A 288,358-nucleotide genomic window follows, 5' to 3' on the forward strand; every position below is an offset into this window, starting at 1 on the left:
TCCTCAATTTGGGATGATTCGCTGTCCATTCATGCACTCCACAGACGCAGGGCACATCAAATGGGCCATGGAGCTTTAATCCGCTGCCTCCGAGGCTGCACAGAGAGATTTCCCTGTCTCTGCTCTCAGAGCTCCTGGGTCTCAGCCTTGGACCTGGCCCCGCCTCTGCGCGTAGGTCGCCAGAGGGCGTCCGTTCTTCGCTCAGACAGGACGGGTTTAAAGGAGCCGCTGATTCGGGGGCTCTGGCTCACTCAGGCAGAGGGGAGGGAGGGGCGCGCAGTGTGGGGCGGGCCTGTGGCGGCAGAGGCCGGCGTGACGTTGCAGCAGCCCGTGGCGCTCCGTGCGCTTTCCCGGGAAAGCCTTCCCCTTGTCCCGGGACCCCGGCAGTGGCGGGGTGCACAGGCCCCCCGGAAGGTGGGGCGGACAGTGACCCGCGCTCGCACACAGGCCCCGCGGCGGCGGCGGCGGCAGCCCCAGCGTCCCACGCCCGTCTCCGAGGTCCGCGCCTTACCCGCGGCTCGCGCCTGTCTCCGGCGCTTCCCCAAGCAGCCCTCTTAATGCCCTCTCCTCGCGCACCAGGAAACAAAAGGGAAAAAAGTCTCTTGCCTCTTCGGCAGCTCCACACCCTTTCCCTGGACTCCCTCCGGGCTAGCCGTAGTGCACTAACCCTTCAGGCTCTCTTCCTGCCACCAGCCCCAGTCCTCTCCCTGCGCTCCGACTGAAAGCCGATACCCGAGCCTCAGCTCCCAGCCCCGCCCGCCCCGGCGGCCGAGCAGACAAGTCTCTCGGGCTGGTGTGTGCCTGAGGGCACCGATCCTCTGTGCCGGAATCTCTCCGCTTTGCCCTCCACACCCCTTTTGCTGTGCTCTCCTCCGCTACTCCGAAGCTTTCCCCCTCCGCCACCTGCAGTCTCCGCCCGCGAAGGGGCTTGTAGTGTGTGGAAACCTTTCCTCCTTCACGGCTCCCTCCCACTGGTGCAGGTCCCGTCCCTATCTTATTGTCTCTGTTTATTCTTTTTTTCTTTTGCCCTACCCAGGTATGTGGGGAGTTTCTTGTCTTTTGGGGGGTCTGAGGTCTTCTGTCAGCGTTCAGTAGGTGTTCTGTAGGAGTTGTTCCACGTGTAGATGAATTTCTGATGTATCTGTGGGGAGGAAGGTGATCTCCGCGTCTTACTCTTCCGCCATCTTCCTCCGGGTCCCCAAGATGAAATGTCTTAAGGACAGTCTCAGATTTCCTGCGATTGACCTATTTGTGGTATCATTTCTATGTCCCAGATTCTGGATTTTTAAAAAACTTACTTTTCCTGCTGTTTTTTGTTTTTGCTGTTTAATGAAGTCACAAAGTTTTCTAAGGCCATAGTTTTTCCTCTATGATCTTTACTTCAGTTTTTAAAAAAGCTGCATTAAGTGGTGAATATATTAAATTATTTAATTGATCCAAAGGTAAAAGAAGCCTGGAGGGAGAACCGGGAGGTTGTGCCGGGCTCCGTCCCTACTGCTTCCCCGTGCGGACCGGTGCACACACGTCCTCTCGCTGCCTCTGCTCTTGGAGGGGCAGCCCCTTCGGGCACTGAGCCCCCGTCTCAGTTGAGCACCACCCTGGGGGGGGGCTTGCCCCGGGCGCAGTCTCAAGTTGCTGCTGCCAAGCGCTGCTGCCGCCGCTGCAGGAAGAAGAGGTGGAAAGTCTAGTACACTTCTCATCTAAAATTCAGTGAGCCCATTGCAACAGACACAATCCATCAAAGGAAAAATATTTCACTGAAATGTACCCCAAGCTGCATATCTTGTGTTGCATTTGTTAAAAAAATGAAAATTGTATATCCTTCTTTAAAGTTATTAGATGTCACTTGAAATTTCAAAGCATTAAGTATCGTGACTAAAATTAAATAAGTATAATAAGTAGTTGATGCTTTTTAAATTTACTTCACAGTCTTCTCTATCTCCTAGAAATGACCGGTATAGATAACTTGGTCATATGATTTTCATTACGAGAATGCCTCTGCTAGGATGTGAAAGTTGTTTATACAATTTAATATTATACTTTCTAATCAACCACTCAAAGTCCATGAATAATAGAAAAATAGTAAAATCTGACGATGACATGGAAAAAGGCCTTTGACCAGGCTGAAGGACTGTAGATGGGAGTCAATTAGCTGTAACTAACAGTCCTGAATTAATTGCTCTAGCTGGTTATTATTTTTTGAGCCTCCTTACACACATATGACAATCAGAGGCACTTCCATGGGCCTCTCTTAGCTCTCCTGTGAGAATAGATATGGGAAAGGGTTTTATACTGTCAGGTAAAGAGAAAGAGAGACTTAGGTACAATAGATCCATCAAAGCGGTTTGCCTTTCTTAAAAGAAGTCTGACTGTGGGTGTGTGTGCATATATTCAATTAACAAACATTATTAAGTAACTATCACTTACTTTGCAACTGCAATTGTTTATATTGATAGTTAATCTCAAAGACAGATACTACTCCCCTCATGAGGTTTCCATGAAATATTCCAATAAGGGCAAAACAGAGTTCACATTTTACCCCTGTGATGAAAGTGTGAGTGATGACAACACTCTCTTACAACTTTGTCATGTGCACATAAAGAATAAAATAAAATCACTAACAGGCTCCTACTACTGAAATTCCTTACTATTCTAATTTTACATTTGAAATACGATAATACATAGACATTAGAGGCCACATGCTCTTATTTTGGTTGAGTTGGGAAATACAGCATTTTATTGTGTTTGAGAAGTTTAAAGGTATATAAAGTAATGTTGAAGAATTAAATTTCAAATTTTGTAAAAGCTTATACATTCATCTGGTTTAAAATTACAAAGGCAAAAAAGGGAAAACAACTAAAATTCTCTTTCTGGCCAGTTTCCCTCTCCAGTGCAAACTGTCACCAGTTTATTTTGTTCAGTGCCAGGGACTGTACAATTTGAGAAGCCTAGGGTCTAGTACATATCAAAAGAGAAAGAGGGCTTCCCTGGTGGCACAATGGTTGAGAGTCCGCCTGCCGATGCAGGGGACACGGGTTCGTGCCCCGGTCCGGGAAGATCCCACATGCCGCGGAGCGGCTGGGCCCGTGAGCCATGGCCGCTGAGCCTGCGCGTCCTGAGCCTGTGCTCCGCAATGGGAGAGGCCACAACAGTGAGAGGCCCGTGTACCGCAGAGAAAAAGAAAAAAAAAAAGAGAAAGAGATCAAGGGTCAGGGATATAGATTAGCAATGGGTTAAGAATGAAAGTAGAGATACACTCATCTTATTGAAAAATAAGGAATGATTTTAATAGAGGAAATACTAAAGCCTATCATCCATGCAGATAACAATTCCACAACAGATTTCTAGACCAGACCTGTTTGACCGGCTTGCTCTCAGACCAACTAAGGTAAACCAAGGAGAAGTAAGGCTGATGTGAACAATGTAAATAACCATTTGAAGTACAAACTTTCTAAAGGTATAGTTCAGGAGGTTTAAAAGGCTGTCATCTGGAATTTGAGAAAAGGAGGAAGATAGGAGAGAGGAGAGGTAAAGAGGAGAGGAGAATTAAAGAGAAGAAGCAAGTGTAACAGTTGCTCAGGTTCATACTGAAAAAAATGAAATGATGAGTCAGTCATGCCCAGTTTCTCTTTCTAGTCCAATATTTACTATCCATGTGACTTTGGGCAAACCTTCAATGTTCTCATATGTAAAATAGTAACTTCATTTAAGAATGCTGTTCATATAATATGCAAAATGACTAGAATATACATGAACTATCTTCTCCTGGGACAAATACTAGTTATAACTAATAAGAGGACAACTTTCAATCTCTGAAGGACTGAGATTCTCGATGTAAAGTTTATTTATATAGTTCATCTGTATGATGGAGAAAATCTGAAAATAATCTATTTTCTTTAAATTTGAAATAAGAGAATTCATAGCTGTACAACTCATTAAAAAAAAAAGATGAGTACATTACTCAAAATCAGTCCAAGAGTTTAAGTTAAATAGTATGTTTTAGGACCACCAAAAATATAAAATATTAAAAAATAAGGTCACTATACTTCAGTAGAGAAACTTCAGTGTACAAGGTTCTATAACATTTCTATAACATCTCAATGAGAGTGATTCTAGTATTTTAACTTGGATTTTTTTTCCCAAGATATTTTGATGAGGGCTAAATTTGTAATTAGTAGCCTCAAAATTTAATTGTGTCATTACTCTTGTACATCCATGTAGTGTCCACCTTTCCCAAATTAGCTTACACAATTAGCTCATGTTGTTTCCCACCTGTAAGGACAGAGTCAAAGACTGCATGGGAGAAAAGTAGCACTGGCCAGCAGTGTTTCTTATATAAGTCCTGTCAAGGTGTTTTAGGCTCCTAAGCAGTTTGGAGAAAGGGGAGCAGGGATAAATCTCGCTATGGGCACTTAGTGCCACTCTTAAAATTTCACTATATGGCCCAAGTTTCAATCAAACATGAGAAGTAATTGCGTCCTTGTGCTTGAATCTGCCTTGGCTAATGCCTATCAATATTTTCATGACTCATTTTGAGGCGTGGCCAATGGTAATTGTCTGAGTACTAAGCAAATAGCATTCAGTGTCTCAGTACTAGGCAAATACAATTCAATTAAATGCATAGAAAAGAAGTTATTCAAGAAAGATAGAGGGAATTACAGCACAAGTTTCGTAGACTGTGGTTAAATCTAAGCTATTTGTCACACTTTCTTAAAGCCTTTTGAGTATATATGAGAGATTGAGATAATGCTTTGGGTTTTTGCAAATTGAGTTTGGTAGTATACTCCCCTGTAAAACACCATTTGACATGCATTTTACCTTGCATGTCTTCGTCTCAGTTCCCTGAAACTGAAAAATAAATGTGTAAATATATTCTACTTTACATGGATTTACAGATTAATCAGTGTCTAATGACTCCACATTTTGAAATTAAGAATTACATAATTTGTTGAAGCTCACAGCATTCTTCTTCCTTAATGACTTATTCCCTGTCTTCCTAATTTACAAATGCTGACTCAGGCATCAGTAGGAAGATAATAGCGGTCAGTATAACTTGGGTCTTAATCAGTTTCAGAAGTATTTCAGAGAAAACCATGCATAGTGCTTACTCATGTTTGCATCTGGTTTTTTGATACTGTCAGATGTTTTGTGGGTTAAATTCATTATTACAAGCTTATGTCAAGGAGCTACTCACATTTTTATTGCACTAATTATCACAAAAATAATTTAACTGTATTAGATTTTTTTAAAAGAACACATCCACTGAATTGGAAATTTCTTTCATAAACATAGTTGTGTTTGAAGATAATATTGGCCCTGGAATATAATTTTTGAACACTTAAATTTGCATTCTTATTTGACATGATCCCTTCATATCTCAGCTATACACAAAGAGTTAGGGACATGACTTATGTCGACATAACAAGTGGTGCTTAGATACATGAAAGATATGTCTTCATCACTTCTTCACTTCCTCCTACCTGAGATTTAGTTCAGCTGTCCCACTCCATCAACGATTTTGCACTCTCAGAAGTGTTTTCTATGATAGTTTATAAGAATTTAGTGATCTGCTTTACTTCATAAAGAAAATTATGAGGAACAAGGTGGAGAAATTACACTCCATGTTCCCTCTGTATAGTGACATCTGCTGGGCTGTAGCCCACAGTGATTTTTAAGCAAGTACCTGCTCATTTTATGGAGGTCGAAGCTCATTTCTCCCGAAGTTCAAACATGTAGCTCATTGTGATCCGGAGAAATAATTTTCACTTAAACATCAAAGTCGTTCCAGAGTTTAACAAGTTTACCTGAAAGTAGTGCTGAAATATACCCCCTGAGGCCTAGATTTGTAAACCTCTATCTGTTGGCATAGTTCAGAACAGCCTTCCTCTACAAAACTGTGAAATAATTTCTTGTAATAATGTTTTGGTAATATCTGGGAGGGTAGAGGTAGAGTATTGTATTATGAGTCAACGTGGTGAGGTCAACAGGGTTACTGCCTTTCGGACATTAAGGAAACACAATAGGAAACAATACCCATTAAAAGGATAAACTTCTGCGATGAGGCTGTTGGTTTATCTCGACCGGTTTTAGAAAATTTTCTACGGGAAAAGGACGAGACTCATGCCCTTTTAAAAACGCATCTCTTTGCCTTAAAAGGATTTAGTGATCCTTCTCTTGCAAAAGCTGCTTTGCACTTTGATATTTAAGGCCAAGCTTCATCTTGAATGCCTTCCAAGAGCAGCCGGTAACAAACAAAAACCTTGGAGCACACCCTGTTAAGTTGTTCACTCCACTGCAGAGCGCGAAAGCAGCAGAGGTGTTCGGTTCGTCCCCCAGATTGCTGCGTCGCATTCCTGTATCTCTAGGGCGGCTTGTCCTGGGGTCGGCCCCGCCCTGGCGGCTCCCTGCCACCCTCTCGCGGGCGCGCTCTGGGTGGGGCCTCGCGGCGGGTGGAGATGCGGCCGAGTGTGCTGGGCGGGTGAAGCGAGCCGGCTGGGCGGCGCGCCGGGGCAGCCAGAGCCGCGCGCCGCGTCGCTGTAATCGGACACCAGAGCGCTCGCCCTATGCGCCGGCCACTTTCCATTCACTCCGTAGTGCTTGATTGAGCGACGCAGAGCAGGGCTCCCGGTGCCGCGCCACTGCAACGCTGAGGATTCCTTTACAAAGAAACTCAGAGGACCGGGAAGAAAGAATTTCACCGCTGGGACGCCCTAGAAATTACGGTCTTTGGGGAAAAGGACTACAAACACGCGGATCCAAAGCTGTAGCAAACTGACGACTTTTCCGTGCTGATCTCGTCCCACATCGGTAAGCTGGATTCGTTTTTTTCAGCATTACAAATTTAGAAAAATATAACTTTTGGGTCTGTGTATAGACTTTTCACATATCGGTGTGCTCAGGTCTGGATATTTTCTTAAGAGCGCATGCAGTTTGTCATGGAAGTGTTTCCCTTGCTGAGAGCCCGGCTGGAATTGTTTCTTTAGGTTGTGACACCTGCGGAGAGTTTAACGCTGAGTATTTCCCTGCCTTCTTAGGCAAAATTACTCGAGAGGATTTTACAAAAGAGTCCTTTTCTTACGTGTTATTAGTGTTCAATCAGTACAAGTGAAAACAACAAGCAGCATGTCTTAAGTGTTTGAGTTAAAGGGAAGAAGTCGTAAAATATGAGGGGCGGGGGCGTGTATGAGACACTCGGCTTTCAGTCCCTTCTCAACTCTAGGTTGGCTTGAAATCACATTGCTCTGTATATTCACTCCACTTGACCTGTCATTTCATCTCCAATATTGTTCTTTGCAATTTGTGGCATATGTAGCTCTCGTGGAGGCGTATCAGATAAGATATTGTTAATAGCAATATGTAGAAATGCGTGATTATTATCAGCCTGCTTAATAAAGAGACAAAGTTTAGGCATATTTATAGCTTTGTGGGCGGGGGGGGGAGACTTTATACATAAAGTCAACAAAACCAGGGAGTAAATTACTAAGGGAAAGTCACCCTATAAAATCAATTTTCTTCTAAGTTAATTTAGGGATGACAAGGTGAAGAGGTTGTGGAAGCAGGAAGAAAGTGTTTCTTTTGAAAATTACCAACACAAACATCTCTAGGGTTTCCTCCATCTGTGTGGTAAAAGAAGCATACAACTTTGTTTCTGCCTCTTATAACATATGTACAACCTAGGAAATCAACTTATAATTTTTGTTTACAATGGCATGTTCGGTTTAACTGTTCCTTTGCTTCTGTATTACTAAAGCTTTTCTATTGCTTCTGTTACTTTTCAAATTTTAGTGGCATTACTTTATTGAATAAAATTAGTGGTAAATTTTTAATTTTAAAAGCCACATAATATTGAAGATCAGTATTGTTGTAACCTGTAAAAATAAATTTCTAGATTAAACTCTGTCATGTCATCTTATTGTGTAATTGTGGTAGATTCAAAATGATGGGGTTTCTTTTATGGTCCTGAGTTTATTTTGCATATTGTGGCCACTAGAGCCCCTATAGATATGAAGTTACACATTACCTGATCTTTGTTATTCAGCCATTGGTTAATAGCATGTATCAATTTTATAGCTATAGTTTCAAACAGTAATACCTGTCTCTCTGATTTATCTTTTGACATTTTGACAGCCCGCTTTCTAGTCGATTTATTTTAAATATGCATTGAGGGATATATGGTTCACTGGATTGCTCACCACTAAGTCATTGGTTTGAATTTGGCACAAATCCATGGTTACCTCATCTACATCATCTATATAAACTGGCAGATAACTAATTCCAGTGATCAAGGATTGAGCACTAGTAGATCTCTGTGTAGAAATATCATTTCAGAGATGGTTCCTCCAAAAGAGCTAATGAATGTGTGGAAGTGAATGTTCATGTGGGATTTTCCTACTGCTACTATATTTACGGTAGAAAGAGAAGTTTTCATCCACTAATACCTATTTGCACCATTCTCAAGTCTTTTCAATGTAATGTGTTTTTTTTTTGTTTGTTTGTTTGTTTGTTTTCTTTTTGCGGTATGTGGGCCTCTCACTGTTGTGGCCTCTCCCGTTGCGGAGCACAGGCTCCGGACGCGCAGGCCCAGCGGCCATGGCTCACGGGCCCAGCCGCTCCGCGGCATATGGGATCCTCCCAGACCGGGGCACGAACCCGTATCCCCTGCATCGGCAGGCGGACTCTCAACCACTTGCGCCACCAGGGAGGCCCTGTAATGTGTTTTTTAAAGAGAAGAACAAATTTAAATATCGGCTTTTCCTTTGGGAATCAGTAACTTTTTCCTGGCTGCCTTGTTTAATATTAGCATTATTTTGCTGGAAGATGAAATAATTTCACTTTTAACAAAGACACAAATAAAATCAAATCCAAATTTTCACATCTAAGAAACAGTCACAGCACCTCCTACTGTTTGCATGACTGTAAAAGTTCAGCTGTGTCTTTGTGAATACAGTGCTCTGTCTAGATTGCTTGTTTCGTGTGTGTGTGTGGGGGGGGGTGTGCTCCTAAAATGTGAAGTGAAATATAACGAACTTGTTATCTTTATTTTCAAGGTATTTTCCCTTGGATATTAACTTGCAAACCTGAAGAAATGGCATTCCAGGCAATTTGGGTCCTGGTTGGAGTATTTGTTTGTTCTACCTGTGTAAAAGGATCATCTCAGCCCCAAGCAAGAGTTTACTTAACATTTGATGGTAAGAAAGTTGATAAACACTCTGAGGATAATGTTATTTGAAGTCTTTTTTTCTTATCCAGATTCAAAAATTACTAAAGATAGTAAAATATTATTGAGTATTGATTAGCTTTAAAAGTATCTAGTGGACAGCTTTTTGGATGACAGCTATTTTAAATTATTGGTTAATAGACAAAAGCCTCTATTGCATTTGTTTATGAAAATGCTTGAAATATATTCTGCCCTTTCTGAAGTTTCTTCTGTGTTTGCATGCACATGTATGAGGAGATGGTGAAGAACTCAAAGCCTAAGATCTTTGATCTTAGTAGTCATTTGGCTTTGTTGAGGAACACCCCTTAAGTGCTAATCCTCATCAGCAGAAAGAGCTATGCAGGTTTAATTACTGAAATTTTTTCTAATACAATTTGGGCCTTAGCCTCAAAACTGGTCTCTCCATACATTGTTCTACTGGTGTTTCTTCTATTTCTGTGAGGAGCTCCTGAGGTTGGCAAAGTCTCCTAATTAATTGAAAAGGACCTAAAAGAATAGTTGGAAATATTGCAATATTTTGATTGCTGTTGTATGCAGATGTTCTCTTCAGAAGCTTAGGGAAACGAGTGTGATTTCAAATTTTCACAAACATGAAAGGCTTAAGGTCCTCTGAGGGTATGGTTTGCCAAATGTGCGAATGAGCTTTAATGTATATAGTTCAAATGACTTGTAGATGGATGATTTTGGTCAGTCACGTAACACGTACTAATTGGACAGATGGAATAAGAAATGGATCAGGAAGATCATCCTGCCAGTTAGGGTCATTTATATTTTTATTACTTCTTTCAGCTCTGTCTCTGCATAAACCTCAGTGTCACTGGGCATATTTTCATTCATTTGAGAAATAGTATACTCTCAAGCCTTATATAGCAGGATGTCTTTGAAACTCTATCTTGAATGTCAAACAGCAGTATGACTGACACTTATCATTCAAATGGCTATCTTTTTCTCTTTCTTTCTTAAATCACCAAGTGCTTTCCCCAAGGTCATCATAAGCACTGAAGGGGCCGTATTTAGAACTTAGAGTGTGTGAGCTTCTACTTATTTCCTTAGCTTCTGAGTTAGGTATTCCCCTCAAAAACCCATGGCTATCCAGTTAAGTTGGGAAGAAAGGAAAATCAGACCTTTGAAGTATCTTTTTTTTTTTTTAATTACTAACAAATTTTGCAGTCTGCTAACACCTTTTCTCCCAAGTTGAGAACTATGAATTACCTAATCAAATAAAAAAGAAAGGCATTAAGGAACAGTACAATTTCTCCCCAGTTTTCTGTATTTCTCTCAGCATATAGGAAGATGGAGTGGTCTCATAGATGAGGTATCTAAACTTGCTCTGTCTATTACATCGAAACTTATTGAACTTCTTTTAACTGAAACTTAAACGAAAATATGTAAATATTAAAAGCAAGTGTGTCAGGAGATAATTCATCAAGTCTGTGTTTGAAAAGACAATTACAATTTACCTTTTACAGAGGAAATTAAGTAATACAATCTTTTAAAACCAAACTTCAATACCATGTAGGACAGTGACTGCTATTTACAAAGTGACTAGAAATTATGATGGGCTTTTTAAACTTCTGCATATCCAAAATTTTAAATGCTCTTAATCTCAAAATAGATTCTTATAGAATAATACCTTAATTTATAACATATGCAGAATACAGCATGATTAGATAAGCTAATGATCTGAAAGTCTTATAATTCCTATTTTATTCTTCCCAAGAGTCTTACTAGGAAATAATTGGAGAGATAGAATTCACTTAATTTGAATACTGTTTTAAAGAGATATATCAACAAGCATAACGAAATGCCACGATTTCTAAATTAATACCAAAAAAACTCCAAAACTGAACTGTATAATAGACAAAGTATCATTGGAAAAGTACCTTGAGCAAAACCAATTGTTAAAATGTATATATTTTAATCATAAATTCATAGTAATTTTCTTAAGAGATTTGACAGTGAACCTGCTTGAGATCCTGTTCCAAATTTCTTATCACTTAAAGTGCCTCTTTGATCTTATTATGACTTCTCTGAGTAGTGCACTGAATAGGTTACTAAATTTCTTCCAAAATGGTTTAGTCTTAACATCAAAATATAGAATTTTGTAACAGGGTTGACATACATATGAATATATGTTAATTTAAATATATACAAATCTATACTTTCATTTATTTCATATTTAAAATTTTCTGAGTGACACATTAGAAGAATCCTCTCAGTCTTGTCTTACTGTCCAATTATGAATCACAGTCAGTTTAAAGGTGTGTGAAATAAGAGATCTCTTCTCCCATCCAAATTCCATCCCTTCTTGTGGTGGTGATAACATTTGGGAAACAATGATTTACAGATTTGCCTTCCCTATTCATCTAGTGCAAGGCCAACCAGATGGTCATCACTACTATGGGAGAATGTACTTCAGGTGTTATTAATTAGTTACATTTGTGCTAGATAAATCTTGCATGTTAAAAGAACTGTGACTCGAGCTTCCCTGGTGGTGCAGTTGTTGAGGGTCCGCCTGCGGATGCAGGGGACACGGGTTCGTACCCCGGTCTGAGAAGATCCCACATGCCACGGAGCGGCTGGGCCTGTGAGCTATGGCCGCTGAGCCTGCGCGTCTGGAGCCTGTGCTCCACAACGGGAGAGGCCACAACAGTAAGAGGCCTGCGTACCGCAAAAAAAAAAAAAAAAAAAGAACTGTGACTCCTATTAGATATTGTGTTTCATAATTTTTATAATTCTTATTTTATGCCATATACCTTTTCAAATGAATAAAAAGTTCATGCAAATTATTTTTGTTTGAGTTGAATTTTTCTTGAAAAAATTCCAATTGTTTGACAAATTCACATTTCATAACATTATTGTATTTTTTTTCCAGAAAACCTTTAAGATCAATAAGGGTCATAAGGAAAGGCAAGGCTATGTATATAAATAGACAAAACTTGTTTTGCTTGCTAATATACAAAGGAAATCATTGTTGAAAAGATTCTACTTTATCAAGAAGAAATTTTAGCATGTAATCTTTTACAAAATCAGGAATAAATACTCCATAATTTGACAGAAGATATCGGTTGCTTGTAATTTTAAGAAAAGGTGCTGAGCTTCAGAAAAAATGGAAATATTGTCTATATTTGAATAGATATGAAATTTGATGACTGCTTTAAATGTGTTAAATATTGTTTCTATTTAAAAATGAGATAGATTCTTTTCTCTTTTGTTTACATTTTTACTGAGGTATAATTGACATATAACATTGTATTAGTTTTAGATGTACAACGTAATGTTGTGATATTTGTATGCACTGCAGAATGGTTACTGCAACAGGTTGTTACCATATGTCATTGTAGAAAGTTCCAAAAATTATTTTTCGTGTGATGAGAACTTTAAGATTTGCTTTCTTAGCAACTTCCAAATACAGTATTATTAATTTAGTCACCATGCTGTATATTATATCCCCATAACATATTTATTTTATACCCAGAAGTTTATATCTTTTGACCCCTTCACCAATTTTGCCCACCCCCCACTCCCTGCTTCTGGAAGCACCAATCTGTGTTCTTTATCTAAGGCTTGGACTTTTTTTTTAAGATGCCATATATAAATTAGATCATACAGTTTTTGTCTTTGTCTGACTTATTTCACTTAGCATAATGCCCTCAAGGACCATCCATGTTGTTGCAAATAGCAAGATTTCATTATTTTTTGTGGGTGAATAATATTCCTTTGTATATGCATACCATATCTTCTTTATCCATTCATCCATTGACCGCAGCTTAGGTTGTTTCCATATCTTGGCTACTTTAAATAATGCTGCAATGAACTTGGGTGTTCATATATCTTTTGAGTTAGGGTTTTCATTCTCTTTGGATAAATACCCAGAAGTGGAATTACTGAATCATATGGTAATTCTATTTTCAATTTTTTGAGGAACCTCCCCACTGTTTTCTATAGTTGCTGCAGCAATTTACATTCCCACCAACAGTGCACAAGGGTTCCCTTTTCTTCATGTTCTCGCCAACATTTATTTCTTGTCTTTTTGTTGGTAGCCATTCTGACAGGTATGGTCTAAGGTGAGCCATCTCATTGTGATTTTGATTTGCATTTCCCTGAAGATGAGTGATGTGGAGTATCTTTTCATGTGCCCCTTGGCCATTTGTATGACTCTTTGGAAAATATTTATTCATATCTTCTGCCCATTTTTTAGTCAAATTATTTGTAATTTTGCTATTGAGTTGTATGAGGCCTTTATATATTGTGGGTAACACCCCTTATTGTATATATAATATGTTTTGCAAATATATTCTCCCATTCAGAAGGTTGCCTTTTTATTTTGTTGGTGGGTTCCTTTGCTGTGCAGCAGCTTTTTACTTTGATATAGTTCCATTTGTTGATTTTTGCTTTTGTTGCCTTTGCTTTTGGAGGCAGACCCAAAAAATCATCGCCAAGACTGATGTCAAGGAACTTATTTCCTATGTTGTCTTCTAAGAGTTTTTTGTTTCTGGTCTTACTTTTAAATCTTTAATCCATTTGGAGTACATTTTTGTGTATGCTATAAAATAATAGTCTGGATTCTTTTTTTTTTTTTTTTTTTTTTTTTGCATTGGGCTGTCCAGTTTTTCCAACACCATTTATTGAGGAGGCTGTCCTTTCCCCACTGTATATTCTTAGCTTCTTTGTTGTAAATGATTGACCGTGTATGCTTGAGTTTATTTCTGGGCTCTGTGTTCTGTTACATTTACCTATGTGTCTGTTTTTATGCCAATACCATACACTTTTGATTACTACAGCTTTGTAATATAGTTTGAAATCAGGGCGCATCATATCCCAACCTTATTCATCTTTCTCAAGATTGCTTGGCTATTCAGGGTCTCTTGTGGTTCCATACAAATTTTGGAATTGTTTGTTCAATTTCCATGAAAGACATCATTGGAATTTTGATAGGGACTGCATTGAATCTGTATATTGCTTTGGGTAATATGGACATTTTAACTGTATTAATTCTTCCAATGCATAGGCACAGAATGTCTTTTCATTTCCATGTTTCTTCTTCAGTTTCTTTCAGTATATAGTTTTCAGTGTACAGGTCTTTCACCTCTTTGGTTAAATTTATTCCTAGGTATTTACTCTTTTTTTTCCTTTTAAATAAACTTTACTGTTAGAAGAGTTTTAGATTTACAGAAAAATTAAGAAGGTAGTACAGGGAGCTACCATATACCCTACACCCAGTTTCCTCTCTTGCTAACATCTTATATTAATATGGTACATTGGTTACAATTAATAGACCAATATTTATATATTGGTATTAAATAAAGTCCACTTTTTTAGACTTCCTTAGTTTTCACCTAATGTCCTTTTTCTGTTCCAGGATCCCATCCAGGATAGCACATTACATTTAGTTATCATGTCTTACTCAGCTCCTCTCATATCTGCTTTTCAAAGCAAAACAAAGAGAAGCTCCTCCATGGTTCCTGTGGTAAATTAGTCTCTCCTGCTTCTGTCTTTGGTCTTGGGCCATGCACAACTAAAAGTTTAATATTTAAGGCATTCTTCCTGATGCTGGTTTTTGTAAGAACAGAAAATAATGGGAAACAGTAATATTCTAACACTTAAAAATTCATAGCACCAATGTAGGTGCTGAATACATACTTCACTGAGTTTATCTAGTGATCCAGTGAGGTAATGTGTATGGAGCCTTCCAAAGCCGCAGTCTGTGCTTTCATTGATGATAGAAGTGGGGATCCTCCCTTGCTGTCTTGGTCCTCCAAATTTCTTTACAAGTATGAGTGGCTATGCAACTCAAGTTTAGTCAATGTGATATAAGAGAAAGATACTAGGTAAGGTTTATATAATGCACAAACTCACCGGCATTCATTTGGCCCTTTATCCTTTGCCCTAATCCATGATTCCTATCTGGAATATCAAAAATGTTTTTGATTAATAGAAATTGATTTTGTACCCTGAAAATTTACTGAGTTTATTAGTTTTAACTGTTTTTTTACGAAGTCTTATGAATTTCTATATATATAATCATGTTGTCCACAAATAGTGACAGTATTACTTCTTCCTTTCCAATTTGGATGTCTTGTATTTCTTTTTCTCTCCTAATTGCACCGGCTAGGACTTCCAATATTATGTTGAATAGAAGTGGCAAGAGTGGGCATCCTTGTCTTGTTCCTAATCTTAGAGGAAAAACTTTCAGCTTTTCACCATTGAATATGAGGTTACCTGTGGGTTTGTCATATAGGGTGCTTATCATGTTGAAGCATGTTCCCTCTATACCCCCTTTTTTGAGTTTTTATTGTGAAGGAAAGTTGAATTTTGTCAAATGCTTTTTCTGCATTTATTTGAGACAATCGTGATTTTTCTCCTTCATTTTGTTAATGTGGTATATTATGTTGATTAATTTGCAGATGTTGAACCATCTTTACATTCATAGAGTAAATCCCACTTGATCATGGTGTACGCTCTTTTTAGTGTATTGTTGAATTCTGTTTGCTAATATTTTGTTGAGGATCTTTGCACCTATGCTTATCTGGAATATTGGCCTGTAATTGGTGTGTGTGTTTGGTGTCCTTTACTGGCTTTGGTATCAGGGTAATGCTGGCCTCATAAAATGAGTTTGGAAGCATTCCCTCCTCTTCAATTTTTTGCAAGAGTTTTAAGAAGGATAGATATTAAATCTTTTTTGAATGTTTGGTAGAATTCACCAGAGAAGCCATCTGGTCCTAGACTTTTGTTTGTTGGGACATTTTCAATTACTGATTCAATCTCTTTATTAGTAATTGGTCTATTCAGATTTTCTATTTCCTCATCATTGAATCTTGGCAGATCGTATGCTTCTAGAAACTTATCCACTTCTTCTGGGTTGTCAAATTTGTTGATGTTTAATTGTTCATATTAGTCTTTTATGATTCCTTGTATTTCTGTGATTCCTTGTATTTCTGTAAAGTCTCCTTTTTCGTTTCTGATTTTATTTATTTGGACCCTCTCTCTTTTTCTCTTTGGTGCATCAAAAAAAATTTGTTTATCTTTTCAAAGAACCAGATCTTAGTTTCATTAATCTTTTCTGTTGTCTTTTAGTCTCTGTTTAATTTATTTCCACACTGATCTTTATTATTTCCTCCCTTTTCCTAATTTGGGCTTCATTTATTCTTCTTTTTCTAGTCCATTTAAATGTAAAGTTAGATGGTTTATTTGATATTTTCTTGTTTCTCGAGGTAGGCCTGTATCACTATGATTCTCTCTTACAACTGTTTTTGCTCTATCACATAGATTTTGGTGTGTTGTATTTCTTGTGTTCCATTTTCATGTGTCCCAAGGTATTTTTTGATTTCTCTTTTAATTTCTTCATTGACCCATTGGTTGTTCAGTAGCATGTTGTTTAATCTCCACATATTTGTGGGGTTTTTTCCCTTTTTTTTCTTGTAATTGATTTCTAGTTTTATACTATTATAATCAGAAAAGATGCTTGAATTGACTTCAGTCTTCTTAAATTCATTGAGACTTGTTTTATGACCTCACATATGATCTAACCAAGGAAAATATTCCATATGTACTTGAGAAGAATGTATATTCTGCTGCTTTTGGATGGAATGTTCTGTATACATCTGTTAAATTTTTCTGGTCTACTGTGTTATTTAAGACTGATGTTCTGTTAATTTTCTGTCTGGATGATCTATTCATTGATCTTAGTGAGGTGCTAAAGTCCGCTGCTATTATTATACTGCTGTCATTTTCTCCCTTTAGATCTGTTAATATTTGCTTTATATATTGAGGTACTCTTATTTTGGGTGCACAAATACTTACAAATGTATATCTTCTTGTTGGTTTAACCCCTTTATCATTATGTAATGACCATCTTTGGGGTTTTTTTTACATTATTTGTTTTAAAGTCTATTATGTTTGATATAAGTATAGCTACCCCATCTTTCTTTTGGTTTTATTTGCATAAAACATCTTTTTTCATCCCTTAACATTTATTCTACGTATGTCCTTACGTCTGAAGTGAGTCTCTTGTAAGAAGCATGTAGATGGGCCTTGTTTTTTAATCCATTCAGCCACTCTGTCTTTTGATTGTAGAATTTATTCCCTTTACATTTAAAGTAATGTTTAATAGATATGTACAAATTTGCTAATTGTTTTTTTTGGCTGTTTTGTAGTTCTTCTCTGCTCCTTTCATCTTCTCTTACTCTCTTCCCTTGCGTTTTGATGACTTTCTTTAGTGTTATGCTTAGATTTTTTTCTCATCTTTTGTGTATCTACTATAGATTTTTGCTTTGTGGTTACCATGAGGCTCACATATAACAGCTTATATACATAATAGTCTACTCTAAGTTGAAAACAAGTTAAATTTGAATGCATTCTAGAACTGTATACTTTTACTCCCCTGACCATCTTTTATGTTTTTGATTTCACATTTTACATCTCTTTAGTTTATGTATCCCTTAATTAATTATAGTTATAGTTATTTTTACTACTTTTGTCTTTTAACCTTCACACTAGCTTCATAAGTGATTAATTCACTACCTTTACTATATAGTTACCTTTACCAGTGAGATTTTTATTATCATATGTTTTCTTCTTACTAATTGGTACCATTTCTTTTCAGCTTAAAAAAGTCCCTTTAACTTTTCATGTAAGGCCAGTTTACTGGTTATGAACTCCTTTAGCTGCTTCTTGCCTGGAAAACTTTATGACTCCTTCAATTCAGGATGATAAACTTGTGGGGTAAAGTATTTTTGGTTGGAAGTTTTTCCTTTCAGCACCTGGGATATATCATGCTATTCCCTCTGTCCTGCCAAGTTTCTGCTGAAAATTCTGCTGATAGTCTAATGGGGGTTCCCTTATATGTAACAAGTTGTTTTTTTTCTCTTGCTGTTTTTAATATTCTTTCTCAATCTTTAAATTGTGACAGTGTAATTATGATGTGTCTTGGTGTGGATCTCTTTGGGTTCTTCTTATTTGGAACTTTCTGGGATTCCTGGATCTGGATTCTGTTTCCTTTCCCAGGTTAGGGACATTTTCAGCCATTATTTCTTCAAATAAATCTTCTGTCTTTTTTCTCTCTCTTCTCCTTCTGGGACCCCTATAAGGCAAATGCTGTTTCTCTTTATGTTGTCCTATAGGTCCTGTACACTATCTTAACTTTTTTAAATTCTTTTTTTCTTTTGCTGCCCTGTTTGTGTGAATTTCCACTGCCCTGTCTTCCAGATTACTGATTCTTCTGTTTCTTCTAGTCTGCTGTTGAACCCCTCTAGTGTATTTTTCAGTTCCGTTTTTGTATTCTTCAATTCTGAGACTTCTGTTTGGTACTTTCTTATCTTTTGTGTATTTGTTCAAGTTCTCACTGTGTTCATCCAGTCTTCTCCCAAATTCAATGAAAATCTTTATGACTAGTACTTTAAACTGTTTATCAGATAAATTACTTGTCTTCATTTAATTCAGATTTTTTCTGAGGTTTTATTTTGCTCTTTGTTTGGAATATATTCTTGTTTCCTCGTTTTGCTTGACTCTCTATATTTGTTTCTATGTATTAGATGAAACAGCTACCTCTCTCAGTCTCAAAGGAGTGGTCTTATGTAGGAGATGCACCTTGTTGTTCAACCTTGCAGTAACTTTTGCTTGTCTCTCAAACCTTTGTGGTTGTCTAAGCAGCCTGATTTATTTTTGGTATGTCACAGATATTGAGGGTGTACCAAGCCCCGTCAGTGTTCCATAGGGAGGGATCTCAGAGAACACCTAGTTTCAGGCTGATTGGAAAGAATACCCTCAGGTAGCAGCTTTTATAGTATGCAAATATATACGGCTCTGTGGGACCACAAATGTAAGCCCTGCTGTCTTCCAGATCAGGTGATGTGGAGGTGTCCCCTGGATGACAGTTGCAAAACTCAGGGCTCCAGACAAGTGTATAAACTCCTTTCTGGGAGGCACCAGTGAGCTGTAGTGAGGCCAAGGGAGGAGAATACAATGATGGCATTCCTTATCCTACATTCCCTGAGAGCACTTCCATAGCTTCTAGGTGTGTGGCAAACCTTAAGTTTCCCCTTCAGGTTGAAGCTCAAGAAAATAGGGCTTTTTTCACAGAAAGACTGGGGTTGTGTTTCATTCTGCTGTCTGTTCAATGCCCTGGGTGTGGTAGCCTTCCAAGAACTGACTCTCTGATTGTTTCAGTCCTGTAGGGCCCAGAAACGAAAGATCCCCTGGCCACCAGAGGCAGGTGATCAGGGTGCATCTCCTGTGTGGACTGTGCACACCTGCTGGCTTTAGCGAGGCAGCAGGAGAACTCAGGGTCATGATGCATCTGCAGATGTTAACTTTAGAGATGCAGCAGGAGAATACAGTAATGCAGCTTCCAGCTTTAGAAGGCAGCAGGAGAACACAGGGCAGGTCATGAATGCCAGAAATTTAGCAGAGTAGCAGGAAAGTGCTGTGACTGTATGTGCCTGGTGTTACTAGCCAGGTAGAGGGGAGAACACAAAAAATGTCACCCACCAACACCTCCATCCCCAGAGAGAGTCCTAAAAGGCCACTACCCTCCAGCAGTTGCTTTAAGATTAGCAAATGAATTTCCTTCACATATAGACTAGGAGGTTTTCAAACTGCTACTTTTGTGCTGAGTCCCAAGGCGAGTTGTCTGTATGTAAAAGCCCTTTAATAGCAGAATCTCACTTCCCAGCAGCCTTTTGGGTCTCCTGGACATAACCCCCTTTGTTTTCAAAACCAGACATTATGGGGCCTCATGTCTCCTGTGCAAGTCCCAAGGGTTGGGGTGCTTGATATGGGGCACAAATTATTCACTCCTCAAGGAGAAGCTCTATATTTGTGAGATCCCTCCTAATTGTGGGTTGCTGTGCCAGAGGTGGATTTTTTGGCAAAGAAGCACTAATTCAGTCACGTGGATGTTTTGGTTTTGTTAGTGCAAACCTCTAAGTTATCAGACCTTATTTTTTTAAGTAATCCTGATAAATACTGGATTATCATTTTTGTTTATGTTTTTAGATCTAGAAAGATAATATTCTGAAATAAAGAAGTAGGATAAGACTAAGGTGCACTCAATAAAACACAAGCTTCAAAAAGCCTGAATATCATTTTACTGAATAGGCAGCTGTCTGGCTCCACTTCAAGTTTTCTTTTTAGAGTTTCTAAAAAACTCCTATGAGTTATCAAGATAACCATGGAAATATTTTAAATTGCTTTATAAAGCTATGAATGCTCAAAAATAAATTCATTGATAGTTAAATGCATGGCAGAAAAGTCAATTATTTGTGACTGCTAGTAATTCCTTGCTATGTTCAGTAAAGACTTTCTACTGCTAAACTGTACCTCACCCCATTTAAGCCTGTGACTAATTACCTAAAACTCAAAAGAAAACACAATTAAAAGATTAAAACTCCATAAAGATTTTTACTATTTGGATACATAGCTAATATTGGCCAATTTTCCAGCCCAAAGTTGAGTTTTACATTTACATTTACATATGCATGACAGTGGTTTATAAACATAAAAATGTCAGTGTGAGTTGTATTGGGAAACGAGTGTATTCAGTGTAGAGACTAGGGTTGCATAAGATTATAAGCTCTTTCAGTTATTTACTTTGTGATTTTTTGCCTTCTTTCAGTGCTGAATTTTAATTAATAAAGTTGTCAAAGTCTCCAAGTCATTGATAGTATACAAATGAAAGATGATGGAATTTTACAAAACTTCTTTTATCTTTTAATATCTGCCTCATTTGACAAAAAGCTTAGTTAATTAAACAATAAATGAAAGGACCCCTGGGAACTAGTAGGCTGAATCCAAAAGCTGATAAATTGTTATTGGACAATAAACTCAAAACAATAAATTGCCTCTTTATGAACTCTGGTAGCATTAACATCGCAAGGCACATTTGTTGAAAACAGTTTGTCTGCTGGTTGCCCAAGAGATAAAAATAAAGCCTTGATTACTCCATTAATCTTGGAGAATGCTCACTCTGGTTGTATTGAATCTTCTGCAATACTTAGTTCTTGGGAAAACTTGTGTTACTACAATTTCCTTTAATTTCCCTTCCAGTGGTCTCAGTTAAATGTCAATTAAACATCTTAAATAACACCTGCATGTTTTAATAAACCTAACTCAACAAGGGGTACTGTGTGAATAAGAAGCTCTTTGCATTCTTCCCCTGTGAGAGAGTCACTGAACTCAGGAAGGGATTGATGAATGCAAGTGTGAGTTGGATGTTACCTAAAGCATAAAGAATCTTTAGCACTAAATATGTGATGTAAAGAGCAAGTTAAACAGTTGTAAAATACTGTGGGAATAGAAAATGAGAAGAAATTGCCAAAAAATTCATATGTCTATTTTGCCCTAAGGTATATATTGAAATGGGACTCTAGTAGTCAAAATAAGACAAAATCTGTTTCATAGCCTTGAATTGGAGGAGATAAGTTTTAAGTATAGCAAAGAATGTCTCTTGGGAAATATTAGGACAGAAATGTATTACAATGATATGCTGTGGATCTCTTTTTAAATGATTTTTAGAAAAAAAGTTGGAAACATATTTTCCTGTCATAAGAAAGTAATTCTTGTTCTAGGTGAGTTTTCTCAGAATCTAATAAGCTTAATTCTGTTACCAGAAGATGATGTTGTGATGTTAAGCCATTCCTAGGGGTACAAGGTTCCTGCAGTTGGGAACAAAGAGGGATGCTTCAGTAATCTGAAATCAGAAGAGTGAGCTTTTATGCTCTGTTAATTTAGTCAACCAACTATAGCAATTCCATGAAAAAATGTGTCATATTCCATGATTATCCATAGATACATGTGAATATTTATGATTGAACTGTCAAATGAAGGTGGCTTAAGTGATGCTTGATAGATTATTTTAAATCCATTTTACATGTTGATCAAATATGTGGATATGTTTTTCACAAGTGTGGATAATAGGATACGTTACATAGACTTTCTTTGCAGTTTTGATTTAGAAAAATATACCTAGAACTAAATATATTCCTTTTTTCATCCTTCATAGATGTGTGCTACCATTTTGTCTCTGTGTTTCTAAAATATTTTGATAATTTATTTGTATTCATTATAATAATAATCACTAACATTAATGTTGCCTTTGTGCCAGGCACTATTCTAAATACTTCACATTATCTCACTTTATTCTCTAACAACACTGTGAATTAGGCACTATTTTCATCCTCATAAAATGGAGGTACAGAGAAAGTAACTTACCTGAGGTCACAGGAATGGAAAGGGACACGATAAAACACAAGCAGTCAGAGTCCAGAGCCAGAACCATTTCTGTAGATGCTGCTAGAATTAGTTTTAAGGTCCACAAAAATCACAATTAAAATAAAAAACATTTTCTGAGGAAGTCACACTATAACTCACTTTATCATGTTATGGGTGTCACAGTATAGTTTTGCTCTTCTCTTGGAACAGCAAGCCTTCCTGAAAATAAAGGAAATAAAACTCATTCTGTACACCATTCCTAATTACCTCTTCAATTTCAGTTTCATCAATGTAAGGATGTGGGAATCACCCTCTAGAACAAGTTTATTTTGTTGCTGTAGGTGAGGTCTCCTTTTGTGGCTGTGAGAGCAAATCTGAGCTCAGACAAAGGATAACTATAGAAAAACTTATTATTCACTCTCCTTACCTCACTATACAGATTTATCAGGGTGTGTCTCCATAAGTTCAATATAGCCTATACTTTCTTTTAAAGAAAAAAAATTTCAGGTGCTCTTTTTTATGGATACCATTGCAGCGTCAACCCACTATAGCACTGAGACACACTCGGTTTTTTCAATTTCCAAATATCTCTTATATAATGAGATTTAAAAAAATCCAGTCATTTTTATTTTAGTTCCATTACTGTCAAAAAATAAAAGTATTCATAAACAGAGCTGCAGGCTTTGGGCAAACTCCAGGATTTTTGCCTTCTGCATTTCCATTTATGTGTTACTGAGAACCTCTGCTGTTAATGAAAACAGTTAAAAGCAAGGAACAGAAAGGTTAGACGTTTTCTAAGGCAGAGTATGAGTTGGCAAGAACGGCATATAAAAGGCAGAGCTGAGTGCTGAGCCATGTGCTATTTTAGGGCAGCACTAGCCAGGAAACAATGTGCTGAGCTGTAAAAGATGGCGAGTACATTCTACGTTTCCAAGATGCGTGCTCAGAAAAATCATTTCTACACTCCCTCCTTGTTCAGTAAGAATTAACTGCCTTTGAGCACTCAGTAGGAATATTTTACTTCTTCAGGGTGCTTTTTACTTTTCGGAGAATTTCCACATGTTATCTCATTTATTACAGAATGCTTAGGCAATACGTGGGCATGGAGGCCCCAAGGAGCTAAATGTCTTGGCTAAGGATCTACAGCTTGATGGTAACAGAGACAAGACTGGAAGAGGGAAATGGTATAGGAAAAAGAAAACTAATTATGTAGAGAATAAGAGACATTCTGCAAATGTATATTACAAAATCTGCAGAAATGCCAGGCCATTAATTTCAATATTAGCAAATTTGTCACATGCTATTTGCTTCCCCAAAGTATGCACAACACTGTAGCTTTAACATACCTTACATTTTTCATTAACTACTGATTTTTAGCAGTAATTTATGGATTATTATATGTCAGGCTTCAAATATATTGCACAACATATTAGAAATGCCTGTAAATTTTCTTTGAAAAGATTGAGGCAATACATAAATACCAGAAGTTCATATTTTTGTTTCTAATTCATGTAAGTTAATGAACATACTTTCCTCCCCTTGCCTTCCCCAAGTTACTGCTTTTGTAGTCAAGAGTTTCCCTTGCTGTGCTGTGTACATTAGCATTCCATTTTCCCCTTTGTCAATCTTTAGAACAGAGTATTCTATGTATTATCTTAGAAGGAAACAGTCATTAAAATAACCTTAAGATCTGGTTTGAAGTGATGCCAGTGAAAGTGCCTAATATTCTTGCCTTTCTCAACCTTAACATTTTCTAGCATTTAAGATTCTTGATAATAAAAGTGTAAAATATTCTACCTAATTAATTCCTAAATTACTACTTTATTGAAACTATTTTCTTATAAAAAATTAGCAGATACCAGACTTTGGATATAAGATTGCTTATATTTAAGTTTATATATAATGTAATAGCTAATGTCAATTCTCTAGCCTATATGGAATTGATAGGCCAAAGGAGTCAAAGCAATATAATTTTACAGAAGATAATTGCTATTTATCTAAGAAGAGGATCAGACTGCTGATCCTGCGAAAAGAAAACCTTGAGTCTCTTTAGGAGTAATAGCGCTAAAGAAGCAGTTGTTAAATTCTTTCATGAAAAACTTCCTCTTTCCTTGGTATAAATTTTCACTTTCTAAAGATAAATGAATTATGGAGAGGGGATATATATCTGAGTAAAGATAAATGCACAATCTTTACACACACATACATGTATACACATACTCTGTGGGTAAAGATCAATTATATTTCATTACCGTTTTGGTGTTTTCTAAGTATATGTTCTCTTGTAAGTGCATATAACAAAAACTGAGAAGTCAAGAAGAAAAGAGTTGTATTCCTGGTATCATTTTCAATGTGTTACTCATATGTTTTCTTACTTTAAAGTTATAATTAACACAAATTTATCATTTAATAATTGGATAATTAGCTTGGCAAACACTTTAGTACTCTAAATGTTACTGTAACACTTAGTTATACAGTAATAGCTAGTGCAAGTGAGCTGAGGACCAGGACAAGAAACTCTGGTGGCTTGTGTATTTGAGCTCCCTCCCATTATTTATGGCTAGTAATATTGAGAACAAAATGACTTGCTGCCAGAAGGAGGTAATCCATCCTTAGCACAGAAAACAGAAACTTAAAGGGAGCGAATGGAAAAAAATAATATGTAAAGGCACTGTAAAATAAATACCTAAATTTATTTACAACATTTGCTTCTTTTACAGCCGTAAAGTCTTCCAACCCAAGTGGCTAGTGTGACTATAGTTAGCGTCAATTACCAAAGACTTAGCAGAGTCCCAATTATAGCATATGAAACATAATCTTTCATTATGAGCTTCTCCTTTCTAAAAATCTTTGCAAAATTTAGATTAGAAAATCCCTTTTTTCTTTTGTAAATCGACATAACTTTATACAAACTGTGTGAAGTGCACCAAGCTGGGACTTCATTCATTGCTGAAATTTTATGATGAATACAAGGATCTGAAGGTTTTAAGACAGCACTAACAAAATTAGAAACTGAGAGTAAGGGGAGTAGAACATCCTAGTATTCCTTTCCTTGTTTATTTGGGTCAGGTAGAAGTGGTGTATGTGGCCACATTTTCTTTTAAATGGTAGAGACTATTACAGTTCCACAAAACTGTAATTCTTAACACAGGGACTTCTTTTTTAATGAAGAAGTAAGTAGTAGTAAAGTGATTATAAAGTTGGCTTGTATAAAAAAGCATTTTCATTGAATTTCATTATGGAATTAGAGTTACATCTATATGTATGCAAATCATTCAATAGACTGGATTGAAAATATTTTAATAAAGAAACTTAAGATGATGACCAGGCATGCAGAAGTTTTGATAATATGATGTGGTGAATAATTTGAAGCTCTTTTTATAACTTTTCCATCCTCTTAAATATATGCCATTTGTCATAATTCAATCAAAAACAAAACCTCATGACTTAAATTATCTCTTGATTTGAAAGATTCTTTGGATAATTAATTGTGTCCGTTGCCAGTAAGAACCTTAAGCGTTCTCTAAACATCATCAACCTAGTTCTGTATTCATGCCTAAATGTTATTATGTAATAATGATGCAGACAATAGGAAGAGATTGGAATCTCATTGCTATTATCTACAAATCTAGGTTTAAATAGAACCATTCCTTTCAGAAGCAGTCTTTCTGGCATCAAAAGTTTCCAACTTTTATTGGTCTATCCAGCCAGATTGTCGCTCCATAAATTCAAACTCATGGATTTTTTTTTCTTTTCCCTGAACAGTAATACTCAGAACATTTCAGGAGACCAGAACATTAAGCTGGAATAAAACAATGAGCGTATTATCATCACCAAAAGAGCATTTTGAATTTTATTAGTGGAAACCAATTAAGATGTTATTTTCAAGCAAAGGGCTTGGCAAGACTTCAGAAAGTTACAGTACTTTCCGGAGTCGGGTAGGGGTTTAGCTGGCACAGAGGGCAGATCTTTAGCTTAGAGTCTTGACAGCTTTAATGCACATGCAACTGGGATTTTTTTGTTTAAGTTGATTCTCTTAAAAGCCATGCTTCCTGCCACTGTTCAACATAATTGCATCAATTCCACTTTCCATTAGAACTCAAAACCTGCTGATATGACTGGAGTTTTAAAACCTTTGTGTGAAAATCTAATTATGCATATTTTTTCAAGGGAGATCTGATAATGCATATGTTCTACAAAGTTATGTTTTTTATTCTGATATCTAGCATAGATTTTTATGCTAGTCATATACTTTGGTTATTCATTTAATTGTATTGATTCCAGCGGTGTAAGCAATTTTCTATTACAGGAGGAAAAGAACATTCAGTAGGCTCTATTTTGTTGAAGGACAAAGGAGCGCATACCTATTTGCTATAGAATAATAAAATATTCTGATTTCAGGTGAAAGGAAATGATTAACTTTTTATTATGTGTATAATATCTATGTCCCTTTTATAATGTGCTTATTTTCAACAGTTTGTCTTTATAGATATTTTATAATGATCTGCATTGATTTACTTCATCTCATATATTTCTACTTTTTTGATATGTATTTGACACTTTTCTATACTTATAGTTATGTATAGACATTTCAGATATTACATTAGGAATTTAAAGTGTAAAATATATTTATCTAGCAGTTTATCACCTTGCATTTGTTTTCCTCACATTCTTTCTTTGGCTTTTCTTCTTTTTTAATTGAATTAAGAAAAGATTATTGGGCTTCCCTGGTGGCGCAGTGGTTGAGAGTCCGCCTGCCGATGCAGGGGATACGGGTTCGTGCCCCGTTCTGGGAGGATCCCACGTGCCGCGGAGTGGCTGGGCCCGTGAGCCATGGCCGCTGAGCCTGCGCGTCCGGAGCCTGTGCTCCGCAACGGGAGAGGCCACAACAGTGAGAGGCCCGCGTACCGCAAAAAAAAAAAAAAAAAAAAAAAGAAAAGATTATTAAGCCTAGCCTGGACTCATTCACAAAATGGTGAAAGCCTCAGAGCCTAGGTGCTGATGGAACATGTAGCAGGAATTGAGTTAAAGTTGGCCTAGAGTTAAGATGCATCATTTATATATGCTTTGGAAATGAAATTTAATGCCATAAGCACTTAGATGAAATTACTTTTAAAGCAATAACCATCTTTGGTTTCCAAATTTTACAATAAATATTTGATACTAAGGCAAAATTTTAAAACCTTTTCTAAAATTACTTCTGGGTTAAAAAATAGAATTTTAATAACCAAAGATAAATTTGCTGAGGCCCATTAATAACAAAGCATAGATATTTTTCAAGGTATGTAAGTATCTGTATTAAGTTCCAACAGCACACATTACGTTCACCTTAAAGTGGAAGCTGGAAAATCTGGTTAGAATTGATTGTTGGCAAATTATGGGTCAATATAAGAAAAAGCTTTCAGGCTTTTATAAAAAATGTTGTATCCATCTGTCTCTTATCCCTTTACTCCCCACTCATCCACCCTGCTTTGGAGAGATTCCATTAAATACATTGTTCCATTTTTTAAAAAGACCCAAAGAACTTCACTGAATTCCACTAATATTTTAGAGAACCTACCTTGTACAATGTGGTTGCTACATCTATAGGTACAAAGAGAAGTATGGCATGGATCCTGTCCTCAGTAACCACCCGTTCTAATCAGCAGGGTAAGCCAACTACATAAATACTACATCAGGCACAGCCTAATGTGTGCCATACGAGAGACACAAACAACTTATAGAAGAAGCCTGTTTTGAAATAAAAACATTATCTTAAGTTGGTTTTGAAAATTGGCTTTAAACCCATTGTGGGTATTAATCATTCCGCAAACAGGGATTATAGTTTTATCATGGTTATAAACTGGATTGAGAGGGGACTTCAACTGGAATGCCAAGGAAGAGGTTATTGCACTTAACCAAGTTTCTCCAAGCCTCTGGGGCAAAGCTCTTTTGCTAGAGTTTGTTTTGTCTTGTTATTCACCTCTAAATCTCCAGCAGTCCTGTACAATGTAGAATCATTATGAGTGATATACTGACAAACAGTTTGGCACCAGTTTGCCAAACTGTCTCCAAATGCCCGAGCATTTAAAATCCTAAACTGTCTATAGTGGTGGTAGGAGCGGGGACTGTTTTTAGAGTCTTCTCCGTTTCTCAGTTTCCAAATCTCTCTTGTTCTGATTTCTCTCTCTCTCTCTCTCTCTCTCTCTCTCTCTCTCTCTCTCTCTCTCTCTCTCTCCCATACACACACACACACAAATACACAATGTCGGCCATATGTGAGGGATAGAACAAAGACATGAAGCAGCCTGTCTTAAACATCAGAAGTTCAAAATAACTAGGTCTTCAGAAATATCTTCTTTTATACACGAAAATGAATTCCATACCAGAGGTCAGAAGCTCCTTTCTCTGGGCTTTCATTCCCATCAGCAGTTTGCCACCTCATCATAAGACTACAAGACAGAAGAAATTAGACCAGGGAAAAATCTATAACTCTAAATGTTTGGGACGACTGATCATGTTAAACCCAAGACCTTATAACACTGATTCACCATGTTGGCTACACATTAGAGTCACCTGGGAGCTTTAAAATTCTGCTGCCGGGCCTCCCTGGTGGCGCAGTGGTTGGGAGTCTGCCTGCCGATGCAGGGGATGCGGGTTCGTGCCCCGGTCTGGGAGGATCCCACATGCCGCGGAGCGGCTGGGCCCGTGAGCCATGGCCGCTGGGCCTGCGCGTCCGGAGCCTGTGCTCCGCAACGGGAGAGGCCACGACAGTGAGAGGCCCGCGTACCACAAAAAAAAAAAAAAAAAAAAAAAAAAATTCTGCTGCCAAGGCCACACCCAGACCAATTAAGTCAGTATCTCTAGAGATGAGGTATAGCCACTATTGTTTTTAAACTTCTCCAGGTGATTTCAATCTGCAGTCATGTTTAGAGACCACTGCCTCCAAATCCCTGAAGTTCAGTTTCTGTTAGGGAACATGAAATCTCCAAGGTTCTTTTAACAATGAAATATAATTCTATTCAGTCTATTGCTCTAATGGTTTCCAAGGTAGAGTCTTTGCTAAACATTGAAATATAGCCACTTTACTCAACAGTGGAGATTTTCAATGCCAGAAAAATCATCATTAGTATAGCCATAATGCAGCTTGAGTGTTCACTACCCATTGAGTGAACAAATACCCTTCACATTTCTTTGTGAAATATGAAAGTCATGTCAAAGTTATGACCTAGAAAATTATGTTCTATTTTCTATTTCCTTTGTATTTTGAAATGTAGTGTCATCTCAGTGAGATTCTTGACAACCTAAGCTAGTCTTGATTTAGGTTATGTCATCAGGTCTAACATAGAGCCTGGTGCTAAGAAAATTCGGTAAAGATCTATGCAGTATGTATTCACTTACAGACAATTTCATTTGTATGTGTTTGTGTCTAAATGTGGGATAGCGGACCCTCTAAGACAAAGAGGCAGTCTATAGTGGTAGTGGTAGGGAGAGTGGGAGTGGAAGATAGGGAAGGTTTCTTCTCACTCAGAAAAAAATATTTTGCCTATGGCAATGGGAAAAGATTCTAATCCTTTTTTGTATACCATTCTTTTTCCAGTCTCTTTAATGATGTATGATACATAGTAGATGCTTAATAAATTCTTGAAAGTAAAAGAATGAATGAATTATGTCTGCATTAGCAGTTTTAGAGAACTGGAAGAGAGCAGAAGTAGGTCCGAAAACACAAAAATAGAGAATCAAACCCTGTCCAGCTCTGTGTTCCAGGATCATAAGTTGCCAATAATTCAGAGAGGCCTTTCTTAATATGCTTTTAACCTTCCTCTTGGCAAATTATCTTGGTTTAGATCTCTATCCTTTGTACTGTGATCCTACTATTGCCATGAAGGCAGGAAAGCCATGGAAAGCTTTCATTAGTTTATGATAAATATCTGCATACTCACAGTTGAAGATTTTCTGGAGAAAAAATACTGCATACTCACAGTTGAAGATTTTCTGGAGAAAAAAAAAACTATGTGTAGGGGTTACTAGGTAGAAATAAACTAAGCAATATTATGGGCAGGTCAATAGTAAACAGAACACAAATTGGGAACTTTGGGCCTTTGAAAATGTCAGTATTCACTGTGAAGGACATGTCATGTTTACCTGTTATTAAAGCGACATGAATTAAAAAGTTTTCTTGGCCATTGTCAGGAGCTTTATAGTATATGTTTGTTTACCAAAATGATGTCTTTCATTAAAGGAGAAATAGGGAAAAAACTCTCTTTTTGTGGAAGATATAAGTTTAACACCTTGAAATGCACAATATACCTCAAATGGGCAAGTTCAGAAGAATATGTTTTGCTTATTGGATGCAGATTAGGAAAGAAAACAAATAGGCAGCTATCTTATTAAATGATACAGCAAATGATATTCTAGGACAGTGTGGGTTTTTAGGATTCTAGTCACATCAAGCTAAGATACCATTCTTTCCATGCTTCCACCTATAACTTTATTGACTGATCTTTAATGGAAAGTTATGTATCTTGCCTTTGAAAGAATTAGATTTAGTGTGCTCCTATTATTTAGGACTTGGTCTGGCAAAGTCAATGAGGAACTCACAAGTGAGAGGTAAATGCTTAAAATATTTCCAGGAGCAAAATACCAATATCTGGCTTAGTAGACTGTAAGAATACAACTTCATGTGTATCAAAATGCAAGTTACACAACTGTACTTCTCTGAAGGGTATAAAAAAAAATTGCTTTGCTGAGTGGAAATTACTTCTGTAAAATACTAAAATAGCCACATTAGTAAATTGTGGAGTCATGTAGTCAAAGGTAGTTTTTATTTTTCCTGGAATATTTCACTTATCATTTATTTGTTTTGGAATATTGTTGTTAAAACCCAAATTATCATTTAATTCTAACTTGACAACTGGAAAATTTGCTTGACTATCTTGTAACATTGTGGTTCTTAATTCATTTCTGGAGTTCATCCACCAAAATGAAGTGTGGTAATTCTTTCTACCACCTTCTTCAGCAGGCAAAACTATGACTCATTTCCCCCACCCAGTTACTCCAGAACTGTTCAGTGCAATGTTACAAAATGAGGTGTGATAGTACAATATTTCCCAATTTATTTTTGAGCCACTCAAGCAATGTATCCAACATCTTCTGTTCTAGGGAACACACACTAAAACACATATTACACATTTTCCATACTTCATTCTTGTCTCTGTGTTATCTCAGTAATAAAGAGGGGAAAGGTGATGGAGTATTTACAGTGTAGTGCAATAAACTAGTCATGAAAGAACTATATTTTATAAATTCATTTGTTATATAGAGGGACTTTACTTATATTTAATGAGCAATTTATAGGACAGTAGTGAATGGGCCCTCCTGTTATCTTTGCCTTGTTTAAACCAAAATGGAAATTATTTTGATTTGCACCACCTCTACTAGCTAAGGCAAATGCTCAAGCCTAGGTCAGGCCCAGAAGCAAATTGCCTGGGTTCGAAACATTGCTCTACCACTTATGAGACATGCAACTCATGGCAGTTCCATCAACTTCTTTAAACTTTGTTTACAAGGCTATAAAATAAGGATAAATTAGTTCCCACCTGATAATGTCATTGTGAATATTAAACAAGGTAACATATATAAAACACTTAGCAAGACCTGACAACAGTAAAAGTATACTAAATGCTAGATATTATTATAATTATTTGTATAAAGTGAGAGAATTAAAAGATGACTAGGATATATTCCATCACCTTAAGAAATGTATTGTTTAGTTATATTAAGAAATATTATTCTAGATGTGGAAAACTTGTGGGACACTGGCCTAGAAAAGGATGTTCTTGGCTCACATAATATTTAACAATGAGTAAGATGCTAACATTTAAGAATCAGGAGATTTTAGTTTATAATGTATATTTCTCTTTTTTCTTGAAAAGTCAGAGGATCTAGGAAGCACTGATAGGGGCTGAGTAGGACTGTCTCTTCTAGTCCGGTTTCCTTTATTCACTCATGTTGCCTGTCTGAACCTCACCAACATGGACTTTCTACTCTTGGGTCTAGAGTGGGACACGATGATGGATAAAAAATAATTTCTAGATAAAACAATAGATCTTGTAAGGATCCTGTCTCCTTGGTGGTATTGGGGCATAAAAGAAAAAAATAGAATTCTTTCTTTCAAGGAACATATAGTTAGAGAAAAAAGGAAATAAAAGCATAAAAAAATATATATCATATCTTCCTAAAAATACGTATATCATTTTCATGATACCCACACTGAAAATAATACATTAACTTTTGTCTCTGCTTATGAAAATATTAGTTTGTTATGAAAAAAACAAGTTGAGAATATAGGGCATGTAAGAATGCTTAAATAATAGGAACCCACTAATCTAATGGTTTCTTTCAAAGGGAATCAACAACAACATTTCTTTTTCATAAATGTATATGCATATGTACATGTGTTGAGGTTTGCATGAAGGCATAAATCACCTATAAAATAGTCTAGGCTATGTTGACAGACTTTGGGAAAGAACTTATCAAGCCACTCTCTGATCAGCAGTTCTAGTTTTTTTGATCTCAGAGAAGTTATGGGTAGGCTGTGGTTAATGATGTGAAAATATGGGCTATTATTCTCTTATTTGTCAAGTTATTGACAAAACTTTTTACTTAGTCATTTCAATGAAAATCTAGTGTCAACTATCCTAGCTTCACGCAGATTTATTTAAGGAAAGAAATATCCTACATAAGTTTCCTGATACTCAATACCAAGTTATTATGGAAGTCTGATTCCCAAGTCCTGTGAGCTGCAAGATTGGTGTGATTTGTTTCTACCCATATTTTGCTAAATATTGACAGACAAAAAACACTGCCTGGAGCATATGTATCCTAATGAGTACAATAATTCTTGTTTTATTATTAATTATTAGGACACATCTTTATCTTTGCTTCTATTCTTATACATGGAGCTCAATATTACTCACCTTTAATAAGAATTATTTCACGTTTAGTATTTGGGTTTATATATTTTTCATTTTTTAATCTGGGAAATTATATAGAAAAAGTAAATCTTCTGGAAATGGTCAACATAAACTGCATCTAGATACTCTCTTGTTATTCTTTATGACAGTTGGCAGGAGTTTTAGCAAGTCATGTTAAGCTGTAACTACAAACAAAAAAAAATACAATTTCCAAGTTCATGAAGAATTTAGAAAGTTTCATTATGTATTCATTCCAACATAATTTCTGCACTATCTGACTATACTGTCAATGAATAAAGGTACTGCATAACAAACTAAAAAAAGTCTTAATTTAAAAGTTTAAAGTTAAAGTAGCACAGTAGCTTTAATCTTTAAACTGTAAATGCAACAACCTTCTTAGCTTGAATTTTCATTCACCTCTTTGTTTTCCTCAGTAGCAAATCTTGCAATCAATTAATAGCTTCACACTGTTTTTCAGTGTTTTTCTTCAGTTAGTTATCTTTCTGCTCTTTGATTTTCCTGATTTTCATTTCTCCCTCTTCTTCACCGCTGAGCACTCTTTTCTATCTGTGTGTTCTGCCATCCACACCTCCTCTCATTTTTCCTTCAGTTTTCTTCTCTGGTGTTCATGAAGGGAGGCCAGAATTGACCTAGGCATGTAAGCAAGTCTGAAGACTGTGGTTAAAACTTACCTAAGCAATCATTTTACCACTAAACATCTTCTACAGTCTCCAGTCCCCAAAAGGAGACATTACTTCCCTCTGGATATCAGCTTATTCCTCAAGGAACTAAAAAAAAGAATGTTGATTTTTAATGGCTTGTTTGTTGTTTTATGTTTTGGTGGAAATTCCTAAATTTAATATCTCCATTCAATGCCCTACAACCCCATACACTGCTGCACAGCCCAGGAAACAAAAATGAATAATTTTATCTAGCCCTAGTTTATTTTAGATCTTTATTTTTCTAATAACTACTAAAAGGGAAGTTAGAGGGAGAAGGAGAGAATAGAATTACTAACTTTCAGAGAATGTAGGCCGGTGGATTAGTTGGGCCATGCAAGCTGCTGGATGGTTGCATAGCCCCATGCTGCCCTAAGGGGTCTGTGTGATTCTGTGCCTCTCTCAGCCCCATCTGCCTCCAAAGGTGGTACTCACCAAGCCTTGCCACCCTGCCACACACAGTCTTATCAGATCTCTTTTATTGAGAGGTTAATTCAGGAAGAAGATGAATACAAAATAAAAGTTGGCACAAAAGGAAAAGAAGCCAAGATGTAGGCTAGCTGTGTTGCAGGATGGCAAGACTAGAGTAGACAACACGGAAGTGATGGCCACTTCTTAAGGAACAACCACTAGGATTGATTGAGGGTCATAAGAGATCCACTCAACTATTAGAGCTACTAGTGTACTCCAGTTGAGGTCCAGTTCACTGTTGGGCTGGTCCAGGTGGCTGCTAAGATAACTTTGTTGCTTTCCCTTTCTATTTTTTTTTTTTCTACATAGATCCTTTCACAAAAGGTAAACTCAGATATACCTGTTCTTGACAGTAGGTATATGATTGAAGCCTAGTTAAATGACAGCATCTGGAGATAGTGAAATGAGGAACTCCCACAGTTGGAGTAACTAAAGGGCAACGACAAGAACTTTTACTATTACCTTGATTTAATGAAAATGATGATACCTATAGGTACCCAGAATAATCACGTTAAGATCCTGATTTTATTGAAGTTGGGAGCATTTTCAAGTTCTCTGCAAATGCATTGTTATTATAAATTAATAAATGAATCCAATGTTTATAGTTGTAGGGCTATTTTAAAGACAAAAATCTACTATTTAAGCGAATGAAAAATTAAAGCAGTTTAAATATCATATTTTGGGAATTCCCTGGCGATCTAGTGGTTAGGACTCCATGCTCTCACTGCCGAGGGCCCGGGTTCAATCCCTGGTTGGGGAACTAAAATCCCATAAGCCATGTGGCACGGCCAAAAAAAAAAAGCTGTAATAAAAATCATATTGTAAAGTGAATTATAGTATTGTGATTACGCTAAAAATAGTGTGGGAATATTTAGTAGAATCAACATGGAAAAACTAAACACAAATCTTACATTCATATTCTGTATTCTCTGTATTTTCTCTTTTTATTTCATAACATTTTAGAAAATATTATGAAAAGCATTAATTAAGAAGTGCCTACAAACTTTTTTTATATACCAACGTCATAGGCCTAAAGATCAGTCAATGTAAGGGTGAATTGTGTAAGAAAATTTTTAAAATGAGAACAATTGAAATAATTGATTTTTGTAGGATAAACTTTGCCTTAGATAGCCTAAATTAAATCATCCCTTCATTTTTCCAGATCACAGAGATATTTTAGAAAATGTGGTAACTGTTTGGATGTTTAACAGGAGATTTTTATAGGCATTCTCCTCTGTGTTTTTTAGTGTCCCTCATTTTTCTAGACTTAGATAATTAATAGATTGCATGTATTACTGAGACCCTTTCATGTTTAAACTTAATCTCTGCAATTTTCTAATCATTCTGTGCTAATGTGTAGTTTGATGTGCCTATTAGGAATTTGGATTTGTTTTATTTATCAGTGATTAGAATTTCTGCAGATTTGTATTTAGCACCTTTATGAAAGTTTGCCACTTTGTTGAGCATGGTCAAGAAATACATTTTTAAAATTAAAAGATTCCTGGGTCTGAACATTGGATGCAGGGAACACTGCACTGCATTGTCAGTTTACATAGGGAAAACTAATGAGGCTATAAAGAAATACTATCTGTTTTATTAGAATTTTTTTACTAGTGAAACAGCTGGAAAAACAGAGTTAGTCTGCTGGCTTCCATTTTCCATTGCTTTCTGCTCTTTAAATTCAGATTTCCTCTTGTTCGTGACCACATGCTCACTACACACAGACTCCTTGGTTTGTTACTTTAAGCCACATGGAGATTAAGCACCATTAGTAAAGACTAGTTTAAGAAAGGTTTTAACTAAAATAAAAGGCACTTTCAAAGAGAATGAGGATTTATGGAGTGCGTGTGTGTGTGTGTGTGTGTGTTTGGATAAATCAGTAAGGAAGAAATCAGATCATAGTGCTTGGGTTGGGTGCCATTAGTCATTGAGACATATCTTATGTTACAGACTTATTTCTAACAGTTTAATCATAGTAAAAATGCTAAGTGGCATCATAGTGGCCAGAAAGAATATGCATCACTTTACTGTATTTAGAATTAGAATTCTGTTGCTGAAAGAAAAATTAGATATCACTGAATCTGGCCCTTTTATATTACAGCTGAGGCCTAAAGAGATTAAATGTCTTGGCCACTAGGCAGAATAACTAGAACTTGGGTATACTTGTTACTTGTACATAGCATTCCCACATCATCATCACTCTCTTCTCTACTTATCTGCTAAAGGGGTATATGGAGAAATTGGAAATGCAGTGTGAAGGATGATAAGGGAGAGGATAGAGTGGAGCCAATCAGGCTTTAATACATAACTGTGAAAGGTAAACTGACACCAATAAATTGGGAGAGTTTTTGGACTACAAACAAATGAAAATTATTTGATTTTTTGAAAAACACCTATTGTTTGCAGTTAGATCTGAAAAAAGAAGAAATGAAAGCATTTATAGTTATCTTCCTCCAAAAACCCATTAAGTGCTAATTAGCTAGAATCAGAGAAGGTCCAAATCCGTCTACTTTGGAAACATGCCCTTTAGGGAAATATATGAATTTTGTTTAAAAAAATAGCATCTGTTGGTAGAAACATGCATCCATGACCTCTACATTTCTGAAAAATTCCCATAATCATTGTGGGAAAAAGAATCTGAAAAAACAAATCATGTAAGTTTAATTCTAACAAACATCCTACTGCAATGATAAAGTGAAATGACTGAATAACACATGAAATACAGCTTATATTCCACTTTATCAGGGAGGTACAAGGAGTTTAACTTACATGTATCCAAATCAAATTCACTGCGTTTTAAAAATATTCTTTACCAATAGAGGCCACCACATTAAATAAGAAAAAAAATAGTGTATTCTAATACACTCTCTTATTCAACTGCCATAATTAAAATTGTAATTCACAATATTCAGAAAGTAGCCTGAAGTATTTGTACTGTCTACCAAAGGAAGAATTATCTCGTTGTTGTACTATAAATTGGGTATTTATTTCATAACAATGGCAAAAGTGGGTTATCTTTGGGAGGTAGGATTAGTTTTCTCAGCATTCATGTGTGACATAGGTTAAAACTCAAGTGAGTCATAGCAATAATATTCAAAGTAGAGAAATGTCTTCAGTTACCTTTCAGTCATGGTACAGCATTAAAATTCTTGTAACTTTTAAGGGTTTGTTTACGTTTTAAAAGTGCTTGGCCATTGCATAATGGCTGAGGGGCAACTTAGGTTAATTTTTTGATAGGGTGGTCTTTGTTTAGTTTTCAGGAATTATTTGATATACTTTGGAAATATCCTTAATATAACTCCCTGAATTATTCATGTAATCTCAGAGCTAGAGTCTACATCAATACAGGATGACAGCTAACACAGTTCACAATGGTACACATAAATCTGACACCTCAGCCTTTCAAGATATTTTCTAATTTAAAATATTCTGACTGAGAACCTACCACATTTAAGGCATTATCTCCTCTATTGAGTGGAATATCAGTAATGATAGATTAATGATAGATTTCTTGCTTTCCAGGAATTTACAATCCCATTAAGGAGATGAAGAGAATAATAACTATACAATAGATGGCACTGTTAATGATTAGTGTTGAAGGCTAAAGAGATAAGGAAAAAATGAAAGAGGAGCGGTACAAAATGAGCTTTACCTGAAGAAAGAATACAGTTTAAAAATATACAAGCAAGAAAGATGGTAGAGGGGCCTCCCTGGTGGCGCAAGTGGTTGAGAGTCCGCCTGCCGATGCAGGGGATACGGGTTCGTGCCCCGGTCTGGGAGGATCCCATATGCCGCGGAGCGGCTGGGCCCGTGAGCCATGGCCGCTGAGCCTGTGCGTCCGGAGCCTGCGCGTCCGGAGCCTGTGCTCCGCAACGGGGGAGGCCACAACAGTGAGAGGCCCGCATACCGCAAAAAAAAAAAAAAAAAAAAAAAAAAAAAAAAAAAAAAGAAAGATGGTAGAAAGTGCATCTGATAGAGCAATGGTGTAGAAATCGATTTCTCAACTTGATCTGTTTGAGTGTAAGATCAAGTCTTTACCATATGATGGATTTGAGCAATGTTGACTATAGGGATTAGGATGAAATGGAATTGGAGAAACTAACCTGTCTAACATGTGGTCCAAATAGTGAGGCAAGTTGCCATGGCAAGGCATTTGGGTGGCATTCAAGGAACAACAGTAGGAGGAACGGAGGGCTAGAAAAGGAAACCAGTAATAATAAACTAGTGAAAGGGAATTATTATGACTTAAAAATAAGTAAAAACTCTGAGTATCACATTTTTTGCCTCTTCCTCATTAATTATCTGATGAAAGAGTTTAGGGACAAAAGGTTTCTTAAGGTTGAAGTACAACTTCAGGCTATCCAATGCAGCACCATTCCTAGCTCCCATCCTTTTCTGAAGAATGGGAAAATAATCAATAGTCAATGTTGAAATATTCCTTCAGAATAAAATCACAAGAAATTTAATCTTTTCTTGTTACAGCAATAATAAATGGAGAAAAAAGATCATAATATAGCCACATATTCCAAACTTTAACAGTGGAGTTAGGTATTCAGAGTGGGAGTTTTGTTAGCAACCTGAGTAGACAGAGAGCAAAGTACTTACACCTGAATCATTAGAAACGCCTTTTTTTTTAAATGCATGTTAGATAACATAATTTTCAATAGCCTATATTTGTGAAAATGATTTAGTGGCTTATACTTCTCAACTCAAAAAATATTGGTGTCTCTATAGTGTCTATTAGGTGTAGGACACTATCTTGCTCTTTTTTTCCCTTTGGTTTCAAAGTTTTTTTAGTGTATCATTTTCCTACAATGTCTAGGACCTACTTCTGTCTCCTTTTTAGACAATGTACACACTGAACTTAATCACAGTTAGGTCTGTAATAAGAAGTAGAGAATCATCTGAGAAGAAGAAAATATCATGACTATCTTTGAAATATTGTGCATATACCCCAAGGAAAGAATCTATATAACTGTAGAATATAAATTACCTTGGTATTATAATAATAATAAGAAAAGACTCACATTAACTGTTAAAGTGAAGAATGATCTCTATAAATACACTTCAATAATCTGACTGTCTCCTATAAAAACATTGCTATGTATTCAGCTTTTAACTATGAAAGATTACAGAGAACTGCAAGATAAATTAAATGTCAAAGTGACCTTAGTCAATTTGTACAGCAATAGTTTATTGTCTCCTGTAAAGATATTACCTACACAAGCCAATGATTTTATATGTGATCCTAAGGTAGTACCATTATGCTAAGAGTAGTTGCAAAGCTGTATTTCTAAATGAAACAGCCTATAACCAATAGAAAAATAAATGAGAGGAATATATGGTTTTTAAAAACATTGACTACTTCAGACTTTTGGTAAGGTTATTATCCTAAGCTTATAGTAGTTACTTTTAGAAGGACGGGAGGAAAAAATAAATAAATTTTCCTAGTTGATCATTCTTGCCTGAATTCCACAATTTCTAATGCTTTTTACATTCAAGAATAAATGTTATAGTAATACCATTTTCTAGTTAGCATGGGAAAAATAATCTTCATTTAGGGAAAGTATAATAGTTCAATTATCTGGAGAACGTTTTTTAGATAAGAAGATGAAATTACTAGTCCTTGTAGATTTGTAATTTCTAGTTTGATTTTGACCATTATATTCAGCAGAAAAGATAGGACATTTTTTCCCAGGACTCAAGAAAATAGTTTGCATATTTTTGTTTGTTCTTTAAGGAAATTTGATATTTTCTTCTTTGAATATAAATAGTTTTATCAATTCATCTCTCTTACGTACTTTATTTAAAACAAGGGGAAAAGCGTGAAAAAGGAACATATTTATGCCTTCTTGTTTTTCTTTGCTTTTTTGTTCTCTTTCCCTCATTCCCATTCCTCTCTATGTATCCCAAATTATTTGAAGATTTTGTATGTGTGTAATGCAATGGATGACGTCCATTTATAAGCAAGGCTGGAGAAGATAAGCTGGTCCAATAGGCTATTACTATTACAGAAACAGTAGAGGTATCAGGGGGAGGCAGAAGAGGCGGGGAGACTTACTCTGCAACAGGTTGTGCATGGTGAAGAGGGACACCCATCAGGAGTTTGGACTCAAGAAGGGGTGCACAGGAAATATGGCAGAGGGGTTTCAATGACTGAGACCCCTCCTATCTCACTCATAGACTATTTGTAAATTTGCTAAGCATCACAAAATGCTGAATGTGTCCAAACTTTCAGTGGAAACCAGCAAAAAGTGGAAATTTCCAAGCCCTATCTCACATGGTGCAGAAGTGTGCTGACTTTTCTGAACCAACAGGCAAATCAGAGAAAAAGCACAAGAGAGACGTGGAATTCCTGGGAGACTTTTTTTTTTTTAATTGGAGTATAATTGCTTTACAATGTTGTGTTAGTTTCTGCTGTACAACAGAGTGAATCAGCTATATGTATACATATATTCCGTCCCTCTTAGACCTCCCTACCCCTGCATCCCACCCATCTAGGTCTTCACAGAGCACCGAGCTGAGCTCCCTGGGAGACTCTTATTAGTATCAAGCCCAGAAATAAGGGGTCTGAAGCAAGATTCATTAAGTCTTGCAGGGCGCCTTGGTAATATACAGATTGCCTGTCCATATGCCTCCCAAAGAAACCCACTGAAATCCAATACTACAATGGTCATAAAATAATAGCATTATACCTAGATAATGCATACATTTGATGCACAGGACATTTGACTGTTGTTTTGGATTTTGGAGGAAGTGATAATATGCTAGTAATATCATATGGCCTATGATAGTATTTGTCTTAAATCTTGTCAGAATCTAAACTTTCTCTATAGAGGTATTTCTCTGACACTGAGCTCTTTGGTTCTTCTTTGGTATTTTTGGAACTCCATGAACTGTGTAGTTCATTATGTGCCAAACTAGTTGGGGAAAGTTCAGTCACTACTGAACATGTATATTTCAGCCTTGAAAGCAACAGATTTAAAAAGTAGAAAGTATATATAATAAAATAACAGCCAAACCTCAAGTGAAAAACAACTTTGGTCATTTTTGAGCCTTTAGATTTGGTTGTTTAGAAGTGGTTTCCAAAGTTTATTTTACCAAGTGCCCTTTCAAGATTTTAAGCTTTCTGAACTTACTTTCATTTTTCTTTATACACTCTTAAACTTGTCATTAATTTTTATTGAGCTTTATGGTCTGTGTTGAAAGGGTGCTGCAAGTAAAAGGAGGGATACTTTTGGAACCTTGGAAGGTCCTCAGCTTCCTTCAGGAAGCATTTGCCCATATCAACAACTGAGGAGATCAGAAATAAAAGTAAGCTTTTGTTTTTGCTTGCCCTTGCTTAAGCCATGGTAAAATTTTATCCAAAAGTAACAGCAACAAGCGTTAAAAATTTATGTATTGAAAATGTGATAGATTAAATTGGACAAGTGCCCAGATTGTCAAAGACAACAGACTTTTTAGCCACAATGTAAGTGCCTTCAATATGTCAGACTTCTAAAAGCAAATGGTTTCCTCTAACACACATCTAATCTGATTCTCTTCTGCATATTTTAATTACTTTTTCCAATTATGAGGACAATAGACTACATATAAGGAAACATTTAAAATATGAATAATATGGCTTCTAATTTTGCTTAAAGTTGCCAGAGGTATAATTTGAATGATTGTTCACCCACTGTCAACTCCGTACAGCTGACTTCACTGAATTAGTTATTTGTGATTGTGTTATTAAAAATTGTCATAAATGGGAAAATATTTATATTGTTGGGTATTATATAGGAGGGTGCTACAAATAAATCCTTTTTTTTTTTTTTTTACAATATATGATGTGTCCTCATTTCTATCATCATATGTATGCTTAAGATACCTATAGCTCAGCCTTTAAAACACTGTGCTCTATTTTGGAAATGTATACAATTACTTTGATTTGTATTCATGTTATCTAAAATAATATATATTTAAACTAATAATGCATAATGAATTTGTAACCATACTTCTTTAAGAAGAATATATTTTGCAGGTTAAACTAAATTATAATTTTGAACCAATATAACAGGTATCTTAAGTCTATTACAGGGATGTCTGGTAATACAAGAAAGAGGAAAATGACACGTTCTATACTAAAAGGAAATCATGAATAATAATTATTTGCAGATTTATTTATAATATAAAAAGATGATTATGTATAACATAAAGTATACAGGATTAGGATGAGACCTAGATTCCAGTTTTAATTTTACTATGTCTTATTCCTTTAAACTTCACAATCTTTCCTTTTCTCATATCAAAATTAAAATAGTAATAGCTATCCTTTCTCAAACAGGGCTATTGAGAGATTAAATGGAAAAAAATATTTATTTTTGTAATATAAAATTCAAAACATATTTCAAGTTTAAGATCAAATCAAAATATGCTTTTGCACTAAACTGTGAGACAAAATACAGCATACTTTATCTCCTTAATTAGATTTAATAACTTTCTTTAACAATTGTGTTTATAAATATTTAAAATGTTTATTATGTCTAAGCATAATCAAAATCAGTTCAAGGATCCTTATACTTTTGAGACATGGAACAGAAGTAGTGGCGTAGACAAAAATTCAGACACCTAAGAATGGTACCAGACCTTCTTCATTCTTTGTTAAAAACAATGTAAATAGATATTCACTGTATACCTCCTTCCTTTCAGGTGTCTCTTCACTACATTAGTGTTGTAAACTTAGTGTTCATGTCAGTATCTCATATAATTACAAAGTTCTTTCACTTTAAGTTTCCTAGAGGCCATCTCAGGAATCATCTCTGACTTTAAGTGGTTTAAGGGGAAAAAATGCCAGTACACATCTTTCTAAAATGTTGTGTTTATTTTATAATTATAAATTCATTAATCTTTAAAACTTCTTTAGAGAAATAGTATTAGTCTATATTTCTGTCTTCCAAACTACATTCTTTATATAGATGGTTTACAATTGATAAACTAAAATTAAAATTATAGTCTTTGGATATCTAAGGTAACAGAAAATATCAATATTTATAAAGCTTCTATAGTAGACTATGTTAAATATTTGAATATTTCTTTAGAGAGATGAATATATTTGGAGTCTTCAGATTATTTTCCATGGTATGCAATTGCAGGTAGTTATCCAACCTCAGTTACTCTTTAAACTCAGGGTAGGCAGTGCTTTCAAATCTGTGTTATTATATAATTAACTCTAAGAAATGTGAAACCTGTAACCAGCATCTCAGTAACTGGTTTGACAGACTGAAGGTAATTGTCTTTAACCTTTGCTTCGAGGCTACTGTATTTTTCAATACTGTAATTTGTTAGACATACTACCAATGCTTTGATTTGGTGATTCTATTCATCCATTTAATCTTGGTTTATGGAGTTGAACCATTGATTTAATCTTTCTACTTTTTCTAAATTCAGTATACTTCCTGGAGATACAACCTTAGTGAGAGGCATTCAAAAACTCAGTTATAAAATTTCAGTGGGTCACTCTTTTCTATTTATTAACATTTATTCTTCAACCTGTCTATTTCTGTTATACCAGATTGAAATAAATGTTTTGGATACTAACTAAAAAGTGGTAAGCTCAACTGTTTAGATATATAATATCTGTCCATTTAAAACTTTGTTTTAAATAAATACCTTACATATTTAAATACATTTAAATAACTATTTAAATAAATATTTCAGGTGAGAAAATGTAAATGTACTTGATGTATCATGCTTTAAATTGGATTTGCTCTATCAAATTACATAGCTAGGGCTTCCCTGGTGGCGCAGTGGTTGAGAGTCCGCCTGCCGATGCAGGGGACACGGGTTCGTGCCCCGGTCCGGGAAGATCCCACATCCCACATGCCGCAGAGCGGCTGGGCCCGTGAGCCATGGCTGCTGAGCCTGCACGTCCGGAGCCTGTGCTCCGCAACGGGAGAGGCCACTACAGTGAGAGGCCGTGTATCGCAAAAAATAAATAAATAAAATAATAAAAAAAATAAATAAAATAAAATTACATAGCTAAATTAAAATAGAAATCTTTTCATGCGATATTTTAATTTAACTATCTAGTAACTCTGAGTACAAACTAAGCACTGAGAGAACGACAATGCATGCCATAGTTCAATTAACATAACCTGTTATTGATTTTACACAAACACGTACACATTTAAAGATCTTAGTGGTCAATGTTGGAAAGAGAGAAAAATCCATCAGTATTTGTTACTTAGAAATATTTTAATTCCTTTCTTATTGGTCTTGTTATAAGGAACTATTGACTTACTGAGATTTTTAAATACTTATATAAATTCAACTATATTTTCAGCATTAAGGACTAGACTGATTTCTGGTGATTTTTTAGCACAAGGCTGGTTTAATAAATTTTAAGATATTACATTTAACTCATTTAACTAACTCCTAGAATTCTGCCCACCAAGCAATATTTGCTAAGGGAAATCCTGAGAATGCAAGTAATCCTTAAGAAATTTAATTTCTAACTGTAAGTACACACTCAGCTGAGCCTTTTTTCTTAAATACATGGACATATCAATACATACTGCATATACAGTATAAGTTTATTGCACAAATGGCAACTTAGAAACACTTTACCAGATGTTAGAAATAAAATAAACTCACAAAAGTAAAAAAAAAAGAAAATAGATATGTACAAACCTATAATTAATTAATTTGCTCATTGGTATTTACTGTTAGATAGCATCTTCAACAGGACATTCATTAACTGTCCCTCAATTTGAATTAGTTTGAATGGATAATGTGAGTATGCTCTGGACTCAGTGGAATCTTACAAAAAACACAGCTGCTCTAAAGTCTCAAAGGGGAACAAACTGAAACTAAAAAATCAATATGTCACCAGCAGGTTTGTTGTAAAAGATGCTTAGCACAGCAGGTTTGTATAAACTAATGGCTCACTAGGCAATGACAAGACAGTTAAATTAAAAGACTGCATAGGCAGAATCACTGGGGCAGCAAGGCATGCAAATATATAGATGAAGTATTTTTTTGGCGGGAAGAGGGGCAGGCAGGAGTGTGGGCCAGAGTTCATAGGTACCTGTGTTGGAATATAGTATTGAAAACAGATTTTAAACATAACAAATTTACATAGATGTAACAATCGCTTTGAATTGACTCATATTTAAAACTCATTATCAAAGAGCTGTTAATTTTTTACTTTAACCTGTTGTAATTTTATATGAATTCACCAATGTACAGTTTTTTTAAGAAGGCAAAAATTATTCTTACACAATTGATCTAGGGATCAAATAGGGAAAAAAGCTATGTTCCAAATATCTGAAAACATAAAAAGAAATTCTATTTATACTTAAGAGATCAGGTAAGTCTGCTTCAGAAGCAATATATAGGGGAAAATCCCGAGCTGTAAAACGTTAAACAGGTTAATCATAAGAATCATCTTCTTTGTCTCATTCTAAAGAAAAATGTCATCACGATACTGTAATCTTATGAAAGTTTGCAACCGAAATGATTTCATTAAAAAAATGACTTCAACTCAACAGTAAAATATTTTACTTATACTACCTCATGGGAACCAAAGATTTCCTTAGAAGGCTTTTTTTAAAGGCACTAAAGCTGTGTTTTTTAATTCATACACTGGCCTTAATGTTTATTATTCTCTAGTTCGTTACACAGGTTTTCTGTACAGTCAACGTATTATTACAACCTGGATTGTGAGGTTTCAACACAATCTTGTGACCTTTAAGCAGAAATTTATAGTGTACATCAAAGCAGTAATAAACACATAAAGAAATTCTTCTACAAAGAAACACAGTTATTTCAATATTTCTGCTGAACATGTGGCTAGAGTTTATATCTTGGTTACCTTGCACCAGCTTCCATGAAAAACAATGCCACTATTTGTATGAGAATGTACTGCTTATTTTCTCCCATCAACACTTTCCCTCCAAGGCTGGAGTTTTTCTCTGCCTGGCCTTTCTGTTTAGACTGCTGGAAAATATTTGCTGCTCATCTTCACTATAGAATTGCCCATAAAAGTCTGTAAAAACACAGGTTTTATTCATTTCTTTACCATACTGTGGCATAGTTGTATTTTTTAAAATCAGAGAGTCTTCAGTGTCTCTCATGTTTGAAAAGTTAGTTCATGGGGCCTCGAATTTTTGTAGCAATTAAATAGAGGCTAGTTATGTAGTTAAAAGTCATATAGTGAAATCAAAAGAACTTTACCTTGATTCTTTCACTAACAGCCTTATGAACTTGGACGACTCTTAATTTTCTTACCTATAAAATGTAGAAATTCAAATGGATCCTTATATCTAAAATATTTCACACCTTTTAAAAGGAACAAGTTTATTGAATATTTGAAATTTTACTTATATATGCCAATATATAAAATTAGGGATACATTTCTTTTGCTTACAGCTTTTTTGACTATAAAAGGAAAATAAGCTTACCCATGAATTAAAATTTAAATTTAAAACTAATAACATTGAAATGAAGACTGCTAAGTTAACATAGCAAATGTTTACTGAAATGACATTTTTGTTCACAAAGCAGCCATGACACTGACTTTAACCCTAGAGATTAGGGTATATAGTGCCTCACACTTAGTGCGGACTCTAGAAACATTTCTTTTATAGGAAATAATGACTACCAAGTGGAAATGAAAGATGAGTGATGATTCTTGCAAATTATGGGTTATGATGGTATGAGGTAATTTTGTTGACATCGTGGATCTTTTCCTCATGATTTAAAGATGTGCTTTGATACTATGAAGGATTACAGAGCAGTGAACCAGTGCAAAGCTGCCTGTGAAGCTTGTCTTAGGGAAAATTGTGAGCCTTTATTTGTGTCCAGGGTGGGAGGAGCAGCAAGAAGCATGCATGAGTCATAGGATAAAAACACAAAATGTCATTCCAAAGAGAGAGTGGTGACCTTATGTCTGAGGATGCAGAAACCGAATTGGGGAAGTAAGCTGTTTTGTTCTCAAAGATCACGTAATGAGGGTAAAACCAACTTTTTCCCTTAGAAGGTTATACCATTGGATTAGAATTACTTTTATTTGATATTCCAAGTGAGTTACCGCTGATTCAGTTTGAAACTATCCCAGATCAGGCAGAGTCCAAACAAGGGGTGCTGTTAAGGTGTGTGCTTCTGCTCTCTGAGATTTAGAACAGAATCTAAATTCTGTGTAGGCTGTGATGTACTTAGGTAGAATCTACTTTTCCAGGCCCCTTTTAATTTTAGAAAGAGGCTAAATGTTCGAATTACCATTCATTAATTTGTATCTTTTTTATTGATTGCTAAATATAAAAAGTACAAAGGGTAGGTTGTGGCATATTAGCAAATACTTAAGAAAAAAAGTACTGTAATAGTAAAACATGAAAGAAGTCATCACTTGATGGAAGAGAACTTCTTATTTTCTGAATGTCTGGTGTCATGGAATGTCAGGCCATGGAATCCTCATTCTTCTCTTTCAAGTGTGTTTACCATCATTCCTTCTTTTTCACAGATGGTTTAGGTGAATTTCACTTACTGATAGGAGCCTCCTCTTCAGGATCTTTTTCTTTTTAAAATTTTTGTATGTGTAGATCGATTTTTATGTGGAAACTGTCCAAATTAAACATTTGTGTATAAAAGTTTTCCATAGAACTCTCAAAGAGTTCTATTGGATATCTTTACTGTATTATAGGACTTACACTAAAAAAATGGTACAAAGAATATATCCAATTAAAACAAGGAAAGAACTCTTGAACCCAGCCATGCATACAAGAAAAATAAATTGTCTGAAGTGAGACATGAGGTAATAGTGACTCCTCAAGGGGGAAGCCAGTACTAATCTGGCTGCTAGTGTGCTGGTTGGAGATGAAATGTTTCATTGACATTAGTGCTTTTTAACAAATCACCAAATATTCGATGAATACTTACTATGAGTCAGGAGCTCTGTTAAATGGCTTTTCTTCATATGATTACATTTCAGCAAATATGTAAATTATATGAGGCAGAGTTGACAGTGTCAAATACCAGGAAAAAATGCATTTCCTAAAAATTCCAGAACGTATTTTGAGGTTTTACTCAATGCTATACAGTGATTCAAAGTTCTTGCTACAGTCTAGCCTCTGAGAAAATAAAAATACCAGAAGGTGTATTGCATTTCAGGCCATGAAAATACTTCCCGGGAAATGAGGACTGTGCTCATAGACATGACTAACACATCTCTTCTCGTATATTGAGATTATTTGCAATGGGTGGGCGGTACATTTTAGTGGTCTAAGCCATACAGTATTGAATCATATCATTTGGGGAACTAGGTGTAGTAATCTATATGATCAGTTATAATGACTAACGTCAACTTCTATTGTGGTTCTTTTTCATATGATCACAGGAAATTTAAAAATGGTCAGGACATTTAAAAGAATAGAGTCGCCTCCTGTTTGCCCAAAGGTTTCTGTATGCTATAATTTTTCCCTTACAGCTATATTTATGTTTTACTTAAATATAATGCATTCCAAAATACTTATTATTATATTAAATCAACAGAATCACATGAGTAGTTTATTTCATTATTTTCCCCCGATAAACAATATTTGTATTCATTTATGGACAAGCCTTTTCAGGCTTTTATGATTTTCAGCAGGCTTTCTTTGTCACTACAAATTTTATGTGGCTTGACACTTTCTCCTCACACTGTCTTTATGGTAATGCACCGGCTAATTAGAGGTTTTTAGCCCTACTCATTGGTTATCTCCACAAAGAACAATATGAATCCAGTTCTCTAACTTTATTTCAACTCATTGCTGCTGCTCCTGCTGTTGCTGCTGCTGCTGCAAAGCCAACTGTAGATACAGATAATTGTTTCCATGATTACTAAGATAAGCGCCACATGTAGAAGAGGTTTGATTTTTCCATACTACAAAAGGCAATCCCTGGGAGAATGTAGCAATTGTAGCGTTCTGTTTCCTAATCAATTACACAAGCAAAACTCCTCCAGTGATGCCATAACTTGTCCATTATTTCTTGCAAGCAGTGTGTAAAACTCAGAGTGCACTCAGAGGAAGTTATCAATCTATTTTCTTGGAAGCTAGTGCTGCTACGTTAGTGTTAAAAAAAACTTCATCAGAAACCACATCTTATAGGTTGTTTTTGAATATAAAACTGATACAAGATTAGCTAAGAAACTGTTGATAGAATAACATTTGGGTTTCCTTTGGAAGAATAATAATGTTGGTCTTGATGAGTTCTTGGGTAAAATGATTGATAAACTTGAGACTGTGTGTGTGTGTGTGTGTGTGTGTGTGTGTCCTTCCCCAGGCAATAAAAATAACAATTAGGCTTAAAAATTCTTGGTAGAAGATCATTCTTTCAAAAACACCACTTCACATCCCAGCAATCAAATTAACTTTGGTTGTTTTTCATCAAAGTTATAATTCCATAAGAATGATTATTATTGAATATTTACAATGCAAGGGACTTCCCTAAAAGACATGCTGATTTATTTCTTGCTGTAGTGTGATCTACATTTCGATAAGTTTATTTTAAATGGAGGTAAGAGTGAACATTTCAATATCCTAAAAGGCACAGAGCTTTTGAGAGATTTCTATAAATTACGTAACATATATTTCTAAGATAAGCAACCACCATGATTTTTAAACATAGTTAATCTCCAAGACATCATTCAAATCCATTCATTTAATTAACAAGTGTGTATTATTTAGCACTATTATGTGTGGGATATTCTTACAGACACTCAGAACATATAAGTGAACAGAACAGATACCCCTTCTGTAGTGGACTTCATGTTCTTGTGGAAGGGGACAGATAAAAAACACAAAACATGACAAATAAATAAATTAGTATCTTAGACAGTGGTAGGTACTATGGAAAAGAAAAAGTAGAATAGGTTAATGGTGTTTTGCAGAGATGGGAGAGGGCAGCCTTCAGTGTTAAAATGGTAGGCAGGGTAGGTCTCTTTTAGACTGTGAGATTTGCAGAGACTTGAAGGAGATGAGGGATAACCAAGGGAATATCTGTGAGAAGAGCATTCCAGACAGAGGAAAAGAGCCAGAGTAAAGACCCAAAGGGGTAAGGGAGCATTCCTGGAATATTCTAAGAAGAAACCCAGTGTGACTGAAGCAGAGTGAGTGAGAGATAGAATAGTAGGGATGAAGTCAAAATGAGTTGAAAGGGGGTTGATGCAGATCTCTTTACGGCAGTACCGTGATGAGTGTCCTTCAAAGAGGAGAACTGGAGTTTATGAAAACCGGATAGAGAAGCCTTTTAAGCCTCTTGGCTCAAGGTCACTTGAATTAGGTTTTGTAATGTGTCCAAATTCATTTTAAATAGCAGCTAACCTCTTCATGGTTTGTCTCCTGTTATTCTTATATTCTTACTCCATGCTGGTGTGGCTTTAGCACAGATGCGCACACACACACACACACACACACACGCACACAAAACTAGATGGATGGATGGATGGATGGAGATAGATAGAAAATTCTTTTCTAGGTCCAATTATATTTATATGTATAAATAAATATTCATGAATAATTCCATAGATTTATGGTCCCTGAAATTCCATGAATAGTTGAATGCATGGCCTGAAGTGGGGTTTAACAAAGTGTTATATGTGTTTGGAATCTGTGCTCCTTTGCCTCTCCTTCCTTCTGCAGCATCTTGAGAACACAGTCAGGTGCCTGCAATCTTCCTGCCTCTATATCTCTGCCTCTTGCCCTCTTGACTGAAAAGAATCGAGTGTTACTCTTTCTAATGTTATTTGATTCCCTGTGCTCTGGAATCCTGTATCCTTTGTCTGTGAAGGGACTTTGTTCTGTTACTTAATGTCCCTTATACCTCCAACAAATCTTGTTTAAATGACCATTTCCATTAATACATGCTCAGATGTCCCCCATCATTAAACACTTGCTTTCTAGGTACCGTTTTCTAGCAGCGCCTGCCTGTTCTCTCCTTATCAATACCAAGCTCTTTACATGCATTTCTGTGTTCGCAGTTTGCACATCATCTCCTCCCCTTTAGTCTTCAGGCCTCTACAGTTGGGATTTTTCCATTATCTCACTGAAGAGTCACCTACCTCTTCACTGCTACATTAGTATTATTTTCATTCTTTATCTGATTTGATCTATTTATAACATTTGAGGCAATGAACCACTTTTCTCCCTGAAAATATTCTTTTCTTTACCTTCAATGACAATATTCTTTCAAGTCATTTTTTTCAAGTCTATTTGATTTGATCTATTTATAACATTTGAGGCAATGAACCACTTTTCTCCCTGAAAGTATTCTTTTCTTTACCTTCAATGACAATATTCTTTCGAGTCATTTTTTTCAAGTCTACCTCTGAGGCAACTTATTTCTAATATTTTCAAATTCCTCCTTTTGCACACATCCCATAAATACCAGTGTCTCTAGGACAACATTCCACACTCTGGACAATCTCAAGCCCTGGCAAAACTTCCATCACCATCTTCATGCTATGATCTTTCCCAGATGTATCTCCAGTTGAGGTCTCCCGTGAATCCAATGTTCTTATATAGAACCATGACCTAGACACCAGTGTGAAAATCCATATCCCATAGGCACCCTCAAATTCAAGATGTCTAACTCTAAAACTCTAAACACTGCCCAACTTCTTTCTCTTCCTTGTCCTGTATTTAGTGATTGGCAGCCCTAAATACCCCACTGTCCAAGCTAAGAACCTGAGGACCATTTTTTTGGAGAAGTTTTAGATTCACAACAAAACTGAGAGTAAGTTACAGAGATTTCCTATATACTTCCTACTCTTCCATATGCACAGCCTTCCCCAATATCAACATCCTCCAACAGAGTGATACATTTATTACACTTGATGAACCCACATTGACACAATATTATCACCCAAAGTCCATAGTTTACATTAGGCTTTAGTCTTGGTGTTATACATTCCATGGGTTTGGATAAATATACAATGACATGTATCTATCACTATAGTATCATACAGGATATTTTCCCTGTGAGCACCATTCTTGATTCCTTTTTCACCACCCCATATGATCAATTACTTTGACTTTTATAGTTTTTAACATAAAACTTCCTAAATTACCTCGGTGTCCCAATGTAACTTCTTGTGAAATTATGTTTATTTTTTATTCGATAAAACTTGAAACAGATACAATAAATTCCATTGTGAAAATAAAATTCACATTAATGGAAGAAGCTCTAATCATAAAAAGTTATTAAATTTGAATGAAGAATATAAATTCTAAACTTGTCATTACAAAAAACACTAATCAAAAGTTTGATTTAGGTTGAAAGAAATAATTCCACCCTTAGTGGGAATTCATTATGTAAGATCTTCTGAGAGAAATTTTACCTCCTTTGAGTCATATTGCTTCCAACTGCACTACATCCAATCTCATACATCATAAACTATACTTTACATTTCAAAATCTGTGAAAGAGTTAATTTGGGGACATTTTTTTTAAATACAAAATACATTGTTAAATCAGTTTTCTTATCAATGCAGAACAAAAGACTAGATGGGAAAATATATTTAAATTATATAATCACTAAAACTGTGTAGGATGGAATTTAATTTCAAGGAAAGAGGAAAACAGTGTGAATGTATTTTTTATTTTAGTTCCATCTGTCAACTAATAAGTATATTTAAAAAGAAATGTAGTAAAAATACTGTTTGAAACATCAGTGGCCATTATCACCACATGGCGTGAAAACATTGAGATAAGATTAGGTAGTAGAGTATATGGCAGTTAAAATCACATTTTAGGTTAATCTTTAAAGGAATTTAAAAAATAAACATTAAATATAAAGGAAAGTGTTTCTGCCAAAGTTAAAGAACCTCAGGTTACAAAGAGCTTAGCAGTTCGAGGAGAATGAGGCAAAACATTTCAAATTTGAAGAAAAAATCAGTAGGGCGTGACTAACAAATGTTATAACTGGGAATGTATAATAAACTAGCACACTTGTTAAAAATATATGGTAGCCACTGTAGAGAAAATTTATAATTAAGAGTGACTTACGTGTGTTTCCTGTGATATTATGCTTAAATTTTGTAACTATATATGATCAATATATGCTCATAATCTTGCCCTTATCTTTTTCCAAGATAACCATAATTGCTTCAGACTTTACAAGGTTGGCTCAGAAGTAAACGGTAGCATGTCAGAAAAGTAATCTCCACAACTCACAGCTAGCTAGTGGTCATCTAACATAACAGATGGCGCCCTGCCTGTCCTCAGCAGCTTGTGGGACAAAGCTGAATGTCAACACCACTGGGATGTAATTATTGCAATCTCTTGGGTCCAGTTTGGCGTGACCCTGAAAGCAATTCCCCAGAAACTGCTGGAAGCAATACAGTGATGGAAAGAGCAAAGAAATGGGAGCTTTCTGAGACCAGCAGCGTTTCCATTTTACTGACAAGTGTTCTCACGCTGCTTGAGAATAAGTATTTTTCATGCAACAAATCAAATTGACAAGGAAATTGAAAATTTCTTTCAATTTTCAGTGTGGCCTAATTTAAATATTATCAGGGTGGCTTTTATTTATATTGCAGAAGGAGCTATTCAATGATCAAAATAATTTTGAAAAATATTTTTAATGATTAAGAAGCAGTCTCAATTATATTTAAATTATGTTTGCTAAATAACTTGATAATGCTTTGTTATATTTGGGGACATAACATTGTAAATTACCACCAAAACTTATTTAATCTTTAAAACTACCCTATAAGTTAGATATTAGCATTAGCTCCAATTTATAGGTGGTAAATGAGGCACAGAGAAGTTATGACACAAAACCAGTGATAGATCAAGGGCCCAAACCAAGCCATCTAGTTCCAAAGCCCCTGTTCTTAATCATTTTACTTCTCTGTATTCTCCTTGTATGTTTCTTTAAAATGCTCAACCTACCTGTGTAGTGTAGTAGTACCTACAAAGATTATGGGGCTTGGTACTGAAAACATAATGTAAGAAAATCTAAAATTCCAAAGATACTAAAAAATAAGTCATTAGAGAAATTAATATATGAATTGATTAGTCATAAATTTCTCTCCAGAAAGGTGCCTTTAAGTAATATATATACTGAGGATGCTGAAAACATTTTTTATTACTAAAAAATTAACGTCACAAAAGAGGTATGCTTTCAAGTGTGTTTTAGTGGGGAGAACTTTGTAAAAATGTCACAATTTTTTTTTCTGATTTACGAATAACACAGACATTTCTCTTGTACGTGAGAATAGGCATCTAAAAGCCATGTTGCTGATGGTAGTTAAGAAGAACTGAGCACTGTTATATCATTTAATCTTCACAGCAGCCCATGAGGGAAGTGTTGTTTATTATAACTTCACTTTACAGGTGAAGAGACTTGAGAGAGAAGATAAATAACTTGCCCATAGTATTTTAAATAATACGTAGAACAAGGTGATACCTCTGTGGTAAAAGCAATTGTACGTAGTATAGATACAATTCTGGTCATTTCTCAAATGTTTGCCTATCATGATCAATCAACCACTAAGCAAGAGATGGTGACAGCCTAGACAACATGAGGAAAGCACTTAAGGAACCGTAATTGCTAGCTGTGATTTTTTTCTTGCTGGGGTTGGTAGGAGCAGTCAGTTCTAGGTAGTAGAAACAGTAGAGAGATAAGTTCAGGCTCCCAGAGAATTTACGGTCTAATTGATGAAATTACTCTTACTGTGAAAAGCTCTAAAACATGGATTATAAAGTCTTTGTGTAAACAAGGAATAGCATAAGAGCCTCAGGGGGCGATTGTAGTCTGAGGATACCTCCCACTACATCTCCACTTTGAGGTAGATCTTAGAGGAAGAAAAGGTAAGGTAAGGTGTAAGTGGGAGGAGGGGCATTACTGTTGGGAAAGGCAGGAGCGAAGACCAAGTTCACGATGCTGGAGGTGGGTGGAGGGGGGTGGAGCCTGGTGAATATTTCAGAGGAGCTTCTACTTTTGCCCCTATAATTACTTTCCACACAATAACTGGTTGTCTTTTAAAAACATAAACGAGAGCATGTTTCTCCCTGCATACCACAGTTCAAAGGTTTTCCATTTCACTTAGAATCAAGAAGCAAATGCTGCAAAATGAGTCCCTGCTTAGAGGTCTCACACATACAATGTATGTGTGGGACAAGAAAAATGAGTTTAATAAGTGAATCAGGCCAGAATGGATAGCACTGGAGAGGGCTTCAACTTTGAAGAAGCCGTGAGGAGTGGTGGAGACTATGGTTCCTTCAACTGCGATATTAGGTGCTACTCAGCTCCAGCTGCCCCATGTAGCAGTAGCTCTCCTTTTGCCTGGTGTTCTGGTCTGCTTAAGAGCATCCAGAAATCCAGATTTTTAAGTGAAATCCCCTTTTAAAAATATTTGGCTCAATAAGAATAGTGGAAGAAAAAAAAAAAAAAAACACTGTGCAGACAAAATACATCTGCAAGACAGATGTCTAGATCAGAACCACAGGCCACTAGCTTCTGACCTCTGCCCTGCTCAGTCTGGCTCTGCCTTCCTTGGCAACCACAGTTCATACTACCCTTTCCCCTGCTCACCATATTATCACCGCAGTGGCTTCCTTTCAGGTTCTCAAATTTTTTGAGCTCTTCCATACTCTGGGTCCTTCATGTTTCTTGTTTTCTCTGTCTACAGTTGTTTGGGGGGCCTTCTCATTCTTCAAACCTCAGCGAGGCTTTCACTTCCTCAGAGTGGTATTTCCTGACTCCTGTCTAAAAGTGCTACCCCACCCCTTTGCTCTTTGTTTCCTTCCCTTATACCAGTGGTTCTCAAAGTGTGGTGTGGGGATCCCTGAAGACCCCCATGGTCCTTTCAGGGGGGCCCACAAGGTCAAAATTAGTTTCATTGTAGTAGTAAGATGTAGCTTTCTGTTTTCACTTTCATTCTTTCATGACTGTATAGTGGAGTTTTCTAGAAGCCGTACAACAGGTGTTACTGCAACAGACTGAATGCAGAAGCAGATATGAAATTTCTGGTCACTTCTATTAAACCAGACATTAGAGAGATCTGAAAAACATGCTACTCTTCTCATTAATCTTTTGCTTTGAAAATATAGTTATTTTCATAAAATCATGTTACTTACATTATATGTAATGGGTTTTATGGTTATTAATATATTAATACATATTTAAACTTTTTTCAATTTTAATTTCTATTGTGGTAAATATCACTAAACATAGACTCAAAACAAGTTCTTTGAGGTATATAATAATTTTTAAGTATGCAAAGTGGTCTTGAGGGCAAAATTTTTGAGAATTGCTGCTTTATAGATATATATCAAACACTAAAATTACTTCTCTTATTTACTTGTTTCTTTTCTTTCTTTCTTTTTTTTTTTTTTTTTGGCGGTCCTCGGGCCTCTCACTGTTGTGGCCTCTCCCGTTGCGGAGCACAGGCTCCGGACGCACAGGCTCAGCGGCCATGGCTCACGGGCCCAGCCGCTCCGTGGCATGTGGGATCTTCCCGGACCGGGGCAGGAACCCGTGTCCCCTGCATCGGCAGGCAGACTCTCAACCACTGTGCCACCAGGGAAGCCCTACTTGTTTCTTTTACTAAAATATAAGCACCATGTGGGCTGGGACTTTGTTATATTCACCATTTTAGCACTCTTCAGCACATAGAACAGTGCGTGAAGCATAATGGACACCCAGCAAACATATGTAGAACAAGTGAATTAGTAAATGAACATAAGATGTCTAAATAGGAGTTCTGTTTAGAAGGATAGGTTTGAGCTAGCTCTGTAAGAAGTTTTGCATACAAGGCAGGACTGTTAAACTGATCGTGCAGTTAATGCAGAAAATTAAAGGTCTGCAAACGAGGAAGTAACAGGATATGAGTGGCATATTTGAGAAATGATTTTATAGTAAAAGTTAAATGAAATAAAATCATCTTTAATTTTTTCTTCCTTTGCCCACACATCTTTATCAACTCTTCAGCCCACTCTCCCCTTGGCTTTTTGAGTGGGGAGGAGTTTTTGAAACCCTTTTACATTTCTTACAGCTATACATACATTATGTCCTAATGAATGAGATCACATCAATTTAAGTGGAACACTGACAGAAAACACAATTTAGTTCATTAGTAAGGCATGACAAATTTACAGCCAGAAACTCATGTTGACTTTTATAGAGGAACATAAATTAAACATGGTCCGTATTAAAGTCTGAACTCACTCAGGCAAAAATGCACATATTCCTCCAAGGCAAGCTGTTAATATAAAGTGAGGAGGTGTGGTATCTGTGGTGTGATTTGAAGGGCTCCAGGGGAGGTCTTTCTCCCTCCCACGCAGGGAGCACAAGTGTCTAAACTCTACCATTAGAGAGACATTCTTTGAAGTGACTCTTTCTGCTGTACTCTTTTGAAATACAAATCCCATAGAGAACGTTAAGAATTTGGGCTCCCTTACCAAGCTGCTGTGTTTAATTCTGCCTCCATGTTACATTAGCTGCATGCCCTCGGGCAACTAATTAAACATGTCTATGCTTCAGTTTATGCATTTGTAAAATAGAGATTCCAATAGAGTAGTTGTGAGAATTAAATAACGCATGTGAAGATAATTGGAATGGTCCCTGACACGTGGTATTCCCTCTGGCAGTGTTAGTGTTTATTGTTATGGCATTGTGGGTAGCATAGGAGGCTGGGTGTCAAGGAGAACTAACTTAACAACTAAATGGCCAAGAAACCCTGATTAAGTAATTTAGCATGTCTAAGCTTTGATTTACTAATCTAAAAATAAGAAAAGTCTGACTTTAGTTCAATTAAAAGGGAGAAAATGTATTCAACAAATGGATGTGCTGAGTGAAAGGAATAAAGAATGACTTTCTAAAAAAAATAAATAGTGGTCTCAGGTAGTTTATGGTCTAATGGGGATAGAACTAATGTAATGCACACTCTGCCGAGCACTTTAATGGAGGCATCTACAAGGTACTGTGAAATCATGGAAGAGGAAGATGAGAATTTCGAGTACTGTCATCAGAAAAGACATGGAAGAGAAAGGAACTTCTCAGATGGGCTTTGGACATATTAGAAGGGTGTTGTCATGCTACTCAAGTGGGATAAAGTAATTCCAGGTAGGGAAAGGCTCTCATTGAGCCTGTTTCTATAAGGAGGAATGCACAGTGCTTAGCATACAATAAGAGGTGATGTAGTGGAAACTTAATATGGGAAAAAAAAGAGTTCAGAAACACCGTGGAGAACATTGAACTTTGCAAGTTATAGGCTGGGCTTTTACTCTGCAAGAAAGAGAGAGTCTTTGAAAATTTATAAACATGAGAGGTTTTGATTATCTGTTATCATCTGTTCTATAAGAAAATAAGCTTTGGTAACAAGGCAAAGGAAGAATTGGTGAGAAGAGAGAGTAAAGTCTGAGGAAAGTAACCAGAAAAAAAGAGGGACTTAAAGTTGCAGTTAAAGATGAGGAGATCCCAGACGTGAAACCATAGACATGAGGCTCTTTTTTGGTTTGAGAAATGAAGGAATAAGGGTCAAGGATGATACTGGGATCTGAATCCCAGAAATTTGAAAGATGCCTTTAAGTAAATAGTGCTTTCAGGAAAGGAGAAGCTGCTTTGGGGAAGAAAATAATACATCTAGCAATAAATTCTGTGATTCTAAATACCAACAGAAGGAGAACATATTAATCCAAAACATATTTGAGGTGCTCACAGCTCCTATAATTCACTTCCCTCCTGCCACAGTGCCTGGAATGGAGAACATCAATAAATATGAATCCAACTCTGATGGAAGGGCTCTGGTGTGGGTCTGGAAAGGCAAAGGAGAAGAATGTAGAACTGGGAGTGAGGCTATGTAGAAAAACATCCCATACTGCATATTTTTACTTCTTCTGTGAGAGTTTTTATGAGGCTATAAATGTTAAAAGTAACACAGAAATTTGTGCTTTTAACATTTAAGAACTGATCTATGAACAAGTAGGTTTATACATTGAACAATCCCTGCTTGTCTTGTAATGAGATGCTGATTTTCTTTGCTGCTAAAAAAACACACTTTCATTAACATTTTGCTAGCTAATTACAGTTAATTATAACATTAAATTCATATGTGATTACTTACAGGAGTGCCAGGTCTGGGGGAGGGGAGCATTCTAGTTCATTTATCCAAGTTACTAAAAGTTGCACTGAGTTGTAATAATACCAGGATTTTACATAAAAATACCCTTTTGAAAAATCTCCACTATCCTCATTGTAGTTAAAATTTTAGTTACTCATAATTTATCAATTTGAAATATACAAGGCATTTTATACTCTTAAATATACATTTAACTTAGGTTTTAGGAGTAGTAAATAGTCTTTCCTAATTTTAAATGTATATTTTATTGTTATAATATAGCTTTTGCTTTGATGATGCAAGCTTATTATGCATTTAATATGGGTAATTCCCAATTTACAGATAAATTGTTTTCTAAAATGTTGTTGGTTGTTTGTTCCAGTTCCTTTTATGACACCTGGTATAGCCACAATAGCAGCTATAGAATCACACAGACATCAGCTGTGGATTCCTGCAATCTGCTATTTGTGGGATTTCTCCAGCCAACTATAATAAACTCTCCTCCCCCTACTCCAAACAACAAATTTTGACATCATCATATAAATTTCATGAAGAATCTTTGCTTCCTGAGAAAGTGTATGGTCATCAGCTGGTTACAAATACATGACTAATGAATATCTATATTAATAATCAGTATCCTATTTTAAATTATAAGGGAGGGATCTAGAGAGGAAAGAAGAGATTGCTGTTCCTGGTGCTGCTGTTTGTTTTGTTTGCCTTAACTGGAAGACAGAAATGCAACGTCCTGTATTCTAGAAGTCACAGATTGCTACCTGCAGGTCAGATGACCCACAGACATGTAGACCTTGATCTACACAGTGTTAAAAAACTGCGGAATTAAAAAAAAAAAAGGATACAGGGACTTCCCTGGTGGTGCAGTGGTTCAGAATCCACCTGCCAATGAAGGGGACACGGGTTTGAGCCCTGGTCCGGGAAGATCCCACATGCCACAGAGCAACTAAGCCCTTGCACCACAACTACTGAGCCCGTGTGCCACAACTACTGAAGCCTGCATGCCTAGAGCCTGTGCTCCGCAACAAGAGAAGCCACCGCAATGAGAAGCCGGTGCACCACAATGAAAAGTAGCCCCTGCTCGCTGCAACTAGAGAAAGCCTGCATTCAGCAACAAAGACCCAATGCACCATAAATACATAAAAAAATAAATAAAAATAAAGATGTACTTGCATATGTGTACAAAGATTTCTTTAAAAAATGATACAAATAAACTTATTTACAAAACTCACAGACTTAGAGAATGAACTTATGGTTTTGGTGGGGGAAGAAGGGGGGAGAGATAGACTGGGAGTTTGGGATCGACATGTACACACCGCCATATTTAAAGTAAAATGCCTTGGACTTCCCTGGTGGCGCAGTGGTTGGGAGTCCGCCTGCCGATGCAGGGGACATGGGTTCGTGCCCTGGTCCAGGAGGATCCCAGATGCCATGGAGCGGCTGGGCCCGTGAGCCATGGCCACTGAGCCTGCGCGTCCGGAGCCTGTGCTCCGCAATGGGAGAGGCCACAACAGTGAGAAGCCCGCGTACCATAAAAAATAAATAAATAAATAAATAAATAAAGTAAAATGCCTTTCCATGAAAAATAAATAAATAAATAAATAAAATAGATAACCAACAAGGACCTACTGTATAGCACAGGGAACGCTGGCTCAGTAATCTGTAATAAGCTAAATGGGAAAAGAATTTGAAAAAGAATAGATATATGTATATGTATAACTGAATCACTTTGCTGTACGCCTGAAACTAACACAACCTTGTTAATCAACTATACGCAATATAAAATAAAAAGTTAAAAAAAAATTAAAATAAAAAAAGCCTTTCCATGAATAAATAAATAAATTAATTAATTTAATTAAATAGATAACCAACAAGGACCTACTGTATAGCACAGGCAATGCTGGTTCAATACTCTGTAATAACCTAAATTGGAAAAGAATTTGAAAAAGAATAGACACATATATATGTATAACTGAATCACTTTGCTATATACCTGAAACTAACACAACATTGTTAATCATCTATGCTCCAATATAAAAAAAAAAATTGGATTAGTTGTCTAATTTTGTAAATTGCGAAATTTCATAATAAAAACTAAATTGTCTGTTTCTCTTGAAAAATTGGAAAATCTGTCAATACAGAGACTATGGTAGCTAAGAAATGGCTACCCCCTTTATAAAGGCATGCACTTTCTTGTTTCTACTGTCCTCATCATGCTTTACTGTTATCCTAAAACTGAGAACAAGACTCAGTTCCTATTGACCATCAGTTTCTAGCATCTCCTGGCCTGTTTGACTCATTTGCATTATATATGTAGTCTCTAAATGTATGGAGTACTTCCCTCTCATGATGTCTTCTTCAAGGAGAAGGTTAACTAGTGTGGTGTCTGTGTGTGTATTTATACATGTGGTTATACAAAGAAATGATAAATGTTCTCTCAGCATTATAATGGCACTCTGCACCCTATTTTCTTCCCTGGTTTCAGATCTATCACATGCCTCCTGCCTGTACTAACAATTCACAAAACACTTGGGACAACAAGACAGGGAAACAAGGGGAGGTCAATCAACTCAACACTGTAGACAAAAGTAAGAACAGAATTAACTTCAAATATTATTATATGTTAGTGATTTCCAAACTGTAATACTTTGAAATATTGGCATTTTTATTAGGGCATTTGTCCCAATATAAAAATAATTGTCGCATATATACACCAACATAAATACATTTTCTCTTTGCTTGAAACGATATATTTTGATTATTTCAAAATATTTCCCTACAACCATTAATCAGAAAATATTATGAATTCCCATAGTAGTATGTTAAATTGGTAATTTGTTGTTTATCTCATATATTAACAAAAAAATGCTTTCTAAATAGGGATTTCTCAAATAGGCATTCCAAGGGGACCCCTTCCCTGGAATTCTCTCACTTTTTTCTGCTTATCTGAAATGTACTCATTTTTGTTGGTTCACAAGCTTCATTGTTTCCACGACTTCAGTCTTACATTACTCTCTGCATTCTTTCTAAGCAAATCTAGTTAAGCAAATACGTCAGCTTTTAAGCTATGTAGTCCTAAGAACTTACTTCTGTGGAAATTTTATATTATTTATTTATTCTACCAAAGAAATCTTATATTAAAAATGCAGTGTCACTAAATGCAAATAATGTTCCATATATTTTAAATGCTTCATATGTCAAGTGATTATTTTAAATTACTAGAGTTATAAGAAGCTATGAGGATGAGCTCCTTCAACACTAAGTTAGTATTTCTTCAGAATGCCCAGTTTTCAGTCAAAACAAACACCTTCTCCAGCTGCCCTGGCACCTTGCAGGAGTGCTGATTATAATTATGCATAGCCATCCTCATGGAATTCACTGATAAACTAGTTTTTAACCAGGTGACATGACCGCTTCTTAAAGAACTGTGAAAAATAAGTGGAAGTAAAAATAATTGTGTTAGAAGGAAACTTTTACAGTGTGGTTTTCATTGTTCAAATACATTTCTTTTAATTTGAATATTGACCATAATATTATAGAAAAAACACTGAACCCCTCAGAAGACAGTCTTTCTTTTAATCTCAGGCCTGAGTATCACCATCACTAGTCTATATAATCACCGATTATATAATCTTGACAAATTACTTAACTTACCTAAGAATCAGTTTCCTTATATGTAAATTGAATCTGAGTTTTATGCACATTAATTGAGGAAATATCAGAAAGCACTTTGGAATCATTAACCTGATATTTCCAATTGTTAGATAAATGTTGTTATAGAGATACTTATTCAATACTTACTATATGCAAAACACTGAATTAGGCACTACAGGGGACAAAAAGAGAAGCAAAATGTACTGCCTCCTCTTAAGGCATTTATAGTTAGGAACTATAATGTAAGGAATTATCTTCTTACAGATCAAGCAAAGTAAAAGCACTATAAATTAAGTGCTACGGACATTGAAAATAGAGAGGTCAGGAAAGTCTGGATATTTGGTTTGCATCCTTAAAGATAGAACGATGAATTTGGAGAAAGAACATTACAGATAGAAAAGACAGTAAAATCCAGGACATGGAGATAGAATGATTGGAATATGTTTGTGGCATATTAAGTAGATCATTAGGCCAGAGTGGAAGATAAGTTTAGAGGTATCATGGATGATATGGCTAGAGAAGTTAATTAAGTATTATTGTCTAAGTATATATATAGCTGACCCTTGACCTACACAGGGGTTAGGGGCGCTGACCCTCCACGCAGTTGAAAATCCACATATACCTTACAGTCAGCCTTCTGTATATGCAGTCTCTCCATGTTCACAGATTAACCCAGTGGTGGATTGTGTAGTGCTGTAGAATTTGCTATTGAAAAACATCCAAGTGTAAGTGGACCCACACAATTCAAACCCATGTTGTTCAAGGTTCAACTGTATTTTGGAGGCTTTAAGGTGTTTGTGGGGGTTTTGTTTTTCTTTATTATTATTATTTTATTTATTTATTTATTTATTTATTTATTTTGCGGTACGCGGGCCTCTCTGTTGTGGCCTCTCCCGTTGCGGAGCACAGGCTCCGGACACGCAGGCTCAGCGGCCATGGCTCACGGGCCCAGCCGTTCCGCGGCACGTGGGACCCTCCCGGACCCGGGCACGAACCCGTGTCCCCTGCATCGGCGGGCGGACTCTCAATCACTACGCCACCAGGGAAGCCCCTTTATTATTTTTTAATCTCCTACATTATACTCAGTCTTTCTTGATATTTTCTCTAATCACTGAATAATTGGAGTTTACTTTAGTAACTACATAATAATCCTTGCAGCATTGAATTAAACATTGAATAAAAACTCCATACAGAGAGAAATATGGTGTTTAATTCAACATTGTATTCTCAGAGCCTAGTGGCTGACAAATAATACACACTCAGGAATATCCTTTGAAATAATTAATGTTGCTATGTAAATGATATTTACATTTTTAAAACTTTAAGATCATCTTTCTAAAGGCTTTAACCATTTACATTTATAGCTATTTAATTTGCATGAACAAAGCTGAATTCTGGCTTGGTATATATTTCACTTGATATATTGCCCAAATAATTCTTATAAAATATGATGTGGCCATAAAATGAAGTAACTTATAAAATTCGGGTATTTTATTAGATAGTCAAAGCAGGCCCATAATATTGAAAACCATTGCAAGTAAATATGTGACTGTGACATCATGCTACTCAGAACAAATTTAACTGCATATTATAATATTACAAGTGACTGAATTATTTCTAATATATTTATAAGTTTTCAGAACTAACTGATCTGGAAGCAATGCCTTTTGAACATACTTTATGATATATACTTTTTCCTTTTAAGGATAGACACTCCTGTGGTTTAGGAATAATGGATGGATGAATAGATTTAAAAATCAAAGTTTTACTGAATATAGGAAAAAGTAACATTTTTTCATGTGCCCTACACTCAAAATCTGTTCTATAGTGCTGTTGTCAGGACATAAAATGGCAAAGGAATGCTCATATTGCTATGTTCTCATTTTCTTGTGTTTGGTCAACTGGATAAAGGTCTTTGTTAATTAAGTGAAAATCCATATTATTTCATCCTGTGTGCCTTTGATTTAAAGTCACACATAAAGCTATGTCAACATTGCTGACGTTAAATAAACAAACATCAATTAAAGAACAAAACTGTGCTTTGGAGGTATCTACAGAAGAAAAAGCACTCACCAAGCAGTAGGTCTCCCCAGACAGAATTTTTCAAGGCCCACAGCACCTGTCTTCACGGTATTCTATGAAAAGAAGCAAGCAAGCACACAAAGGTTTGTGTGGGTGGCCTTCTACTCACTATCTATCCCCTTTGATTGAATGGACTTGCCAGTTCTGTCTCTGCCACTGCTGGAAGAATAATGGCTGTGGACCCTTGACCTCTGCAAGTTTGGGATCTCAAACCTCCACTCTGGGTTTCTGCCAATTAAACTTAGATCTTGTTCCCTGATTGAGATTATTTTAATATTATCAAATAGAAACAGGATAATGCCTCTGTAGCCCTCAGGCTGTTGGACAGAGCTCAAGCTATGTATAGGTTTTACCATGTTAAATCAGTTTTCTCTGTCATGTTGTAGCAGTGTTTCAAGGGACACGGTTGGACCATTGTATGTCCAGAGACTCATGTTAGCAGAAATGTGCTGATGCTCCACTCTGAAAGTGGCTATAATAGAGATGATGAAGTATCTTAGGGAAGCAATAACAGGATTCATATATTTCCAAAATCTTAACAAAAAGCCAGAAAATAATTGTCCATCGTGGAAGATTCGTAATATTTTTTAAAAGTTTAGTTTTATGATTATAAACTTAAGCTGCTGGACCTTAGCCATAGTTTATTCAGTAAAAACTAGGCAATAGTTAATTTCTCCTAGGAAATAATAGTATTGCTGAAAAGTGAGTGGGATAAAAATGCTAGTCTATATGCATTTGCTGGGCATACATTTAACCACAAGGATTATTTCAGTGGAATTAAGACTTATTTGAGTAAAACCTAAGGGGGATTTATATAAATAGCCTTTTATATTTTTTCCCTCTTCATTAAAATATTTTTCCCAAGTTTAAATATGTTTATAGCCCAATAGATGAGACACTCTTGAAAACCGATTATTTAAATAATAAATTGTGTCTGACAGACTTAGAAAGGGACTCCTAAACCAAAACATATGTGAAAGGTGTTAGAGATTTCTAAATTTCAGTTCAGTTCAGAAACAATTTCTGTGCCAGCCCCTGAGCTGGGAGCTGAGCTATCATCACCAAATAAGGCCTCATGCCTTGTCTCAGAGAGGAGCTTACCATCCAATGAAAGACACCCAAATGGAGGCTGTCAGCAAACTGTGGCAATGGAAGGATTTTCAGAATGTGTGCCCCTGAACAACTGTTAACATAGAAAACAGACACGCCAAAAGTCATATCCTTGTTTTCAACGTAGAGTTCAGTTCATGCAGTTGTATAGCCATGATTGAGAGGACTAGTTGCTACCCTGGCTTAGAGAGGCAGTTGTAAGCATTTGTGAGCTCACTAGACCAACCTGAGGCTTGATGTGAATATTTAGGATGAACTTGGAAATGATAGAGTAGAAGACAAGTTATCCCTTGTGGGGAGTGTGTTGGGTACTTTTCCAAAACAACCAAAACTCTAAGACAAGCATACCAAAACTTAGCAGTACACCTGTTATAAAAAGCAAAGGAAGTGATTTCTAGACCCATAAACATTAAGGAAAAAAAAGTTATCTAAATATGTATGTCTAAGCATATAATTAGGTTAAACCATTATAATACCTCATCTATATTGATGAAATAAATGTACTTCTTTTTACAGACAAAAAATCTGGGAAATTATCTTGAGTTTTCACCTCTATTTTTTCTTGCATTTTTGGTCTAAGAACTAAAGTGAGTTGAGTGCCTGTCTCAGGAGGGAGTTTTAGGCAAAAGTTTCAAATGATAAATGGTGAAAGAGAGGAAAAAAAGCCTGAAAAATCAAAGCTCCTATAAAGTCTGAGTGTTGCAGTGAAGGAGACAAATAATGCAACTCTAAGGAGCCTGAACTGCATCCTCTCTAGATACCATTCAGTTCTACATGTCTGAGGTTCAGTTATATTCAAATTCAAGTTGGATTGGAAAGGTTTGTTTCCTCCCTAAACTTAGACTCCTAAAATAAATGGAAAAGACAAATGGAGAGTTACCTCTAATTCATAGTTGCTCTATGTAAAGCTAGATCCAGTCTCAACTAAAATGTATCTGATATAATTAAATTTTGCAGGGCTGTGTGAAAGGATGTAAAAAGGTTGGGCTCTGATCTACACCTGGCAGGTTCATGAACTTGGATGGCTCAGCCTGATGTAACTCAAGCTTCTTATTTCAATTTATCTTAGGCATTTAAAAAATTTTTATTCATTTTATGTACTTCATCTGAGCATGTGTGATTTGTAAACACCAGTACTTTATGTAGAATTTACTTTATTTGATGATTTCCTTGTCTGTAAAAATAGGGACTGAAATTCCTCCTCCAAAGTTTTATAGTTTTATGAGTTTACAACAAAAATTTCTAATCTCAAAATCTCTTAAGTGCAGTACCGTAGTTTGCTGTACAGTATTCACAGAGGTTTTTCAGTTTGGAATATATCTGGACTTCTGCATAACTAAAACATTTCCTTTGGGGTTTAGTGTCAAGTCATCAGTTAAACCAGATGGAAGCCCTAAAGGCAAATATCTTTGTTCTTTCATAATATAGATTAGTAGGTCTCAAACTTGCTTGAGCTTCAGGATTCTCAGGAAAATTTATTTAAAGTATACATTTTTGAGCCCCACCCAAAGGAATTGTCAGCCAGTGGTTTATAGTAGGGTCCAGGATACATATTCTTATATGATTCTCCTGAAATCCTTCCTCATATACAGGTAGATTTAAGGTCACAAATGCCTAAGAGTATTTTCAATCTGTCAGTGCCGTAGTGTGGTTGAGTCCTTTAGATACTTAAAAAAAATAAGGTGAAATTAAAACAATATCTTAGATAACACAACAAAACTCCCCATATCAGTGTCCAATATCTGAACATCGTGGAAGTTTTAAGGAAAGAAGAAAAAATCATCAGGCTGTTTGATTCAGTTTCCAACTTTGTGAACATAGACTATCCTTGGTCATATTTAGAAACATCACAATTAATAACAAGATATTAACAAACATCATACAACTAAAACACTGATAACTGTTTAGCTGGTAAAAATGTTTGAGCTGATAGAAATTTTTAGTTTGTTTATTTAGCAAAGAATCCTTAGTTCCTTAAAAATATTCTTCATGCTGACTCTAAGCTAACTGGTCTGATCAAAATATTTCCTTCAATATTATTGTCAAGTGGTCAGGAGTCTAGAGAAAGGGAAGAGCTGGCCATCCTCTCTAGAAAATAAGTTTCTGACAGATTTAAATGCTCATAAGTATATGATTTTAATTTTTTATGATGTATTCTTGGATGGAGAAAAATCCATTCATATCAGGTTATGACTACTAATTTAAAAAAATTTAATATACCTTAAGCAAACACTTTAGTGATAAGTAATACTGAGATGTCGTGGCTAATTTAGCAATCAATCATGAAATTAAGACATTGTTTTGTTTTGTTTTTCTTTTTTGGTCTTTTCTTGCCTTTTCCTTTCCTTTCTTTTAACTGCTGAACATTTATGAAATTATTGTTTTGTTGAGTAATTTGTTGGGTTTAAGAATATATGGCACATGGGCACATCCTTGAAAATTCACATTCCCTTCAGTAAAGGACCCTATGTCACTGACGCCAAAGCCTGCATCATTTGAAGTACTTATGTCCTCTTCTTGGAAGTTAGGAATTTGACTTGAATTTAAGGAACATATATATATACATAAGCAGGCAAAAAGAAATTAAAATGGATTAAATTCAAGAATCAATTTAATGAAAGTCTTAGGTGAAGGTGAAGAGAGACTTTCTTTTTCTAACATACATTGATGATGAAATTTGTGAGGCTAGGGCCTCAGTGACTGCTTCTCCAGATCCCATCCAGTGGCATGTGGTTGTTAGAATGAAATAAGAGGGAGGAAGAGGAGAGGAAGGGGAGGATGGAGCTAATGTTGATTTTTGCCTCAAGCTAAGCCCCAGAGGCTTTCATTTTCATCTCAAAACATAGGGGAGGCAAATGGAGTGACCATTTAGGTTGATTAACACCTTGAATTTCTTCCATACTAGGTGACATGGTGTGTGGGGGGTGGAAGTCTCCTTGGTCTTTCACTAAGGGCCATAGGCCCAGTTAAAGGATCAGATCTGTTTCTTTTCAATTCTAGCTCCTTCAGCAGTAGAGACATGTAAGTGGATGAGTTTTACTCAGTCACAGAACTGTCAGTAAGATAATAAGATGTTTATAACATTTTTTTTTCAGAAAAGAATTTATATCTACAATGCTCCTTTGTTTATTAATCCTTAAACTCTAAGATTAAAGTACACAGTTTTTATCAGCATAAATTCCTCTTCTGACCTACTTTTCCCAACCATTGCAGGATTGTGTGTCCTTTGGAAATCTCTGATCAGGGTGGCACCATTATTTTGAATGCAGTGCAGCACAGCAGTGCCAGCCTCTCCCCGCTTTTGCTAACCCTTGTTCCTTCCAGGTTATCATTTTGTTAGTTCAGGGTGAATTTATATTCTTGTTTTTTGTTTGTTTGTTTGACATGCCTTATCTGCTAAACAGAGGAGAGAATGGACAAAAAATAACAAGTATTCTAAAATGCAGCCTCAAAACGGTCATTTTTTAAGTTGAGATCATCTGTTAAATCCATTGTTATCCTGACACCTTTATGAAATCAGAAGAATGGTAAATTTTTACCTGCATTCATGGAGAGCCTTTTCAGAAATAATAATTATAATTTTAAAACTCTAAAAAAATGAGTAACAATAGTTAATTAAAAATTTTTTCTGATTTATTAAAAGACTATTTTAAAACTGGTTATCTGAATACATTTAATCCAAATATCCCCCCACACAAACCCTTTTTAAAGAAGCAAGAAATAAATTCATAAAGGCTTATCTTTTATAGAAATACATGATAATGAGACTGCTAAATACATGCCAAGTCTAGTTAAAACATAATATGAGAAACTGAGAAAAAGAAAGCTCTTTTTAAAAAGAGCTTCAAGGTGAAGTGAAATCTAAACACAAACAAAAAAGTTATCTCCTCAGCTCAAACTGGTGTTACAACTGAATATTTCAAAGGAGGTAAACTGTTAACATTATAATCTCCTTTTATCTCTATCAGTTCCTTAGAGTTTGCATCATATTGATTCTACTACAGTTCTCCAGGGTGTAATTAAGATCAAGGTCTCAGGAGCCAGGCTGCCCAGGGAGCCAGGCCTGATTCTGACACTTAGTAAATGCTGTGAATGTGAGCACATCATTGAAATATCTGTGCCCAATATCCTCCTCTGTGTAAGGATAAAAATAATATGTATGGTAACCATCCATCTTAGTTTGCCAGGGACAGTTCCCATTTATGACAGTTGTCCTGAAGTAATTATAACTAGCTCCCCCTTTCACACTCAAAAATGTCCCATTTTAGTTGATAAATTATCGTTTCTTTTCTTAAATGGCTATTGTGAAGATTCACAGTTATGTAAAGGGCTTAGATAAATGTTACCTATAAATGTAAGATTATTGTATTCCTTGTAAGATTATTATATTTCTTGTCTATTATAATTCCAATATAAAGAAACGGAATTGACAAGGGAAATCCAGTAGTTCCACACACCCTGTGCAATAACATAATGGACAGTGGAACAGCATGGGCATCCTAAGTACTCCCAAAAGTCTATTTTCAAAGAATCTCGTTGTGTGTTGTCTTATATATAAATATAGAAACAAAGTTGTTATATCAGTAGGTCTACATTCCAAAATTTTCAAACCAAGGGAGTAATAAAATACAAAAATGAAAAATAATGCTATTGGTAGAAAAACATATATGGATGTTAATCTTTCAAGCAGACATCATTTTAGGCAAACAATAGGTTATACATTAACCATAATATAACTGGGTTTAGTTGTTGGATAAACATCCTCTCCATAAAGATATAAAAGAGCACAGATGGCCACCCATTAATACAATGGCCTGATATTTGTCTGACAAGCATCAATATACCTGTGCTATTATTAAAATGTTGAAAAACCCCAAGTAACCTTTTCCAGCTTTGTTGCCTCAGCCTTACCCAAGAACCTTGGTCTTACCCAGGATCCAGCAACTAAGAGGTTCATTTTTGCCCCAGCTGTGGATCCCCAGAACTTGGCTCTAGCTTAAGCCTATGACCTTTCTAATGGGAGGTACCTCTGCTGTTCCTTTAATAGTGGAGGGCATAAGAAAATTGTTCCAAACATAATCGGGTAAAGGAAGTCTCCCCTCTCCATGTAAATTCATAAGCTTGTGCAAGTTCATGTGGAGTCTGCTCTGAAGGTCACCTCAAGCAAAGGACAGGTGGGAAACTTTGGAAAGACTTTGTCATTGTCTTTGACAGAATTTTGGGAGGAGAATATAATTTTCCAGAATTAAAAGAATATTTTTATCAGTTACCTCACTTTAAAGTACATAACCTATTTTTCAGGATCATTTTAATGACTATTTATAATCGAACTGCATTAGTTAGAGCAAAATAATTTTTTTTGAATTTTATTTTATTTTTTATACAGCAGGTTCTTATTAGTTATCCATTTTATACATATTAGTGTATATATGTCAATCCCAATCTCCCAGTTCATCACACCACCACCATCCCCCCGCCACCACTTTCCCCCCCTTGGTGTCCATACATTTGTTCTCTACATCTGTGTCTCTATTTCTGCCCTGCAATACAGCAAAATAATTTTTAATTGTGTAATAACCTTAGTTTTCATTATGGAGATTATGCCAATGAAATTATTTCTTTGTAAGGATGTCAGAAAAGAATATCCTCTTCTTTTGAAGAAATTTGTGAATAACAAGTGACCCCAGCTACTGTTCCAAAGGGACAGGCATGCCTTTCAAACCAGTGACATCAATAAGGTCAGGGATTAAACTGCACATGTAACAATAATGTGAGGAGCAGACACTTGAGAGTATCTTGATTTTCCAATGGGATTGCTTTCAGGGACCTAACTGTGGACTATAGTGAAAGGGTTCTTCTGCTTCTAGGAAAATGTGTCTGAGTCTTGTTGTAGTGCCAGGGCAATGACGAAATGCTTGATCTCTAGCAACACTCTGTCAGTGTGTTTGCATTAGCAACCTGAGTAACTCTGCATAACAGTAATAAGCACAGGCATTTAAAGGCAAAGGGTTTCAGAAGTGTGGAAAACAAACCAAAACAAAAATTGTTGATGATATTCACCTTTCAATCAAATTTTTGTCATATGAAAATTACCATTTTCACTGGTATAATTTCTGATGTACAAATACAGCTAAAATTAATATTCTCTCTTTTCATGAAAATGTACCACATTTTAGGCACGTGTTGATTTATTTTACCAATCGTGGATTATATTAAACTTTGTTTTTTTTTTTATCACTTGGCATCTTTTGTGGCCATTTTGGACCGTGACAGCCTGTTTTTTTCTACATGTTCCAATACCATTATCCATAAAAATACAGTTTTCTCCCTTCTGTTCCATGAGGGATTTCAGCTGATTCTAGTACTTGGTTATTTTTCTCCCCTCTGAACTCATAGTGATTACGGTCAATGGCACTAGGTATGGTCGGCTGAATAATGGCTCCCTGAAAGGTGTCCACATCCTAATCCCCGAAACCTCTGAACGTTACCTTATATGGCAAAATTGACTTCACCATATGAATAAATGTATGGTCTTGAGAGCTGGAGATTATCCTGGATTATCCAGGTGAGCCCTAAATACAATCACAAATTTGCTTATAAGGGAGATTTGACACAGAAGAGGAGGTGCTTTCTAGCCAAGGAATGTCAGTAGCCCCAGAAACTAGAAATGGCAAAGAAGAGATCCTCCCCTAGAGTATCCAGAGGTAACGTGGTCCTGCCAACACCTCAATTTCAGTCCAGTAATACTGATTTTGGACTTCTGGCTTCCAAAGCTGTGAGAGAATAAATTTGTTTTCTTAAGCCACAAAGCTTGTCGTAATTTGTTTAGCAATGAGGAAACTAACACACCATGATTCAGAGACTATGTATAGATTTAAATACCTTTTCTTTTCAAAACTATGATTTTCAACAAATCATAGATACAGAAAAATTACAAAAACCTTCGTTATAAATAAATTACCACATGAGTTGGCACATACTTGTGTAACTACCACTCAGGTTGAAAAATATGCGTGGTTTCTTTTTGTCCATCTCAATAACTATCCTCTCCCTTTGATCCCAAAAGCTTGGCCTCTCTTCTCCTGTGCCGAATCACATCTCAGAGACAAGAGTTTTGGGTGAAGTAGAAAAGAATAGCTTTATTGCTTTGCCAGGCAAAGGAGGACACAGAGGACTCCTGCCCTCAAAAACTATGTGTCCCAACTTGGGAGGATTTGAGGAGTTTTATAGCAGTAGTTCAAGGGCGGGGTTGCTGACAAGATTAGGGTGTGTGCAGGGGCTGCACTCCCTTAATGTCATCTCAGGTGAGCAGTCTCCTCATCTGATGAGCTTCTCTGGTCCCTTTAATCTTGCCTCAGGTGGTTTCTTGACTGCTCCTCCCTTGATTAGCAACTGTTCAAATCTGCCCTTTGGAACTCAGGGGTGGTCATGGAGGCTGGAGTCTTACCTACATGAAAACAGGGAGACAAAAAGGCTTTCATGCCTGGAAGCCCCACAGGGTCCTTCTTGGTTTCAACTTCTCCTTGAATGTATCTACTGTCCTGATTTCTAACACCATAGATGAATTTAGCCTGATTTTGAACTTTACGTAAATGGAGTTGTATAGTATATTTTTTCTTTTGTCTGACTTATTTTGCTTAATATTTTGTTTGAGAGATTCAGTGACATTGCTATGAGTAGAAGTAGTGTATTCCTGAGCAATACCCATTGTAGGAAAATACCATAATATGTTTATCCATTCTCCTGTTCATAGACATTTGTGTCATTTCCAGTTTGAGGTTATCATGAATAAAGCTGCTGTGAACATTTTCATATCCTTCTTTTGTACGTACCTAAGAATTGAATTGCTGGGTCATATAGTATGCATATTTTCAAACTGAACAGGTAAAGCCAAATTATTTTCTAAATGGTTATATAAATTTATACTCTTTTAGCAGTATACAAAGTTGTTCTATATCCTTGATAAACTTGAAAATGACCATACTTTTAAAAAATTTTATTTATTTATTTATTTATTTTTTGGCTGCATCGGGTCTTAGTTGCAGCACGCAGGATCTTTTGTTGCAGCACACAGGATCTTTCATTGCAGCACGCGAGCTCTTCATTGTGGTGCGTGGACTTCTCTCTACTTGTGGTACGCGGGCTCCAGAGCGTGCGGGCTCAGTAGTTATGGCACATGGGCTCAGTAGTTGCAACACGCAGGCTTAGTTGCCCCGTGGCACATGGGATTCTACTTCACTGACCAGGGATCGAACCGGTGTCCCCTGCATTGCAAGACTGATTCTTAACCACTGGACCACCAGGGAAGTCCTGACCATACTTTATTTTATTATTTTTGTGTTTACTATTTTGTGTTTATTATTTTTGTATTTGACATACATTATATTAGTTTCAGGTGTATGACATAATAATTTAATATTTTAATGTTGATAAATGGTCACCACAATAAGTCTAGCTAACATCTGTCACCACACATAGTTACAGAATTTTTTCTTGTGATGAGAACTTTTAAGATCTAGTCTCTTAACACCTTTCAAATATGCAATACATTATTATTAATGGTAGTTGCCATGTTGTATATTACACCCCCATGATTTATTCATTTTATACCTGGATGTTTGTACCTTTTGACCCCTTTTACCCATTTTGCCCACCCACTCCAACCATCCACCTCTGGCAACCACCAGTCTGTTCTCTGTATCTATGAGCTTGGGTTTGTTTGTTTTTATATTCCACGTATAAATGAGATCATACAGTATTTGTCTTTCTTTGTCTGACTTAGTTCACTTAGCATAATGCCCTCAAGTTTCATCCCTGTTATTGACAATGGCAAGATTTCATTCTTTTTTATGACTGAATAATATTCTACTGTATATATCAAAATATATGGTGCATTTTCTTTATCCATTTATTTGCCAGTGGACACTTAGGTTGTTTCAATATCTTGACTATTTTAAACAATGCTGCAGTGAACTTGGGGGTGCATGTATCTTTGCGAGTTAGTGTTTTTGTTTTCATCATATAAATAACCAGAAATGGAAGTGCTGGATCATATGGTAGTTCTATTTTTAATTTCTTGAGGAACCTCCATACTGTTTCCCATAGTGAGTGGACCAATGTACATTCTTACCAACAGTACACAAGAGTTCTCTTTTCTCCACATCTTCTCCAACACTTGTTATTTCTTGTCTTTTTTATAATAGCCTTTCTAACAGGTTTGAAGTTATCTCTCATTGTGGTCCTGATTTGCATTTATTTCCCTGATAATTAGTGATGTTGAGCATATTTTCAGGTACCTGTTAGCTTGTATGTCTTCTTTGGAAAATGTGTATTTGGTTCCTCTGCCCACTTTTTGATCATTGTTTGCCTTTTTTTCTTCTTTTATTTCTTCTTCTTTTTTTTTTTTTGCTATTGAGTTGTATGAGTTCTTTATATATTTTGGATATTAACTCCCTATCAGATATATAATTTGCAGATAGTTTCTCCCATTCAGTTTATTGCCTTTTCACTTTGTTGACGGTTTCCAGTGCAGAAGCTTTTTAGATTGATGTAGTCCCACTTGTTTATTTTTGCTTTTGTTGCCATTGCTTTTGGATGGAAAAGATGGAAATGGCCATCTTTATTATTTATTTTGATTTTTATTAAAACAAAAATTTTAGTGAACCTGGTAGCAATATAATGATATCTCACTGTAGTTTTAATTTGAATTCTCTGGATCACTAATGAGTTTAAACACTGTTTCAAATGTTTATTGGCAATGTAGATAGCTTGCAGAGTACAAGACATTGCCTATTTTATTTTAGTTTATATTTTTCTTACTGATTTCTAGGAATTCTTTATACATTTCGGATATCAGCCCTTTATTCATTATATGTATGAGTTTACAAATCTTCTCCTATTATTTGACTTGCTTTTTCACACACTTAATGATGCTCTTGTATAAATGGAAATACCAAATTTAGTGTATTCCAGTTCATCATTTTTTCTTTATGACTTATATTGCTTTTGCTGTATTTAAGAAATTTTTACCTATCCCAAGACCATAAAGGTAGTATTCTGTTTTATTCTCTAGGGGATTTGTTCACCAACTGACATTGAAAGTACTCTCACCTATCGTGTTTATTTCCTTTTTTCTTTGAAAAATTATTATGAAATGGTACATTATTATCAGTAGCACCCGCCCTTTAAGAAAATGTATTTTTATGCATAAGAATCTTTTTATTATGTGCGAAGTAGAGACCTTAATAAAAATAACATATAGTCTATCAGTTTAAAAGATATATTAAGGCTTTAAAATCAGGGAAAAGTATTATGTCAGCAATGGTAATTTTTCCTTTTATGTATCTACTCAACAAAAGTATCAAAGTTCTTTAATTCTTACTCTTACTAAAGCTTAGTCATGCTACTTCCCCTCTGGTTTGAAATTCTAGGTGGAAAAGCTCTTTATAAATGATACAAAATGAAGGCTAAATAAATATTCTTGTATTATTTTTCATGCAGAACAGTAACTGTAGAAGATTAAGCAATTATCCATTCATGGTAGAATTAGGTAGACATACTTAAAGCTAAATTTAGAAACTTAGCTGCAAAATGATGTTTTGTATGACATTCAAAAGCTGGATGGAGGAGGCAGTAAAATATCTTGCGTTGAGAAACATGTGTTGCTGTGAAACATGATAAGGGGAAGGGTGCCAAAGTGAGTTTATGAGTGATCTTATCATCTCCCCAACTAAGAGACTGTGGTCAATTTCAAGAGAGGGATTCTAGAGTTAGAAAAAGGCAGAATTCCTTCATCTAGATTTTACAATGAAATTGTCATGAATAAATCCATCATAGATTGACAAATGAAAAGAAAATATGTAAGAAAGAAATACTTCATTAAAACAAGATAAAGAAAGGAGGATGAAAAAGAATGTTCAGTTTGAAGAAATATTTGGACTTAGAATATTTTGCCTATGTTTTCTAAATGTACTTAACAGAGGAAAAGAAAGAGCAGAAATCCTTTGAAAAATAAAAACATTGTAAACTATGAAAAGGATGGGACTAAGAAGTTGTTTTAGACTTCTCTAAAGAAGGCTATCTTTTTTTATTCCCCAAGTGTATTAAGGGAAGAAATATTTGACAGCACTCCATGACCTGACCTTGGCCATATTCTATGTCCAGGGTATGGAGACATGAAGGCGGTAAAGTTATCATCTAATAAATGTTTAAATTGCCTGATTTATGCATAGCATATACTTGCTGTTTGTAGACACACTGCCTCTCATGCCTGCTGCCATAGTAAACTGCAGAGACTACTCAGTATTGGAAGACTTGTTGAGTAATTACATTATTGACTCATTGTCTGAAATGCATCATAAGCAAAATGAGAATGCCAAGTGAATTTGCTTTTATTAATTTTGGAAAAGGAAAAACTACTCTGTACCAGTACTATTCAGATTTGATCTTTCATAAATGGCAGAGAGGCCCACACATGGTATATACAGAAAATCAGACTGTTATCAGTCCACAATGTGGTAAATACAGAAAATCAGTGTACAACCATTTGACAGAGTACTGTACAGTAAGTCCCCTACATATGAACCTTCAAGTTTCAAACTTTCAAAGATGCGAATGTGCGTTTCCATGTCCAGTCACGTAAGTTCACGTGTCTGGCGTATATTGTCACGTGCTTACATCCTCTACAAGTGGTTGTGCTTTTGTGTACTTTACTGTACAGTCCTGTATAGAGTACAGTATCTTTATTTCAAGCTAGATCTGCAAGAGGATGGCTTCATTGAACTCTTGTTGTGCAATATGAGGAGCTTACTAATGAAGACCTGATGGAATTGGAGGCCCAGAGAAAGGACAAAGAGAGACAAGAGGAAGAAGAAGTAACTGAAGAACCAAAGAGATTCACAACGCAGGAAATGGCAAGGGAGTTTTCTTTATTTGAGGAGGCACTGTTAGATTTTGAGGCACAGGACCCGAATGCAGAATGGTACATGGAGGTTGCAGCAGCCGTTCAGAATGCAATCTAGTGCTACCGTGTCATCTATGAAGAGAAAAAAAGAGCTACTATCCAGACATCACTGGATCATTTTTTCAAGAGGGTAGATAGAACTGAATCCAGCAAGGAACCAGAACCTGTGACATCGACATCAGGCATGAGAGAAATGGCAGCTTGTCCTCCATCTCCTATAGCTGACGATCCTTCAGCTCTACCATCTCCCACCTCCTCTCCCTCCTCCAGTCAGTAACTCTTCCTGCCTGTTCACTCGATGCCAGCCACTGTATGTCAGCTGTTGCACTGTACTACTGTCCTTTTCAAGGTACTATACTGTAAGATTAAAAATGTTTTCTTAATTTTTTGTGTTTGGTTTTTATGTATTATTTGTGTAAAAAGTATTATAAACCTATTACCATACAGTGCTATATAGCTGACTGTATTAGGTGGGTACCTAGGCTAACTTTGTTGCACTTACAAACAAATTAGACTTAACGAACGTGCTCTCGGAACGGAACTCGTTCGTATGAGGGGACTTACTGTAATGTCAACTGAATCTGATGTTAAGAAATTTGGGATTGAATTTTGTATGGCTGAGTTGTTAATTTTCATGTACCTAGAAATTCACTTTTTTATATGTTACAAAAATAAAACAAAACACTTGTCCTTCACCATTGATCATTTGAAAAGGGTTAGTCTATACCACTCTGGCCTCAAATTCCCTCCATGGTGAATGACAAATAGTTGAAGTCAGGCAACACTACCTGCTGGGACAAATAATCCTTTCTCTTCTCTTCTCCCTCCCTCTCCCCCAAATTGAGTTGAAAATTGAAGGCCAGTTTAAGCAATTTTTATTGAACAGGCGCAATCTCCCAATGTCTCTAAAGCATTCCTCAGGTTTCTAAAATAAATAATAAAAATTTTTTAAAGTGTCCACATTTGTGGGACAGATGCATCTGGTTGAGTCCAATATGTGTAAGAATAGAAGTGTACTCACTGTGTTTCAATGGAAAGAACCTTAGAGTCAAGCTTTCCTGGATTCTAATCCTGACTCTACCACTCCCTAGCCATAATCCATCAACACACTTAACTCCTCTAAGCATAATTTCTTTATGTATAAGACACGAAGTACAAAATATACACCTCGCTGTGCAAAGATTAAATGTATGTAATTAAAACAACTATCTCAGTGCCAGTAAAATAGTATGTTATTAACAAAGACAAGTCATTATTTTCATTTCTCACAGGAAAAGTGGGAATTGGTTAAGACTCTAAAGAAAGCATAGTATTGGCTAAGCCTTAAAAAACATGGAAAAGTTAGCAAGGCAAATAAGACAAAAGAGACTAGTATGAACATAGCTGAGAGACATGAGGTAAGAAGATGATTTTTAAGACATTACCGGCAGCTCTACTGGCAGGAGAATAAAGATCGAGGAGGAAATGCCAAGTGCTGGGCTGAGGAGGTAAACAAGGGTCAGGTCACAAAGTGTCTTGCTTAGTACACTCATAGGCAAGGAATTTTCTCTTTAGGTGGGACATTTATAATGTGAGTGTGTGGACCCCTACCTCCAATGCACCACCCCTATGGAACATGGAGGGATACTTGAATGAATTCCAAAGCTTCAGGGATACCCTGAAGTTTCACACATTTTATGACTATGATCATATATGAAATTTTTGAGAAAAAAAGTACCCCATGGCTTCTAACAAGGTTGTAACTATTGGTTTAGAAAATAGGAAGTCACTGAATAGATTTAAAGTGGGACAGAAGTGCTAAGTGTAAAAGACATGGTCATGGTTAGCTTTTGGATGATAGTTAATTTGGGTAGAAGCATGAAGCTGGTGTGAGAATTCCACTTGACTTGTAGGATGGAGTCTAAGTCTTTTATCCCTAGCTCCCAGCACACAGACTGCCCCATAGTGCCCATGTTTCTCCAACATTCAATAAATATTTGAACAAAGGAGAAGACTAAAAGCAGGAGGACCAGTCAGAAGGTTCATGCAATTATCTAGTCAGAGACATGATAAGTGTCTAGAATTAAAGAGTGATAATTGGGATGGAGAAAAGGTGACAGATTTGAGAAACATTTTAGAGGTAAATCGGCAAGACTCAGGAACTGATTCATTGGCTGTGAGGGAGAAATTAAGAATGATTTCCTGGTTTATAGGTTGGATGATGGATGCTGGTGCCATTCTGTGCCTCGCTTTAAAGGCAGTCATCTTATACTGCCTTATATTATATTACCTTGAACATACCATATCTTCTCTTGAAGACTGTAGGTTTCTCGAAAGCTTTATTTTTTAATTTTTATGGTATTCTCAATAGCAGTTGGTTTAGCCATGTCCAGCTAAGAAGTACTCAGGAAATACCTTTAAAAAAGTTAAAGATGCCGTAGAGGGTATAGTTCAATTTCTAGAGCCTATAGGAATGATTACCTTTTGTATCCCATTTTCAAACTTTCTGCCAGTTTTGGCCTCACAACAGTTTTCAGTTAATGTGAGGAAACAGGAACCTCTCATAGAATGGGAGTGAAAAGCTGAGCAGTATGACTGACTGTGCTTTGTAAATAGTGAAGTAGGAGAGGTCGGATAGGTAGGGTTTGGGAGTTCCTACTAGAGACTCAAAATGAGCCGTTTCTCACTGAGCTGTTTTATAGTTTGACTTCTGATTTCATTTGGAAAGTTCTGCTTCTGAAGCAGGTAGGGAATGAAACCCTCTGACAAAGAGGTATATTTTCACAGAACAGATACAGAGAGTTTAGGTGGATATTTTCATGGTGGCTGTGTTATGTATCTTGAAAATGATTTCAATGATGTACTAAGTTAGCACATTGCATGCATTTCCTCTAAAAGACATAGTCCACTGCTGGTTGGGTATAGTTCAAAGGTTGGTGCCCTGATAGTATAGAAAGATGGTATGGTGAAGTGGAAAGGACACTGGTTCTAGTGACAGAAAGACCTAATTTCAGTTTCCTTCCATTGGCATTTTCATTGTGTGACCTTGAAAAAGATGTCTGATTTTTCTGAGACATATTAACCACTAGTCCCTGAAAATAGGAGTAACAATAATAGTTACTATATTATGAGCAATGTAATGTGACTATAACTGTTCTTACTGCTTTCATTTATTAACTCAATTCACCCTAACAGCAAATCCATGAGATAGATGATATCGTTATCCTCAGTTTACAGATATGTAAATGGAGGCTTCAAGGAATTAAGTAACTTTGCTAGATAATACAAGGAGCAAGTGGCAAGGAGAGCATTTACCCTGGCACTCTGGGCCCAGGGGCTAAGCTGTGTACCACTATAGACCTTATAGGACTGTAATGAAGGGAAATAATTTATGGAAAATCTTAGAAAATATTGGACAAATATTTGATTCAACATTTTCAGTAGTAATACTAACATGACAGATTTTCAGGGAGAACTGTGGATCTTAGTACCACTTATAACATTGGGTGTTTTTAAGGAAAAATTAGTCTTGAACCTCAAATAATTAGCTTGCTCATTAATTTTTGGATCATAGTTGTATATAAGATAGGGATTTTCTGTTCCAAAAACTGGGGAGAAGGCCTTTCTGTGCAGGTATTATAGCTGTACATAGGGCTTCAGTCCCTCTTGCCTATTTCCTTCTCACACATTTTTGAGACTCTTTCCAAATTCTTTGTGGATAGAGGAGAACTGGGCAAAAGTGTAAGTTATCTCTGGTCTTCACAAAGTCTTGTGAAGAAAAGTAAGTTCACCTTTTGGAGGATCTTCAATTCTTTGTCAGATGGCTTCAAATTAAAGTCATTGTCAAAAATTAGCACATAAATGCATAGACTCCAAAAACCATTCTTCCAGTCACACATTGATATTAATTCTACAACCAGCAGCATAATATTTAAAACAAAATTGAGGCTTTAGGCCAGAAATCATTTTAAGACCTTGAAGATAATAAAAATAGAGGTAGTCCCTAGTAATATGGGAGGGGCTTGTTTAGATAAAGTGTGAAGGGATATCCCTCCAGTGAGGTGTCAGTTGAGTTCAGAATCAGAAGAAGGAAGCAGTCTTTGGAAGATCTGGTTAATCTCCTTGGCAGCAGCCCTGGAGTGTGTTCAGCAGAAAGATCCGAGAAGACCCTCTGAATAAGTGTTTATGGAAGGAACTATTTTTATTCCTGTGAATTTTTATTTTTAATAAGCAATACACATATCTCTTATGTGTATTAAAATTTTAAAACCACTACTACATTCAGGGAAAAGTGAAGGAGACCAAGTTCTCCTGCCGAGTATTCTTATCCTCCTTGAATTACCAGAGGACGTGGACTTTGGGTCGTACAGACTTACATTCAAAACTTGAGAAAGTTACCCAAGATTCATCCAAAATTTTTTCCATATGTTTAATGCAGAAAACAGTAGGACCAGTTAATAGGATTGTTGTGAGGACTAAGTGAAACAGTGTAAACTTTTCTTAGTAAATTGGGTACTTTGTATGTTCTCAATAGGTAGTAGGTAACATGAGTGGTAATTTAAGAAAGGCAGGCTGGAAAAGGATCAAGAAAAATTGTATTCTACAAAAATCATTTACTTTTGTGTTGGAATTATTACTTTTTGTGTTGCGAATTATTTTTGCTAGAATTTTGAAACATTCTAACATTTTATTGGTGCACAGATTGCGCTTCAATACAAATTAGATGTTAATTCAACAAACTTTATTTAGTAGGATTAACTCAGAAAATAACTGCAGAGTAATGCCCCAAAGCTATGACAGTGCACAAATACCCTGTTTAAAACTGAAACTCCAGGGCTTCCATTGTGGCGCAGTGGTTGCGAGTCCGCCTGCCGATGCAAGGGACGTGGTGGGTTCGTGCCCCGGTCCGCGAAGATCCCACATGCCGCGGAGCAGCTGGGCCCGTGAGCCATGGCCTCTGAGCCTGCGCGTCCGGAGCTTGTGCTCTGCAACGGGAGAGGCCGCAGCAGTGAGAGGCCCGCGTACCACACACACACAAAAAAGAAACTCCTGTCTTAGCACAGAAACTAACAGCTATGAGTGATAGTTACTATGCTCCAGGTGCTTTACACCTATTTTCTCTTTCAGTTAGCACAATTGTCCCCTGAGATAGGTATTCTTATTCCATCATGCAGGTGGGGACACTCAGGCACTAATAATTTAAGTTACTTACCTAAAGCCATGTAGTTAGATGCAGTGCCAAAATTTGAGTATAGATGTCTCTGTCTCCAAACACCAGTCTTTATTCCAGAAAAATGCATTGTTAAAAAAAAAAAAAAAAGAAAAAACAGAGTTTTATTTTAATTATCTGTATATCTTAGGTTAAAGCTGTTTTGAGACTTGAATTGTACTAACTTGAATTAATTTCCACTTGGATGTTAAAAGACAATCTTGGTTGTTTTTACGTTCATTATTTATGAGTAATCAAGCTTGCAAAGTTTTAAAATTAGGGAAGTACAACTTGATGTCTTTGATGAAGATAAACCAAAGGCAAATGCCTAACTAAAACCTGTTTATCCACTCTTCTAGTTTTAGAGCGTAAAGTGGCTTGTTTGACTTAGTCTTGCTAAGTCACTTGAATTGTGTAATGTGAAATCCCTCAAATGACACCATTCCATCTACACCTGTCATTTTGCCTAATAAAATGTGTTTTGCTTTTTGAGATTCAGGGATAACAATGGCTATAAAACAGTAGAATGAAACTTCCCTCCACATTAAATAGGCGACCGTGAGCTGTTAATACTCAGGTCAAACTTTTGGTTTTTAATAACTTGCCACTTCCTTGTTTAAGTGTGCCTTATTTCCACCAAAAGATTTTACTTGTACCCTGAAAATTAAAGAGACAGCCTTCGCTAACTCTTACCTCATGGAAGCAACAGCATTTTGTAAAATAAATAAGCTTTGAGTCCATATTCTGCTATTCTCCTTGAAGTGCCTGCAGGAACGATAAATATTATGTCCCAGAGCAAAAGCAGAAAAGTACAACACTGATCTTCTAGTTTGAAAAACTGAGTGAGGCTGCACCTACTCCTCAAAATAGGATCACGTTAAATTTGGAAACAAATGGTTTCCCAATCTAGGATGAAGTAAAGAGAAACCTCTTACATATACATTGAAAAGCCATTGTATATACGATGAGTCTTGGGCTTTTCAAAGCTGCAGGAAACATGGTTGGATCCTTTGTGCTTCTCTTGAAAAGAATCAAAGGGTAGCTCTATTACTATGTAGAGGCACACTCCCAAGGACTGTTTAAAAATCTCCTTTCCAGCAGCTGAGCACTGCAGTCACTGACCTTTTATTTTAGACAGTGTTAGGGGAGAGAGAAACAAGAAAAAAAGAGAAAAGGGAGATTCTGCATTGAATGACTGATGAATGTGTTTAAAGTGAAATGAACATGTCTCCACTGTACTCTACATTTTCCCAAATGTGTTTCTTTGTTTTGAAGCCAAAAACAGTAACTTGGCTAAACAGTGAGTCATGTTGAATTAAATAATGTTTAGATAAAATAGCTGTCTCTTTAGGAAAACATCTCTGTATTTCTTTTTTCATAAAGTCTGGTTCTTTAGATTTGAGATTTTATGGTATACAGTTTATTGTATTTTTTTCCTGTGTGCAAATGAAAATGGGTTTAAAGATGCATCAAGTGAAAGCAAAGTTCAAGAATTTTGGTTAGTGGGAGGAGCTGGATTGTTAATTTCCAAATACTCTGTCTTACTGAAAGTTGTGGGTGGTCTTCCATCATTCTGAAAGAATCTAGAGATAGAAAAATTTTGGCAATATATAGCTGTTTTCCAGTTAGTGATAATTGGTATTTCTTTCCTTGTCTAGTTCAACATTTTGTTATATGTAGTGCAACCAGATTCTGGTATGAGAATATATTTAAATCATAGAGGTCTGTAGAGAAAGTTTGCACTGCCTGATTCTTGATTAAAGGGTAATTACAATTCTTTAAACTGACAGAATGTTGAATTGAGCCATCAGTATTATCGGTTTCTTATTTCTAATTTAATACATCATGAAGAAGAATGTTAATAAGTTGAATTTTTTTCAAGACTTCTGTCCATGCGTCTATGCAGGCATCTTATAGTTTAATTATACAAAATGTTTTATTCTACTTTATTCACTTAATATTGTGTCATAAAATAATCTCACTCTTGAGAACTCTTTAATAGTAGAATGGTCTTTGTAAAACTTGCAAGTTATCATGTAATGTGTTTTCTCAGATTTTTTCATTGGTGCCCCAAGCAACTTTGAAAAAATTCAAGCACTTTGGTTTGATATACAAGGAATTTGAATCTTTACAGGTTACTTGTGTGACAACCGAGAAGTTTGCATTTTTGCGTGTTGGTGGATTCCTTGATTCTGCCCACCCAAATCCTCTTTCTTATCAACTCTAAAAACTTCTGAACATATTTGAATCTTTCATCTCAGTGTTTCAACACAAGCTCTTTCTTCTCCCTGGAAAATGCTTATCTCTTTATTAAGTCATGTTTATCCTTCAGGTCACAGCTTATGTGACACTCACAGAAGCTTTTTCTGACCCCTGATATAAAGCAGCTGCCCTTGCTTTAAACACTTATCCTGTCTTTTACCATACTTTTTGCATTTATTACTGTGTATTAATTTAATAGAGTGGCTCAACTAATATTTGTTGAATGAAGAAATAAGGTCAAGTGCTTCCTTCTTTTTAAGATTTTCTTGTTATTTCCAGAAAGACTTAATCTTCCTTCCTCAATGTCCCCTTAATTTCCTGAGTCATCTTCTTGTACTTCAATTGTTTGTGTACCTCCATCGATGACTATCCATTTTGAAGGGAAACACCAAGAATTTTCATCTTTTAACTGGCCTCTGGCTCATTTACTATCTATTGAATGATTGAATAAATATATACCTCAAAGAATATTTTAATTTTGTGAAGAGCTTGCTGTATTTTTTTTAAATGTAAGCTTTATATCATAGGGAACTAGCATGAAGGGTCAGAGAACTTTATGGGGGTGAGATGGGACAAGAGACCTCACTCAGCACAAGGTATCTCCTACTATTCTTGCTCTAATCAAGTCTGCTAACTAGAAGTTCCCACTGGAGGGCCACAGGATATCCAAAGAAAGTTTTATTGAAAGCATAGAAGATCAATAAATAGTATAAATGTTGTGATAGACAAGTGTTAAATGCTGCTATAAGAATCTTTCCATATGATGGTTTGTGTGGCGAATGGTTCACATTGGGGATTAGAGTGGGGGAGTGGGGTCTATGTATTCTCTGCCCTGAGATTTTGCTGGAGTGATACAACATGTGAGCTCTTCACCTCTCCCCACTGCAAACAGCTGAGTCTGAGGTATTGTCTCCTTACCTACTGTTCTTACCTTGGATACACTGCTTTTGAATAACTTGCCTCAAAGCAGCTTTTCCAGAAGTGTCAAGAGCTCTAGAAAGGAGGTGTCAGATGAAGTGTTTCCTCCTCCACAAGTTTATCTCCCTTGTTTACATCTTAAGTGGACACTCTGAAGCTGCGGTCTTCCTGACAGCAGGAATATCAATGGTAATGACAGTTCAGCTCATCCATGCTATCCTCTACAGCTTAGCAATAGGTTCAGATTTGGTTCTACTTTCCAGAAGTTACTTCCTTCTAATTTAAAGACCCTCAAGACATCTTAGCTATCCCCTAATTGTATATTCTCTATATTCTGAGATAAACTCCAGCCACCATTTGCCACATACATGGAGCCAAAGATTGGCATCTAACATCTTTTTTTTTTTAGAATTTTTTTTTAATTTTTATACTTTTTAATTGAATTTTATTGAAGTATAGTTGGTTTACAATGTTGCGTTAATTTCAGGTATACAACAGAGTGATTTACTTTTGGTTTTGATTTCGTTTTGTCTGGTTTTTGGCTGTGCCTCATGGCATGCAGGATCTTAGTTCCCTCACCAGGGATGGAACCCATGTCCCCTGCCGTGGAAGCATGGAGTCCTACCACTGGACCACCAGGGAATTCCTGGCATCTAACATCTTTGAAGCCAGCTTTCATGTCTCCCAAGTAAGCTTAGAGGAAGGGAAGTCAGAATTTATAATTCTCTGGTTGATTGAATCACACAACACAAATGGAATATGCTTTAGGTAGGGAGCAAAAAAGCCTTGGTTTTTGGTTTAGCTTCTTTTCCAGAAAGGACACAGTTGTATTACTGTGTATTACATATTGCTAAGATAGATTTTTAGAGAGGCCCTTTCTTCTTATCATTTTTATAGTAATATGAAGGATTACATTAGCTTTACAGATATTTTACAATAGTAGATAATACTTGTAAACAGTTAAAAAGGAATTATTTTCATGGACATTTTTATTGCTGCAGGGAACATTGGAGATCATTCTGGTTAATAAATAATCTCATTCCTCCTTTTATTTTGTAGATGTAAGACTTAAGGTGGGGGGAAATAGAAGGGGGGTGATTGGGTGAATGGGGGCAAACCAAGCCCTGTATCAACAAATGATGAAACAAGAACTTCAGCCCCAGTTGGCTCATTCCAAAACTGGGCCTTTCTCCCCATACACCTTACCTTTTAATAGTAATAAATTATTATCATGAAAACCTTAATTAAAAAAATTGGATAGCATTTTTTTCTCACTTTATTGGTTCATGCTCATAATTTATTTTTTGAATTTTATTTTATTTATTTTATATACAGCAGGTTCTTACTAGTTATCTATTTTATACATATTAGCATATAATGTCAATCCCAATCTCCCACTTCATCCCACCACCACCAACCCCACCACCACTTTCCCCCACTGGTGTCCATACATTTGTTCTCTACATCTGTGTCTCTATTTCTGCCCTGCAAACCAGTTCATCTGTACCATTTGTCTAGGTTCCACATATATGTGTTAATATACGATATTTGTTTTTTACTTTCTGACTTACTTCACTCTGTGTGACAGTCTCTAGATCCATCCATGTCTCTACAAATGACCCAATTTCATTCCTTTTTATGGCTGAGTAATATTCCATTGTATAAATGTACCACATCTTTATCCATTTGTCTGTCAATAGGCTTTTAGGTTGCTTCCATGACCAGGCTATTGTATATAGTGCTGCAATAAACATTGGGATGTATGTGTCTTTTTGAATTATGGTTTCCCAGTAGTGGGATTGCTGGGTCATATGGTAATTCTATTTTTAGTTTTCTAAGGAACTCCATACTGTTCTCCATAGTGGCTGTATCAATTTACATTCCCAGCAACAGTGCAAGAGAGTTCCCTTTTCTCCACACCATCTCCAGCATTTCTTGTTTGTAGATTTTCTGATGATGCCCATTCTAACTGGTGTGAGGTGATACCTCATTGTAGTTTTGATTTGCATTTCTCTAATAATTAGTGATGTTGAGCAGCTTTTCATGTGCTTCTTGGCCATCTGTATGTCTTCTTTGGAGAAATGTCTATTTAGGTCTTCTGCCCATTTTTGGATTCGGTTGTTTGTTTTATTAATATTGAGCTGCATGAGCTGTTTCTATATATTGGAGATTAATCCTTTGTCCAGTGATTCATTTGCAAATATTTTCTCCCATTCTGAGGGTTGTCTTTTCATCTTGTTTATGGTTTTCTTTGCTTTGCAAAAGATTTTAAGTTTCATTAGGTCCCATTTGTTTATTTTTGTTTTTATTTCCATTACTCTAGGAGGTGGATCAAAAAAGATCTTTCTGTGATTTATGTCAAAGAGAGTTCTTCCTATGTTTTCCTCTAAGAGTTTTATAGTGTCCAGTCTTACATTTAGGTCTCTAATCCATTTTGAGTTTATTTTTGTGTATGGTGTTAGGGAGTGTTCTAATTTCATTCTTTTACATGTACCTATCCAGTTTTCCCAGCACCACTTATTGAAGAGACTGCCATTTCTCCATTGTATATCCTTGCCTCCTTTGTCATAGATTAGTTGACCATAGGTGCATGGGTTTATCTCTGGGCTTTCTATCCTGTTCCACTGATCTATATTTCTGTTTTTGTGCCAGTACCATATTGTCTTGATTACTGTAGCTTTGTAGAATAGTCTGAAGTCTGGGAGTCTGATTCCTCCAGCTCAGTTTTTTTTCCCTCAAGACTTCTTTGGCTATTTGGGGTCTTCTGTGTCTCCATACAAATTTTAAGAATTTTTGTTCTAATTCTGTAAAAAATGCCACTGGTAATTTGATAGGGATTGCATTGAATCTGTAGATTGTTTTGGGTAGTATAGTCACTCCCACAATATTGATTCTTCCAATCCAAGAACATGATATATCTCTCCATCTGTTTGTGTCATCTTTGATTTCTTTCATCAGTGTCTTATAGTTTTCTGAGTACAGATCTTTTACCTCCTTAGTTAGGTTTATTCCTAGGTATTTTATTCTTTTTGTTGCAATGGTGGATGGGATTGTTTCCTTAGTTTCTCTTTCTGATCTTCCATTGTTAGTGTATAGGAATGCAAGAGATTTCTGTGCATTAATTTTGTATCCTGCAACTTTACCAAATTCATTGATTAGCTCTAGTAGTTTTCTGGTGGCATCTTTAGGATTCTCTTTGTATAGTATCATGTCATCTGCAAACAGTGACAGTTTTACTTCTTCTTTTACAATTTGTATTCCTTTTATTTCTTTTTCTTCCCTGATTGCCATGGCTAGGACTTCCAAAACTATGTTGAATAATAGTGGTGGGAGTGGACATCTTTGTCTTGTTCCTGATCTTAGAGGAAATGCTTTCAGGTTTTCACCATTGAGAATGATGTTTGCTGTGGGTTTGTCATATATGGTCTTTATTCTGTTTAGGTAGGTTCCCTCTATACCCACATTCTGGAGAGTTTTTATCATAACTTGGTGTTGAATTTTGTCAAAAGCTTTTTCTGCATTTATGGAGATGATCATATGGTTTTTATTCTTCAGTTTGTTTACATGGTTTATCACATTGATTGATTTGCATATATTGAAGAATCCTTGCATCCCTCAGATAAATCACATTTGATCATGGTGTATGATCTTTTTAGTGTGTTGTTGGATTCTGTTTGCTAGTATTTTGTTGAGGATTTTTGCCTCTATATTCATCAGTGATATTGGTCTGTAATTTTCATTTTTTGTAGTATCTTTGTCTGATTTTGGTATCAGGGTGATGGTGACCTCATAGAATGAGTTTGAGTGTTCCTTCCTCTGCAATTTTTTGGAAGAGTTTGAGAAGGATGGGTGTTAGCTCTTCTCTAAATGTTTGATAAAATTCACCTGTGAAGCCATCCAGTCCTGGACATTTGTGTTTTGGAAGATTTTAAATCACAGTTTCAATCATTACTTATGATTGGTCTGTTCATATCTTCTATTTCTTCCTGGTTCAGTCTTGGAAGGTTATACCTTTCTAAGAATTTGTCTATTTATTCCAGGTTGTCCATTTTATTGGCATAGAGTTGCTTGTAGTACTCTCTTATGATGCTTTGTATTTCTGCGGTGTCTATTGTAACTTCTCCTTTTTCATTTCTAATTTTATTGATTTGAGTCCTCTCCCTGTTTTTCTTGATGAGTCTGGCTAAAGGTTTATCAATTTTGTTTACCTTCTCAGAGAACCAGCTTTTAGTTTTATTGATCTTTGCTATTGTTTTCTTTGGTTCTACTTCATTTATTTCTGCTCTGATCTTTATGATTTCTTTCCTTCTACTAACTTTGGGGTTTGTTTGTTCTTCTTTCTCTAGTTCCTTTAGGTGTAAGGTTAGATTGTTTATTTGAGATTTTTCTTGTTTCTTGAGATAGGCTTGTATTGCTATAAACTTCCCTCTTAGAACTGCTTTTGCTGCAACCCATAGGTTTTGGATTGTCATGTTTTCATTGTCATTTGTCTCCAGGTATTTTTTGATTTCCTCTTTGATTCCTTCAGTGACCTCTTTGTTGTTTAGTAATGTATTGTTTAACCTCCATGTGGTTTTTTTTTATGTTTTTTTCCCTGTAATTGATTTCTAATCTCATAGTGTTGTGGTCGGAAGAGATGCTTGATATAATTTCAGTTTTCTTAAATTTACCAAGGCTTGATTTGTGACCCAAGATGTGGTCTATCCTGGAGAATGTTCCATGTGCACTTGAGAAGAAAGTGTAATCTGCTGTTTTTGGAAGGAATGTCCTGTAAACATCAATTAAATCTATCTGGTCTATTGTGTCATTTAAAGCTTCTGTTTCCTTATTAGTTTTCTGTCTGGATGATCTGTCTATTGGTGTAAGTGAGGTGTTAAAGTCCCCCACTATTATTGTGTTACTGTCAATTTTCTCTTTTATAGCTGTTAGCAGTTGTATTGAGGTGCTCCTACGTTGGGTACATATATATTTTTAATTGTTATATCTTCTTCTTGGGTTGATCCCTTGATCATTATGTAGTGTCCTTCCTTGTCTCTTGTAACATTATTTTAAAGTCTATTGTATCTGATATGAGTATTGCTACTCCAGCCTTCTTTTGATTTTCATTTGCATGGAATATCTTTTTCCATCCCCTCACTTTCAGTCTATATGTGTCCCTAGGTCTGAAGTGGGTCTCTTCCAGACAGCATATATGTGGGTCTTGTTTTTGTATCCATTCAGTGAGCCTGTGTCTTTTGGTTGGCGCATTTAATCCCTTCATGTTTAAGGTAATTATCGATATGTATGTTCCTATTACCATTTTCTTAATTGATATGGGTTTGTTTTTATAGGTCCTTTTCTCCTCTTTTATTTCCCACTTAGAGAAGTTCCTTTAGCATTTGTTGTAGAACTGGTTTGGTGGTGCTGAATTCTCTTAGCTTTTGCTTGTCTGTAAACTTTTGATTTCTCCATCAAATCTGAATGAGATCCTTGCCAGGTAGAGTAATCTTGGTTGTAGGTTCTTCCCTTTCATCACTTTAAATGTATCATGCCACTCCCTTCTGGCTTGTAGAGTTTCTGCTGAGAAATCAGCTGTTAACCTTATGGGAGTTCCTTTGTATGTTATTTGTCATTTTTCCCTTGAAAAATTCAATAATTTTTCTTTGTCATTAATTTTTGTCAACTTGATTACTGTGTGTCTCGGTGTGTTTCTCCTTGGGTTTATCCTGCCTGGGACTCTCTGCACTGCCTGGACTTGAGTGGCTATTTCCCTTCCCATGTTAAGGAAGTTTTAAACTATAATCTCTTCATATATTTTCTCGGGTCATTTCTCTCTCTCTTCTCCTTCTGGGATCCCTATAAAGTGAATGTTGTTGCGTTTAATGTTGTCCCAGAGGTCTCCTTGGCTGTCTTCATTTCTTTTCATTCTTTTTTCTTTATTCTGTCCTGTGGCAGTGAATTCCACCATTCTGTCTTCCTGGTCAGTTATCTGTTCTTCTATCTCAGTTACCCAGCTAATGATTCCTTCTAGTGTATTTTTCATTTCAGTTCTTGTATTGTTCATCTCTGTTTGTTCTTTAATTCTTCTAGGTGTTTGTTTTTAATTCTTCTAGGTGTTTGTTCTTTAATTCTTCTAGGTCTTTGTTCAACATTTCTTGCATCTTCTCAATCTTTTCCTCCATCTTTTTCCGAGGTCCTGGATCATCTTCACTATCATTATTCTGAATTCTTTTTCTGCAAGGTTGCCTATCTCCACTTCATTTAGTTGTTTTTCTGGGGTTTTATCTTGTTCCTTCATCTAGTACAAAGTCCTCTGCCTTTTCATTTTGTCTGTCTTTCTGTGAATGTGGTTTTCCTTCCACATGCTGCAGAATTGTAGTTCTTCTTGTTTCTGCTCTTTGCCCTCTGGTGGATCCATGCTCATAATTTTTAATTCACTAAAATTAAAAGATCATAAAACTCAATATAACAAAAAAAAGGGGTAGAGTGTGAATGAACAAAGAACTTTGTCTCATATTTCGAGGCAGTTTCAAAAGCAAAACTATATAGAAAACAGTGTGGGCCTTAGCAAGGCATACAGTATAGTCCTCCATCCCCCAATCCATGACATTTTAAACCATTTCAAATGATCTTTCAGGCAGCCTTTAAGAGAAGAGAACATTCAAACGGAAATCGAGCAAATCTCAACAGATATGATTCCTGACATCAAGAGACCTGATCAAGAAAGCCTTTATGAAGCAGTCCAATTTAAATTACATCGAAATTACTGCTTGAGTTATGAGTAGGAGTTAGAAAAAGGTAGGAAAAGTCCTCTCAGCAAGAGCAATAACATGTACAAAGACCCTAAGGCAGAAAGGAGGAAGGCAAGTTTGAAGATGTGAAAAGGTCAGAAGGGCAAGAACACAAACAAAATATCCAAATAGTGATGGTTGAGATTTTCTAGTGAGGTAATCTTGAGCCAGATTATAGCAGGCCTCAAAGCCCATGTTAAGAATTTTGGATTTTGTTCCAAAAGTAATGGAAAACCTTTCAAGACAGGAAGAGAAAGCTTAAAATTAGAATAATCATTTAAACCATGAATCTTTTGAGAGTGTAAAGGGGGCACTATTGATAATTACACTGGTAAAACAGCCCAAAGCTGGGCTGTTTGTGGCAAACCAGGATGAGAATCATCTTTAAAAGCTCTTATATATTGGTTAATTTGCCCTCTGATGCAGTGCCTGGGAGATACATTCTGTATTCACTGTTGTCCTTCCCTGGCCAGACTCACTGAATAGAACTGTTTTCCTTTTTCTTTCTTTCATCCATTTGGCAGTTTGCTTCCACTTAGCCAATCATACCCATCCATCAAAAACATAGAAAAGTGGAACCATTTACCTCTTACATGAAGCTATATCTGACTCTCTGATCTCACTCTCATGCAGCTTTTCTTGGACTTGCTCTGATGATTTAATGAGAAGAGCATCACTGAGAATTTGATTATTCTCAAGTTGTTTGGAGTATGTTCTCCTCTCCCCACCCCACCTCACCCCCTGCTCCTCAAATTGGCAAAGAAAAAATTTGAGAGACTGAGGCATTTCTTATACTATATTTGGCACTGCACAGACTCATGGGCAGGTCAAGAACATAGTAAAAACCCAATAAATAAGTGTTTCAATTGTCCGTCTTATTTGAAAAACAAAAGGGTGTCTGATAGAGTTCACAGATTAAGGAACCCACCTTGCTTTGAATCCTGGCTCTAGCCTCTTCTTTTCTTTCCTATGTGATCTTGGTTAGATTGCTCAAATGAACTGAATTTTAGTTTCCTTAAATGTGGAACAGGAATGATATTAAAGCCTAACAAAGAGGTTTTAAATGCAAATTAAACACGTTTTTTAAGCACCTAGAACAATTACTCCTGCTGTTAAACCCACAAGTGGTAGCTATTTGGGTCTATTATTTTTGAGCAAATGTGCTTTTACTACATTCCTTCTGGTGTCTCTTTGCCTTAGGAATTAGGAACTTCAGTGTCAGCCTGCTGAAGTTTCACTGGTCTTATCTTTACCTGCCTGTTTGTCCTAAAGGGATAGGTGAAGTTCAGTTTCTAACCCACTTTCAAGATAGTGAGCCTCAGGGAGAGGATGGGTCATTTAAGCCCACTCTACTTAAAATTCTTCTGAGATAAGACATTCAGGAGAGGAAATTATCCTGTCAGTAGCAATGTCTCCCAAGTAAAAACATGCTAAGGATTTACTTTAAAATCTGTAGGTGTGCATTCTGCCAGAGGGAGAGCTGAGGTTTATGGTGAGGAAACTGTCACGGTGGGCTTAGCCAAACAAAATAACAGAATGTAAGGCAAGATTTGGAATTGTCGTAGGGGCCTTGTATGTTCATATTAGTGTCCTGTTTTGTGAGCAGATGTCTAGCCTGCCTTGATAAGGGCTTAATAAATATGTATTGAATATATAAATTAATAGTATATCGGGGTACGTGTGTCCTTTTGATTTATGGTTTTCTCAGGGTATAGGCCCAGTAGTGGGACTCCTGGGTCATATGGTAGTTCTATTTTTAGTTTTTAAAGAACCTCCATACTGTTCTCCATAGTGGCTGTATCAATTTACATTGGCACCAACAGTGCAAGAGGGTTCCTTTTTCTCCTCACCCTCTGGGGCATACTCACTCACTTGGTTATTCCTGCACTCCTTGCACACATCTAATCTGAGTAGCTGCTCTGTGACAGGGCCCATGACATTAACATCCCTTGATTTCCAAACCATGCTTTCTCTCTCTGTGACAACCTTCACAGCAGGGGCCCTGGGGATGGGATAGTCTTCAGGTGTGGTAGACACTTGGTCTTCATTCATTTTGCTATTTAATAAATAGTGTGTGATGGCAGAAGATGACCTTGTTGCTTTCCTGCTTTGTAGCTTCCCAAGGCTCACAAATGTCCTTAGAACAAAGTAAAAGCCTCTTATGTTGGTACTCAAAGCCTTTGTGATAGGGATCCTGCCTCTCCAATATTTACCAGAACTTCTTAACTCATCTTGTGGTCTCTAAAAATAAAATATTGAAGTAATGCCAAAATAATAATAATAATAATTAATTAATTAATAGCACATCATGAACTTTAAATATAATTAATAAGCTACAATTGCATATGCTTCTCATAAAGAGACCCCTGGGGATTGATTTTCAGTCAAGTAATCTTTTGTTTGTTTTTGAAACTTATAAAAGGCCAAGGATAATGTAGTATTCTGAGGGAATGTGTTCCCTAATCAGTAGTTTAACAGATATATATTATTCATAAAAGAGAACTCGAGACTCTCCATCTTCCTACACTAAGATCACATTTTCGAGCACATGAATAAGTTCTTACTGACTTAGTCACCTCAGAAATGTTAAGATCACTAACAGAGAACAAAGGTTAATTCTTTATATGGTTAGAGATAGAGTGTTAACTACAGACAATATATTCTGTATATTAAACTATGTTGTAATTGCTATAGCAGTGTGTTGACTATATTCAAGTGGTCCCAGAAGCTTATATTGCAAGGGTTTATATTTGGGGGGAACTTATTTTTCTCCCAGCCCTGGTTAAATTCTCAAGGCTCACAATAGTTTCCATACAAAGATAAGCCCATGTTAATACATGAATTTCAGGTAAGCAAATCATGCTACAAATTTTCCCTCAGGGAACACTGTCATGGAAGGCATTACAGTAATTTTCCACCCTAGAACTCTACAATAATGTGGATTTCAGGATAGAAGCATGTAGTATTTTTTTTTTAATACTGTTTCCCAGGAGATTTTCCCAAGGATTTAGAGACCTACACTGCCCTTTGTGAGGCCGCTGCATTTTCTAATACTGCATACTCTCAAAGTTCCCTCTCAGTCAGTTGAGCATGTCTGGAGAAACAGCTCAACTAGCTGTACCTCTAATGCTGTAAAAAGAATGACATAATTATTAAGATGTAAAGAAATGTAGGACAGTGCCATTCTGTGACTTGTTTACATGAGAGACCAATAATTGTGAGTTCCTTCTCTCACTGTAGCCAAATCATTAAATCAGTCATTTTCTCTAACTGTAGCCAAATTATTGAATCATTCATTGACTTAAGTTGGATCTGCATTAAAAATGATGGATTATTCAGTCATTCTCTTTATAGATAAAAATCCTGGATGCTTTGAACTCATCTCTTTATTCTTTAAGAAAAAAAAAAGGTTCATTTTGATTTTTTTGTTTTTCCCAAGCCCCAGAGTTCAACTATGGCTAACTACCAGCAATTTAAATAGCATTTAAAAAAAATAGCCTTAGCTTCTAGGCTTCTAACAGAGGCACTTCTAAAGTAAATCTTCCTTGGTTAACAGCTGTCAGCTATCAATGAGCTATAGGTAATTAAATTTGAAGATAGCTTTATGGCCCAGAAAAAGAGATAAAATCCTTGGACCAGAAAGGTCTTAAGTTAATGCAGTTATTGCTCCCTCTGGTATTTGAATTAATGCAAGAAATTGATTATTTTCTAACGAAACAGGTAAAGAGGAGAACTGCCGTTGTTTGTTACTTGCAAGTAAAATTTAGTTGAGACTGTTTTCCCAGCTCAGTTCACACTCTTGATTTTATTTCAATATACATTGGGAAGAGAAGGACAAAAAAAAAAAAAAAGTTTTTTTTTTTTTTTTTTTTTTTTTTAATAGCCGGACTAAACAAACCATGGTAGAAAGAGTGAGATGGTGTTAGGGGCTGTGAACACTGGAGAGATATTATCAGATATTATCAGCCAGCAAGGGTTTAAACAACAGGAAATGAAAACCTCAATTCAAGGTGCCTTAAAAAAAGCAAGGATTTTTTTTAAAAATCATATATAACAGAAGTAATCCTGTAGTAGCACAGTTGTAGGGTTAGTGTAGACATTGAATGATTTCTTATAGAACTCAGCGTTTTTCCTAAATTTCTGCTTGCCATTCTCAGATAGCAATCTTTTTGATAGCAGCAACTGCTGAAAATATTGTATGCTCACTTACCAATGTCCAGAGGCAGAAAAAGAAATCATCTCTTTTTTGTGCCATTTTTAAGACCCAAGAAACCTCTTCTAGTAACGTTGCAGAAGGCTTCCCTCTAAATTTCATCGGCCAGAACTAGTCACATGGTCATATTTTTAGTCACTCACTTGCTGAGGGATCCACTATGGTTGGCACATGGTTCCCTGCCAACAGGAAAGAGAAAGAAAATATCTGTTAGACAGAGTGTCAGTAATCTCTCCTGCCAAAAGGAGCACACTGATCTACTGTGTGCTGGTGGAACATCCTTTGAGCTATGTATTAACATAACCAATTTATAGATGAGAAAATCGAAACCTGGGAGAAATAAGGTCATTTTCTTAAAGTAACAGATTAGTAAGTGATGAAACTGGGATTTCAACTCAGAACTGTCTGACTCCAATTCTGTACTCTCTCCACAATATCACACTGCTGCCTGTACATCATGACTCACTTTGAGTTTCAATTACAGAGATACTCTTTTTGGACCTAATGATCAATGCATCTCTGTGTTTTGCTTTTCACTTTAGACTTACTCTTCCTCAGAGCATCCTCAGAGCTGTCTACTCTCTGAGCTTCATATCATCCATGAGAAGAACTGGAAATCTCTCCCTGCAGATTTGATATTTCTAATGACAAATTAGTTATCTAGTTTTACATGCTTGTGGGACATTTCCACTTTTACTTGAATTTAATCTATCAACACTCAAGTAATCTCTTTACCAAAGAAATTTCCCTTTTGAATCTCTCAAAATTAGTAAAGGCCACATTCATTTATCCTGTTCTTAGTTTACGTCTTTGGAAGATAATTACCTCTTCCTTTTACCCAAAGACCAACTTCATATAAAATCATTCCAAATCCTTTAAGTGACCCTCACGTCAACTCCTCTCTTCCTTTCTATTTCTGGCAAATCAGGTCTTTATCATCATCATATCTGGAAGAGCATCTCTTAGTTTTCCATGCCCCCAAATTATCCTGCACACCAAATTATTATTCTTAAAAATGATTTATTATTTTACTGTCCTGCTCAAATACTTTGAGTAGATTCTACATGTGACAAAAAGAAATATTAAATATATTAATACTTATAAATCAGACAATTTAGTCTTCCATATTTTCTCCCTGTGTAAAGAATTGTTCTTCTTACTTGTCTGGCTGAAGCTTGAAGTCTTGTCCCAAGTCATAATAATAGGTAACCCATGTAACCCATGTCACTGTGAGACAGGTACTCTTTTAAGCTCTTGATGTATATTAACAATTTAAACCTCACAATACCCCTGTGATGTAGGGACTATTATTATCCTGACTTTAAAGATGAAGACACTGGAGTCTAGAGGGATAAAGGCACTGGCCAAGTATATATATAAATGAAGTGGTAGAGCCAGCATTCAGACTCCAGTGGCTGGGCCCCAGATGCCACGAACTCAGTCATATTTTACTTCTTTAATCTGTGTATTTCAATGGAGAGTTATTTATTCATGAGGTATTTGTTGAATATCTATTCTACACCCAACCAGCACCCTACAAATGATGTTTCACAGGAAAATTATGCAACCATGAATCTCCTCTATAGGATGAAAAGCAAGCTTTATTAAACACCCTGGATTTTAGGCAACATCAAAGGAGAATGTGTCTTCTCCAACCTTTGAGTGACATTTGTTGCATTTTATATTCTCTCTCATGTTCTGAGCTCTTGGATTTTTTTTCCTACTTCAACAATAACCTCTGGTCTAGCAGAGGCTAACATTTTTCCTGAACAACATACCTCCACTCTTTTTTGCTGTCCTCGTGAAAGAAGGTGTTCCAGTTTTTAGGCCAGTCACACCAGGGCTGCCAACTGCATCACCTGTCTGTCTGTGATATCTAGTGAGGCTCAGTAACTAGGTTAGCATGCTGCACAGTGCTCAGCATCTCAAATCTTTCATTTCCAAAGATCTGTCTTCCAGTCTCTTGTTTAAATGCTCTTTCAATGTCTTGTCTTCTTTCATGAGTTACTTCATAAGACTCTTCTTAAATACCTCAGTAACTTGTTAATGGTTTCTTCCACATAAAAAATCTTACACTTTGCTGTCACTGAGTGGAAAGAATGTCAGAGACTTTGATTTAAGATCCTGTGTTAGTAATTTTAGGAATCTAGCTCCTTAAGTTTAAAAAAAAAAAAAAAGAAAAGAAAGAAAAGAAAAAAGTAGGAAAATAGGCATCTATTTTTTTCTAATTTCATGCTTTCCTGTAATTAATGATTCAGAATTGATAATACTAACAGTAATAATTATTATAATTGACTGAATACTTCCTCTGTCACTCATTTCAAATATTTACATGTATTCTATTGATTTCCATATGGACTCTCAGTAGAAGATACCATTATTGTTGCTTTTTGCAAATGAAGAAATTAAGGCACAGAGAGGTTAAATAATTTGTTCAGTGTCGCGGAGAGTTTGGTGCCACAGGTGGCTTCATAATCACTATGCTGCTCCCATAGTATCTGTAAATTTTTGGCTAGATATAAAACCATTTGAAGGGGGCCTCCCTGGTGGCGCAGTGGTTGAGAGTCCGCCTGCCAATGCGGGGGACACGGGTTCGTGCCCCGGTCCAGGAAGATCCCACATGCCGCAGAGCGGCTGGGCCCATGAACCATGGCCGCTGAGCCTGCACGTCCGGAGCCTGTGCTCCACAACGAGAGAGGCCACAACAGTGAGAGACCCGCGTACCGCAAAAACAAAACAAAACAAAACAAAACATTTGAAGGATATTATGACAGACATTCTGAACTGTTGTGCCCAGAGAACAGGTTAAATTTGTTGCTTCTCTATCTTCACACATGGGATATGGCCCAGGTACTCACAGAATATAGTTTGTGGCTGCCTATAAGGACTCTTATACTTTTTAATTTTGGTTTAAATCAATCCACAGCCCGATCAGAATTTCTAGAAATGTGTTTGTGATTCAATGACTAAAAATTTAGAAATAGTTCAGCATTGAAAGAGTATCCCTGAAAGCAGACTCCTTTGTAGAGTTTGTCACTCTCTTAAGATCATAATCGAAAGAACAAAAGAACTCCTGAACCACTTGAGTGGAAAAGTCTTAAATTGTGCAAAGGAGCATTTTGACTGGAAAGAAAATTGAATCTGCTATAATGATTATTGATTTTTTTTATTGTCCTGGTGCATTCATTGTCTTGAGAGTTCAGCTATACCGACACATATTTAATGTAAAAGAATTTAAGTGAACATGTGTCACTGCCCATTGAGATGATAAAAAATCTAAAAATTCAGAATATCTGAAAATTCATATTTTTCTTTTTCTTTTTTCTTTTCTTTTTTTTTTTTTTTTTGCGGTACGCGGGCCTCTCACTGCTGTGGCCTCTCCCGTTGTGGAGCACAGTCTCTGGATGTGCAGGCTCAGTGACCATGGCTCACGGGCCCAGCCGCTCCACAGCAATGTGGGATCCTCCTGGACCGGGGCACGAGCCCGCGTCCCCTGAATCGGCAGGCCGACTCTCAACCACTGCGCCACCACGGAAGCCCCATATTTTTCTTATTATATATACATAGGCATATTGTCATTTAAATGACATTGCCTTCTGAACGACACGTAATAAAAAAAAGGTCTGTTTCCAAGTAATTTATAGAAAAATTTATTAAACTAGTTAGAATTACGTTGAGGAAGTAAGGTAAATATTCAGGGTAGGAAACAACAATCCTAAAATGATGAACGTATTGAGTCCAACAATAAAATATTAAGAGAGTCTAGGAAGACATTCACACCATCATTGCTTTTGGTTTTTGTTCAATCTAATCACTTGCTATATTTTTTGGGGTGATTTATTTTAACAAGCTTTGAGCTGATGACAAACAGTAAACAACTGAGTTGAGGTCCTAGCAAAATGTGAATAATTTTGTAATCAAGTAGTACTACTATAAACTTTAACATTGCATTTATGGATTTATTTATGTTTTAATTCAGCATAGAGGCAATAAATAAAAATATCCACTAACATAACTGTTTTAAAATTAATTTATTGTAGTAGGAAAATGTATTTTGAATTTTTTGGTAAATATTTCCATAAGATAATTTTCATTAAAATAGTGGAATCAAGATACTCAATTTTCACTTGTACTATTCACTATTTCAGAGCTTCGAGAAACCAAGACCTCTGAATACTTCAGCCTATCTCACCATCCTTTAGACTACAGGATATTATTAATGGATGAAGATCAGGACCGGATATATGTGGGCAGCAAAGATCATATTCTTTCCTTGAATATTAACAACATAAGTCAAGAACCTTTGAGTGTAAGTTTATCATTTTCATGAGGGCAATACTAAATTCCTAGGTGTCTTTTTCTTTAAAAATTTCAAATACAATGAAAACATTATGTACTTCATTAGAACAATAGAAAATGCAGGTCATATATCAATAAATAGTTGGAAATTACTACTTATTTCAAGGACTGAAAATATAATCAATTCAATTCTCCATGTCTAGTTTCATAGTTTTTAGCCATCTAAAACTTGAAGCTAAGTGAGAAAATACTTCCCGTGTATACATATATCAAAAGGGAAAAGGAGAAACATGGAGTATAGCATGAAAAACGGTCAGATTAAAGGACAGCGTACCTTGTCATCTGTACATAAACCAAGAAGGCCTTGAAAAGAACACAGTTATTAAATGCAGTGTTCTTTGGAAAAATGTGGCCTATACAACAGGGATTTGAACTGCATGGGTCCACTTATATGCAGATTCTTTTTGGTTGTAAATACTACAGTACTACATGATACATGATTGGTTGAATCTTTGGATGTGGAAATGGAATATAGGGTCAGTGTCCCTAACCTCTGTGTTGTTCAAGGGTTAACTATATTTATCATTCTATTTCACAGCAAGGAAATAAATTGAGCTTCATTAAAGTAAAGAAATAAAAGTAAATTAATTATAAATTTATTACAGCAAGAACACATCTGAATTTATTATTTGAACAGTGAGCTACAGGCTGACAATGAAAAACAAAATCATCCCCATCAGATCTGACCCAAGGCTGCAATGACTTAGCATGCTAGCACAGTATGTCAGAGAGAGAATCTTTATCCAGGTTATTTTAGCTGTTGAAGTACCTAGTCTGCAGTAAATTTACCAGCCTAGCTGTGTAGTTTACCAAAAAGATAGCAGTATAAACATAAGTTCATTGTGATATAAGCAGTTGTGAAAAGTGTACTATAAATCAGAGGGAGGGAAATATACATTATTTTGTGCACATCAGTAATTTCCTTATTTTAAAATTGTACCATTAGTAAATGAGCACATATTATAGAAAGAATTGTTGAAGGAAAAATTCATGGAAGAAACAAAAACATAATTGTTAGAATAAAGTAATAAAATCTTTATTAACTTGAGTTCATAAGATGAAAGAAGAAATTTGAAATATAAATATAGAATTAACTTAAAGAAATCTGTTAGCATAAAGTAAATGAAGAGCACTGAGCTGTCATATATACAAGTGAGATTATGCAACATTTATTTTCCTTTCTGAGCAGGTTTTCTGGCCAGCATCTGCAATCAAAGTTGAAGAGTGCAAAATGGCTGGCAAAGATCCCACAGTGAGTGCTTAAAAAAAATCCAAAACTTAAATATTTGGTCTTTGAATTAATGTACCTAGAGTGCATCCAAGAATGAGACAAAGGGTATTGGTGTTTTGAATCCTCTGCTGGACACATAGTAAGAAATGTAAATGCAAAGTGATTGGAACTCTTAAACGCTGTAACGTAGAAATTCCTGACAGGGTAAAAATTTCCTGCTTTGCTTTCATTATTGAACCCTGACACTTTTCATGATGGATTTCAGTAATAACCCCTGTTCAAAGTGGATCCAACCTGCAGAATTCTCAGCAGGCTGCTGAAATAATGATAATTCAAGTGTCTGGAGTAGCTCCCAGATACCATGTGGGCTTTTCCAAAGAAAGATTCTCGTCAAAAGGGTAGTGGTTAGCCAGCACATTCCAGAAGCATAAATCACCAGTAATGGCTGTTATCTTTGTTAATTAAAAATAACCACAGAAACAAAAATCAAGGCAGATACAAATATCAGTAAATGTTCAGTGTGCAATACTTTTACAAAATGTATTCCATATAAAGATTCCATATAAAGAATCAAGGAATAAATCTATATTGATTTCTACAAATGACTTTCTGAAACTGACACATTAAATTATTCTTGAATATTATGAAAAATACATGGAACAGCTCTTTAATGTGCACAAGTCATTTAATGTTTATAATGAAGCTTAGATGTCATTTAGATGTCATTTAGCTTAGATGTCTCAAACTTCTTCCTTGTGGAAGAAGAAGTGTGGAAATGAAACTTTTATATTTTATTGATTCTTAGCAGTCCAGGTACAAAGTTCTGAAAAAGCCTGGCTTAAGGCAGGACTACAGCAGCCTCTGGAGTGCAGATCTCCAGGTCTCACCAGAGGGTGTTTTGGCAAGAGTGCTCACCAGGAGTGACCCAGCTCAGGGTTTCATTGTTTTAGTTTCATAATTCACCTTATAAGAGAAAATTTTAAATGGGCAAAAGGAGCTCACAGAAGTATATTTGCTACCCACAGGATCTGTTGGACCACAATCGAAAAAGAAAAAAAATCCAGAAAAATGTGAAAGAAACATTCAAAAGAGTACATTACAATTGCTTTCTAGGGAACCAATAGCAGAATGAAGTATAATGTTGTGGAAAAGGCACTTTTTATTGGTCCCCTGAAGCTATGATTTCAATAATTTTGCATGAATTAAACGACTTTCTTTCATCCTCTAATGTAGAGATTTTTCCCATTGATGTTTATGCGATCATGTCTCGCCTTTTGCCACAATAATATCCTGTGGTTGTAATTACTGGATTTAATTTTCTTCAAAAAATTTCTGTGTCCCATTCATACAAACTGCCACAGGCAGAATATATAGGATTTAGATTCCTTTGCACATTCTCTTTCCAAAAATCGTTGTTGATTTTCTGAAGAGTCTTAGCCAAGTCATTTGATTTCTTTCTCCCTTTGGCAAAGTAGAAATGCTCTGTTATTTGCTTTCTTATAATTAAACGTCATTAGATGAAATCTTCAATACATGCTTATGTTTTCACATAGTTTTCATGCTGTAATATCATTCATGGATATCTTTATATTCTGCCATACGGCCAGTCAGAGGTAACTGGTAGTGGGCTCTGTTGTAGTACAGCCAATGCTGTTGGGTCCTGGGAAATAATAATCAAACTAACTTTCAAATATATGCTCTGTCTATGCAATAGAAGAGAATGTTGACAAATTCATCTCGCTTAATTCATGTGAGGTACTTACAAACAAGTATCCTTTAATCAGGATACCAGTGGCAGAAAAATGATGCTATATAGAAGTTCTATAGAACAACATTTTAATTACACTTCTCAATGAAACTAAATATTTAAGAATCTCTTAGCTCTTTTGGAATAAATATAATCTTAATTACTTAATATTTCATTTTTTAAAATGCAGGAACTGAATATTTTAATTTGTACAAATCAGTTAATTGAAGTGAAGGAACCAGAGGTAAATAAGGTGGAGTTCCTACCTTTAAGAGTCTTTACAATATACTGGAGATGATGAGACATATATACAATAATTACCAAGTAATACTAGCCAACACTTAATGGAATGGGCCAGGTGCTTTTCTTAGTGTTTTGTTTTAATCCTCATGACAATGCTGCAAGATGGACATTATTGTCGTCATCGACATTTTTAAGATAGATAAACTGAATCACTAAGAGAGTAAGGAACTTACCCAAAGCTGCACTGCCTGCAAGTGGGAGGCCTCTGTCTGACTCAGGCACATATGGCTCTAGATCTTTTTGCTCTTAGTTGATAAAACATACCACTTCTCCGGGGAGAATATGATAAATGCTGAGAATACACACAAAAGACAAAGAAGAAATTCATTGCACCTGGGCTATTTAGGAAAGGTTTGATAGATTTGGTGGCAACTATGCTAGGTCTTATGTTAACTTTTCCCCTTATTCTAGTTCAATAATACTGAAATTCAAATAAGTTGTATCCTTTCTCTCTTTCAGCCTTTGGTACAGGCTACATGTGCTTCTCTTCTTGTTGAATTATCTTCCCATCTTTTTAACCTGGGAATCATCTACTCATCCTTTCAAATAACAGTGCAGATGTCACCTCTCTGGAGAGTCTTTTCTTGCCACCCAGGACTGGGCTAGCTGCCCTTCCCTGTGCGTTCACCTGAAACACTCTAGAACTTATTTCACTGAATTTTTAGTGATTGGATCCAGTGCCCAGATCTGTATCTAGGCACTTCATGAAATTTCAACAAGATCTGGAAAAATGGAGATGGAAGCAGTAAGCATGGGAATCTATTCCAAGTACTTTTCTCAGGTTGGGGGTAGGACACAGTGGATACTGAGTTATTAATACCTTTAGATTAATAAGTTTATAATAAATTCATTATGCACAATTTTTAAAGGTATATTTTGGTTATATTAATTTTTTTACTTTTAAATATTGTATTAATCTTCTACTAAGAAAAGCATAAACTAGTGACTAATTTCATATTTCTATAACAATTGAAAAAGAAACTTAGAATCAAACATCTCTTATTCCTTTAGACTTTTTACTTATATCAAACTTCAATTAAAGTTATAAAAATAATACTCAATTATTAGAAAATAATTCAATATAATTTAAAATTTGATCCCAGGTAATGTGTATCATAATACTATATAATAAACTAATGTTTATCAGGAAAGTAAATTATCATGGTGGGAATATAGCTTATTGTCTGCCTCAGCTAAGAGAGTATAACTTACCTCCCAATTTCCCTTTTTGCCCCTATTTATTCACATTCCTACATGCTCTATTTATTTATGAACATTAATATTTTATTCATATGCTAAATAAATTGAGCTTAAACAATAGCACATGCTGTCAAACATATCCAATGAGATAGAGCATAATGAATGTGCTAAGTAAATACTGTATGAGCTCATTGAAAAATTAAGCATGGTTACATATATTTAGACCTTTATGCATTACATACACACAATGTCAAACTTGATTTATTAATTGTAGAATATCAATTTCCCTGTTTCTGTGACCAGAGAATCCTAAACTATTTGAAAATATATTTTCTTTAGGAATACATTTATCAAAATACCTTGATATATTCCCCAGACCAAGAAGTATAGGCCAAGAAGAAAAAACTTAAGAGGTATTTTTTTTTCCATTGCATAGTATGGACCATGAAGAGTCAATATTTTTAAAGCCCTATTAATCTGAGCTCCAGGATGTATTATTTTAAAACATCTATTTTAAAAATGTATAAATAATACCTGTTAACACAGAAATTTTTGAAGGCCTAGAAAAGCATGCAGAGAGCAACAGAAAACAATCTCTTATTAGCGCTCTGACCCTGGAGACTTAACCTTTCTGTGCCTCATTTTTCTTAACTGTGTAGTGGGCTACTCATAAAACCTACCTTATTGGGTTATTAAGAGGATTAGTGAATTAATATTTGCAGAGAGCTTAGAACAGTACATAGCACATAGTAAGCACACACTGTTAAGTAAATAAAATAAATTACACTACCCAAACATAATAACTTAAAAATTGGGGTTATATTCTTCCAGCATTTTAGTATATGACATGTATATATATATACATAAAATGGTATTACATTCTGCATAATGTTAGCAGCTTGATTTTTCATTTAACACTGTACCTTGAAATAGTTTTGAAAGAGAATTAAACAATAAAAAAAAAGCATCCATGGTATTGAATTTCACTGATGTCTCATTCCACAAACCTTTTATGGATGTCTACTGTGGTCAGGACCTGTACTAATCTCTATGCAGGACAAATTCCCTGTCCATTACACAGGGTTTGTACTGACAATTGGAACTGAAAATATATATGAAAGAATCTAATACCTAACCCTGGGTATATTTATTATATGCCAGACACTGTTCCAAGTGCTTCAGTAGTATACTGCTTACAACAAATATTATCATCACCTTTTACAGATAAAAAGATTGAAGCACAGAGAGGCTAAGTAAATATCTCAAGTTCAAACAGCTAGTAAAAGATAAAGCCAGAGTTTGACCCCAGGTCGTCTGGCTCTGAGATCTGTATACTTAAATTCACTCTCTGCTGCCCATCATGCTATGGCATGATGATAGTCCAGTTCTAATTGCCTCTCTGGTTTCATCACACAGTAATCCTCTGTCCTCTCTAGGCACTATTCCCCAACTAAATCCTGCACTCTTATGCCTCCAGTTTTTCTGTTCATGCTGTGTTTTCTGTTGGAATGTTCCTTTCTTATGCTTTTACCTATCAGAATCTCTAGCTTATTCTGCAAGTTCCAGCTCAAATGACATCCAGTCTCAAACCATTACACCCACTTCAGTATTACTCATTTCCTCCTTTTTCTATAGCACACTTTGAAAAATATAACCCTATTATAGCATCTACTACAGCCTAATGTATTATACTCCCCTTTCTCTGAAAACAGGAATTGAATCTATTCATTTCAGTATTGCTAGCACTATATACAGTGCTTTCACAGAATGAGTTCAGTAAATAAATATTTTCTGGATGGAATTGACACAACTGCAGTGGTCTAGGACAGAAATAATGTGGACAGAAACTAAGCACAATGGAAATGGAAGGGACCTAGAAAATGCTTTTCAATAATTAAAGCAATTGATTTATTTTTCCTTTCATGTTTTTCTCTTCGAGGAGGCTTTGGAGGAGCACAGTAAAGCATCATCATATAGTGTGGGAATTAGTCTTCATGGTGGAGGGTAGCCATGATTCAAGACCCAGAGTTATTTATTAAACCTAGAGCACTTAATTTAACATTTTTGAGGCCTCACTTTCCTCATCACTAAAATGGGACTGAATACTTTAATTGGAACATTGCTGTGAGGATTAAAAACAACTAACATCAAAGGATTAAGAGCTCTGTAAATATTAATAATTGTTATAAAAACTTCCCTCTAACAACTATGGAATTCTCACCCAATGACAAATTATAAAGTGGTTAAAAGTACAAGATTCAATGTAAAACACGTCTGTGTTTGAAAATCTGCTTTACCTGTTTCTAGCTACATGACCTCAGGCAAGTTAACTAAACAAGATCTAAGCTTTTGTTTTCTAAAAAGGGTTGAGTTGAAAAATCTGAATGAATATAAAGTGACTAAGTACATATAGTTTGCTCAATAAATGTGATCTATAAATGTAAAAAATCAAACTTCCTGGGAAGTAAAAGGGGTTAAGTATATAAAATGATTATTCTAATGTCTAGCACATAATAAATTTTCAAAAATATTAGCCATAATAAGCATATATGTAACAAATATGTTGATATAAACATATACATGAAACAAGTATAACCTGTATTCAAAATGTAAAGACAGAACCTATTATTAATAGAATTGAATAGAATTTGTGTTTTACGGGAAAATGTTATATACAGAATCCCAGAATGACTGGACTTGGATGTGAAAACAATAAACACAAGTGTCATTGCTCACAAATACCCTTAACATAGGCATACTATATATACACCATACTTCATCTATGCTTTTTTCTCCAGAGAAACACATTTCATCTGCAGTTATGTAGTCAATTTCCAGGTACCTCTATAAACAGGTATCAAGATACAGTGACACTATATATTTAACAAAAATCCTTAAAGTCTTAAAATAAAAATAAAGTATATAGTCTGGTCTGTAAGGATAAATTTATTTAACAGCAGAGTTGGTGATTGATGATTTGATAATAAAAATCCATAATAGAAACATGTGTATACAGTTACTACATATGAAAATAAACATATATTTGCTGGCAAGTGACAATGAGTATAAAAGGAGAAAATGATGAGAAAATATAAAATAATATTGACTTTAAATTTCTATTTTAAAAAAGTTTTATTTTTACTTTTCTAATAATATAAACCATAAATGTGCATTATAAAAATTTAGTAAAATACATTGTACCTAGAAGAGAAAAATATATATATTGTATGACCACCCATGGGGAAACCCCTGTTAGATTTTGACATATTTCTTTATAAAAACTTTTGTCTCTAATTTCTAACATTATTTTTAATAATGTTCTTTGTTAGATCAATGACTTTGTGAAGGGAACTACATTCAAACTCAGGCTTGATTAATGTGTAGTCAGCAAAGGATAGTGACCCTGCAAGTGTAGAACATGCAATGGTTAATTCAGTCACAGAGATCTGCATTTGGTGCTGACCATCTTTATATATTTCTGCAAAGTCATAGTCAACTTACAATTACCGTATTTTGCATTTCATTGAGTGAATAAATGATAGCCATTCCAATGGTTGGATTGGGAACAGGTGAGAAAGGAGTTTTGGGGGAGAGGAGAGTATTTTAGGGTATCAAGAGCAGAGAGATCAGGATTCCATTATTTTTCATAGAAAGCAACAATGCTGGCATTTTGTTTAAGGTTTGCTTTATTCACCAGTTATGAAGGCCAATAGTGTTTGCAACTGTAACTAATGATAATATGGACCTTCTATAAACACAAGTTCATTCAAAACATGTTTATATAATATGTGAGGGTGCGTGTGCATATGTGTAATGTTTTGAGGAAAATTTGAGAAAACAATTTTGTGTACCTTTCAATTTCTAAACTTTCTTAGATAAAGAGTAAGCTCATAAAGTTTCAGAACATAAAAAGGTGCCCAGTATATAAATACTGAAATACGAGAGACATATCATTTTACTCATTATCTGGTAAACTACCTTCCTCCTAAAATACACCATGTTCTCTTGTTATCTCCTAACAATAATTAAAAAGTTAGGGCAGAAAGGAAAATGTATAACAAAGTATCACAGTAATACTTAGAAATAGCTATAAAAGTCATTCGGTTACTAACCGCTTATTTACCTATTGTTTTAGCATGGCTGTGGGAACTTTGTCCGTGTAATTCAGGCTTTCAACCGCACGCACTTGTATGTTTGTGGGAGTGGTGCTTTCAGCCCAGTCTGTACTTATTTGAACAGAGGGAGGAGATCAGAGGTAAGTGTAACAATTTTTCATTCTTAGTTTGATGTTAGTGTCAAAGACTTCTTACAACTGTATTTAACAGTAAAAACTTGGAAATATCATTAATGGCCATAAAAAAAGTTTCAATCCCTTTAAACACAAAATATATTACATTTGGTTCCTGTCTGCCAGGTTACTTCAAGTGTAGCCTTTTGCCTTCAATTAAATATATATGTTTCTGAATGGAAAATCTGCAGAAGATAAAGGAAGGAGAATGGTATAATTTCATAATTACTCAGAGCATAAGGTGTTGATAATATGTGCTCCAAATTATAGAAATATTGTAGTATAAACTCACTTTCTCAAATCTATTTTAAGTAATTTCTTATTGATTATATTTCAAATTTGGTAACTTTTTATGAGGTCGACACCTGTAAGAGATGTATAAAGCAGGATGACAAATGCCTTAGCCGAAAAGAACTTTATATAATTAATAAATCATACTTCCATTTTAGACCAACATTGGTCTACACTAGGCTATTATAGCTTTATTTTTACATTGGTTAAAATGATTTGGGGTTCTGTGAACAAAAGCATTTACTAAAGACTAAATACATAGCTAACTGTATAGTCAAATATAAGGCTGGTTGAACTTCACCTGTGATATTTAAGACTGTGTTTATCTCAATTCACAATTATTGACTAAGGAAACTATGCATTAGATCAAAAGAGTTTTCCTTATTCTTTTAATGAAACATGTTGCTTTACTTAATACAAGTATTTTAAAACTGAATTCTTTCAAATTAACTTGCTTTTGTTTCATTATGCAACTTAAATCTAGAAATTCCAGTCCTTAAATAATACCTTAATTCAATTTTAGAGGTTAGAATTGTAAAAAAGGATTAAATATTGCTACCAATATACTTAATTAAGTTTATTTTTCTTTAACAAGGATTCATCCACTTTAGTACTAACATAATTGATCAATGATTTCCTCTATAGTCTTATTATTAAATTTTTTCAGACGTAATTTATATGCATCTATCTTTCAATGAATAAAAAGCCATTTAAAAATAAATGAGTAATTATAATTTGACTCCAAATTTAGCCATTTACAAGTAGTTTAACATGATATGAAATATTAAAATTCTTAAACAAAAGTAAAGCTATGCTTCTTGGAAGAATACAGTTGGCTGTGTTGAGCTTGTCATTAGAACCACATGCCTGTGATCAGCTGATTAAATAAACTAGTGGCCCAGACATCTGCAGTCTGTCAGACACTCCACTGAGGGCTGTGCAGTCACTGTACAGGCCAACAAATGCATAGCAGTTTTCATATTTTAAATAAAATAATTTTCCCATGTACAAATTGCCCACTATACACTTCAGGGTTTAATTGGGAAGTTGGTCCAAAAAATAATCTCCTTTGGAAAACCAGCATGGAATAAATTTTAATCACTTTACTAAATATGAACTACTTTAGTCTCACTTCAAAAGATGTGTTTCAAAGGGGAATCATTTCCATTAATTAATCTCTTTAAATAATATCTTAAAAGCCTATTTAAGTGTGAAAAAGATTATGAAATTTTAAGCTTTTTGTTTTCCTTAATAGTCAACTCAAGTCAAAGTGTTTCACCACAACATCATTTTTATATATCTGTAGTATATAAATAATAATATAAATATAGAATGCACAGTTTTATCAAACATCTTATGTATTTATTTTCTTTAGTTTAGAATGAAAGACCACATGATGCAGAAAGTTGTATTTTGAGAGAATTCTCCTTATTCATCACTAGCATTGTATTTTGTAGTGATCAGAGGTAGTACTTACTGCTAACACCCTATGTTAGTAGTAAGATATGGCATTTTTCATGTATTTGAAACCACTTTGAAAGTGAACCAGGTTAGGGTGGCACAGTCATTAAGTATTCCTGTTTATTTCTGAGACACTAACTACCATCTTTTAGTCTGCCTGTCTAAGAGCAATTTATTGGTTCTCGGAGAACATTTTATAACCCTACTTCACAGTTGGAACACCACGCACTTTCATGAGACTCTAGGGCCCTTCCATTATTTTGTGAGACTGATTCAGAGCTTCCCTAGAGCAATTCAATGGTGTCCATCCAAAGGGCCTACAATCTTTGCTACATAGATTCCTAACCATAGTTCTTCTCTTTTATCCACTGTCTTCTGTTTCTGGAAAAAAATAAAGCAACACAAGTAAATGATGGCTTTAACTAATGAATAAAACATTAATAAGAAACAATTATTGGTTAATTGTGCTGCACGTTCTTGGAATGTTACCTCTCATCTCGGGTTGATTTTATCAGATGCGTCCATAACATCAGTTCCCATAATTGAATACTGTTTAAGCCCCAGATGCTGCCACTCATCAAGCAGATAACCTTGCCTTTGATTGCCCAAGAATATCACAGGCATTTGAATTATTCCATGTGCTTTTTGAACAAAATTAATCACCAAACTTTTATATTTATGCATCTTTTTGTAGCTTTTCCCTTGTCAGAAGAATAGCTGGGCATTTTCCTTATCAGGAAAGTTCTCTGATCTTTAGCCTTCACTGTTTTACGTCTTCATTCCCTTTCCCCTGTATTTACTCTTTTTTTCTTGTTTAACAATAAGTTTTCTTTCTTGTGAGGTTTTTTCAACTCTTCTCATTTCTCTCTCTTTTACTTTATCACAAAACTTCTCAGATTAGTAGGCTATATTTTCAGCTTTTATAATCCTATTTTCCATGTCTTACATTAAACCTTTCTAATCTGTTTCATTTTCACCCATTAACTGAAACTCTTCCCTAATGACTAAGATTCTCAGTGATCAAATGGACTCCCCTAATCAGCATCATTTCTCCTAGACCAATCTATGACATGTTGGTCATGCCCTCTATTTTTCAGTGCCATTATTGACGTCTGTATCCATGGGATATTTTGTCATGCCTTCTTTCCTGATTTTTCACCACATACTCTCTTTCTGGTCCTATTTTTTCTCTTATTGATTCAATCTACAACTATGTATTTATTTAATAAGAGTAATGGCAGAAACAAAATCATTTCAGAACTTGTAAGCTACCTTTAAGATATTGGTCTTTGTCCTGTGTCCAAGAAGAAGCAACTGAAACAACCTTAAGCAGAAAGTGCCATGAACATAATTGTGTTGTCACTTGTATTTTACATTACATTGATACTTTTGTTGTTCGTTTTTTATTTGTTTGTTTGTTAGCTTCTTTAATTATAAAGTTGCCATGAACTGAGATGAGAAACAATGAAGAGAACCATGTCTGAGGTTAAAATTATGAGCCTGGGTCTGATTCTGTTGAGTCTGAGATGCTGCTGAAAGATACAAGTAGAAATATCAAGTAGGCAGCTGAATATAAATTTGGCTATATAAATGTTTGAGTAATCATTTCATAAGAGTAACTGAAGCCCAAACAAAGTGTAGGTTTAATCATGAAGAAAGAGTATAGTATGAAAAGAATGATTATGACTGAGACTTGAAGATCTCCTAACTTTAAATGGCCAGATGGAGGAAAAGGGATCTCCAAAAAAGACTAAAAAGAAACAACAAGAGGAGAGAGAAAAAAAAAAAAAACAGTGTGTTTGTTCTGGGAATAAAAACAAGTCATTTAAAAAAGATAGAAGTGGACAACAATCTCAAATACCATTGAGAATCCAAGAAAGAAGAGTTCTAAAAAAATGAGCACTGAATTGTGTACATGATAGTCATTAGGGGTCTTGCCAAAAAAGGGTTTCAATAGAGCAGTTGAGGTTGGATGCCCAACTGAAGTGGATTGAGAAGAAAGTGAGAACTCAGGAAATAGTGATGAGTATATGTAATTCTTTAAGAAATGTGATTCTCAAGGAGAGTAATGTATAAGAGCTGAAGGGGTCGTTGAAATAATGTTGTAAAGGATACAGTTAATGAGATTAAAGAACAAGGAGAGGACTTCCCTGTTGGCACAGTGGTTAAGAATCCACCTGCCAATGCAGGGGATATAAGTTTGAGCCCTGGTCCAGGAAAATCCCACATGCAGAGGAACAACTAAGCCCGTGTGCCACAACTACTGACCCCATGCGCCACAACTACTGAAGCCTGCGTGCCTAGAGCTCGTGCTCTGCAACAAGAGAAGCCACCACAATGAGAAACCCACGCACCACAATGAGAAACCCGTGCACAGCAACGAAGACCCAATGCAGGCAAAAATAAATTAAAAAAAAAAAAAAAAAAAAAGAACGAGTAGGGATAATGGAAAGTATAAGTTGCCTAAGAAGACTGGGTAAGATAGGATCTGAAACACTGGTGGAAGGATTGGCCTCAGAGTAAAAGAAATATTTCCTCTTGTGTATTAGTGGATGTATTAGCGTATAGTTTATATATTTGGTAGTGAGAAATTGATGCCTCATTTAAGGGCTTCACTTTCTAAGCAACATGGTTGTCAATCATATGAGCTGAGAATAAATTGGGAGATTTGACAATAGTGGCAAAGGTTTGAAGTTATCAATAGAAGAACCAGTTGACAGAGTGTCTTTGAAAGGTTGCTGAGCAGTGTAGAGGGTTCATTTTAAGTTGATCACAAATCTATACTATGTTGAATACACCTTGTTGGATAACCTTTGGAAAAATGCTTAGAAGTTTGGAGGCAGGTGTGGAGAATGTAGATAGATGTGTCTTTATAGGCTATGGGTGCAATGAAAAAAATTACAGATTCAAGGAAATTAATATTGATATTTTTGCAGAAAAACTTAAAATTAAAAAGCATGGAATCTAATCTATCAAGAAGATAGAAGGCTGATAAATTGTAAAAAGTAGAAAGGGTTCTTAGGCGATGAGTTTGAAGAATTGTTGCAGGGTGTTTGAATTAGTCATTATTCAGATGGATCACATCCCTTCCTGGGGATGACAAGGTCTAGACTATCACTGTGTGAGTACAAGGAGGCTATGCAATGGAGAAGGAAGTCAGTGGTGAGCAAGTGGTGCCTAAGCAATCTCCTCAATTCCTGCAGGGCCAGCTGTCACTTTTTTAGTCAAATCTATGTATGACTCTGGCTACACAACCAAGTATACTAAATTGTATTTTTTTCCTGCAGGTTTATCGTTGTTTAGTTATTATATAAATGATGACCTCTTGGAAAGCAGACATAGTTAGGAGTCAGGAGACTGAATTTTAATTTTGCTTTTGTCACTATTTAGCTATGGGTGATCTTGGACAAGTCATATTTTCCTCATCTTTAGAGCTAATCCATGAAGAGCGTTGTGTTATAGGACCGTTCTAGGCTAGAGCACTGTGATTCTTTTTAAGCTCTCTAATTTCCCATTACCTCAGGGATTTCCCGCCAATACCTCACACTCAGTATAACAAAAATGAACTAGTTTTATTTTCTTTAAAGAGTCAAAACTTCAGAATAAACTTTGTTTTTTTCATCTTCTTGAGCTACCTCCAATTTGTTATTGATTGCCAAGTTCTGTCGATTTTCACTTTACAAATCCTCTTACATCTTTACCACTCTTACCCTGACCACTGAGATCCTGGCATGTCAGATTATTATTACCTAATTCCTGGACTACTGCAGTTCAAAACAAGTTTGTTTTCTTGAACCCAGTGTCTATCTTTACAACCACCATTCTCAATCTTCTTAAAGCACAAGTAAGGCCCAATCTTCTTAAAGCAATGTTTTGATCCTTTTATTCCATGCTCAAAAATGTTGAGCCTGCATTTCATTCAGGATAATTTTGAAAAGCAGCTTGATAATTAAGGTCCTCCACCATTTAATGCAATCTACAAATGTGATCATTTTTCTTTGATTTTTAGTAGTAGCTTTTACTAACTTTATATAAGAAAAAAGATAAATATACCAACAAAATGCTCCCTCTCAGTGAGGCTACGCTGACCATTAAATTTCAAATTGAACCCACTGTCCCCCTATCTGTGGATTTCCCTAGTCCCATTCCCTGCTTAATTTTTTTCCTAAGCACTGAGTACCATCTAACATACTTCATATTTTATGTATTTATTATCTTTATATTCTTTATTTATAGTATCTGTCATTAGATTATAAATTACCTACAGGTAAGGATTTTTGTCTGTTTTGTTTACTCTACCCCCAATGTTTTGTCAGTGTCTGGCAAGTAGTAGGTGCTCAATAAATTTTTGTTAAATAAATAAATGAATGAGTAAAAGAAACATTTTAATCTAAATTATGAATTACTTTGTTGAATCTAGTATAATGCTTTATATAACAAAATAAATGGTAACAAAATTTTATGTTTAAAAAAATCTTGATTATTTTGAAAGTTTCATAATCCTCATACACATTGTTTCTCTGTAATCAGTTTTCTTCTTTTGGCCAATGTTCAACATACCTAGTTAAGGTTTACAATGATCCTTGATTTCCAAGTGTTTTTTATTGATGTTGATGTGAGAACTTGTTGGATCAGCTTTATGGGGAGTGTAGTAGGATGTGAACTTGACCTGCTGAGGTTAGCTTTATAACTTACAAATGGATTCTTCATATAGGCCAAGAGAGTCTTAATATAGTAAAATTGGGAAGGCATAAGCAACCAAGTAGAAAGCATATTATTTATGATGATGCTTTGTTTTACTAAAGAAAAATTGGTTAACTAAGATAAAGTAATTTATCATTACTACATTTCCAATTTTATCTGTAATAAAGGACCAAGTTTTCATGATTGACTCCAAGTGTGAATCCGGAAAAGGACGCTGCTCTTTCAACCCCAATGTGAACACAGTGTCTGTTATGATCAGTAAGTGGAAAATAAAAGAGGGAGGGGGAAATATTTTTTAAAAAAGGAAATTAAGGAAAATAAATTCATGATACCATATGCCCATTTTGGAATGCTGCATGGATGATAGCACCTGAGTAAAATAATAGAAAGAAAGTTTTGAGAAATTTTAATTTCTCGTTTCCAAGAATATTCATGATTAAATGATAACCATGTATTTTTCATCTAATATGACTGCTGTCATTTGTAGAACAAGTCAACCATTTAAAAAGTGTATGTATGTATATAAATATATTAATAGGTATTGTGTATATGCATACATATATTAATATATATTATAAAGTAAATTTCGGTGTTTTCTGTAGTTGTTTTTCTAGTATTAATTATATTCACTTTTTCTCATGTTTTAGTAATCTTTTACAAATGATTAAAACTGGTATTTCTTTCATGTGAAATAATAACAAAGTGAATGTGTTAGCCAAGTACATTCTCTGTGGATTGTCTAAAAGTTGCTGTACTAAAAAAGATGTGCTCATAAAATCACTTTTTTATTTTCTCATTTTTTATAAAATATATCAGTTAAGAAGCAGGCCCAGTTGATTGCTGCTATACACATTAGTAAATCAATGTCCTTGAGTCTCAATCATCCAGTGCCTTCTATACCTCACTTAAAAGACATTCTTTTCTGGCTAATTAAGACACTTCTAGATTATGTCTGACTTAACATTAGTTGACTGTGGGACAAATCTTGGATTTCAGTATGCCGATTATATAGTAAATGCTTTTCCCTTTTTGTTTCTCTATGTATTGCCAGTGGTAAAATTGCATCATTTGACAGTAGAACAGGTGGAAAAATAATTAATTTGTTCAAAACCCTTTGCTTTGATTCATTTAAAAAGGCAACTCATCTTTCTTTCTCAGATCTGGAAACTAAATTAAGACAAATACATCCAGCACTGACTGAAATGTGAGCTTGGAAATTATCCAGTAAATTATTTTCCTATAGTCATTCAAATTGGGCAGGGAGGAAATGAAAATGTATCATTAGGACAGAAAAATTAGAAAGCTTTGAAACTTCAAGATATACAATTAAGTCTGATGCAGAGTATTTTCAAATAAGTTTCTAAACATTATTTAATAGAATCAGTGTCTCCAAAAGTATTTTCTTCATGAGGAAGAAAATTTTATTCACCTTTAGAAACTGTAAGATTTGTATAATACTAGATAAATATATAAAGTTTTCACTTATTTCAAGTTAAATGCTATGAAAATAAACTTCAAAATTCTAAATTATTGTTAACACATACTGGAGTTTTATCTCATCAAATATTATTTAGAACAAAAAAAGGTTAAAACAAGGCAGTATAAATTTTCCTATTAAACTGTAATAAGTCATGTAATAGTTTTGCGCTTTAGAGAATTGGATTCATTTCTGAAATTAAACTTGTTATTGCTCTTTATTTTATTTATTTATTTATTGTTTTTTTGTGGTACGCGGGCCTCTCACTCTTGTGGCCTCTCCCATTGCGGAGCACAGACTCCAGACCCGCAGGCTCAGTGGCCATGGCTCAGGGGCCCAGCCACTCCGCGGCATGTGGGATCTTCCCAGACCGGGGCACGAACCCATGTCCCCTGCATCGGCAGGCAGCCTCTCAACCACTGCGCTACCAGGGAAGCCCCCTATGCTACTTTTTAATATTTTGATTAACATTACAATTTTTACTCTCAAAGAAAATCATTAAACAGTTTGCTTAACTTGAAACCTGAAACTAAAAAGAGCAGGAAGCTGTATAAACTTATATTTATCATCTTATTTAGTCTACTGATTATCCCTGTAATATTATCTCTGATATTGTGCAATTTCATTTGTGTACTTATCTCACTTTGCCATTTGACATTTTATCATTTCTGTTCAATTGCAGTGCACTAAATAACACAAATTGGTTAAAATATTTCTATCTATTAAAATGCCATGAAACGTTGAGCATTAGAAGAATTTCAAATTACATAATATAGCGTGGCATCTGGCCCAAAGTGCTAGTGTTCCTTGCTATTTTTAGTAATTATTGTAGCACAACAAAGTCAGATGACATCTCTTAAAGAACCTCTTCAAAGCCTCATGAGATATTTTTTAGTCAGTGGAAGTACAACTGGAAAGCAAAATATTTTTGGATTAAAGTTTAAATTGAGCAACTTTATCTTTGCATAAACCCTACAATGAAATTCTGGAAAAAAAGAATTTCTACTCTCAAACAAAATTCTTTCCAAAGTGACATTAATTAACTATTTCTTACAAAAAATAAAGCAGAAACTTTATTATCCTTAATTTGCTATTAAAATTGCTGAGAATTTAAGACAGGAAATGAAGCCAATTAGCCATCTAACTCTTTTGTAATGTTTAAGACATAACTAATAAGGTGGTATGCAGTAGGGTTAGAATCAGTCCTGTCTACCATAAACCATCCTCTGAGTGTCCTTTTATTTTCCTTCCTGTAAACAGATACGATAATTCAAAGCTGTGCTAATAAATCTATTGAATATCAGGAATTTATAACCTCCTATTTTGGGCATAATTGGATAGAACAAAGCTGTGAAATAATTAATTACAAAGTATCTCAATTTAACAATCATTGTATCTACAGAATACTTGTGTAGATGCTTCAAAATGTTCACAAAATTGTAAAGAAGCTAAATAGCTCAAAATTCTTTCAGGCACGTTTTGTTATCTCCCTATAATCTGTTCCCATGGACTTCAGATCTCTACCAGGAAGCAGAACTTGGCGACACAATGCCCGACATATCCACTTGCTAACTGGTAGGGGTCCAGTTTGTGACCTGGTGAGCACATATTAAAAACATTCCATTCTCCATTCTATCCTAGGCCAACTGGTATTGCTTATTACTAAACAGTGAGCTTGGAGTGCTTTAAAATGTTTCAGTCCTGCCAAAATGACCACAATCTGAAGGTAGCCAGGGGAGTAATTCTAGAACATTAGTCAAAGAATGCAGCTGCATGGTAGTTCAGTGGGCCAAACCTGATCAATTTTATTATTTTTTAATAGATACTTAACTTGTACTCAAAGGTCATACATACCAATTTACTGCTTACTCGCCTTACTAGAATAAAAATTAATGTGGATCTTAACAAATAAGCAAAATGTCCAGTGTTGTGCACATACAGATTAACATATCTTATTTTGTCATTAATAATGATAATTTAATTTAATTTTACAATATCTTTTTTCTTATCTTTAAGTTTTATTTTATATGTTAAGCCATATATGGCTTATTAACATCATATTATATTGTTAACATAATGTTATGTGTTGCAATTGAAAAAGTAGCAGTTGTTTACCTTAGAGAAACCTTCTAGCATAAAGATCAAAACATATACATTTAATGATGAAATTGTTTTATCATTAATAGTACTTTGACAATTTGATGTGGCATCCATCTCATGAAATAATAATAATAATAACTATTATTTTCAATCCATTTAGTAAAATCATAGAGTTTTTAATATGTACTGTGAACTTTTGATCATAATCCAATTCCCATAGAAGTTTGAGACTCAGGGTACTAAATGACTTATCCCTAATTCCCAGTTTAACTACAGCCAAAATTAGAAATCAAGTTTTCTGACTCTTACAGAATTTTTTATTTATTAAAGAAGAAATAATTAAGCCATTTCTTTATTTTTATACCTATATTATTTCTGCGATTTCGGATACACACTACACTATATAATCAAGTTTAGTTAAGTATTTAATATAATTAAGTACAGGCAGAGGAATTTTTATCTCTATATCAAAAAGATTGTTTTGGTCATTATACAGGCACTAATGAGACCAAATTAAACTTTATCCAATTTTTAAATTTGGTGGACAATGGAAACCAATTAACAACTATAAATATTCTGTAATATGTGTCATGATCTAATAAGCAAATTCTCCTTGATTTTAAAGATAGCCTTAAAAACAGTTAAGATTTGCTTTTAATTTTGTTCACATTTGCTTTTTCATAGATGAGGAGCTTTTCTCTGCAATGTATATAGATTTCATGGGGACAGATGCAGCTATTTTTCGAAGTTTAACCAAGAGGAATGCAGTCAGAACTGATCAACACAATTCCAAATGGCTAAGTGGTAAAATAACAGTTTATCCATTTTCTGAGAATCATACTTTAAACTAATTTGTTTAACTTCATAATGAAAATTACATTAAAATGGTTAAAAAGTTAAAATATGAGTAACAACAATTCTGTACTCTGTGACTTTAAATATTTAGGCTAAATAAGTAAATGAAATGAGCCATATTTCATATTCTAACTCTTTATTAACAATCATAGAACTATCATAGGATATATGAAGAAATAAAATTGACAGTGATATTCATCGTATGTACCTATAGACAAGAATCTTCTCCAGTTGTTTAATTGTTGCATATTACAATTAAACATCATTTATTTATTTGGTCTACTTGTATATTTTAATAATGCCAAATCTAAACATTTTCCTAAATTTATGACAAATATAACGAATAGGGCATATTTAGGAGCTCCTATTTGTTTTATGCTTAGATTCTAAAATTATAAAGCTGGTATACATTACTTTTTCACAGTTTGACTAATACTTAATGGAAATCATAAGTATGATAATTTTATGATTATCAGTGTTCAAATGTTTTCAATTTTGGGGGTCACATGGAATTCACATCATGAAAAGTGCTCATTTGACTTTAATGTACAATTCCAATCAGTTGCTGTTGTTTCGAGGAAGAAGAAACCACTAAGATCTTTGTCATTTCACCCTGGGGAAAATTTAAGCTGACCTTAGATTTGGCAATTCACTTAACATTGCACAGTTAAGCATGAATCACTACAGTTAAGCATCTTATTTCACTGACAGACCAGCACAAGAAAGCAGTGATTGTCCATTTACTTCTTCAAATTATTCCTCCAGTACATCTGGAAATAGAGTATTCTAAAAATTGTTTTGTTCTTGAAATAAGGAATCCCTCTATGTCTTCAAATGACTGCATTTTTTCCTTGAAAAGTTTCCCCTTCATTTCATATGCTGTATTTTAAATAAAATGTGTTTTTCAGATCATGGACTCCCAACTCCTCATTCTGCTTCAGTGAATTTGAGTTTATATGCACTAGATTGCAAACAAACTTTTTTTTCTGTGAAACGACTATCAGATCCCATGGGAAATAACTGGTAGAAAAGTTTTTCCATATTTTAAAACTCATCAGGCACAAAGAAGTTTTACAATTAGTGTACTTCCAGAATTTATTGCAGACAGAGAAAAATAGTTTAAGCTTTATATCATAGCTATACTTTATGGCACTTGACATTCCAAATGCGGTATGTTCAGTGAATACAATTGCTTGCTTTTAGACTCTTTGGCTATGAATATTGAATTGTTCCTTTATACCAAAGATGGAGAAGGCATGTGCCTGTGGTCTACTTGGATGGAGAGTAGATGGATTTTCATCGTGAGTATATATATCGTCTTTGTATTTTTTTCTAGAACCTATGTTTGTGGATGCACATGTTATCCCAGATGGCACTGATCCAAATGATGCTAAGGTGTACTTCTTCTTCAAAGAGAAACTGACCGACAATAGCAGAAGCACAAAACAGATTCATTCCATGATTGCTAGAATATGTCCTGTAAGTGTTAAAGTTGTTCTAATTTGAAGAAAGACTAAGAAATTCAAATTATGTAAACATGTCTTCTTTTTCCAATAGTTTAATCTTCCTACTTTTTAAATCTACAGTTACAAATTAATAAAATATTAAAAGGAGACATTTCGATTTAATGTTTATTCACATCAGTCATACAAGATAAACACACTATTTTGGAAAATAATTTAATCCAAGGAATATTTTGGTTATGGTTTTACACAAATAAACAGTTTTGATTAATTTTTGCTTTTTTCCATTTAATGCATTAGTATTAAAAAGAAATTGCTGAATTGTATATTATAGAAAGAAATAGAACAATTCTTGTGAATAAAATACAGCAAAACATCAGTAAGAAACAATTATTGAGGAACTGTCTATAATAGTGAGAATTAAGAAATGCTTTAGTAAAATACAGTTCTAATTACAAACTGATCAAAATGTTCTTGTGTATCAAGAGTAAGTATACATAGAAACAAAAAAACTCATGATGTCTTCTCACATAAGAATATTACAGGCTTGTCCTGACTCATTTATGATTAGCATCTTCTGTGCAAAAGTATTTCTTAAAATCTTTAGTGTTTAAAATAGTCTATTTTTAAACATTACAATATTCCAGTGATTTTGGAGCTTATCTGCTTCTCAGTCATTTGAAACAAGGCAGTAAAGCCAGCTGATGATGTGAAAGGCTTCAGGGAGTACAGAAAAAATGTCATTCAATAGAGACTATTTGTGAATGATCCAAATACCATTTTCCCTGCCCTGACCAGAGAAATATGTATATAAGGCATCTGATTAGAAATATTAAGGATTAAATGATAATGCAGAGAAATGAAGGAGAGAAAATAGAATTATTGGGGACTATTTGGTGTAAGTATAAACCCACTGTCCTGACCATGGTAGAATCTGCACGCTTCCCTATATACAATCATTTATGTTTGTACTGAAGAAAATGAGTTATCAAGAAAAGGCAAATTAAATTATGTAGTCTCCATAACAGTTTACTCATATTTTTATCAGAAATTTAGAAAGTGTTATGGCATATATTTATCAAATTCATTTTGATACATTTTCAGTTGATATCATATAATAGGAGAATAACAGTATAACTAAGGCAATTTTTAAAAAATACTATAGATCTTAAATATTCCTCTTTAACTATTGATATACAGATTTGGTTAACATTTCCACCTTTCAGATTATAACAAATCCCCAAGTAGTAAGAATCCAAGGTAAATTTTAAATACACTTCAATATTTATTTAAGCAATCTGAAATGTGTTTACAAAATGGTTTCAGAATGACACTGGTGGACTGCGTAGCCTTGTCAACAAGTGGACTACCTTCTTAAAAGCAAGGCTGGTATGCTCGGTAACTGATGAAGATGGCCCGGAAACACACTTTGATGAACTAGGTACATAAATGTGAGATTGAAAAATGTTCTTGAAAGAGAGTTTGTAAAGTTTACATATTTTAATAAACTCTCAAAAGAGAATGTATTTTTCATGAATGTTTTCAGCATAAATAAGTGCTGATTTGAATCAATGATCTGGATACTGTTCATGAATTTCCTGAAGTATTTTTTAATCTGTCTTGCCCCTAAGTGCACTGCTGAAACATTTAGTTCATTGAATCCACCATGATATATGAATCCACCATGATATATGAATCCACCATGATATATGAATCCATGTGTTTTGTTTGTGTGTTTGTGTGAGTTTTAGAGAGAGAAGAGAGAGGTATTTATATAATTTATATATAAGTAATGATATGTTTGTGCTTTTCTAAAATAAATGTGTATTTCATATATATTTGAATTCTGATATTATGGTTTAAAATCAGTTTGTATGAGAATACAGCTATATATTTTTACTATAGTTAATGGACAGAATAGAGGTTAGATGGAAAAGTGTCAGAGTAGAAAGTAGACTTGTGCTCCAGTTTTAGTTATTCTTGGTGACCCTGGGACTAAATATTCTCAGCATGTGTGACATGAGGAGGGTTATACTTTACAGGTCAAATAAGGGCTGACAATCTGATACCTTTCTGCCAAGGAGCAGTTCTCTTTTTTTTTTAAATTTAATTTAATTTAATTTTTTATATAGCACGTTCTTATTAGTTATCTATTTTATACATATTAGTGTATACATGTCAATTCCTATCTCCCAGTTCATCACAGCATCACCACCACCCCCATCCACGCTTTTCCCCCTTGGTGTCCATATGTTTCGAACAGTAGAATAACTTGGTACACATAATAGTATCATGTTTACTAAGTGCCATTTAGAAATGACTTTTATTTTGCTTTAATCCATTAAAATATAAAATGCTGGTTAGTCTCAAATACTGAGGCAGGTGATGAGGTAAGCAATAAAAATGTATTATAATATGGAAAAAATACTAGTTCTAGTAACTACAATAACTGAAATAGTTGGTCTCCTCAAAAGCCATTATGTTGATCATAGAAACACAAGTTTTTATTTCAGCTTTTCTAGAAAAAAAGTTATAAGTATGATTTCATGTTATAACCTAGTTACTCATTATTTCCCCCCAAATTCTTTGCAAGTATATTTATGTTTCAGTGACTTAGAATGTTTCAGTCTTTCCCGTTTTTAGGGAGAATAGACAGTGCCAGCCTTTTATGGAAAGACTAGTGGTTATTAATTTATTGCTTAAGAGGTTCTAAATTTATTGTGAATAACAAAATACATCTTTCTTTATATTGGTCAGCAAGAATCTTATTTGCAAAAAGGTCACTAAATCCAGATCTTTCTTGTATTCATAACAATTGGTTATTAATTGGAATTTCCTATCAGAAATTTACTTCCAGATTCTGTTATGTATTACTGTACCTTACGATCTGTACTTTTGCCTTTGCCTCAATATACTTTAAAATTCTTGTTGTTAGGGGTATTATTGATTAAATAAAAATATCACTAGCAATTTTGACTAAAAGACAAAAAGTCTTATAAGTCATTGTGAAAAAGTTTTCTTCCATGTTCCAAATTCTAACCCTAGATTAAAAAGAAATTGAGGGCTTCCCTGGTGGCACAGTGGTTGAGAGTCCACCTGCTGATGCAGGGGACACGGGTTCATGCCCCAGTCCGGGAAGATCCCACATGCCATGGAGCGGCTGGGCCCGTGAGCCATGGCCGCTGAGCCTGCGCGTCCAGAGCCTGTGCTCTGCAGTGGGAGAGGCCACAACAGTGAGAGGCCTGCATACCGAAAAAAAAAAAAAAAAAAAAAAAAGAAAGAAATTGAGATTTGTAATACTTTTAGAATTAAAAATGTAATATGTTATCATTAAGGATATTTAGAAAATTCAGGAAAAAAGAAGAAACAGGAAATTTTCTGTAGCTTTGTTAACCAGAAACACTCACTGGTAATCTTCTTATTGTATTCTGATGTATAGTTTTAAGGTTTACATGGTTCTGGTCTATATTAAATACCATTGTGTCTTTTCTATTTAATATTATTTCATTAGCATAGTTTCCGTAAGTGTTTGTATAACATTTTATTTAATTTACTTTACCATGTGCTTATCATTTAGTTGCTGTCAAATTATAATGATGCTGCAGGAATATCTTTCTGAATAATACGTTTTGTAGTTGAAGTTATTTCTTAGGATAAATTTTTTAAATATTTGGGAATCTTAAACATTGATATTTCCCTTTTATAGAGGATGTGTTTCTGCTGGAAACTGATAACCCAAGGACAACACTAGTGTATGGCATTTTTACAACATCAAGGTAATTATTAAACATTTACATTGTATGAGTTAAACAATAAACTTTATTAAGTAATAGTAATTATTATAAAAACATTCTTTTCAACTCTTTAATTTTACTTAACACTTAGGATGTAACTCTCTCATTTTATTACTTTTGCCTGATTACTAAAATATAGTTAAGCTGAACTCAAAGTTTCAAAATAGTTTTGTATGGGGTATTTATAATGCTTATATGCTATTTTTCTCAAAGAAAGGAAAATATAAACTACAATGCAGGGATAATGTATATAAGCTATATTGTTTTAAGGAAATAATTTGAAGACTCATGATGCAAATAAAACTCTTGGCATTTCTATTATAATTTTTATTTCAATAGCAATCTAAAGTGATAACTATCAACACACTAAACCAGTTTTCATGTTCCATGTGACAGTATTTTAGATATTTGAAAATAGCTTTGTTTTCTAATTTATCTGGAATGCCCAATCCCAATTATCATGTATTTCAAGACAGTTTAGCATAATCTCATCCTTTCCTGTGTGTATTCCTGTGTACTCATTTTACACCAGGAATGTTACTAGAATTCAACACAATACTCCAGTTGTGATATGGCCAATTCAGAATGTCCTTTTCATCAGACAGTCAACTACAAAATGAAAATCTAAAGATTTTACCATTCTTCTCTAGTGGGGGAAACGTGGTATAATTGTAAACTGTAATGAGCCATTCACAGTAAAAGAATGTCACAGGGATATTGATTATAAATCATATTTACTTTGTCCTATAAGATATCTAAAAAGATGTCTTTCAGGATGAGTTTAACTCCTGTTTTAACAAAAGAAATAGTCTTGATTTAACTCACAAAGAATTGAACAAAGCAAAAAGAGCCAAATTCTTAAGAAAAAAAATGTTTGTCTCAAAAAAATATTTCCCTAGTTTCTGTGTTTCCCTAGTTCTGTTTCCCAACACCAATAACTTTAACATAGAAAAAATGTTGTCATTTCTGACTATTAATGCTAATTATTAATAATATATCTTGGTTTTCTCAATGGGCATCTAAGTTTCCCATTAGGCATCTAATTTAAGAGAAATATGTGATTCAGAAAAATGTTGGTTTCAGTCAGTCTGCCTAGTGACAATGGAAATAGTTTTCAATATGCATCCAAATAAATTTTATGAGAATTTATTGACTAAACATAATTTAAGGAATCTTTTTTGGACTCTATTGTTTACAGCAGAGTAGCAGGGAAAGTTTACAACAATTTCTCCAACTACTATTTAGGACAGCATTGTAAGAATACTCTCACATTGAAATAATCTTAAGACAAAGAGATACAGTGTTCTCTTATTAATGAGATTTATTTCTGTGAGGTAAACTATGATAGGTTATGTTGATACTGATTTAGAATTCAAATCATATTTTTAATAAATCATCAATTCACTTTTTGTTTAATATCTTCTGCAAGATAAACCAGTTGGAAATTTCTTTGACTTGTCCTATATTTAGGACAAGTACATTGAGTACTTTTCTATAACTTATTGTCTACTACCTCCATGGGTGAACTAAATGTTTTGCTGCTTTTCATATCAATGGCTTATTTCAAAACAGTAGAAGTTTTTTAGTTTTTTACAATGTGTACCATAACATTCAACTTTTCCATGATGAATTACATCAACTTTTTATCACAAATTTTACCATTTATTTTTAAAATTGTATTTAAATTTTAAAAATAAGAAAATTAATATCTTTCTATTTTCTTTTTTAGCTCAGTTTTTAAAGGTTCAGCAGTGTGTGTGTATCATTTATCTGATATACAGACTGTGTTTAATGGTCCTTTTGCCCACAAAGAAGGGCCCAATCATCAGCTGATTTCCTACCAGGGTAGAATTCCTTATCCTCGCCCTGGAACTGTAAGTATCCAGGAAACTTTCTTTGCTATTTTACTTTTTAAAAAAATATAAGTTACTAAGAAATGAATGTCATGCTGATGTTTATTAAATACAAATATAGACCTACTGGTATACTCATTATAATTTTTCAGCTCACAGGTTCTTAGAGTTGGGATCTTAAAAATATTTATATTAAAGCATTCTGTACAATTTTTTCTAAGCACTATTGATAATAAAATCTCATTTATATTTCAAGACAGCTGGATATGCTAGATAGGGAAGAGACATTTTCCTAATTTTACTGGCATAAAAACCATAGCTTGGAAAGTGTTAACATTTTGGAGGCAGCCTAAGAATTTGAATGCTAGTTGCTTTTCACAATCCTTCCTTATATTAAGGAATCTCATCTACTTTAATGAAAGAATAATCATGTGAGAATTAGTTTAGAGATAAATCATGTGGAGATATTTCAATTTTAGGGAGATATTTAGTTAAAAATTATACATTGTGTATATTTCTCAAAGAAATAAAATGGTATGTGTGAGCAAGTAATGACAATGAAAGTGATGTAATTCAAATAAAATATTTATAAAGTTTTGAGGCATACAAATATAACCATGCCTTGCAACATTGTAGTATTAAGGGATACATTGTAAACTACCTTTTCCAGCTGAAGTTACAGACAGTGCACTGGCAGATTGGAACTGAGTTTTTCTAGGACAATGATCACAGTCTTAGTTTTTAATTTGGACCATAATAATGCTGCATTGCATTCTAAAATATTGATTAGTTTCTGTCTCTGTAAAATGTCATACAACACACTGACTGAGAGGAGATGTTACACAATTGACCAGAGGAATATAATTCTCTTATATCCTTGCATTTCATAAAATAAGGTTATATTTATAAATTGGGCTGGAGGGAAGTAAAGAATGATTTTTTTTAAATGAAGGATATTTATTAAAATAATATTTACTTAAAATGTTTTTCTTTTTATTTGAATATGAAATCCCCTTTGTCAATATGCTTTCAGACATTCATTCCTCGTAATTTTTACTGACTGTTGTTTCACTTTAGTTTTGTGTTATTATTAGAGTTTCTTTGCAATGCATTATTTACTCCTTTGTTTTCTCATCATCTTAAAGTATACTGCTGTCAAATGTTTTAAAAATAGAAAAAAGTGTGCTAAGCTTCTAAAGAACATGTTTATTCAAAATTAAAAGGGCTCAGGTTTGGTTCCCTGGCTAGGAAGCTCAAAGATTACTCATTGATATGTATTTTATTAGAACAATTAACTTTTAATTAATTTTGGAAAGATTATCAGAATTGCTACTTATCCAGGAAAGAATTGTTTTAAAAAGTTGTGGTTAATCACGGCTGGCAACAAAGTCTTAACCATATAATTACATTCTCCTTTTAAATGATTTCACTTTGATGCTTATAGCTCAACAGAGGATGGAAGAAACATTTAATTATTTGGTACCACACAAGGAAAAGAAGTCAACAGATATATCCATCTTAGGGTACCTCAAATTGGAGTGTGTTGGATAAGAAACAGGGTTTACATAAGAGAAGGGAAAGCAAGGGGAAGCTGAGTAACTTTCAAATTCCATCATAACTGAAGGCTCTCATTATTTCATTGAATGTAGTTCATGTATTTTCAAATGATTCACTGATAAAATATCCAAAGATTTGTCATATTTTTGAGAATTGCTTGCTATTTGAATTTGACCAAGTCATTGCTTCATCTTAAATAAGCAAATTAAGAGATGGTTGTGATTATATATGCTTTCATCAGTTATTCTTTTGAACAAAATATATATGGGATTAGTACAGGAGCAAATGATTTGTAAACTGAGTAAAATTCCATTTCCCCAAAATAAAACTTTAAGAGAAACCTCTCAGATACAGATAAAAGAGAGCCACACTCATTGAATCAGGGTTCAAGGTCTCAGAGCCTCAGTGAGTGTGTGCTGGAGTTAGCTTGTACCTGGCTGGCAAGAAGAGATTGTGTTCACCTCATCTCAATTGAGGGCATCACAGTAGCAACTGGAAATCAGCCATGGTGGGAGTACTACACCATGGAAATTGGCAGATGTTACAAATCAGGGTTTTTCCCCTAAAGAAAAGCACTCTCCCTGGTCCTGCGGTGCCTCATAAGACTCTTCACCCAATGGCAGCTCTAAAGGACTCTGAGAAGAACACTCATGTTGAATAGCAATTATCCTACATAAAATGTGAGACTAGATAAATCATTTTTAGTAAAATAATATAAACCAACGCTAAATTAGAAAATTCTGCGAACAGTCCCACTTTTCACTCTTTCTGAACTCCTAAGAATAAGCATTTTTTCCTTTTCCAAAGCAGTGTGAAATAAGCCAGGGCTTAGTGACACACATCTGGAGGAGACTCCTTGAAAAAAGGGAGTGAGTAGTCAGTACTTGAGACATATTTCTATAATGTGGTTTCTTACATCTGGTGCTGAGACCAGAGCAACTCCTTTAAATTAAAAAAAAAAAATTGTCAGATGAGTAATCCTTAGGGAGTAAAAGAGGCTGGGTGGAGGAATGACCTCTGGAACTGCTCCTGGAAAAGCACACCTCCCTGAAGATGTAGTTCCTCCACACTTCACTGAACAAAACACCATGAAGTCAGCTCTCTGACTCAGAGTGGCCAGTATCTGTCTCTTTCTTGGGCTTCTAAGGTTTAATATCACCTTCATGTAGCCAGAAGACTTACAGCCAATTGACCCAAAGCATTCTTTTTCTCTAGGGTTAAGAATGTTGCCTCTGAAGCCTCCCAAGGTAGGATCAACTATGATCGCCCTACTTTATCTCCCTATACAGTAGTCCAGTTGCCAGGTCAACCTCATAACTATATGACTGGATTCTTAAAGAAATGACACTGGCAGAATTCCTATACCCTCATTCTAATGTTCCTGGTAGGTGCTTCTTTTAAAGCAGAATTGATAGCTGTGTTAGCAAACTCCCAACTAGCAAGCCCAAGTCACCAGGAAGAAGCCTGCCAATTGTGTCATAATGTTTTTCCATAAGTAATACAAGTTTGTGGAAGAAACAAGACACCTTTGGTATGTTGCAAAGGGCAGCCAAGGACTGCAGATTCTCTCTGTGGCTGAGCTAACATATTACATTATTCTGATACAACATGTTTAAGCTTCTGTAGAAGATTGTGTTTGCTTATACTATACTGTTAAAGCAGAACCTCACAAGTCTTCAGTTTTAACATCTGTTTATAACTGGACCAGAACCATCTGCTTCAATCACAGTGCTTTGAACAGGTCTACAACCTGGTGCAGCAAAAGAACACAGAAAATTCATGATCCTGACAAAAGTGCCAGCAAAAAGGTTTCCCTTTTTCTTGGGACCACTAACTATATGGATCATGTTCAAAGCATCTTTTGGTTGTTCTTACATTAGAAACAATTTTATTCCTCATAGACATTTTAAAACATAGCAAAGCTTACAATAAAATTGAACACGTGAGGCATATAGGCATGAAAAGTTAATTACATATTGTTTCACATAATTATTCAAGATACATGAATAAAGCAGACAATAAATATTATTGAAGTCTAGAGAAAAAAGAGGTCATCATGGGACAGCCCTGTTTGGAAAGGCATATAAAAATATATGAGATTGAGCTGGGCCTGAATGGTAGTTGATGTGGATAATTTGGATAAGTAAGGAGGGATGTTTCAGGCAAAGGTTACTGCATACATTACAAAGCAAAGACAGAAATTGATAAGTGAATCCTAGAAGCTCTGCATGGGCTAGTAGGACTGGAACAAAGAGCTCTTTTAAGTCGTGGAGGATAAATACAAGGAAGATGAGGGCCAGCTGGTGCATAAATAAAAGCCTTCAACTTTGTAATTCTTTGGGCTTTAAATAAAAGGCCTAGATTACCAAGGGTTTAAACATAAGATCAATTTCTCTCTGAACACAAGTTTCAATGACCAATGCTAGAAAGTAGCCCAGATTCTAGAATATCATTTAGTTATGTCCATTTATTTATCCATATACCACTTGTCCTCCAAGTGTTAGGTCAAGCTCCTTTTGAAACATGCCAGTCACTCCTTCTGTGAACAGTTTTGCATTTGTTTTCTGTTATCTGTCTTTAGCCTCAACTCCTACCTCTTTCTTTCACTTTGTGCTCTGTGATTCAGAATTGCCCCAGGATTTATAGCTCCGTAAATATTCCAAACTCTTTTTATTTTTTTTTAATCTCTAAAACTCTTCACTAATTCTGGCAGCCTTAAGTTCTCTACTATTCTAAATTCATTTTTAAAATAGTGGCTCTTATTGATCATGAACCAAATTCTGTTATTTATTTTATATTTATCTTAAGTTATAATTATATGTCTCAATTGTTATTTTACTTTGAATATGTCCATCTTCCTTACTAGAACACTTGTGTCTAGAAGACAATGGTAGCTCCCTATTCTTAAGTCCCCAACTGGGCACATCAAAAAGCATTTTGAATAAAAGCTGTCCAAAGAATTGACATATGAATTAATATGTGAATATATTAATGCTGAAGACTAGTATAAATGGGTGAGTGGATTAGGAGCAGATTCTCAAGAATACCTGAGAATAGGAAGGAAATTTGGCATACTTCCTTAACATGGCATTCTTATTGTTCCTGCATTTCACTTAGCACCTTAGTAATCAAAACACTTAAAATGTCTTTACTCAGAAAAGGAGTGCTTATCACCACTTGATAAACAGAAGCTAAGACTGGAGAAAAACAAACACTTAAAGGAGAAGTTTAACCAAAATTACTTAATGACTATTTGTAGAGCAAAATTATCCTTCTTAAGAGTGAGACAACAGCCCAATTAATGGACAAAGGCTTTATTTTATGGTAGCACGTGGGTGTTATATTATCCTGAGGTTTCAGTACACAGGCTTTCATATATCACAAGGTGAGGGATACGTAAGTCACATCTTATTTATACTTGGCAGTTTTATACTGAGCAAACTCACAGTTCCAGATGGAAAGTCTGCAAAGGGTAATCAATTTTTGTTCTTGTCACCATCACTGTCACTCATTCTGCGTCTTATCTGCAAGCTTTATGCCATGAATCAATGGAAAAATTAATTATTGTCAAAAAGAATTCTTCTGTAATTTTGATAACAAACTTTTACTAGGAGACACTTGTTTCTAAGTAAAAAAATTATTGTGAATATAAAACAGAAGTCCCAAATGGAGAACATTTGAATGAATATAAAATAATTGATTTGAGTTGATTTATTTGGGTTACCTATTTAATAACTATGGTTTTGAGCAACTGAACATAATTTTTATCTAAATTTCAACTACTATTAAGTAAAACCCCAAAACTAGACACTTACAATTTAATAAGCTTATCACTCATGAAAATAATTGCTAACTGGAAATTGTATAAATTGCCTAGTAATATATGCTAACTTTGGATCTTTCTGGAACTTACAAATGAGAATACTTGCAAATATTTAAGGAGACATCTCAGCTTAGCAGACCACCATTAGTGGTGTTTATGAAGGACTGGAACTATTTAAATTGCCCATGCATTTGTTCTTTCCATGTTTTCATTCAGTGAGCAATGTATTTCTAATTTTCCACTTCGTGTGAGGAATGAGGGTAGAAAAAACCCATAATACTACACTTTTCAGAAGTATGGTATGCACCCATCAGTTTAGAATACCCTCACATGGAATTTTTTGTCCTCCTTTGGTCTTTTAGTGTAGGCAATTTATAAACATGCATAAATACAATACTTCTTCCTAAAAGAAAAGCATATGAACCCCAGATGAAAGTCTACTTAATGGGATAATGAATGAGAAGCTTAGTTTTATTACTTGTCTCATTATCTCTCTTCAGTGAAGTCATTTAATTGCTCCTTATGCCTTTCTACAAAAAGAGAACTATATTTACATGTCCTAGAAAACAATTCTAGTAATGTTAACTGGTCAAAGTTAGTCTAAAAATTGCATTCAGGATGATACAGTTCAAATGAGTGAGAGCACATTCATAATCTGCTGAGTCTTATTTGCAAATGTAGGACTGCCTGGCAACACTGGCCCAGAGGCAGTGACATTGTAGGTCAGCTGTTGCATGGATTTAACCCAGAAATTGCCATGTTTTGTTTGGACCCTAAAGTTGTTTTTCTTTTTTTTTTTTCATTGAGTCAACATTAAAATTTTGGCAGATTTCACATAAAATTCCACATTTCTATCTTCTGTTGGAATATGGCCACGCTAGGCTTATATTCCTGCATAGGAGCAGTCAACTAGAAATAAGTGTTCACTGCCACTGTCGAATGCGGTATAATTTTCCTTTTATTACTGTCCCCATCACATCTTGCTGTTCACCACAGATGCTGTACCCATTGCTATTGAACAGGAAGTTTGCTTTGTTGCTTTCCTTTCACTTTGTACCAGATAAATGAAAGCTAGAACAGTAGTGCTTTTGTTTTAAAAAAAATGACCAAGTATTTTTGTTTCTGAAAGTAGAGGTATTGACAGTGTTTAATAGGGTTAGACAAATAATGTTTGTATGTTTTAAAAGTTTATATGTTGCTCATATAACTTAACACTCAGCTCCTATTAGTGAGTGTGTTTTAAGTTCCAAGCTTCAGCACCTCCCAGCCTACCCATGAGTTTGGCCTCAGATGCTCTGTAAATGGAATCCTCTTCTCAGAAGCCCTTGTCATGCTTCCTTTCCAGAACTGCTGAAACTGTCCAGCAGTCATTTTTAGATCTCATTATTGCTTTCTCTCTGCCCCTTTAAACTTGATGCTCTGAATCTTTCCTCTCCTCCCCAGAACTGAGGTGCCTGTTTCATACAGCCCCTGCACCAAAATTGGATGCCAGATATAATAGAGTAATTCACTCATTCAACTACTCTTTGTGGAATATTTAATATTCTTCAGCTTTATTATAGGTCTGAGGGTGAAATCATGAACACAGTTTACCCAGTTAAGACTAATTCACAGCTTACATTGTAGAGGAAGAAACAGAAAATAAAGATATAAGCCACAAATATATTACACCCAGGTAAATAGAGCTGTGAAGAAAAATAAAGCAAGCTAAGGAGATGTTTAGTGGAGATGGCAATGGAGAGCTATTTTTGTATGTGTCATCACCTTTAAGGAAGTAACTGTTGAACTGAGAACTTAATGAGGCAACAGAGAAAACCATGGAGCAAGTGCCAAGGTCCTAGACTGGGAGCTGGCTTGAGACTCAGGAAGAGCAAAAACTATGGGAGGGGTAGATGCAGATGCAGGCCAGACATTCAGGGGCTTACAGCCAGGCTAAGCTGTTGGGATTTTATTCTGAGAGTAATGGAAATCACTGGAGTGTTTTCCAGAGGGAAATTATAAGGTCTAGTTTACCATATCCAATCCAAGCTCCAACTTCGGAGAGCCCTCTTTAGGGAGAGGGGATCAGACAGAATAAAACTCTCGCAGATTAGAGTTCTGATTGAATTTGATAATGATAATCTAATTTAGTTTAACCAGTAGCAGAATTAGATTATATCCACAAGATTTTTTTTCTAACAACACTGGACCTGGCACAGAATAAGAAACAGAAAAGTGATGGATGAGAAGGGTGAAAATTTATACCGTTTACCAAATGGTGTCAGCTCCTCTCTGAAAACAAACAGTGCAGGATAAGTGGACTTAGCCTATTTAAATGATCAAATTATACACCTTGTATGTTCATTTTCTACAGATAGTACTATGCATAGTCATGCAGTTTTCTCCTCAATCGGTAGCAAATACACTTAAAACAGCTTGAGCTTCTAAGTATTTTGAAAAATAGAGGTCTTCTGATTATTATTAAAATAAAGCCACTATTGTATTAACTTAGTCCTTTAAAAAATTTTTTTTAGTGCCCAGGAGGAGCATTTACACCCAATATGCGAACCACCAAGGAGTTCCCAGACGATGTTGTCACTTTTATTCGGAACCACCCTCTCATGTACAATTCCATCTACCCAATCCACAGAAGGCCTTTGATTGTTCGTACAGGCACTGACTATAAGTACACAAAAATAGCTGTGGATCGAGTGAATGCTGCCGATGGTAGATACCATGTTCTGTTTCTTGGAACAGGTAAGTATTTGAGCTCAAACTAGCTTAATGTGTAGTAAAAGAGCGTACTTGCTACGGGCATGATATTGAAATCAGAAAAACTCCGGTGTTTACATGTGTCTGACTCTGAGGTGTTTTAGGTCTCCATGCTTCAGTTTCTACATCTGTAAAATGGAGTTAAGATAAATTACTTTATAGGATTGTTGTGAGGAACAAATGGGTTAATACATGTAAAGCACCTAGAACATTTCCTGGCATATATTGTGGTGAAATAAGGTAATGAGATGAATGAAGGGATGGGAAATTTTAAGCATGAGTGTTCTCTCAACTAAAACAAATACTGTGACCTCTTCATAAACACATGGAGCCATATATGCTTTCCTGCCATCTCCAGGACATTTCTTTATCAATTATATTATTATATACTTAATTCTTCCATTTCATCCTCCACTGAATTCTTGGTTTAGAAACCTTACGCCAGAAAATGAAACTAGGCCCGTACCTTCACCTACTGCCACCTCTGCTATACTGCTGATTTCGCCAAGCTCTTCAGTGTTCCCACAATAAGAAAATCCAAAATCCTTTAACCACTGAAATGCCTCCATATCCTCTTTGCCTCATTTGGCATTTTAGAATCACCCTACCTGTTGCTTCAGCCACAAGGCACATAATTTTCCTCTGTCTCTAGCAGTTCTCTCTCAGTTTCCTTCAGTAGCCTGGCTTTCTCCTCCTCATGAGTGTAGGTGTTTCCTGAGGTTCTTTGCATGGTCCTCTTATTTTTATGTATTCTTTGGCCATCTCATTCATTCATTTGGTTTTAATTAGTCTGTGCAAACAATCCCAGATGTATATCTCTAGTCCTTGCCATTTTGTGAGCTCAGTATTTGCATTTACAACTTATTATTAGGTAACACAAGTTGTATGACAGGTTAACATTTCAAACATCATGCTTCAAACTCAGTTTATTCACTTCTAAAACTCTTTAACCAATGCTTAATCCAGTCTCCCATATTTGTATTCATTACCACACATTCCTTTCAAGGTTCTGTTTCTCCTTCATGTGTCATTTCTCTCTAGGCATATCACAGTACTGGGTAACCTCAGTAAATATTTGTCAAGGTGAACTGAAAATCATAACTATATCCATTGCCACACATACAATGAAATGAATTCATAACTGATTGCAGAAGCTAATCTTCACTTGAAAAACACTGTGTTCTCCAAAGATGTTTCCTCCATATAAATAACTATAAAGAGTTTCTTTTAGCCTTGATTCTGATCATCCAATGTGGAGTTTGCATTTGAAAAAAAAATTTTTTTTCGTGAAATGATGGGGTCGTTTAGAGTCACATCTCTCTCTAATGTCTCATATTACTCAGAAAAAAAATGACTGTTTTCTTATTTTCCTTGTGAAGGCTGTCTTAAATGTAGACTCTTTTGTTCCCCAGTTTTATTGAGATATAATTGACATACATTACTGTATAAATTTAGGGTACACAACATAATGGTTTGACATATATATTGTGAAATGATTATTGCAATAAGTTTAGTTAACATCTATCATCTCATATAGATACAATAAAAAGAAAGAAAAAAATATTTTTTCCTTCTAATGAGAACTCTTAGAATTTATTCTCTTAACAGATTTCATTTTATCATACAACAATGTAACTGTAGTACATCCCCAAACTATGGGGGTGTATGTTACATCCCTAGTACTTAGTATCTTATAACTGGAAGTTTGTACCTTTTGATTGCCTTCATTTAATTCTCCCTCTCTCCACGTCTGGTAATGAATGTGGTTTTTCATTTGTTTTTGTTTTTGTTTCTTTATATTCCACATATAAGTGAGAGCATACAATACTTGTCTTACTCTGTATGACTTTTTTTCACCTAGCATAATGCCATCAACTTCGATCCATGTTGTCACAAATGGCAAGATTTCATTCTTTTTATGGCAGAGTAATATTTTAAACCACACTTCTTTTTCTGTTCATCTGTCAACAGACACTTAGGTTGTTTCCACATCTTGGCTATTGTGAATAATGCTGCAGTGAACATAGAGGTGCGGATATCTTCTCCAGTTAGTGTTTTTGTTCCTCAAAGGTGGACTCTGATATCACATTCAAGTTGTTTTTTCATGAAAGTCTACATAAAATATGTAGGTTTCATGGATGGAATTTTCTAGTCATTATAAACTGTTCAGCAGTGTTTATTTAGATAGAAGGCAGCAAGAAACATGCTTTTGCACAAATTCTTTGGCTTTTCTTACCACATAAGTATCTGGCAACTTTACATAGACTTTTTATGTTAGTATTTAAAAACTTGTATCATTTTGGAGACCTTCAAGATGGCAGAAGAGTAAGACGTGGAGATCAACTTCCTCCCCACAAATACGTCAGAAATGCATCTACATGTGGAACAACTCCTACAGAACACCTACTGAACACTGGTAGAAGACCTCAGACTTCCCCAAAGGCAAGAAACTCCCCACCTACCTGGGCAGGGCAAAAGAAAAAAGGAAAAACGGAGACAAAAGAATAGGGATGGGACCTGCACCAGTGGGAGGGAGCTGTGAAGGAGGAAAAGTTTCCACACACTAGGAAGCCTCTTCACTGGCGGAGACAGGGGTGGGGGTGGGGGGGGCGTGGGGGAGCTTTGGAGCCACGGAGGAGAGCACAACAGGGGTGAGGAGGGCAAAGCAGAGAAATTCCCACACAGAGGATCGGTGCCGACCAGCACTCACCAGCCTGAGAGGCTCGTCTGCTCACCCGCCGGGGCGGGTGGGGGCTGGGAGCTGAGGCTCCGGCTTCGGTGGATCCCAAGGAGAAGCCTGGGGTTGGCTGCGGGAACACAGCCTGAAGGGGGCTAGTGCGCAACAGCTAACCGGGAGGGAGTCCGGGAAAAAGTCTGGAACTGCCTAAGATTCAAGAGACCATTGTTTTGGGGTGTGCGAGGAGAGGGGATTCAGAGCAACACCTAAATGAGCTCCAGAGATGGACGCGAGCCACAGCTATCATCGCAGACCCCAGAGACGGGCATGAAACGCTAAGGCTACTGCTGCAGCCACCAAGAAGCCTGTGTGCAAGCACAGGTCACTATCCACACCTCCCCTCCCAGGAACCTGTGTGGCCCACCACTGCCAGGGTCCCGTGATCCAGGGACAACCTCCCCAGGCAAACACACGGTGCGCCTCAGGCTATTGCAACGTCATTCTGGCCTCTACTGTAGCAGGCTTGCCCTGCATTCTGTACCTCCCCCTCCCCCCAGCCTGAGTGAGCCAGAGCCCCGTAATCAGCTGCTACTTTAACCCTGTCCTATCTGAGCAAAGAACAGATGCCCTCAGGTGACCTACATGCAGAGGCCGGGCCAAATCCAAAATTGAACCCCAGGAGCTGTGCAAACAAAGAAGGGAAAGGGAAATCTCTCCCAACAGCCTCAGGAGCAGAGGATTAAATCTCCACAATCAATTTAATGAATGCTGCATCTGTGGGATACCTGAATAGACAACGAATCACCCCCAAATTGAGGCAGTGGACTTTGGGAGCAACAACATATGTATTTTTTTGCTTTTTCTCTTTTTGTGAGTGTATATATGTATGCTTCCTTGTGTGATTTTGTCTGTATAGCTTTGCTTTTACCAGTTGTCCTACGGTTCTCTCTGTCCAGTTTTTTTCCTTTCTTTTTTTTTTTTTTTTTTTTTTGCAGTACGCGGGCCTCTCACTGTTGTGGCCTCTCCCGTTGTGGAGCACAGGCTCCAGACACGCAGGCCCAGCAGCCATGGCTCACGGGCTTGGCTGATCCATGGCATGTGGGATCCTCCCAGACTAGGGCACAAACCCATGTCCCTCGCATCGGCAGGTGGACTCTCAACCACTGCGCCACCAGGGAAGCCCTCCTTTTTTTTTTTTAAGTACAGTTTTTATCACTTGTTATCATTGATGGATTTGTTTTTTGGTTTGGTTGCTTTCTTCTTTCTTTTTTTTTCTTTTTAATAATTATTTTTAATTTTAATAACTTTATTTTATTTTATATTCTTTTTTTCTTTTTTTCTTTCTTTTTTTCTCCCTTTTCCTCTGAGCCATGTAGCTGACAGTGTCTTCATGGTCTGGCTGGGTGTCAGGCCTGTGCCTCTGAGGTGGGAGAGCCAAGTTCAGGACATTGGTCCACCAGAGACCTCCCAGCTCCATGTAATATCAAACGGAGAAAGCTCTCCCAGAGATCTCCATCACAATGCTAGGACCCAGCTCCACTCAACAACCAGCAAGCTACAGTGCTGGACACCCTACACCAAACAACTAGCAAGACAGGAACACAACCCTATCCATTAGCAGAGAGGCTGCCTAAAATCATAATAAGGTCACAGACACCCCAAAACACATGACTGGACGTGGCCCTACCCACCAGAAAGAAAAGATCCAGCCTCATCCACCTGAACAAAAGCACTAGTCCCCTGCACCAGGAAGCCTAGACAACCCACTGAACCAGCCTTAGCCACTGGGGGCAGACACCAAAAACAATGGGAACTATGAACTGGCAGCCTGCGAAAAGGAGACCCCAAACACAGTAAGTTAAGCAAAATGAGAAGTCACAGAAACACACAGCAGATGAAGGAGCAATGTAAAAACCCACTAGGCCAAACAAATGAAGAGGAAATAGGCAGTCTACCTGAAAAAGAATTCAGAATAATGATAGTAAAGATGATCCAAAATCTTGGAAATAGAATGGAGAAAATACAAGAAACATTTAACAAGGACCTAGAAGAACTAAAGAGCAAACAAACACTGACAAACAACACAATAAATGAAACTAAAAATTCTCTAGAAGGAATCAGTAGCAGAATAATGGAGGCAGAAGAACGGAAAGTAACCTGGAAGATAAAATCGTGGAAATAACTACCTCTTCCTCCCAGAAGAGGAAGAGAAAAAGAAAGGGTCTGATAAAATATTTGAAGAGATTATAGTTGAAAACTTCCCTAATATGGGAAAGGAAATAGTTAATCAAGTCCAGGAAGAACAGAGAGTCCCATACAGGATAAATCCAAGGAGAAACACACCAAGACACATATTAATCAAATTATCAAAAATTAAATACAAAGAAAAAATATTAAATGCAGCAAGGGAAAAAACAACAAATAACATACAAGGGAATCCCCATAAGGTTATCAGCTGATCATTCAGCAGAATCTCTGCAAGCCAGAAGGGAGTAGCAGGACATATTTAAAGTAATGAAAGCGAAAAATCTACAAGCAAGATTACTCTACCCAGCAAAGATCTCATTCAGATTCAATGGAGGAATTAAAACCTTTACAGGAAAGCAAAACTAAGAGAATTCAGCACCACAAAACCAGCTGTACAACAAATGCTAAAGGAACTTCTCTAGGCAGGAAACACAAGAGCAGGAAAAGGCCTACAATAAGAAACCCAAAACAATTAAGAAAATGGTAATAGGAACATACATATCGATAATTACCTTAAATATAAATGGATTAAATGCTCCCACGAAAAGACATAGACTGGCTGAATGGATACAAAAACAAGACCCATATATATGGTGTCTACAAGAGACCAACTTCAGACCTAGGGACACGTATAGGCTGAAAGTGAGGGGATGGAAAAAGATATCCCATGCAAATGGAAATCAAAAGAAAGCTTGAGTAGCAATTCTCATATCAGACAAAATGACCTTAAAATAAACACTATTACAAGAGACAAAGAAGGACACTTCTTTGGAAGGGATCAATCCAAGAAAAAGATATAACAATTGTAAATATTTATGTACCCAACATAAGAGCACCCCAATACATAAGGCAAATGCTAACAGCCATAAAAGGGGAAATCGACAGTAACACAATCATAGTAGGGGACTTTAACACCCCACTTTCACCAATGGACAGATCATCCAAAATAAAAATAAATGAGTAAACACAAGTGTTACATGATACATTAAACAAGATGGACTTAATTGATATTTATTGGACATTCCATCCAAAAATAACAGAATACACTTTCTTCTCAAGTGCTCATGGAACATTCTCCAGGATAGATCATATCCTGTGTCACAAATCAAGCCTTGGTAAATTTAAGAAAATTGAAATCCTATCAAGTATCTTTTCTGAGCACAATGCTATGAGACTAGATATCAATTACAGGAAAATATCTGTAAAAAACACAAACACATGGAGGCTAAACAATACACTACTAAATAACCAAGAGATCCCTGAGGAAATCAAAGAGGAAATAAAAAAGCACCTAGAAAAAAATGACAATGAAAACACGACAACCCAAAACCTATGGGAAGCAACAAAAGCAGTTCTAAGAGGGAAGTTTATAGCAATACAGTCCTACCTCAAGAAACAAGAAAAATCTCAAATAAACAACCTCATATTACACCTAAAGCAACTAGAGACAGGAGAAGGAAAAAAAACCCAAAGTTAGCAGAAGGAAAGAAATTATAAAGATCACATCAGAAATAAATGAAAAAGAAATGAAGGAAACCATAGCAAAGATCAATAAAACTAAAAGCTGGTTCTTGAGAAGATAAAAAAAATTGATAAAAAATTAGCCAGATTCATCAAGAAAAAGAGAGAGAAGACTCAAATCAATAGAATTAGAAATGAAAAGGAGAAGTAACAACTGACACTGCAGAAATACAAAGGATCATGAGAGATTACTACAAGCAACTCTATGCCAATAAAATGGACAACCTGGAAGAAATGGAAAAATTCTTAGAAATGCACAACCTTCTGAGACTGATCCAGGAAGAAATAGAAAATATAAACAGACCAATCACAAGCACTGAAATTGAGATTGTGATTAAAAATCTTCCAACAAAGCCCAGGAGCAGAGGGCTTCACAGGTGAAATCTATCAAACATTTAGAGAAGCGCTAACACCTATACTTCTCAAACTCTACCAAAATATAGCAGAGGGAGGAACACTCCCAACCTCATTTTAAAAGACCACCATCACCCTGATACCAAAACCAGACATAGATGTCACAAAGAAAGAAAACTACAGGCCAATATCACTGGTGAACATAGATGCAAAAATCCTCAGCAAAATAATGGCAAACAGAATCCAGCAGTACATTTAAAGGATCATACGCCATGAACAAGTGGGGTTTATCCCAGGAATGCAAGGATTCTTCAATATATGCAAATCAATCAATGTGATACACCATATTAAGAAATTGAAGGATACAAACCATACGATCATCTCAATAGATGCAGATAAAGCTTTCAACAAATTTCAACACCATTTATGATAAAAACCCTCCAGAAAGTAGGCATAGAGGGAACTTACCTCAACATAATAAAGGCCATATATGAGAAACCCACAGCCAACATCGTTCTCAATGGTGAAAAACGGAAACCATTTTCACTAAGATCAGGAACAGGACAAGGTTGCCCACTCTCACGACTATTATTCAACATAGTTTTGGAAGTTTTAGCCACAGCAATCAGAAGAAAAAGAAATAAAAAGAATCCAAATCAGAAAAGAACTAAAACTGTCACTCTTTGCAGATGACATGATACTATACATAGAGAATCCTAAAGACTCTACCAGAAAACTACTAGAGCTAATCAATGAAGTTGGTAAGGTAGCAGGATACAAAATTAATGCACAGAAATCTCTTGCATTCCTATACACTAATGATGAACAATCTGAAAGAGAAATTAAGGAAACAATCCCATTTACCATTGCAACAAATAGAATAAAATACCTAGGAGTAAACCTACCTAAGGAGACAAATCACCTGTATGCAGAAAACTATAAGATGCTGATGAAAGAAATTAAAGATGATACCAACAGATGGAGAGATATACCATGTACTTGGATTGGAAGAATCAACATTGTGAAAATGACTATACTACCCAAAGCAATCTACAGATTCAGTGCAATCCCTATCAATGTACCAATGGCATTTTTCACAGAACTAGAACAAATCATTTCACAATTTGTATGGAAACACAAAAGACACCAAATAGCCAAAGCAATCTTGAGAAATAAAAACGGAGCTGGAGGAATCAGACTCCCTGACTTCAGACTATACTGCAGTAATCAAGACAGTATGGTACTGGCACAAAAACAGAAATTTAGATCAATGGAACAGGATACAAAGCCCAGAGATAAACCCATGCACATATGGTCACCTTATTTTTGATAAAGGAGGCAAGAATATACCATGGAGAAAAGACAGCTTCTTTGTACAGCTACAAGTAAAAGAATGAAATTAGAACACTCCGTAACACCATACACAAAAATAAACTCAAAATGGATTAAAGACCTAAATGTAAGGCCAGACGTATAAAACTGTTAGAGGAAAACATAGGCAGAACACTCTATGACATAAGTCACAGCAAGATCCTTTTTGACCCACTTCCTAGAGAAATGGAAATAAAAACAAAAATAAACAAATGGGACCTAATGAAACTTAAAAGCTTTTGCACAGCAAAGGAAACCATAAACAAGATGAAAAGACAACCCTCAGAATGGGAGAAAATATTTACAAATGAAGCAATGGACAAAGGATTAATCTCCAAACGTTACAAGCAGCTCATGCAGCTCAATATCAAAAAAACAAAAAACCCCATCCAAAAACGGGCAGAAGACCTAAATAGACATTTCTCCAAAGAAGATATACAGATTGCCAACAAACACATGAAAGGATGCTCAACATCATTAATCATTAGAGAAATGCAAATCAAAACTACAATGAAGTATCACCTCACACTGGTTAGAATGGGCCTCATCAGAAAATCTACAAACAACAAATGCTGGAGAGGGTGTGGAGAAAAGGGAAGCTTCCTGCACTGTTGGTGGGAATGTAAATTGATACAGCCACTATGGAGAACAGTATGGAGGTTCCTTAAAAAACTACAAATAGAAATATCATATGACACAGCAATCCCACTATGGGGCATATACCCTGAGAAAACCATAATTCAAAAAGAGTCATGTACCACTATGTTCATTGCAGCTCTATTTACAATAGCCAGGACATGGAAGCAACCTAAGTGTCCATCAACAGATGAATGGATAAAGAAGTTGTGGCACATATATACAATGGAATATTACTCAGCCATAAAAAGAAACGAGGTTGAGTTATTTGTAGTGAGGTAGATGGACCTAGAGTCTGTCATACAGAGTGAAGTAAGTCAGAAAGAGAAAAACAAATACCATATGCTAACACATATATATGGAATCTAAAAAAAAAAAAAATGAAAAACGGTTATGAAGAACCTAGGGGCAGTACAACAATAAAGACGCAGACGTAGAGAATGGAGTTGAGGACACAGGGAGGGGGAAGGGTAAGCTGGGACGAAGTGAGAGAGTGGCATGGACTTATATATACTACCAAATGTAAAATGGATGGCTAGTGGGAAGCAGCCGCATAGCACAGGGAGATCAACTCGGTGCTTTGTGTCTACCTAGAGGGGTGGGATAGGGTGGGTAGGAGGGAGACACAAGAGGGAGGCGTTATGGGGATATATGTTTATATATAGCTGATTCACTTTGTTATAAAGCAGAAACTAACACACCATTGTAAAGCAATTATACTCCAATAAAGATGTTAAAAAAAAAAAAGAAAAGAAAAAACTTGTATCATTTTCAAAAACAGTATTTAGGCATCTGTTTTTAATTGTAGTGGGAAGCTTCACTGATGATTGATTACAAAGCCACATAAGTCTCTTGAAGACTGTATCCTAATTGGATACAGTGCATGTTATGCCACTGCCTCTGCCAACAGCACCTTTCTTTTTTTTTTTTTTTTTTTTTTTTTTGCGGTATGCGGGCCTCTCACTGCCGTGGCCTCCCCCGTTGCGGAGCACAGGCTCCGGACGCGCAGGCTCCGGACGCTCAGGCTCAGCGGCCATGGCTCACGGGCCCAGCCGCTCCGCGGCATATGGGATCCTCCCAGACCGGGGCACGAACCCGTATCCCCTGCATCGGCAGGCGGACTCTCAACCACTTGCGCCACCAGGGAGGCCCAACAGCACCTTTCTGAATAGACGGTAACTCACTTAACCATTGAACCTTATCCTCATGGTTATATCAGACCACATTGTAATTTTTTTTTTTTTTTTCGGTACGCGGGCCTCTCACTGCTGTGGCCTCTCCTGTTGCGGAGCACAGGCTCCGGACGCACAGGCCCAGCGGTCATGGCTCACGGGCCCAGCCGCTCCGCGGCATGTTGGATTTTCCCGGACTGGGGCACGAACCCGTGTCCCCTGCATTGGCAGGCGGACTCTCAACCACTGCCCCACTAGGGAAGCCCCACATTGTAATTTTTTTTTTTTTTTCTTTTTGCGGTATGTGGGCCTCTCACTGTTGTGGCCTCCCCCGTTGCGGAGCACAGGCTCCGGATGCGCAGGCCCAGCGGCCATGGCTCACGGGCCCAGCCGCTCCGCGGCATATGGGATCCTCCCAGACCGGGGCACGAACCCGTATCCCCTGCATCGGCAGGCGGACTCTTAACCACTGCGCCACCAGGGAGGCCCTCCACATTGTAATTTTTAAAAGTGATTTCAACTTTTGTGAAACTCTAACAAACAGTATTTCGTGATGAAATATTTTCTGCCTGAGTAGATCTTGGATTTCTGGGGAAATTTCTTCAGAAGAGAGTTTTCTGTGCTTGTTTGCTGCTAAAAGTGAATTAAATAGACTTTTCTGAAATAGAACTTAGGAGAAACACAGGTCACTGTTCCCAGGATTTCTTAGCTTTGTGTATCTAAATGTCTTAGGAAGGATATAATATGTCTTGGTTGTTGTCTAAATCCCCAAGTACAAAATAGCCCTTTAGTTGTTAGAAATAAATAATGATGCTTCAATTATTCCCACATTCCCACAATGAAGCAAGCTGCTCTCATGGCTTCCCTTTTCTCTGGACCTTCGTGGAGAATTCAAAGAAATTTGATGAAGACATTGGTTGTCAAAAAAGTTGTCATAGGAAAAACTTATGTGACAGGTCATTGGAATGCAAATACGTATCTTGTAACTGTATCCACTTTGACTATTATGAATGATTTGTAGTTCACAGAATCTCCATAGTAGTTGTGTGGGCTCAATGCCCAATAACTGTTACAGTTAGTCCATTACAGTGTACTACTCTGGCTGAGCTTGAGAGGCTGGTAATCTGGCTTTCCACCCTTCTAGGACTGCCTCATTAGTTTTCTGTGCCATCAGCTCACAAAATAAACAAACAAATAAATAAATACGTATGTACATATGTACATTTATAAGTAAATAAATAGAAGGAAGGAAGGGAGGGAGGGAGGGAGGGGAGAAAGAAAAGTAAGCTTTGTCCTGTCATCTTTTATTTCTTAGTTTGCATTATCAATGTCTAGTCTAGGGATCAGAAAACTACAACATGGGCCAGATCTAGCCCACTGCCCTCTGTGAGTATGGTCTGTAAACTAAGAATGTTTTGCATTTTTTAACGACTGTAAAAAAATTACAAGAAGAATGTTACATGAGCAATGAAAATCATAAGATTTTTATATTTTAGTGCCCACAAATAAAGTTTTATTAGACCACAGCCACATTCATTCATTTACATTTTGTCTGTGGCTACTTTTGTGCTACTACAGCAGAGTTGAGTAGTTGCCACAGAGACTGCTTAGCCCAAAGAGCCTAAATTATTTATTATTTGGCCTTTTACAGAAAAATTTTGCTGATTCTTGTTTTATTTAATAATTATATAATTTTAGAAAAATTAAGACTTCTGAAAGAAGCTATTTTCTAATATGTAGCTATAATACAGGAATATGTAATGTTGCTTCATATAAATACATCTTCTTTAATCTTGAGTAAAAAATGTCTTGCTCTTCTATTAAAACTTAAACTAGAAACCAAGCTTACTTAATTATTTTCCCGTTCATTCCTGCTACTACATCCCCTAAAAAGGAACACAGGTTGAAAAAAAGGTAATTTAAAATCAGTGCTTTCTAAAATTTGGTATTATTTGTTGATATTCTTTAGCATTTTGGGTTTTTCATTTTTTAGTTTTTAGTATTTAGGGCAATGGGTATTTTTATGTTCCTTACTCTTTTTTTTTTTTTTAATTTTAGGAAGGGCTATAAAACAGCAGGCAAGGGTTCTCTTAGGATTAACATTCTATTTTAACTTTGCCACCTACTGCTTACATCCAGGCTATTTGTTCAAAGCCAACTATAATGCACAGTGAAGAGATTTTTGCCTGTTTTCCTTTTGCCTCTGGAGTTATGAAAATATTTAAGTGTCTAGGTCAATTTCAGACACGTTTTGTCAAATTTACATTTTTAGCACTAAATATGAGTCAGAATGCCATATGCTTTTTGATGAAAGAGTGAGAGTATTCTTGTGAATGGTTGTTAGAGGTTTAGGCTGATTTAATGCCATTATGATTTTTTAATGTAAGCTCAATACATGTGCTACTCTGCGAAAATTCTTATATAGTGTGTAGTGTTTCATGCTCTTCTTAACGTCTTTTTAACTGGACAAGTACTAAGTTGGACTGTGGGCTCCAATAAGTCCTTTGAAAGTGTGGAGTTTTGAAGTATGTGCCCACATATGTGACTCAAACCTTAATACGTTTGCCTTGCAGCATTACAGGATAACTGCCTTCACAGTAACTAACAAGTTCTGGCAGTCACAGCTCTTGGTATGGCACACTTAATGAACTGCAGAGCCATGCATTTTGATTTTTAAAGAACTCCCTAAATTACTCAAGATGTAAAATTTGATAGCTGGAACAGTACGTTTGACTCCAGAAAAGACTATACTGTCAGTTGGAAGCTGTGCATGGGTGTCACTCCTTTGCTTAGGAGTAAGGAACAAATCCCCTTATAAGTCACTGGTTTTTAATAACATTGTGGTTCACTGCTTTCCAAAGTAGAATCTGGAAACTTCTGAGAGTTTACCAAGGATTCTACAGGGATTTTCACAGCAGGAAGTACTAATAGAACAGAGTGGAGTGATGGCTGAATTGACAGGAGAAAGATGATAAATCATGGTGTGATGACTGCTTGATCATGTAGAAGAGTAGCAAAAGGGATATGTGAAGAGAAAAAAATGTAAGAGAGCCCGTATAGTGATTGTTAATCCAGAGACAAATGTTCTCATTTAAATTTTACTTTAAAAAGACAATTTGTTAAAAATAAATATATGGATAATTGCTGAAAAAAAAGTTTTTTAAGCATAATTCTTTTCCTTTAAGCTACTCTTCAGAGATACATTCTTTTAAAGCTAGCATAAAATCTCACATAATTATTATACAAATTTTAGTGTTGCTAGTTTGCCTGAATTACCCATTTACTTATTTAGTATGCTACTTATTATGCAAATAAGTATACTTTTTCAAGTTTCTGAAATATTTTATTACTATTATAGTGATGCTAATTAAAATTATTTACAGTGCTTATCTTTTTCCAGATATGTTATTGAATCACCTCCAGCCCTTATAGCTACCCGTTGAAGAATTGTGAGAATGTAGACTCCATAGAGAGCAAGGATATTTGTCTGATTTATTCATTGGTATATCCTCAGTACCTAGAATAGTGCATCACTCAAAGTGGTCACTCAGTAGATATTATTTGAATGAATGAGTGAATGCGTTGCACTTATCCTCCATCGTGTTTGACAGAAGCTCAGATAAGTGATGATCACATAGATATTGAGGGTATGATACAACCAGAATATCACCTCTTGCTGTCTGATTTCATATCCTGAGCATTTACCCTCTTCAAGTTAATTACCTCATCTACCATCACCACTTTACGTATTTTCCTTTTATGAAGTTAAGGTAATTTAATTTATATTGCCTCATTTTACTATGAATTAAATGTTTCATCCACATATGTCAAGAAGATATTGCTGATGCATTGACATTCAACATTAGCATCAGCATTGCTTTGTTTGAATGACATCACTCACTTTTGCCCATCCACATGCTGTCACCACGTCTTACATGTGAATGAGTTGCATCTTACAAGGTGACAGAAAAGACTTGGAACAGACTGGATTTGTATGTGAATTAACCAATTAACCTGTGATTCTGATATCTTTTTATGTCAGTTGCCATATATTTAGGAGTGAAAGAGGTAATACTTTGGGGGGAGAGTAGAGTACAGAAATGGAATAGTACTTCATCTTACTTTTTGATATATCACTAAATCTTTGTGCGTTTTAAAACTTATTTTGAAATGGGACTTATATCTGTGTCCAAAATGTCTTATGCACTCACCAAAACACATATGTCTAATTTGCAGGTTTCTATTTACTTAAAATAGATTTTGCATATTCGGTAGATAGATATGGAGGAGTTCAGAATATCACACAAGGAGATAGTGCCTCTCAGCAGGAGAGATGGCAACGATATGCTTTTTATCACTGGTTCTTTTACTATTTAATCACTAATATAAAATAACTACAGTCAAACCTAATCCGTATGTTGCCTTCATTTAACCCCTTACTCTTATTTGAATGTAAGAAAATATTCTAACCTAAAGACATTAATTTATGAAGTCTTCTGTCTGCATCTTAAGAAGAAATAACCACACTCTGTTCTTGTTCTTGATGCTCTGCCAAGCTTTGCTGAAGCAGACTTGGCAGCCTTTGTCCCCAGGAGAAAATCTCACAGCCCACTACCCAGCCAGGCCAGGCCCTCTCTATGTGACTACCCAAAGGAGGTGCATAGCCAGGTGTCAGTTGTGAGGGTGGTCTTTGTGGGAAGCCAGTTTTTTAAAAAAGTTTTATGGAACTGAGAAAAGTTCAAATGGTCAAAAATAGAAAGAAAGGTTTCATTGTAGAATATGAAGTGTAGTGTGAATTGAACCAAAAAGATTTGAAACTGGATTTTCTGAGGTAAGTCGTAAATGTTTTATTTAGTTTAGAGTCATAAATGTTTTACTTAGTTGTATGCTTATTTTTCTCTTTCACTAATGTGGTAAGCAGAATAAGAGTCCCCCAAAGTTCTAATCCCTGGATCATGGTCTCTCTACTCAGGGTCCCACAAAGCTGCAGTCAAAGTGTAAACCAGACTGCATTCCTTTCTGGAGTTTAAATTCTCTTCCAAACTCACATGGTTTGGGGAAAAATTAAGTTCCTTCCTGATGCAAGAATGAGGCACTGCAGTTCCCTGCCATTGGCCATTCAAAACATGATTGTTTGCTCCTTCAATCTGCTAACACAGGGTCTCATACAATGGAGCATAATCATGAGATTGACATACCATCAATTTAGCATTATTCTTTGGCCTAGAAGCAAATCACACATCCACTTCCACTCAAGGGGAGAAGTTAAGCAGGGCATGACTTAGTAGGGTTCACCTTAGTGTAGGTCATTCACTGCCCAGATACACTTAAATAGATCTCTTTGGTATTGGTGGGGAGGATACATTACAGACTGAGCAAGGAAGGCCAGTTAGGAGACTTTTGTTTTTTATAGACAAGAATTGATGAGAGCCTAAATTAAAACAGGTATTAGAAGTCAGAGATTGAGAGAGATTATCAAGAGATATTTAGGAAGAGGAAAGGACCTGATGATAACAAATTGATGAGGGAAGAGTAGGCAGATGAAGAAAAGTGTCTAAAGTGTTTTGTAGACTTATGGTCTGGCAAAGGGGTGAAAAGAAGTACCATTCACTGATCAAGGGAATATAGAATCAGCAAACAGATTTCGGAAGTAATGAATTCCTTCTGAAGAGCACGCCTGTCTTTTCCTATGACCTATTATGATTAGAAGCTGAATTTACCACCTAAAATACACTATCTCATTAAAACCTCATAGCATCCCAATGAGGTGGAATCATTATCCCCATTTTACAACTGTGTAAACTGAGCTTATGTTCGTGAAGCTGTTAGAAACAGTAGTTAAATTCCAACCCAGGTCTGTCTTACACTGAGTTAAAGATTTTGTGAACCGTTCAGATGGATAAGTCAAAGAGGGTGTTGTTGTAGATACACTTCAGCAGAGAGGGCTGTGCTAGAGATGTAGATATAGGAGTCATTAGCAATGTAGGTGTTAGCTGAATCCATGACAATTCTTGAGGTCAGTCTAGGAACTATACAGATAAGGATTTAACTCTGGGGAGCTCATTTAAATGGTAGGAGAATAGAGAGTATTTACCAAGAAAATGGAGAAAAAGTGACCATGAAAGTAACAGGAGAATAAGAGGAAATAATATCATGGTGATCTGGAGAGAAGAGAATAGCAGGCAGGAAAGAAGCCGTGGTCGAGATCATCAGATGTAGCACAGTTATGTCTGACTGCTCTTGCAATACGTTCCTTTCCTCATTAGCCTGTCTTCTTGAAGACCAGTGAAGTTTGAGAGGAAACAACCATTCCAGTGGAAAGAATGAGTTGTGAACAGGAGGCAGTAAGAAGGCATTAGCATGAGCAAGTCCATGGTGGATTGAGAGATGACTAAATGAAGAGGGGAAAGCTCCTCTTTACCCAAGCACCCAGAAACATAGGTAAATGTTCCAAGTCAGCTTCTGTATGTGCTTTAATTTTTGCAAATTAATGCAGAACAGCCTATCTTATGGTAAAAATGGTGCAGAAAATAAATTAATAAATGACCATAAAGTTCATTAATCTCAGATGAGTAATTCTTTCCCCAAATGATAAAGGATTAAGTAGAAAGAGTTAGCTCCATTTTTGCCTCTTTGGAAATTTAGTTATTTCATCCTGTGTAGAATCAGTAAAACTTTACATAGGACATGCACCTGCATGTAAGTCTCTTTGTTTTAAATTGAGATGTAAATAAAACATTCATGATATAATGCAATGAAGGATAATGAGACATGATATGTACCTTTTGGTAATTTACAAAATCCTAAAACATTAATTTTAGAGATTCCTGAGGCCCTATTTGAGTATTATTTTTAGCTGTATCACCAGGAAATAACTACAGTAATCCATATGTTGATGGATTATCCCTTGGTCTAATACTGTTAGATATTTTTCAAAATCATTACAGGGAAAATTAGCTTCTAGAACCAGAACATATTATATTGTAACTTAATTAAACACATTTTGATACACTAGATATTTTTCATGAGGACAGAAACCTAAGTTGAATAAATAATTAAGTCAACTTTTAAAAATGGCACATTTAGCTGTATTCTGATTTTTTGGTAAGCCCCAACTAAGTCAAGGCTTATAATTTAGTCACTCCTTATAAAATTGCCAGTTTAGTAAGATTGTTGGCCTTAACATTTTGCCCCTGAAGTCTACTTCTCGATTAGCTTATCTAGATATGTAACTCCCAAACTTTCTACAGCAGTAATGGATACAAGCGTGTGTGTGCTTACCTGTAAAGTCCTAGGTCCTACATATGGCAGTGTGAAATGGGAAATTAAAATTTCCAGAGACATTCTCATAATGATCAATTCTGACTTTGTTTGGGATTTCTCCAAAACCTTGTTAAAAACAGAATAACTTGTTAGAATAGTTATAGTAAGTTATTATTGGTTAAATTCTAGGCTAAGGGTTAGGGAACATGCTTTAACTTCGAAGGGCGTATGTTTAAATTCTGCTCTGTATCATCTACCAGTTATATGACCTGGAGCAAATTATATAACATCTCTAAGCCTGGTTTTCTTAATTGTACCTACTTTATGGATATATTTTAAGGATTGAATGAGATGATGTGTATAAAACCTTGAATGTACTGCCTAGAAATTAGTAAGCATTCAACAGGTACATATACACAAGTATCTATACAGTAGATATATATTTATTGACATCAATCATACATATCTATGAATATAAATATGCATATATGTAAGTATATTTGTGCATACATAAATATTTTTGAATTTCCATTGCAAATCCTGATACTATTCTATTCACCAAAAATAAGCAGTGAAAAAAATACACAAGTGTCTCTCCTTTTGTAAAGTTCATATTCTTGTGGGAGGAAACAGGCAATGAATAATATGTGCATAATTATTTTATAGCATTACTTAAATTTGAGTACACTGTATTAGGAAAAGCAGAAAGGAAACAAAACCTTTAATGACAAACCATAGATGAATTTGCCTTTAATAAATGAGAGGCATTTCTTCTGTTTGGAAATTATAGATAAAAGTAAAGCGCTGGTATATAAGAACAGTAAGTAATTTATGTAACAGGTAAAGAGTGACAATGAGGAATGACAATTTCAGAACACTAAGAAAAATTATAATCTCTGTAGAGTTTACAAAAAAGGTTCACATAGACTTTTGCCTTTGATCTTGAACAGCCTTGTCAGGTATGTAAAGCAAATACTATATCCACATTTTATAGAGAAATAAAAAGGCTTACAGGAGGCAGATTTGCTCAAGTTTACACCATTTTCAAGTATAAAACCAGAATGGATAAGAATAGAGGACCCTATTGTAGGTTTGGGGAAATAGGTATATTTTTTTCAGTGGTGGTGTGGGAACTGCCATTCACTGGCTGTTAATAAGCAATGCTTATCTACTCCTGAGAGCTAACTGCAAAAAGAGAACCATCATAGAGCGCAGTTACAAGTGTACACAGCATTCAGCCTATGGTGAAACAGTACTAACTGGTTGTATTCCTTCTAATGTAACTGATGTTAGGCAGACTCAATAGCAGTGTCCTGAATTATACAGTAGCTTTAGTTTACTTCTGAATACTTACATTCTACTTTATCTTTTTAGTAATAACCAGAAGATTATTTCAATCTATAGCTTTACTTAATTATATCTCTTAAATTATTATTTTTTTATTGCTTGAGCTAAATGCTTTTTAATCAAGAAAATAGATGAACAAAGAAAAAGAAAAAGAAAAAAAAAGCAATCCTACTTTGTATTCCCTAATTTGAAACCAAGTGTATTTCAGCATTAAGAAGTATGTGAATAGGACAAGGTAATGTGTACATATATATTAGATAAAATGGCTTGTAGAACCTTGGATCACAGTGAAGTGTACAGTACTATTTCTTCAGTGAAACATAGAAATCTTCAAACCAAGCGTAATGAAGACGATAAATAGCCTTAAGTAAGTGCAGGTCAAATTTTGTGACCAAAGGAGTTCAAGTCAGGGCAGATTTTACCACCAAAGCACTTAAAAAAATCTTTTGAAATTCAGAGTTGCAGAAAAAAAGATTATAAGCCCATATTAAAAATTTAGTGTAACCCGCTACTTATACCAAGGGATTATACTATATATACACTAATTATTTTTCTAATCTGTAAGATATCACAAATAGCTCTGCTTGGCATATTTGGGAGAGAAGAGAGGGATATTTTATTTTACTGTCACTTAAGATTCTCATAAATATTATTACTTACATTTTGTTACAGATTTATTGGTTCACAAAACTGAAAAACACAATTGTAGAGTGGTTTTACATGTTGTTTGACCAGGACCCCAACTTCTTTCTTTGGAGTTTTTGGCTCTGTCCTCCTTAGCAAGGAGCAGAGATCAGCTTTGTTCTTAGGTTAACTTTTCTCATGTTTGCAAATGGCTGCAGAAGTTCCAAAACATATCTACAAACCAATCAGCCCTAATGGAAAGAGGTCATATCTGATTCTCTTTATTCTTCCTATAAAACTGTTTCTATTTTGTATTATTTCCATTGACTAAAAGATATCCTTTAGCATTTCTTCAAATGAAGGGGGTCTGCAGGCAACAAAATTTCCCAGATTTTATTTATCTAAAAAGTGATTGATTTCATCTTACTATTTAAAGAATATTTTCAATGGGTATAAAATTATGGGTTAACTCTTTTTTTCTTTCAGTATTTAAAAAAGTTCATTCCATTATCTTCTGGCTCCATTGTTTGTAATAAAAAGTCAGCAATAATTATATTCCTTGTTCTCATGACATAATGTCTTTTTTCCTCTGGCTGCTTTCAAAGTTTTCTTTCTACAAGTTTTGTTTTCAGCGATTTAAATATAACATGCCTGTGCGTGGCTCTTTTCATAGCTATTTAGCTAGGGTCTCACAGAATTCCTAGATATACAACATATTATTTTTCACTAAATTTGGGAAATTTTCAGCCATTATTTCTTCATATAGTTTTTTCTTCCCCAGTGTCTCCTTATTCTCCTTTCAGAACTCTAATTACACATATATTAGACCATTCAGTAATGTCAGGCATGCCCCAAAGACTCTGTTTATCTTCAATTTTTTTCTATATGTTCTTGCAACTGGATAATTTCTATTGATCTGGCTTCAAGCCAGATATTGAAGCCAGATCAATATGCTGAAAGATTATATGTTGAAAGATTTTCTTCTTTCAACCCCAATCTGCTATTGTCTATAAAATTGATATTTTGTCGGGTTTCCCTGGTGGCGCAGTGGTTGAGAGTCCGCCTGCCGATGCAGGGGACACGGGTTCGTGCCCCGGTCCAGGGGGATCCCACGTGCCGTGGAGTGGCTGGGCCCGTGAGCCATGGCCGCCGAGCCTGTGCATCCGGAGCCTGTGCTCCGCAACGGGAGAGGCCCGCGTACCGCAAAAAAAAAAAAAAAAAAAAAAAAAAAATGATATTTTATCTTAGTTATTATAGTTTAGTTCTAAAATATCCATTTGACTTTTTATAGTTTCTATTTCTTTGCTGAATTTTTCTTGTCTGTTCATTCATTAAGACCATAACTTCTTTTCATTTCTGATTTCCTTTTAATTTTTTGAACATAGTTATAATAACTATAATAGCTGCTTTAAAGTTGCTGCTTGCTAAGTTCAACATCTTGGATAATTTTAACTTCTTTTTCTTCCCGAAGACTAACCACTCGTGCATTCATTCCTCTTCTCTCCCTCTCTCTCTCTCTCTCTCTCTCCACACACAATAATTTTTGTTGCTGTTGATACTGGACATTGTAGATAATAACTTGCCTTTAGGTTCAAGCAATTATTAGTTGATCACCTTGAATTTGTTTAGACTTGCTTTACTCTGTTAAAATTCTTGTGCTCAAGCATTCTAATTTAGCAGGACTCAAACTCCAAACTCTCTCCCTTGTAACTCATGTCAGATCTTGGTTACAAGTTGTGTTAGGGCAGACCTAAAGTAGTTCTTAAGTCTAGAATATGGCACTTACTCTTATAGGATCAGCCTTCCTGTGTCAGCTGGATGCCAGGATTTTTAACAAGGTATTAATGCAATCTGTCTACTCTAATAGAGCCAGAGCTCCAATTTAAACCAGGATTGCTCTTCTCCAGAGCTGCCGCACCCATAATTTGTCTGTTCCATACTCACAATAGGAGTTGCAATCTGTTAAGCCTTGGGAGTGTCATCCTGCAAATGTATAGCCCAGGAATTAGCCATAGACCCACAGGGGATTTTCACATGGCCTTCTAGAACCCGTTTTCTGGACACCTCCCTTTCTCTGATACCATGTGCCAGATAATTCATTTGCTTCTGCTGCCCTAAATTCTCATACCTGCCTTCTCATCGCAGTGGGACTTCTCTGCACTACTTGGACACCTGCTCTCTGCACCTCTGTTGAGAAATTGTTCCCAGGCAGAAAGTGGGGTAATCATGAAGACCACGTTGTGAATTTTTCTTCTTTTAGTCTTGTACTGTCTGTTATCCATTACCTAGAAAGAATTGTCTCATATAACTCATCCAGTTTTATAGTTGTTTCTTACAAAAAGGATATTCTAGCATCATTTACTGCATCATGACCAACTGCCATATTGCCCTCCAGAAAGATTTTTCAGAATCCATTTCTACCAAAAGTGTATGAAAATACCGATTTCTTTATATACATACCAGCTCTAGGTTTAACATTATTTTAATGTTTGGAGATTAAGTGGGTATTTTCGTAATTTCATATGTATATGTATATACACTTTTTAGATATATATACTTTTTTCATACATGTACACTTTTACATACAAATCATATACACTATGATTTTCAAAGTATCTGAAACTTTTTATTGTAATTTTGCTTGGGTACTCACCCAGAATATTTTAGTACATTCCAAATAAGTCATTAATTTTATATATTCAGAGAAAATATGTTATTTTAGCTGAACTTAGGCAGAAAAAAAATAATAGATTTTTTAATGAATTTAGTAGCTTTTTCAGTACATGTTCATCTTTTGTGATTTTCAAATGTTTGAGCAGATATATATTTATTTTCTAAAGCTTATTTAAAATTAGCACTTTTAAAAATTATAAATCTGTGATCTGACGTGGGAATCAACATCAAAATTTTTTGGAAACTCCCTAATTTTTTTAATGAGGTGGACTGAACACCACACTTTGAGAAACTATTTGTATAATAGAACATGGTATCTAAAAGAGCATGGGTGGTAGGTGCTTGGGAGTCAAGTGAAATTAATGGTATCAGCAAATAAACTTGAAAGTCACTGAATACTATATTTTCCTCACAATGTGGAAAAGTATTTTATAGTTCTGAAAGGTTCTGTAGTAAAGAGCAAAGAAACCTATTTAACTTAGGTTAATCTAGTACTCTCCAAATTTATTCAACCCTACAAACTTTTTAACATTATCACACTCAGGGAGAGGCTGAATAGATAGCATTTGTTGATACTGTCTTTCCAAGGACCTCCCTTCAAATAGAGATACTTGAGATGCCTTTGATGACCAACTAGAGCTGTAACTGCCCAAGGGCTGAAGCTGCAGGTGTCAACATCACAGCATTTAGATAACCTATTGAGTGTGAAAAGCTCTGCTAAGTGTGAGAAATTGTGCTAAATGACCTAGTTTAGAAATATATATATAGTAAGGGGGGTCATACATGAATAGATGAAGGTGTATTCAGTAAACTACTAATAAAGATTTTATAAACTTAAGATTCAGTTTTATTCTCAAATTTTAAAAATATTAAAAGAATGTAGCAGCAGTTTGATAAACTAACAGGAAAAAGAAATCTATTATGAATATATATTTTAACTAACATTGAACTAAAGCAGCCAACTGGTAAGGTCTAATTATAGAAACTAACAATGTAAGGTATCTAGTCATTTCATTCTTCCCTATATTATCTATAAAGCTTTCATTTGCCAAACAGAGCTTTTGCAGTTCTTTTTTGGCTTTATATTTCTTAATTTTAATAAACAAATTGGTGCAGAAAACTATAATTAAAAAAGTATTGTTATTTAACAAATATAGTGAGTTTATCTTAGATAATACTAATTTTAATTAATAAACACTAGAACTGATTTTCCTGCAATAATTAACCTCTGAAGTCATGCATAGGGCTGCTTAGGTTGACATTTAGAGACACTATAGTGAAGATGGAGAAAAAGGAGGAAACAGTTAAGTATATGACTTTGGAATTTGTATGTTTGTCTTTACTAAATTGAATGAGGTCCCTCCTTAGCTGGTACAAATTGCTAGCTTTAATTACCAACACCTAGAATAAGATTGGCTACGTAATTTGCAGGGCCTTCTACAAAATGAAAATTCACGGCTTCTTGTTTAAAATTATTAAGAATTTCAAGGAGGTGACAACAGAGCATTAAACTAAATATGAACCCTTCTGACCACAGAAATATGTGTGACTGAACAAGACTAACACCCATGAAGCCAACCCTGACTGGAATATTTTTACAGGATAACAACCAGGGGTAAGGGACTGACTAAATCTGATTAAGGAGGCAGTGTTCTCCCAAATCCCCAGGCAACCAGAAGCCCAGGGGCAAGCAGACAGCTTGGCAGAGCAGTTTCTAGGGAAACCTCTAAGGACTAATTTAGAGGAGACTCAGTGGACAGATACACATAAACTGTTCAAATAACCTGCAGGTAATGAGCTATGTTTGATCACTTGTTTATACTGTGCTATAAATGCAAGCTGTTCTCTCATCTGGAGACAGTGGTAAGGTTTAAGGATAGTATTGCTATGATCTGTTGTACTAGAAAGAAAAAGAGCACCTAGATGTTATAAAATATATAATACAGGAAAGAAGTTTGTCTGGGGAATTTTCTTTAAAGATTCAGTGAAGTAGAAGAAAATTAAAAGCACTCATATGGGTTGGTGAGTCTACTATGCTATCGTTGTATATCAGTTTACATTATGCAAATCACTTGTAAGATGTGTCTTGCTTGATTCATGTCACAATGCTTTAATGTATTCAAGGCATGCCTATTATGTATATCTCATAGATAAGAAAATTGGGGTTCAGAAAAAATAGTGACTCCAATAATGTCAAAAGTTTAGTAAGTGGTCGAGCTACAAATAAAAAATAATTTGCACTTATTGAGGGTATACTATGCACTAGACATCATACTAAGCAATTTCCATGTATTATTCATTTAGATTTATTAGGTAGAACTCTTTCAACTGAAAGTGACCATGTGCTTTACTTAAACTAGTTAAAGAATAATAATTTTTGTGCGTGTGTTCAACTGGGAAATGCAGGAGGCAGCCTCAGATATAGCTAAATTTGTACTAATGGGATGTTTTCAGGAATTTATCTTACCAACTTTCAGCTCTGCCTTCCTCTTTATTGTTTATTCTCAAATGGAGTCTGTGCATGTGGTAGCAGGGATGGCTTTAGCACCTCCAAATTTACAAGTCTTCAACAGTCCTGATCTCAGAAAGAAAGAGGCTCCCACCTATCTAATTCCCAAAGAGGGCTAGGCCCTGACTTGTTTCTATGCCCACTCCTGCATGAATCATAGGGGCAAAGAGATGTTCTAATTGCACAGTCCTAAGTCATGGCATCTCCCTGGGGCTGAAAGAGAGATACTCCTCTCCTTAACCATGTAGACTGAGAATGAGAGAGGTGTTGTTTCCAAAAGATGTCTCAGGGTGTTATTACCAAGAAAGGGGAAGTGATTCTAGATAGACCTTAGTAAGAGATATCCATTACAAAAGTTATAATTATTATTTACATTTGCACACAAGCAAACTGTAACTATATTGTAGGCAAGGTGCTTTTCCCAAGGAAATATAAGCTATATCCCAATTTTGCAGATCAAAAGCAAAAAGAATTTATGCTGCGTATATTCAAGGAATGCCATTCTCACTACCGCCAGAAGGAAGACATTTGATAACTATATTATCATCTTCAAGCTAAAGGGTTCAGAGATGGCTTTATGTAGACATAAGTAATTGGGAATTTTATGGACATTCCGGAATGCATATTTTTCAATGATTAACATTTAGTGGGAACACACTATTCAAAAAACCATTAAAAAACCCCTGTAAATTCTAGACTGTGAGCTCTTGAGTGCCATGCCCATTTATCTTTGCATTCATACTGGTAATAGTGCCTGACATACTGAAGGTACTCAGTAATTTCTTGTTGAACCAATGGGTAAAAATGGGTGGAAGACAACCCACGTCCTTTTATTTACTTAGTAGTGTATGATTCATCCCAAGGATACCTCAAAAGTATTTTCTATATATGGAACTGAGGTTTTGTGAGTATGTTTAGCAAAGAAACCAAAGGTGTCTATCATGACTGCATTTTGAGAGAAATTTTCCCATTAACATGGGCCAATTTAAGCAGCAGCCATGGGTGATATCATATATATTGGCTCCTTCCTGGTGCCATAACTAATTGAAATGACACATTAGCACTTGACAGCTGATCTATCCACCAAGCAACAGTTTACAGTGTGCCTTCATCATGACTAAATTGGGCCAAATTAAATCTGCCTCTTGAGAATCTGAACTAGAGATTGTGGGAGTCTGGCAGTTTGTAAGAGGAGCAGAAATATAAAGACATCTAGAGTGGAGCCTTGTAAATGTGTACACTACAGTTGGGATCTCTGTTTATGAGGTTCCAAGTGCTAGAGATCCTGACCAATCACCTAAGTCATTGATCAACTAGAACTCCTGCTGTGTCTCAGTGATGTCTGCATTGTGGTAAAACAACTGCATAGTCATGTATAATTCTGAGCACCACATTTTAAATAGGATAATCCCAAACTGAAGGGTGTTCAGAGAAAGGCAGGTAAAAATATCTGATTTTGAATTTGAATAATATATACTTGAACAGAGTGCTCATGCTTAGACTAGAGAAACAGAGTATGGAGGGTATAAAGATACACTTGGAGAGATGTGAAAAAGAGATTGAGTACTGTATATTCTTGGCAGCTGTAGAAGAAAGACCAGTGAATAAAATAAACAAGGAGGTAGAGCTATTTGCATTCAACTAAAGAAGAATTTTCCAGCCTTTTGCTAACTTGTGAAAAACTGATCTTGGATAATATAATTGTAGTGATAAGATATTGTAGATGAGATTTCTTTAGATAATTAGAGATTCTTCAATTTAAAGAAAGTATCATTGTCCAGTTTTTGTTTGTTTGTTTGTTTGTTTTTTGTTTTTGTTTTGTTTTGCATTATGCGGGCCTCTCAATGTTGTGGCCTCTCCCATTGCGGAGCACAGGCTCCGGACGCGCAGGCTCAGCGGCCATGGCTCACGGGCCCAGCCACTCCGCGGCATGTGGGATCTTCCCAGACTGGGGCACGAACCCGTGTCCCCTGCATCGGCAGGCAGACTCAACCACTGCACCACCAAGGAAGCCCCATTGTCCAGTTTTATAGAAACTTTCTTTTTTTAGAAAACTAGGCTAATTATCAGAGGTGGACTTACCAGAAACTTGAGAATTCCTCATTTGTAACTGTTTGGGAAAGGTCCAAACAACTCTGTTTTTGTGTTTATGTATTATTTTACTTAAAGAAGACCCCCCAGATTATAAAAGTTCAAGGTCTCATAAAATCCGAATTAACAACTGTTAATAATGATGATTCTCACAAGGATCTACAGCTATTCCATTCATATTGAATCCACAAATTCGAAAGACTTCTAATTTATGTATAAAAAGCTTTAATATGTAGTATGAGGACAAATATGTTCATTTGTGACACACTGATGAAAATTGAACCAGTGTAATGAAGAACTCTGCAGATATGCTACCTCATAAAGTACCAATTCAAGCCTAAATGTGGAAAAGTAAAGGAATTAAAATGCATATTTACATTCTTGAAATGATATATTTTTATCATAGATCCAGGCACATAGTAGGCATCCAATAAATATTTGTTTCACTGTGGGAATCTTGCATTTCTATGATTTTATTTAAACTTTATTTTGAGGTAGAAACATTACCAATATTTAAATATACTTATATTTCTGTAAGAATTTCAGATAAGTTGACATTTTACTAGGTAGAAAAATATATTTTTTTAACCTTTTAATTTTTTTTTTTACTTTTTAAAGGGAAATCTACTCATCATTACCAGCAAAACAAAAAATGACTAAAATAGGAAAGCAAACAATAAATAAAGGTGGTGTTCTATCTTACATTGCAAATGAGTCAAAACCAAGTTTTGCATTGTCTTTATATTAGCCCATTTTTATAGCTGCTCTTTGTGTAATATTTTATAAATGGCATAAATAAAATATGTTTGTTGTGGGCTTTTTCAGAAGAAATGATGATTTATGTAGAATAATGTTCTCATAGTTAGTTAAAACATTAGTTTAAAAAGTAGCCAGTTCTCTCATTTGAGAATACTTAAAATTATTTTCAAAGTTGATAGTTTTATCTTTGGGAATTCCTGTAATCAAGATTTCCTCTCATGCAGTTTTATTTGGGGCTATGGTTATACATTGCTTCTGCTCAGTCTCTACTCAAGAAGTGGTCATTGCTGTCATGTAGAATGGCAGTGATCCTTGCAAGCTTCAGCAGGGAACCGTAAAAACGCTGTTGTGACTTAAAAAAAGAGTATGATCTTTATGATAACATGACCTAAAACAAAGATAGTTTTACACCCTCATCTTTCACCCACCCACTCACACAGACGCACCCCACACACACACACACAATACCACACAAATCCTGCCCTAGCTGTTATAATGTCAAGGCTTTAATTTTAGGGTTTTTGGTATATTCTATTCCTGTAGTTTACACTGTTCTTTGTGATGAATTGTTAATAGAAAATGGGGAACACCTCCAATCACATTTATCCATTTTCAATTGTGATGTGTCTCTGCACCATATCCCCAAATGTTTTTTCACTTCCAATTTATACCTGCATTAATTATCTTCCAAGAAAATAGTACAGATTGGTACAGAGCTAATTCTTAGGAAGCTGAACGGTGAAAGAGAGAAACTGCCAAGTTTCTTAATTACACCTAGAGCCTGCAAATCTTTAGGATTTTTGTTTATTTTTGAGTATGGCTTAAGAAGAGAATTTTAAATTACAGAGCGTAGTTTGAAACTTCAAAGATCAGGTACTTAAACTTTGCAATCTCACAAGATTCAAGGCTTGTTCTGGCAAAATCTCTGTTGTTTTTCTGTGTAAAGATTATTATTATTATTTAGTAGGTTTTAATTTTTTAGTTTGTTAGTTGGTAAAATTTTAAAGTAGAGTTTATTTTTTCTTAAGAATTATTTTATCTTCCAGTTAGGTTCATAAAATAGAAACTATAAACAATAAATAGGATATTATATGTTAGAGTAGTGCTTGCCTGGGTGATCGCCCAGCTTGAGATGTGAGATTTGAGATTTGTGGTATTGGTATTCATCACTAAATGATTCCTAGTTGTAAAGTCCTGTACAGCTCAGTTCAAGTTAACTCTTCTTAGTGACATTTCTCAACAGAATTAGAAAATGTTTTAGTATCTGTTGATGATAATGTACCTGTCCAAATTATAAATTCACAGTTATATGTTCATACTTTAACAGAGTGATGACTTGATATTCATGAAGCAGCTCATTAATTATTTTAATGGAAACATATTTTGGTGAGAAAATATATTTTTACTTTCTCAGATCACTCACAAATTTGCTTTAACCCCACATTGCTAAATTTCAACTAGTTTCTTTTAAACCTAAAATTTAAGTGATTGGTAGAGTGGCATAATTATATGTTTAGAAAATGCTTATGTTACATATGAAACAATCTTAATTAAAAATCTTGACATAAGTAACATTTTCTGTATATAGTACATTTATTTGGGCCTCTCTGTTTTTGGCAATATGTAATTGAGAAATACAAGTAGGTTTTTTATTTGCTTAAGTTTATTCGACCCATCTAACTTTGAAAATTTCCCTATATTTTAAAAATACCCAAAGAAACATTCCCAACTGATAAAGATAATTGTGAAAATCATAGAATTATTCTATGAATAGGTGTCCACATCTGAAATAAAGCCATAGTTATGTTTCTGCTTTGAAAATTATTTTGAATTGTGAGTGAAACATTTTACCATGTCTAAAATCTCTCACTGCTACAGATCAAATGTCAATTTCTAGTACTAGTGATTTATAATAAAATTATTATAAAAACTCATTCATAGTAATTTTTTCTCCGATAATCAAATCATATGTGTCAATTTTAACAAAAATATGAGAGTGTCACTTTATAATGTTGGTTAGGAGGAGTAATATTCTTAAGGGCCAAACTTAAAGTTATGTATTACTATTTCAAGAATACACACTTGGTTCAGAAACAGAACTTTGGACTTCATAAGACGTTTGGACATTCCTTTCTTCTCTCATAATTATGACTATACCAAATATGTGCAAAACATAAGGTGTTCCTGTTAATTCCTTTTGAATTTTACATAATCTCAATTTAAACATATGAGATGTATAATGAAATCAGAATATTGCAAATGGTAATAGCTCAATGTATATAATCTCTTTTTTGATGACAAAGTAATTACATAAACAATATTCTAAATTCTAAGCCAGTAGTAGTCTTATGTCTAAATATCTTTGTTTCCTACATCTCATTGTTTCTTTCTCTGATTTAGATCGAGGTACTGTGCAGAAGGTTGTTGTTCTTCCTTCTAACAGCTCTGCCAGCGGTGAGCTCATTCTGGAGGAGTTGGAAGTCTTTAAGGTTTGAACATCTATTCTATTAGCCTCAGCATCTGCGTGATAAGTGCAATTCTTTAATCTTACAGCCACTTGTGAAGGGAAAAAAAATTTGATAAAAGATCAAATAAATGAATGTTATAAAATTTTGAGGGTAGGAAACACGAGATAAAATTAGAAATAAAGAACAAATATTTTTCTGAAGTAATTTTTTACATTTTAAGTTATCTTAGCATAAAAGAATTAGTTTTTTAGCTGTCATCCCAACTTGAAGAATTTTGGTCATCATTATTTTTTAAAAATGAGTTCTTGTGGTCAAGGTCTAGAAGATTTGCCATGAAAGGGCTTTTATCATTTGCTTCACAAGCCACCGAGACCCAAATTCTTCCACATTATTGATTGTTAGATAAACTTTCTCATATTTTTTTAGCCAGGAACTTCAAGAAAAACTGCTCTGTTTTCTCTTGTTTTATTGCTTTCAACTCAAATGTCACTCTAGTTAAATAAAACAAATGTTGTCTCTTAAAACTTCATGTTCTGTCTGAAATTGAGTTTGCATTATATTACTCTCTTTGTCCTTGAACTTGGGATAAAAAGAAAAAAGAAAAAGAAAACACAACAAAAAACAGGCACATAGAGGAAAATTCAGTCCTGTAAGATGTAACCTACTGAGGGCAGAGTGCCAATTCTTTATGTGTCTGTGAGCCTGGAGAGCTGGTACATTATGTCCTGCAAACCCTTCTCTCCTTAAAGTATAGGTCATTGCAGTTTAAGTGGTCCCTCTTACCTGATTTGGAAAGATGGGTAAAGCACAGCCAGAGGATTTCAAAGAAACTTTGGTATGGAATCAATCCTACTGCAAACTTCTATTTCCAACTAAACCAATTAAGAAACAATGGCCACGGACACCAAAAGACCAGAGTCAGCCTATACTGGAGTAAAAATAGCACTTCAAAGCCCCTGGGAGCAGACTATTGCTAGTCCAGTAAGTTGTCTTGCTTTGTTGAGTGGACTCAGAATGTATTAACTTAATATATACTGCCCCAGTCACTAAAAATATTGGATTTATAAGCACATAAGTGATCAAGATACAATGATATTAGATTTTACTAATACATTTTAAATATGAAGAACTATTTTAAAAATCAAATCAAATACAGACACTGAGGAATTCTGGCAATTTCCCAATACGTTATTAAAGTTACAATGTTTAGTGCTAGACTAACTTTGGCATAAGGTTCCTTGTGGTTAGTGCATTAAAATTATGCTCATAAAATATTAACTATGTGCATTCAAGTGCCTTTTCTCTGCCTTGCTTTGTAAAGAAATTGATTGTTTCATTGGATTAACCAAAACTGCATTTTACATATAATATATATAATATATATTTCTTCTCATTCAATTCAATAGGGACAACTTGGATGGCCAAAATAATATAAAGTACCTTATTCAATAGTTTTCTTGAAAATAACCAAAAAGGCCGTATTGCAGCACTTCATTTTTAATTCTGAAATATCTTTTTTTGATAATAAGGAAACATTAATTAAGTGAGTTTTACATACGTTCTATGGAAAGGTCTTAGAAATGTGAGTTATTCTGATCATGTGCTCACTACTTATGGTCTGTTATATGAGTTATGCTGGTGTTATATCATAAAGAATAAACTCTCAGTGGGAAAATGGAGTCAGTCAAAATGCATGTTGGGGGACATCAGCCCAAGAGAGACTAAAGAAGTTTGAGCTTCCTTCTGGATGCGTGTGCGGTGATTGATATGGCTAAATTGAGAGAAACAGTTACCAAATATGCTTACTGTCTTCAGCATGGTGTTTGTGTCACATTTTCTGAGGTGAGGTGAAAATAATTGGGTGTGTATGATATACTGTGATGGGCACTTGAGGAAATAATACATTTAAACTGAAATAAATTCCTTAGCTAAGTGTTACACTGATATACTGCAGGAAACTCAATGTAAAAACCAGGCACTTTGTTTTCAAAGAGCGCAGAACGATAATATGTTTTTTAATCCTCTTTTCAGAATATTTTCTGAAAATATGTCCAACTTCCCTAATCTTAATTTGAATTGGATGTACAACTATTAGTAGTTGCCTAGGTGGATATAAATTGCAAAACTTGTTTTGTATGTATGTGTATTTCTGAATGAATGTCATGATCTGTTGCAATTGAGTATTTAAAGATATCACCATTTTCTCTTTAAAATGTTTGTAGGAACACACAACTCCAGAAAGTGAAATAATTATGGGCACAGTTGACTTTGAGAGCGTGTTGCCACTTGACTTATTCAAATAAAACTTCACACATCTTTATCAGGTTATCAGGAGTCTAATTTTTAATCTTTAAAAGGAACTAATAATGTTTAAGAAGTAAAGTTAAGAATAGAGGAACTTTCAGAAAGGATGACTGTTTCAGATAACTCTTAGGTACTTTCACTAATTCACATTTATCAAAAGAGGACCTTACCTAACAATATTTATTTGTATTCAACAAAGAGAATAAGTGTGGCTCAGGCAAATACTTCTTGGCATAGCAACATTTGGCAGGTGAACAATAATGTCTTATGCAAAGTGCTGTGTTGACGAGGGGTACCATTCCACAGCCCCCCACCCCAAGTACCCAGATCCAATCCTGAGTTATGTGTTGTGTTCAATGTTCCAAGATACGGTTTTTTCAATTCTCTGAAATTTCTCAAATTTTCATTTTTTTCTAATGACTATATTGATAGATGTGTTATAATTGCCACTTTTTTTAGTTTAGGCATATATTTGTGTAACAAATCTGTCCTTATTCCAAACAGAGGAAATGTACTTTATAGACAATTACTGCTAAACTTTGAAACTATATGTGCATATAGAGAGAAATGATGATTTCTTGAATTTTAACAGAAACGAGAAAAGTTTTTTAATGTAAAATCTGTTTTAAGGATTATTTGAGCAACTAACAATGTCTTTCTATTTTTTTTAGAATCATGCTCCAATAACAACAATGAAAATTTCATCCAAAAAGGTAAAAACAACCCAATTTTTATTTTCTTTGTATGTAAAAATTTTACTGTTGTGGAAGAATGTATTTTATAATTTCTGAAAATTTAATTTTACTATTAGCAAAATAATTAATACTGTTCATAGTATACAACACACTTAATTTTGATATGGAATTTAGCTTTAGTGGAAGACAAAATAGGCTTATTTTTGTACAGAAGTTCATCAGAGTAGAATATATATATATATATATATATATATATATATATGCAGCAAGATATTCCAACATTTGTATATCCTCTATTCTCAAATATTACAGTGTACAAAGCCAACCAAAATAAAGATAATCTTTCTGAAGGAAGAATTTAGCATAATGTTTGGGCTACTGTAGCATCACGAACCTTCTCAGGGACTTGGAATGAGTAATCAATCCTCTTTTGAGTTCCTGTGCTGTCACATGTTTGAAATATGCAGTGCATTCTTTTATGCTTATTTCTAAGGAAGTGCTATTTTATAGGGTTTACTTTATTATAGGATTTATTTTATAGGTCATTTAAAAAATCTGAATGTCTCAAATCTAAGCCATATCAGGGTTCAGGATCTGGGGAATAAATGTTTTACTATGATTATCAGAAATGTTTGATCTTCTAATTTGTGCCTTCACACGCAAATACACAATGATCATGGAGAGGAAAAGCCCAAGTCCAATCTCTACATGTGCAAAACATGCACCTCTCCAGACCCCAAAGTTGCTATCTCTAAAACAAAAGTTCTAAGGGGCAGAGCAGTATAGTCAAAAATGGGGTAGGCTTCAGAATGGGACTGACATGCATTTGAACCCCAACGTGACCTTAAATTATAAACAAATTATTTTACTTCACTGACCTAAGTTTCTGCCTCCGTAAGGTAATGCTTTCTCACAAATGAGTTAACTTATATAAATTGCCTAAAATAAAGTGCGTCTTTGGTAACTGCTGTTTGTAAGAGCCTAAGACTTATTTTTCTTGGAATATGGAATAAAGATTTTATGTGTTGGCATAACTGATGATATAACTTTAGTGTTCTTCACCATACTTGGTCTGTTACAGATAAAGAAGTATTCCACAGTTAGTCTTGTACTCTCTTCACTTGACTAAATTTTATGAAGAAAAATAAATAGGGTACAAGGGAGCTAAAGATCTCATCTGTAAAAATGTTTGTATGGTGCATAACAAACATTTTCCCAAGTAACAAGAAGCCATTTGTCATTGTCCCCAATGTCCTAGGGAGCTGATCCCAAGTCAGAATTGTCTTTGAAGTCAGCATGGAATCCCTTTGTTTATAGTAGTTTAATGGAAGGAGAAAGTATCAGAGCAAGATTCAAAATGGACACAAGGCCATTTGTGTGACATAGTAGTACAGTATACAATTATAGGTTTCAGCTCATAATTCAACTGGTGAACTTGTAATACACAATCCATTCCATTAAATTGCAGTGTGCAGCATAAACATACACTGGAAAGACTGAGTATTAAATTTGTTTCAACATCTTATATTGTAGATAATTTAAAATATTTAATTAAAGCAATTAGATTCAGGGCAAGGTAATTGTTTGATTTGGGGGAGAATTCATTTACACAACTACGTATTGCATTATTTTTTCAGTGTGAAAGAACTACAAATTGCCAATGGTATTTTATATATATTTAAATTCCACGAATTTAGTACCTTCTCTAATGCTCAAACTAAAAATTTTACTTTTCATTTTATGCTCCTTTATTCTCTAATTTATCCTTGCATTCCATATAGCAGAAAACAGATTAATAAAAAAGATAATTTCTAGACTGGAATTACCTGTATCCTTTCCTCAAATAAACAAATTTCCTTGAAATATTTTAATGAAGTTGATGCATTAACTATATTATTTGTTAATGTACTCAATGAACATTTATTTCAAATATTTCTAGAGAAATGATTATCATCAAAACATGCAGTTGTTTTCTTATAGCTTGAATGTCTCAAACGGGGATCAGTAATTTTCAGCCTATTTTCTGAAAAATTCATCGATCTGAATAAAATAATTATTTTATATTAGATGTGCTAGGCTGAGATGTGATTCAAATGATTAATTAGAATTGAAAATGTGTAAATTGCTAACTCGTTCATTGGTAGTTTACTAATACTATTGCTTAATATTCATTAAGCGCTTAGGTGCCAGAAATTATTCTAAGCATTTTATGTGGAGTTAGCCCTTGTATTTAGTTCTTACATAAAATCTGTGGAGTAAGTGCTATATTGTCCCAGTCTTACCAAAGAGGAAGCTGAGATTCAGAAAAGTTAACCAGCAAATTTGTGGTAGCTGGGATCTGAATCTCAGATATGTGCCTCCAGAACCTGATAGACCAATGGCGCCCTCACTGATTTAATTTTAAATCTACATATAATTTTTAAATTTATATATAATTTCTAAATGTATATACATATATACATACAGACACACACACATACACACACATGTGTGCACATGTGCATGTATTCGAGTTCCAGCTTAGAAATTCTATGTTAACTTGAATTACATATTATCAGTCCTTTGTAAAATAAGGACTGTGGATTAGAAACATCCCTTCAACTCCTGAGAACTGCTTTATGCACAGCTAAAAGACTTGGAGAAATATCATAATAAGCTCTTGACACTGTACATATGAAGGAGGATGAAATCTTTATTTATGACTCAGGCTGCTGAAGATCTTGGGATCATACAGAAAGTTTAAAACATGTCTAAATATAAATACTTACAGTCTTCTAAATAATTTTAAAATTGCTCTCAGTAATGTCACTTTCAAAGGCATGTGAAATTTTAAAAATAATTTTATCTAATACTTACCATCTATTTTTTCTAAACATAAAAGTGCCCTTTATTTTAGACTCTACTTTTTCAAATTTACAAGGTGATGGTTTGCCAGACTTGAAGAGTAAGAAAGCTGCCTTGTGCTTTGCCAAGAGACAGCATTCAAAGAAAAAAGGCAAACATCATAATTTAAATCTGTAATACGTTAGCTCAAATCTAAGAGAACAATGAATCCCAATGTCTAAAATACATTACCATTCTACATGGTGCTCTGAACTTTTTTTTTAAACAGGAAAGTGGTAATGTTATAAGCATATTAACGTAGGAAAATTATATTTATTTTGGCTTTATACCCTTCTGTACTTTGCTTCTTGTTTTTAGTCTATTTCAAAATGAATCCAAGGGTTTGTGGGCATATATTATATTGTGTTCCTGCTGAAAGTCCACTTTTAACTTCCACATCTGAAATAAATCACCATCATTCTTCTAATAGCAACAGTTGTATGTGAGCTCCAATGAAGGACTTTCCCAAGTGTCTCTGCATCGCTGCCACATCTACGGTACAGCCTGTGCTGACTGCTGCCTGGCAAGAGACCCTTACTGCGCCTGGGATGGCCATGCTTGCTCTAGGTTCTATCCAACCGGGAAACGGTAAGTATTAATATTCAGCTGAAAATCAAAATTGATATCATCAGACAATTAAGCAATGCTCCACGTTATTAAAATCAGTTCTATTGCAGTACTGCGTAAAATGATACTAAAAGTAGTAGCTAAGTTTAGCACCATATGTAGTCTTTGAATAAAGAAAATGGCCATTCATAGAAAACAAACTTATGGTTACCAAGGGAGACAGAGGGGTGGGGGTTGGGAGGAGATAAATTAGGAGTTTGGGATTAACATATTAAAAAACACAGCAACAACAAAGCAGAAAATGGCCCTGCTTTATAACTTGAGATTCTCACAGACATATTAGAATGCAGTACTTTGGAAAAATTCCTTTCTCCTTTTAACGTTCCTCTGCAACACAATCCCCACCTCAAATATTTCAAGCAGCATTTAACTTTCACATTACCTAATTTTTATCTTTTTTGTTTTATATGCTTCAGATATCCTTAAATCTAACTCTCCTAGGACTTCCCTGGCCGCTTAATTCCCCTGTAATCAAATGCTTGTCCTACTTCAGGCAACAGGAGCATCGCTCCAGAATGGGTACCATGAACACTTTCAAAACCTTGATGACCATGCTTTACCCCTTAGAATGGTGAGTGCATGATTGCTGGTTAGATTAAGAGGTTAAGGCAGTCTGAGGCATAGTGCCTTTTATCCAAGAGAAGACTTAGGCAGGAAACTCTGAACCAACTTGCACCAAGTTGGAAGAAAACACCAGTAGTGAAATTATAAAACAAAGAATAAGCAGAATTTAGGTTTAACCAAGGTCACAGCTATTTTCAATCAAAATTTGATATGGGTCATGATGGGTGACAGGAGGAAAACCTATAAAACACAGGTCATCAGGAGAGAGCAAATAGGACCAGCCTTGAGCACCAGTGATATTTCAAGTAAAATCACTGGGGTGATGGTGTTTTATAGCTCCTTTATTCTCTGTTAAAGATATAGGCCTTTAAGGACTTGACATATTAAAACAACCCTAGCACTTCTTCATATCAAGATTATTCTGATCCTTCTATCTATTACTTCAATAAATTTGTATCATGAGACAATTATTTGCCAGGCAGTATTCTAGAGCTAGGCATATAACGTGAAAAAAAAAATAGCAACAAAAGGACAAAAATCTCTGCCTTGAGGGATAATAAGTTCTAGAGGGGGAATACAGACAATTAACAAATAAAGAAAGAAACCCTCCAGTATACCAAATAATGATAAGGCCTATGACTTTTAAAAGAGCAGGGAAAGGAGACAGGGCATGTGGAAGCAGGGGACTGCATTGTTAAATGGGTGGTCAGGGGAGGCCTTACTGAAGGTATATTTGAACAAAGGCTTGAACGTGATGAGGAGTGATACCATGAGGTGATACCACCATTATTTGGGAGAACAGCATTTCAGAGAGAGGGACCAGAAATCCTTAAAGCTTAGGTGTGCCAGGATTGTCCAAAAAACAACACCAAGACTAATGGGACAATACTGGAATGAGAAAAAAAAGGGTAGGAAGAAAAGGGATCAGAATGCCAGATGACATAGGACTTAGTAAATCATTGAAGGGCCTTTATTTAGAGTTAAATGGAAAACTGCTGAGAGTTTTTGAGCTCAGGAGTGATATTATTTGACTTTTGGTTTAAAAAGATAGTCTGGTTGGGTTTGGCTGTGATTGAGGTCTTGGGATGGGAAGAAGATGTGGGAAAGAAGAAATAGAAGCTGTAAGACAGTTAGGCTACTAACTAATGATCCAAGTGAGATACAATGTTGGCTTGCAAAGGGATGATATAAGTGGAGGTAGCCAAAAGTGGTCTGATTCTGGATAGGGTTCACAGAATCTGCTGACATATTACATGTAGGTATGTTAGATAAATGGAGGACTCAAAAATAAGTAAGTTTTCAGAACTGAGCATTGGAAGTATGTACATGTCATTTCCTGAGAAAGAGAAGACTGTGGAAAGAGCAGGTTTGTGGGGAGAAAGATAATGTTAAGTTAATGCTGCCTATGAGATATTCAAATGGAGATGTTGTGTAGGCAGTTAGAAATATGAATCTGGAGTAGGGAAAAGTGGCCTGGATAATTTCAAAGTCTACAGATTTAAGGTAACCCCTATCAAAATTCCAATGACATTTTTCACAGAAATAGAACGTGCAATCCTAAAATTTGTATGGAACCACAAAAGACCCTGAATATCCACAGGAATCTTGAGAAAGAAGAAGCTGGTTGAATCATGTTCCCTGACTTCAGACTATACTACAAAGCTAGAGTAATCAGAACAGTATGGCATTGGCATAAAAACAGGCACATAGATCACTGGAAGAGATGAGAGAGCCCAGATACAAACCCAGGCATATATACTCAATTAATTTACAACCAAGGAGCCAAAAATATACAATATGGAATAGACAGGCTCTTCAATAGATAGTATTGAGAAAACTGGACAGCCACATGCAAAAGAATAAAACTAGACTACTCTCGTACACCACACCCAAATATTTACTCAAAATGAACTGAAGACTTGAACATAAGATGTGAAACCACAAAACTCCTGAAAGAAAATGTAGGCAGTAAGCTCCTTGATATGTCTTGGTGATTAGTTTTTGGATCTGACTCCAAAAGCAAAAGTAACGAAAGCAAGAGTAAACAAGTGGGACTATATCAAACTAAAATGCTTCTGCACAATGAAGAAATCCATCAACAAAATGAAAAGGCAACCTTCTGAATGGGAGTAAATATTTGCAAAACATATATCCTATAAGGGGTTATTATCCAAAATGTATAAAGAGGAGGCGGAGTCAAGATGGCCGTGTGGGAAGATGCAGAGTTAGTGTCTCCCCACAACTAGGGCACCTGCTGGCCACTGGTGGGGGACTCTGATGCTGAAGGAGACGGGAGGAACCCCAAAGTGAACCAGCAGGATGTAGGGGGACTGAGGGAGGGAGGAGAAGTGGAAGCCAGGCAGGATCTGCGCCCCTGAGGCCAGGGAGATCAGGAGAGGCAGATGGAAGGAGCCCTCCAGGAGGAGCAGGAGAGGAGCAGAGGAGGAGTGCCCTGTCTACTTGGGCCCAGGGAGCCTGCTGAGCTCTCAGGCTGATCCCCTGCCCTCCAAAGCCCCCTCCAGGACATGTAGGTCCTTGGCGGCATAGGAGGGAGGACAGGGAGATCAGGAGAGACAGGCGGGAGGGGCCCTCCCAGACCAGAGGAGCAGGAGAGGAGAGGTCAGCATTTCCCCACCCACTCATGCCCAAGAAGCCTGCTGGGATCCCAGGTGAGGTCCCCAGCCCTCTGAGAACAGGGGTGGGGGGCACACCTGGGCCCCTTCTGTTCCATTGAGCCTAAACCATACCTCCCCACAGCACCCAGGGCCTTTTCCAGCCCTGTGGGTTCTAAGCATTGGCCCCACCCACCGCCCAAACCTCACCCTTGCTTAGGCCCTGCCTTTCACAGCCAAGGCCTTTCCCCCCTCTTTTTTTTTTCTTTTCCCTCCTCCTCTTTTTTACTATTGTGGTACAAATGTACCTTCCAGTTGTTGATTCATCTATATTTTGACTTTTATATTCTTCCTAACATATCTGTTAGTTTCCTAGTCTAATTTTATTTTTTACATTGCTATTATTATTATTATTTATTTATTTATTTTTTTTTTTGCTGCCCCAGGCAGCTTGCGGGATCTTGGTTCACAAACCCAGGGTTGGGCCAAAGCTCCTGCAGTGGGAGCTCTGAGTCCGAACAACTGGACTAACAGAGAACCTCAGACCCCAGGGAATAATCATCAGAGTGAGATCTCACAGAGTTCCTTGTCTCAGCACCAAGACCCAGCTCTACCCAGTAGCCTACAAACTCCAGTGTTGGAAGCCTCAGGCCAAACAACCAGTAAGACAGGAACACAATCCCACTCATTAAAAAAAAAAAAAAAAAAAGTCACAAAAAATATGTCACAGATGAAGGAGCAAGGTAAAAACCTACAAGACCAAATAAATGAAAAGGAAATAGGCAATCTACCTGAAAAAGAATTCAGAGTAAGGATAGTAAAGATGATCCAGACTCTCAGAAATAGAATGGAGGCACGGATTGAGAAAATACAAGCAATGTTTAACAAAGATCTAGAAGAACTAAAGAACAAACAAACAGTGATGAACAGCACAATAACTGAATTGAAAAATGCAGTAGAAGGAATCAATAATGGAATAACTGAGGCAGAAGAACGAATAAGTGAGCTGAAAGACAAAATGGTGGAAATAACTTCTAAGGTGCAAAATAAAGAAAAAAGAATGAAAAGAATTGAAGACAATCTCAGAGACCTCCAAGACAACACTAAACACACCAACATTCTAATTATAGGGGTCCCGGAAGAAGAAAAGAAAAAGAAAGGGTCTGAGAAAATATTTGAAGAGATTATAGTTGAAAACTCCCCTAACATGGGAAAGGTAATAGTCACCCAAGTCCAGGAAGCACAGAGGCTCCCATACAGGATAAACCCTAGGAAAAACACACCAACACACATATTAATCAAACTAACAAAAATTAAATTCAAAGAAAAAATATTCAAAGCAGCAAGGAAAAAACAAAAAACAACATACAAAGGAATCCCCATAAGGTTATCAGCTCATTTTTCAGTGGAAACTCTGCAGGCCAGAAGGGAGTGACAGGATATACTTAAAGTGATGAAAGAAAAACATACAACCAAGATTACTCTACCCAGCAAGGATCTCCTTCAGATTCGATAGAGAAGTGAAAAGCTTTTCAGAAAAGCAAAAGCTAAGAGAATTCAGCACCACCAAACCAGCTGTACAACAAATGCTAAAGAAACTCCTCTAAGCAGGAAACTCAAGAGAAGAAAAAGATCCACAAAAACAAACCCAAAACAATTAAGAAAATGGTCATAGGAACATACGTATCGATAATAACTTTGAATGTAAATGGATTAAATGGCCCAACCAAAAGACACAGACTGGCTGAAAGGATACAAAAACATGACCTATATATATGCTGTCTACAAGAGACCCACTTCAGACCTAGGGACATATACAGACTAAAGTGAAAGATGGAAAAAGATATTCCATGAAAATGGAAATCAAAAGAAAGCTGGAATAGAAATACTCATATCAGATAAAATAGACTTTAAAATAAAGACTGTTACAAGAAATAAGGAGGGACACTACATAATGATCAAAGGATCAATCCAAGAAGAAGATATAACAATTATAAATGTTTATGCACTCAACATAGGAACACCTCAATACTTAAGGCAAATGCTTAACAACCATGAAAGGAGAAATCAACAGTAACACAATAATAGTAAGGGACTTTAACACCCTACTTACACCAATGGACAGATCATCCAAACAGAAAATAAATAAGGAAATACAAGCTTTAAATGACACAATAGACCAGATAGATCTAACTGATATTTATAGAACATTCCACCCAAAAGTGGCAGAATACACTTTCTTCTCAAGTGCACATAGAACATTGTCCAGGATAGATCACACCTTGGGTCTCAAATCAAGACTCAGAAAATTTAAGAAAATTGAAATCATATCAAGCATCTTTTCTGCCCAGAACACTATGAGATTGGAAATCAATTATAGGGAAAAAAATGTAAAAAACGCAAATACATGGAGGCTAAACAGTGTGCTACTAAATAACCAAGAGATCACTGAAGAAGTCAAAGAAGAAATAAAAAAATACGTAGAAACAAATGATAATGAAAACATGACAACCCAAAACCTATGGGCCACAGCAGAAGCAGTTCTAAGAGGGAAGGTTATAGCAATACAATCTCACCTCAAGAAACAAGAAAAATCTCAAATAAACAATCTAACCTTACACTTAAAACAACTAGAGAAAGAAGAACAAAGAAAACCTAAAGTCAGTAGAAGGAAAGAAATCATAAAATCAGATCAGAAATAAATGAAATAGAAATTAAGAAAACAATAGCAAAGATCAATAAAACTAAAAGCTGGTTCTTTGAGAAGATAAACAAAATTGATAAACACTTAGCCAGACTCATCAAGAAAAAAATGGAGAGGACGTAAATCAATAAAGATAGAAGTGAAAAAGGAGAAATCACAACTGACACTGCAGAAATACAAAGGATTATAGAGACTACTACAAACAACTATATGCCAATAAAATGGACAACCACAAAGAAATGGACAAATTCTTGGAAAGGTAGAATTTTCCAAGACTGAACCAGGAAGAATAAGAAAATATAAACAGAACTCTCACAAGTAATGAAATTGAAACCATAATTAAAAATCTTCCAACAAACAAAGTCCAGGACCAGATGGCTTCACAGGAGAATTCTATCAAACATTTAGAGAAGAGCTAACACCTATCCTTCTCAAATTCTTCCAAAAACTTGAAGAGGGAGAAACACTCCCAAATTCATTCTACGAAGCCACCATCACCCTGATACACAACCAGAAAAAGATATCACAAAAAAAGAAAATTATAGACCAATATCACTGATGAACATAGATGCAAAAATCCTGGACAAAATACTAGCAAACAGAATCCAACAGCACATTAAATGGATCATACACCATGATCAAGTGGGATTTATCCCAAGGATGCAAGGACTCTTCAATATACACAAATCAATCAATGTGATACACCACATTAACAAATTAAGGAATAAAAACCATATGATCATCTCAATAGATGCAGAAAAAGCTTTTGACAAAATTCAACGTCATTTATGACAAAAGCTTTCCAGAAAATGGGCATAGAGGGAACCTACCTCAACATAATAAAAGCCATATATGACAAACCCACAGCAAGCATCATACTCAATGGTGAAAAACTGAAAGCATTTCCACTAAGATCAGGAACAAGACGAGGATGTCCACTCTCACCACTCTTATTCAACATAGTTTTGGAAGTCCCAGCCACAGCAATCAGAGAAGAAAAAGAAATAAAAGGAATACAAATTGGAAAAGAAGTAAAACTGTCACTCTTTGCTGATGACATGATACTATACATAGAAAATCCTAAAGATGCCACTAGAAAACTACTAGAACTAATCAATGAATTTGGTAAAGTAGCAGGATACAAAATTCTTTAATAGTGTTAAGTTACCTGGTTTTATTTTGATTGCACTATCTAACTGGAACACAAGGATCATGTAGAGGAATTCATAGGAATGAAAAACAAAAACATGTCCTTTGTATGGAAACGAAGAAGTACAGTTACACTTGGAAATGAATGGAGGTTATATTTTGACATAATAGAGTTGTTAAGTATCATTGGCTCGGTAGTTTCTCTTTTTTTAAAAAAGTTTTTTCATAGTAAACAACATAAGCATTTTTCCTCTTCACCCTCAACTACCTTTATTTGTGCATCTGTATCAAATATTAGAATTTAATCTCAAATGTTATTTATTCTGGATTCAGACATGGAGTTGGAAACTTTAAGACAAGATAATCAGTTCACCCTTAAAGTAAATATCTGCTTTTTACACAAGAAGTAGATGATTTCATTGTTTATCCAAAAGAATAGACTATAATGGCAGAAACATTGGCAACTTGAGCCAAATCCCCAATCCTACATGCAATGTAATATGACTGTCTACCCTTATGCTTTCACAATGTTATAAAAAATGCCTGAAAGGGAATCTACACATATAGAAAGCTCAGATGGCTGCCTTGTTGTTTTCATCATTTAAGCCAAGCCATAACAATGGTGTTTGAATGTCTGGAAGCTATGTGATACTGCAAATTCAGATCGCCCAGCTTGGAGGTTCATGTACTTGAGTAAAGCGTAACATAGTGCTGACCACAGGACAATAAATTTAACCAATGTGAGTAATATTGCTTGTCTAGATGGCTGAAAATGACCAGTTCAGCCATAAGAACTGTCATATGGTTCTCATATAATATACGCTCACAAGTTAGCTGGTAGAAAATAATGCTGTGACTTCAAAATATAGCAAATACAATGCAGTAAAAACCTGACATAGGATCTATTCTAAAGTACAGTATTAATCGTAATTTCTGAGACAAGAGTGACTTCCACTAGTTTGTGTGTGTGTGATTGTAAAGAAATATACAATTGAATAAGCATCATGTGGCTTTTTGGGAGAAACAATACTTAAATGACACAAAAATTGTACTCATATTTTCATAAATAGATGTATATAATCCCTTGATTATTTAAACTATTAACTATTTGCTGTAACTTTAAAATAATTTTTTTTCATTATCATTGACTTTGAGGTTCGTTTTGCTTTGCAAATTTTATAATCCCAGTGTGATTTTAATATTTCCCTTCTTCTTACTGAATATTTTAATTTATCATTAAGGTTAAAAATATTAAGAGAGGGGGCTTCCCTGGTGGCGCAGTGGTTGAGAGTCTGCCTGTCGATGCAGGGTATGCGGGTTCGTGCCCTGGTCTGGGAGGATCCCACATGCCGCGAAGTGGCTGGGCCCGTGAGCCATGGCCGCTGAACCTGCGCGTCCGGAGCCTGTGCTCCGCAACAGGAGAGGCCACAACAGTGAGAGGCCCGTGTAACGCAAAAAAAAAAAAAAAAAAAAAAAATTAAGAGAGACTTAACTAACCCAATTAAGTGATATGCTTATCCATATATACTTTTCAGCATTGATAATAAACAACTGATCTACCCCTGTACTCCCAATATTTGAAGAGTGTTCCCTTTCTTCTCTCTTATAACAATGTTCATGTACACGATTCATTGCTAAGAGAATTTCAGTTGCTCTATCTATTTTGATTTGTTGTACTATGTAACACAATTGAAGCTAATATGTAAGTGAATCTAAGACAAGAAATTAAATAGTTTTCAAGTAACTTTAAACTTTTATTTAAATAATGACCAACTTACAAAGGATATAACTAAATTTCTGAAATGCTTGGTTGGTGATATGTAACAAGTAAATTCCCTGAGTGAACCTTGATTGGATCCTGAATAAACTTTTAAAAATTCATAAGGGATATTTTGGGGACAAGTAGTAAAATTTTAATATAAAATGTGTATTACATGGTATTATTAAATAAATATTGATATCTTTAGTATAATAATGATATTGTTCTTATGTAGGGAAATTACTTATTCTTAGAAAACACATACATTTAAGGGTGTAAAATTATCATGTCTGCAACTTATTTTCTAAAGATTTTCATATATGTGCATACACAGTATATACATGACATGTTCTTGCATATGAGAGAAAAAATAAATATGTCAAAACACGATTTATGAGTCTAGGTATAACATCATTCATTGTATTCATATATCCACTTTTCTGTAGTCTTGAAATTTTTCAAAATAAAAATGTGAAGGAAAATTCTTATTCTAGTAAATGAAATATTTTGCTTAACTTTATACTAAAAATCCATGTTCTCTGTATCTCTTGTTCTGGAAACTTTTTAGTATATCTGGAAATGGTTTGAAAGCATTGACTTTTGTAAGAGAATTATACTTATTTAAGAAAAAATTATAAGGAGGAAGATGCTAGTGAGTTTATACTTTGGAGTTATCATCTTAGAAAATTTTCTATGAATGTCTCTAAAATAAAAATTTACACTATTAACTTGGAATCTAGCATTTACCCAGGACGTACACATAGTAGGAGGTTCATCTATCACAAGTGGTAGATGGGGAGAGTCTGAATTAATTCAGATTGAAAACAAGGTTAAGTACCAACACTATATTTGAAGCATTGAACAAAAAAATGCAGATAATCAGACCACTTTTCTTTTTGAAAGCTTAGGCAATCAGAAGATTGCAAAATTTAAACTGAAGTCTTTTAAATGTGGTATAATTGGCAATGTTAATTCTAAGTCACTTGTATATACTTCTGTGCTTTATAGGAGGAGCCGAAGACAAGATGTGAGACATGGAAATCCATTGACTCAATGCAGAGGATTTAATCTAAAAGGTAATTAAAAGTGGTCAAACTTGGTAAAGACTAGCAGTGCTCAATATCATATTTCAGTAAGGGAAACCTCGTAACAGATTAAAGTGTGTCATTTTAAAGAAAGGTTCACTATAAAAATTAGTGGTATTCATATATGATAATTAAAAATTAAATGTTATTTGTATGTATACTAAGAATTTTGTAAAACAAAAGTCCAGGAACACAGATACCTTGGGTATGTTAGTAGGTAAGTCTTTCACAAAGATAGTAATTATAGATTTTCCTAGACATTATTTTCTTTCTGACGAAAAAAATTTACTTATTTTTTTGTTTACCACTGAAGAAAAAATAACATCTTGTTTGTTTGTTTTTTACTGTGTTAAATTACATAACAAAATTTACTATTTTAACCATTTTACAGTGTACAGTTCTGTGGCATTAAGTACATTCACAATGCTGTACCACCAGCACCACAACTTTTTCATCATCCTGAAGTTAAACCCCATACCCATTAAACACTAACTCCCTATTCCCCGTTCCCCAGCTTCTGGTAACCACTGTTCTAATTTCTGTCTCTATGAATCTGAATACTCTAGATATCTTATATAAGTGGAATCATACAATATTTGTCCTTTTGTAAATGGCTTATTTCACTTAGCCTAATGTCTTCTTCAGGTTTCATTCATGTTGTAACATGTGTCAGAATATTTTTCTTCCTGTTTAAGGGGAAAACATAATCCGTTGTATGTATAATATATATCGCATTTCGTTTACCCACTCATCCATCAGTGAACACTTGCACTGCTTCCAAATGTTGGCTATTATGAATTATCCTGCTCTGAACATGGGTGTACTTTAGTGCCTTGGTTTTACAGTTTACAACCTTTCCATTTACTTCTGGCAGTCCTGCCTTGTATCTTACAATTAATCTAATTCCTTTCTTCCCATCCTGACATGGAGATATTATGTTATTATACTTTTCCCACTGACCCCCTCCCTCCACCTGCACCCCACCAACAGAGGGACCTTCCTCCAGGCTCACCAAGGTGCTACAGAGGTACTGTTGCTAACTGTTAACACTGAGTTCCTGTTGCTAATCTTTTTGAGTCTGGGCATTTTTGTTTTATTTAAAGAATGAAATTCTTGTCACTAATTACACTAACTACAAGAAGAAAATTGAGACACATTTTGCTTAATTGTTCCATACATCTAATTGAGGGAATAAAGCCAGGTTACTATTTCTCTGTTTGCTGAGTATTTTATAAACCTGAGTGTCAGTCATAGTGGTAAGAGTATTTGCAGCGGAGGTAATGATGAACAAACACCGATGTAGATTTTGTGTCAAAACCTGAGCTAAGTGTTTTTTTATGGATTATTTCAGTGCTCAAGAAATTATTCTTAATTAAGGTCTATTCCTATTCCCACTTTATGAATGAGGATTCTGCCCATGTCTAAGCTACCACATGATTATACTAAATACTCTTCCTAATTTAAGAATTTCAGTAAAGAATGTCTGAAAATGTCTGTTTTAGAACCAAGTAAAACTGAAGCACAGAGATATTAAATAACTTCTCTAAGGTTACACAGCCAGCAGTGATGAAGTCAAGGTTTTACCTCGGGTAAAATCTGATTTCAAAGATTGTTTTCTCAATCATTACATCCCACTGTGGCCACACCTTGCTTTCTGCCTTTTCCCAATGTTTCCGAATTTAATCTATACCACACTGAGTATGGAGTTTAGGGGTGGGATGAACTTGGCTTCAGTATTGCCTGACACTTACTAATTCTTTAACTAGGATATGTTTCCTCATAACTCACAGCTTCAATTTGTTCAGCTATGAAAAGCTGAGAGAATTTAATTCACAAAGATGTTATAATAATTAAATGTTCAAGATGATATTAAGTGCATACCATCGTGTAAAGTAATTCTTGAATAAACATTGATTCCCTTATATCTTTCTCTCCTTCCCTTTAGGTTAAACAAACCAGGCAAACAATGTATAATAGTCTGCTTGTTAAATGATTAAGACTGCCTTTGGGGTTTGCCATAGTTGCTCACAATTTTATAGAGAAACAAACATTCATATAATAGAATATGTTCCAGATTCCATTGTCATCCTCTCTCCTTTTATTTTTGCTCTTCAGCATATAGAAATGCAGCTGAAATTGTTCAGTATGGAGTAAAAAACAACACCACTTTCCTTGAGTGTGCCCCCAAGTCTCCACAGGCATCTATCAAGTGGTTGTTACAGAAAGACGAGGACAGGAGGAAAGAGGTGAGTAACTCAGCAGAGCAGCAATCAGTCAGGGCTTTGGAAAGAGCATTAAATCACCATACCTCAGTGAGGTTCAGATCAAATGAAAAAGGAAAGACATATGAACATCCTTTAATGTCTCTGGGATGACAAGTGCCACCTTCTTTAAAATCCTTTGTCCATAGAGTTGACGGATTAATTAGAAATCCTTTCTTCCTGCTCACCTCGATAACACAGTGATTAAAACAAGAGCTTGCACACTCAGATGGGGGTATTGATGTGAGGAAGCATTTGTAAAAGAAACAAGATGTGTGCAAATCCAGAAGCTAAGTTCTCATACAACAGCACCTTTGTGTGATTCACAAGATAAAAGGGGCTTTTTAAAAAGTTCGATTTTCCTCAGCAAGAAATGGTAAAGAGCATTTTTCTGCTGTGTGGTAATCTGTTTCCATTGCTTTATTATTCATAACTCCTGGGGTTTTGTTAGGTAATATGTGGAATCATTGTGTATATTGCCTTTATTTACTGATATGTAAAAAAAACCCTCGATTTTCAAATAAAAGGACACTTATATTAACCTTTCACTGATCGTAAAGAGCTGCTTTAAAAGGAAAACATTGTAAAGCAGCATAGAGTGAAATGTTATAAATACTGAATTCCATAATATTGATGTCACATTGTCCTGACAAATGAGAGGATAAGAAGAAAAATATATATGTATATATAAACCGTTAAAGTAGCCTAGACTGTAATGGTACTAACAGTACATCATAAAGTCTGATGCAGCAAAGAGAAAATAGAGCCTTCTGCATTTGTGTGTGTTCTATTGTAGGCATTTTCCATACTACATATTAGATTAATGAGGGCTATGTAGAATGGATACAATCCCAAGCTGTAGAACACAGGCATTGCATCAAAATTACTGAAGCAGTTGTTGGCTCTTTATGAGAAAATACTTCCCAATTCTCAGACCTGCCTATCCAAAGATGTTATGAGATGTTTAGGAAATTTGGTGTCCCTTGTCACTGGAATATTAAACCATAGGCTGATGACCACTTGCATAAGATGAGACATAACTATCAAAGATGAGCTCCATGCACTTCAGGGCCCCTTCTTGCCCCAGATTTCCATGATATTAAATTTTATTTTTTTAGTTTTTTCATTAATAAAAAATTATTGTTTGAGACCTATTTTCTTTGCTATCAAATCTATCATCAAATTAGTCTTGAATTGTCTGTAGTCTAATTAAGCTTAAATTATTTTGAATGGATATGGAGCATAAGAATAATTGCCTTGCAAAGTAATCTGGGGTAAAATTCATAATGTACTATGATGATTATCATACAGAAATGGAATTCTTAGGCTAGAACATGACATGTGGACATGAACCATCCTTCCAGAGAAAGTCTGTATGTGTGTATGTGAATTGGAAATCCAAAACTCAAACGGGAGCTTACCTAACATAGATAAAATGCTTTTCTTTTATTCAGTAGAAAGTTTAGTGGAATAATATATAATGAGTGAATGTAATTTCTATTACGTAAAATTGAAATAAGTGAATATATACAGTCTTGAATACATGTCACAGGAATTATCAAATGAAATTTAAAAGGGAATGGATCATAAATTTTATCACTTTTATGATATTTCTAATGTTCTATTTCAGAAGGTTCAAGAATGTGGAGACTCAAATATGACTATCTTGATTTTTCTTCCAATCTCAGAAAACAGAAGAATGCCATAATTTAAGACTATGAAAAAATTAACTCTAATGTAATTACGAAAATCTGTTCTGTCCAGAATTCAAACAGATCACAATTCCACTCAGTCTCACCTTAGTTGAATAAACTATTAAGATTTAATTAAATTTATCTTAATTCTTCCTTAGTATTTTAGGCAAACATACACATATTTCTCATATTAATGGTGTGTAAATATTGAACTTTTATTTTGAAAAGTAAGACAAATGGTAACAAAAAACTTGCAGAGAAAAATGCAAATAGTTCATACTGAATAGCATAAGTGAAAACTAAAAGCCCTCCTCTTCTCCACTTCAATACTTATTCCCACTTCTCAGAGTATAAGGCTGCTAAGAATTATATATTCCTCCAAATAGTCTCCATAATCTTCCTATTTTCCTCTCTCTCTGTCTCTCTGATACATACACACAGACACACACACACACACAGACACATACACACACTTCATATCAGTACATGTGGAGCTACCTTATTTTCTTGGCTGCATAGTATTCCACTGTATGAACATACCTTAAGTTTTCTAAAGCTATCTACTGGCTACATTATTTCTTATTTTTCCTCTTATCAAAAACATCATGTAGGGCCTCCCTGGTGGCGCAAGTGGTTGAGAGTCCGCCTGCCGATGCAGGGGATACGGGTTCGTGCCCCGGTCTGGGAGGATCCCATATGCCGCGGAGCGGCTGGGCCCGTGAGCCATGGCCGCTGAGCCTGCGCGTCCGGAGCCTGCGCGTCCGGAGCCTGTGCTCCGCAACGGGGGAGGCCACGACAGTGAGAGGCCCGCATACCGCAAAAAAAAATAAATAAATAAATAAATAAAAAAACCATCATGTAAATGAATGTCTGCATACTTGTAAGAGTATATCTTCTATATAAATTCCTAGAAATAAAATGTCTGCACTGAATATTATATACATGCTAATAGATACTATCAAATTGGCCTCCAAAATTTTTCCCAATTTCACACAAATGGAAAATGCTTTCTTTTCTTTTATTTCTGAATGCATTTCTACATTACTTAAAACTATTTTCAAGGCACATTTAAACTTTAAAAATTAAATGAACATAAAAAAATTTGCTTTATATATTTCTGTCCTTACTTTTTCCTAATCTCTCTTTTCTAGTTCTGTTCTATGTTTTGTATTTCAATACTATATTTTGCCTTCCCTTATTTTTATTTGGGTCAAATTTCTTTCTTCCCTCAATGAAATAGCATTCCTGAGTATACATGTAAAGGAACTACTTACCACTTAGGTTTTTATATATTCATTGACAATACTATAGCAGGAACTGTAAGGAAATGGATTTCAGCATTTAGTTTATATCTAGAAAATGATATTTTTTTCCAGTATAAGCCTGTAAAGTAATTAAATATTCACCTCATAGCTTCTTATTACTTTTCCTTGGAAAGTAAAACCACTTGGAGTACTTACAAGATAATGAGTTCCAGTTTATTTTTAGTCATTCTTTGTGTTAGATAATAGGGAAAAGCCCTTGATAATGTTCAAAATGCTGCCTCTGCTTATAAAAATTTTAGTTAAGGGAATATTCATTCATTCATTGAAAAAAAGGTAAAATTCAACCCTTTAATTGTGGCTTCATGTTTTTACTCAATAAGTGAGTATTTTTGATACAATAAAAGGCAAGAACTACAGGATAAAATAGACATTTAAAACTATCTGTGAATTTCATTTATATATGTTGACTGTGATTTACATTCCAGAAACATCCAAAACTCTGGCTTATATGTGGAGAAACTACTTCTATCCAAAGGGAATGCACTTTAAGCTATTTTGGGCAATATGAGTGATAACTTCACCCTCTCTTTAATAGATTCAGTACCGCTGAGACTAGATTTCCTGAGCAAAAAAAAAAAAAAAAAAAAGGCAATGGAACTTACCAAAAATCTGTGTCCACTAAGAAGGAAGTTAACACTCTGTATTGTTGGTCATATCTTTTTAGAAGATATATAGAGTTGGGTATTCAGAACTTTGATATCTCTCTTTTAGGTCAAGCTGAATGAGCGAATCATAGCCACTTCACAAGGACTCCTGATCCGCTCTGTTCAGGATTCCGACCAAGGACTGTATCACTGCATCGCAACAGAAAACAGCTTCAAGCAGACCTTAGCCAAGATCAACTTTAAAGTTTTAGATTCCGAAATGGTGGCTGTTGTTACAGACAAATGGTCTCCGTGGACCTGGGCCAGCTCTGTGAGGGCTTTACCCTTCCACCCGAAGGACATCATGGGGGCGTTCAGCCACTCAGAAATGCAGATGATTAATCAGTACTGCAAAGATACTCGGCAACAACATCAACACGGAGAAGAATCCAAGAAGATGAGAGGGGACTATGGCAAGTTAAAGGCTCTCATCAATAGCCGGAAAAGTAGAAATAGGAGGAATCAGCTGCCAGAGTCATAATGTTTTCTTAAATGGGGCTTATGCTTCCCTCAGTAAATGATCTGTGTTCAGTGAGCAAAGAATCTTGGGCTTTACCCATGGGAAATTCCTGAGAAAGGTGGGTACTCACTCCTAAAGGTGAACGTTACATGAACTGAAATGAGTATGCATTTTCTTGTATGATATTGACTATCACTAGACATGTCATGGTCCTCATGGTGCATAGAAATATTTAACTTAACCTAGATTTTATTTATATCTTTATTTACCTTTTCTTCAAAACCAATATGGCGACTATAAAACTAGAATTCTTACATCCCTTAATTGAACTAGGGCCTTAACCTGTGATCTTCCATCCTTGCTTTAAGGGTTTAGAGTTCTGTCAATCATTTGTATACAAAACCAAATGCCAAGTTCACAATTTTTACATAGTAAAAGTTATATAAATGCATGTGACAGAGTAGTTGTCAAAAGAAATGTAGAAGAGAAAAAAGACAAGGAAGAGGGAATCTAAAAGTTGTATAAAACATGAGCGATTTTCATAAAAAGATAACATGGAGTTTATGTGCTTCCAGTGAAATATAGTATTGGTTACTTTTAAGATTGCAAAACTTATCAGTTTTTGATATCTGTCATTGATCTCTGTTCCCTTGTTTCAGCAAGATAAAAGGACACCAACCATTAATATCTTTAATTGGAATTAAGTCAGTGAAGCATTTAAGTTTATATTGTTAGGTAATCATCTTCCAAACAAAAGCACTTTCTTTTTTGGAAGTTATTTAAGTTATTCTTGACTCAGAGAATATAATCTTACACAGTTTAATTGATAAATGTGTTTATTCTAATTTTCTAGTTTGTATGGCATTTTAAAAAATATAAGAAGAAATTTCTTTTGAAATATCAAACTTGTATATGAGGGCCGAAACCATCAAAATGAAAAAAAAAAAAAGAAAAAAACAAGGTAGAAAATGCAATTTTATTGACAGAAGTTTATTTAAAGTGTTACTAATTTTTAACTTCAATAATTAATTTCAATGATTAACTCACTTTTTTTGTTTACCGACCTCAGATATCATACTGATTTTTAAGTCACCGATTCTTTTTTTTTTTTTTTAATACTCTTTCATGTATGCTGGAGAGATGCTCATTTTGTGGAGAAGTGAGAAAAATTCTAATTTGAACAAAAATAGACATACTTTATTTTAAAAGAATGTTGGTACATTATGTTCACTGGTACATAAATACAAATGTGGTAAGTTTGTGATGAATAAAATAACTATCTTCTAATTGTATGTTTGGATCCTTTTATTAGAATAATTTAATAGTGATTTTTTTTTACTCCAAATAACAAATAGATGGGAGAAGTATGAAAATTTTCTTCATATCCTCATATTTCTTTTAAAAACACAACTTTTGCTCTTTCATTTTACTTACTTTTAAAGACATTTTCATGTTTCTAGGTGCAAACAGAACTTATATCGTATACCTAATCAAAATCTAATATGAAAGTTTTATTTGTAGTTAACAAGCCATGAAGAAGGTAATCAAGGTAGATATATTACCTTCCTAAGCACTACAACATAAAGTGTCAAGAACTAAAATCATTGTCAGAATGAATGTAAGCACCTATCAAAATCTAGGAATAAGATTTATTATTTAAATGGTGGTAAATTATGATATTATAAGAGGAAGCCTCAATGGGGCAAAAATAGCAGTTAACAAACACAACATAAATAATGTTTATTAAAAAAAAGCTATTAAATAAAAGCTATTGTTCCAAATGTATATGATTCTAAAGTAGTCTCTAAAGCAGTTTGTTTTGCAAGTAGGTCATTATTTCTACTCTACATGCACAAATAGAAATGTGCATAAAGCCAAAACCATCTTTTGTATTTATGGCCAATCTATTCTATATACAGAGTTGAAAGTAAAATTGTTTTAGACTCAGAGGATAGGGTAAACTATACAGGTCCCCTTGCTTCTTGTAAACCCAAACTGATAGACAATAGGGTGTTTAGTGTTGTAACATTATTTGTGCTATTTAATATCTTCTATTTTGAACATTATTAAATTGTATATACTTTTATTACTTTACTTTTAAAATTATAGAGCCCCTCTTGAACAAAACTGCCAAATGTAAAGAAAATTTTCTTTCTTAAAATATTGTTAACATATACTGAATGTTGGTGGTTGATTGGTTGGTTTTATTTTGTGTAGTTTGACAGTTCGATCACTTGATATGTTTTCCATTTGTACATAAAATTTCCTAGAAACGCACTTTTTTTCACAGTGTAGGTTTGTGAATAGATTTTAGCATGATGAAACTGTCATTACAGTGAATGTTCACTCTGTGTTAGAAAATGTAGTTAGCACAGTATTATTTAATTGGATATTGAAGAAATCATGTGCCTGGCAAAATAAAACATGTTGAATTCCCCAAGGATGTCTTTAATTTTCCTTTTTAATGTTTGGTTTACAATTTCTTGTTGGCATGGTAGAATCTACTGACTCTTGTAATAGTTCTTCTTACCGTTTTATTTATTTATCCTTTTTTTGTGTGAAAGTAATGCAGCTGGATTTCAAAATTCAAAACTTCCAGAAAGATATACTTGGAAATCTCTCCTTGCACTACTATCTCTCCTTTATGCAAGTCCTACCCCAGAAGCATCCAATGTTCTCAGTTTCTGTGTGTATTTCTATGATATTTTATAAACAGCAAGCAAATTCATGTTTGTTTTCTCTTTAAGAGGAATGGTACATCCATTCACGTCTGTGGACAGTTATTCAGACTTGTGTCCACAGTGGGAAAAAAAAAAGTGTAGTTTATAAATGCTTGGGCTTTGGAGCCGGACTGCTAGGATTTGAATCCAAACCTACTGTCTTATCGTGGGAAAGTTATCGAATCTCTCTCTGCCTCAGCTCTCTGCCCAAGTTCATTCCAATAAAGTGTTAGTGTAAAACATATTATATAATAAGTATTTAATAAATGTCTTAATATTTGTTTATTTAGAAAGTGACATGTTGCTAGAACAGGCAGGAATATTTAAGTTGTGTCCTTTGACAAGTTAAATGCCAATGGTCTAGGCTGGGGAGCCTGCGGTCAGTGGATCAGATAACACCTTACCAAGATAAATGAGCCTTTATAAAAGTGAGGGAAAGGAAGCCACAGGAAAAGAAACAACAAAAAATAAAAGTAATCTCAACAAATCTTCCAACCTGATGATTCTGCACTACTCCTTAATTGTTTCATTTCTCAGTATCTCCCTTGCTTCTATTTGAACTTAACCTTAGTTTAAAATTTTTTAAATGCACTTCTTATCATTTTAATGCATTTCTGATGCTTTGTGCCTCCTACCTAAGTGAAAAAATTTTTAAGGAAAGCATCACAGTTTCCTATATTTGCTCTCTGGCTGAAGTCAAGAGAAACACCGCAGCTTTGTTTTGCAGCACAGTCAAGTCCATTGAAAACTTCAGTCTAGACAAGGAAATAAACAGGCTAAGTAAAATGGTTACTTAAGCAGTGGCATTGAGAATTTCTTTGAATTTTATGCATGGTGACAAAGTTGTGGAAGACTATTGTGAAAAATATTTTTTTTCATAAGAGTTATCCCACCATCATTTTATCCAATCACCTTTTACACAAAAATACAAGCCCCCATGCAAAATCAAAACCAATTGCAACAAATTCTGTGTATGTGCCATTCAGTGAATTTCACTGTCAATGAATTGTTTTTCCTAAGGGGCCTCTGGTATATATTTCAATTTTTATGATTTCATAACAACTTTACTTTCATAGTGCACAGGTATTGAGAATTGGAAGAACTACCTCCAAGGTAAGAAAATGCCATCTTCACTTTAGTGACTAATGTATTTGTTTATGTACCTCATAAAATAATACTTTCCACACAGGTTGAATTGTATATTTCTCAGGGCTATTATGTTGCCATGCTTGAGTGTTACTTACATAAAGTGTTATTAAAGAATGACATTATAACAAACACATTAAAACTATTTATCCGGGCTTCCCTGGTGGCGCAGTGGTTGAGAGTCCGCCTGCCAATGCAGGGGGCACGGGTTCGTGCCCCGGTCCGGGAAGATCCCACATGCCGTGGAGCGGCTGGGCCCGTGAGCCATGGCCGCTGAGCCTGCGCGTCCGGAGCCTGTGCTCCGCAATGGGAGAGGCCACAGCAGTGAGAGGCCCGCGTACCGCAAAAAAAAAAAAAAAAAAAAAAAAAAAAAAAACTATTTATCCTATGTAAGGTTATCTCTCAACCCCCAAGTACAAAAGTGGGGTGAATTATATTCCTTAAGTGTTATTTCCTCTGAATTATAAACATGCCATCCAAACATTTTATGAGATCAAAAACATAATGATTTCTGCATGGCCAAATGTATATATGATGGAATCATTATAAAAATCAAAGCCATTCCTATTGTTTCTCTGGATATTTTTCAATATCTTGTTGAATTTTTTCCCTTTCACTGATTTGTGTGGGTTAGGGGTGGAGAGGGTATGGTTAATAATCAACTTCCCTTCTCTGCTGCATCATGGCTCATCAAACAGAGAACTTGGACCTTCAAAGTATCTTTTGAGTTGATGAGAACTCACAGTTGTAAGCTGTGAATAGGAAAAGCAAACATAGGAAACAAAAAAAACTGAGGAGGTACTACCCAAGCCACATCTGCCTGGGACATTCACTGGATTCCCAGTGATATTTTAATGGATGCAAATGTATGTGCGTTGTATCCACAGATCATGCACATCGAGATCCACAAGCCAGCTATATTCAATTTTTTTTATTAATTCAAAATGAGTCTCAGTTTCTGTTTCAAGTTCCCATTCCAACTTCTCCACTTAAAAATGATACAGCCTGGGAATGTTATGTCCCTCTTGATGAGATGTTGCTTTCTCTAAAATTGGAATTATAATAATATCTTTCACATGTAGTAGTTGTGAGAATTAAATGAGTTTATACATGTGGAATTCTTATAGTACCTGATGCATAGTAAAAGCTCAAAAACGTAAAAATCACTAAACAAGAAAAATCTTAAATGAAGATGTATATGAGATGGATGTAGCATGTTTTTCTTTCATTAATTAAATTACCTTGGATGAACAAACACTGAACCAAAATGCTATTTCTAATTTTTGTTTTTAGATATGAAAGTGTGAGGAAATGTACTTACATAATTGGAGATGGAAGAAGTTTCATTATAGTGCTGCTATTCAAATATTTAAGTATCTTTTGAAGAATATGTCACATAATTATTATTAAAGTTTATTTTAATTAAAAACTGACAATTTCATTAGGTTCTCTTGCAATTTTATTTTTTAAAATGTTTGGAAACCATCCTTCTTCTCAGTACTTGTACCTATAGTTCCAATCATGCCTTGATGGGTTGTGTGGCTCAGTGGACCCATACCCATGGATTTTCCAGGGTATCATCTGTAATGCAGACTCCCAGCAGCCAGTTGCTTACTGTGTGGCCTTGGGAAAGTTACTTAACGTCTTTGTACCTTGGGTGCCTCATCTGAAAAATGAGGATAATAATGATAGCAACTCACAGGGCTGTTGTGAAGGTTAGAATCATATTTATACATAAAGTGTTCATAACATTCCTGCCACATGATTATATATTATTATTAGTTGAATTAATGCTCTTACGTGCTGTTATAAGACCCCTCCACTTCATTCAGAAGCTCCAGTGAGGATTTGTTATCTTTATTGTTGCTCCTATTTTCTTAGCCCCCTGCCACTGGCCAGCAGACATTCTGATGATCATCATCATGTTATGCACCTGTAGGTCTTCATTTTTGACCCTGAACTTTTATTTTCCCAATTCAAGAGTAGGACCTTGACTCATTCTTTTCTCAAGTTGAATTTCTTCTCCATTCACCTTGTAACTTTGAGTTGCTGGGAGAAGCTGGCTCTCCTGGAGCTTAGATTTACTCACCCTGGATGTTAGCTGTCATCTACATTGTTACAAACTTGTCCTTTATCATAATCGTCCTCGGTATTTCCATTCTATAGCCTCCCATCAGATCTCTCCTGGCAACCCTCCAGGCATGGTAAATCATGGCTGAATTCATATTGGTAAAGAACGTAAACTATGTGCTAGGCAACTCATAACAGTCAACAGCTATAGAACCAGAAAACTACCACAATTATCACCCTCTTAAAAATAACCATTTACTGAGCATTTTCTGTGAACATTCCTATGTAAAGGTACACACTATACATAGTTATCTGCTTTCTTCATAGGATCTTCTGAAGGTATTAGTCTGTTTTGTAAATGGCAAAACTGAGAGTCTAATGCATTTAGATACTTGCCTTGAGTTAAATAACTTTCTAAAGGCCCCAAAGTGTGAAATACAAAGAGTCTAGCTCCAAACTTTAAGCATCTTCTATATTTCATTACTTAAGAGTCTCACCAAGAAGGCTTTTCACTACAAAAACATTCATACACAGCAGCCTTCATAATATAATTTATAGGACTCTGGGTAACATCTAGTCCTGGCCATGGAGTCAGAATGCCTAGACTCAATTTTCTAGGTTACTACTACCTAACTTTACAGGTCTGACATCATTATGATAATATCAATCTCATGAGAAAGTGAAGATCATGATAATTTATGTAAAGTGCTCAAAACTTACCTGATGTAAAATGAATATCAGGTAGTATTAACTATTTTATCACTATGTCTTTGCTACTAGAAATACCATTTATTAATTCTTTCACTAAATATTTATTGAGCACTTAACTATGTACCTGGCAGTATTTTAGGCATTAAGAGTATAGCAGGGAACAAAGCAACATCCTTGCTGTTGTGAAACTTACTTCCTGGATGGAAAAGGTAAAACAAACACACAAATAGCTATGTAAAAGTCAGGCTGATGGTGGAGAAAAGAGAACCCTCTTGTGCTGTTGGTGGGAATGTAAACTGATACAGCCACTATGGATAACAGTATGCAGATTCCTTAAAAAACTAAAAATAGGACTACCATATGACCCAGCAATCCCACTACTGGGCACATACCCTGAGAAAACCATAATTCAAAAAGACACATGCACCCCAATGTTCACTGCAGCACTATTTTCAATAGCCAGGACATGGATGCAACCTAAATGTCCAATGATAGATGAATGGATAAAGAAGATGTGATACATATATACAATGAAATATTAGCCATAAAAAGCAACGAAATTGGGTCATTTGTACAGGCGTGGATGGATCTAGAGTCTGTCATACAGAGTGAAGTAAGTCAGAAAGAGAAAAACAAATATCGTATATTAATGCATATATGTGGAATCTAGAAGAATGGTACAGATGAACCTATTTGCAGGGCAAGAATAGAGATGTAGACATAGAGAATGGACATGTGGACACAGGGAGTGGGGAAGCGGGGGTGGGATGAACTGGGAGATTGGGATTGGCTTATATACACTACTATGTGTAAAACAGATAGCTAGTGGGTACCTGCTGTATAGCGCAGGGAGCTCAGCTCCGTGCTCTGTGGTGACCTAGATGGGTGGGAAGGGGGGGTGGGAAGGGGGAGGTCCAAGAGGGAGGGGATATAGGTATACATATAGCTGATTCGCTTCGTTGTAACTAATGACAGAAACTAACACAACATTGTAAAGCAACTATACCCCGATAAAAGAAAAAAAAAAATTAGGCTGAGATAAGTTCTATGAAGGAAATTAAAGACAGGTGAAAAAATCTTGCAAAGATCAGGGGGAAAGAGCATTTCAGGCAGAGTGACAAGCTAGTAAATGCTCTGGGGCAAAAGTAATTCTGGCAGATTTGAGGCAAAGAAAAGAAAACCTGAGTGGCTTGATCTCAGTGAAAGAAGAGAAGACAAGGATGAGACTGTATCCCAAAGGCAGAGGAACAAAGTCACGTGGGTCCTGATGACCACGGGGAGAAGTTTAGATTTGATTCTAAGGAATACAAAAGACATGGAGGCAATGACATCACATTAGTGATTTACATTCCATACAAAATATCTCTGGCTGTATTTCAGAGGACTTTGAGAGCAAGGAATGCAAACAAAACAGAGAGACCAACTAGGAGGCCAAAGACATATTTTTAAAAGAGCACGTAACTGATAGATTTAAGTATTGACTTTCACTCACAAAGAGGTATAAACAACTGGTAATAGTTCCTCCTGGAGTGTACTTTTGAAATAAAAGGCAGGGGTGATATGAGAGAGTATTCATCCCCTGAGGTTGAGGAAGAATTGTTGGAGTGGCCTGCCCCAGAAGGGAAAAAGGGACACCAAAAGAGGTCAAAGGTGGCTTGTAGAGAGCCCTAGGGGTGGTCCTGGAGCTAGAATATGCAGAAACTGTCAGAAAGAGGGATTTATTATGCAGTAATAGCCCAAGGAGGAAGTGGCTTAGGTTTCAATACTGAGAACTAAATCAGTCATGGATAAAAATCCAAGAGCCATTAATGACAGTGTTGTGTGAATGCTTTTAAGACAGGCTGGGGTCACATGGCCAGGGGCTGTAAATAACTGAGGATGCAAACAGCCTTTATGGTTGAGAGTCCACAATAAATAACCTTACTGAATATATAGTGCGACATGATTAAGAGACCAACAATTTGTAAAGACCAGCTGCCTTAATAATCCAGTTAATTAATCCTGATTTTATTTACTGGGCAAGTGATGCAGTTTCATCCTGCATTTAGAAACAAACCGTCAAGTGAGTGAGAACTACTTAGAAAATTTAGTGTGTGGTAAAATATCCTTTTTCAGAAGGGTGAAATTACAATGCATGTTATATAGGAATTCAAATCTTTAATTAAGACACTGGGGTCAGCCTTGAAGCAGTGATTCTGGAGCTCTTATAACTCTTCATAATGGACCCTTCTCCACCCCAGATGACTGTTTCCTCTGCCACGTTAAAAAGGGAAACTAAGTGTTGCTAGGAAAGATTGTTTCTGGACTGACTCCCTTGAGACGGCTTCATCAGAAGCTGTAGTTGAGGCTTTGAAAACGGAGGGAAATCCAAGTGTCTTCTCAGGAACAGGGTAATTATGGACATTTGTGGATAAAAATATCTATGGAAGATGAATTTAAGGAAGGGAAAGCAGGAATAAGAGACCGATTCATTTCTGAATAAAGAGCATTAGCCTGTACCATCCCTACCACTACCACCACCAAAACCACTAGCTGGGTCAAGAAAAAAATATTTACAGCCAGAGAACAGCAGGGGAAGTGCTTAACATTTTCTGAGATTACCAGAATTTTTTTTTCCTTTTTAAAAAAATTTATCAAGAGGGCTTCCCTGGTGGCGCAGTGGTTGAGAGTCCGCCTGCCGATGCAGGGGATACGGGTTCGTGCCCCGGTCCGGGAAGATCCCACATGCCGCGGAGCGGCTGGGCCCGTGAGCCATGGCCGCGGAGCCTGCGCGTCCGGAGCCTGTGCTCCGCAACGGGAGAGGCCACAGCAGTGAGAGGCCCGCGTACCGAAAAAAAAAAAAAAAAAATTTATCAAGAGAAATCATAAAAACCTTTTTGCAGACTTCCTTGCAACACTTTTTTTCAGGAAAAAAATTGCAGCTCTGTGAGGCTTTCTTCCACTTTCCCAGGTTGGTTTATCCCTCCTTGCTGTTCCACATGTGTCATAGCATTAGCCCTGCTTATTAACCTTTAATCTCTTATTTTTGTCTCTTGCCAGCTACAGGGTGTTTTTCATTTTAATCATTTTTTATTCTTAGTATCTAGGACATTGCTGACTATATAGTAGGTGCTTAATAAACACACAACATCTTCCTTTTTAGATAGTATATAGTAAATCCTTTTAAACTCTAATATCTAATGAATAGGGAATTGATACTGTATACTGTAATACAGATTTCAGAACGTGAACAGTTATTGGTTTGAAAATCCATTATGGTAACTAGAACACTCAAACTTATCATCAACCAACAATTTAAAATATTAATATACCATCTACCTCCATGTGAGAAATGAATAACCCCAATTCAATTGTACAAGAGAAAGCTAAGACAAATTTAAAATATCTGTGAGTAAAAGATGATAAACAACAATCAAACACTTTATGTTACAAGGGTAACAAGAGAACATGATTAAAATATCTACTTCATTCTATGAGTGTTCTATTAGCTGTAAGTCCGATGTATTCAGTAGTTCATCTAATTCCCACAGCAGCAATGATTTGGTAGGCATTGTTATATGAATTTTACAGATAGAAAAACAAGCCCAGACGTTCCCACCACGGCTAGCACATTACTGGACTGGGACTGAAAATCACGTTTACTTTTCGGCCCATACCACCCAAGGAGTAAGAGTTGAGAGAACGGAGACTTTACTATAGTAATCGGGGAAGGTTCCTTGCTGCAGAAAGATCTTGAAATGGACTGTGGAGAATAGAATTCACATAGGTTAATGTGGCGGAAGAAGGACATTTCTGGAGCTTCAGAGGTGGGAAACGTAATGGCTATGCAAAAAGGAGCCCGCCGATTGATTTTGAGAGTTGAAGTTATGGCAGAGCAAAGTTAAAGTTCGATGTGAGTGCAAGTGACTGGAGTAAGTAATGAAATAAACGTGCTTTGCTCTTTTTTTTTTTTTTTTTTGCAGTACGCGGGCCTCTCACTGTTGTGGCCTCTCCCGTTGCGGAGCACAGGCTCCGGACGCGCAGGCTCAGCGGCCATGGCTCACAGGCCCAGCCGCTCCGCAGCATGTGGGATCTTCCCGGACCGGGGAACGAACCCGTGTCCCCTGCATCGGCAGGCGGACTCTCAACCAATGTGCCACCAGGGAAGCCCTGCTCTTTGCTTTTGAGGATATATTTAAGAAGGGAGAAATGAGGGGCAAACATTTACTTTAATTGATTGATGGGTGCCCTGGCTGCTTCTCAAAGGCATCTGAAGTAAGAAGATACTATTAGGGGTCAATAAGGTTAACGTGGTAGAAGAGTAATGAACGCTTATCGTTTCTCAGCTCAGTGGGCACACTGAGGCTAGCTCTGTATTGCATGTATGTGTCAAAACTAAGGCGGCCCTTGATATGTAGGTGTGGGTTAAATATTGAATAATTGTTGAATGGATTAGAATATTACCCACCTTGTGCTTTATTTATGTTTTTATATAAGAGAAATACTACTACTAGTACTACTACTACTACTACTTAAAATGACAATATAACTAACATCAATGGGATGCTTACTAATTGCCAGGTAGTGTTGCTTATATGCATTATCTCGTTTAATTCTCATCTGCAAACCCAGGAAATATACACTACTATTATTTACGTTCTTACTGATGATGAAACGAAGGCACACAAATATTAACAAATTTAACATTAATAAGAGAGTTAGTAAGTAGAATATTCTAATCTCTGATGCCCTGTTACATTATAATGAGTCATTCATAGGTGCTCTGTGAGACTCAAGTGATCCATAACGTTGGTGATAAATTTTGGTAGGAAATATTAGAGTAATATCTATAAATGAGGACTTCCAGCTTTGTCTTCCTATTTATAGATATTTGTCTCTGTAGATAATATGGTTTCAGCCTATCAGAATTTCTAGTAACTACCAATTGTACCAACAACAATTGTAGTGTCTCAGGAAACCACTTTATCACAAGAAAAATAAATGATTAAGATTAGGTTAAAATAACACCCATATGTAGAATTATATGCAATACTTGTGCACAATTTAGTTGAGAAAATCTTTCTGACAAATTTAACAAATGTAAGGCTCAAGAATCCAAAAAATCTAAGGCAAGGGGAACATGCTGTCAGGACACACTGAAACAGCTAGAGCCAGAGGACAAATGTTCTTAGTAAATGGCTCTTCCAGATGAGAATACTCTGGGGTGAACAGTATAAAGCAGGTGGGAAGACAAGGGTGGTCCCAAGAACTGTCACACGCAACCATTTTACAGATGATGAAACTGAGAGCCATAAAGAGGTCACATATTTTGTTACTAAGAACTACATTTATTTCTCAATGTAGTGCTTTTTCCACATATATAAGTGACCTAGAGATATGGCTATATAGTGCAGAAAAGTGCACACCAGAACAAAAACATGATTCTTTTTGGCTGTCAGCATCAAATAAGTAAAAGCTTGAGTTTCTGGGATTCCATATTATTGCCTGGATGCTGTCCAGTTGTGCTGTCTTACTAGACCAGATTTTTTGGGTCAGTCTCATTTGGCTTTGCTCAGCTACACATGGCCTCTGTATAAAACAGGGCCAAAGTGAAAGAATATGCTTTTCCTTAATCCACATTTTCTGCCTGGTGAAAAATTGAAGAGCTTCGCCCTCAGGGTCACAACAACAACTTTCTCCAATTTTCTCAGCAGCAGTTGAGAATTATCTTGTCAGCATCACTGTCTTTTTTAACAGGTGCTGGGAGGGGGACAAGCAACCACAGGTGTAGGGGATAGAAAAGTCATCTGAAAAACATGTCGTTAAAACTGCCCGTTTGTCCTCTGTTGCGCCTGACTTTGTAGAGAATCCAGCGTACTATGGCCTGACAACCGAATGGATGTGCCTCTGGCCTAACCCCGCATCCCATTACCCTCCATCCAAGCCCCTTCCTTTCCTTACCTCTCCCATGCTCCTGTCTCTTCGATTCCAATGCTTCTCAAGCATTAATATGTGTATGAATTACCTGTACCTCGTTAAGACTTAGATTTTTTTTTTTTTTTTTTTTGGTACGCGGGCCTCTCACTGTTGCGGCCTCTCCCGTTGGCGGAGCACAGGCTCCAGACGCGCATGCTCAGCGGCCATGGCTCACGGGCCCAGCCGCTCCGCGGCATGTGGGATCTTCCCGGACCAGGGCACAAACCCGTGTCCCCTGCATCGGCAGGCGGACTCTCAACCACTGCGCCACCAAGGAAGCCCAAGACGTAGATTTTTCATTCCATAAGATTGCTCTGGAGGGTCTGCATTTCTAATAAGCTTCTAAGAGGTGTCCATGCTGCTGGTCTGCAGATCACACTATGAGTGGTAAGGTTCTATGTCTACTTTTGTATTTGATGGTTGAGAGGATGAAGGTAGATTTTGGAGGAAGAGAAAAAACAATTTCTTTCTCCTTTTCTCCCATCCTTCACAGTGAAACAATTGTTTCATTTCTCTGCAAACAATTAGAAACAATCTTCCTTGGGACAGCTGACACACACTTGAAAATATACAATTTATCTTTGCATGCAGTTACCTGTCTCTTTTGTAGTAATATATGGAGAATATTTCTCCAAAAAACTTAACTTTTCTTATTTTTCATAGCCATAGTTCATTAAATTAATGTGATTTTTGTATGTTTATTTTAAAAACAAAGGGGGAAAAGTACAATTATTTTCACCAAGTCTTAACCTGAATTAGGATAGAATTAAGATCAGTGATGCTCTGGTCAACGTTTTAACTAGCTCTCCAGAAGAAAAACCAAAGAAATTATACCCATTTCCATGGCATAAATGCTACCACCATGGTTACGAATATGAGATCTCAGGATACAAAACCAGGAAGAGATTCATATACAAGCCTCAGAGCTGATGCAGCAATCACTGAAGGGCTCTCCACAAACAGAGTTGAAGCTACAAGGAAGGATGGCGTCACTCAAGGAAAATTACAAAGGAAAAAGAATGTTGACGATCATTTTCTGTAGAACTTTGTATTTATATTGTTTTCTATTATGTTTATCTTTGTCTCATAGTTAATTTTGGATTAATTCCCCAGACATTAGATCATAAGTCAGTGTTCTAATTGTCTTTGGTCCCTTATATTTATAGTAAAGGGTTTTTAAAAATATATGTTGAATTGCAAAAGGAGGTGAGCATAAAATTGACTCCATTAGACTATTTTTGAAGCAAAAAAAGACTGAGTTTACAGGTACAATTTTTACTGAAAAAATAAGAGGATTGATAGAGTAAATCTCTATGGTAATCATCTGTGATTTTTAAGAACAGACAATATTTCCTAAATTATGGCTATTCTAAGGAAATTTCTATATTTCTAAGACTAAAGTAATTTCATCTAAAGTTGTGATGCAGGTGTGAAGCAGCCTTCCAGATTTAAGTTGGAAGAAAGGTGAACCATAGAATCCTGGGAGAGGCCACAGGTAGTAATTGCTTATGAACAGAGATTAAATCTAGTTGAGGAAGCAGAGAACAGAGAGACAATGGAGCCTACATTTGGAGCTAAGGAATAGAGTCGTACAAGGATTTCTCTTCACATAATTTAAGTTCACAGGCAATTAAAACAAAGAATCAAGTGACTGTGAAGAAGTATTTAAAAAAGTGGTATTTAAGTATAACTCGGAGACATGCATACCTGAAAATATGGAGTATAAATAGAAAGCTGCTGGGTAGAATAATTTTAAAATTAAACAACAAAATTATATATTAAAATTTTCTATGCTGGATGTTTTATTGAACTGTAGACTTGTCAATGATCTACCTATGTATGAGTTTCCTACGTGCACAGACACAGACACATACACACACACACTCTAATCCTCATCATTTTAAGTGGCTTCTTGAGAATGTTGAGATTTGGCTGATTTATCACAGAGGATAACTGGAAATGTTATCTAATGTTATTTAATGTTGAGGTCAAGGTTATGATTAAAGTGTCTATTGGATATCCCTGCTTGTTTTATCACAACATCCAAGCATATGCAGATGTCATTATTTTAGAATGTAAACTAGAGTTTTGAACAATCTATTCTCTCTCATATTCTGCACCTCACTGGTCAGCACAGGATACAGGTGGAAAAATAGGTACATGACATTTTTTAGAAGCAGAATTCTTTGCACTGCTATCATCATTGCGCTATACTTACAATTATATAGATTTGCATATCTAACATACTTCTCCGATAACAGTTACCCAGAGGTGCAGGCTTAGATCTTTCTTGAGATAAGTGGCTAAAATATTTTCTTAGCTAATGAATGGATAATGATGCTCTCAGTTTTATCACTTGGGCAGATTTATCTTTGGACACTGTATTCAGATTACCCTCAAATGTGCATTTAAGTATCGGATACCACATAAATGTCAGAGGGAGAAAAACTAGATGACTCTTGGCAGTCTGCAAGAGGGATGTTGTCAAAGGTCATCAACCAGTCTGACAAAACAGTCCTCATTAACAGTGTCTGTCAGCACCTCCATTTGGAAGTCATTTGGATATTTGCAGTGACCCCGTCAGTTCTGATTGGCTGGGCAGTGACCTTGACCAGGGTGAAACCTGTTCAGTGTAGCTCAGATAATGCACTGTAGGTGGAATCCAGGATGACAGATGGCAGTGGGGTCAGTGAAGAGGAACTTGTCCGTCATTGCTGTTGAAGATGAAGCCAGTCAACAGTGTAGTTCAACGGACACCAGAGCTGTGGTTTGCATACGCCACAAGAGAATTGTCCAAGTTCCTTTATTTTTAAAGAAATGCTATAGTCTCATGATCTCAGAGTGCATGAGGTTGATGAATAAGTGGACAAGAAAGCCTAGCTGTTGGAGTTTAGCAATAGACTAGACATTTCAAAACTTGTCTTTGGCTTAATAGCCAAGGTCTGAAAAGTCTTGCTGGTTGTATCTTTATTGTGGATTAACTTCTGGACCAAAAACTAGTTCCTGTGATATTTTTCTTCATTCTTATTCACAAACCTGGTGAGTGAGAGTAATAACCTTACTCTTCTAGTAGACACATCTGTTTCTGTTCCCTTCCTCACATACCACAGAATCAATATGAAATATAACTTTGATAATAGGGTGTATTATACTTTCTAAATGCTAGAATAATAAGGCTATAAAAGCAATTATATTCTGGAAATAATTAACCTTTGATAAAACAATCTGGATCCATTTCTGTAGTTTCAGGGGCACTTTTTTTTTTTTCAAATATAAAACACTAGGACTGGGTAGGATATTGAGTGACATATAGCACAGCATTTTGATTCTGGGCTCTGAATCTCTATCATTCAAAAAATACAAGACCCAAGACTGATAGGCTAAGGACCTAATGGAAACACATCAACATCCAACTAACACAACATGATGAATCAATAAGAAAATACACCTAACCTTCAATTACTCATGGGATGTTTAACAATCTTGAAGAAAATCTCTTAAAGATCTTTCCTACACACTGACTGCCTGAGCTCAGGAGTTTTTACTAAATCTTCATCATTGGCCTCTTCCTTGCAATGTTTTTGGACCAAACAGCCAACCAAAAATGAATAAAAAATGAATAATTTCATAGAATAATAAAGTATTAAAACTACCAGAAAACTGACCAATGACGTAGTTAAAGTGGTTCCCTGCCTTGTGGATTACTCAAGGTTCATATCTAGCATGCAGATGTGCCTCAGAGATGTTTAGGACAAGATGAGAGTCCTTAATAAGAACCCATGGAACTCTGCTTAATAATTAGACATCATCATTTCCCCTATTTATCCTAGTTTAAAAAGGAGCTCCCTGCGAGGCAAAATACTACCCTGCCCATCCAGACCCCCCATATACAGACATTCACGCTTTCCTTATCAATTTAATTTTTTCATTAGGTCATTTTACACATAACAGATAACATCATCCAAATGGCTTTTAGGATAATGCATCATTTTCACTGAAACACTTTGCCTAACTGAATTTGAGATCCTCCCATTTGGGTAGAGCAGCTTTTATAAAAATTGCCTCAACCAGGCTCGTTCCAGCTAAATTTACACCACCTGTTTTAATGTGCATATTGTCATGACCCACAGAGACTGCATTAAGTAATTAAGAGACAGACCACATAGTGTCATTTGCTGTAAGTGAATCTGTGGATTCAATCAATAACCACCTGAAAGCGCCTAGGGCTACAGGATTAGGGCAAAATCTGCTGAGACAAGTCCTGGGGGTCCAAATGAGGGTGCATTAATTTGAGGCACCATTATGCAGTTTTCAGTCCATTTTAATTAGTCATAAAACATAGTATAACCCACATTGTTAACAAACTCATCCAAGTCAGACTGCTTTGCCTTAGCAAAGTTTCAAAACAGAGCTCAAGATAAAATTAAATAGCCAGTTGAGCAGAAGAAGAAAAGACATTAATCTTATCTGCTTTTCTAAGGCATGGTTTATCTCCTAAAGAAGAGCTGAACCCTAGGATTGCTGCAAGCTCTCTTATTTTCTGCAGACAATAAAAAGAAAAAGCCATTTTTGAAGTGCTAAAACTACTGTAAACAAAATTTATTTTATGCGAATTTTTATAGGTCTACTAGTGAAAGGGTTGAGCAGCTATTGTTTGCTAAACTGTCATTTGTTTGGTTAAAAGTTCGTCAGACTCATCCAGAGTATGGTCACTGCTTAGGAATCAGATGACCACACCAGAGCTACACTCTATATGGATCATATAATTTGTTTTGGATCAGCTTCCTTCCAGATGGTAAAATCTGGTGCGTTTGTTAAGATTTGCCTTAAGCCCTGATTCACTCTAGAGTTCAGCTGAAACAGACTAATTAAATGGGACCCATCCCAACCCATGTCTTCTCCAAGCTGAAAGTGATTTAGGGTTTTGATGGCAGTGACCACTGGGTGGATTTGTATTCATTCTAGACAGTCAGCAAGCGACAGTGTTTCCAGCCTATGAGAAAACTTGAGGTGATTATTTCCCAGGTGGCTTTTTCAGCCAGAGGTCTCTTACAAAAGAAGAAAGGAACACTTTGACAAAGTCCAAAGAGCAGCTCATATTTAAGAAGTTTTGATGGACAAATTCGGGGGCCTTTTCAAACTCTACAGGGTGCTTTTGGAATATGTTTGGAATGTAAACACGTACTTGAATTGCCCAGCCGCCACCTGGCTTAGAGTGTGACCTTTCATATCATTTTTGTATTTTAAAGCAAAAAAGGAATCTGGGTGATCATCGGGGTCAGACTGTTGCTTTACAGACAAGAAAAATGGGACTAAGGTAAATTCAGTAATTCACACACATGAACTTGTTTTCCATCCAAGCCTCCACATTGTGTCCTGTCCCAGAGCACATAGGTTCTGTGGCATGGCTGCACCGCAGCAGAACGGCACTTATTGGTGACATTCTCCCTCTCTCTTGCTTTTATTTATATTTTTTATAAATTTATTTATTTATTTATTTACTTTGGCTGCGTTGGGTCTTCGTTGCTGCGCACGGGCTTTCTCTGGTTGCAGTGAGCGGGGGCTACTCTTCATTGCGGTGCGCGGGCTTCTCACTGCGGTGGCTTCTCTTGTAGTGGAGCACTGGCTCTAGGCACATGGGCTTCAGTAGCTGTGGCACGCCAGCTTCAGTAGTTGTGGCTCGCGGGCTCTAGAGAGCAGGCTCAGTAGTTGTGGTGCACGGGCTTAGTTGCTCCGCGGCATGTGGGATCTTCCTGGACCAGGGCTCGAACCCGTGTCCCATGCATTGGCAGGTGGATTATTAACCACTGCGCCACCAGGGAAGTCCCTCTCTTGCTTTTATATTCACCCTCTCCTTTTCACTTCTGCTTCTTTTTCTTGCCTTCCCCCACATTACTCCTGCTCTCCCACTCCTTTTTTTTGCCATCTCTTTTTTTTTTTTTTTTTTTTTTTTTTTTGCGGTATGCGGGCCTCTCACTGCTGTGGCCTCCCCCGCTGCGGAGCACAGGCTCCGGACGCGCAGGCTCCGGACGCGCAGGCTCAGCGGCCATGGCCCACGGGCCCAGCCGCTCCGCGGCATATGGGATCCTCCCAGACCGGGGCACGAACCCGTATCCCCTGCATCGGCAGGCGGACTCTCAACCACTTGCGCCACCAGGGAGGCCCTGCCATCTCTTTTTAAAAGCATCTCCCAATTCTAGCTCTAAGTTTTAATTATAGTATAAATAAGAATAGCCTTCTGAAGCAAAACAAACAAAACAAAACAAAAAGTGCCTACTGTATAATTGCCCACATGATTTCCAACTTCTCTCAAGTTTCACCTGAGAGTGTTTATTGTCTACAGCACTGCTTATGATATTTGGGAATTGCTTGTTATATATTTAATTTTATTTTTTATGTATATATGCAAAAGCAAAGACCTCAAAGTATTTTGAATTCCTCCCAGGACCTAGTACAGAGGTAGACTATCTGATTATTCAAAGAGGTTGATTTTCTATCTGGATCTTTTAGATCAATGGCTTTGATTTACAAAACGTGTCTAATCAATCAAATGGTTGCTTACTACTAGTTTAGGGGAGAGGAAACACTTCTAAGATGCAGATTTACCTATGTATCTTGAATGGGACTGGAATTTGAATGCTCCATTTCATAGTGACCTCAGATAATCCTGGTATTTAACTAAGGCATTACAAGGTTTTAGAGATTTAACTTCCCTACACAAATGAGAAGTTGTTTCAAAACTTTCATTAAGTCTTTATTTCTACTACACACACACCCCTATACCACTACAGCTGGAGTGCAAATGTACAAAAGAAATAAGTTCATTTTAATCATAAAATTTCATTAACCTAACCTTTAGTGCTATATGTCCAGAATTTGTGCAATAACCACAACAAAATGAGTGTTAGAAATACTATGCTAGAATTACAGAAACATGTCATAATCCTGATCTTTAACCCTAACGGAGTCTATAAATTAAGGAAATGAGAGTAACCCAGGACAAAGAAAAATCCTTGTGAAAGAGCAATAGAAAACTTTTACAATAAGACAGAGGCGGGGAAATGTGGCGCGAGAAGTGCAAGGTTGACTCACAGAAGGGACGGTGGCCCGGAGCAGACCGAAGATGCGAGAATGAAGCCGAGTCCCTGGGGAAAGGGGCGCAGAGCGCACTGGCACGAGGTGCGGTGGCTCATGAAGGTGGAACGACTGAAAGACCCACGCAAGGGAGCGAGTGGACCAGTGTCAATCATCACTGATGACTAATGTGCGTCACAGGGACGAGAAGGTCAATGAGTGGCAAACCATAGTAGTTTGTACCATATAACTACACAGGTGTCAGAAGTGAACTGTTAAAAGAGTGTGTGTGTGTCTGTGTGTGTGTGTGTTCAACTACGGCAAGATAGATTAGGGAGATACTTTATTTTGCTCTCAGGGTGTTTGGTCTCGTCTTATCTGCCCTTATACTTCAAAGCGAGTAACCCGGCACGGTACTCCCTCGCTCCCGCGGAGATTTGTGTAGCTTGATTGAAAATCAAAATTGCCTTAGGAAAATTAGCTCTTTATGATTCATTACAAACTCTTCATATTATGTTAATTAACAATATAAATTAACTTTGTTTCCTAAATAATTGCATTTAAAAGTATGTTTAGGATTTATATTTTTATTAATTTACTATTTTCCAGTTTTATTGAGACTTAATTGATCTAGAACTCTGTATAAATTTAAGGTGTACATACAGCATAATGGTTTGACCTACGTATATTGTGAAATGGTTACCAAAATAAATTGGGTTAACATCATCATCTCATACAGATACAAAAAAGAAAAAGAAAAAATATGTTTTTTTCCTTGTGATGAGAACTCAAGATTTACTCCAAACTTATATATATGTATAAAACACAGCAGTGTATGTATAGTAGTCATGTTGTACATTACATCTCCAGTACTTACTTATAACTAGAAATGGGTACCTTTGACTACCTGCATCCAATTCCCCCTCTCCGCACATCTGCCTCTCATAACCACAGACAGATGTGATCTTTTTTTCTATGAATTTGTTTTTTTCTTTTTTCTTTCTTTTTGGATGGCAAGTAGGCAAAGAAAGGAGTTACCATTATCACTAGACGTGGTCCTGAATCCATAAGCAGGGCTGCTGCAACAAAGTGTGGGAAGACGGGAGTACTTAGAGATCCCTGTGGTTCTCTGGAGCATCTCTTAGTGTTTTCATGCCAACTGAGGAGTCTAACAGTCAATTTCAGTAAACCCTTTGGCAATATTGAAGCAAATGAAAGCTCCAAACCCTTAAGAAGTAAGTCATCTAGAGTGAAATTTTAGATAATGGGCAAAGTATAAAACTGGTGACAGAGGAACAGGAAAACAAATATCACCTGTACCTTTTTAACTAGTTGCAACAGCAGAGACAGTAAATTGTTTCAGTACCTTTTGCGTATTAAGTCATTGTGTGTATTCCAGAAAAAAAATTGAAAAATAAATGTAGTATGGAGTGGTCACCCAATATGATCATTCATACATAAAGTTATAGTGAATTGATTTACAATAAGCAGGACATGGAAGCAACCTAAATGTCCATCAATGGAGGAATGGATAAAGAAGATGTGGTGTATATATACAGTGGAATATTACCCAGCCATAAAAAGGAATGAAATTGAGTCATTTGCAGAGACATGGATGGACCTAGAGACTGTCATACAGAATGAAGTAAGTCAGAGAAAGAAAAACAAATATTGTATATTAATGCATAAATGTGGAATCTAGAAAAATGGTAAAGATGATCTTATTTGCAAAGCAGAAATAGAGACACAGACATAGAGAACAAATGTACGGATACCAAGGGGGAAAGGGTGTGTGTGTGTAATGAGTTGGGAGATTGGAATTGACATATATACACTAATATGTATAAAATAGATAACTAATAAGAACCTGCTGTGTTAAAAAATTAAATTAAATTTTAAAAAAAGAGTATACTGTATAGCACAGGGAATTATAGCCATTACCTTGTAATAAACTCTAATGGAGTATTAAAAAATTTACAACACAAATGATTATAAAAATAATTAAAAGAGCCTCTAAAATTAACAGGGAAAAAATCTATGAACTAATCATAAAATAAGCAAATGATATTAACCAATCATTTACCAAAGCAGGAAATATAAATGTCTTTTCAATATGAAAAGATGCTCACCCTCACTCAAAAATTGAAATACCATAATATACAGATTTTAATTTATCTATCAAAATTTAAATTGTATCTGATCCATTACAATGCTATTTTTAATAACAAAAAATTGAAAGCAACCTAAATGTCCATCAATAAATTAGAGCTATACAATGATAGCTCTATATAATCTATGACACTATTTCCAAGATATGATAAATTTTAAAACATAAGGTTAAGAAAAAAGTATTTAAAAATCTCTAGATAAAATGGACATGTGTGTGTATAGTATATGTGTACATGCTTGTATGTGCATAGATTATCTAGAGACATATATGTTATCTATAATTATGTTTACCTTTCAGGGGAAGTAAAATGGAGACTGAGGGGAGCTGATTACTTTTCACTATAAACCCTTTTGTGTTCTGAGGAGTTTTCAGGGCTGGCCTTGAAAGACATAAGTGACGAAGAATCCTCCTGATGGGCAGAACTCTTGCTGGTGGGCCTTGTCCATCAACTTGTACCGAAGGAGATTCGGCCGGAGATTAGTGCCTCCTGAATGCTGAGCCTTCGTGCCTCACATTATCCTGGCCCTGCACGTTACTGCACCCCTCAGAACCAAGCAGGCTGGTGGAGATGGACTGGCCTCTTAAAAGCATAGCTGAGGTGCCCACTTGCGGAGGACACCCTGCGAGGATGGTGCCACCTTCCAGGCTGTCACATACAGCCTAAATCAACTAGTACTGCCTGAAGCTGTGTCCACAATAGGGAGAATTCAGGGGCTTGGGAACCAAACTGTTGAAGTAGGAGTGGACCTTATTTCTTCCACTCTCAGTGATCCACTTGGAGGGAGTTTGTGTTTTCCACCCATACCGGTATAGATTCCACAGATCTAGAGACTCTGGCTCCCCGTAACAGGAGCACTGACATTTAGACTCCTGCTGCCACCTAGTCTTCCAGGATCCTCATGCCACGAGGCCAGCACGAAGAAGAGGGGCCACCATCCCAGCAGCAGTGATGGAGCTCATCTTCAGGAGGAGGCAGGGCGGCTGCTACCCACTGTGGGGAGGGATAAACATGTTTGGTCCTCAGGTGATCCACTGGGTTGTCCGGGGCACTGCCATGCCTGGTTTAAGTGGTGTGTGGAGAAGCAGCTGCAGCCTGGAAATGGCACAGTCACCAGGGCCTCCGACCCTTCAGGAATGATGGTGTAGGTCATCCAAGGAGGTAAAATGCCTGGACCAGCAGAGGTGTTGGCTGAGGGGAGTCTAGAATGGGTGGTGGAGGAGAGAGATGGTGAGTATCAGTTGTAGTTCTGAGATCAGGCGCGGCAACGGGGGCTGTAGTTCATTCTACCAACCCTTCTCTCACAATTTTCCCCAGAAAGGCCAACCAGAATCCTGGCCAAGCCTTTCTCTGATGGGGAGAAACTGGTTAAGAAGCAAGTGGATGTGAGGCCCTCAAAGCAGAGATGTAGCAGATATTGTGGCTCCACCCAGATCCCTTCTGTAGGGCCAGTTACTCCATCCTCAGCCAAGAGTCGCCATCCCCATAGGCAGTTGTCCTCAGTTGCAGGGCACCGCCACGCACAGGCAGCCCAGGCCAGTGACTGTCTGATGTGGGGGTTAAAGGCCCGGCCCCCTTGTTTCAGTTGGAAGGATTCCTGTGCTCCCCTCAGGATCAACTGGGGCCTCAGCAGGAACTACTCTGTAGGTCACCTTCTCCATCTGCTTAATCCTGCCCCTTCTCTTCCTTACTAGCATATCTCCTGACAGAATGTCCTCAAACCCCTTTAGTCCAGAATTCTCTGATCCCAGACTCTGTTTGCAGAGACCCAGTGTGAGGCCTGGGTCCGAAGGCAGGCTGCTGTAGGAGGGGAAGGGGGAGAGAGGAAGAAGCTCAGACAGTACAGCGGCAGCGCTTTCAATCTAGAGGAAAGAAACATGGTGGTAGCTCCAAGAAGAGGGTGGGGTGAGAGTTTTTCTTTTGTTGCTACTGGCTGTTTGTTTAAGATGGGAAAGACTTCGCTTCCTTGTTGATGGAACCGAGAAGGAGAGGAGTAACATACAGTAAGAGATGAGGAAAATCAACAGAATGAATTTATACAGGTGAAAGGAAGGACAGGAATCAAAGGATTAAGTGGCAAGTTAAGAGTTAACCTTATTTTAGTGTACGGTATGACATAAATCTGACTTCATGTTTTGCAAATGGTTAGTTCATTCTTTTCCCACGTATACATATTGCTTCTTTTATCACAAATTAAATCCACATATATTCATGAGCATGTTTTTAGATGCTTCTATTTCATAACTTTATTCTTCATCCAATATTAAATTGATAAAATTACCATAGTTTTATATGACATTTTGATAACTGGTAGGACAAAACCTTTCTCCTCAATACTCTGCATTTTTTAAATTTCGAAATGTGTTTCATATATATCTTGTGCTTTATTTTGCTTTTTAGATTTCCAGGATGCTTTATCTTTTTGCTGTAATTCAGAATTTTTCCATTACATTTTCAATTTTTTGTTAGTTGAGATGTGAAGGGCCTTAGATTTTATTGTGTTGCTCTTTGAGATTTTAATAGATTTTTGTGTATTGCTCTTTTATTGATCTCCTTATGGAATTTTTATGAGTTTTTGCAATTATTCATTTTCTTCAGGGTTTTTTCCAGAGAGCGGTTTTTATCTTTTTAATAATTTATATCTAATTTCTCTTTTGCTTTTCTTGTTAGCTAGAACCTGCTATATGGTTCTCTGAGATGGACATTTGACTGCAGGAAGATTTGGGGGTCGTGCCCTTGAAGGGTGAGGGAAGAGAAGGAAACGAGATTGGGCAGATAATAGAGAAGGTGGGTTGTTATGCAATCAAAATATTCCTTAACCCGCATGGAGCTCTAAAGCTTACAAGATCCTTCACAGTTTTGGCAGGGACCCCGGATGTCCAGTCACTGGTTGCTGGCTGTTCCTGAAGGGGGCAAGGGCTTAGGCCAGGTGACTCACATCAAATGATGCAGTTCCTGAAGACAGCTGAGCGCTGAGGGCTGTTGACCAGGCAGTGCTCCCGGCACCCTCACCAGCAGCAAGGAAGTAAGTGTACCTGTCCTGAAGGGGGATCTGGGGAGCACGTTACAGAATTCACTACACAACTTCCATGACGGACGAGGACATTTTTGTGTTACGGTTTGAATATGATCAGGGATTAACTGATTTATGTAGTTTGGGACAAACTACTACTAAAACTTACCTGACATTTGCATTTGCGCTACCTTAACGTGTTGGGAGTTAGCACGATTTCCCCTCGTCTCCTTCCCACCCCCGCCCCTCTCCACAGCCGCCCCGGGCTGTCCCCGCCCAGTGTAACAGCTATAGACGCCTGGGAACCACCTGGGCCAGATTCTCTCCCAGGAGGTTCCAGTTTAGGTTCCACTAATTAGAAGCACCTGCTTGAGGTTTGAAAAAGCCGCGGACGCCATTGTCTTATTCTTCGGGCAGCGGGAGGCGGAGGTGCGAGTTTCAGCAGAGAAATTGCCGCAGCCTCTGGCCATTTTCCCGTGACTCTTCTGCCTCAGTTTGCACAGCACAGTCTAGTCTAGCGGTTTGCAATGTGTCAGCGTCACCCGGGAGCCTGAAACAGTGCAAATTCTTGGACTTACTCCAGACCTACCCGCTCAGAAGCTCTGGAGGTAAGTGTTTTCCTGAGTCCCCTGGCTGATTCTATAAACCAGAATTGAGAACCGCTGAAGCCTGTCTTAATACAACCGATCACAATGTAGTTTTCAAAGCGGGTTGGTTTTTAGAATTACCAGGAATGATTCTGAAAACTACAGATTCGTGGGCCCCATCAGTATCTCCCTGTAAATAACATTCTACAGGAAAAGGGCCCAATGAATCTGTAGTCTCACAAGTATCCCAGGTGATTCTGATTGTCAAGTGCAAGAATTTGATCAAGTATTGCTCTGTGGTCTCCCCAGTTTCTTGCTTAAACAGCATTCCCTTTGCCTTATAGCTGTAAAGGTAAGGAAAAGCAATGACAGTTTAATGAAAAAGCTGTGACTTGTTTAGAAAACTGTGCTCACTCAGCATAACATCCCTTTTTAAAACTTTTGCATTCTGGGGCTTCTCTGGTGGTGCAGTGGTTGAGAGTCCACCTGCCGATGCAGGGGGCACGGGTTCGTGCCCCAGGCCGGGAAGATCCCACATGCCGCAGAGCGGCTAGTCCCGTGAGCCATGGCCGCTGAGCCTGAACATCCAGAGCCTGTGCTCCACAACGGGAAAGGCCACAACAGTGAGAGGCCCAATTAGTTAAAAAAACAAACAAACAAAAAAACCTTTTGCATTCTGCAGTTTTGTTTTTCTCAGTACTAATTCAGGATGACTTCATCACAATCACAAAATTGCAGATACCTGGGCTCCATTTAGACATATTGAACTTGATCTCAGGGCATGGGGCCTGTCCAACACACACACCAGCACATGAAAATTTGAGAACCACTAAGCAAGTTTTCCCTAGTTTATACTAGACCACAGGAGGAAGTATCACCAGATGTGCTGTGTATACTACAAGCAAATATGAGAAAGGGTTACCTACAAAGAGTCCTGCTATTAGCTCTGGGCTTCAGTTTCTTCATGGGTAGATGAGAGTGTCAGAATAGATTATCTCTAATTCCTCTTCCTTGTTCTAAAGTGCTAAATTGTGTATTTATCAAACAGCACCCATAGCCATGTCCAAGAACCATAAATAACGTTATATCATTTTCCTTGGGCCTCCTGCTTGACCACATTATTTACTGCATTGGCTAGAGGCAAGTATTTCAACTTTATCACGCCTGTTGGTGCATAATAAAGGGGAAAGAGACAAATGCTGTAAATATTTTCTTCACATTCTGATCCATTTCTTCCAAATTTTTTTTACTCAAAATATTCAAAATGATGATCATATTCTTGGACAATCTTACAAGATAACTGAATTAGATTTTACTTCCAAATGAAAATATTAAATACTTAAAACATCAAAAAGTCAATAATATCCCAAACATTCCATTTTATCTCAGTATCTAATTTTAGTCAAGTATTCTTTATTGTAAAAATACAGTCTATATTAATATTCTTTTAATGGCTTATGGGACTACATGTCTAACCATTCAGGCTTTTTATGATTGTTTTTAGCTAAATGTGTCTTTTTAGGCTATGAATAAGTGATGATAAGCAATCTATATGCTTGAAGAGAAAGTAAACCTGTGTTGAGAAGCATTAGCACCGTGTCTTGCATTGGCATTTAGTAAATGTTTCTTGAATGGTGATGAATTACTCCACAAATTATTTCTGACACAAACAATGATTTTTAAAAACGCCTTTGCATGATTTGAATCCATCCATGGGCTTACAGATGCTTCAGGTCTTTTTCTCTAGAATTGTAATGTATCTTAAAATAATTTCCCATTGCCCTGAAATGCTGAAATTGCTCTGGATAAATTAAGAGTTCCCAAGGGCATGGAAGTGACAAAAGTGAGATTGCAGCAGAAACCACGTTGTTTCTTTTGTAATGGAATTTTGGTGTGTGCAGGGACCATCTTATTGAATACAGGTGTATCAGGAAATATTTGGATAAAATTCAGCAACCATCCAAAATTGATTAAAAGTTCTCATGTTGTTTGATGACTTATTCTAGAATGATAAGTAAATAGAAAGTGTTTGTTGGATATTCCTGTCAGTTTTTAAAATGCTCCCCAAAGCCAATTTAATAGTCATTTATTTCTGGAATATTCCACTCTGGTAAAGTGTTCTGAGTTAAGGACAAGGACAGTCCAGACCCATGGCTTGCAGCTCAGTAAAGCCAAGTACAGTAAAGCCAAGTCTATTCTCCTTCAGGGCTCAGTTCAGAATCCATCTGTTTAGCCAGATATTTTTTTCCTAATTGAGAAAAAGTCAGCCAGTTCCTTAATTTTAAAATTGCATCATTTCATTTTATTTTGATGGGTTTATTTTGATATCCATAGTTTTGGTGATATTTGATACTGGTACATTTTTAGAAATAAAAGTCTACGGTGATTAGTATGTTTTTGGCCTTTGAGTAGGTTTCATTTCGTTACTGTTAAAAATAATACGGGTGTACATATTAACAAACTGAAAAATAAAAACCATATGAACATCTCAATAAATGCAGGAAAAGCTTTTGGCAAAATTCAACATTTGTGATAAAAACTCTCCAAAAAGTGAGCATAGAGGGAACCTACCTCAACATAATAAAGGCCATATATGACAAACCCACAGCAAACATCATTCTCAATGGTGAAAAATTGAAAGCATTTCCTCTAAGTTCAGGAACAAGACAAGGATGTCCACTCTCACCACTATCATTCAACATAGTTTTGGAAGTCCTAGCCACGACAATCAGAGAAGAAAAAGAAATAAAAGGAATACAAATTGTAAAAGAAGAAGTAAAACTGTCACTGTTTGCAGATGACATGATACTATACATAGAGAATCCTAAAGATACCACCAGAAAACTACTAGAGCTAGTCAGTGAATTTGGTAAAGTTGTAGGATATAAAATTAATGCACAGAAATCTCTTGCATTCCTATACACTAACAATGAAAGATCAGAAAGAGAAATTAAGGAAACAATCCCATTCATCATCTCAACAAAAAGAATAAAATACCCAGGGATAAACCTACCTCAGGAGGTAAAAGACCTGTACTCAGAAAACTATAAGACACTGATGAAAGAAAGCAAAGATGACACAAACAGATGGACAGATATACTATGTTCTTGGATTGGAAGAATAACATTGTGAAAATGACTATGCTACCCAAAGCAATCTACAGATTCAATGCAATCCCTATCAAATTACCAGTGGCATTTTTTACAGAACTAGAACAAAGAATCTTAAAATTTGTACAGAGACACAAAAGACCCCGAATGGCTAAGAGGCACATGGAAAGCTGCTCAGTATCACTAATTATTAGAGAAATGCAAATCAAAACTACAATGAGGTATCACCTCACACCAATCAAAATGGGCATCATCAGAAATTCTACAAACAGCAAATGCTGGAGAGAGAGTGGAGAAAAGGGAACCCTCTTGCACTGTTGGTGGGAATGTAAAGTGATACAGCCAAGATGGAAAACAGTGTGGAGGTTCCTTAAAAAACTAAAAATAGAATTACCATATGACCCAGCAATCCCACTACTGAGCATATACCCAGAGAAAACCATAATTTAAAAAACACATGCACCCCAATGTTCACTGAAGCACTATTTACAGTAGTCAGGTCATGGAAGCAACCTAAATGCCCATTGACAGATGAATGGATAAAGAAGATGTGGTACATATATACAATGGAATATTACTCAGCCATAAAGGAATAAAATTGGGTCATTTGTAGAGATATGGATGGGCCTAGAGAAGACCATGCAGAGTGAAGTAAGAAAGAGAAAAACAAATATCGTATATTAATGCATATATGTGGAATCTAGAAAAGTGGTACAGATGAACCAGTTTGCAAGGCAGAAATAGTGACACAGATGTAGAGAACAAATGTATGGACACCAAGGGGGGAAAGTGGCAGGGGTGGTGGTGGTGGGATGAATTGGGCCATTGGGATTGACATATATACACTAATACGTATAAAATAGATAACTAAGAAGACCCTGCTGTGTAGAATAAAATAAAAATAAATACTGGTGTATAGTTTGTACAAAACATGCGAAACATTTTAAAACATGTAATTATTGTAAATTATTCATTAAGAAAATTCCTTGGGCTTCCCTGGTGGTGCAGTGGTTGAGAATCTGCCTGCCAATGCAGGGGACACGGGTTCGAGCCCTGGTCTGGGAAGATCCCACACGCCGCAGAGCAACCAGCCCCGTGAGCCACAATTACTGAGTCTGCGCGTCTGGAGCCTGTGCTCCGCAACAAGAGAGGCCGCTATAGTGAGAGGCCCGTGCACCGCGATGAGGAGTGGTCCCCACTTGCCGCAACTAGAGAAAGCCCTCTCACAGAAGCGAAGACCCAACACAGCCATAAATAAATAAATAAATAAATAATTTTTAAAAGGCAAAATTCCTTAAAAAAAAAAAAAATCCCTTGCTATCCATAAGATTTTACTCACCAGTTGGCATAAGAAATGTCAATGTGCTAAGCAGAAAAATATTATTAAGAATTTTGACATTGTGGAAGTCATTTTTTAAAATAAAGAAATGTATTTTATATAAAAAGCCATTACATTCCTAGCCTAAGTTACATTTGTTGTTATTAAACCATGCAGTTAAAGTAAAAGTAGATTTTACTTTTAATAAGAACTTTGAAATGATTTGTGTACATTTGAGGAATACATCAGGCTTGACTATAAAATCAAAATTTCTTTGGTAATATTTTTCTGGAAGAAAAAGCGTCTTTTGTAAACTAACCAAGGTTCCTAAAGAATTGAAAGAACAATGATGTCACATCACTAATAATGAATCAGCATGATCAGAGTTATGAGATAGCCAACCAGCCCCAGGTACTGGGTTGTCATAAACTGCAGAATTATTTTAGACAGAAGCATAGGTTAGTCATGATTATGGTGGACAAGCTTTTTCTAAATCATGAACAATAGTGAACCATCAGATTATTATATATTTTCTCATTGTATATGCCTCATTCTAAAATTTTTAAAAAGCAGAAGAATCAGCACAGATTGTATTTTGAGGAAACTCTTTCAGGCTCTTACTTGTCACATCTGTAGTAAAATCCTACCATAGTTTCTTCATCTTTGTTTCCATTTTGGTGTTTTTCTATCACACAAGGTGTGAAACTAAAAAGACTCTACATATCTAAATGAATAAAAGAATAAGAAAAGTTAGTTCCTCCAGCAAAAAATAAATCATTTTTTTATTTTTATTTTTTTTACAATGAAAACTAATATGACTTTATTTTGTAAGACTCAATTCTCTAATAATTTATTGTTTTAATTAAAAAAATTTGGGGGGGAGGGTATAGTTGTTTTACAATGTTGAGTTAGTTTCTACTGTACAGTGAAGTGGAGTTCCCTGTGCTATACAGCAGGTTCTTATTAGTTATCTATTTTATACATATTAGTGTATATGTGTCAATCCCAATCTCCCAATTCATCCCACGTTCCCACCCCCACTTGGTAAAATTCTCATTTCCAAAATGATTGCCTTAGACTAGTGGTTCTTGAAGCCTGGTTTCTGCACCAGCAGCAGAAGCAGAGCCTTAGTACTTGTTATAAATGTAAGTTCTCAGGTCCCACACAAACCTACTAAATCAGAAACTCTGACAGGGGGCCCGTCAGAGTTTCGACAAGCTCTCCATGGAATTCTGATGCCTACTAAAGTTTGAGAACAACTGCCTTAGATTCTGGAACATAAATTAATAAAGCTGGAATAGAAAGGCCTGAATTTCTGGGTAGACTCATTGGTTCTCGTTGGATCTCAGTCCTGCCTACTGATCCCTCTTGGGGATGTTGACCCCAACTCAGGTCAATTAAATCAGAATCTCTGCCTTAGCATCAGCATTTTAAAAATGCTCTGGTGGTTCTGATGAGCAGCAGGATGGAGAGGCAGTGTTGTAGGTCAACCACTTGCTGTGTGTTCAGCAGCACTAGTTCACAGTCAGTGTTCACGGACTAAGCTGTGGTTGTTCCTGTTGTCCTTTTCTGTTGATCCCGCTTCCCTGCTTTTCCTCATTATCCCATTGGCTGAAGTACACAAAGCCAAACAGGGTGTGGACCAGCTGCCAGAATAGCTTAGATATGACATGCTCCTATTTTGGAAAGTTTTACATTCAATTTAAAAATCAGCCCACTACCCCTTGGATTATTAAACAGACTTTACTGCTGATTTTCTTGCTCTTCAACTTATCCCTTTCCAATCTATTCTCCACATTGTAGTCAGTGTTATCTTTTTAAAAAAAATTATTGAAGTATACTTTATTTACAATACTGTGTTAATTTCTGCTGTACAGCAAAGTGATTCAGTTATACATATATTTACATTCTTTTTCATATTCTTTTCCATTATGGTTTATCACGGGATATTGATTATAGTTCCCTGTGCTCTACAGTAGGGCCTTGTTGTTTATCTATTCTCTATATAATAGTTTGCATCTGCTAATCCCAAACTCCCAGTACTTCCCTCCCCTGCCCCTCCCCCCACCAAGGGCAAACACAAGTCTCTTCTCTATGTCTGTGAGTCTGTTTCAGTTTCATAGATATGTTCATTTGTGTTGTATTTTAGATTCCACATATAAGGGATATCATATGGTATTTGTCTTTCTCTTTCTGACTGACTTCTTTTAGTATAATCTCTAGGTCCATCCATGTTGCTGTAAATGACATTATTTTGTTATTTTTTATGACTGAGTAATATGCCATTGTATATACATAACACATCTTCTTTATCCATTCATCTGTCGACAGACATTTAGGTTGTTTCCATGTCTTGGCTATTGTAAATAGTGCTGCTATGAATATAGGGGTGCATGTATCTTTTCGAATTATAGTTTTGTCTTGGTATATGCCCAGCAGTGGGATTGTTAGATCATATGGCAACTTTATTTTTAGTTTTTTGAGGAACCTCCATACTGTTTTTCATAGCGGCTGCACCAATTTACATTCCCACCAACAGTGTAATTGTAATTGACTCTTTGTTTTTCTCTTGCTGCCTTTAGAATCCTCTCTTTAACTTTAACCATTTTAATTAAAATTTGTCTTGGTGTAGGTCTGTTTGGGTTCATCTTGTTTGGGACCCTCTGTGCTTCCTGTGCTCGGATATCTGTTTCCTTCTTTAGGTCTGGGAAGTTTTCAGCCATAATTTCTTTAAATACATTTTCAATCCCCTTTTCTCTTTCTTCTCTTTCTGGGATCCCTATTCTGTGTAGATTGACATGCTTTACATTATCCCATTGGTCTCTCATTTGGCTTTCTGTCTGCTGTTCTGATTTGCTGACATCCAGTCATTCTATCTTCCAGATTGCTTATTCATTCTTCTGCATCATTCATTCTGCTATTCATTGCCTTTAGCTCGGCTTTAATTTCTGTGAATCAGTTCTCTAATTTTTCTTAGTTCCTTTTTATAGTTCCCTTTTTACAGCAATCTGCATTTCTATCAATAGCCCTTCTTAATTCCTTCAGTATTTTCATTATCTGCTTTTTGAACTTGGTGTCTATAAGACTGAAGAGGTCTGTTTTATTGTTTGTTCTTTCAGGGGAATTCTCTTCATCTTTCAGTTGGGAGTGATTCTTCTGCTTCGTCATTTTACTTATATTTCTCTTGCTGTATGAGTTTAGGAGATACAGTTATCTACTGCGGTCTTGGAGTGCTATTTTTATGTGAGAGTGTCTGTGTGTAGCCTGCGTGGTTTTAGTATTTTTGGTGTGAAGGCTGTTTTTAGTATGGATGTCTGCCACCTCTTTCCTCAGTGTATGCTAGCCATTATCCCCTTGATCGGAGGTGTGACTGGTGTTGTGGTGACCAGACCCTGCCCTGGATACTGACCAGGGCCTCCTCTTTGCTCTGTGCTTGTCACTGTGCTGTCAGAGCCAGGGTTTCCTCCCTAGTTGTTGGAGTACAAGCCCCCAGCTTTGTTTCTGAGCTGCAGTATGAGGTAGGCAGAATAGAAATGCTCCTCCCTGGGAGAGGAGCCACTGAGTATTCCTTTGGCACAGCTGTCCAATACTGAGTGCACTTGCTGTTGTGTCACCTGTCACCCATTGTGCAGGCATATAAAATACACTGTTTTGTCACTGCCCTAGGCCCCGCTTCAACCATGGGAATGCCAGCAGTCAGCCATGGTGTCCCTCAGGCATTGTCTTCACAAGGCTACTAGTACAGATCCACTGAAGTCAGCTTTGAGGACTACAGTAGCTATGCACCTGGACCCACTCACTGTGGGAGTATGGAGACAGCGCAGACCCTGGCCCAGCAGACCCAGCACCCACAAAGCCCACTGCTGTGGAGGCCAGACCCGTCCCTGCAGCAGGGGCACCTGTTTTCCACTCAGATGTCCCGAGCAGGTGCTGAATTTACAAAGCCAGCAGAGGAGGTGTCAATCCGTGGCTCATGCAGCTGCAGGGAGAGATTTCAGCCTGCTTCCTAAATCGTAAGGCCCCTGGGCCTCAGCTATGATTTCAGCCTTCCCCCCAAACCCCCGTGGGTGGGCAACCTGCTGGCCTCTGTTCCCAGAGTCTGCAGGGGCGGTAGCTGAGATGCGGGAGCCTGCCAAGGTGGCAGCTGGGACGTGCGCTCCCGTAGCCCATGGAGATGGGGCTGGTGTGCAGAGAAGGAGGCTGCTGTAGCGGCCCTGGCCCTCCCTTCGCCAGCAACTTAACATCGGTGCTTTGCTTCTTTGGTGGACCCAGGCTTCTTCTGTGAACATTCTTGGTTGTGGACATGCCACACTCCAGCCCCTTCAGACTTTCTCTGCACAGCCAACACCATTCTTCTCCCCTCCCCGGGTCTGTCCTCTAAACCCCGAGTTTCAGCACCCAGGCCCCACTTGTACCAGGTGTCTTAGGCTGGGGTGCACAGGGCAGTGGCACTGACTGTCTGTGCAGTTCTCTCTCTGTTCTGCCTGCTACAGGCCGGTTGTTGTGCTCTCCTCTGAGCCTTTAAGGCTCCTTTTCTGTCCTGGCTTATCTCTCCACAAGTGAGAGGGCTTCCAAGGTGTGGTAACCTTTTCCCTTTTACAGCTCCTTCCCAGGGGGTAGGTCCCGTCTGCTTCCTCTTTTTCTTTTTTTTTTCCCTTTCATCGTACTCATTTATGTGGAGATCTTTCTCGTCTTTTCAGGTTTTTGAGGCCTTCTGCTAGTGATCAGTAGGTATTCTATGAGAATTGTTCCATTTGTTATTGTTATTTTGAATGGTTTGAATTATTTTTGATGTATTTGTGGGAGGAGGTGAGTTCCATGTCCTTCTACTCTGCCAGCTTGATTGGAGCCCCCCCACCCCAGTGTCGTCTTTCTAAAATGTAAATCTGATCATGTCCAAACTCTTAAAAATGACTTGCAAGGCTCTTCATAAGCTCCAGCTTCATCCATTCACTATACTCTCCCCAAATTCCTTCTATGCTGTAGCAATACTGATGTTTAGTTTAGTATATTAGTTTGGACCCAGTGTTTTCTCTCTCCTCCTATCAGCAGAACACATGTTATTCTCTCTGTTTGGAACACTGCTTCCTGACAGTTGGTCACCTCACCGTTACTCATTCATCAATTACTTACCTGAAATTCCCAGTGGACTAGAAAATTAAAGAAGGTATTGTCTATATATTCATTGTAAATTTTTCATTCATAGATATAGCACAGAGCCTATGCATAATATGTTTTTAATAAAATTTTATTGAGTAAATGAAAGGATGAATTTAAGATAACCTCAAAACAGGAAACATATCCAAATAGCAAATTAAAGGTAAACAAGTAACGAACCAAAGAAAAAACCAATAATGTAATATAAAGTCAGGAGTGAAAGTAGTGCATTTGATGTGCTGTGATAGACATAGGACCCAGATGACTGATCTCCCAGTTAAATGGGCTTTTTCTTAAACCATCCTGACACTTTAATCCTTTTCTTTCCATCTTGTGTGAAGTAACTGTTGTTGACCTGAAATAAGTAGAATGCTAGGTATTTTTCCATTAAAGATGGGTTTATTCAGGATCAGCAGAGAATTGCAATTTGGGGTCTGCAACCATAGTGAGCCATGTGTAATTTTCCCACACAGCAAGGAGAGAACACTTTTATAGGGGAAAAAGAAAGCTGGAAGAGCTGTAGTAAATAAAGGGTCCATGGTTTTTCATTGGCTGAGATTTTGCCCAAAAAGAAGAGGGTTCTTTCTTCTTCCTGTTGGGCTCTACTATCACGGCAGGATATGAGAGCTTCCCATTCTGGCCTCCAGATTCTATTTAATTGAGGTTTCTGTTGATTAATTTTTTACATTTCCCCAAACTTGATCAAGATCTTTCTCTGAAAGCATTGCTGATCAAGAAGCAGGTTTTCTAGTTTCAGTGCCTTTTCTGTCTCTCAGTGTCAGGAAGGAGCTTTACTGGGTGCAGCGTCTCATGTCCAAGGGCACATGTATATATTGGGAACCTATTGATGTCACATGAGAGTAACAAAGAGGGGTAAACGGGAGAACTCTCAGGCACTTTTTATCTAAAGTCATACGTTATTAAGATTATAAACATTGGAGATCATCTGAAGCATTATGTCATCATCAAAGGTTTGGTGACAAAATTCCAACAGTCATGGTCTGGATATTTTGCGAAAGCTGTCTTATCAGATGCTGTCTACTTCAATTCCAGGAAATCTTTACTTTCAGGTCACTAGGTGATGTGCAGGTCCAGTTGGGGTTCCATGCTTTCTTTAAGTGTGTCACATGAAACCAAGAGTCTATTCCTTGGAGTTTGTTGGCATGAGGGTTGTTAGCAGTACCTGATAGGGGCCTCTCCAGTAAGGTCGAAGAGAATTCTTCTGGAGGTATTTTTTCCAATAGACAAAGTCCCCAGTTTTCAAAGTGTGATTCTTAAGGTCTTTGTCTCCCAAGAGCGCACAGAGAAAAGATTGCTCTACCCAAACGTGACTGTATTTAGAAAGTAATTAGATTTTTGCAATATTGGAGTGTGTCTCCTTTTATCAATTGTGAGTCAAAAGAAGCAGGAACCAAGTGCATTTGGCATCCTGTGACTATCTCAAATGGTGAGAGTTTCTGAGTTCCAAAAGTGATAGATCTAGGATTTAGAAGGAGTAAGGGCAAAGGGAGTTGGAGGGCCTATACAGATGTTTCCAAATGAGTCTTAATAAAGCCATTAGTGGGTTTGACTAAATCAGAGATTTGAGGGTGGTAAGCACAGTGAAAGTGTTGCCAAATAGTGCAGATTTGTCAAAATTTCTGACCAGTAAAATGGGTTCCTCTGTCACTGTAAAGTTCAATAGCAGTTCTGCAGGTAAAGATAGGCTTTTCCAAAATGACTTTAACCATAGGAGAGGCAGTAGCCTGTCTACACAGGAAGGCTTCAGTCCAGTGTGAAAACATACAGACTATGACTAACACGTATTTACATCCATGAGATGGAGAAAGTTGTGTGAAATCCATTTGCCAGACCTTGAGTTGTCCATTCGGCAGTTTAAAATGTCTGGGAGCAGTACAGACAGGCTTCCCTGGGTTGTACTTTGGACAAGCAGGACAAATGATGTAGGCACTTTCTGCACTCTTGTTAATGTTTTCCCATCAATATTGATTCATGCAGGCTATTATTTTGTCAGGAGACCAATAGTTTAATGCATGTATGGTGGTGAGGAGTGGGAGTTTTAGAGTCTCTAGTAGGACTGGGTTGTTATTTGGTCTAAACCAGAGCCCTCTCTTTTTGTCAAACCAACAATTGTTGAATTTCCAATCCTAGCCCAATATTTGCCATTTGTCACCTTTTAAATCAATGAACCATGAGAAGTCAGTGTTACCCAAAGGTGATCTACCCTGTAGATGGTCCCAAGGAGTCTGGAGGTGATCTGTCAGTATTAAGCAGTCATGAGGGACTTCATTGGTGACAGAGAGGAGAAGAGTAGCAGAGAAATGTTATTATAAAAGTTATGTGAGGAGCAGATTAAAAAAGGACTTCATAGGAGGTGAGGCAGTTGACAGAGAAATGCTTTGTGTGATTGAGAATTCAGGGGAGCTACTACTGCATGTAGTGCAAAAATAATGATTTTCACAGTGGTCTTAACCAGAAGGGCAGTGGCTGTAATGGCACAGGGAAAAGGGGTAGCCCTGTGTCACAGGGTCCAGTTGCTGGCTATAATGCCCTATGGGTTGATGGTGGTCCCATGTTTTGGGGTGAGTTCCCCAAGAACATTCCCTTCCTTATCACATACAAAAAGGTAAAAGAGATCTGATAATTGGGATGCCCAAGAGCAGGTGTGTTCATCAAACTCTCCTTTAAGGTCTTGAAAATTATGTTGTCCAGTTCTTCCCGTAAAATTGGGTCTGGGTATTATTTTCAGTAAAACATACAGAGATCTGGCCTTGAGAGAAATTTAGAATTTAATTTCAGCAATAACAACTAGCCTGAGAATACTTCTCAGTTTAGTTTTGGGTTTGGGAAACTTAGGACACCATGAAGTCTCTCTGGATCTAGGTGTAGCTCTTGTTCTAATATCATATGCCCTAAATATTTAACTGGGTTTGGGCAAACTGAAATTGTATGTTTGAGACCTTATGGCACTTTAATGCTAAAAGCTTTAGCAATTGGATGCTGTGTTCGAAGTAGAATCTCTAGGGAACTTTACACCACCCACATCAGCCTTCAGAATTTGCAAGAATAAGAAGGACCCTCAGTAAAATCCTGAGGCATTATAGTCCAAGTGAGTTGTTTTTATTCTCAAGTGAAGGCAAAAAGGTATTGGCTAGCTTTATCAGCTAGAACACTAAGGAATGCACTACACAAACCAGTTACTGTAGATAATTTGCTTCCAGTGGGAATGGATTTTAGTAGTGTATATGGGTTAGGAACAACAGGGTGTAGAGGGATAACAATGTTGCTTATTGCTCAGGGTCATGGACAAACCTCCACCCTTGGCCCTTAGGTTTTCTCACTGGTAAAAATAGGAGTATTAAGGGACTGGCCAAGGGGCCTTGAGCCTTGTAATCTTCTATTAGGGGCTTGATGCCTTGAAGGGCTTCTTTACTTATAGGGTGTTGATTAATTCTAGGAAGAGGTTTTGAGGGATGTGTACGAATCTTGATGGGAGGTGCCTTGTGCATTTTGCCAGTATCAGTTGGAGATTTTGCCCATAAGAAGGATGGGAGCTGATTCAATAGGGACAAATGATCAGTGTTTCCAGAATCAAATCTAGTACAGTCAGAGATGTAAGCGTCATTTAATACACCTAGTTGATTACATTGATGACTACTGTCAAATTCTAGCTTGATTTCCCCCTTTTAGGAGAAAGAAATTCTAGCATGATATTTATCGAAGAAGTTTCAGCCTAATAAACTGGGAGAGGCAGAGGAACTAAAGAGAAAAGGATGTGTTTCTCTAAAGGGTCTAAACAATAGGGAGTAGGTTCAGCGACAGGAACCTCTTGAGGTTCATTAGTGATCCCCACTATTTGAGCTGTTTTAGTGTTATTCTGAGGAAGGGGCTGTTTTATAGGAGTAGGGTTGAGAACTGAGAGTGTTGTTCTGGTGTCAACTAGGACTGAAAGAGATTCATCACCAATCCAGAGAAATGTTTCTCCAAGCCAATTAAGAGGGAGGAATGGAAAGAGCCTCTGTAGTTCTTGGAGCTCCATCATTGAGAACAGGGAGAACGCTGGGAAGGCTGGTTAGAGGGCTGTAGGCACCTAGTGCACTTAAATTTGTAACAATTTCTTTTGCAGTGTCTTTAATAACTAGGAGTGCTCTGGTTTCACTTAGGAGCCTTCATTTGCTGAAGTTGAAGATTAAGAATTTTGGCAGTCTTCTGGGTGATTCATTTAGAGCGAGAAAGGTTGTTTGCCAGATTGACTAAATCTGGAGTGGAATGGGACAAGTTTCTCATTCCATCCTGGCCCTTTTAACTAGAAGTGAAAGGTCGCAATTCAGCCCATTAGTAAACATAAAGTTAAAAACTACCTGGTGGAATCAATATCTGAAGGAAGATGAGAGTTTTCTTTAAAAACACTCTGAAATCAATTGCAGTAGTCATGAAAAGGGTCATCAAATTTTTGTGTGCAAGCCTGAATTTTGTAACATTCAACAGACTTTGGAAAAGCCCTAGGAATTACTTGATGATGTTGCCTAGTGATTGCCAGAGTCTGTCATACAATAAATTAGTTAGTGGGCTGGTCTCCTGGTTGCAAACATGGAGACATTTCAGGGTTTTTCCCAGTTAGCAGTTTTCATACAACGTTGGGCCTGGCCTTTACTGACAAGCATATGAACTAACTGATATAAGTCAGAGAAACCAGGGGATAAGTTTGAATGCCTATATTAAATTCCTCAGCAAATCTGTGTGGATCTTCAGCTACTTTGGGAAAATCTTTGTCTGGGGCTCACAGCTTTTGTCCAGGCACTATAAGAAATTAAGGGTTTAGTCTCTGGACCCTCAGAAGGCTTGATTTTAAACAAATAGTTTCTGATGAGTTCAGAGGAAAAAGGAGTGAGGAGAGTTACAAAGAAAAGAAGTTTGTCAAGATAATTTATATGGGTGACTTGAGGGTATACAGGAGGTAGAGGGAGCATAGAAGGAAAGGAGGAAAATGGCACCGGAGGTGGAGTCTGACCATGAGAAGCTTAGGGAGAGAGAAAAAATGGTGCCAGAGGCAGAGCCTGAGACAACGAAACAAGGAGGAGAGAGCCTGAGGCTTTGGGAGCCATTTAATCTTACTTTAAACCTTTGTTTGCTTCAGTTAATCTTAAAATTTAATTTTGCAGAAAGACAATTTTAGACTCCTGATCATTCATGGAAGCCTCAAAATCCCAGTCAAAATAGCCATACCATTCAGTTCCAGAAATTTTTGAGCAATTGTAGTACTAGGTTTTAAGGAAATTAAGTTTGGGGATTTCAAAAATTTCCCATAATGACCATTGGTATTCTACATTGCCTTTGGTCAGATCAGTCCATTTAGTTAGAAATGTACCTGAGAAAGGACAATGGTTTATAAAGGTAAAATTGACTAAAGTTCCTGTATGGGGGGCGGGGAATGTCTTCAAAGTACATAGATAACTAGGATCCCATTTCTCAGAGGTTTTTCTCTAGAGTAAAAGAACAATTCTCAAACAGTTTTAACAGGTTACAACAAAAAAACAGCTCAATTTAAACAGCTTACAAGCTAATACTAGCCAGTTCTACAGTGATAGCTTGGTCCAGGAGGAGACAGGCCAAAGGCTTTTTCAGCCAGTTTATAGAGAACAGCCCCTATTCCAAAGGAGTGGACAAAAAGCTTTCCTGTGACTGCCTCAGCACGTGTCACAGCCTGAGCCAAATGACCATTCCAGCCCTGCTTGCTTCATGACTTAGCTGCACACTGGGACAAGGGCTGCTCTAGCCAAGGAGAGGGCTGGGCTGTGAGACACAGAGATGGCTCAGACCCAAAATGGTGTCTGAGTGGGGCCGGGGCAGCCATTATGGTGCTTTCACAGGCAGTCCATCAGAAGCAGTCCCAATCTCTGCAGCCAGATGAACACACCCCATGCCCTAACCCATGCTGAGCACCTGCACTGGCCCCACCTGCCCTGTGTCATGGCTCCACACCAAGGCAATAGCAGCAGAGGCCAAATGGAGATCTCAGCTATGAGGAACAAAGGAGGTTCATATCCGAAGCATTGTCTGAGCAGAGTGGGGACAGCCATTTCTGGTGCTTACAGAGGCAGTGTATTGGAAGCAGTCTGGGTCTCTGACTCCAGCTGGACTGCTGCAGCCCATGCCCTGACTCACACCGAGTGCTCATTGCCAGCTCCCTTTGTCCCAGCACTGCTCCCCTCTGGGGCAAGAGTACCAGTGCTCAGAGAGGGGTCAAAACACGCTTAAAAGGATCAGAGCAGCATGGACCCAAATCTCAGGGCTTCGGCTCCAGCAACTTGAGACCAATCCACACCCACTATAGGGTGGTGACAGCCAATGAACAGAGGAGAAGTCCTGGTTCACACTTGGCTCTGGCCCCAGCACCTCCATCTCCAGCCCTACCTCCTGCCAAGGTGATAGCTGCCAGTACACCCTGAGGAAAGACATGACTTGTGTTCATGTCCAGTCCAGTTCTCCCACCAAAGCACTGGACATACCTAGACTATATAGGGATGCTCCTACACAAGGACACTACTTCAAGACCACAGTAGATAGCTATTTCACCTAATTTCATAGGGACAGAGAAAGTTAAGCAAAATTAGAAGACAGAAAATGTTTTTTTAAAGAGCAAAAGGAAACCCTAGAATAATTAATGAAACAGAAATAAACAGTTTACCAGATAAGGAGTTCAAAGCATTAGTAATAAGAATGCTAATTGAATTAGGGAAAAGAATAGATGAACGCAGCCAGAATTTTAACAAAGAACTAGAGAATATAAAAAAGAACTAGAATACAATAATTGAAATGAGAAACACACTAAAAGGAATAAACAGCAGACTAGGTGATACAGAAAAACACACAAGTGGTCTGAAAGAAAGAATAATGGAAATTACCCAATCAGAATAGCAAAAAGAAAAACAAATTTTTAAAAATGACAACAGTTTAAGGGATCTCTAGGACAATATCAACATTTTCATTATAAGAGTCCCAGAAGGAGAAGAGAGAGAGAGAAGAGTGTCAAAAATGTATGTGATGAAATTCAGCTGAAAATTTCCCAAATGTGAAGAAAGAGATATCCAGGTCCAGGAAGCACAAAGCATCCCAAACAAGATGAATCCAGACAGATCCAGAACAAGACATATCATAATTAAAATGGCAAAATTTAATGATAAAGAATTCTAAAGGCAGCAAAAGAAAAACAAAGAGTCATGTAGAAAGGAAACCATTATAAGGATATCATCTGATTTTTCTGCAGAAAATTTGTAGGCCAGAAGGGACTGGCATGATATATTTAAAGTGCTGAAAGGGAAAAACCTGCAAACTAGGATTCTCTACCTAGTAAGAATATAATTTAGAAGAGGAGAGAGAAACAATTTCTCAGACAAGCAAAAACTGAAAGAGTTCATCAATACTAAACCACTGCTAAAAGAAATGTTAAAGTGGTCTTCTCTAAGTGGAAAAGAAAACATTATAACAAGAAGTAATAATCTATAGAAAAGGAAAAATCCCACTAGTAAAGACAAAGCATCAATCATTTAAAGAAGCTAGTATGAAGATTAAAAAACAAAAATGTAAAATCAACTATAATAATAATAATTAGTAAAGGGATGAACATGAAGATTTAAAATATGACATCAAAAACAAAATCTTGGGGAAGGGAGTAAAAAGTGCAGATCTTTTAAAATGTGTTTGAACTTAAATGACTACCTGTTTAAAACAAATATAGTTATATGTTAACATATATGAACCCCATGGTAACCACAAATCAAAAACCTACAATAGATACACAAAAAGTAGAGAGAAAGGAACACAAGCATACCACTAAAGCAAATCATCAAAACACAAGGGAAGAAATTAAAAGAACTGAGAAGAACTACAGAAACAACTGGAAAACAAGTAACAAAATGGTAATAAGTACATATCTATCAATAATTACTTTAAATGTCAATTGACTAAATGCTCCAAACAAAAAACTTTGGGTCAAAGGTGGCTGACTGGATTTAAAAAAAGACCCATCTATATGCTGCTTACAAAAGACACACTTCAGAGTTAAAAACACACAGACTGAAAGTGAGAGGATGGAAAAAGATATTTTATTCAACAGAAACAAAAGAAAGTGGAGGTAGCAATACTCATATCAGATAAAATAGACTTTAAAACAAAAGACAGAGAAGTGCATTATATAATGATAAATGGATGAATATAAAAAGAGGATGTTACACTCACATGTGCACCTAATACAGGAGCACCTAAATATATAAAGCAAATATTTATAGACATAAAGGGAGAAACTGGCAATAATAGTAATAGTAGGGGACTTTGAGGTCTCATTTACATCAGTGGACATAACATCCAAATAAAATCAATAAATGATACAATAGACCAGTTGGACTTAATAGATAACTACAGGAAATTCTATCCCAAAACAGAATACACATTCTTTTCAAGTGCACATGGAATGTTCTCCAGGATTGATGACATATTAGGCCACAAAACAAGTCTCAACAAATTTAAGAGGAGAAAAATTATATCAAGTGTTTTTTCTCACCACAACAGTATGACACTAGAAATCAATTACAGGAATAAATATGGAGAAAAAAAAATGTGGAGAATAAACAACATGCTACTAAAAAACCAATGGTCAATGAAGAAATCAAAGAGGAAATCAGAAAATACATCGAGACAAATGAAATTTGAAATAGATCTTTCTATTTCCCTTAGAAGTGGGAAACTTCTAAGAGGGAAGTTTATAGTGCTACAGACCTACTTCTTGCAACAAAAAATCTCAAAAAACCTGAACTCTCATCTAAAGGAAAAAGAACACACAAAGTTCAAAGCAGAAAGAAGGAAATATTAAAAATCAGAAAGGAAATTAAGAAAATCAAGTGCAACAATAACAACAATAAAAAAGATCAATAAAAACAAGAACTGGGGGCTTCCCTGGTGGTGCAGTGGTTGAGAGTCTGCCTGCCAATGCAGGGGACACAGGTTCATGCCCCGGTCTGGGAAGATCCCACATGCCGCAGAGCAGCTGGGCCCGTGAGCCGTGACTGCTGAGCCTGCGTGTCCAGAGCCTGTGCTCTGCAACGGGAGAGGCCACCGTGGTGAGAGGCCCGTGTACTGCAAAAACAAACAAACAAACAAACAAAAACAAGCAAAAAACCCCCACAAGAACTGGTCTTTTGAAAAGGTAAATAAAGTTGATAAACCTTTAACCAGGCTCATCAAGAAGAAGAGAGGATGCAAATTAAAAAAATAAGAAATGAAATTGGAGAAATAACAACCAATACCACAGAGAAACAAAAAAATCAGAATAGAATAGTATAAGCAGTTATATGCCAAAAAATTGTACAACCTAGAAGAAATGGAAAAATTTCTAGAAACATACAAACTTTCAAGATGGAATCAGGAAGAAATAAGCAATGTGAACAAACTGATCACTAGTAGTGAAATTGAATTTGGAATTTAAAAAACTCCCAGCAAAGCAAAAGTCCAGGACCAGATGGCTTCACAAGGAAATTCTACCAAACATATAAAGAGTTGATACCTATCCTTCTCAAATTATTCCAAAAAAATTGAAGAGAATGCAACACTCCCACATTCATTCTATAAAGCCACAATTACCCTGATACCAAAATGAGACTAAGGTACTACAAGAAAATTATAGAAAAATATCTCTGATGAATATACATGGAAAAATCCTCAACAAAATATTAGCAAACCAAAATTAACATTATATAAAAAGGATCATACACCATGATCAAGTGTAGTTTATTCCAGGGATGCAAGGATGGTTCAATACTTGCAAATCAGTGTGATACAACACATTAACAAAAGGAAAGATAAAATTCACATGATCATCTCAGTAGATGCAGAGAAAGCATTTGACAGAATTTAGTATCTATTTAAAACTCTCAGCAATGGGAGATATGGAAGAGACATTAATGTTAATGTCTCTTCCATATCTCTGGCTTTCTCTGGCTTTAAAAAAACATTTATTTTTTAAAAACCCACAGCTAACATCATACTCAATGGTGAAAAACTGAAAGCCTTTCCTCTGAAATCAGTAACAAGGCAAATACATCCACTCTCGCCACTTTTACCGATATTGGGATAATACCCAAAATATATAAACTGCTAAAACAATCCAATATATTAAAAAACCTGATTAAAAATGGGCAGAAGACCTGAATAGATATTTTTCCAAAGAAGATATACAGATGGTCAACGGGCACATGAAAGAATGCTCAAAATCGTTAGTCATCAGAGGAATTAAAATCAAAACCACAATGAGACATCACCTCACACCTGTCAAAATGGCCATCATCAAAAAGTGTACAAATAGCAAATGTTGGTGAGGATATGGAGAAAAGGGAATTTTATTACAGTGTTGGTAGGATTGTAAATTGGTACAGCCACTATGGAAAACAATATGGAGATTCCACAAAAAACTAAAAATAGAGATACCATATGACCCAGCAGTTCCACTACTGGCTACATATCTAAAGAAAATGAAAATACTAATTCAAAAACATAAATGCCTCCAATATTCATAGCAATAATATTTACAACAGCCAAGACATGGAAGCAACCTAATTGTTCATGAACAGGTGAATGGATAAAGAAGATGGGGTATATATATATATATATATATATATATATATATATATATATATATATATATATACACCCACAGAGGAACACTACTCAGACATAAAAAGAATGAAATTCTGCCATTTGAACAATGTGGATGGATCTAGAGGGTATTATGCTTAGGCAAATAAGTCAGACAGAGAAAGACAGATACTCTGTCATTTATATGTGGAATCTGAAAAATAACAAATGCATATAACAAAATAAAACAGACTCACAGATATAGAGAAGAAACTAGTGGTTGCCAGTGGGGAGGGTCAGGAGAGGGGTAGGGCATTAAGAGATACAAACTACTATGTATAAAACAAACAACAAGGATATAGTGTATAGCACAGGGAAATAGAGCCATTATTTTGTAATAACTTTAACTGTAGTATAATCTCTAAAAATATTGAATCACTATATTATACACCTGAAATTAATATAATATTGTATATTATACTTCAGTTTAAAAAAAAAAAAAAGTAACGGACCAAAGGCTGAACCAGTACTGTTTTTGTGAAGCAGCCACTGTTCCCAAAGGAATGGACAGAAACGTTGACAGCTTCAGTGGAAAGAGTCATCTCAAAATCAGACAAAAGTGCCAAACAAGTACTTGTGTACAGAACAAGGTCTTAACCAGAAAGATGAAACCTTAAAATAGATTCTGAATAAACCTAAAGAACTCCAAATGCAAAAAGGGCATGAGCTCAGATCCAAGACAAATATGTATCTTCAAACTCCAGGGTCACCAAGGAAAACAGTAAGCAACAATGGGCTTGATTTGTGGGTACTGCACCTATATGCTAACCAGTCTAACGTGTCTTTTCTGGTCACCGGCTGGGCCACAAAAATGTTGACCTGAAGTGGACTGCCAGATATTTCTCCAGCAAAGTTGGGTTTACTCAGGATCAGTAGATTTGCAATTCAGGGTATGCAGTCATGGCAAGCTACATGCAGTTTCCCCACACAGCAGGGAAGGAGCACACTTTTATAGAGGGGAAAGGAAGCTGGGAGGGCTATAGTAAACAAAGAGTTCATGGCTTTTCATTGGTTGTATACTTGCCAGAAAAGGAGTCTGTTTTCTTCCTATTGGGTTCTGCTATCTTCACAGGGTATGAGAGCTCCCCCTCTGGCTTCTGGACTCTATTTAATTGAGGTTTCTATTTATTAAATTTTTACACTGTCTTCTGGTAAAACATTTCAGAGAGATGCTGTTGTCTTATTAAAAGGAAGTTCATATTTCTTAACTTTTCAGCATTTCCCATACTATATTCCTCAAGCACTAGATTCACAAGATTTTTTTGCAGTACGCGGGCCTCTCACTGTTGTGGCCTCTCCCATTGTGGAGCACAGGCTCTGGATGTGCAGGCCCAGCGGCCATGGCATGTGGGATCTTCCCGGACCGGGGCACGAACCCGTGTCCCCTGCATCGGCAGGCGGACCCTCAACCACTGTGCCACCAGGGAAGCCCCGATTCACAAGATTTTAACAGATATTTCATTTAAAATTTTCTCTGAATCAGGAGGTATGAGGTTAAATTAAGTAGAGTTCTTTAGTACAGAGACATTCAGGACCTTTGTTATGCTAATCTACTCTGTAAATCTCTGAAACAGGAAAATATTAAGCATTTCTTTGGAATATTTTTGAGAGATGTCTTGCAGAATTGTCATTTATTGAAACCATTTGAGAAACATTAGTTCAAATGTCAGTAAATTTTTCAGTCCAAGGAAGTTGAGGGGAAAAAAGAGTGGAGGATTCTCCAGAGAGATTTCCTCCATCTCTCAGTAAACTAATTGATCAGAATTATTTTCTGAATTATGTGAACTCTGTGAGCTCAAAAAAAGAAAATCTGTATATAAAATAGTGATCAATTTATATATTTTCAAGGCTATTTAAAAGTATGCATTAAATGTGTACAGTATGCAATATAAGTATTAGATATTGATCTTTCTACAACTGTAATTGTATGTTCAACTCTAACACTTATTGAACATACAATTCACAGTGGTGCATAGGTATTCTAAATTGTGAAGTCTATAAATGCATAAGAGTTCAGACAAAAAGTATAGCAATGTTGGCTGAAATAGATGAGGAAAACATAAAGGAAGGACCAAAACTGGCTGTGAAGGAAAATAATATGGGACATTTCTGGAGTCTTGGCACTTTGGGTTCAGATTATATTGAACAATGGAATGAGGCATCATTTGTTTCCAAAGTTAGGTTTTGGGTGTCAGTGGGTGGATTTAGTGGGTGCCTCTCCCCTGTGTATGCATTTATATTTAGGAGACTTCTAGGAGAAAAGGCACTCACACCTTGATCACTGAAATTTTAAAGTCATAAAAGCATATCGGATTGACCAGAGTAGAACTGGCTGAGTGAAGCTTGCTGTTCTCAAACTTGAGTTTCTCAAAAAGAGACTCACCTCAGTAGGGGAAGCTGGACCAGTGAATAATACTTTATGCCAAGGTATAAGTTATCTGAGGAAAGTGACTTTTTAGGACCGTTGTGCACTTAATTCCAGAACCTCTCTGAGCAGCCTTCTGGCACTGAGGGGAAATTTGGAGACTGACAGATTGACATGTGCATGCCATAAGAAGAGCCATCAAAGAACTCTTATACATGAGGCCGTGGAACTTGTTAGTGTAGGACCCCTAAATAGGACTAGTTTAGAGTGGCCTAGTGGACATGGTGTGTGTGTGTGTGTGCGCGCGCGTGTGTGTGCATGAAGGCATTCATGCTTTATCACTACTGTTTCCATTGGGGAATGTTCCTCTTCCATTCAGTGTGGTTCTGAGGGGACCTGTCAATCACATAGTGCCACCATCTCCTAGCGAAAAGGCTGGGCTCCACATCTGGCCTGGCTCATCAGGATAATCTATCTCCCTAATCAGTGAGTGCGATAGTTCAAGGAGTAGACATGCGACCCAAGCAGGACCTACCTGAGTCCATGAGATTGGATAGACACTGGGAAAGAGAGAGGCTCTCATTTTTTTTAGTTCACAAACTATGGAGATATTGACCTGAGGCTGACAGCAGCCATTTTTGCTACCTTGTGGAAAAGCTCGCATAAGAAGGACATCAACACGTAGAGGCAAGCAGAGCCCAGAGATAGAGAACTGAGTGTCACAGCTTTTTCAGAAACTCTGGATCTAAATGTGCTCAATGTCTACCATGTGCTTAGACTTCCCAGGTGTATGAGTCAATACTTCATTCATTTACTTGCTTATTTGATTATTACTTATATCAGCTTGAATGTGCATTTGGTTTCTTTTGAAGAGAGGTTTTCAGTAATGGATAGGCCATCCTTTTTATAAGAAGGAAGAAAGGAATGGATGAGGTCTCTGGCTGAAAACATCATGGCACTAGGGATTCAGGAAGAGGTGATTGATGTTTAGGTGAGCCCCAGACTTGAAGAGTTGCTAGGGCTTCCAGCAGAGTTGGCAGTGACATTTTATGTCCAGTTGCATCACTGGGAGGAACAGCAATCAGTCACTGTCAGTGGCACATGGGCCACGGACAACTGATGGAAGAAAGAGGTTTAGAAATGGAGTTCAACCTCTGGGAGCTTTATTTGAGGTATTCCTATCTTGGAGCCTGAAGGGTAAGACCAATGACAAATATTTTATAATTCACTGTAAGCAAATGTTGGAAATTTCTAGAAAAGGGTAATCCTTACAAATACTGGAATTTCTATAAGCAAGGTTGGTACAGACTTACAGTTATTATGATTTAAGGTACAGTTTTAAGCATAACCTCAGACAAATTATACTGAGAAAGAATTGAGGAGAGGTTATTCCAGAGAGAGGAAAATATTGACAAGTAAACTTTGGCTTATTCATAAGGTTTTGAGAAGACCAGGTTAATAAGGCAAGGTGAAATTTTGGACGAGGTTGTGAGAAATAAGCCTGGCTAATTATAAGAAGGCTGGATTAGGGTGCAATTTGCCAGAGAAGTTTACATTGGGGTTAGTATGAAATAGGAGGTAAAAGGAGGGGTCTTATATCAGCAATTAATATGAATTTGGTATCACCTGTTTAACTTGTTTGCAATATAAATAAAGTCACACTTTTATTTTCCAGTTAGTTGTTTGAGTTTTCAGGTTTCCTTATATAACGTAACGTCCTCTATTTCCCTTTTCAAGATGTCCCCCTACATTCCCATCCCAATCCCACACTGAATTGTCTAAGAACAAAGGGGCTTACTGACTACCAAGGAGATTAGTTCTGCTTCCAAATACCAGACAGGAAGAGAGGACTATAAGGTCAGATTAATCATCATCCACCATTGGTTTGCTCATGGGCATTTCACAGAGTCAGATGATGTTTCTCCCCTCCTGCAGGGGTGTCCTTGTCACTTCTGTTAACTGATCAGGATAGAGTTGTGACCATCTTTCAGCTTCAAGGATACATATCTTAGATAAATATTTTCTCAGACATTGTTTCCTAAAACAGGACACCATACCACAGTGGCTGGCTCTGAACTCATGCCGGCTCACAAGGGAGCAAGACCGCAGAGATGCTCTTAGAGGGTGAACTCAAAATTCCACAAGCTCTACCTCCTGGCAGCTGATCAGGGAGTCAACTTTGCTACCCTGCTGCAAATTGGCTTCAAGTTTAACAATACCAAGTGCTCTTGAGGATGTGAGTAATCTGTAAGCTTTAGAGAATGCTGGTAGGAGTACAAATTGCTTACACACTCACCTTGAAAAACAATTTCACATCTAGCAAAGTTCAAGATGTGAACTTGCTTATACTTACTAATTCCACTTCTTAAGTATATGCTCAAGAAAGCATGTTCATGGGAGTTTTGGCAAAAGAAGGGGAAATGGTCGAAATATCCAGCAACGGAGAATGACTACATAAATTATGATACGGTCATGGAATGGATTAAAATTCAGCAGTGAAAATAAATGAACAAGAGCTACACGTGTCAACATGGATAAATCTCACAAAAGATGTTGGACAACAACAAAGGCAAGTCACAGAAGAACACATGCAGTTTGAGGCCATATATCATTTCAGAAATATGAAAATTTAAACTATATTAAAGGATATGTACATGTATGGTAAAGTAATAAAGAAACATAAATAATAAACACAAATTTCTGGATCCTAGTTAGCTCTTGAGGGGATGGAGCAAACTGTGACCAGAGACAGGCATATGGGATGGTCCACAGATATTGTTAACTTATATAGTATAGAGAACAAAGTGTTTATTTTATTCCTCTTTAACCCAAACATATTCATTATTTGTTTTGTGCACAGCCATTTATATAAAAACACATATATAATTTCATAATTTAAAAAATTTTAAAGACTCATTTAAGTGGGTTCTGTAGTTACATAAGTGTAAGTCTAGTCAGAAAATCTTCATGGCTCTCTATTGACTCCCTGGATTGCAAAACTCTAGGGAGGTGAAGAACCATTTGCATAAGAATCTCAGGGGCTTTCTGAGAGAGGAAAGACCAAAATATCACCACCTCCCTCCTCTCTGCAAACAACCACAGATATTTGTGACCGTGTCATCACACGCTGGGAGAGCTTCCTCACGCGAAAGGCTTCCTGTGATGATGAGCCGCACACATCTTCTTCCAGCAGTTTTACCTCCAAGTCTCTCCTCTCCAGGCAACCGTGCCTCTTGTTTATTCATCAACTCCATATTTCTTGAACATTTCTACTCTTCTTTTCTCCTCCTTTCTTTACTACTTCCCTATTTTTTTAGAACTTCATTATCTACTTTCCAAATTCTTAAAGGTCAAAGTAGTAGAGAAGAGATGAGGTGGGAAGAAGAGCAAAAGAAAGAAGTACTTCCAAAAGTAGTTCTAAATAGACTCATTGTGTTCCTGTAGGTCTTTGAGAGGGACAGAGTCTTCCTTATCAATTAAATACAGCAAATATTGTAAAAAATGTTTTGTTTTGCTTTGTATAGTATGCTGTTTATTTCCATTCTTTTGACAAAAATTTCCCTGTTTCCCAAATGTTTATCTTGTACAATACTATGTTTAGTGTAAACATTATGGGAAATACTGACTTTGAATTAGGACCAAGAATGTTCTCATAGTTAAAGGAGAAGGAGGTAAATATTATACATTTTTTATATTAAATATTGGTAATAAAATATTTTAATCAAAGATTCCTATTTTCTACAAGGAACTCTTTGTTTAAATGGATATAATAAATTCTCCATGATAAATATTGTGGTTTTTTTTTTTTTTTTTTTTTTTTTTGCGGTATGCGGGCCTCTCACTGTTGTGGCCTCCCCCGTTGCGGAGCACAGGCTCCGGACGCGCAGGCTCAGCGGCCATGGCTCACGGGCCCAGCCGCTCCGCGGCATATGGGATCCTCCCAGACCGGGGCACGAACCCGTATCCCCTGCATCGGCAGGCGGACTCTCAACCACTTGCGCCACCAGGGAGGCCCAATATTGTGGTTTAATGAATGCTCTCTCAACATATTCACCTTTAAACATTTTTTACTTTGTGCTTTCTCCCCTAAACTGGATGAATGTCTGATTTTAGGTACTATCTTAGTGGTAGGGACACAATAGTTAACAATATAGACATAATTACTGCTCTTTGGAGAATTTATATAAGAAAAAATCATTAGAAATTAGTCATGTGCCCATTAAATGTAGTAAATATAGTAATAAAATAAAGAACAAAAATTTAAGGCAAATTTAATGTGATTTTTTCCCCCAATGTTTACAACTCTGTTTAAGTAAAAGTCTGAATTGGTTACCTGGGTGTTTATTATTTTAGCTCTCTATAGTAAAGAATATTGCATAGGGAAGAAAAAGTCATCATATGATAAAAAATTCGTTTAGAGCTTCCAATTCAGTTAGTCCCTGCTCAAACAGCCTTCCTCTGTTAACAGGACTACATTGTGTCACCATGACAGCAATATCCTTGCCCATCCAGGCTTTTAATTATTGTATTTGTATTTTATGACCTGATGTTCTATGCAAACATGTTTCAAATCAACTTTGAAGTAAATTTACCAATGTTATTGAGAATATAAGATATAATGCAGTTGATGAAAATAATGTTTGAAAAATATTGTAATCAAATCCAATAAAGAAATGAAAATCTGATAGAATAAGAATTGTTAACAAAGAAAAATGTTTATAACATTGATAACAAAATAGATTATTCAGAAGTGAATAATTGTGAGGTGCTTGAGAAATTTCGTATGCCCTCAAATATATTTTCAGAAATGCCTCTTTAAGATCATTCCATAAAAGCCAAATATAAATGCAGTCATACTCTATCACATTAAAAAAATATTATACCAAAAGAGTCAACTTACTTTAATCTTTATTCAACAAATTAGACCACAATTGAAATGTAATGTGTTTTGTTCAACATATGTATTCTTAAATTTTTCAATTTTATTTGTCAAGAAAACCTCCAATCATTCTTGGTTATCATGAATTATTGTGGACTCCCCCCCTCACCCCTTTATAAAGGCATTCACCTTAAAAGCCTTCTATTTAATTATTCTCAGATAATGAAGATTTCCTACATTGGTTTTCTCCTAGTTTAAACATACATGTAGAAGTCATATTGAAGTTTGGAGCCCTATTTTCTTAGTAAATGTGTTCCTGATTCTGGTGTTGGCAATTGTAGTTAACTGACTTAGTCATGTGCCTGAGATTGTTAAAATATTGTACCTTTCACCTTCAATAGGATGGTATTTGGTTCCAAGTGCTGTGCTCTTGACACCAGAACAATGAAAACAGTGGCTCTCTTTGTAGGCTGAATAATGGGTCCCTAAGGATGTCTATGTTCTAATCCTTGGAAGCGGTGGATATATTACTTGACATGGTAAAAAGAACTTTGCAGATGTAATTACATTAAGGATCTTAAAATGCAGGAGAGGATCCTGTATTATCCAGGTGGGGCCCCATGTAATCACAAAGGTCCTTAGAAGAGGGAGGCAGGAGGATTCTAACATTTATGGAAAATGTAAGGGTGGAAGCTGAATTCAGAGAGAAGAGATTAGGCTGCAGGTATTGAAGGTGGAGGAAGGGGCCATGGGGCAAGGAACGCAGGCAACCTTTAGAAGCTGGAAAAGGCAAGGAAACAGAGTCTCCCTGGGAGCCTCCCAATGACATGCAGGCTTGTGGACTCATTTTAGACTTCTGACCTCCTGAATTGTAGGGGAGACTATTTGCATTGCTTTAAGGCACTAATTTAGTGGTCATTGCTACAGTAGCAAGAAGAGATCAAAATAGTCTCATTTAGAATTTTCTTTCTGCTCTGCTGAAAACTCAAGGAAAACTTAGCCTTCCCCTGCCCATTTCCCTTTCAAGGGGAGCTTGGCAAGGAACAGAGAAATGGCTTTCCTATTCTAGCCATTCCTTTTATGGATCAGGTCAAAAGTCTTTTCCTCCTTGAGGCTTTAAGTTCATCCCCTGGCCTCTTCTGTCAAGTGTTTTTTACTTACTTTATTTCATCCCATTGAACAAATTCTGAATGAAATTGGTAATTATGCTAGAACGAGGATAAACTGGATCATTGCTGGGACAGACGGTCACCCTATTTACATTTCTACACATTTTTTTAAATTACAATTCAATACTTTCTCTCCATCTTCTTCTTCCTTTCAGAGGTAAGAAAAGTTTTCCTTTTTATCTCCATTCTCCATAATATATCCATCATCATCATTGCCTGCTACATCATTGTCACCATCACCATCATGATCATTATAATAGCTGAATCTACCATCACACTTAAATGTTGGGTATATGGTCACATTATATGTAATAATATAAGTTAATCCTTGCAATAATAATAATAATAATATAAGTTAATCCTTGCAACAACTATAGGAGGATGGCACTATGTTATCTTCATTTTAGAGAAAAATTATTTGATGCTTGGAGAGGCTAACTAACATGCTTAGGTCCACACAATGGCAGGACCAGGATTCAGTTTCAGACACTTTGGCCTCTTTATCACTATTGCCCCCAATATTTACCCTTTTCACAGAGAAGGATAAATATTCATATTAAAAGTAAAGGACAACTAGATTCACATGTTTATATCTCTAATTCTGAATACTAATAGAAAAAAGGGTTTAGAAAATAAACAATAATTTCAGTATAATTTTTTCTCTCTAAACCTTTATGCCAAATTTTTAAAAACTATCCACACACAATGTTGTACTTGGTCTTTTGAAACTTAAATTACAATTATTAGAATTGATTTGGGGAAATAAGAATCATTAAAAGGAACATTATTTTATTTTTCTATTTTTTTTCTAATTTTTTATGTACACTTGTCAATGATGTGTTGACATAGAGCACTGTATAAGTTTAAGGTGTACAACATAATGATCTGATTTATACTTTGTAAAATGATCACCTCAATAAATTTAGTTAACATATCTCATCTCATATGGATAATAAAATAAAGGTTTATTTTCCTTGTGATGAGAATCTTAGGATCTACCGTCTTAACAATTATCATATATATGATATATGTATATATCAAATATACCATACTACAGTGTCAACTATAGTAATCATGTTGTACATTGCATATCTATTAATTCTTTATCTTATAACTGGAAGTCTGTACCTTTTCACCATCTTCATCTAATTCCCCCTCTTCTCATCCCCTTTCTGGTAACAACAAATCTTGATAACCACAAATCTGATCTCCTTTTCTTTTTTTTACATTCCACATGTAAGTGAAATCACACAATATTTGTCTTTCTCTGTCTGACTTATTTAACTTAGCACAATGCCCTCAAGGTCCATCCATTTTGTCACAGTTGGTAGTATTTCCTTCCTTCTATGGCTGAATAATATTCCATTGTATATATTTACTACATCTTCTTTATCCATTCATCTATCAGTGGACACCTAGGTGGTTTCCATGTCTTGGCCATTGTAAATTATGCTGCTATGAACATGGTGGTACAGATATCTCTTCCACATAATGTGTTTATTTCCTTTGGTTATATTCTGAAAAGTGGAATTGCTGGATCATATGGCAGTTCTATTTTTAATTCTTTGAGGAACCTCCATACTGTTTTCTGTACTGCAGTGGCTGCACCAATTTACATTCCCACCACCCATGTAGAAGGGTTCCCTTTCCTTCCTCTTCTCCCCAGCATTTATCTCTTTTTGATGGTGGCCATTCTAAAAGGTATGAAGTGATATCTCATTGTGGTTTTGATTTGCATTTCCCTGAATTAGTAATGTTAAGCACCTTTTCATGTACCTATTGGCCATTCATATTTCTACTTTGTAAAAAGGCCTATTCAGGTCCTTTCCCTATTTTTTAATTGGATTCTTTAGTTATTTCATTATTGAGTTGTATGAGTTTCTATATATTTTGAATACTAACCCCTTATCACATGTATTGTTTGCAAATATTTTTTTCCCAGTCTGTAGGTTGTCTTTTCATTTTGCTTATGGTTTCCTTTGCTGTGCAGAAGTTTTTTAGTTTAGTGTAGTCCCACTTGCTTATTTTTTTTATTTTTTTTGCTTGTGCTTTAGCTGTCATATTAAAAAAAAAAAAACCATCACCAAGACCCAGGTCAAAGATATTTTTTGGGGGGTTTCCTTCTAGGAGTTTTATTGTTTCCAGTCTTACACTGAAGTCTTCAATACATTTTGAGTTGATTTTTGTGTATAGTTAAGTCCAGTTTCATGCTTTTGCATGTAAGATGTCCAGTTTTCCTAATACCATTCATTGAAGGAACTATCCTCTCTGCAGTGTATATTCTTGACTCCTTTGTCATGAAGAAATTGACCATATGTGTGTGGGTTTATTTCTTGGCTCTGTTCCATTGATCTATGTGTCTGTTTTTATGCCAGTACTATACTGTTTTAATTACTATAGCTTTGTAATATAGTTGGAAATCAAAGCATGGATGCCACCAGCTTTGTTGTTCTTCCTCAAGATTGCTTTGGCTATTTGAGGTCTTTTGCTGTTCCATACAAATTTTAGGATTGTTTGTTCTACTCTGTGAAAAATGACATTTGAATTTTGATAGAGATTGTTTTGATCTGTAGGTTATGTTGATTAGTATGGAAATTTTAAAAATATTAATTCCCCCAGTCCGTGAGCATGGAATATTTTTCCATTTCTTCCTGTCATGTTCAATTTCTTTCTTCAATGTCTTACAGTTTTCAGCATACAGGTCTTTTACATCCTAACACTTTTTGGTAGACTCTTTAGGGTTTTCTATATATAATGTCATCTGCTAACAGTGACAGTTTTATTTCTTCCTTTCTAATTTGGATGCATTTTATTTCTTTTTTCTTGCCTAATTGCACTGGGTAGGACTTCCAATACAATGTTGAATAAAAGTGAAGAGGGTGAACATCCTTGTCTTGTTCCTGATCTTAGAGGAAAAGCTTTCAGCTTTCCATCATTGAGTATGATAATAACTGTGAGCTTCTCATATATGGCCTTTATTATGTTGAGGTACATTGCTTCTATGCCTGATTTGTTAAGAAGTTTTTATCATGCACAGATGTTGAATTTAGTCAATTCTTTTTCTGCATCCATTGAGATGATTATATGATTTTTTCTTTCATTCTCTTTATGTGAGGTATCACATTAATTGATTTGTGTATGGTAACTGTCCTTGCCTCTCAGGTATAAATCCAACATGATCATGTTGAATGATCTTTTTGATGTGCTGCTGAATTCAGTTTGCTAGTATTTTACTAAGTATTTATTTACTAAGAATTTTTGTATCCCAATAATCAGGGATATTGGCCTGTTGTTTTCTTTTCTTGTAGTGTCCTTTTACTGGATTTGGTATCAGGGAAATGCTGGCCTTGTTAAATAAGTTTGGGAGTGTCCCTTACTCTGACTTTTTTTTGGAAGAGTTTTAGAAGAATTGGCATTAATTCTTTAAACATTTGGTAAAATTCACCAATGAAGTCATCTGGTTCTGAGCTTTTCTTTATTGGGAGATTTTTGATTACTGATTCAATATTTTTAAAAAAAATTTTTTTAAAAATTCTTTTCGATATTCTTTTCCATTATGGTTTATCACAGGATATTGAATATACTTCCCTGTGCTATACAGAGGACCTTGTTTTTTATCCATTCTATATATAATAGTTTGCATTTGCTAACCCCAAACTCCCAATCCATCCCTCTCCCATCTTCCTCACCCTTGGCAACCACCAGTCTATTCTGTATGTCCCTGATTCTGTTTCTGTTTCATAGATAGGTTCATTTGTGTCATATTTTAGATTCCACATATAAGTAATATCATGTGGTATTTGTCTTTCTCTTTCTTACTTCACTTAGTATGATAATCTCTAGTTGCATCCATGTTGCTGCAAACGGCATTATTTCATTTATGGCTGAGAAGTATTCCATTGTATATATGTACCACATCTTCTTTATCCATTCATCTGTTGATGGACATTTAGGTTGTTTCCATGTCTTGACTATTGTGAATAGTGCTGCTGTGAACATAGGGGTGCATATATCTTTTTGAATTAGAGTTTTCTCTGGATATATGCCCAGGAGTGGGATTGCAGGATCATATGGTAATTCTATTTTTAGTTTTCTAAGGAACCTCCATACTGTTTTCCAAGTGGTGGCACCAGCTTACATTCCCACCAACAGTGTAGGAGGGTTTCCTTTTCTCCACGACCTCTCCAGCATTTGTTATTTGTAGACTTTTTAATGATGTCCATTCTGACTGGTGTGATGTGGTACCTCATTGTACTTTTTTTTTTTTTTTTTCTTTTTTGCGGTATGCGGACCTCTCACTGTTGTGGCCTCCCCTGTTGCGGAGCACAGGCTCCGGATGCGCAGGCCCAGCGGCCATGGCTCACAGGCCCAGCTGCTCCACGGCATATGGGATCCTCCCAGACCGGGGCACGAACCCGTATCCCCTGCATCGGCAGGCGGACTCTCAACCACTGCGCCACCAGGGAGGCCCCTCATTGTACTTTTGATTTGCATTTCTCTGATAATTAGTGAGGTTGAGGAGCTTTTCATGTGCCTATTGGCCATCTGTATTTCTTCTTTGGAGAAATGTCTGTTTAGGTCTGCCCATTTTTCAATTGGGTTGTTTGTTTTTTTGTTGTCAAGTTGTATGAACTGTTTGTATATTTTGGAAATTAATCCCTTGTTGGTTGCATCATTTGCAAATATTTTCTCCCATCTGTAGGTTGTCTTTTCATTTTGTTTATGGTTTTCTTTAGTGTGTGAAAGCTTGTATGTTTTTTATTAAGTCCATTTGTTTTCATTTTTATTTCCATTACTCTGGGAGATGGATCAAAAAAAAATATTGCTGTGATTTATGTCACAGAGTGTTCTGCCTATGTTTTCCTCTAGGAGTTTTATGGTATCCAATTTTAAATTTAGGCCTTTAATCCATTTTGAGTTTATTTTTGTATATGGTATGAGAGAGTGTTCTAGTTTCACTGATTCACATGAGGCTGTCCAGCTTTCCCAGCACAACTTGCTGAAGAGACTGTCTTTTCTCCATTGTATATTCTTGCCTCCTTTGCTTAAGATTAATTGACTGTAGGTGTGTAGGCTTATTTCTGGGCCCTCTATTCTATTCCATTCATCCCTATGTCTGCTTTTGTGCCAGTCCCACACTGTTTTGGTTACTGTAGCTTTGTAGTATTGTCTGAAGTCTGAGAGGGTTATGCCTCCTGCTTTGTTCTTTTTCTTCAGGATTGCTTTGGAAATTCTGGGTCTTTTATGGTTCCATATAAATTTTAGGATTCTTTGTTCCAGTTCTGTGAAAAATGTCATGGGTAATTTGATAGGGATCCCATTAAATCTGTAGCTTGCTTTGGGTAGGACAGGCATTTTAACAATATTAATTCTTCTAATTCAAGAGCATGGGATATCTTTCCATTTCTTGGAATAATCTTTAATGTCATTTATTAATGTTTTATAGTTCTCAGAGTATAAGTCTTTCACCTCCTTGGTGAGGTTTATTCCTAAGTACTTTATTTTTTGAGTTGTGATTTTAAAAGGTATTGCTCTTTTACACTCCCTTTCTGATATTTCATTGTTGGTGTAAAGAAATGCAACCAATTTCTGTATGTTAATCTTGTATCCTGCTACTTTGCTGAATTTGTTTATCAGTTCTAGTAGTTTTTGTGTGGAATCTTTAGGGTTTTTTATATATAGTATCATATCACCTGCATATAATGACAATTTTATATTTTCACTTCCAGTTTGGATACATTTTATTTTTCTTGTCTGATTGCTGTGGCTAGGATTTCCAATAATATGTTGACTAGAAGAGGTGAGAGTGGGCATTCTCATCTTGCTCCAGATTTTATCGGGAAGGCTTTCAACTTTTCACCATTGAGTATTATATTGGTTGTGGGTTTGTCTTAAATACCTTTTACTATTTTGAGGTATGTTCCCTCTGTACCAACTTTGGTAAGAGTTTTTGTCATGAATGGATGTTGAAGTTTGTCAAATGCTTTTTCTGCATCTATTGAGATAATCATGTGGTTTTTGTCTTTTCTTTTGTTGATGTTGTTTACCACTTTGATTTGCATATGTTGAACCATCCTTGTGAACTTGGGATGAAACCCACTTGGTCATGGTGTGTGATCTTTTTCATATGCTGTTGGATTTGATTTGCTAGTATTTTGTTGAGTATTTTGATTCAGTATTCTTAATAGTAATTGATATGTTTACATTTTCTGTTTCTTCCTGATTCAGTTTTGGTAGGTTGTACATTTCTAAGCATTTTTCCATTTTTTCCTAGGTTGTCCAGTTTGTTGGCTTATAGTTATTTATAGTAGCCTCTTATGAGCCTTTGTTTTTCTGTGGTATCAGTTCTAATGTCTCTTTCTTGATTTATAATTTCGTTGATTGGCATTCTTTTTTTTTGCGGTACGTGGGCCTCTCACTGTTGTGGACTCTCCCGTTGCGGAGCACAGGCTCTGGACGCGCAGGCTCAGAGGCCATGGCTCACTGGCCCAGCCGCTCTGTGGCATGTGGGATCTTCCCAGACCGGGGCATGAACCCATATCCCCTGCATCGGCAGGCGGACTCTCAACCATTGAGCCACCAGGGAAGCCCCATCCTCTCTATTTTTTACTTGGTTATTCTAGCTAAGGTTTTGTCAATTTTGTTTACCTTTTCAAAAAAACAACCCTTAGTTTTGTTAATTTTTCTATTTTCCTGTTCTCAATTTTATTTATTTATGGCTAATATTTATTATTTTCTTCTTCTACTAACTTTTGGCTAAGTTTGTTCTTTTTTTTTTATTGTTCCTGGAAACATACAGGTGAATTGTTTGAGATCTTTCTTTTTTCTTAATGTGTTTGTTGCTATGAACTTACCTCCTAGAACTGCTTTTTCTACATCCCTTAAGTTTTGATATGCTGTGTTTCTATTTTAAGTTATATCATAATACTTTTTAATTTCTTCTTTGGTCCATTGGTTATTCAGGAGAGTGTTTTTAATTTCCATGTATGCATGAGTTTTCCCCATTACTGATTTCTAGTTTCATAACATGTGGTAAGAGAAAATACTGGTATGATTTCAGTTTTTTGAATTTGCTAAGGATTGTTTTAACCTGACATATGGTATATCATAGAAAATGTTTCATGTACACTTGAGAAGAATGTGTATTCTGTTGTTGGATAGGATGGTCTATGAATGCTTGTTAGGTCCATTTGGTCTATAGTGTTCAAATCTGCAGTTTCCTTATTGATTGTCCCATTGCTGTATCCATTGTTGAGATTGGGGTCCCCAACTACTGTTGTATAGCTATTTATTTCTACTTTCAGCTCTGTTAGCTTTTGCTTTATATATTTAGGTGTTCTAATGTTGGGTGCACATATTTGTACAATTGTTACACCTTCTTGAAGAACTGAATGCTTTATCATTAGAAAATGACCTTCTTTGCCCTTTTTACCATTTTTAGTTTAAAGTCTGTTTTGTCTGAGTAGAGCAACTCATTTTTTTTCCTTTTTTTTGGTTACCATTTGCTTGAAATATCTTTTTTCATCCCTTCACTCTCAGTATATTTGTGTCTTTAAGACTAAAGTGAGTCTCTTTTAGGCAGCATATGGCTAGATCTTGTTGGGGGTTTTTTCTTTGTTTGTTTATTCATTCAACCATTCTGTCTTTTGATTGGAGAATTTAATCAATTTTTGTTTAAAGTAATTATTGATATGTAAGGATTTACTATTGCCATTTTATTAATTGTTTTCTCACTGTTTTGCAGACCCATTGTTTTTATTTTTTATTCTGTTGTCTTTGTGTTTTGATTTCTTTTGGTATCAGTGTTCTTTGACTTTTTATGATGTTAATAAGCTTTCTTTTACTTCCACTCAGAGAATCTTTAGCATTTCTTGTAAGTCAAGTCTAGTGGTGATGAGCTCCTTCAGCTTTTGTTTGTTAGGGAAAGTCTATTTCTTCTTCCTTTCTGAAAAACAGCTTTGTTGGGAATGGAATTCCTGGTTGACAGGGTTTTTTTTTTCTTTTTTTTCTTTTTTTGTGGTATGCGGGCCTCTCCTGTTGCGGAGCACAGCCTCTGGACGTGCAGGCTCAGCGGCCATGGCTCATGGGCCCAGCCGCTCCACGGCATGTGGAATTTTCCTGGACTGGGGCACAAACCTGTGTCCTCTGCATTGGCAGGCGGACTCTCAACCACTGTGCCACCAGGGAAGCCCAAGTATTTTTTCTTTGATATTTTGAATATGTCATCCTGTTTTCTCCTGGCTTGAAAAGTTTCTGTTGAGAAATCTGCTGAATGTCTTATGGTGGTTCCCTTATATGTAACTTCTCTCTTTTCTCTTGCTGCTTTCAAAATTCTTTCTTTTTCTGTACTTTTGTCAATTTAATAATAATGTGTCTCAGTGCAGTGCTATCTAGGTTCAAACTCTTTGGGGGTCCTGTGGGACTCCTGGATCTGGATGTCCATTTCTCCTCCCAAGTTTGGGAAGTTTTTAGTTATTAATGCTTTAAATAATACTTTCCCTCCTCCTTCTTCTCCTTCTGGAATTCCCACAGTGCACCTGTTTTTTGTTTTGTTTTTAATTACATTCCATGAGTCCTGTAGGCTTTCTTCATTCTTTTTTCCTTTTGCTTTTCTGACTGGATACTATCATGTTCTGTTTTTGAGGTTACTAATTCCTTTTTCTTCATAGTTGAGTCTGCTTTCAAAGCTCTCTATTGAGTTCTTCAGTCATTGTATTTTTTTCAGCTTTAGGGTTTCTGATTTTCTTTTTTAATGGTTTCTATTTGCTGTACTTCTTGTTTTGGTCGTGCATTGTTTTCCTAATTTTGTTTAGTTGCTTGTGTGTTATTTTAGTTCACTAAGCTTCTTTAAGAGGATTATTCTGAATTCTTTATCTGACAGTTTATAGATCTCCATTTCTTTCTGGTCAGTTATTGGAGCTTTATTAGTTTCCTTTGATAGTGTCATATTTACCTGATTTATTATAATTCTTGATTCCTCACTTTGGTATCTGTTCATTTGAGTCCTTGGCCTTCTTTTCCAAACTTTATGGTTTAGTTTTCTGGACATGTCTGCTGGTAATGTCCTTGGACAGGTGGGGCTTACTATTGAGGTCTACGTCTGGGCAAGGCCATTGCCCAAGCTCTAAGGTCATGAGTGGGAGTGGGGGATGCTGCTTGTTAAGAACAGTTGGATAGGACTGTTTAATTGGTTCCCTGTCCAAGTAAGGCCATAGGAGGGGCTCTGTGGTTGCCTGGCTTTTCTAGATAATCAGATTCTTCTCTAGATTATCTAGGTTTACTAGATAATCAGACTTGGTACTATACTCAGCCATCAGTGGGGCTATAAATTAGCTGTTCTGCTCTGGGCATGGTGGTGGAGGGACTCAACAGAATGGACACCATAGTGGGTTTACATGGCTCATTGTTCAGGGACCCAAATCAAGCAAGATTAGGCACTGAGTTACCTGACCAGACAGGTCACCAATTTTGTTCTGCAAGTGGGGAAAGTGATGGGCTGTACTTTCTGTTCAAGTGCCTCTGTAAGCAGGGCTGTTGGATGTGCTATGCAGTTTCCCATGTGCTCCTTGTCAGAGGGGTTGAAAACTGTATTTAGTGATAGCTGGGGCTACAAATTAGTTTCCCAGCTTGGGCAGAGTGGAGAAACCATCTTCGAGCTCAACAAGGCTCTTTGTGGTCCTGACTGAAGCCAACCCACTCCTCAAGTTACCTGGCTGAACAGTGTACTGGCTTTGTTCTGAGAACAATCAGCTCTGCCTACGAGACTATATGCTCAAGCATTGCTCACCTAGATAAATTCCATGTGTCCCCAAACATACTTGCTGGTCAGGAAGGGCTAGGAGCTCTACAGTACTCAGCAGTGTGTTGGGCTAAGATTCAACTCCCCTGCCTGGGCAGGGGCATATCAGGCTCCAGAATTGGCAAAGTTCTTTATTTGAGGACCTGAATCAGGCAGACCTTCAACCTGCTGAGTTCCCTGGTCAGACTGTACCACTGTCTTGGCTCCACAGATGAGCAAAGCTACTGGTTGGGAGTATACCATGTTCCCTGCAGTTAGGAACTTTGTCTGCCACCATCCAAGTACTAGTTATTGCAAGCCCCTCATGACTTCTCCATAACAATCAGATTTCCAGTGGTCAAGTCCAAGAGATTCCCCCACAGTTCTTAAGGGGCAAGACTGGAGTGGGAGCTCCCAAGAAGCAGCCCACAATTCTGGGAGAGCTGATGTCCACCCTAGGCTCTCTTTTCCAACTGGAGGTACCGTTGGCTCAGGGGTGATCTCTCAGCACGGTGCTGTACTAGCCTGGAGGAGGGGCAGTGTGGTCAGTGTGTAGCCATTCCTTTTATTCTTCTGATGTGGTCTATGTTGTGGTGTGGGATGGTACTTCAGCCTCAGCCTCATGTTCTAGGATTCTCTCAGTGGTGCTTTATATATGAATACTTGTTAGTTCTTTCTATAAGGGGGAACAAAATCAAGAAGGGCTTAACATTGTTCTCGTGGTGATGTTACTCCTAATTTATATTTTTACCTAATGTTTTCTCATAAATATTTCATATAGTAAATATATTAAATTGTTTATGATCTGTTATGTAGTAAATATATGATATAGATATATTAATTTATATTATATGATTTATATAAAGAATCTGTCAATGTATTAATATTTAGTATATTACTATAGCTAATAGTATTCACATTGTTGCTCCCATCAGTTGTCTGGATAATAAAATCACCCTCAGTGATTGTCGAGTTTGAGAGCTTTCATTTCTCATCTCTTTTATATTATATCCTCTAAATTTGGCAGGAGAAAATTGGATCCTTTGCTTGCTGGGCTCTAAGAAGCTGTTGATGCCCTTGTCAATCTGTAGCAGTAGATGCTGTTTTGAGGCACATGGTTAAATAACCCCAGTGCTCAGAGTGTAGCAACTCATTAGTATCAGGACACCAGGTCCTGAAATAGGGGTACCCATAAGTCCCAAGATAACACTGTTCCTCAAATATGAGATGAGCAGAACACTGTCAAAATTATTTTTAAAACCTTTGGCTCATGTGATACCCTTCTTTCTAAGAATTCAAAACCTTTTCACACATAGATAAGAGAACCTGATATTCTGTTTCAGGACACAATACACCCCTGGGAGATAAGAAGGGTAGATTCTTCCCTCAGCTTCGCTCCCCCACCACTCTGGCCCTTACCACAAGAATGGCAATAGAATCTATTCTCCTTTGTGGCTCGCTAAGATGAATCATACTCAGCTATGTTACTGAAAGAAGATAGTTTACCATGATCTCATTTTGTGCTTTCAACATTCCTCAAAGTATCGGTTGATTCTGGAAATACATACAGAAAATCTGGTCACTAGATGAGGAATACCAGCTTTTTATTTTTATTTTTTAAAGGATACTATACCTGCTTGGACATAACTTCTTTTACAAATTTCCTATTTATATGGACTCATGAAGGGTAATAAGTTGCTAAAGTGTGAGGTAAGGCCAAGGAGATGGTTAACTTTGTTTACTTTCAATTTGGATAGAAACTGCAAGTAGAGGGACTTTCCTGGTGGCGCAGTGGTTCACAATCCACCTGCCAATGCAGGGGACACAGGTTCGATCCCTGGTCCAGGAAGATCCCACATGCCATGGAGCAACTAAGCCCATGTGCCACAGCTACTGAGCCTGCACTCTGGAGCCCGCAAACCACAACTACTGAGTCTGCGTGCCACAACTACTGAACCTCACACGCCTAGAGCCCATGCTCCACAACAAGAGAAGCCACGACAATAAGAAGCCTGCACACCGCAATGAAGTGTAGCCCCCGCTCACTCCAAATAGAGAAAGCCCACGTGAAGCAATGAAGACCCAATGCAGCCATAAATTAATTAATTAATTAATTTAAAAGAAAAAAAGAAGAAAAAGAAACTGCAAGTAGAAATTTATATTAGCATGATTAGGCGATTGATGCCTTTGGTACCCGTGACCTAATGCAGTCAGTCAACTACAGTTAACCCTTGAACAATGAGGCAGTTAGGGTCACCAATTCCCTGCACAGTCAAAAGTCCATGTCTAACTTTACAGTCAGCCCTCCACATCTGCTGTTCCACATCAGTGTATTCAACCAACCTACCTTGGATCATGTAGTACTGTTGTATGTATTTATTTTTAACAATTTGTGTAAAAACGGACCCACACAGTTCAAACCTGTGTTTAAGGGTCAACTGTACTTAGTTTTTCTATTCTACAAGAGAACACAAGAACACCCGAGAGAAGTTCAGGAGATGGTCCTCCCCAGTGTTGGAGCTAAGGCAAATTCAAAACCAAGGGTGAATTGATAGCTCATACATATGCATGACCTGTATGAGCCTGTCAGTAGTGATGCCCTTATAGGAGCATCTTTTCCTAACCATGCTCTGTGGAATACTAATCCTCCCCGCTGCAGGCAGCTCCAGCAAGCAATGCTGCACACTGCATTCCTGTCTTCTTAAATATTCATACTTCACTAATATTTAACAGCTGAAGAATTCTGCAGTAAAGCAACCTGTTTAATTTTGTATACCCCATCCAGCTTTGCTCAGAGTTACTCTCACAGCCTGTTCCTCCTTTTTTTTTCTTTGAGTACATAGCATCAACATTCTTTGGGAACAGTATTCCAGGATCATGTTTTGGAGGACACTGCTCTAGACCATTTAAAAGTGAGTTATGTCCAAAGCAAAATAGGCCTTCTAGCCCACAAATTAATCAACAGATCCTGTCAATTCCATTCCCTTAATATTTCTTGACTACTTTCCACATTCATTTCAAACTTGCCAAGGTAGAAAGCTTGTATATTGCTTTAGAATTATTTTACCTTGGCTTTTAATCCTCTAACAAGATAAAGTTCTTTAAATTATATTGTTTTATTAACCGCATTTCCCAATAGTTAGAATAAAGAAGAAAATGGGAGTATCCTAGTGAAGTAGGATGAGGGATAAAAATTAAGAAATCTAAATCCTGGCTGTATGCTGAAGGAGGCTTAACCTTTGCTTAGGGCTTTAAGACTTGGTCAGCTATCAGGCTGGACATGCTTAGTCCATCGCACTCCTCAGTTCATAGAAACTGAAAGCATGGTAGTCTAACCCAAATGTTAATCCCAATTGACAGTAAGAAATATCCAGGAATTCTGGGCCTGACTCCTGATTCTCCAAGTCCCTGGGCCACCTGCAAGACCACAGGGGAGTAGTGACTCAAGAAGATGGTGAAGAAGTTGGCAGTATCACATGTAATTCAGGAGGAGACAGGGTCCAGGTGGGTGTGCCTAACAACGAGATGTGCAGTGTGCTCTGTGTGAGGGTCTCTGTGTGAGTAGAGAGCCAAAGGGTACCCCAGGGACTCTGAGAAGCCAAACTGAGTCAATTACATATACAGGAAGAGGACAGTTAGGTCACGGGAGAATTCAGTTGTAGGCTGGGTTGCTTGGTAATAATAAATACATAAATTTATAACAGACATGACAACAGTATTTATAACACTTCCAGCGTTTGGAAACGTTTGCTATTAGCATAAAAATTACAGCTTTGACCAGAACGTACCACTATTTACATATGATGCAGTTATTAAAGTTGTAGTCTTGTAAACTTCCCATTTTATTGTCGTCTTCTTTGGCACGCAGTTAGAAAACTCCCTCGTTCTAATTCTCCAAAATTATTTAGGCACTTAAGCTAAGTGATCCCTTTTATATACCACACTACCCCAGTCACTACAGGATCTAACCTTTGATTGGTCGTGGGTAGAAGAGAAAGACAAAAGGTTTAGGAACGGCAACCACAGTTGGGTGAACAGGAGAGGGACACATACAGGAACGTGCACCTCTACATTAGGGTTGAGTTGAACTTTATAGGCTTTCTAAAGCTCAAGGCAACCTGCTTGCAGAGAAGACAATGTGCTCACTGAAGCTGCAGTAAAAGAGGCACAATCTGGCAGTTTTAACACACGTCACAACATTCTTGCTACCTTCTTTTAGTTTTTTGATTAATGTATATGATGAGGTTCAGTTATTGACCTCTTTTTCTCAGCTAGAACTCTTGAAAGAGTTACATACATTTTTAAAAGAATTCCTAACACTTCACTCACTCTTGGGCAGTCTGGTTTCCACCACGGTTCTGGCCCTGCTCCCCTCCAAGGTTCAGCTTAAGGATGGGGGCTGCCAATCACTGATGCTTCCTTCCTAAAGCACAGTCTTTTCTTGGCTTCCATGGTGGCTCTCCTTCTTACCATTCCTGGCATTCCTGTTAGGTTTCTTTGGAAAGGCTTCCTCTCCCAGCCAATCCTTTAAAGTTAGTGCTTCTTGGGATTTTGTTTAGGCTTGTCTTTTTACTTTATACACTTCCTCTGGATGAATTCATTCACTTCCATGGCTTTCATTTAAGCTCTGTCTAGCTCCATTTCTTGAGTTCCACTTATTTATCCCATATGCAACTGAAAAAATAGCACTTCTACAGCTGGGCACATCACTTCACCCCACCAAAACCATACCTACTTTTGTGTTGCCTGTGTCAGAGATTGGCATATCCATCCATCATGTTGCCCAGCCATTTAAATTAAGTCCTCTTCTAGCCCACAAATTAATCAAAAGATCCAGTCAATTCCTTTCCCTTAATATTTCTTGACTACCTTTCACATTCATTTCAAACTTGAACTACCTTGGTTCAAGTAACTAATATCTTTCATTAAGTTTGTTATAACATCCTTCAATTGACTCTCTACACAGTAGCCACAATGATCTTCCTAAAATACTATCTGGTCATGTCACTCTCTTACCTAAAACCCTCAGTGTCTCTAACTTGTCCTCAGTATGTCCAGTACTCCTTAGCCTGCTTCACAGATTCTTTACTGTTCATCTCTCAGCCCCACTCTTGCCAATCCCTAGCTTGCACTTGAAACTGTAGACACATGAAACTTGTTTTTGCTTCTGTGGGTGAATCTTCCTTCTCTCTAAATCTTTTCATGTGATGTTAATTATGCCTAGAACTTTCCCTGTTTTGATTTCATTAACAATTTGTTTTCTGATCGTTCCTGTTTTTTTTTTTTATCCATTTCTCTCAGTCTGATTGACCCATAGCCTACTGTCCTGACCTGATTATAACAGTAAACAGTGTTATTACAATTTTCTATTTACTTATTTGTGACCCCACTAAATTGAAAGCAACTTAAGTTTACCTTCTTTACAGTGGGGTAAGTGATGGAATCATTCATTAATATAGGGAATAAAGGAAAAGGATAAGATAGGAAAGGGTACTTAGTTTAACGCATTTCTGCTTTCTCTAATCTCTCCATTGTGCATCCGGTGTATTTTTTTCTGATTTTGCATTTATATTAACTTCTCATTATATATAAAACTAAAAACAGTGCAATTTTTGTTGAGAAAAATTAGCAAGTTGAAATTCAAAGCCTACAAAATAAGCAATAATTGTTTGGAATTGGAGTTATGAATTTCAGGGAGAAGGATAGCAAGAAATTTTCATATATTGCATGATGGCCTGAATTAAATTTGATATAGCATTTTCCCATAGGTCACTAGAAAAATTTTAAAAGTGTCGAGGCCTTAAAACACCAGAAGGAAATCTGTAAATATCCTTTAGATACAAAGTTAAAAGAGGAACATCAATCAGTGAGTGTGTTTATTGTTAGATCCCAAAGGAGACCACTTCTGTTTTTCTTAATTAGGAAATTCAATAGAGAGTTCTTAATTTTTATAATTGTGGTATTAGTAAAATGTATAAATATAAGTTATTCCTCTTATGTTTCAGCTCAGTATAGCTCATATTCCTAAATCTTAAATGTCCCACCTTTGAAAAATAGTTTTGAACAAAGCATTGGTCACTTATTTACATGGGTTGTTTCCTGCTGTGTTTCATTAGATCTTAATATGCTCAAATAAGCAATTTATCTCCTCTATTAAATTTATTTTGTGCTTACATCTTATGTCACTAATTAGATAATTACTTCCTTGAAGGCTTCCTTATATTTCTCTCATTTCTCCCATAGCAAATAAGATAGTTCAGGCACATAACGTATGTTCAATAAATATGCTTTAATTGAGTACATTTGGATCTTTCTTCTGTTTAATGTTTGCAGTGTTAATCAGCATCTGTGGCTCCATGTAATCATTTGTATATAATTGTATCAAAAATAAGCATGCTACCTTTGGTGATGCTCTCCTCTAAGTCTCTGCCTCTTTAAAATTCACCCAGATTTGTAGGTCAGCTTGGGTAAGACAACCTTGTACACACACACACACACACACACACAGAGTTGTTGGGCGGGGGTGTGTGTGTGAAGCTGGAGGGTAACACTGATGTTGTTTTCTTTAGGAGTAATATATTGCTCCTTCCACATCTGTTGCTGTCCCTAATCCCTCTCTTCCTACAAGTGTTCTGCTCGGAGTTACCATATGTGCATGGGTTTTAAATGTTTATCCTTTCAACAAACTTTTTTTTTTAAATAACTTTTATACTGTCTACCCTCAGAGACTCTCGTAGGGGACACAGGCAATTATATTCATTTGTGATAAATGCCATATGAAAGTGAAATAAAGGATTCTGGAGAACACATAGGAGGAATAGTTACCTTATACCTGGGTGGGAGAAATGGGGAAGGAAAGTGCAGAAAATTCTTCTCTGCAGAAATAATTGGCAGAAGCCTGAAAGATTAATAAGAGTTACCAGTGTTCTGGTTTTCTATTACTGAATGTCAAATTATCCCTAATTTAGTGACATAAAACAGCAGTAGTCATTTGTTACTACTATCATCGCTCATGGTTCTGGTGTGAGCCAGCCTGAGGCAGGCATTTTAGAATAGGATATCTGTTATGGACTGAATGTTTTTGTCCCCTCAAAATTCATATGTTGAAGCCTTATCCAATGATGTGATAGTATTTGGAGATGGGGCCTTTGGGAGGTAATTAGGAGCAGATTAGGTCATGAGGGTGGAGCTCTCATGATGAGATTAGTGCCCTAATAAGAAGAGACATCAGAGAGCTTGCACTCTGTCTCCCCACACTACGTGAGGACACAGCGAGAAGGTAGCTGTCTACAAACAAGAAAGAGAGTGCTCACCAAAACCCAACAGTGCTGATAGCCTCATCTTAGATATCCAGCCTCCAGATTGTGAGGAAATAAATTTCTTCATTTTAGCCACCTAGTCTATGGTATTTTGTTATAGTAGCCTGAGCTGATTGATCAAGGTCTCTATTGTTGTTAGAGTCAGATGGTTTTTGACGCTGGAGTCGTCCTCAAAGCTTCCTCACTTCCATGTTGGAGTGGGCTAAGAAGAGTCACACAGCTTGAGACTGGAAGCACTGGGGCTTCATAGGTGTTTCTCTATCTCTCTGTGTTTTCTCATCCCGGTCTCTCCAGTATTGTGGTCTCAGAGTGTCCAGCCTTATTACATGGTGGCCCAGTGCTCCAAAGGAACCTTTTTTTTTTTTTTTTTTTTTTTTTTTTTTGCGGTACGCGGGCCTCTCACTGTTGTGGCCTCTCCCGTTGCGGAGCACAGGCTCTGGACGCACAGGCTCAGCGGCCATGGCTCACGGATCCAGCTGCTCCACGGCATGTGGGATCCTCCCGGACTGGGGCACAAACCCGCGTCCCCTGCACCGGCAGGCAGACTCTCAACCACTGCGCCACCAGGGAAGCCCCAAAGGGACATGTTTGAATAGAGAAACAAAGCCATGCAGAAGCTGCATCAAATTGTAGGACTTAGCCTTGGAAGCCATGCGGCATCAAGTCCGCCACTTTCTACTCGTTAGAAGTGAGTCACTAAAGCCAACCCATATGCAAAGGGAGGAGAATCTGACTCTACCCCTTGACTGAAGAAATATCAAAGAATTTGTGGGTATCTTTTAAAGTCATCACACCCAGTGAAGAAGTATCTGCATGCTTTGTGTGTATGCTGTGTGGACTCATAGTATGTGTGCTGGTCAGAAGAGAAGAGTGAAGAGGAGGCTTGTTTGGTGGGAAGAAGCAGGGTGCAAGAGTGATCATAGAACACTTGTAGAGATATCAAATTTACTCTCACAGAGTTCCTCAAGCCACCATATCCGATAGAATGGTCTTTAGTCTTTATCTTCTTCGATGCTCCTGACTGTTCCCCATTCCAGGAGAGTTCATTCTTTGCCTCTCATTATGTCCTCACTCTCCGGGCTTTTTTTTTTTTTTAACATCTTTATTGCAGTATAATTGCTTTACAATGGTGTGTTAGTTCCTGCTTTATAACAAAGTGAATCAGTTATACATATACATATATACTCATATCTCTTACCTCTTGCATCTCCCTCCCTCCCACACTCCCTATCCCACCCCTCTAGGTGGTCACAAAGCACCGAGCTGATCTCCCTGTGCTATGTGGCTGCTTCCCACTAGCTATCTATTTTACATTTGGTAGTGTATATATGTCCATGCCACTTTGTCACTTTGTCCCAGCTTGCCCTTCCCCGTCCCTGTGTCCTCAAGTCCATTCTCTGGTAAGTCTGTGTCTTTATTCCCATCTTGCCCCTAGGATCTTCATGACCACTTTTTTTTTTTTTTTTTAGATTCCATATATATGTGTTAGAATATGGTATTTGTTTTTCTCTTTCTGACTTAATTCACTCTGTATGACAGTCTCTATGTCCATCCACCTCACTACAAACAACTCAATTTTGTTTCTTTTTATGGCTGAGTAATATTCCATTGTGTATATATGCCACATCTTCTTTATCCATTCATCTGTTGATGGACACTTAGGTTGCTTCCATGTCCTGGCTATTGTAAATAGAGCTGAAGTGAACCATGTGGTACATGACTCTTTTTGAATTATGGTTTTCTCAGAGTATATGCCCAGTAGTGGGATTGCTAGCTCGTATGGTAGTTCTATTTTTAGTTTTTTAAGGAACCTCCATGCTGTTCTCCATAGTGGCTGTATCAATTTACATTTCCACCAATAGTGCAAGAGGGTTCCCTTTTCTCCACACCCTCTCCATCATTTATTGTTTGTAGATTTTTTGATGATGACCATTCTGACCAGTGTGAGATGATATTACTTGTAGTTTTGATTTGCATTTCTCTAATGATTAATGATGTTGAGCATTCTTTCATGTGTTTGTTGACAATCTGTACTTCTTCTTTGGAGAAATGTCTATTTAGGTCTTCTGCCCATTTTTGGATTGGGTTGTTTGTTTTTTTGATACTGAGCTGCATGAGCTGCTTGTAAATTTTGGAGATTAATCCTTTGTCTGTTGCCTCATTTGCAAATACTTTCTCCCATTCTGAGGGTTGTCTTTTCATCTTGTTTATGGTTTCCTTTGCTGTGTAAAAGCTTTGAAGTTTCATTACGTCCCATTTGTTTTTTGTTTGTTTGTTTTTATTTTCATTTCCCTAGGCAATGGGTCAAAAAGGATTTTGCTGTGATTTATGTCATAGAGTGTTCTGCCTATGTTTTACGCTAAGAGTTTGATAGTGTCTGGCTTTGACCTTACATTTAGGTCTTTAATCCATTTTGAGTTTATTTTTGTGTATGGTGTTAGGGAGTGTTTAATTTCATTCTTTTACATGTAGCTGTCCAGTTTTCCCAGCACCACTTATTGAAGAGGCTGTCTTTTCTCCATGGTATATTCTTGCCTCCTTTATCAAAGATGAGGTGACCATAGGTGTGTGGGTTTATCTCTGGGCTTTCTATCCTGTTCCATTGATCTATATTTCTGTTTTTGTGCCAGTACCATACTGTCTTGATTATTGTAGCTTTGTAGTATAGTCTGAAGTACGGGAGCCTGATTCCTCCAGTTCTGTTTTTCTTTCTCAAGATGCTTTGGCTATTCAGTTCTTTTGTATTTCCATACAAATTGTGAAATTTTGTTCTAGTTCTGTGAAAAATGCCAGTGGTAGTTAGATAGGGCTTGCATTGAATCTGTAGATTACTTTGGGTAGTATAGTAATTTTCACAATGTTGATCCTTTCCATCCAAGAACATGGTATATCTCTCCATCTATTTGTATCATCTGTAATTTCTTTCATCAGTGTCTTATAATTTTCTGCATACAGGTCTTTTGTCTCCTTACATAGGTTTATTCCTAGGTTTTTGTTGTTGTTGTTGTTGCAGTGGTAAATGGGAGTGTTTTCTTAATTTCACTTTCAGATTTTACATCATTATTGTATAGGAATGCAAGAGATTTCTGTGCATTAATTTTGTATCCTGCTACTTTACCAAATTCATTGATTAGCTCTAGTAGTTTTCTGGTAGCATCTTCAGGATTCTCTATGTATAATATGATGTCACCTGCAAACAGTGACAGCTTTATTTCTTCTTTTCCAATTTGGATTCCTTTTATTTCTTTTTCTTCTCTGATTGCTGTGGCTAAAACTTCCAAAACTATGTTGAATAATAGTCGTGAGAGTAGACAACCTTGTCTTTTTCCTGATCTTAGTGGAAATGGTTTCAGTTTTTCACCATTGAGGACAATGTTGGCTGTGGCTTTGTCATATATGGCGTTTATTATGTTGAGGTAAGTTCCCTCTATGCCTACTTTCTGGAGGGTTTTTTATCATAAATTGGTGTTGAATTTTGTCAAGAGCTTTCTCTGCATCTATTGAGATGATCATATGGTTTTTCTCCTTCAATTTGTTAATATGGTGTATCACGTTGATTAATTTGCATATATTGAAGAATCCTTGCATTCCTGGGATAAACCTACTTGATTATGGTGTATGATCCTTTTAATTTGCTGTTGGATTCTGTTTGCTAGTATTTTGTTGAGGATTTTTGCATCCATGTTTATCAGTGGTATTGGCCTGTAATTTTCTTTCTTTGTAATATCTTTGTCTGGTTTTGGTATCAGAGTGATGGTAGTCTCGTAGAATGAGTTTGGGAGTGTTCCTCCTTCTGCTATATTTTGTAAGAGTTTAAGAAGGATAGGTGTTAGCTGTTCTCTAAATGTTTAATAGAATTCGCCTGTGAAGCCATCTGATCCTGGGCTTTTGTTTGTTGGAAGATTTTTAATCACAGTTTCAATTTTCATGCTTGTGATGGGTGTGTTCCTATTTTCTATTTCTTCCTGATTCAGTCTTGGAAAGTTGTGCATTTAAAAGAATTTGTCCATTTCTTCCAGGTTGTCCTTTTTTTTTGGCATATAGCTGCTTGTAGTAATTTCTCATGATCCTTTGTATTACTGCAGTGTCAGTTGTTACTTCTCCTTTTTCATGTCTAATTCTATTGATATGAGTCTTCTCCCTTTATTTCTTGATAAGTGTGGCTAATTGTTTATCAATTTTGTTTATCTTCTCAAAGAACCAGCTTTTAGTTTTATTGATCTTTGCTATCATTCCCTTCATTTATTTTCATTTATTTCTGATCCGATCTTTATGATTTCTTTCCTTCTGCTAACTTTGGGGTATTTTTGTTCTTCTTTCTCTAATTGCTTTAGGTGTAGGGCTAGGTTGTTTATTTGAGATGTTTCTTAAGGTACGATTGTATTGCTATAAATTTCCTTCTTAGAATTTCTTTGGCTGCATGTCATAGATTTTGGGTTGTCGTGTTTTCATTGTCATTTATTTCTAGGTATTGTTTGATTTCCTCTTTGATTTCTTCAGTGATCTCTTGGTTATTTAGTAGTGTATTGTTTAGCCTCCATGTGTTTGTATTTTTTACAGATTTTTTTCCTGTAATTGATATCTAGTCTCATAGCATTGTGGCCAGAAAAGATACTTGATACGATTTCCATTTTCTTAAACTTACCAAGGCTTGATTTGTGACCCAAGAAATGATCTATCCTGGAGAATGTTCCATGAGCACTTGAGAAGAAAATGTATTCTGTTGTTTTTGGATGGAATGTCCTATAAATATCAATTAAGTCCATCTTGTTTAATGTATCATTTAAAGCTCGTGTTTCCTTATTTATTTTCATTTTGGATGATCTGTCAATTGGTGAAAGTGGGGTGTTAAATTTCCCTACTATGATTGTGTTACTGTCGATTTCCCCTTTTATGGCTGTTAGCATCTGCCTTATGTACTGAGGTGCTCCTATGTTGGATGCATAAATATTTACAATTGTTGTATCTTCTTCTTGGATTGAACCTTTGATCATTATGTAGTGTCCTTCTTTGTCTCTTGTAATAGTCTTCGTTTTAAAGTCTATTTTGTCTGATGTGAAAATTGCTACTCCAGCCATCTTTTGATTTCCATTTGCATGCAATATCTTTTTCCATCCCCTTACTTTCAGTCTGTATGTGTCCCTAGATGTGAAGGGGGTCTCTTGTAGACAACATATATATGGGTCTTGTTTTTGTATCCATTCAGCCAGTCTACGTCTTTTGATTGGAGCATTTAATCCATTTACATTTAAGGTAATTATTGATATGTATGTTCCTATTACCATTTTCTTAGTTGTTTTGGGTTTGTTATTGTAAGCCTTTTCCTTCTCTTGTGTTTCCTGCCTAGAGAAGTTCCTTTAGCATTTGTATTAAAGCTGGTTTTGTGGTGTTGAATTCTCTTAGCTTTTGCTTGTCTGTAAAGGTTTTAATTTCTCCATCAAATCTGAATGAGATCCTTGTTGGTTAGAGTAATCTTGGTTGTATTTTTTTTCTCTTTCATCACTTTAAATATGTCCTGCCAGTCTCTTCTGGCTTGCAGAGTTTCTGCTGAAAGATCAGCTGTTAACCTTATGGGGATTCTCTTGTATGTTATTTGTTGTTTTTCCCTTACTGCTTTTAATATTTTTCTTTGTATTTAATTTTTGATAGTTTGATTAATATGTGTCTTGGCGTGTTTCTCCTTGGATTTATCCTGTATGGGACTCTCTGTGCTTCCTGGACTTTATTAACTATTTCCTTCCCCATATTAGGGAAGTTTTCAACTATAATCTCTTCACATATTTTCTCAATACATTTCTTTTTCTCTTCTTCTTCTGGGACCATGATAATTTGAATGTTGGTGCATTTAATGTTGTCCCAGAGGTCTCTGAGACTGTCCTCAATTCTTTTCATTCTTTTTTCTTCTCTGCAGTAGTCATTTCCACTATATTATCTTCCATGTCACTTATCCGTTCTTCTGTCTCAGTTATTCTGCTATTGATCCCTTCTAGAGAATTTTTAATTTCATTTATTTTGTTGTTCATCAGTGTTTGTTTGCTCTTTAGTTCTTCTAGGTCCTTGTTAAATGTTTTTTGTATATTCCCCATTCTATTTCCAAGATTTTGGATCATCTTTACTATTGTTATTCCGAATTCTTTTTCAGGTAGACTGCCTGTTTCCTCTTCATTTGTTAGGTTTGTTTGGTTTTTACCTTGCTCCTTCATCTGCTGTGTGTTTCTCTGTTTTCTTATTTGCTTAACTTGCTGTGTTTGGGGTCTCCTTTTCGCAGGCTGCAAGTTCGTAGTTCCCGTTGCTTTTGGTGTCTGCCCCCAGTGTAAAGTTGGTTCAGTGGGTTGTGTAGGCTTCCTGGTGGAGGGGACTAGTGCCTGTGTTCTGGTGGATGAGGCTGGATCTTGTCTTTCTGGTGGCAGGTCCACATCTGGTGGTGTGTTTTGGGGTGCCTGTGGCCTTATTTTGTTTTAGGCAGCCTCTCTGCTAATGGGTGGGTTTGTCTTCCTGTCCTGCTAGTTGTTTGGCATAGGGTTTCCAGCACTGTAGCTTGCTGGTCATTGAGTGGAGTTGGATCTTGGCATTGAGATGGAGATCTCTGGGAGATTTTCACCATTTGATATAACGTGGAGATGGGAGATCTCTGGTGGACCAATGTTCTGAACTTGGCTCTCCCACCTCCGAGGCACAACCCTGACGCCTGGGTTGAGTACCAAGAGCCTGTCATCCACACCGCTTTTGTGCTGCCCTAGTCTTGAAGCTCCCACCCCTGCCCCTGAGGCCCGGGCCCCATGGTAGGTGTACCTATGTGCTGATGCTTTCCTGGCTTTTTTGTTTGCCTCTTCTCCTTTGACAGCTCATTCTCATCTAACAAGCCATATCCATTCATTCACCAATCCTGACATTTCTGTCTCCTACTTGTTGCTCAAATCTATCTACTCCTCTCCATCATAATTACCTGCTCTCTTAGTCCATATCAAGATGGCCATCTCTTTTGTTCAACATATATTTCCTGAGCAAAAATGAAGGGACTAGGAATGGCATGTAAAATTAAATAATGTGATTAGGGAAGATCTCTTGGAAAGGTGATTTTTAAGCAACAAGGTTGAATGTGTTAGGGGTTAAGTCATTGAGTCTAGAACTGAGTGACATAGGGAGAGAGGAATAGAAGGTAGAGTTAGAGAGTTAAAGGTGGATGATGGACTGATCACCTGGGATCTTGAAGGATAGATATGTGTGGGAAGGTGTAAGAGTCTGGGCTCATTGAAATCATTCCTTTGATATGCACCTTAACTATTTAGGGCCAGTATCCTGTTTTCTCCATCCCGAATCCCCTCAGGGTGCACCATCCAGGGACACCTATAGTAGCTGATGTCTTGATGGCCACAACATCCTTTGCTTATGGATATGGCAGGTGACATTCTTTGCTCACAGTGCATCCTCTTGGTCATAAATTCAACTAACATTTGGGAGACATTTCATGACCAATTTTGTCCTATAGCACTTAGGAAGGCTCATTCCTAGATCAGCAAAGATTCTCTTGATAGGCCACTCAATGTGTTAATTTTTGGATTAGGCCCTGTTGATAATCTAAAATTCTCTGGATCGCCTGTCTTTACCAGTCTATTATGATACAGGAGATGTTTTCCCTTGTTCCTCTTCCCATATCTAGAGTTGCACTTTATTAACTTGTTGATACATACTTAAGTATGTATCTACTCATACATGCTCATACCATTCATATAGCCTCTTTCAAGTCAAATCATTCCAAACATAACCTCCCAGTTTTTGGCAACTCTATCTAGTCATTTGTCTCTATTTCATAAGAAAAAGACAGAAACTTAATGCATTATATAGACCAGCAAAAGATGTTAGGAGGCCTCAGTCTAATGCATTATTTTTTTTTAAGGGCCTTAGAAACCAGTTAAAATCCCAACCATTCTTCCTGCTTCGTTCTGTTGTGATTCCTTTGAGATGTGAAAAGCTCTGGAAGGAGTGTTTAATTTAATCCGAACTTACCAGATATTTATCATCCTGTGTAAATGCAGGGCTGAGAGGTAGAATTTGATGGGTATAAAATGGAAAAGCGTAAATGTAGGGACATTACTGGCAATTGGCAGAGGCATGTGACCAGAGAGGAATCACAGTGGATCAACAGCACCTCCTTCACAAATGAGGACAAGCTTACCTTGATAATGACATTAACAGTGAGGCGTTAAACTGTTATTGTGTAAAATTATTAACGAAATGGACAGAGGAAAAATTTTCATGATAGAACACATCTTGCAAATAGCCTTCAAATTTCAGATAAATGTTTCATTATTTAAAATTTAGAGTTTATTGTTTAGAAGTTTTGCAGACTATTCAAAGACTCCCACTGTTCCTGGAAGCACTGGCTAGATCACCTTCTGATTCATGCACTTGGGTCACTCTTAACAAGACTTAGCCACAACCTTTGTTGGAGAATGTTCTACAACATATTGTGCTAACCAGCTACAGATCTGACGAGAAACATTCCCTCTCACATATGGGATAGCACAATTGTCTTCACATGTTGCCTGCTTAGTTAGAACTTTGGGTCATTGTCCATGTCACCTCAGACTGTGGTAATTAATTTGAATCTGAAACTAAGCTTTATTGTAGGGATGTTGTTTGCAAGTGTGAATCTATGGTTTTCTTAGGGATAGAGAGAGTGGGGGACATTACTGAGTCTGAATGACTAGAGTGTAGATAGTACCAGCAGGTAGACAGTACCAGCAGGGAAGCAAAACCTCTACAGAAAGGCTACTAAAAGGCAGAGGGAAGTGTGAGGGGAGAAGTTTGACACCATCTGGCTTCTGTTCCATAGATTTGAAAATTAAATGACTCTAGCAATATGACTTTGAATCAGTTTCCTGTTTTTCTCTCATGAGAGCCAAGTAAGGGCTTTAACTCATAGAGCAAGCATCCTTGTGATATACAGTATGAGAACCAGTAGAATGTTTCACCTGGAGTAGAGAAACTTGAGAATATCCATAGAAATCTGGAAATCAAATACAGACACCAGCCACTGGAGCTTGAGGGCACTGAGGGTGCTTCCCACGGTGGGGGGGGTTGGTTAAGGGGAGCCTACATGACTTGAGGTCCTCAGCCCCACCATCTGAATCACAAAAGGGGGGAAAAGGCTTCGAAATAACAGTAATCAATACTTGCGTAGTGCTTTATAGTTTACAAAGCGATCTTCCATACAACCCCCCAAACCCCTCTAATTTAGGTAGTGATTTAGGATTTATTATTTCCAACTTATGGGTAAAAAACTGAGATTGAGAGAAGATAATACAGTTCCTCAAAACTTTTACGAGGACCCAAGCCTCTTTTTATACACTTTCCACTATACCCTTGTCTGTATAGCCATGCCATTTGTTCAGTGTTAAACTAACGTATAGAAAGTGTTTCATATGAAGTATATCTCTGTATATTAGTGATAGGAGTCTATTAATAAATTGAATAATCAAGTCAAAGTCAGAAGCTCATTCTTTGAAAAAAGAAATATTTGGTTGTCCATCCCCCCCATCCCCCTTCAAGTTCACTATATTTAACATTGGGTTTCGTCTGCCATCTAGTGGAATTTTGATAAACCACATGTAAAAACTAAGGAGTCACTCCCTACAGTCCAATGTACTTCTGAAATTTCATCAAATTTTTTATGTTCACCTTACACTTTTAAAGCACTTGTATGTGCAGATTATTTCCTATATCAAAAATTAGTAAGTATTCTATCACCTTGAATTTTTGTACAACCTAGTTCTTGACTACTAATATCTTATGTGACCTAGGATAATTATCTCTCTCCTTATTTTATTTTACTTTTTTTCTGACTCTCCATTTACGCTTCTACAAAATGAGGTTAAAATCTCTGTCAGCTATAAAATTCAATGGCACTATGCTACATTTTGACTTAATAACAGTAAAAAATCAGTATGTTTTTTAAAAATTTGTTGATACTCTTCCCCTCTTCCCATACCTAACTCTTCCCTACCTTTACTCAGATCATTCCTACAGATCAGTGAGCTATTAGAAGACCAGAATTATGTGGAAAATCAACAAGTGATGTTTTAAAAGATGGTTAATGTATGTCACACATGTCATGGGAAAGAGGAAAAAAATACCCACTGAGAGAACCATTGAAACTACATAATTAACTTACATAGATAAAATATTTTAAAATTTTATTTAATCATTACATAAAATTTCATTTTATCTTCACAATAGTTCTGTGAGGACTTTGGAAATGGTATTGTTATCATTCTTTGCCAGTGAATAAACAAAGGAACAGAAATATTTAGACGATCAATCTCACAAAGGCAGACGGTTGTAGAAAATGAATTAAACTCAAATCTGTGCTACTCCCTGCAGAGTAGCAGCTTCAGGATCACCTGGGAGAACTTCCTTGGTGTCACAGTGGTTAAGAATCCACCTGCCAATGCAAGGGACACGGGTTCAAGCCCTGGTCCAGGAAGATCCCACGTGCCGCAGAGCAACTAAGCCTGTGTGCCACAACTACTGAGCCTGTGCTCTAGAGCCTGTGAGCTACAACTACTGAGCCTGTGTGCTGCAACTACTGAAGCACAGGCGCCTAGAGCCCGTGCTCCACAGCAAGAGAACCCACCACAATGAGAAGCCTGCACGTCACAATGAAGAGTAGCTCCTGCTCACCACAACTAGAGAAAGCCCGCACGCAGCAACAAAGAAACAATGCAGCCAAAAAAAAAAAAAAAGAGAGATCACCTGGGAGCTTGTGAGAAATGCAGACTCTGAACCCACATCCTAGACCTAAAGAATCAAAATCTGCATTCTCCCAAGATCCCTAGGTGATTTGATGCTCATTAAAGTTTGAGAATTACCAAACTAACCCATGAACCATTTATCAGACCAAGATGTCTTTCCAGGGCATGCAAGGAAGCCATGTGGTCTTTGAGGACTATTTGAATCAGTTTTAGTCTGAACAAAAGCTTAAATATGGGAAAATACTGTCTCGGGTGAGAGGGCAAATTTAAAAATAGTCAAATCTCATCAGATATGTAAAATAATAAAATGCTTTGAATGATTTGGTTTTTTATTATTAAAAAAATTTTATTGAAGTATAGTTGATGTAGAGTTTTACATAATTTACAGGTGTACAATATAGTGATTCATAGTTTCTGAAGGCTATATTCCATTTATAGTTATTATAAAGTATTGGCTATATTCCCTGTGTTGTACAATATGTCCTTGTAGCTTATTTTATACATAATACTTTGTACCTCTTACTCTCCTACCCCTATATTGACCCTCCCCCCTTCCCTCACCCCGCTGGTAACCACCAGTTTATTCTCTATATCTGTGGGTTTGCTTTTTTTTGTTGTTATATTTCTTAGTCTGTTGTATTTTTTGGATTCCACATATAAGTGATATTGTACAGTATTTGTCTTTCTCTGTCTGACTTATTTCACTTAGCCTAATGTCCTCCAAGTCCATCCATGTTGCTCCAAATGGAAAAATTCCATTCTTTTTCATGGTTGAGTATCTTTTCGAATTAGTGGTCTTGTTATTTTTGGGTATATACCCGGGAGTGGAATTGCTAGGTCATATGGTAGTACTATTTTTAGTTTTTTGAGAAGGCTCCATAGTGTTTTCCACAGGGGCTGTACCAATTTACATTCACACCAACAGTGCACTAAGGTTCCTTTTTCTCTGCATCCTTGCCAACATTTGTTATTAGTGTTCTTTTTGATGATAACCATTCTGAGAGGTGAGGTGTTATCTCATTGTGGTTTTAATTTGCATTTCTCTGATGGTTATCAATGTCAAGTATCTTTTCATATCTGCCTGTTGGCCATTTGCGTATCCTCTTTGGAAAAATGTCTATTCATGTCTTCTGCCCATTTTTAATTGAGTTATTTGGTATTTTTTGGATGCTGAATTATATTAACTATTGATATATTTTTTGATATTAACACCTTGTCAGTCATATGATTTGCAAAATTTTCTCCCATTTGTTGTAGGTTGCCTTTTTGTTTTGTCTGTGGTTACCTTTGCTGTGCAAAAGGTTTTAAGTTTAATTAGGTGCCATTTGTTCATTTTTGCTTTTATTTCCTTGGTATTAGGAGACAGATCCAAAAAAATATTACTATGATTTATGTCAAAGAGTGTTCTGCCTATGTTTCCTCTAGGAGTTTTATGGTTTCTGACCTTTATTTTAGGTCTTTAATGCATTTTGAGTTTATTTTTGTTTATGGAGTTAGAGAATGTTCTAATTTCATTCTTTTGTGTTTAGCTGTCTGGTTTTCTCAGCAACACTTATTGAACAGACTGTCTTTTCTCCATTGTATATTCTTGCCTCCTTTGTCATATATTAATTGACCATAAGTATCCAGATTTGTTTCTAGTTTCTCTGTTCCATTCCATTGATCTGTGTGTCTGTTTTTGTGCCATAACATGTTTTGATTACTGTAGCTTTGTAGTATTGTCTGAAGTCTAGAAGGGGTATGCCTCCAGCTTTGTTCCTTATCCTTAAGATTGCTTTGGCAATTCTTGGCCTTCTATATTTTCATAAACATTTTAAAATTATTTTTTCTAGTTCTGTGAAAATGCCGTTAGTATTTTGGTAGGGATTACATTGAATCTGTAGACTCCCTTGGGTAGTACAGTCATTTTTCCAATCCAAGAACACAGTATATCTTTCCATCTGTTTGTGCCATCTTCAATTTCTTTCATCAGTGTCTTACAGTTTTCAGAGTACAGGTCTTTTGCCTCCTTAGGTACAGTTATTCCTAGGTATTTTATTCTTTTTGATGTGATGGTAAATTGGATTGTTTTCTTAATTTCTCTTTCTGATAGTTCATTGTTAGTGTATAGAAATGCAACAGATTTATGTATATTAATTTTGCATCCTGCAACTTTACCAAATTCATTGATGAGCTCTTATAGTTTTCTGGTAGTATCTTTAGGATTTTTTAATATATAGTATCATATCATCTGCAGATAGTTGTAGTTTTACTTCTTCCTTTCCAGTGTGCATTTATTTTTATTTCTTTTTCTTGTCTGATTACTGAGGCTAGAACTTCCAATACTATGTTGAATAAAAGTGGTGAAAGTGGGTATCCATGTCTTCTTCCTAATTTTAGAGGAAATGCTTTCAGTTTTTCACTGTTGAGTATGATGTTAGCTGTGGGTTTGTTATATATGGCCTTTGTTATGTTAAAGTATGTTTCTTCTATGCCCACGTTCTGGAGAATTTTAACCATAAATGGATGTTGAACTTTGTCTAAAGTTTTTTCTGCATCTATTGAGATGATCATATGGTTTTTATTTTTCAATTTGTTAATGTGGTGTATCACCTTGACTGATTTGTTGATATTGAAAAATCCTTGCATCCTTGGGGTAAATCCCACTGCACCACAGTGTATGATCATTCAATGGATTTGATTTGCCAGTATTTTGTTAAGGATTTTTGCATCTTTGTTCATCAGTGATATTGGCCTGTAATTTTGTTTTTTTCTAATACCTTTGTGTGATTTTGAGGTCAGGGTGATGCTGATCTTCTAGAATGAGTTCAGAAGTGTTCCTCCTCTGCACTTTTTTTGGAATCATTTCATAAGGACAGCTGTTAACTTTTCTCTAAATGTTTGACAGAATTCACCTGTGAAGCTCTCTGGTCCTGGACTTTTGTTTGTTGGGAGTTTTAAAATTGCTGATTCAATTTTATTACTGGTAATTGGTCTTTTCATATTTACTATTTCTTCCTGGTTCAGTCTTGGAAGAATGTATCTTTCTAAGAATTTGTCCATTTCTTCTAGGTTGTCCATTTTATTGGCATATAATTGTTCATAGTACTCTCTTATGATCCTTTGTATTTCCTTTTTAAGATGTTTTTGATGCAGACCATGTTTTAAGTCTTTATTGAATTTGTTACAGTATTGCTTCTGTTTTATGTTTGTTGGTTTTTTGGCCATGAGGCATGTGGGATCTTAGCTCCCCTACCAGGGATTAAACCTGCACCCCCTGCATTGGAAGGCAAAGTCTTAACCACTGGATCTGATCCTGTGTATCTCTATGGTGTCAGTTGTAACTTCTCCTTTTTCATTTCTGATTTTATGGATTTGGGCCCTCTCTCTTTTTTTTCCTCGATGAGTCTGGCTAAAGCTTTGTTAATGTTGTTTATCTTTTCAAAGAACCAGCTTTTAGTTCGATTGATCTTTTGTATTTTTTTAGTCTCTATTTCATTTATTTCTGCTCTTTATGATTTCTTTCCTTCTACTAACCTTGTGGGGTTTTTTTTGTTGTTGTTGTTCTTCTTTCTCTAATTCCTTTAGGTGTAAATTTAGATTGCTTATTTGAGATTTTTCTTGTTTCCTGATGTAAGATTGTATTGCTATAAACTTACCTATTAGAACTGCTTTTGCTGTGTGCCATAAGTTTGGATGTTTTTGTTTTCATTTTTCTCTAGGTATTTTAAAATTTCCTCCTTGATTTTTTCAGTGATCCATTGGTTGTTTAATAACATATTGTTTAGCCTCCACATAAGTTGATGTCTAGTCTTACAGTGCTGTGGTCGGAAAAGATGCTTGATATGATTTCAGTTTTCTTAAATTTACCATGACTTGTTTTGTGGCCTAGCATGTGATCTAGCCTGGAGAATATTTCATGTGCACTTGAAAAGAATGTGTATTCTGCTGCTTTTGGATTAAATGCTCCATATATATCAATTAAGTCCATCTGATCTGATGTATCATTTAAAGCCCGTGTTTCCTTATTGACTTTCTTGAGGATCTGTCCATTGATGTTTATTTTAAAGTCTGTTTTATCTGATAAAAGTATAGCTACTCTGGCTTTCTTTTGATTTCTGTTTGTGTGGAATAACCTTTTTCCATTCCCTTCTTTTCAGTCTGTGTGTGCCTTTAGATCTGAAGTGAGTCTCTTATAGGCAGCATATGTATGGGCCGTGTTTTTGTATCCACTCAGGCACTCTTTGTCTTTTGATTGGAGCATTTAGTCCATTTACATTTAAGGTAATTATTGGTATTTATGTTCTTGTTGCCTTTTTAATTGTTTTGAGGTTGCTTTTGTAGTTCCTTTTTCCCTTCTTTTGTTCTCTTCTCTTGTGATTTGATGACTATCTTTAGTGTTATGTTTGGATTCCTTTTTCTTTTTTGCGTGTATATCTATTATAGATTTTTGGTTTGTGGTTACCATGAGGTTTTTATATGGAGATATATATATATATATATATATATATATATATATATATATGATCCCAAATTCTTTGATCATCTTTATGATCATTACCCTGAACTCTTTCTCAGGTAGATTGTCTATCTTCAGTTCATTTAATTCTTCTTCCAGTGTTTTGTCTTGTTCCTTCATCTGAAACTTGTTCTTCTGTTGCCTCATTTTTCCTAAGTTACTGTTTGTATTTTTATATACCTGGTAACTTAATTATGTTTCCCAACCTTTGAGAAGTGGCCTTTTGTAGGTGACATCCTATGCATTCTATCAGTGAACTCCCCTTTTGTCATACAAGCTGTATGTTCTAGAGTTTCTCCCAATGAGAGCTGTATGGGTCCTTATGTTGTGGCAGGCTGACTATGTGGGAGGTCTGGTAGGCTTGGTTGACTCTTGGTCTGGTTGGTTGTCAGGCCATGCCTTGTTCAGAGGCTGCTGGCTGGTGGGACAGGTCATGAAGTGGCTGACTGCAGAACCTCAGAGGACCCCAGGGCTAGTGCTGGGTCACTGGTAGGCAGAGTCAGTGTCCAGAAGATTCTGGCACTCTTGCCCACCCTCTGGTGGGTGAAGCCTGTTCTTGGGGTTAGTGCTGGACTACTGGCAGATAGAGCCAGGTCCTGGAGTTTGGTTACAGGACCCTGGGATCCCAGAGCTAGTGTCAGATAACTGGTGGGGAAGGGTGGTTCTTAACACAGTTGGGAATGGGGTCCGGGGTGTATGAAGTTTGCATTGGTCTGCTAGTAGGCAGGGCTGGGACCTGGCTGGTCCTAGGGCAGTATCTGGCCTGCTGTGGGCAGGCTGGGTCCACAGGCTGTGCAGTTGTGGTTTTATTGCATGTGGTCTCTGCCCCCTGGTAGGTGAAGCTGGTCCAGAGGCTAGATAAAGCTTTCTGAGTGCAGTGCTGGGCCCAGAGGACTCTGAGGCTGACGCCTGCCCAGTGGTGGGTGGATCTGGGTCCTGGACCCTCTGGTGGGCAGGGCCATGTCCAGAGGCTGCTGTGGGCTCAGGAGATCTTTAGGCAGTCTGTCTGCTGATGGGTGGGGCTGTGTCCCCACCCAGTTAGTTGCTTGGCCTGAGTCATTCCAGCACTGACACCTAGAGACTGTTGGGCGGGACCAGGTCTTCATGCTAATGACCTGGAGGAAGGATTCCACAATGGCACTCACCAGCACAAGCATTTACATAGTAGAAGGACCTCTCAAGAATGGTTCCCACCAGTGCTTATGTCCCCAGGGTAAGCTTCAGGCACCCCCTGCCTCTCTGGGGATTTTTCTAAGACAGGTAAGTCTGGCCCATGCTCCTATCAAATAACTCTTTTGCTCTGGGTCCCAGAGTGTGTGAGATTTTTCTATGCCCTTTAAGAATGAAGTCTTTATTTCCCCAAGTCCTGTGGGACTCCCAAAATTAAGCCTCACTGGCCTTCAAAGCCAAATTCTCTGGGGTCTTGTCTTCCTGGTGCAGGACACCTGGGCTAAGGAGTGTGACATGGGACTTAGAAGTCTGACTCCTGTAGGAGAACCTCTGCAATGTAATTACTCTCCAGTTTGTGGGTGACCCATCTGGGGGTGTATGGTACTTGACTATATCACAAGTCTGCTCCTCCTACCCATCTTGTTTTTGTTTGTTCTTTGTCTTTAGTTGTAGAAGATCTTTTCTGGTAGGTTCTGGTCTTCTTACTGATGATTTTTCTGCAAATAATTGTGATTTTGGTGTGTTTGTGAGAGGATGTGACCTCAGGGTCTTCCTAGTCCACTATCTTGGCCTATCTCTCCTGAATAATTTCAATCAGGTTACTTTCAAAATATAATCACTGTTGTTCTTGTTTACCAATTTTCTTGTTTAGTGTATTTCTGTACCAGTGTATTATAAGTAGCATAGGCTTCTTTATGAAAATCTAGAGTTTGCAAGATAAATAGCACTTAGTTTAGCACTTGGTTTGGAGCTTGACTGCTGCCAGCTAAATTTGAGTGTTGTCCTTACTTATTTCCATTCAAGCACTTTCTTAGGAGTAAAGGGATTGTTTTTTTGAACCAACGTGTATCTTCTTTGTCTTCCTTATATTGTACCCATTTATCTGGAGCTCTTGAAATATATGAAATATGCATAATCTTTCTGTCACTTAGCAGCCCTATTGGAAAGAAGTACTAAACATTTCTCTATGTTGTCTTTCCCAAATTAGAATTCTGTGTTACTACCCTAAATATTTAATGGAAAAAACCGTGTTCCATGCTTACATTTAGAAAACATTGGATTAAAGGAATATTTGTGTCTTGGAACATATATCATGCTTTTATATTTATTGACTCCCCAAGAGGGTTATTTAGTTTGCAATATTTCCCAAATATTTTACAAGAGGACCAGTTTTTCCCATATAGCATCTATTATTATATCCCAGAATTAGTGTTCTAAGGGACACCATTTAGTAAACATTATTACAGAATATCTTAATTCTCAAATATAAGAAACTTCAAGATTTCCAATTTTATTAACACAGGTAGTATATAGGCTGTTGGTTACTTCAAAGACAACTTTAAAACCTTCTAGCTTTGGGGGTTCTTTTATTATTCAAAACTGGTTTTCTTTTCATGATAATGTAACTTAACAAAATCTGCATGGCTTAACACAACAGCAGTTGATTTCTTTCTCATAACACATGCCTCACACTTGAGAGCTGGTGGGGCTGTGCTCTACACGGTCACCCAGGAAGTCAAGCTGATGGGAGCCACCATCTCATCTGCAAGTGGTCAGGTGTAGCAGCAGCTGATAAGAACCTGAATGCTCTGCAGTGCTTCTGAGGAAGTATTCTGTGGCACTGCCATCCATGGACAATCAGCCAGCATTTATTGCATAACTGCTCCTAATTGTAGGGGTCTGACAGATGCAGGGGAGTGGACAAAATATTTGGGGCTACCACTGTATTTGCCACAGCTAATAACACTCCTTAACTTCTTTTTATGAGCAAAATTGCCATGGCGTTAACTGATTGATGTCTCCTGAATGTCATGATAGCTTAATCTAAATATTGTACAATGGTGAATAGAATTTGTCACAGAATGAGGACATATTAAATATAAAGGAAGATTAAATCATTAGTAAGCTATCTCACATGTAAGAGTAAGAGAAGAATTTCAGAAATTTACAGCAGGGAATTAAAGGAATATTTAGCATTCAGTTAAAAATGGTAGCTGTGTGGTCCAGGAATGTGTCATGTACAAAAAGTTAATAAAACAATGCTGTTACTACCATGATCAGATGATTGAAGTTAGCATGTAATTGAAAGCACGGAATAGGGAAAACAACAATTTCAAATATTGAGCACTTTATATGTACTTTTTTCTGCCTAAGCACTTTATATTCATGCATAGATTAAGTATATTACAGTGTTCTTTTTTAAAAAAGAAGACAAGAAAATAAATTGTGAGAGGCAAGCAAAATAGCAGTAACCAAGAGTACTTTTAAAAAATGTACTTGACATTTATAAGTATTAAGTAAAAGGAAACCATGGTCATAAAACTTTGGGAAACACTGAACAGTAATTTTTCCTCTTGGATATTTTATAGCACATTAAGTGCTCTGAGAAGTCTTCCCAGAAGAAATCACTTTAGTGTCTTTTACCCACGTTTGCCAAACCGTTTATCATATAGCCAGAAAGAATAAAGAAAAACTAACCTATTATACCCTGCTCAGCCTGACATACAACTGAAAGAAACAAAAAGAGGCCTTGCTTACTGCTTGCTTTCAAAGTGGTAGATTCCTGAAATTCAGTCTTCCTCAGCTATGATATAAACTTACTATGTGCACAGTCCATTTGACCTTGTTGCATCTCCCCTGTGAGAGTTGAGGTCAAGGGGAACTGATAGCCAATAGGCTAATACTCATGCTTTTTTACTGAGCTGTAACAAAGTCTTTTGTCTCTGTCCCAGGAGTATCATGTGCCTTCGGCTAACATCCGTGAACAGTTTAGGCTAACTTATTAACCTGTAAGTAGGGTAAATTCAAATCCAGGATACAATAGTGAAATGTAGTAATAATAACATTTTTGCTCTTTCCATAAGTTGATTAATTTGAGTAATTTTTCCTGGGCTACTAATTTTGGCAGAGGAGAAATATGAGTTACTAGACAACCAACTCACAGATGCTATGATCTAACAGAGTTACAAGGCCTTTTTGTGTGTGTGTCAATATCATATTTTATTAATTTTTTAATTTAATTTTTTATATTAGAGCATAGTTGATTTATAATGTTGTGTTAGTTTCAGGTGTATAGCAAAGTGAATCAGTCATACATATACATGTATACATTCTTTTTCAGATTCTTTTCCCATATAGGTTATTACAGAATATTGACTATAGTGCCCTGTGCTATACAGTAGGTCCTTGTTGATTATTGATTTTATATATAGTAGTATGTATATGTTAATCCCAAACTCCTAATTCATTCCTCTCCTCACCATTTCCCTTTGGTAACTATACGTTTGTTTTGAAGTCTGTGAGTCTGTTTCTGTTTTGTAAATAAGTTCATTTGTATCATTTTTATAGATTCCACATATAAGGGATATCATATGATATTTATCTTTGTCTGACTTACTTCACTTAGTAAAATAGTCTCTAGGTTCATCCATGTTGCTGCAAATGGCATTATTTCATTCTTTTTATGGCTGAGTAATAATCCTTTGTATATATGTACAATGTTTTCTTTATCCATTCTTCTGTTGATGGATATTTAGTTTACTTCCTTGTCTTGAGTATTGTAAATAGTGCTGCAGTGAACACGGGGGTGCATATATCTTTTTGAATTAGACTTTTCTCTGGATATATGTCCAGGAGTAGGATTACTGGATCTTATGGTACTTCTATTTTTAGTTTTTTAAGAAACCTTCATACTGTTCTCCATAATGGTTGTACCAATTTACATTCCCACCAGCAGTGCAGGAGCATTCCCTTTTCTCAATACTCTCTTCAGCAATTATTTTTTGTAGACATTTAGATGATGGCCATTCTGACCAGTGTGAGGTGACACGTCCTTGTGGTTTTGATTTGTATTTCTCTAAGCATTAGCGATGTTGAGCATCTTTTCATGTGCTTTTTGGCCATCTGTATGTCTTCTTGGGAGAAATGTCTATTTAGATCTTCTGCCCATTTTTTGATTGGGTTGTTTGTTTTTTATGTGATATTGAGCTGCATGAGCTGTTTGTATATTTTGGAAATTAATCCTTTGTCAATCACTTTGTTTGCAATTTTTTTCCAATCTGTGGGTTGTCTTCTTGTATTGTTTATGGTTTCCTTTGCTGTGCAAATCTTTTAAGTTTAATTAGGTCCCATTTGTTTAATTTTGTTTTTATTTTTATTACTCTAGGAGACAGTTCAGAAAAGACATTGCTGTGATTTACATCAAAGAGTGATCTGCCTATTTTTTTCTCTAGGAGTTTTATAGTATCTAGTCTTACATTTAGGTCTTTAATCCATTTTGATTTTATTTTTGTGTATGGTGTTAGAGAATGTTCAAGTTTCATTCTTTTACATGTACCTGTCCTGTTTTCCAAGCACCAATTATTGAAGACACTGTCTTTTCTCCATTGTATATTCTTGCATCCTTTGTTGTAGATTAATTGACCATAGGTGTGTGGTATTATTTCTGGGCTTTGTATCCTGTTCCATTGATCTGTATTTCTGTTTTTGTGCCAGTATCATACTGTTTTGATGACTGTAGCTTTGTAGTACAGTCTGAAGTCAGGGAGCCTGATTCCTCCAGGTCCTTTTTTTTCCCCCTCAGGATTGGTTTGGGTATTCAAGGTCTTTTGTGTTTCCATGCAAATTTAAGAGTTTTTGCTCTAGTTCTGTGAATGTCATTGTAATTTAATAGGGATTGCATTGAATCTCTAGATTGCCTTGGGTAGTATAGCCATTTTTAAAAAAAATTTTTTATTTGTTTCTGCTTTATAACAAAGTGAATCAGTCATACATATACATCTGTTCCCACATCCCTTCCCTCTTGTGTCTCCCTCCCTCCCACCCTCCCTATCCCACTCCTCAAGGGGGTCACAAAGCACCGAGCTGATCTCCCTGTGCTATGTGGCTGTTTCCCACTATCTATCTACCTTACGTTTGGTACTGTATATATGTCCATGTCTCTCTTTCGCTGTGTCACAGCTTACCCTTCCCCCTCCCCATATCCTCAAGTCCATTCTCAAGTAGGTCTCTGTCTTCATTACTGTTTTACCCCTAGGTTCTTCATGACATTTTTTTTTCTTAAATTCCATATATATGTGTTAGCATATGGTATTTGTCTTTCTCTTTCTGACTTACTTCACACTGTATGAGAGACTCTAGGTCTATCCACCTCATTACAAATAGCTCAGTTTTGTTTCTTTTTATGGCTGAGTAATATTCAGTTGTATATATGTGCCACACCTTCTTTATCCATTCATCTGATGATGGACACTTAGGTTGCTTCCAGCTCCGGGCTATTGTGAATAGAGCTGCAATGAACATTTTGGTACATGTCTCTTTCTGAATTATGGTTTTCTAAGGGTATATGCCTAGTAGTGTGATTGCTGGGTCCTATGGTAGTTCTATTTTTAGTTTTTTAAGGAACCTCCATACTGTTCTCCATAGTGGCTGTACCAATTCACATTCCCACCAGCAGTGCAAGAGTGTTCCCTTTTCTCCACACCCTCTCCAGCATTTATTGTTTCTAGATTTCTTGATGATGGCCATTCTGACTGGTGTGAGATGATATCTCATTGTAGTTTTGATTTGCATTTCTCTAATGATTAATGATGTTGAGCATTCTTTCATGTGTTTGTTGGCAGTCTGTATATCTTCTTTGGAGAAATGCCTATTTAAGTCTTCTGCCCATTTTTGGATTGGGTTGTTTGTTTCTTTGTTATTGAGCTGCATGAGCTGCTTATAAATTTTGGAGATTAATCCTTTGTCAGTTGCTTCATTTGCAAATATTTTCTCCCATTCTGAGGGTTGTCTTTTGGTCTAGTTTATGGTTTCCTTTGCTGTGCAAAAGCTTTGAAGTTTCATTAGGTCCCATTTCTTTATCTTTGTTTTTATTTCCATTTCTCTAGGAGGTGGGTCCAAAAGGATCTTGCTGTGATTTATGTCATAGAGTGTTCTGCCTATGTTTTCCTCTAAGAGTTTGATAGTTTTTGGCCTTACATTTAGGTCTTTAATCCATTTTGAGCTTATTTTTGTGTATGGTGTTAGGGAATGATCTAATCTTATACTTTTACATGTCCCTGTCCAGTTTTCCCAGCACCACTTATTGAAGTGGCTGTCCTTTCTCCACTGTACATTCCTGCCTCCTTTATCAAAGATAAGTTGGCCATATCTGCGTGGGTTTGTCTCTGGGCTTTCTATCCTGTTCCATTGATCTATCTTTCTGTTTTTGTGCCAGTACCACACTGTCTTGATTACTGTAGCTTTATAGTATAGTCTGAAGTCAGGGAGCCTGATTCCTCCAGCTCCGTTTTTCGTTCTCAAGATTGCTTTGGCTATTCGGGGACTTTTGTTTTTCCAAACAAATTTTGAAATTTTTTGTTCTAGTTCTGTGAAAAATGCCAGTGGTAGTTTGATAGGGATTGCATTGAATCTGTAGATTGCTTTGGGTAGTAGAGTCATTTTCACAATATTGATTCTTCCAATTCAGGAGCATAGTATATCTCTCCATCTATTTGTATCATCTTTAATTTCTTTCATCAGTGTCTTCTACTTTTCTGCATATACAGGTCTTTTGTCTCCTTAGGTAGGTTTATTCCTAGAAATTTTATTCTTTTTGTTGCAATGGTAAATGGGAGTGTTTTCTTGATTTCACTTTCAGATTTTTCATCATTAGTGTATAGGAATGCAAGAGATTTCTGTGCATTAATTTTGTATCCTGCTACTTTACCAAATTCATTGATTAGCTCTAGTAGTTTTCTGGTAGCATCTTTAGGATTCTGTATGTATAGTATCATGTCATCTGCAAACAGTGACAGTTTTACTTCTTCTTTTCCAATTTGCATTCCTTTTATTTCCTTTTCTTCTCTGATTGCTGTGGCTAAAACTTCCAAAACTAAGTTGAATAAGAGTGGTGAGAGTGGGCAGCCTTGTCTTGTTCCTGATCTTACAGGAAATGGTTTCAGTTTTTCACCATTGAGGACGATGTTGGCTGTGGGTTTGTCATATATGGCCTTTATTATGTTGAGGAAAGTTCCCTCTATGCCTACTTTCTGCAGGGTTTTTATCATAAATGGGTGTTGAATTTTGTCGAAAGCTTTCTCTGCATCTATTGAGATGATCATATGGTTTTTCTCCTTCAATTTGTTAATATGGTGTATCACATTGATTGATTTGTGTACATTGAAGAATCCTTGCATTCCTGGAATAAACCCCACTTGATCATGGTGTATGATCCTTTTAATGTGCTGTTGGATTCTGTTTGCTAGTGTTTTGTTGAGGATTTTTGCATCTATGTTCATCAGTGATAGTGGCCTGTAGTTTTCTTTCTTTGTGACATCCTGGCCTGGTTTTGGTATCAAGGTGATGGTGGCCTCATAGAATCAGTTTGGGAGTGTTCCTCCCTTTGCTATATTTTGGAAGAGTTTGAGAAGGATTGGTGTTAGCTCTTCTCTAAATGTTTGATAGAATTCGCCTGTGAAGCCATCTGGTCCTGGGCTTTTGTTTGTTGGAAGATTTTTAATCACAGTTTCCATTTCAGTGCTTGTGATTGGTCTATTCATATTTTCTATTTCTTCCTGATTCAGTTTTGGCAAGTTGTGCATTTCTAAGAATTTGTCCATTTCTTCCAGGTTGTCCATTTTATTGGCATAGAGTTGCTTGTAGTAATCTCTCATGATCTTTTGTATTTCTGCAGTGTCAGTTGTTACTTCTCCTTTTTCTTTTCTAATTCTATTGATTTGAGTCTTCTCCCTTTTTTTCTTGATGAGTCTGGCTAATGGTTTATCAGTTTTGTTTTTCTTCTCAAAGAACCAGCTTTTAGATTTCTTTCCTTCTGCTAACTTTGGGGTTTTTTTGTTCTTCTTTCTCTAATTGCTTTAGGTGCAGGGTCAGGTTGTTTACTCGAGATGTTTCCTGTTTCTTAAGGTGGGATTGTATTGCTATAAACTTCCCCCTTAGAACTGCTTTTGCTGCGTCCCATAGGTTTTGGGTCATCGTGTCTCCATTGTCATTTGTTTCTAGGTATTTTTAAATTTCCTCTTTGATTTCTTCAGTGATCACTTCGTTATTGAGTAGTGTATTGTTTAGCCTCCATGTGTTTGTATTTTTTACAGATCTTTTCCTGTAATTGATGTCTAGTCTCATAGCATTGTGGTCAGAAAAGATACTTGATACAATTTCAATTTTCTTAAATTTACCAAGGCTTGATTTGTGACCCAAGATATGATCTATCCTGGAGAATGTTCCATGAGCACTTGAGAAAAATGTGTATTCTGTTCTTTTTGGATGGAATGTCCTATAAATATCAACTAAGTCTATCTTGTTTAATGTATCATTTAAAGCTTGTGTTTCCTTATTTATTTTCATTTTGGATGATCTGTCCATTGGTGAAAGTGGGGTGTTAAAGTCTCCTACTATGATTGTGTTACTGTCGATTTCCCCTTTTATGGCTGTTAGTATTTGCCTTATGTATTGAGGTGCTCCTATGTTGGGTGCATAAATATTTACAATTGTTATATCTTCTTCTTGGATCAATCCCTTTATCGTTATTTAGTGTCCTTCTTTGTCTCTTCTAATAGTCTTTATTTTAAAGTCTATTTTGTCTGATATAAGAATTGCTACTCCAGCTTTCTTTTGATTTCCATTTGCATGGAATATCTTTTTCCATCCCCTCACTTTCAATCTGTATGTGTCTCTAGGTCTGAAGTGGGTCTCTTGTAGACAGCATATATATGGGTCTTGTTTTTGTATCCATTCAGCCACTCTGTGTCTTTTGGTGGGAGCATTTAGTCCATTTACATTTAAGGTAATTATTGATATGTATGTTCCTATTCCCATTTCCTTAATTGCTTTGGGTTCGTTATTGTAGGTATATTCCTTCTCCTGTGTTTCTTGCCTAGAGAAGTTCCTTTAGCATTTGTTGTAAAGCTGGTTTGGTGGTGCTGAACTCTCTCAGCTTTTGCTTGTCTGTAAAGGTTTTAATTTCTCCATCAAATCTGAATGAGATCCTTGCTGGGTAGAGTAATCTTGGTTGCAGGTTTTTCTCCTTCATCACTTTAATTATGTCCTGCCACTCCCTTCTGGCTTGTAGAGTTTCTGCTGAGAGATCAGCTGTTAACCTGATGGGGATTCCCTTGTGTGTTATTTGTTTTTTTTCCCTTGCTGCTTTTAATATGATTTCTTTGTGTTTAGTTTTTGACAGTTTGATTAATATGTGTCTTGGCATATTTCTCCTTGGATTTATTCTGTATGGGACTCTCTGTGCCTCCTGGACTTGATTAACTATTTCCTTTCCCATATTAGGGAAGTTTTCAACTATAATCTCTTCAAATATTTTCTCAGTCCCTTTCTTTTTCTCTCCTTCTTCTGGAACCCCTATAATTCAAATGTTGGTGCGTTTAATGTTGTCCCAGAGGTCTCTGAGACTGTCCTCTGTTCTTTTCATTCTTTTTTCTTTATTTTACTCTGCAGCAGTTATTTCCACTATTTTATCTTCCATGTCACTTATCCGATCTTCTGCCTCAGTTATTCTGCTATTGATCCCATCTAGCGTATTTTTCATTTCATTTATTGTGTTTTAAATCGATGCTTGATTCATCTTTAGTTCTTCTAGGTCCTTTTTAACTGTTTCTTGCATTTTGTCTATTGTCTTTCCAAGATTTTGGATCTTGGAAATAGAATCTTGGATCAGCTTTACTATCATTATTCTGAATTCTTTTTCAGGTAGACTGCCTATTACCTCTTCATTTGTTAGGTCTGGTGGGTTTTTATCTTGCTCCTTCACCTGCTGTGCATTTTTCTGTCTTCTCATTTTGCTTATGTTACTGTGTTTGGGGTCTCCTTTTTGCAGGCTGCAGATTCGTAGTTCCCATTGTTTTTGGTGTCTGTCCCCAGTGGCTAAGGTTGTTTCAGTAGGTTGTGTAGGCTTCCTGGTGGGGGGGACTAGTGCCTGTGTTCTGGTGGTTGAGGCTCGATCTTGTCTTTCTGGTGGACAGGTCCACGTCTGGTGGTATGTTTTGGGGTGCCTGTGGCCTTATTATGTTTTTTGGCAGCCTCTCTGCTAATGGGTGGGGTTGTGTTCCTGTCTTGCTAGTTGCTTGTCTTAGGGTGACCAGCACTGTAGCTTGCTGGTCGTTGACTGAAGCTGGGTGGTGGTGTTGAGATGGAGATCTCTGGGAGATTTTCGCTGCTTGATATTATGTGGAGCTGGGAGGTCTCTTGTGGACCCGTGTCCTGAAGTTGGCTCTCCCACTTCAGAGGCACAGCACTGACTCCTGCCTGCAGCACCAACAGCCTTTCATCTACCCGGCTCAGAATAAAAGGGAGAAAAAGTAGAAGGAAAGAATTAGTAGAAGAAAGAGAGAAAGAAAGAAAGGAAGAGGGAAAGAAAGGAAGGAAGGAAGATGAAAGAAAGAAAGAAAGGCAGGAGGGAGGAAGGATGGAAAGAAAAAGAAAGAGTTAAAGGAAGAAAGAAGGGAGGGAGGGAGGACAGAGAGAAAGAAAGAAAGGAGGAGCTGAGGGAGGGAGGGAGGAAGGGAAGGTAGGAAAAAAAGAAAGAGAGAAGATAAAGTAAAATAGAATAAAGAATAAAATATAGTAGCATTATTAAAATAAAAAAGTAATTATTGAAAAAAAAAGAAAAAAACAAAAAACAAAACACAAAAGAACGGACGGATAGAAACCTGGGACATATGGTGGAAGCAAAGTTATACGGAGAAAATCGCACACAGTAGCAGACACATACACATTCACAAAAAGAGAACAGGGGGAAAAAGTCGAAAATCTTGCTCTCAAAGTCCACCTCCTCAATTTGGGATAATTCGTTGTAAAAGGAGGAAAAGGGGAAAAAGTCTGAAATCTTGCTCTCAAAGTCCACCTCCTTAATTTGGGATAATTCGTTGTAAAGAGAGGAAAAGGGGGAAAAATCTTACATCTTGTCCTCAAAGTCCGCCTCCTCAATTTTGGATGATTCGCTGTCCATTCATGCACTCCACAGACACAGGGCACATCAAGCGTTCCATGGAGCTTTAATCCGCTGCCTCCGAGGCTGCACAGAGAGACTTCCCTGTCTCTTCTGTGCTCTCACAGCTCCCGGGTCTCAGCCTTGGACCTGGTCCCGCCTCTGCGCGTAGGTCGCCAGAGGGCGTCTGTTCTTCTCTCAGACACGACGGGTTTAA

General features: G+C 36.4%; 1 protein-coding gene across 2 annotated transcripts; it reads left to right on the top strand.

Annotated features, from left to right (window-relative positions):
• Window positions 1-6,431: 6,431 nt before the first annotated feature.
• Window positions 6,432-190,860, top strand: SEMA3C (semaphorin 3C). 2 transcript variants are annotated; one of them, XM_060107565.1, is made up of 19 exons: window positions 6,432-6,807; window positions 9,048-9,188; window positions 101,972-102,132; window positions 103,372-103,434; window positions 110,799-110,918; window positions 117,575-117,665; window positions 121,669-121,788; window positions 123,176-123,318; window positions 124,629-124,743; window positions 127,009-127,078; window positions 128,826-128,970; window positions 136,843-137,065; window positions 166,725-166,813; window positions 169,768-169,809; window positions 173,105-173,262; window positions 173,795-173,872; window positions 183,098-183,165; window positions 185,290-185,420; window positions 189,166-190,860. In XM_060107565.1, the coding sequence occupies exons 2-19, from the start codon at window positions 9,086-9,088 to the stop codon at window positions 189,577-189,579; spliced, it is 2,334 nt and encodes a 777-aa protein (XP_059963548.1). In that variant the 5' UTR covers window positions 6,432-6,807; window positions 9,048-9,085; the 3' UTR covers window positions 189,580-190,860. The 2 variants fall into 2 exon arrangements, with proteins under 2 accessions (XP_059963548.1, XP_059963549.1); XM_060107566.1 differs by lacking the exon at window positions 173,795-173,872 and having other exon boundaries at window positions 6,435-6,807; window positions 189,166-190,857.
• The last annotated feature ends 97,498 nt before the right edge of the window (window positions 190,861-288,358 follow it).

This window comes from Mesoplodon densirostris, chromosome 9 (assembly GCF_025265405.1).
Source record: "Mesoplodon densirostris isolate mMesDen1 chromosome 9, mMesDen1 primary haplotype, whole genome shotgun sequence".
NCBI lineage: Eukaryota > Metazoa > Chordata > Mammalia > Artiodactyla > Ziphiidae > Mesoplodon > Mesoplodon densirostris.

Coding starts and splice junctions, on each gene's coding strand:
- SEMA3C (XM_060107565.1), top strand. CDS start 9,086: ATGGCATTCCAGGCAATTTGGGTCCTGGTTGGAGTATTTGTTTGTTCT. Junction 102,133..103,371: donor TAAGTCAAGAACCTTTGAGT/GTAAGTTTATCA, acceptor CTTTCTGAGCAG/GTTTTCTGGCCAGCATCTGC. Junction 137,066..166,724: donor TGTTCTGTTTCTTGGAACAG/GTAAGTATTTGA, acceptor TCTCTGATTTAG/ATCGAGGTACTGTGCAGAAG.